This window comes from Aotus nancymaae, unplaced genomic scaffold (assembly GCF_030222135.1).
Source record: "Aotus nancymaae isolate 86718 unplaced genomic scaffold, 86718_ANA_hifiasm-v0.15.2.pri h1tg000008l, whole genome shotgun sequence".
Classification (NCBI taxonomy): domain Eukaryota; kingdom Metazoa; phylum Chordata; class Mammalia; order Primates; family Aotidae; genus Aotus; species Aotus nancymaae.
In genome coordinates, this window is record NW_026988419.1 from 54177626 (window position 1) to 54438653 (window position 261028).

Here is a 261028-nt window from a genome sequence, read left to right on the forward strand (position 1 = left end):
TTGATCTTTGTTGCTTTAAAGTTTATTTTATCAGAGATGAGAATTGCAACTCCTGCTTTTTTTTGCTCTCCATTTGCTTGGTAAATCTTCCTCCATCCCTTTATTTTGAGCCTTTGTGTATCCTTGTATGTGAGATGAGTTTCCTGGATACAGCACACTGATGGGTTTTGGCTTTTTATCCAATTTGCCAGTCTGTGTCTTTTGATTGGGGTATTTAGTCCATTTACGTTTAGGGTTAATATTGTTATGTGTGAATTTGATCCTGCCATTTTGATGCTAGCCGGCTGTTTTGCCCATTGGTTGATGCAGATTCTTCATTGTGTTGATGCTCTTTACCATTTTGTGTGTTTTTGGAGTGGCTGGTACTGGTTGTTCTTTTCTATGTGTAGTGCCTCTTTCAGGAGCTCTTGTAAAGCTGGTCTGGTGGTGATGAAATCTCTGAGTCCTTGCTTGTTCACAAAGGATTTTATTTTTCCTTCACTTATGAAGCTTAGTTTGGCTGGATATGAAATTCTGGGTTGAAAGTTCTTTTCCTTAAGGATGTTGAATATCGGCCCCCACTCTCTTCTGGCCTGTAGGGTTTCTGCTGAGAGATCTGCTGTGAGTCTGATGGGCTTCCCTTTGTGGGTAACCTGACCTTTCTCTCTGGCTGCCCTTAGTATTTTCTCCTTCATTTCAACCCTGGTGAATCTGACGATTATGTGCCTTAAGGTTGCTCTTCTAGAGGAATATCTTTGTGGTGTTCTCTGTATTTCCTGGACTTAAATATTGGCCTGCCTTGCTAGGTTGGGGAAGTTTTCCTGGATAATATCCTGAAGAGTATTTTCCATCTTGGATGCATTCTCTTCATCACATTCAGGTACCCCTATCAAACATAGATTAGGTCTTTTCACATAGTCCCATATTTCTTGTTGACTTTGTTCATTCCTTTTTACCCTGTTTTCTCTAATCTTGACTTCTCATTTTATTTCATTGAGTTGATCTTCGACCTCTGATTTCCTTTCTTCTGTTTGGTCAATTCGGCTGTTGAAACTTGTGCATGCTTCGCGAAGTTCTTGTGTTGGGTTTTTCAGCTCCATCAATTTGCTCATATTCCTCTCTAAGTTGTCCATTCTCGTTAGCATTTCATCAAGTCTTTTTTCAAGGTTCTTAGTTTCTTTGCATTGGGTTATAACATGTTCTTTTAGCTCACAGAAGTTTCTTATTATCCACTTTCTGAAAGCTGGTTCTGTCATTTCATCACACTCATTCTCCATCCAGTCTTGTTCCCTTGCTGATGGGGAGTTGTGATCCCTTGTAAGAGGAGAAGTGTTCTGGTTTCGGGTGTTTTCATCCTTTTTGCACTGGTTTCTTCCCATCTTTGTGGATTTATCCACCTGTTGACTTTGTAGTTGTTGTCTTTCTGATTTTAGTAATTTTAAGTCTGCAGCAGCAGAACTCATAAACCCCCTTTTCTTCCCCCCAGGTGTTCTGTCCCAGGGAGTTAGGGCTTTATGATTTTCTGCTGTGTGGTTGCTGTTTTCCCTGCTCACAAGGTGGCAGCCTAGTCACACTCAGCCTGCAGAGGCTTCACTGAGCTGCTGTGGGCTCCACCCAGCTTCCGTGTGAACTTCCCTGCAGTCCTTTTTATATGGGTGTAGTTAGAACTGCTTCTGCTATGTTGGCCTGCCCCTGTAGTGACGGAGTCTCTGTAATGGCGGGTTGCCTTGGTAGATTGCCCTGGGAACTGCAGGGTGCCTCTGTAATGGAGGACGCCCCTCCTCCACAGAGCTGGACTGTCCCGGGTTCAGTTGTGTTTGCAGTGGTGCTTTTTTTGCCCGGGAATCTCCTGGCTTGACTCCCTGTTTCAGGTCCCCTTGCTGGCTAAGAGGGGACACCATCTCATCTGCTCTGCCTCTGGAGCCACTGCGTCGGCTGAAGCCGTGGCTCTGAGATTCATGGCGCTGGCCTGGCTCCCCATTTCAGCTCTCCTTGCTGGCTTATAGGGGACTCAGTCTCTCTCACTTGGCCCCAGGGCGCAGGCCAAGCAGCTGTGCCGTTCAAACCAGCGGCGCTGGTGACCCGTGGGGCTCCTCCGCCTGTGAATCTCCTGGTCTGTGGGCAGTAAAAATCCGTCTGAAAATGCGGCATCCACTCACCCTCTGCGCTTTCTCTCGGAGCTGCAATCCCGATTTCCTCCTAACCGGCCATCTTGGATCCAAATCAGATATATTCTTAAGGTCTACTTGGTATCATATGTTATTTCTATATGACATCTTTGAATCTTTATAATAAAATTCCTCATTTAAATTTAGTATGAATTGGATTAATATAACTGATTTCATCTATATTATTCAATCTTTAACTCTTTTATGAGGATTCTGAATTCTAGTTATAAATATTGAGGAAGAAAAAAGATATTTGTTCATCTATTATGTATGATAGATGAACAGCATAAGTGACAATATATGAACAATGAAAAATTTAATACAAACATTACACAAGATATATTATTGAAAGTTATATATTAAAAATTAGATCTGATATAAAATTATAAACACATTAAATAAAAATATACAAAAACAATTCTGGCAAGGCTGCAGAGAAAAGAGAATGCTTATACACTGTTAGAGGAAATGCATATTAGTTCAGCCACTATGGAAAGCAGTTTGGAGATTTCTCAGAGAACTTAGAACTAGAATTCAAGTCAGCAATACAATTACTGTGTATATATCCAAAAGAAAAAAATCATTCCACCAAAAATACCCATACACTATTATGTTAATCATAGCACTATTTTTTTTTTTTTTTTTTTTGAGATGGAGTTTCGCTCTTGTTACCCAGGCTGGAGTGCAATGGCGCAATCTCGGCTCACCGCAACCTCCACCTCCTGGGTTCAAGCAATTCTGCCTCAGCCTCCAGAGTAGCTGGGACTAGAGGTGCATGCCACCATGTCCAGCTAATTTTTGTATTTTTAGTAGAGACAGGGTTTCACCTTGTTGACCAGGATGGTCTCGACCTCTTGACCTCGTGATCCACCCGCCTCGGCTTCCCAAAGTGCTGGGATTATAGGCGTGAGCCACTGTGCCCGGCCAATCATAGCACTATTTATAATATCAAAGAATCAACATAGGTGCCCATCCACAGTGGACTGGATAAGGAAATGTTGGCATACTATGCAGCTATAAAAAAGAACAAAATAATATTCTTTGTAGCAACACAAATGCAGCTGCATCTTCTCACTTATTAGTAGAAACTAAAATATTTACTACTCATGAAAATAAAGATGGCAACAATAGACATTGAGGACTACTAAGGGGTAAGGGAGGGAAAAGGGAATAGTTGCAAAACTACCTTTGGGGTTCTATGCTCAGTACCTGAGTAATGGGATCATTTGTACCCTAAATGTCAGCATTGTGCAACAAACCTGCCCTCATACCCCCGAATCTAAAATAAAGTTGAAATTATACAAAAAAAGTATTGTAACAAAATATTTATAGATAAACCTTGCAAGAGTAAAATTTAGGTTAATTAGTTTGTTATAACCTTGACATATAGCCACTCAAAGCTGCAACTGGAGGCTTCGATATGTAGTGCTTGGCTATGTATCCACCTGAAATTCAACAGATGCATTTTAAAGAAAGAAAAGAGAATTAATATTGGTGGGCAACCCTAATAAAATTTCTAAATTGTTGGGAAAATTTATTTTAGGGATACATATGTGTGGGAGACTGATGTTTTTTTCATTCTTCTTTGGTCTTAAGACTTAAGGCCCGTTGATACATATATATGCTCATTTTATATAAATATATATTTAGACAGAGAGAGAGAGGCTCACTTTGCTGCTCAGGCTGGAGTGCAATGGTGTGAACACAACAGTCCTGACTACCTGGGCTTAAGTGACCCTCCCACCTAAGCCTCTTGAATAACTAAGAACCCAGGTACATGCCACCATGCTAATCTTTTTTATTATTATTATTTGTAGAGATAGGTCTTGCTATGTTCCCCAGGCTGATTTTAACTCCTGGGTTTGAGTGATTCTGAGGCCTCGGCCACCCAAAGTGCTTGGATTACAGGAGTGAGCCACTGCATCCAGCCCATATTCTAATATTCCTTATTTGATTTTAGAGGTACCATTTTGATTGGGATATATTTTGTGACAGAGATATGTATTAACTCTGCTTATCCTTGATTGCAAGCCCCATTATGAAAAGTTCTCATTCTCACAGCCCAATCTTAATTGTAAGTCAACAACAGCAAAATGCATACACACACACACACACACACACACAAACCCAGTATGAACAGCTGAAGTATTCTATTCTGTATGAAATTTTTGCTTTGATTTTTCATTATCAATGACTAGAATTAACTATGGCTCAGTAATATTTGCATTAATTTGTTTTAATCTTTGAATCATAGCCTTATTGGTGAGACTATAAGCTGTACTCAAAACTGTAAAGTATAGGTTTTCAAACTTCAGTCTGCATCAAATCACCTGGATGACTTTCAAAACATAAACTTTAGAGACAACCTACAGAATGGGAGAAAATACTTGCAAACTGTTCATCTGACAAAGGTTTAATACCCAGCCTCTATAAGGAACTTAAATAAATTTATGAGAGAAAAACAACCCCAATAAAAGTGGGCAAAGTAAATGAACAGATACTTTTCAAAAGGAGGCATACATACAGCCAACAAACATATTTAGAAAACTCAACATGTGTATACCTATGTAACAAACCTACATGTTCTGCACATGTACCCCAGAACTTAAAGTATAATAATAAAAAAATTAAAAATAAATAAATAAAGCTTAACATTACTGATTATTAGAGGAATGCAAATCAAAACCACAATGAGATACCATCCCACACCAGTCACAATGGCTATGATTAAAAAGCCAAAAGGTAACAAATGCTGACAAGCTTGTGAAGAAAACGGAACATATACATTATTGATGGGGGAGTAAATTAATTCAAACATTGTGGACCACAATATGGCAATTTCTCAAAGAGCTAAAAACAGAACTACAATTTGACCCAGCAATCTCATTACTGGGTATATACCCAGAGGAATATAAATTATTCTACCATAAAGGCATATGCATGTGAATGTTCATTGATAAACTATTTGCAATAGCAAAGACATTGAAAAATTGCTCATCAATGACAGATTGGATAAAGAAACTGTGGTACATACATATCATGGAATATTATTCAGTCATAAAAAGAATAGTATCATGTCTTTTGTGGGAACATGAATGAAGCTGGAAACCATTAACCTTAGCAAACTAATGAAGGAACAGAAAACCAAATACAGCATGTTCTCATGTATAAGTGGAGCTAAATGATGAGGATTCATGAACACAAAGAATGAAACAGCAAACTCTGTGGTCTACTGAAGGGTGGAGGTTGGGAATAGGGAGAGAAACAGAAAAAATAACTATTGGTTACTAGGCTTAACACCTGGGAGATGAAATAATCTGTATAACAAACTCCCACGACATGAGTTTATCTGTATAAAAAAACCTGCACATGTACCCCTGAATGTAAAATAAAAGTTAAAAATTAAAAAAATATCATGGAAAATTTTTAACTCCAACCCCAGAGTTTCTCATTCAGTATGTCCAAGTTAAGACTCCATAATTTGCATTTCTGACAAGTTCCCAGGTGATACTGAGGCTCTAATCTCTAGATTGTGGACTACATTTCAAGAACCTTCTGTGTGCACAGCCAGGGTTTTGATTGTTGCAAGTTCTTTCTCTGAACAGAGCTGCAGTGTCTAAGATCTCTGTGACTGGAGTGATAACCACAGCCTTTTCTTCAAGAGCTGAGAAAAGAGATTTTCATTGATGCCACTACACTATTGAGCATATGTGGCATAGCTATCCTTTCATCATTCAAGCTTATGGTCTGAACTTTTGGTTAAATAATGATCATCATTACAGTGTTTAAATACTTTTTTCAAATATTATTTTAAACTACTCAAAATTATCCCACAAAAATACAGCTTCTTAAGTAGATAATTATAATGAGAAGGGTATTGCTAAATAGTAAAGCATCAAACAGAAATACTATAATATAGATATTATTTAGAATTCAAAAGTAAAATACCTGACATGGTACAATGACACAAAATATTTATTTTATTAAAATATAATAATATGGATAACAGTAACAACTTGACAGGCAGACTGTACATAAATATTGGGGTCAAATTTAGAATACTTGTAGGAAGCATTTGAGTGGTCAACATAACAAGTCCAAATAAAACATAAATTTTTTGTGATGACTTCTAGTAACCAAGAAAACAGCATGAAAAGCATGAAAGAAAAAGATATTTTAGATATTTGTTTTATTTTGCAGTGTTTTTGTTATACCCATTTTTAGTGGAAAAGGCATAGTTACAAATATCATTAAACCACATTTTGCAGCATTCATTTTCTCTGGCTGGTTCTGACAAAAGAGAGCTGATATGACAAAAGAAAGTGATTATGTTTTCAAATGATTAAAAGTTGTTTTATACGTCTTGTTTTTATTTTGAGGTATTTTGTGTTTCATTTTAAATATTATATGCAAATCTAAGACAGTGTTTAAGTTGGGAGTAGCAACCTCCATAATGGTAGGACAATAGTGTGTCAAACATTCATTACGTAAGAATCTGAAAAAAAATGAATGACTGTTTTAATTAATTTTTAAATTGATTTATTTATTTTTAGAGTAGATTTAGGATTACAAAATAAGGTGCAGAGTTTCCATAAACCCCCTTACACTCCTGTCATACAATTTTCCCTATTATCTTGCGTTAGTATGGTACATTTGTAACAATTAGTGAACCAATATATATACATCATTATTAATTGTAGTATACGACTTATATTAGGATTCATTGTGTGTTGTGCAGTTCTATGGGTTTTGATACATGCATAAAGTCATGTTTTCACCATTACAGTATCATGCAGGGTAATTTTACTGTCTTAATATTCACTGTGCTTCTTCTATTCATCCCTCTCTCCTTACCCCAGACCTCTGGCAAACACTATCTTTTTGTTGTCTCTATAGTTCTTTCACTTAACAATATGTATTTCAGCTTTTCATGCTTGATGGCTTATGCCTTTTTATTATGTAATATTCTGTTATACCAATGTATTCCATTGTGTTTATTTATCTATCGAAAAACATACCGGTTGCTTTCAGCTTTTGGCAATTATGAATAAAACCACTATAAACATTGGTGGGCATTTTTTTGTGTGTGGACATACTTTTCAACTATTTTGAGTAAATATCTAAGGAATCAATTGCTGGATTATAGAGCAAGACTATGCTTAGAATGTAAGAAACTGCCAAACTGTCTTCCAATGTGACTGTACCATTTTATGTTTCCACCATCAATGGACGAATTTCTACTGCTTCATATCCTTGTCATCATTTGTTATTGTTAGTTTTTCAGATATTAGACATTTGAATTGGTTTATAATGGTATCTCACCACGTTAATTTGCCGTTCCCTGATAACGTATTGTTTTGAGTATCTTTTCATATGTTTATTTACCAACTGCGTATCTTCTTTGAAGAAGTGTTAAGATACAATTATTTGGGCTTCTAGTTCAACATACAAAAGACCTCATAAAACTCAGTTTCAGATCTTAACGTTGTCATTTTCTTTTCACTTGGTCTCAGTGGAAACTCTCAAGGTCTGTCTGTTCTTGCACCTATTTCATAAAATTTTTCAGTATAAATAAATATCAAATAAAAACAGTTATAAAATCCAAACTAAAGAAAAGAGAATTCATCACTTTTAAAACTATTACATAATAATCATTTTTTTTACAATGAATTTCTGAAAATCTCCTGACAAACCTGAAATAAAGTATGTTAATAGATATAGTTTCCATAGCATAATCATCCCTCATGATCTAACAAGGGTATTTTTATTTATAATATACATATATGAATTACGTGCAGAGGTAAACATATTTATATAAGCTGTCCTATATATAACTACATAATTATATAGAAAAAATTAAATAATTTATCTCAGTCATATGGATAATTCAGTTATCTCTTGGTTGAAACTTATTTAATCAAATTATATTATTTTAACTGTTACACATATGTGCTACTACTGAATTATTTTTCTAACACAATTAAACTTAATTCAAGAAAATGATTGAGAGACAAGTTATGCATTTTTATTTTAATTATTGAGAAATGTATTTACTGTGAAACACTTTGTGTTTAACACACTAGGTAACCAGCTATGGATATTTTACCTTCCAAGTTTCTGCCAATAATTTATTCCTATATAATACTTGAAGATATTGAAGAGGATTTTTAAAAATATTTGTTTCATCAATAAACATGATAGACTATACCGAAATCATGGAAATTCCATGAAATACTTACCCTTTGTATTTTATTATAACAATTTTGGGGGGAAAATATCATCTGGATGCAGAGAGATTTGACAGGTGTTACAAAAGAACATTCTTCCCTGAATGAATATGATGCCACATAATGGAGTTGGGTAAAATCTTTCATATGCATTTATACCTATATATTTGCATAGTTGCTGTCCAGACATCTTGTAAACGGAGGCCTGGAAAACTGTCACTATTCTTCCACCCTGTATTAAAATTAAAATATAGGAAACATAGATAATTAATTATTATAAACTTTTTGAATAGTTGGATTGAAATAATAACAATACCTAAGTCTCCATGTAACTCACTAACTTAAAGTTTCAATCAGAAATTCAGATTTAAAATATATCAAAACACAGTGATACTAGCTCCAAGACCAAATTTGACAACTTGGAGGTCACAGGTGTACTTTAAGTAAATAGGATTATGAATATAAATGCAAGGATTTTTATAAATTTGGAGCTACATATTATTGATGTGCTTTACTCTTCACGTTTGTGACACTGAGAGGAATGACGGCCAACCCGAAGAAGATACATCCACACCAGCAGGCAGCTGCCAGAGATAAAGGTGGTGACCAGCAAGGGAATAGGCTAGGGAGAATAGGAGATTCTTTGAGACTGCTTCTTTCCTCAACTCTTAGCACGGTATTTTGTGTAAGCATCCAGCTCCTTCAGCTGTATCAGGCAATAGCAGGTGTATCAGTGGCTATTGAGATAAGCAATAGGCAATTGAGACAAAAGGGAAGTACTGTCCATTTATCAGTAGTTGTAGTTTAGTCTGAAAGGATGAATTGGAGATACTCATGCTACATTAAGCAGTAGTATTTGAACTAGAACTGTTGTTTATAAAAATATGTAAACATATCTTTGGATTCTTAGAAGTAGGTAGAACTGTGAAACCTGAAAAATATCGGACTGTTAGCTAACAAGCAGGAGGTGGCTTGTACCATTCAATTTTTGAAACTTTTTCTGAACTGAGGCAGCAATATACTGAAATGATAACCAGATTTTTAAAAAAGAGGTGTTTAATCTTTGAACATCTTCAAAGTTAGAAGAAAAATATTGCTAAAGGACTGAGAAAATAATCTAAATTATCTCTAGTACTGAATATTAAGATTCTTTGATCAAAATAAATTCAGCTGCTCAACATAAGTATGAAAATAATCACTTGTAATAATAAAATAGTGACATTCAGTTTGCCATTAAAAAGTACAGAAGTGTTGTTGCTAATGAGAAAGAATGCTATAGTAGTACATATCTAAGTTGGCAGAGCCATTCACTGAAAAGATTAAAAAACAGAAGTATTCTATATGAGGCCAACAAACATGAAAAAATGCTCATCATCACTGGTCATTAGAGAAATGCAAATCAAAACTATATTGAGATACCATCTCACACCAGTTAGAATGGTGATCATTAAAAAATCTGGAGATAACAGATGCTGGAGAGGGTGTGGAGAAATAGGAACACTTTTATACTGTTGGTGGGAGTGTAAATTAGTTCAACCATTGTGGAAGACAGTGTGGCAATTCCTCAAGGACCTAGAAATAGAAATTCCATTTGACCCAGCAATCCCATTACTGGGTATATATCCAAAGGATTATAAATCATTCTATTATAAGGACACATGCACACAAATGTTCATTGCAGCACAGTTTACAATAGCAAAGACCTGGAACCAACCTAAATGCCCATCGATGATAGACTGGACAGGGAAAATGTGGCACATATTCACCATGGAATACTATGCAGCCACAAAAAATGGTGAGTTTGTGTCCTTTGTAGGAGCCTGGATGAGCCTGGAAACCATCATTCTCAGCAAAGTGACACAAGAACAGAAAATCAAACACCACATGTCTTCACTCATAGGTGGGCGTTGAACAATGAGAACACATGGACAGAGGGAGAAGAGCATCACACACTGGGATCTGTCGGGGGGAAATGGGGAGGGACAGTGGGGGGTGGGTAGTTGGGGAGAGATAGCATGGGGAGAAATGCCAGATATAGGTGATGGGGAGGAAGGCAGCAAATCACACTGCCATGTGTGTACCTATGCAACAATCTTGCATGTTCTTCACATGTACCCCTAAACCTAAAATACAATAATAAAAAAAAAAAGAAGTATTCTAGATGTCAATTAAGAGATGTAAATTAAAATTTTAAACTAAAATAACAATATATCAGATAATACACATACACGTACATACACACACAAATAATAAAAGCAGGAGTAGGCAGAATAAAGAACAGAAGGAAGGTCCAAGCTACCACAGAGCAGGTAGCTGAAATCCAAACTGCATTTGCCATGCAAATGTAATAAATGCAAAAGCTGTGGAAAAAATTATGCATTGGTTCTAAGATCCATGTCAGTATTATGGCTTCTAGGTCTACAGAAGTGCTTTGAAGAGTCAGCCAATTTCCTACAATGTTCTATTCTAGAGTCACAAGTAGTAGATGAACATTAATACTCAAGATGATACAAAATTAATGCTTGTAAGCATGCTAGAAGTCCTTGAATATTCCCCTTCGACATTAAAGAATACACACACAATAAAGAAGAATAAAGAAGAAATTGATACAAAATGTTACAAAAAACTGAAACACAAGGTTGCACAGAAGTATATAAAATCGATTTTGAATCCTAGAGTTGGGTTAAAAAGTTGTAGTTATATTGCCTATGATACAGTCTAAATTAATAACTTAACTACGATTAAACTGGTGAAAAACAATTTTGAAATTTCCAGAATGAAAAAGGAAAGTATCTACAAGTATTCTTCAAATAATATGACTCCACAAAAAAGATGGAGCGGAATCCTCAAATGATTTTGCAGTGCTGCATAAACCCCTCAGAAGTTATTGTTTTCTTAAAGGAAAAATGTTTTTATGCAATATTTCCATACCAAGACAAAGCATTCATGCAAAATGGCAACAGAAAGCAATTTTATTTATGCAAGGGCAAAATAGGCCATTTATTAAGCTAGAAATACAAGACAGTTTAATATTAGAAATCAAACATATATTGCATCAAAAGGTCAAATGAGAATATACTTTTTGTATAATGCAAATTCATCCCTAGGAGATTGCTAATGGAAACATCATTCATATATAGTCTAATTGCTGTTATGGAATTCAGAACATATAATTTACCATATAGTTAAGAAATAATTTGCCTGCCATTATTAGGGATTTAAGTGTTCTAGTTAAGTGAATTTTCAATACCCTTAAAATTTTAAAAACTCATTAATTTTAAATATATTACATACCACACTGACTTAGTAAACAGAGTATTTTAATAAAATCTGGTATGCTAATAATGTAAAATTGTCTTTATGAATATCAATTACTATGCTCTATTACAATGACAACTTAGGGCTGTTTGTTCCGGACCTAACTGAGAGCTGCATTGTAAGATACAAACAGTCTGGTTGAAGCATGAAAAATGTATATTGATAATAAGTGGAACTATTCTTTTTTCTTATGCTTTTCTCTTGAGTCTACTGTCAATTCAAAATGAGTATGCTATATTACTTCTATTCTCTTCAAATCTGCTGACCTGTTATTTTAAAAGAACAAAACTAAAGCTTTCATAGGTGGACAGGAAACTTCATATGCGGCGGCGGCAGCGGCGGGCGGCCCGGGAGGCGGCGCCGCCCCCTGCCCGGTCTCCTCAGCGCAGCCGGTCGCTGACCCGCTGGTCCAGGGCAACGGCCGAGGCTACTGGGGCGGAGCGGAGGGCCGGGCGGCTGCGGAGGCTGGAGTGGGCGCGGAAGCGACCGCCATGGCGGTCCTCAAACTCCGCGACCAGGTAGGTGAGGGGCGGCAGGGCGGGATCGCGCCGTCCGGGGAGGAAGGGAAGCAGGGTGGACCGGCGGTGTGGGCCGCCTGGGCGACTCCTGGCGACGGCGGGAGGCCCGGCGGGCAGCGGCGGGCGGCGGGCGGTCCGGGAGGCGGAGGCCTTTAGAAGAATTGTCCCTTGGCCATTTTTCAGAATGCCTGAAGCAACAAATAATTTTGACAAGACAAAATGCATCAAATAAATTGTCTCCAGATACTTTTGAATGTTTTGTCAATTTAAATGCTGCAAAACCACTGGGCAGTCTTGATTTTATTCCCCTCGAATGAAGAATATAAATTTATCCTGTTAAAAATGAGCTACATCAAAAGATTCTTCTTACAAGTCTTGACATTCTAAAGTTCATTTCGAAAATTTTAAGATTAAATCTACATTGTTTGAGCCCTCATAATTTAATTTATTCAGTTCCTTTCTTCTGTGTAGGAATAAGCTGTAGTGTTATCCTGTTTGGAAGTTTTGTTTTCACTAATTGCAATTCATTAAAAGCTTCAAAAGCTGAAATTTTAGCATGCTATTCATTGAATATTTAGATTAACAATTTCTAACTGACTTTGTGCAAAGTAAACCAAAATGTAGGGGACCTGTTACGCAAAAGTTGCGACCCTTGTAAGATACTTAGGATGATATACAAAATAGTACTTCCAAGGGTCAAATATTTTAAATTCAATTGATGATAGATAGTAAAAAAGGTATATAACTATGCTGAAAACTTCAGTGTTTTTTTTTTTTTTTCGCCTTGACATGTGGGGATTATTACAATTCAATGGGTTTTAAAAATTGAATATCAATTTTGCTAGAAAAATTTTGTAATTTGATTACTTATACTGGAAATTATATAAATATTTGTTAAATGCAACAGCTACTTTCATTGGTAAGATTTCTCTGTTTGAACACGATTTTGAATCATGTTTGTACTATAGCAAAAATCTAGTATTTTTTTTTCTTATTTTATATTAGCATATTTTTGCTTTGGAGGTTTCTTAGTAAGAACATTGTTTTTGCCACAATACTATAGCCACTGACATTTGCATCTGCACCTCAAAGTTAAACTTTTGAACTGAGTTTATAGTAATGTTCACAAAATAGTGTCAGATATTTTACCTTCGACACAATTAACTTCTAAAAGTTTCACTTCGATTTCATATATTGGATGAAGAAAATTGAACCACTTTTGGAATTACTTCAGTTGATTTTCTATTTGAAGCATCTTATGTCAGTGGTATAAAATTGACATTATTTAACTATCTGCAAAGTTCCTGTGCTATTGGAGCCAACACACTAACAGCTATTGCTTCATGTTAATGTACACACACAAAACTTGGACTAAAAAATGAGTAAAAGTAACTTAGAAGTAGAGACATGTAAACTGAATGAAACTCATGCTTCACAGAATGCTATATGAATCTGCGCCTTCTGCTTTGGGAGGCTGAGGCAGGCAGATCATCTGAGGTCAGGAGTTTGAGACCAGCCTCAGCAACATGGTAAAACCCTGTCCCTACTAAAAATGTAAAAAATTAGCCAGGCATGGTGGTGCACACCTGCAGTCCTGGCTTCTCAGGAGGATGAGGGATGAGAAATGCTTGAGCCCAAGAAGTGGAGGTTGCAGCAAGCCAAGATCTCGCTACTGAACTCCATCCTGGGCAACAGAGTGAGAATCTGTATTTAAAAAAAAAAAAAAGCCTCTTCTGCACTCTTCTGCACTCTTCTGCTGCTGTACGTGTTAAATCACCATCTTTAGGCATGACGTTCTTAAAATGACAACTAACTTTTCAAATACATGATATGGCTTATTCGCAAGATTTAAATCTGGTTTTCAAGTTAGAGACTAAATATAAAAAACAGACAAGGCCACATCATATATGACAATAGAACTCTTACCCACAACCTCTACAGTAGGGGTGTCCAGTCTTTTGGCTCCCCTGGGCCACATTGGAAGACGAAGAGTTGTCTTGGGCCATACATAAAATGCACTAACACTAATAATAGCTGATGAGCTACAAATTAAAAATGCAAAAGAGATCTCATAATGTTTTCAGCAAAGTTTATGAATTTGTGTTGGGCTGCATTCAAAGCCATCCTGGGCCACATGTGGCCCACAGGCCGCAGTTTGGGCAAGCTTGCTCTACAGTAACCAGTCCAGGAAACTATATTACAACTCCTACAACAATCAGCCCAAACAGTCAGGACTGGTTCAATGGCTGCCAACTTCCCTGTTTTTTACTCCTCTTCCAAGTCAAGACCAACAAGGGAAAGTCACTTGGTCTCCCAAAGTGCTGGGATTACAGGTGTGAACCACCGTACTGCAGTGTCAAGAGGCTCAGGAGCTGATTAGTGAGACTCTCACTAGCCAAAGAGGAGACAGCCCACTACATCTCTTCCTGCTAACAACTTCCAAACCAAACATCTGACATTGCTTAAAATATAGAACTTGCCCATTCTCTTTCCTGCCTTTGAGTCTCTGCCAAATGCAGGTGATGGAGACTGACTATTGCTTAGTCAGCTCTGAGTCAGTAAACTCTGCTCTCATTTGGGTGCTCTTCCTCTACATCCCATCACTGATTTCATGAGGGATGAAATGACCAATAGTGGATGGTAAACACTGATGAACATTTGGTACAAGTTACATATCCTTTATCCAATTTTATTTTTTTGAGGTGGAATCTTGCTTTTGTCGCCCAGACTGGAGTGCAATGGCTCACTGCAACCTCTGCCTCACAGGTGCAAGTGATTCTCCTGCCTCAGCCTCTCGAGTAGCTATCAAATTTCTTAAGAAACAAATATTTAGTACTCTATCTTGTATTACATGTGTTGTTTTTTAAAAGCTGGCTTCTTACAACAAATAAAAAATTATTATTGGGCCATGCATGGTGGCTCACACCTGTAATCCCAGCACTGTGGGAGGCCGAGGCGGGTGGATCACCTGAAGTCAGGAGTTTGAGAACAGCCTGACCAACATGGGGAAACCCTGTCTCTACTAAAAATACAAAAATTAGCTGGGCATGGTGGAGTGTGCCTGTAATCCCAGCTATTTGAGAGGCTGAGGCAGGAGAATTGCATGAACCTGGGGAAGTAGAGGTTGCAGTGAGCTGAAATCATACCACTGCACTCCAGCCTGGGCAACAAGAGCAAAACTCTGTCTCAAAAAAAAAAAATTATCAACCAAGAAAATAAATGAACAGTTGTTAGACTTTCACCATGCAATAAATACTAGAATTACTGTAGCAAGAGTGAACGGACCATTATAAACTCTTCTGTAAGACGTTAAGCCTCTGTGTACTCTATAACTTTCCACAATGTCCATTGACCCTGCTTCATGTACCTTGCCTGCCAAGGCACAGACCACAGCACAACAGACACATCAAGTAGCTGAGCAGCAGCATCAATTGCTTCTCCCACAGAACTGGAAGGATATGGCTCTCCTGAGTCCCTCAGTCTGAGCATACTTTTCTTATCATCAAGTGCCCTGGCTGCTCTCCTTGAAATTTTAGGAGGTATTTAGTTATATTGACTCCTGCAAGGGTCTGTGAAAGAGAGTGAGGTACTGTTTTTTTGTTTTTTGTTTTTCAGATTTAATCATGAATTAAGTTAGAATCTTGTTCATTGTATATACCTATTCATTCATATACTACTAAGTATGTGAGTGAGACCACATCTCTAAACTAAAAGTAAAACATAGAGCTCTAATAAGCTCATGCTGGCAATTTTACGTATTTATTTATTTAATTAATTAATTTAGAGATGGGGGTCTCACTCTGTCCCCCAGGCTGGAGCACAGTGGCATGATCTTGGCTCCTTGCAGCCTCAGCCTCCCAGGTTCAAGAGATCCTCTTGCCTCACCTTTCCAAGTAGCTGAGACTACAGACACCACACCCAGCTTATTTTTGTATTTTTTGTAGAGACAAGGTTTTGCCCCGTTGCCTAGGATGGTCTCAAATCCTGGGCTCAAGCAATATGGTCTCCTTGGTCTCCCAAAGTGCTGGGATTACAGGTGTGAACTACCACAACACAGTGTCAAGAGGCTCAGGAGCTGATTAATGAGACTCCCACAGGCCAGAGAGGAGACAATTTAACCATCAGTAAAAATGGTTAAATGCAATGGGTTAAAATACTGCTTTTAAATTATTACTGCTATTTATCAGAGGATGAAATGGTTAATGAGGGGCAATTGGTATTTTAGGAAGTATTTCTACTAGTGAATGAAAAAAATCAATGGCAAAGTAAATATCACTATTTTGTCCTAATGAATGCATAGATCTAGGCAATGATCATCAATGGTTACTTAGATCACATGAAGAGAGGCAATCAGAGATGGAGTATTTCCTAATGAAATTATCGAGCTCCACCTAGGAAGTAGTCGTGCCAAATAAACTGCACCTGAATGTGGCCAAGCTTCTATAACCATTTAAAGGAAATACAGGGGACAAAAGAACTTGGCAGCGTAGGAATGCAGTCAACAAAATTCATTCTGAGAAACATAATTGGACAAATGACCTGATTTATTTAACAAACATTTGCAAGGGAAAACAAAAGTTAGTGACAGAAACTTTAGATAAACTAAAAGATGTAAAAAGATTTATGGCAACCACTTGCACTGTATGGTTATGTAAGGCATGATTCAGACAAACAAATATATAGGAGGTTGGGTGCAGTGGCTCACGCCTGTAATCCTAGCATTTTGGGAGACCGAGGTGGGTGGATCACCTGGGGTCAGGAGTTTGAGAGCACCCAGCCTGACCAACACGGTGAAACCCTATCTCTACTAAAAATACAAAAATTAGCCAGGCATGGTGGCACATGTCTGTAATTCCAGCAACTCGGGAGGCTGAGGCAGGATAAGCGCTTGAACCCGGGAGGCCGAGGTTGCAGTGGGCCAAGATTGAGCCACTGCACTCCAGCCTGGGCAATAGAGTGAGACTCCATCTCAAAAAAAAAGTCATAAAAGAATTAGGGGAATATAAACACTGACTGATATTAGATGATATATTAAGAGGTCATTTTAATTTTGTTCAGTCTTGGTAACGGTATTGTGATTGTTTTCTAAAGATATACACTAAAAAACTTAAAAGTTGAAATAATATATTTGACATTTGCTTTAAATGTATCTGAGATGAGTAGAAGATAATAATAGATTGGTTGTGAGATAGATAATTGTCAAAATTGGGTAATGAGAACATTAGAGTTTATTATAGCATTCCTTCTATTTTTGTATATGTTCGACATTTTCTATTATAACAACTTTTTTTTAAGCTCATTACTGTTGGTAGTGTTATAGAAGAGAAATCCACTACTGAATAATGACAGCCCAGATCTTTAGAAATGTTGGCTTCTGTTTCCTGGGGTAGGAGCAGTGCTGAGGAAGGGAGATGTTGACACCGATTGTTGTTTTTTCTTAGTATCTCAATTCTGTTACATTCAAGACATTACCTGGACCCAAATCATGAACCATCTTGGACAAGTTCTATGCCCAACCAGTTCTCCTGAGGCTGGAAGACCCATCTTCTCCAGCTCATTCTGCTTTTTGGTTGGGTTTCCTCTGGAATTTCCAAATGACAATGAAATGAAATAGAGTGTCTTTAAAGTGAGTGTAGCTATTTGATGTATGTCACTTCAGGGCCTGATTTGCTACATCTCCATCATGGGTTGAAGCACATGTCAAGAAGAACCTTCTTCTGCTTGATTCCTGAGTGACCATGATGAGGTATGTCCTCCTGCTGACCTGTGTTGGACATGCAGCGCAAGTAGGAAACAAACTTTTGTTGTGTTAAACCACTAGGATTTTAGAGTTGTTTGTTCAGCCTATGCTGATTGATACAGATGTGTTTCATTTGGCCTTCACTTTTAGAAATTAGAAATTTTTATGCACCATTTAAATGGCAAACATTTAAAAAATTAAAATGCAAACATTAGAAAATTGGTTGATTTCACTACAGATCTGGAATATTGATATATAGCAACTCAGGCTGCATTCTTCTCACTCATCCCAATCTTCATTGCTCTTAAATCTGGGCCATTTCACTCAATTTTGCTTACTAATTGCATTCCGTAATCATCTGAGTTTGCCACCCCCTAAATGAAGACTACTTAATAATGAGTATTGTTAGGTGGCATTGCCTATCATTTTTACATTGAAATAATGAAGGGGCTCTAATTCTCAGATGTGAAGAAAATTATGAATCAGAATTAAATCTGTAAGTTCCATTCTTTAAAGTGGCCTATATCTTGCTGAATCGGCTGATTAACATATCAGTAGTTAAGGACAGCTGCATAGTTATAGATTAAAGCTGACCTCTGAGAGTGTGATTGGGTAGTCAGAGTTGCATTAACTGGTTTGCATCCAGTAAACTCATTTTGTAAAATGAACACTTAGAGCACTCAATAACTCTCTGGTGGCTCAAAATAGTAGTTACATTTTAAAAGTGCCTAACTGGGGAAGTAGCTTACATGTATGGAGAATCCATTCACTGAGTTGTGCACAGGATATGTTTCTCCCCATCTCACCATCTTCCTGGGGAGTGGGCTTAGCATCCATCCCCTTCCACATAGCAAGCTCAGATAATAGGAGAGCAAGTAAAGAGATAGAGGCTCTATTAGCAATAAAAAACTTGTGGAATTTACACTATAAGAGGTTTTTAATAGGATGAGAGTTGGGTCTTATGGATTATTCACTCTGTAAACTCAACAGTCAGGGAATGGCACAGCAAGACAGCCCGTGCCAGATGGTGTCCCCATGACCTTGGACTTCCCAGCCCCTAGAACTGTAGAGAAATAAATTTCTGTTCTTTATAAATTACCCAGTCTGTAGTAATTTATACCATTGCTTTTGGTGTTTTAGTCATGAAGTCTTTGCCCATGCCTATGTCCGGAATGGTATTGCCTAGGCTTTCTTCTAGAGTTTTTATGGTGTTAGGCCTCGTGTTTAAATCTTTAATCCATCTAGAGTTAATTTTTGTATAAGGTGTAAGGAAGGGATCCAGTCTCAGCTTTCTGCATATGGGTAGCCAGTTTTCCCAACACTATTTATTGAATAGGCAATCCTTTCCCCATTGCTTGTTTTTGTCTGGTTTGTCAAAGATCAGATGGTTGTAGTTGTGTGGCGTTTGTTTCTGAGGCCTCTGTTCTGTTCCATTGGTCTGCTGTTTTCAGCTACTGGAAATTTGTTACATGGAGTACCAATAGGAAATGAATACACTGTAGACCTGGGTTTTGAGCACAACTGTAACTTATAAAAGTGGAGTCCAGGATATCTTTAAAATTACTAATATCATTCATGAGTTAGAAGTTTTGCAAATTTTCCCCATCAGCTAGGAAAACTATGGAAGAATTTTCCTTTATGGCTCCCCAAATCTATTGAGGAGGCAGAATTATGTGAGAGGGCACTTTGAAGATAGACAGGCCTAGGTTCAAATTTTGGCTCCTGTAGAATTTGTCAAATTTAAAGTTCAAATAATAATGTCCACATAGATTGGTCAAGATTTGTCCCAGTTGCTAACAAATTAAAAATAAAGCATCTAAATGAATCACTGAAAGTGTTCTACCATAATTCTAGCCTTAGTATTTTCAACACTTAGATTTCAAGTGTTTAGCATTTTCTTACTCTTACCAATTCAGCTAGATTGTCTGTGGAAAAACATCTTTTTCACTGAATAAAATAGACAGTTTAGAATGTTCTGCTCAAATATTATTATCCATGTTTGGTAAAATAGTGAGGAGTTTAGAAAATGACTTCGACGTCTCAGGACTGATACTATGAACCTTAACATTATTGACTGCAAAAGCCATCCTGGGAGAGCTCTCAGCCCCACAACCCTCCTGGTGTAATTGAGTAAGGATAAATGTCATGTAGGCACCTATTTAGGTGCCTGCCTATCCAGGTATCACTTAGAAGTAAATGTACAAACTCTGAAGACTAGTGGAAACCTATGTCAGGGACACAGTGATAATATTTAAAAGGATCATGGAAAACCAACCAGTGTTAGTTGAACAAAATCATTCACCCAGAATTGCAGAGATTAATGAAGAGACTTTTTTCATCACTTCCCTTTATTCTGTATGTAAGGAAGAATGCCTTTGGAATACTTTAGAGAATTAACCTGCAGAGATCTCATGAAATGACTGGATATTTCCATAGGGAGTATATTCATTACATAAATATGAAGGTATTTTATTTTCCATGGGAAAAAAGGTAGAATAGGAAATTATTTATTGGAAGATTTAAAATGAAATTAGCAGCTGGGTGCAATTAGCATTTTGGGAGGCCGAGGCAGGTGGATAACTTGAGATCAGGAATTGGAGACTAACCTGGCCAACATGGCAAAACCCACTCTCTACTAAAAAATACAAAAATTAGCTGGGCATGGTGGAACATGCCTGTACTCCCAGCTACTCAGGAGGCTGAGGCAGGAGAATTGCTTGAAACCAGGAGATGGAGGTAGCAGTGAGCTGAGATCGTGCCACCGCACTCCGGCATGGGCAACAGAATGAGACTCTGTCTCAGAAGAAAAAAAAAAAAAAGCAATTAGGGAAGATGAACAGCTTAAAAAATAGTAACCAAAAGGTATTATGCTAACATATAGAAAATTATGAGAGAATGAAGTAGAAAATTAAGTATTTTGGGGGAGAATCTTAAGGAAGAGAAGGATTGACTGTAAGGTGGTTTGATTTTCTTTGAAAGAAACATTTTCATTCTTGTATTTCTCTTCTAAAATTTTATAAATCTGAATTTGAAGGGTAAAGTACTAACTAAGCTGTTATATTTGGGAGGTCTACTCTTGGTAAACTTTAAAAATGATGGACAATTTCAGGAGTAATTGGGAAATGCTGAGCTTTCATTATTTATACCTTAGAGTAGTTGTTATATGGATGACCTCCTTAAGAGACTTGAGAGCTTCCTAGTAGAGATTTATTTTTATAGTTTTCACTCCCTCCCAACCCATCAAACCCATTGTTTTAAAGAGAGAACAGCCCTGTTAGCAGAGCCTGTGCTATAAAGCAGGCTAGCCTTCAAGCAGACAGCTGTCCATATTGCACAGCTGCCTGGCCAAGCAGCTGCCAGACAGGCCTCACAATTCTGAGTCAGGCCAACCCACATTCTTCGATGATCAGCCTTTGTCATCTGATGTCTTTCTCTCTGAGTCAATGAACTGTTGTCACATATTCTGTTGTGTTTATCCCATTGTATTTTCCAATTCTGTACTTAGCAAGCTAAAACTAAACGAAGAAACCACTACCTACAAACAGCAATAGTTTACTGTAACTGGGGCTATATGTGCTTTTATAAGAGATTAATTCTCTGGCATGATTTTATAATTGGGCAGGAAAACTGACTTACGGTAACTGTGATTGTATAATCACAAATTATGCAAATAAAAGTTTCATCTTTTATGTCTCTCTATTTTCAATTTGCTTCCCAGTTACTTAAGTACATATGGCCAAGAGCGTGGGGGCATTTCTTTGTCAGGTGTTGCATTTTCTCAATCTTTTTCTCTTGCCATCTCCCCCTTCCCTCTAAGCTGAGAACCTCTGGTGCATACACAGAAAAGGACACAAAATAGACTGACTTCTTGTGTGTTCTTGCCAGCCACATCAAAGTTTCTCCCCAATAGAGCCCTAGGAACTTATCCCTAGGCCATGATATTACAAGGTCCTCACATTTATAAATGCACCACAGTGGGGCCAGGCTGTTGAAAGGCCCCAAAGCATGTGAGTTTATCACATTCCAGCAGGAATGAAATAGTTTGACTACCAATATTTGTTTTAGAAAAACAGATTTTGGGATTCCAGTTAACCAAACAGTTGGCAATGTTTTTTTACCTTTTAAAATTATACTTTAAATTCTGGGGTACATGGGCAGAACGTGCAGGTTTGTTACATAGGTATACACATGCCATGGTGGTTTGCTTCATCCATACCACCGTCATCTACATTAGGTATTTCACCTAATGCTATCCCTCCCCAATTTCCCCACCCCCCTGCTCTCCCACCCCTAGCCCTCCACCCTACAACAGGCCCCGGTGTGAGATGTTCCCCTCCTGTGTCCATGTACTCTGTAAGTTGTTTTGACATTCTGAAAATATTTCTTCCTCTACTTCTTTTGAAGAAACTGGAGACTTGGAGATTAAGGCTGATAAATCATCTACTTATAATATGTGTACAGACTACAAACTAAACACATTGTTTTCTTGGAAATGTTTTCACCACTGACAGATAGAAAATACCCCCCATGAAATCTCTCTTCCCAAAGGGAGAACTATTGAATGAATGTGAACAAATCCCTAGAACTTTCCTAACAGACCAAGATGGAAGAAACTCTCATCTGAGTGATTGAGTTTCCTGCAGACTTCATCACCTACAGCTTTTTTCCCATAATCTAGAAACATGGAAAACCGAAGCCAACTCTAAGTATTTATTATTATTATTATTTGAGTTAAAGTCTTGCTCTATTTCCCAGGCTGGAGTGCAGTGGCACCATCTTGACTCTGCAACTTCTGCCTCCTGGGTTCAAGTGATTCTCCTGCCTCAGCCTTCCAAATAGCTGGGATTACAGGCATGCGCCACGATGCCCAGCTAATTTTTGCATTTTTAGTAGAGAGAGCATTTCGCCGTGTTGGCCAGGCTGGACTCAAAACTCCTGACCTCAGGTGATCTGCCTGCCCCGGCCTCCCTAAGTGCTGGGATCAGGAGTGAGCCACTGTGTCTGGCCTATTGCCACTTTTTAATTAAACTTGAAGGCAGGATCTTAAGTCTTTTAATATTCAGGAGAATTCAGTTCAAAATTCAGGAAAAGAATCTGTGTTTTAGTATTTGATTTGAAAACATAATTGACTTGAAAACACATGAAGAAGACCTGGAAATATAGATATAAGTACTCAATCTTTATATCCTATTTGAAGTCTCTTGCTTCAAACAGATAAAAATATTTAGCAAGTTTCACAATTTTTATAAAATTAGTAATGTAGAAAAGTCATCAGGACACACTGTACACACACAAAAAAAAACTTTACATAATTTATTTAAAATTTGTTGAGTTTCCCGTGCTCTTACAAATGTAACATTCTCATATACAACATTCATTGAAGAGGCACAATTCTTATTTAGAGGTGGCACAGATTAATTTTTCAGTGAATAGTTCCTCTTTCATTAGGAAATTTAACCACAAGCTGTGTTTCTGTAGAAAGTTGCTTGAAATTCTATTCCTAATAAAATTTAATTTTTCTATCTCAAAACGAACGTATGCAAACGAACAGTACATGACTACTGTCTTCATATCTTCTATTATAAGCAGAGTAATTTCACAGTGGAGTTCTTTTTTCAAGCAGAAATTTTAAAAATATATCATTGTTAGGGAAGAACTGACCTGGATTAAGAATGTTCTGCTAGACCTTATTAAGAAATTGTCAAGTAGGTGATCAGGAGTGTGCTTTGCCACAGAATTTCCCTGCAGGCTTCCCTACCAGCCAGAACCTCATCAGTCAATTGAAAAACTCCCCTTATAGACATAGACAAAGCCTAAGAGGAAATGGAAGGTTGGTGGTTGGGAGCGGGGATGGGGTGCTGATTCTTGCCTTTGAAGAGTAAACTTCTGGTTATCTGGGTGGTTAGAATGCCTCCAGGAATGTATTTTTACATTCTCCGGCTTAGGACAAATCTTGTCTTTTAGGTTTCAGAGTTCTGTCCTCTCCACTTTTTATCTCCATATTACAGTGCTGGCATTGGGACAGAAGTCAAGAAAGTGACAAAGTGGCAAAGCGAGTCACAGGTCACTGAGCTCTAATTAGTTTTGGGTTCTTTTTAAAATATATTTTTTACTTTTTTTTTGAGACAGGAACTTGCTCTGTCGTCCAGGCTGAGGGCAGTGTTGCAATCATAGCTCACTGTGGCATGGACTTCAGACTCAAGCCATCCTCCCACCTCAGCCTCCTGAGTAGCTGGGACTACAGGTGCGCACCACCATGCCCAGATCAGTTTCCCGTTCTTGAACTAGACTTTCCTACCAAGTGTCATATGAAAAAACAAAAAACAAAAAAGGCTGAGGCACAGGGATAAAGGAAGGAGTATTTAGCTGACACACTCTCATCTTAGTTCACTATCTACCTTAAAATGCTCTGGGGGCAGAGGGTGCTTGTTACAATGAGGATTCTTGGTCCACACCCTAGATCTGTGGACTCAGAATCTCTGGAGGGAAACTCAGGAATCAGCCTGTAAACAAACATCCAAGATGATTTCACACACCTGGGATACATCCATATGCCCCCAAGAAGCAAGATCCCTGTCCCAGTTAGAGAACCTACTTTTCACCCTGCCAGATTCCATTTCTCCTGTATTCATTCTTGCCTTGTTTCTTCATTAGCATTTCATGTTAATCATTCTGTATGTAATCTTGTCTGGAAAGTTTTCTACTTTTGAGCAAACTTTTAGGCTCTGCATATAAGGAATAAGGCCTTTAGGCTCAGGATATAAGGAATATTCTTTCAACTTGCACAGCTGCCAGTAGGTTCATTGGACACTTCCATTTCCTTTGCTTTTTCAAAACTAGGGTTAGTAACTTTGTTTCCAGATGGGAAGTGAGAACATTAGGAGAAATGGAAAAGCAGTATTCTTGAGCACTGGGAGTTTCAAATGTTTGTGATACAAAAGTGGGTTTCAGGTCGGGGGATGATAAATCAATCAGGATAGGCTATTTCCCTGATCATTATCATCAAAATAACATTTCAAGAGCAGTCATTCTGGATCCCCACGACTTTGTCAGAGTCTTTCATTACACACCAGAGAAAAACACTTCCCAGGTTTCCTCAGTGTCACCACCAAGTGGTGTTACACCACCAAATGTGTTAGCATTATTTTGGACCCCCAAAGCATGGAAATTAATCTATAAGTTACTTGGCCATTTTGATACGAAAAAGAGATTATTGTTTTCTAAGCATTTCAAATCTAAACTTTTTAATAATTTTTTTTCATTTTTTGGGGAAAATCTAAAATTTTTACTAGGCTGCCAGAACTAGGACTTAATGGGATTCTTTCTCTTACAACATGTTACTACTTGATGGTGGATACAGGGGTAATGGAATGGGAGGGTGCATATGCACATGGCCTTCTAGAAAAATCCCATATGCAATAAATATAAGAAAATATGCTGACTTTTAAAAGTAACAAAAGCAGATCAATGGTTACCTCAGGATGGAGGATGGAGAAGAATTACAAAAGGGCAGGGGAAACTTCTGGGGGTGATAGATATGTTCACTATTTTGTCAAGGGTGTATACATATGTCAGAATGTATCAAGTACAGGTCAAATATATAAAGTGTATTATACGTCAGTTATATCTTAATCAAGCTTTAAAAAGAACTTGAAGCTGGACGTGGTGGCTCATACCTGTAATCTCAGCACTTTGGAAGGTCGAGGCAGGTGGAACACGAGGTCAGGAGTTCGAGACCAGCCTGGCCAACATGGTGAAACCCCCATCTCTACCTAAAACACAAAAATTAGCTGGATGTGGTGGCACACGCCTGTAATCCCAGCTACTCAAGAGGCTGAGGCACGACAATCTCTTGAATCTGGGAGGAAGAGGCTGCAGTGGGCCGAGACTGGGCCATTGCACTGCATCCTGGGTGACAGACCAAGACTGTCTCCCAAAAAAAAATGTACAGCAATATCCATAAAATTAACAAAAAAAGAACTTTAAATGACAAAAAATCTAGCAACCATTTTATTAAAAAACTAAACAGATGAGAATAATTAAGGGGAAGTGCCTTAATAACCATTTTATTTAAAAACTAAACAGATGAGAATAATTAAGGGGAAGTGCCTTAATAACCATTTTATTTAAAAACTAAACAGATGAGAATAATTAAGGGTGTCTAAGATAAAAGAAGTAATAGTTTTAGCATATTCTCTTGTTAACAGTATTAAGAAGTTCAATTGCTTACCTTATGAATTAAAAGTTTTAGAAGAAACAGGTAGAACACAAATAAGATGATACTTTGCTTTATGAAAACTTTATTCCTCTTTCTACACTTGCCTTCATTTCTATTTGGGAGGAAGAAAAAAAATTTGCAGAAAATAAGAACATTTTTGTCTTATGTTTTTTTCCCCTACCAATTTGGAGGTACCAATAATATACTAATAAAATGTATTTATGTGGTAGTATAGTAATATGTACTCCATGAAAAATTAATAGTATTCAGTAGGAGGCTAACTGGTTTCCAATATTGAATGTCTCTGAAACTGTGCATAAATACTGTAAATTTTACAATGACACAGTGCAAAAGAACATACATGTGTACCTACGCCTTTCACTATGTTAGGAGTAAGGTTGGGGAAAATGAACCAAATCAGGTGTTGTTTTGGAAAACAAAAAGATGCACATGACAGGAAGTTCTTTTCCATTCGAGTTATCTGTAAGCTGCCTTAAACATGAGATCTCATTTGCTTAAGATTTTGGACATGTTGGTTTATCACAGCAATTTTTAAAGACCTCATTCTTCTTTAGATCTCATTTTGGAAGAATTAAAGCTAAATCTTTCTTGGACAGTTTGCCATCTTCTTTAAAAGCAAAGCCTGCAAAAAAGGTCTTCCAGTTCAATAACAAATTTATGCTCTTACAATTATGTATTAAACAAAGGTTTAGTTTAACAGAATGATTAATGCAATGTACAGTTTAAACGTATAATTTTATAAAAGAAATCTGATTAGGACTTAGAGGATCGAATCTTAGTTTGGATAGCAGTATTTCTAAATAACTGGGAAGCTTTTGGGGAAAAAAATCTCCACTTTAATCTTAGTTCCATTTATATATTACTTTCCATCTTTCCCCAAAAGAACATTTCTAGAGCACAAAATAGATTCATAATTGTTTAATTAGATACATTTTATATATCCTAAACATAATAGCTCCCATAGAAATAAATGAATATTTTGTACATAAACTTTATTTACTGTGCCACATTCATAATATACGGGGCCAAGTGCAAACATTTATTACATCCCCCAATGTGTGCAGAGCTCTGCTCCCACAAACACCTCATTATCTAGGATGACACAGAACAAGATCAGACAAGATGGATAATTAAAATCCAGAAGATAATAACAAAAAGGTACTTTATGATTATAAACTCTTCTCCAGCTACAGCTAGAACCAGTACTAAGCAAAACAATTTAATCAGGTTTTCCTCCCTAAATCCAGCCCCCACACCACTACTCCTTGGGACAGGATCTAATAATTGATTAGTGGGGTTGCTGAAAGGCCTAAGGTCAGAATAATCTAGAGGAAAAGATTTAGAAAATTGACAATATTGAAAATCCCTTGGTTTTTCTTGCCCAGATAATTGCATTTTTTCTTCACATATAGTTGATATGTACCATTAAAAGTTATCTTAAATGATATGTACCATTAAAAGTTATCTTTACAACTATCTCAAAATTATGGGGTAGGTATTTTAAAAATAATCCATGAGAAAGAATGACTTCATTTAAGAAAAACAATAAAGTAACAGCAAAACTGGAAAGTAAGTCTGCACTGTGGGTGGCAGCACGTGGAATCGATGAGCTTCTGGTTGGACTCTACCAGTGCTGGTGTGTGCCATTGGTCTGCTCAGTCTAGCCAAGTCCTCAGAATCATCGTCACTTATTACTACTCTCCTTAATGACCATCTCCAGTGAAATGAAGCAGCTTATGAATAAACCATGGGAGAAGTATACAGGCATACTACGTCCTCCTCTATCCTAGATCCTTTTAGGAAAAAACAAGAAAGTAGGCTGGAAATAAAAAGGTCTGTATAACATCCTAAGGAATAAATCAGGTTTTATTAAGAGAATGATCTAATATTCTACCCTTTTGCTATTTAGTCTTGAAAGCCCAACTACTACATAGATAAAAATTCTGATAGGGTCTCATAGTTTTATAACCACCACGTCAATAAAAAGTGTAAAAAAGAAAAGGGGATGATGCCATCACACCAATAAGTATTCCACAGGAAATATGATATTAGTGAATTGGGATATTATAGGAATAGTATCTAAAGCTTAACTGAACACTTGAATTGGAATAATCAGAATATCTGAATCCCAAAAGAGATTCTAAATCTGGATATTATCAAATGTGGTGATTTTAATTAATTTGACATTTTTCTCATTCTCATCTTGAAGTCCTCATCAGAGTGTCAGGCTAGCTCTGACCAACATTCACTCACCTGATTTGTACCATGACCTCACTGCCTGGTAAAGATCCTTTCTACTATTTTTTCTTTTTGTAATTATAATCCAAATTGCTAGGTACAGTCGTTGCTTCCCTGATGGGTCCTGGGTCCTCTTCCAGCTGCCTGACTGATTCCACATCTGATGGTCAGCTGATGTCTCCCTTTCCCACATCTCTGCTTGTAAAACCTTTACTTTGCAAGATGCTTTTCTTGTGTTTAGGCTATTTTGAGACTGTTCAGGGAAGTGCTAGTAAGTACAGACCAGAACCACTTTAAATAGTATTTAAAGCTTTACCAACCATAAGAGAACAGACTTCCATGCGGAAGTTAATAGGATTCTAATTAAAATTAAAGGCATGTATCTCCAGATGCAGATAAAAGAACGTCAAGATGAGTGAGCAGAAAAATAATCAATACCAAGGAAAAGATTTTACTACTGCAGGGCAAGCCACCTATGGATTTAAAATGGGAATGAAAGGAATAGAGAGGGTATTATTGATGCAGAATGCTTAGAACTGGTGATGGATTTGAGAATTTACCTGACCTATGGATTTAAAATGGGAATGAAAGGAATAGAGAGGGTATTATTGATGCAGAATGCTTAGAACTGGTGATGGATTTGAGAATTTACCTGAGAATGAAATTCCATTCTAAGCTAATGCAAACTGTACACATAACATATAAAAACTCAGATGCAAGGGAGTAGTTTTAGATAACTAAAAGATTGCTCCATCTAGTGGAAACTTCAGAGTTTTCCCTTACGCCCTCATCAGCAGTTTTTCATTTGATGGTGTATTAGCCATTATTAGGAATGCTTTGCTGAGGTGAAATGACACTAAAATCAACACTTCGTAATAAAATGTAAAGTGTCCATAACTGTATCAGAGTTTTAAATAACACTTAAGTTCTGATGGTAAGATCTAAGAATAAACATCTAACTAAGAATAAAATATATGTAATTTTGTAATTCCCTAGGAAAATCTCTGAGGAGATTTTTTTTAAAAAAACATACAGGCATTTATATAGTCATCTACGTGCAAAAACTTAGGAATACTGATGCAAGTTTCCTGCAAAAGCCTCTGTATATTAGTGGAGGAAACACAAATCCTGAAGTATGCAAAACACACTTCTGCTTCCTTGCTTTGGGATGGATAAATTCCTTAGCTTAAGTTTCATATCTCTGCCAATAGCAAGGTAAATAATATGTAGTCATGTACCATACAGAATCACTTGATGAAAATTTGAAATATGATTTTGCATAAATTCATTTAAACAATGCAAATAAGCTATTAGCATTCTTGCTTCTGTTCTCAGTGGAACTCAACGAGTGCCAGTGGGGTGGCCATGGGATTGAGATGTGGATTACATGGTGCTTCACTCAATAACAGTTACATTTATAGTACTACTAAGCCCACACAGGAATTCCATATGCTTTTTGCTATTTCCTTTTAAGGTTTTAACAATGATGACAAATGTCCAAATCAAAGACAGATTTTTCCAAATAATAGGGCACACTGTGAGGTTAGGTGGAAGAGGGATGGTTTATTATCTGGACGCAGGACAGGAAATTAACGAGCAACGTGAATACAGAGATTACTTAGCACACCTTTTCCTTCTTTCCCTTCAGACATAGGATAGAGTAACTGACTTATCAAAGTAAAGCATGTGTTGTTCACGTTTAAAAAATCCATTTAAGTTAGTCTCATAATTGTTCTGATTGAGAAAGTGAATCATGCCATGATTCAAAAAATCTGTTCTTCACATAAACCTATGGGCACACATTAAAAAAATGATTTATTGTACATCTTTGCATTTCTTAAGGCATGAACAATGGCATACCGATGGAACAGGTTCTGAGAAGCATCACATCTTTTCGACAAGGCCAGCACAATCACACCACATCAAACAGACACACTTGAAGTCTGCACTGACCGACTGCTGTGGCCCAGGAGTCCTGCGACAGGGGATGGTGCTTCCAGACAGCGGAACACCGCATGGTTTCTATGTTGTTGTTAACTCTCTCGATCAGCTTTAAGCACCAGTTACCATTTGTTTTTCTGTACAAACTCTTCAGACTTTGGATTTTATATTCTGCTTTCCAAGGAGGGTATGGATTTTTTTTTTTTTTTAAGGAATATGGTTGCAGCAAAACAGAAAGGATCCGAAAGTGGCTAGGGGCCTTGTCTAATGCACTTCTGAAAGTCCATTACAAAGATGAATAGAAAAGCAAATGGTAGGTTTTCAGTTGACCCAGAAACCACACGTAGCTATAAGAAACATAATTGTGCATAGTTATTTATTCATTCAGAATGTGATATGTTGGCTAGCTCTACATTCCCAGTCTACCAAAGAACAGGGCTGTCTACTTTGCTAAACCCAGGGTCCTTTCGAAGCTCCCAGTAGGTGTCGTTAGAAACCCAGGCTTCTCTTTGATTGGCATCAATAACTTTTCTGTGAAAATATAAACACCAACATTAGTCACAAATTGCATCAAGGTAACCCTATAATAGGACCCTCTCCTATAGATTAGACATGGACATATAAGCAGTGTTTTTGTGAGCCAGTTAGTATCTTATCTGCTAACTACTGATGATGTGACTATTTTTGACCAGAAATGAAGTCATTCTTCTTGTTAAATGTGTGAAATGGAAGTAGGCAGGGCCAGCGGGAAAAGGAACTGGAGCACAGGAACAAATTACCTACTGGCAAGGGTAGAAAGTAGCCCCAACTAAGCATACACAAATAATGTAACTATGAGCTTCAAACCCCGGGCCCACGAGAATAATTTCTCCTTCACTAAAGTATGCAATATTAGTAGCTCTAGGAGCCCATGCAGGGCCCATGTCCAAGGAGCACACTTTTGACATCTGAAGGGCAAGGCTGCATTTCTACCCCAGAGCAGTCATGAGATGACAAGTCTAAAGGAGATAAGGTTACCCTGAGCTTTTTGTCCTGGCTCTGGAGGGCAACAGATGGATTCGGAAACCTCAGATTAATCTGTGTGATGTATACATAATCCTGCAAATAATCCTGTAATAATCACCTACTATCATACCACAGAGAGACCAAATCTAAACACACACAAGCTTTGAGTGATAGAAATAAAATAAAATCCTAATAAAGCCAGGATGATCTTGTGGGCCGTGGGGTCTGGTTCAGTCTGTGGCTAAAGGAGTGGGAACCAGTTTCCACCATTCTAAAGAGTGCAGCTGAAGGACAAAGAGCCTTCTGGGTGGTATCCTCACTCTTTTCTGCTGCCCATGAAAAGAGAAGAGCTGTAGAAAAAAATTCTTTCCATAGTTACTAACTTCTCATAAGCGCAAAATCTGATTCAATATTTTCACTGCCAAAAGCAAAGTTGCCAAAATCCATTTACCCATTTGCTTTTCATGTACCTGGAGCTTCTCATTGCCTGTGGCAACCATTTGCAAAACATGAACTTGCTACGGGAGTTAACTGACTTACTTAAAAAATTTTGGTATATGTTCAAGATTATTTTCTTCCATATATCGTCTCCGAGATCTCTGGAGTTCCTCTACTCTTTGCTTCTCTGATGCTGCAGCTTCTAAATTTCCTTCTTCCAAAAATCTAAGCAGAAAGCAATTGATATTTGAATATATTATCATCCTTTCTGGGGGAAAAAACTCATTTGCACAAAATTGCTTTCTAATTGCTACGAACATAAAATACCACACAGTAACACTCTGGCGATGTCGCATCACCTTTGCCCCAGGCCATGCTACCTCTGTCCATCAATTTACATACTTTCTAGGTACATGAACTGAATTATTATAATCAGCAATATCAGTGAAAGGTGGGTGGTTTGACATTGAAGACTTTTCTGTGCTGTCTGGGGTTTTACAACTTGAGATTTTCAGGATGACTGCAGAGTCCAGGGTGAGAAGAGCATGAAGTCACAGCCATGTTCCCTTTCTATATTAACAGAAAGGTTTTGCTAAAAGGCCATAGAATGGAGGATGATAACTGGCTATTCTCCATCTATTCTGAGAACAGACTGAGAGGGAAGGAGCTTTCCTGTTTTACTGGAGAGGGTAAAACTGATGTGAAAAGAAAAGGTAATGGGGGAAATTATAAAACGCCACAGAATGGGAAATGACTAGTAAATGAAATTCAGAAAAGGAATACTGAAATAGAATTGAGAAGAAAAAAGCAGATGGAATAGTGATTCACAAATGCTTACATTTCAAAATGATAACAAAGAACAGGAATATAATGTATCCATTGTACAGGAAGTTTATTAATAAATGTGAATGTCAAATAGTGAGACAGCATGTTCTAGAGAGAGAGGGGAGAATATAAGAGAAAGAGTAGAACATTCAAAACTGAGAGCGTTTTGGCAGATGGCAGATAAAGCCATAAATATATGGGAAACAGAAAATTGATATTGAGTGGAATTTGTATGGCATATAGAATTTTTGGAAAAAATAAAATGAATTCCACAGGAATGGACATCATGAGTTCAGAACTATATAAGAATAAAAAACTGGCTGGGTGCCGTGGCTCACATCTGTAATCCCAGCCCTCTGGGAGGCCAAGGCGGGTGGATCACCTGAGGTCAGGAGTTCAAGGTCACCTGGGCAAACATGGTGAAACCCCGTCTCTACTAAAAATACAAAAAAAATTAGCTAGGTGTGGTGGCACATGCCTGTAATTCCAGCTACTCGGGAGGCAGAGGCAAGAGAACTGCTTGAACCAAGGAGGTGGAGGTTGCAGTAAGCCGAGATTGGGCCATTGCACTCCAGCCTGGGTGACAGTGAGACTCAGTCTCAAAAAAAAAAAAAAAAAAAAAAGAATAAAATACTAAGAATTAGAAGGTATTAAAGGTACTGTATTTTGAGTATATCTCATACTCTGTGAGATAGAAACCACATTGGGCAAATTGCAGACCTGCACTCAAAGCGTTTCTGGGTGCCCCTGTAACTTATCCTATTAGTCTTCAGTTTAAAAGATACTCCATGTTACAGAGTTATAGAAGTAAAAAGATCAAAAACACTGGGTGAAGAGTGATTCTATATTTAAGAAAGAATTCACGAATTTGCAGAACTTTGGTACATTTTAGGAGGAGAGAGAAACTTTCTGTTAAAAAACATCTCCGTTACCTTTCATGGGGAACTATGTGCTGATCTGTTATGGTCATTGTATGAATACTGCTTTACTTAGCATAGAAACTCAAATATTGCTGAATGAATAAGGGAATGAAGAAAGGATTGAATAAAAATACATGATGGTAGTAAAAATAAGTCGCAGTAACCTCTAAAGCCCCATGCCATAATAGTCTGCTTTTTTTTCTTTTTGATACAGAGTCTCTTTCTCTGTTGCCCCAGCTGATGTACAACGGTACAATCATGGCTCACTGTGGCCTCAATATCCTGGGCTCAAGAGATCCTCCCGTCTCAGCCTCCCTAGTAGCTGGGACTTCAGACATGTACCACCACACACAGCTAATTTTTAATTTTGTTTTTTTAAAGATACATGGTCTCACTATTTTGCCCAAGCTGGTCTTGAACTCCTGACCTCAAGTGATCCTCCCTCTTCAGCCACCTAAAGTGCTGGGATTACAGGCATGAGCCACTGTACCCAGCCAGAGTCTGGATATTAAATATGACTGCCATCCTCACCTTTGATCTGGCCGGAATCGGGCGTCTGTTGGTGGAAGGAGATCTTTTAGTACTGGATCTAACTCATTGAGCTCAATAGCAAACCTCGTGAAGCCATAGTAAAGCTCATAGTTGGTTGGCATGGAACCTGGAATGAGGCCAATGAACCACTGTGAGAGGCAAAAGGTTTATGAAGTTGGAAGAAGCTGACTTACCCCAGTGCTTAATACCCACACTAACACCAAATTTGTAGTCATAAACACAAGATTATAAATTTTTTCAAGTGAATTAACTTGGTGATATTTTGCCAGGTAGGAAACTTCATGTTGATGATCACAATTGACAGATTCATATATTTAATACAATCTTGTCTTTGAAACAAAACTGCACACAAAGTAGTCTTCATTAGCTAAACTACTCCATAATATTTCTCTTGAATATTCAATTGGTTAACTAAATACTATGGTGATTAACTACGAACATTAAGATTTTTACCAGAAACACTTGTTGTTTGCTTCCTTTTAGAAAAGAAAAATATGCAGATCTAAATTAATATTTATTGCCTTTTTTTTTTTTTTGAGTCGGAGTTTCACTCTTGTTGCCCAGGCTGGAGTGCAGTAGCGCTATCTTGGCTCACCACAACCTCTGCTTCCAGGGTTCAAGTGATTCTCCTGCCTCAGCTTCCCGAGTAGCTGGGATAACAGGCATGCACCACCATGCCCAGCTAATTTTTTGTATTTTTAGTAGAGACAGGGTTTCTCCATGTTGGTCAGGCTGGTCTTGAACTCCTGACCTCAGGTGATCTGCCCACCTTGGCCTCCCAAAGTGCTGGGATTACAGGTGTGAGTCAACTGCGCCTGGCCTTTTTTTTTTTTTTAAAGATAGAGTTTCGCTCTTGTTGCCCAGGCTGGAGTGAAATGGCGCCATCTCAGCTCACCACAACATTTGCCTCCCAAGTTCAAGCAATTCTCCTGCCTCAGTCCCCCAAGCAGCTGGGATTACAGGCATATGCCACCACACCCAGCTAATTTTTTGTATTTTTAGTAGAGACGGGGTTTCTCCACGTTGGTCAGGCTGGTCTTGAACTCCTGACCTCAGGTGATTTGCCAAATCCCAAATTGCTGGGACTATAGGTGTGACCAACTGTGTCTGGCCTATTGCCACTTTTAAACTAAACTTGAAGGCAGGATGTTTGTGTGTCTTGCTCATTGATATATCCCAAGCTCCTGGAACAAAGCCTGATGCTTAGCCAACACTCAATAAATAATTGCTGAATAAATAAACTGGCCACTCTAGTAGCAGGAAATTTAAATACTCGGAAACTAACAACTAATTTTAGTTAGAGATTAAATGACAAAATTCCAGTGACAATAAATGTCATGTGGATACTTGTTCCATTTATACTTGATATTCAATTATATGCTAATGTGTTATCAGAACTCTTTTGATGTCTTTTATTAAATGTCAACATATTGCCGCCTTTTGAGGCTTAAGTGAAAAGATCACTTATTCTGGTGAGTTACTGAATTTGTGGATCATAAATGTTTATAGTCTGTTTTATTAGAGCAGAGAATAAGTAACATGAGTAAGGATTTAAGTTTGTATACTTCAATTATCTAAAGTCTTTAATAAATATACCTAGCTTTTCAAATGTAGGCATTACACTTTGAGCAATTTTTCATCAAGCCCAATCTCTGGCTGCATGTCAGGGATTTGGCCTACATTTTTTATTATGAAATTCAAATATTGGGACTTATGTATAACTGATATGTTAAGTATAAATGCAACTCTAACTGCCTTAAGCATCTATGTTTTAAATCTCACTCTTAAAGGAAACAATATGAATTGCCTGGGATGACCTGATATTCCCTTCCCTTCTGTTGTCCATGGCGCCCTCCTGTTGGCAGAATACTCAGGCCACTCTCACCTGGTCTCCAAATGCACTTTGCAGAGGGGGCCACACCGCAGAAGAGTCCTTCATGCCACTTTCCAAACAGCCGGTGCACCACCTTCCCCTCCTGATCTATCACCACTCCCTGGACTTCATTCATGTTAGAATTCCAATAATTCACCTGGAAAAACCAAACCCCAATCATGACATTTGATTGCTTTAATAATACCATTCCCTATATTTTCCATATAGAAAAATTTTTAACCTTGAAGTCCCTTATTTGAACTATTTTCAGAAATATAGAAATCTCAAAATGTTTTATATGGAGGGCTGGCTTTCTAAAAGTTAGCCTAACTTTCAAGAAAGGGATGGTCTCTATGCCATGCATAACATGGTAGCATATCACAGAGAAGGCTCAGTTTCTATCCAAGAACCTAATATTAATTTATAGGCTAGCAATTTTTTTTCCTCTTGTTTTAACTTTCCCCCTGAGGGATTTTAATAGATTTCAATTTGCCATGCTGCAGAAATTGTTTGTGAAATAATTTTCATAGTATCTATAAATGGCTAAATTTTATCAGGAGGACCCTCATGTGGCTCTTCCAGTTATGCTCCTTCTCAAGGGATGAGAAATCTATGGAAGTTTGCCCACCTAGACCCCATGATCCCCCTTCCAGATCAGGCCTCAAGTACACAGGACACTAGAATTCCTTGTCCAAGTGGCTCCAAGCTTATTCCACAGCTGGCATAGGCCTTTTCCTTGGATCATGCACCTGAGGGCAGACTACCCACCAGCATGTGCACCTTTAGGTCTGAGGGATGGCCAAGGGTGGCTGTTTGTAGGGGTGTGAACAGAGCTTAGATGTGTGGGCTGTACATATGTACTGCCTACATATGTGTAGGCCCCTTGCAGTGACAACAGAGCCAGAGGTGAGAAGAAAGCAGGGATGGCCAAGGGCCAGGACTGGCTGTCCTACATTGCCAGGGTGACAGCACAGAGTTCTGAAGGGTCCAACCTGGCCTCACAGGTTTTATTATAAAAAGTATATTTGTCAAGGAAAAGAAATAGAGCATATTCTATTTGATAGCTTACAGGCTTGATTTATTTATTTTTATTAATTATACAGGCTCTGCAAGTGTTAGAGACAGGGCTGCACTGCAGTTTCTCATACCTACAAAGCCAAATGTACATATTTATGTCATCACCCAGTCAGGGCACATAGTGATCCTGGCTTTTCAGTTCTAGGTACCTTATGAATCTCTAAGAAAAAAATGTAGTAAAAAAACATATCAGGCTAAAATAACAATATTCAATTAAAATAAACACAACCTTCCAATATGGCTTAAAAGGATTTAACTGAGAAAAGAAAATACTAGAGTCTTAAGACTTCAATATATGTTACCTGTTTACCGTATTAGAATGGGATCATGAGTTGAACAGATAAGGTGGTTGGGTGGGGTTTCTGTACCATGTTAAATTCTGTGGCACATCCAAACAAACATGGTGGTGACACTGTATGTTACACTTCAGACCAGAGAGACTGAGGGAAAATGGTGCTCTTTGGATATTTCTATCCCAACATCTTTTCTTGTAAATGAGGCTAATATTTCTTGTTGAACTTATTTGAGTTACAACAGTGGCAGGGTTGGATAAGTGTGTAGTGACTGGTGGTGATCATCTACATGGCTACATCAAGTGTCTTCAGAAAATGACAACTACATTATAATGAGTTCCCTAAAATCAGATCACTTGAATACATAATCAAGCAGGAAGAGAAATAGAAATATAAACCAGAAGACTTTGGTATAGTCAAGAAGTGTTTTCTGGAATTTTACTTGGTGAATGACTGACTGGCTACTCTAAAAGAAAATTCTTTAAAAAGAAATGTGTTTTTTTTTCTGTTTTGAGATGGTGCCTTTTTTGACAATCAGAAACTTGTATGCCTTGACAAACTCCATCAATTGGTTCTGCTTTCTTATCTAAAACATCCTTAAGGACCAATGATACAGGACAGATTCACTTGCTGCTATTTAAGGTGATTGTTCTATTTCTTCTTTAAGAAGCATCTCATACTCATTTTCCTTTACTGTTGTATGATAGTATTTACCTTGACAAATGTGAGTTTGCAAATGCAAACACTGCTTTTGGTATTTCTGATGGTTACTTCTCCATAATGTTCTATCCATCTTCTCCCACTAAGGATGTTGTGTATGCAAGTAGTGACTTTATTCCACACATAGTAATCTCCATACCTAGTGAAGAATGTAACATTGATTAAAAACAATGAAGGTCACAAATACATATTACTGTTTCTGCTAATGAGAATACTCTTTGGCCAAAGCTTCCTTTTCCCTCATTTTCCTCTCATTTCTATCTTGAAATTCTCTCTGTGGTCATAAGTATTTATGACATGGTTAATTCACTTAGCAACATTTAAGCGCGTTCTGTGAGCCAGGTGCTAAAGCTGCAAAGTGGAATAGGGCCTGTTTCTTGCCTTTCTGGAGACAAAAGTATGGGAGGGGTAGATGGATATGCAAACAAATATTCAAAATAAAATATGCACATCCTAGGAACACAGAAGGAAGAGTTTTTAGTCCTTCAATCTGCCTGGAACGTGGGATAAGGATCAGTCAAGGAAGACACCTTAGAAGAGGCTGGGTTTGATGTAAGCATGGATGGCAGGTAGGAGGGCACTATGGGCTGGGAAAAGCATCTGCAAAGCCACAAAGGTCAGAATAGAACAAGGCATCTGGGGCCTGTGAATGCTGTGCTCTGGGTGAGTGCGGGTGGCAGGATGCAAGACAGGAAAGGTGTGATGAGGCAGAGCCGGGAAGGCCTGCAGTGACCTACCAAGGAGTCTGGATTCACCCTGCAGGCAGTGGGCCACCGCAGGATTCCAGGTAGGAGAGAGGCACTACAGAGTGTGCATTTAAGAAAGATTATTCTGGGAACACTGTTTCCTACTCCAGGTTTAAGACCTCAGATGTGAATAATTCCTCGGCAAAAGACTGAGGAGCATACTAAGATGGCACAAATCTAACACAAATTCTGGGGAGCAAGGTCACAGAATTTCTGCTAAGGAATGAAGTGATATAGCTTCAAATCACATTCAGATTTGTACATTACATACATTTTCAAATGAAATGTTATGTCAACATAAAAAAGATGCTTCTAAATTTTTGCAAAGTTTATGAATTGGTATGATGTAGGCACCATATATACCTAGGAAAATTGTCCTACTTATACATTTTCAAGTACTCAAAGTTTATTTTGTGGTCCTAGGAATACCTTCCTCTCCTCACCTTCTTCCACATCCAATTCATCTGCAAATTCTGTCTTTCAAACAGATAAAACCAAAACAAACCAAATCAAATGAAGAAACAACCAAGCCCTTGGCCTCAATAAAAATTCCAATTAATTTCAAAATATTTACAGGTAGTATCCTCTAGAACACAACCATAAAAGGATTTCATCACTCCTCTTTGATAAAATGACTTAGAAATTTAAAATACTCCCTGGATCTAAGATGAACTCAAAAGTGAAATTGAATTGTATAGCAAAGAAATGGTTAAATAGGAGAACCTTTTATATAAAATCAAACTAGCATGGTGACTGGGCCATGGGAGGTACCTAGTGGTGTTGACTGAAGAATGGAGGATGCGAAGAAATAAATAGGAAGCTTTGCTACATATGCTTAAGTTCTCATTTGTTTTTGTGAGAGTCTATTCTCAAAACTTTGGCAAAGATAACAGAAGCTTTGGGTATAGAGAAATGAACCCTTAGCATCTTCTAGAGTTTAAAATACCCATTTATGATTTAGAAAAGCAGACGGGAGGCCAAAAGGGAGGTGTGAGTCACCTACTTTGGAAGCATGACATTCAGTGTTCCAACAGGCAGGATTTCCATCGATTTCCCCCAGAACTTGTTTTTCCATCTGATATCTAAATGACATAGGCAGAAGACAAGAAATACATACCCCATCTCTAATCACTTCTTCTGTAAAAACTAACTTTTGTATTACACTTTACAAAGCACCTTTGGAATGAAAATTGATTCCATATTGTTGATTTAGTATGAAAAGTGCCTGAAAATGGCCCAAGGTGAAAATATTAACTGTGAACCAAAAAAATAAAAATAAAAAAACCCACTATCTATGTTTCTGTATCATACATGCTGTTAATTTGTTTTCAACTGATAAAGCTGGGAGAAGTCTGGAATTTGTGTGTGCGTGTGTGTGTGTGTGTGTGTGTGTATTCACATTCTACATATAAACATAGACTCTACTGTCCTTTAATGTCCAGACACCAATAAATGTTGTTATAAGATTTAACTAAGCGGTAAAAATAGTTAACAAATATATCAAGCATAAGATGTATACTAAAAATAACTGCAGTGTGGCAATACAATTAATTTATATATATACATTTTCCCCCATATCAAAGACATATAATTTGGGATTACAGTTTTTAAAAAGTCTCTAAATACAGATAAAATAAGATTTGTAAAATAAGATTTATGAGAGAGTAGGATGAACTTAATGAACGTATTCCTACACTGCTTGTTAAGATATAGGCCAGGGCCCAACATTTGACCTCACACAATGGCTTTATGTTTTACGTGTGGAAACTTAGATTTATTTGTGCATTTGTGATAACCACCTAGTCCCATTTTGTTGAACTAAGGGAACTTTGTGCCATATCTACAAAATCCCTGACTCTTGGTAATGACCAAGAAACGATCTGTCATATTTTTGCAATGATGTCGTACAGCTACAGTGTTCTATCATTTTAATGTATTTTCGGGTTAAGAAAATGCCCATGAGAAAAGTCATTCTGTGAGTAATGAAGCACCCTTCCAAACATGAAGGAACTATTTACACTTAATGGTCACATTTACATAGATATTCTTTTCTTTGTAAAGGAGTTTTGAAACTTTTGTGTGTATGTGTTAGGCAAGCTTGTTAACATTCTGACTTAACTAATAAGTAGAGACTTCAGTCCACACTCTTGAGCCCCAGTGAGTTAAAGACCAGGAATTACTGTAATGTTTGCATCTCTGTTTAGACTATGGCCACTGATGATGTGTCATAGAGCCTTCCTTCAGAATTAAAATGTCTTTGCCCACCCCTAAGAAGCAAGAAGGCAGCAGATGGAACCTCCATGTTACAGATGAAGACAATGAGGCACATGAGATAAGGTGGTGGCTCTGAGCCAGCAAGGTCTGCATGGAGCTCTGCTATTCCACATGGCATTGCTTCCAAGATAAGCAATCTCATCTCCTAGCTGAAACTGTTGCATGCTGAAACCAGGAAATTCGATTTCTCAAACTGAGCTCTGTACTAATTACCAACATTTGCTGAGTTCCAAAGGTAGAAATCTAAACTGAATACAGTGTCCCTTCGTAAGCCAGACGTTTTTTCATAGGCTCATACATTTTATTTTAAATTATAATTAAAATACAAACCTTGCCAGAACACAAAATTCTTTGATTCACAGTGACAGGCAGAAATGGGTGGGTGATGGCTAACCTGGTAATTAAAAACAAAAAAGAAGGTAATATCAGTGTTAAAACTTTCACATAAATTTTTACAATGTATATTAGTATATTAGTCACCCCTACTAAAAACAATTCATCTGTTTCTCTTAGTGAATTATTCTCAGAATGTGTAAATAAATCTTTAAGACTTCATGCCTTAAAAACACTGAGAACTTATAAAATTTAGTGGGGGAAATGATGCCCATAAGTGAAGTGAGTTTTCTTAACTGCGTGAAAAGAAAATAAATCTCAGGACCACCTGCCTCCCATTTTATTCCTAAAAAAAGATAGCTACAAAGATTTTTAAAAAGAGAGAGAGAAAAATGTTACCTCTCTACCTCACAATTTGCCCACAAGGAAATTCTTTGTGGGCCTCAAGATCTTTACCCTAAAACAGTTCTGTTGAATTTCACCCTGGCAATGTATATTGATAGCTTATCTTCACAGGTACGGACGGGCCAAAGGATTGACAGAACTCAAACTCATCCTTCTGCTCACCTGAGACAAATGCATATCTGATTATTTCCTCTGCCCTGCTGTCTATGTGAAAATGCAGATTCACTGAGTTAGACTGAAGCATAAGTGACTATTTCTCTACCACCCTCTCACATGTAAATTGTGTATTCAGTGAAAGGCTGATCAGAGACCCAAAAGAATGCAACTTTTTCTTACCTACCTATGACCTGGAAGTCCCTATTTCCAAGTTGTCCCACCTTTCTGGCAGAATCAATGTACATCTTGCATATATTGACTGATGTCATGTATCTCCCTAAAATGTATAAAACCAAGCTGTGTCCCAAACACCTTGGACACATGTCATCAGGACTTCCTGAGGCTGTGTCACAGGTGTGTCCTTAACCTCAGCAAAATAAACTTCCTAAATTTATGGAGACCTGTCTCAGATACTTTGGATTCATAACTGGTATCATAACCCATCCCAACAGATCATTATCAAAAGGCTGCTTTCATCACTAAACTTCCCTCCTGTCTATATAGAAACCTCACTGAGTCCAATGGCGCTTACCTGTTCTGAGAAAAATCGGAATCCCTTGTCTTCTCTAATGCATTCATAGGTCTCCCCAAGGACTGGGTTGAATGGCTTACTTCCTGCTCTGAAATACGTGGAGCAGTATCCTGAAACTGCAAATGCAGCAACAAGAACCTGTTAAAACATTGAAGAAAAGGAAATCATATAGGAGTGATGACTGCTAGGTGTGTTTGTTCCTTATCCCTCTAGATTTTACACACCCCATGTTGATGGGTGTGAATTTGATGGCAGTTGCATTTTCTATTGTCTGCACAGAATCTTTATCAACTCATGGGGAAAAAAATAAGTAAAATTAGGTTAAACTACTCGCACGGAAACAAGCAGTCCACTGAGGTCAAGCATTCTTCACACTTCCTTCCAATATCATGAGAATCACAGAGTCCAAAGATTCTGGAACTCAGTTTATTGGTTCTGCCATGGGCATGATCTTAGCTTCATGCACATGAAGACTGTAGCTGTGGGTGCTTTTCAGAGGGCAGGGCGTGTTTCCCACAGCCATATGGGGTAAAGGGCAAAGTATAAACAGAAGTTACTTTCTCACACCTAAGTTCCTGAACAGATGGGCTATCTTGGCATTCAGGAAAAGCTGATCAAGTGAGGCAAGGTGTGCCTCCAACCTCTAAGGAGTATGAGACCTTCACATCTTAACTTTAGAAACACTCTAGACCAATGATAAGGCACAAAAAGTGCATCTTCCTGTGATGGTATCTGGGAGGTCTTGGCCTTGCCTGACGTATGCAAACAGGTCAATTCCTCTTTTACTATGCAGTGAGAATGTTATGCAAATGCCAAATGTATCATCATAATGAATTCTGGCTAGCCCAGGTCAGGGTTGGCAAACCCCTGAGGGGCGCTGCTCTGTTAGTTATTTATTACCATACGCTCATATGGATCATCAGTTTCTGAAGCCTTGTCCAGGAGCTCGCTGTATTCCATTTCTTCGCAGAGGTGCTGCAGGGTGTTGAGTGGCTCATTTAGCTCCACAGGCATGGACACTTTAGACAGGTCTTTGCCAATGTTGTTCCTCAAGATATTCCACAGGTTAATGTTACTAGTGTCAGGACAAGGAGCTGGCAGGCATGTTCGACGCCCATTTCGGAAGGCCCCTCCTGTAAGCTCCCCATTCAGGACTGGAAGAGGGAGAGTCACAGTGAATGATACTTCGCTGTTCTGATTTCACAAAATCAAGAAGGGAAATAACTTTCAAACAATTCTGATTGTGATACATTTCATGAGCCTTCATTATATTCTTTCAAAAGTAAATGGAATCTTTCAGTATAAGGTTGCTAATAAATGCACAAAACAACAGTGTATAGTTTTATAAATAAGGCATTAATTAGCCTCAAATATTCAAGACAAGCAGGCTGAGTTTTAAAAATTAAATATATTTAATAAGAAGGATTCAAGCTGTTGGATTGAGAAAGGGGAAACACCTTTTCTCTTAACCATTTACCTAAGAGATTTTTCAACCATTTACCTCAAGATATTATATAAAATAGAATGTATTAAACAATCAGTTGCCAAAAGAACAATTAATGGAGGGTGGGGAAAAATGTCCATTTATTAAGTCATCAGTGTTGCAATTTGGCACATAGATAGAACAACCTGGAAGCTCAAATGATGCATACTTTGCCGAGAAATATTGTCTGCAACACTGGTGTTGTCTTCAGATATATTATCACTCACATCACTGATGTAAGACTCATCATCTGAAGCCTAAGGAAGGGAAGAACATAAAAGGATCAGAATTCTTGTTCAGTTTTGCAAGTTCAGATAATCAAGTGATTAAAAATAACAAAACACTGTTCCAATGAGAAGCAGAGGTCCTAGATGGAAAAGTATTTGGCATATGTGCAATGAACACTTGAAGGTCTTCATGAGCTAGGATATAGGATTGCTAGAAGGGAGCCTGGTCTTTAGTTCCTTGTCTTAGTAGAGGCAGGAGGGCAGGGGAGACCAGTAAAGAACCAGAAATATTTTAGTACAACACACTAAGAAAGTTTAAGGTTGATGCAAGAATAATTGCAGTTTTTGGCATTACTTTCTTTTGCACCAAACAAGAGAAGGCCCTACGACTCTACCTGAGAGGACTCAAGAGAGGCTGCCCAGGGGAATAACATTTAAACTGGGTGTTAGAGAATGACTAGGAGTTGCCCAGTTTTTAGAAGGGATAGAAGCACACAAAGACGGGAGATCTTGCAAAGGTAAGGATCATGAGAGCAACATTTATCCCAGGAATGCAAGGATGTTGAGAATGGCTGTGACAGAGGGTAGAGAAAAGAAGCAGAGGGCCCAACAGTGAAGGGCTTTTCATGCCAACATAAAGGGTTCATATGCAATCCTAAGAGTTAGTGAAACCAACAAATATACATGGGATGTTGGAGTCAGATTTGGTTTTCAGGAAGATACTTGGCAGCTTTCCCTAGGGAGGCTAGATACTAGGATGCCATGTAGATCTGGGTAAGAAATACAGCTTCAATTCAGATGGCCTTTGTGACGATGGGGAGAGATAAAAAGTGAAGCCACCCCTGCATGAGAAAAATGTGAAACCAGAATAAAACACAAATGAGCAGAAAAATGAAATTAAGGAACAATACACATAATAAAGAGACTTAGAAACAGAGCAGATCAGGAAAGAGGAGTAAGATAGAGCCATCAGCCGAATGGGAAAACTAATGTCTTTCCTGCAGGCAAGAAAGCTGCTGATACTCACTTCCTTCAAAATGCACATAATGCTACACACACACACACACACACACACATAATATGTTTTAGATGGAGTCTTGCTCTATCACCAGGCTGGAGTTGCAGTGGTGTGATCCTGGCTCACTGCTGCAACCTCTACCTCCCAGGTTCAAGCAATTCCCCTGCCTCAGCCTCCCAAGTAGCTGGGATTAAAGGTGCATGCCACCACGTCCGGCTAATTTTCTGTATTTTAGTAGAGATGGGGTTCCACTATGTTGGCCAGGCTGGTCTCCATCTCCTGACCTTGTGATCCGCCCGCCTTAGCCTCCCAAAGTGCTGGGGTTATAGGCATGAGCCACCATGCCAAGCTATTTTTTTCTGAATAGAAAACATTCTTATTGTAAAAAATTAGAAATTATGTAAGAGTCAACAGATAAGTATGAAAATTACCCATCAGCCCATCACATATAGGAAACCACGTAACATTTTAGTGAGTGTTACCCCCCAATTTCAAAATGCCTATACAAACATATTGACACACCTATCTTTATATATTGAAAAAGGAGATCAGTTTACATATTTTTTTATAGTGTTCTGAATACATTTTCATTATAGTAGCCACAGCTACTTTATTTGGAAAGGTAACGTATTTCATTATATGGTTTTAACAAGAAATTTAACCAGTATTTAGGTGGTTTCTAACATTTTATTATTATAGCCAATACTTGGATGAACATCCTTGTAAATGTATTTCTGTAAATCTGCCTGATGTTTACATTAAAATGTATTTCTAGATCAAATGGGTCACTCTGAGGCTTTAGTTTCATATTGCCAAACTGCTATCCTGAAAGACTGGATTAGTTTGTCCTCATCAGCAATATGTTGGAACGTCATCCATCTCTTCACATCCACTTAAACACTTTACATTATCCATTTTTTAGAATTACCTGGGATAAATAATAGATAACTTTTTTTCTTTTCCTTTCTTTCTTTTTCTTTTTCTTTTTCTTTTTTTTTTTGAGACAGACTCTTACTCTGTTGCCCAGGCTGAAGTACAATGGTACCATCATAGCTCACTGCAACCTGGGCTCATAACAAGGGATCCTCCCACCTCAGCCTTCCAAGTAGCTGGGACTACATGCATATATCCCATGCCTGGCCAATGAAAAAATTTTTTTTTTTTTTAGAGATGAAAGGTCTTGCTATGTTACCCAGGCTAGTCTTAAACTCCTAGCCTCAAGCAATTCTCCCACTGCAGCCTCTCAAAGTGCTGGGATTACAGGTATGATCCATTGTGCCTGGCCAAAAGTTTGCTTTAAAGTTTGAATTTCATCCTTTATGAACTCATTTTCCTATCTTTCAGACATTTTTTAGTTTTTCATATAGATTTTTCTTAACTTACATTTTTAAACTCTGTTTATGCCATTTTTTTTGCCATATAAAAATTTTAAATTGGTATGTAATAAAAACAATTGATCTTTGTCTTTAAAATTTCTGTATTTATTACTAATGTTTTAAAAATTAGGGTTGAGAAGAGTTCATATATTTAGGGAGAACAGTGATGGACAGAATGATTGCACGCATGGATGAATAAGGGTAATTTTGAGTAAGCCCATAAAGATGAAAAATTGAGAACAAAATTTTTTACTGATTCATATTTTCCCACTGCAACTGGTTCCCACGGTTCCTACGGACTGCAGCAGAGCTGAAGGTTAAACCATCAGGCTCATGAAAAGCCAACTTCTTATGCTTGAAAGAGGAAAAAAAAGGTAAATCAGACTCCTCCCTGTGATTTCAGTGTGAGACTTGGTTGGGGACACACATCCAAACTATATCACCTTGTGATGAGGTCCCCCCAGAAGGCTCCTCGTGTCTTCACACTCCTAGTGAGTTTACTACACATGTGGGAATCCTAGCAGCAGCCGCAGGCTAGGCTCAAGCTGTATATCCTGCAACTGTAGCTGCCAAAGGAAATCGGGCTTCTCTATTTGCTATCTACCCTGGCTGGAGCACTTCCCCAGAGATGCACAAGCTCAGCTCCTTCACTCTCTTCAGTCCCTTACTCAAAAGTCACTCCAGGGAAGCCTATGCTGGCTATCCTATCTACAATTTAGAGTTGCCATTTCCTCCTTTCCTCTTATATTTTGGCGATTTTTTTTTTTTTTTTTTTTGGTTTATTTTTGAAACAGAGTTGTTCTGTCACCCAGGCTGGAGTGCAGGGGTGCAATCTTGGCTCACTGCAACCTCTACCTACTGGGTTCAAGCAATTCTCCTGTCTCAGCCTCCTGAGTAGCTGGGATTACAAGTGTGCACCACATGCCCGACTGATTTTTGTATTTTTAGTAGAGACGAGGTTTCACGATGTTGGCCAGTCTGGTCTAGAACACCTGACCTCAAGTGAACTGCCCACCTTGGCCTCCCAAAGTGCTGGGATTACAGATGTAAGCCACCACACCTGGCCCCCTCTGACCTTTTGTATCCCTCTTTCTTTCTTATTTTTTTCCCTTCATGCTTATCATTATCTTAATATATATATATATTTTTTCTTATATTTCATTTGTTTGTTGTGTGTCTGCCCCACTAGAATATAAATTTCATGAAGGCAGAGATTTAACCACTGTGTCCTCTGCACTTAAACAGTTCTAGTGAGCCCAGAGCAGGTCTTCAATAAATATCTGCTAACTGAGCAAAAGAAGAAATGTTTATTATGATTATTCTGAGAAACATCTGGGCATTAGCTGTCTTACATTAACATTTTCCAGGACTGAGGGAAAAATCCTCTTTATATGTTACTTACCAATGTGCTTTACTGAATGAACCCTCTGCTCTTTTAGAAAATGTTTTTTTGCTTCCACAATACTCTACTTGCCTTTGCTTTTTTGTTTTTGCAATGCTACATGCCTGGTCACGTTTAGGAAAAAAAATATATTTTATGAACTCTTTTGAATCCCTAAGTTTGTAAAGTGAAATATTTGGTTCCAGGACTTCTTAACCAAGGGACAGAAGACAAACTGCTTTATTATAATAGTGTCTGCACAAACACTTTATTATAATAGTGTCTGTACCTTGTCTCTTTGTATAGGGTAGCGTGAATGAACCACAGCAAGACAGCCCAGCCTTAGTTACTGCACACATATGACATGTATACATCTTATTCAAGGTCCACTATTACTGTAGTGATATCAGATCATTTCTGTGATATATTACACTAGTGAAAGCAGATCATTTCTATGATATATTAGTTTGGGAGTGATTAGAAATTGAAGAGGAAGGCCAGGCATGGTGGCTCATGCCTGTAATCTCAACACTTTGGGAGGTGCAGGGGGAGGATGATTGCTTGAACCAGGAGTTTGAGGCCAGACCAGGAAATAGAAGGAGCCCCCATCTTTACAAAAAAATAAAATAATTAGCTGGGCATGGTGGTGCCTGCCTGTGGTTTCAGCTGCTTCAGGAGGTTGAGGTGGGAGGACTCCTTGAGCCCAGGAGGTAAAGGCTGCATTGAACAGTGATTGTACCATTGTACTCCAGCCTCAGTGACAGAAAGTAATTTTCACTTGCAATTCAGGGATGACCACTGTATAGGTTTCCTTCCAATGTGTCTAAAGACCCCAAAAAGAATAGTTGAAAGGTGTTGGTACTATGCCTTCATTTTAAGTCTTTGGTTGATTGAAACTAAGTGGAATTTAACAGGTTAAGTGGCTATGAATATCCTGAATTGATTACAGAGAAAAGCTCATTCTCTTATTCTTAGGCCTGTCATACGCTAACGGTACATTAAACATAAGGAGATATTTGTAGAAACTACTAGAGACATGCTAAGAAAACAATCTATAAAACCAATTTTTGAGACAGACTATGTATGTCATTTTCCAATTTGATCATAAATTTTAACCAATAAAACACATGACTGAAATATTGAATCTTATTTCAAATTATACTTTTATTTAATAAATGATAGTTTTCAAGGAAGCTAAGTTTCAATTAAAAAATATGTAAGAGAGGAGAGAGATCCAAGATGGCTGATCACTAGCAGCTCGGGCTGGTAGTTCCCAGTGAAAGCACAGAGAACGAGAGGACGCCACACTTTCAGATGAATATTTGTTGCTCACAGACTAGGAGATTCCCAGCAGAGGAGCCCCACGTGTCCCCAGGGCGACTCTTGTGGCCGGCGTGGCGGTTTTGCTGGTGCCTTAGCGCGCCAGTTTTTGGTGCAGAGTCCGGAGATTCCCGGGCAGAAAAGCACCATCAATCTTAACACCGCTATTTTGGCCGGCGCAGTGGATTGCTCAGATTTCAGCGCTGGGAATCAACAAGTTGGATGTCTGCTCAGAGACCTAGTTAGAAAGTCATTAATTACAAAGACAACAGACGGATAAATATATAATGAAGGGAAGAAATCAGCGTAAAAAGGCAGAGAATACTCAAAATCAGAATGCCTCTCCCTCTACAGGGGATCGCAATTCCTCATCAGTAATGGAACAAGGCTTAATAGATTACGAGTGTGTTCCAATAACAGAAGCAGGTTTCAAAACGTGGGTGATAAGAAACTTCTGTGAATTAAAAGAACTTGTTCTAACCCAATGCAAAGAAACTAAGAACCTTGAAAAAAGGTTTGACGAAATGTTAACGAGAATGGACAATTTAGAGAGGAATATAAGCAAATTGATGGAGCTGAAAAACACAACATGAGAACTTCGCGAAGCATGCACAAGTTTAAACAGTCGAATTGATCAAGTAGAAGAAAGGATATCAGAAGTCGAGAACCAGCTCAGTGAAATGAAACGAGAAGACAAGATTGGAGAAAAAAGGATGAGAAGGAATGAGCAAAGTCTCCAGGAAATATGGGACTATGTGAAAAGACCTAATTTACGTTTGATAGGTGTACCTGAATGTGATGAAGAGAATGAATCCAAGTTGGAAAATACTCTTCAGGATATCATTCAGGAAAACTTTCCCAACCTGGCAAGGCAGGGTAATATTCAACTCCAGGTAATACAGAGAACACCACAAAGATATTCTTCAAGAAGACCAACCCCAAGGCACATAATTGCCAGATTTATTAGGGTTGAAATGAAGGAGAAAATACTAAGGGCAGCCAGAGAGAAAGGTCAGGTTACCCACAAAGGGAAACCTATCAGACTTACAGCAGATCTCTCAGCAGAAACCCTACAAGCCAGAAAAGAGTGGGGACCAATATTTAACATCCTTAAAGAAAAGAACTTTCAACCCAGAATTTCCTATCCAGCCAAACTAAGCTTTACAAGTGAAGGAAAAATTAAATCTTTCACGAACAAACAAGTACTTAGAGACTTCACCACCACCAGGCCTGCTTTACAAGAGCTTCTGAAAGAAGCACTATACATATAAAGGAACTACGAATATCAGCCTTTCCAAAAATATATCAAAGAGAAAGAACATTAACACAACGAAAAATTTACACTAACTAATGGGCAAAACAGCCAGCTAGCATCAAATGCCAGTATTAAACTTATATATATTCTAATCGGATAAAAAGCCAAAACCCATTGGTATGCTGCATCCAGACCCATCTCACATGCAACGATACACAAAGACTCAAAACAAAGAGAAGGAGGAAGATGTATCAATGAATCAGAGAGTAAAAATAAACAAATAAATAAAAAGCAGGAGATGCAATTCTCGCCTCTGATAAAGTAGACTTGAAAGCAACAAAGAGCAAAAGAGGCAAAGAAGGACATTACATAATGGCAAAAGGATAAATGTAACAAGAAGAGCTAACGATTTTATAGATCAACAAGACAGAAAATTAACAAGGACATCCAGGACTTGAACTCAGACCCGGAACAAGTAAACTTAATAAACATTTATAGAACTCTCCACTTCAAATACATAAAACATACATTACCACCTCACACCTATTCCATACGTGACTACATAATTGGAAGTAAATCACTCCTCAGTAATCGCATAGCATTTCATAGGTTTAAATGAAATATTGGTTGGCTGCTCGTTTGTTATTTTCTTCCCTTATTCCTTCCTGTTTACATCAAGTATAATTATTGGTATAAAAGAGGTTTTCAATACCCATTACCAAACTGCATTCTAGCCTGGGCAAGAAAGCAATACACCCATTCTCTCTCTCTCTTTCTCTTCCTTTTTCTTCCTCTTCTTTATTCTTTTTCTTCCTTTCTTTCTTTCTTCCAAAAAAAAAATATGTAAGAGAAATAAATATATATATATATATATATATATATATATATATATATATATATATATATAATGAGAGGCAGCAAGATGACAGACTGGAAAAGTTACGAGACTGATAGGGTGATCTAGGTGGGAAGCAGATGGGAAGTAAATTGGAGCAGTGGCAGTGAAACTGCAGGAAAATGTACAGATCTGAGAGTATTTAGATGATGGAAGCTACAGAGCCTGAGTGAATCAAGGCAGGTGGTAGTAAAGAGAAAGAAGGAGTGAAGGAAAATCTTCAGGCATTTGGTATGAACAGCTGGGTAGAAGGGCACTTAGATAGGCAATATGAGAGGTATGAGCAGACTGGGGCTATCCCCTAAAAGGAGTGGTGGGGGGTATGTGTGGAAGGGGCTTGTTGATGAACTCTTTTGGGACGTGCTGAATTAGAGGTTCTGTGAGCACCAGGTGTCAGTGTCTAACAGGTAGCTGGCTATGTAGATCCTGAGCTAACTCTCTCCCAAACGGTTCTGTCCTTGAGCTTTAGACTTAAATATTCAAATGCCTGACAGGTAACTCCACTGTGAGGTCTGACAAACTCATGCTGCCTCACAGTGAATGTCTCATCTCCCTGCGCCCCCACCCTCCACCTTCTCATCCCGCTCTCTGCCACTACATTCACTCCCCTACCCCTCACCTGTCCAAGGGTGGTACCGCCATCTTGCTTGGACTCATGCAATAAACTGCTTCACATCTTCTTCATTTCTATATACCCAGTGTCCAGGGCAAGCAGTTCCTGGGCACCCAGCTCAGTGTGACCCAGGTACTTGGAAATAGATCTCAGAGAGATAAGCTAGGAAGTCATCAGATGATAGGTCAGAGCTCAGATAATGCACAGTCAAGTCTGACTGTAACCCGACTAAAGAAGGATGAAGGGGCCGAGCGTGGTGGCTCATGCCTGTAATCCCAGCACTTTGGGAGGCTGAGGTGGGCGGATCACCTGAGGTTGGGAGTTTGAGACCAGCCTGACCAACATGGAGAAACCCTGTCTCTACTAAAAATATAAAATTAGCCAGGCGTGGTGGTGCATGCCTGTAATCCCAGCTACTTGGGAGGCTGAGGCAGGAGAACCACTTGAACCTGGGAGGTGGAGGTTGCGGTGCTGAGATTGAGCCATTGCACTCTAGCCTGGGCAACAAGAGTGAAACTCCATCTCAAAAACAAAACAAAACAAAAAAACAACAACAAAAAGAAGGATGAAGGATGAGTTAGCAATGGGAGCTCAGCAAGGCAGAGTCAGAAAAGGAAATTCTGGTAGCATTATCCACAGCATGGTGGTCCCTGGGGGTGCAGATGGACAGACACAAACACCAAGTCCTTGTGGCAGAGTATCCCTATGATGAAGAACGAGTATGGAGCTCTAATATTCTGGCCCTCCTCACCTTAAGTTTACTCATTTCCCTTGCTCACCAGGTAATCTCTGACTAGAATTAGGCTTGCCATGCATATTTGCCTACAGGAAAAGAGGCACTAATCAGCAAGGATGATTATTCTGTACATCTGAGAGTATGCATCAGTTACCATCACAAATCATTAAATTAGCATTCCAGCCTGAGAATGGGAGTCTCTGTGAACTTATTAATGCATGCCTCAGGATCTGAGAGGCAGGTGTATGCCTTGGTATGCTGACAAATTCAGTATCTAAGAATTCTATTTTACTTTTCTCCCATGATAAAAACGGTATGTATTCATTATTGCTTTCTCTTTTCCACTTTGTCTTTGTTTCTAAAACCACTCATAATTTTAAACATCCAAAAACAACTACTACTAATTGTCAGGATGTTTCCTTCCAATCTGTTTTCTATGCATAAGGAAATAATGTTTAGCAATGATTCCATTGCTTTTTTGTAAAAATGCAATACAGATTTGTAATCCCAAATGACAAAATTCCTAGTCAGCTGTGTGGAAAACAGTTTTGGCTGCTTTCCTCATGCCAAAAAAAAAGTTGACTACATTGTAGTAAAATAACTGATTTCTGCAACCTGACCAAGGAAGAGGTTCCCTGTTTCCAAGACCTTGGCAAGAATCATAAGCAAAAAGAGCAATCTAATTCAGCTTTTATGAGAGTCAGTGGTTTACCTCCAGAAACCATAAACCCAACTAGCTACGTGGTACACATTATCCTTCTAAGCTCAAATTCATGTCCTTAGTAAAAATATCTAATATACATATGTCTGTGTATGCACATTAGGTGCTTTCCTAATTTTCCCATTCTTTCAATATTTATTAGCTAGTCTCCTTCCATAAAGAGCTCTGTCATACACAAGAACACAAAATCAAACACCACATGTTCTCACTCATAGGCGGGTGTTGAACAAGGAGAACACATGGACACAGGGAGGGGAGCACTATACACGGGGGTCTGTTGGGGGGAGGGGGGATAGCAGGGGGGTGGGGAGTTGGGGAGGGATAGCATGGGGAGAAATGCCAGATATGGGTGAGGGGGAGGGAGGCAGCAAATCACACTGCCATGAATGCACCTATGCAACAACTTTGCATGTTTTTCACATGTACCCCAAAACCTAAAATGCAATTAAAAAAATAAAATAAAATAAAATAAAAAAAAGAGCTCTGTCATAAACTCTTTGCTTACCCTGAAATATGAATCATCGAAGACACTCCGAATAAATGTTGATTCTTTCTCTTAATTCATTAAGCTTAAATTCTTGATGCTTAGAAATGTTAAGTGCTCAGTAATTGGGAACTGATATAGTTTGTGTGCCTTTGGCTTTGCTACAATTTAGGCATCTTACTATGATGTAAACAAACAAACATATTAAAATAACCAGCAAAAATTTCCACAGTTTTATTTTCTTTAACCCAAACTCAGTCACAAGCAGCTGAGGCTGACAAGTCAAGGAGGCATACATACCTCATTCTCTGATGAACTTGCAGAGAGAAGCACCTCTTGGGCATCAAAGAACTCAGAAACAGACTCTGACATAGAGAGGCGGCTCTCATTGGCTACTTGCTGTGATAGGGGGAGACTGACATGGATTTGCTCACCAGCCTGCAGAAGACAGAAGAATAAAATGTAATTGCTTTTCCCCCGTTAGAGTAGCTATTCCTTCGAATTAGCCATATTTCTACTCTTTAATACTGTGTGTTAAAAAGTGGCAACCACAAGTAATTTTCACTTGCAATTCAGTAATGACCACTGTATAAGTGTCCTTCCAATGTGTCTAAAGTCCCCAAAAGGAATAGCTGAAAGGTGTTGGTACTGTGCCTTGATTTTAAATCTTTGGTTGATTGATACTAAGAGGAATTTGACAGGTTAAGCTGCCATGAATATCCTGAATTGATTATAGAGAAAAGCTCATTCTCTTATTCTTAGGTCTGTCATATTCTAGCAGTATATTAAACATAAAGACATATTTGTAGAAACTACTAGAGACATGTTAAGAAAACAATCTATAAAACCAATTTTTGAGACAGACTATATATGTCATTTTCCAATTTGGTCATGACTTTTAATCAATAAAACACATGACTGAAATATTGAATCTTATTTCAAATTATACTTTTATTCAATAAGTGATAGTTTTCAAGGAAGCTATTTAAGTTTCAATCAAAAAATTATGTAAGAGACATATATATATACACACATACATATATATATATGTCTAATGACTCTCTTTCTCTCTATATATATTGCATATTTCAGGTTGAAAAGAAGATTCCAACTGAGATTATCAAATTACTTTTGAATGACAAATTTTCTGGGCAGTTGAGTGAATATAATAAGTGTGAGAACATGGGGCCCATGGAGGCATTACTGTTGAAAAGTGTAAGTTCTCATGCTACAAAATAATTTTATGAAGAGTCATAAACAGAATTATATACTTAAGTTTAGCTCAAAAACTGAATGTTCTCCTATTCTCTTAACATTTCTTCAGTCTGAAAAATAGAATAATAAAACCACCTAACACAGAGCGTTGTTGAGGGTATCAAACGAGATAACATATGCAAAGTTGTTAACACAATACCTAGCACATAGTAAGCATTCATTCACTTGACACATGTCAGCCATTAATTAGCAGCAGCAGCAGTAGCTGTAGCAGCACCATTAGTATTACCTTAACAAGGTCAGGTGACTTCTTGCCTCAGATAGGGCTTTCAAAACAAATCTTACACTTTTACTTGCAACTTCTCAGCTAAAAATGTTTTGTTTTTTTTTCCCCAACATTTCACTGGCCATTTGATGCTACTGAACATTTCTAATGACGAATGAGACAGACACCGAAAATTAAAAAGCTGGATAGATATATAAATCAAATATTCAGTGGGATCAGGTGAACATAGGAATAAATAAAAATAGACACTGATCACCAGGAATAAATGATGTCAAGCTCTTATACATCTTTTACTTCAAAGAACATTGAACTGTCAGCAACACAAATATTCATGGAAGGAACCTTATTAACAGTGAAAGAACTGGATATAAATAAATAAAAATATGCAGTAAATTTAGATGCAAAAAATAGGTACTCTGCATCTATTTACAATGAGTCTTACCTCATCAGGGCTAGGAATAATATTTACACTGACAACCTGATCACAAATAATAGACTCTGAATGTATTCTGTTCAACCGACTCCTTAGTTCAGCATTCTGGTTGAGTGCCTTAAAATAACAAAAACCAAACATGTAATTTAAAAATAATAAGCAAGCATGAAACAGAACAAGTATACAGGTACAAGTTAGACAGTAATGTCTGTGATGTTCTTAGCTTTAACTTTTGAAACCATCATGAGCCAGACCCTACCAGCAAGAAGGAAATACATGGCTCAAAATTAAGGTATTAATTTTTTGTAATATAAGATTGCTACTTTTCAGGTTAGTGGGCTGAAAGAGTTAATAGATTTCATTAAAGTGATTCATGAAATTTTCTTTCCCTCAGAGTGAGGCCCATAAACTTAAACCCAATCTACCACTACATATATATTACTTTTTGCAGCCTGTGATGAAAAATACTGTTTTCATTGAAAATTCGTTCGCATTTTTAGTTTCTGAGGCTTGGGAGTTGTTTCAAAGCTGGGTAGTTATCTTAAAAATTAGTTAGAAATGGAATGAACTTTCTGTGGTTTACAGAATTATATTTTAGTCTGTTTAAAGAAAATATCTGTATTTTCATTTTCCAGGAGCACATAATTAATACATATGACAGTGCTGCAGAACTAACTTAAGTGCAAACAAAAAGATGTCTTCACTGAACAGTGTAGACATTGACAACCATAATAAAGAACATAACACTGAAAGTACACCAACTCTAAGTTCTCTACATGACACTACCTCCAACATGCTTTGAGTTACCATCAGCAGAACACTACTTGCTACAACACAATTTAGTATGTGGAGCAACTGCATTTATTACAAGAAGAGAACAGTTTTACATATGCATGGCATCCCCACAAGGACCCTGTGGACAAAGGTATAGTGAATCCTCTGAGAACAAACATCCATCCCATTGATACATGGAAACATGTTCCATTTGTAGAGTACAGATGTAGCTAACTGGAATTATATCAAGCCTCAAGTTAAAGACCTGTGAGAAGACAAGGCCCAGTGAAAAAATCACCTTCTTTTCCTTCCCATTAAAATCAGCAATTAGAAGATGTAAAGATATAAATGTCAGTGCCTAGTAAAGAGGGCATCTACTGCAGGGAATGGCCATTCTGCTTCCTTCAGAGCCAATGACTACAGTAAACCAATATATATACAAATATAATCTCATAATTACGATGCTGTACCTATTAAAATACCCAGGGTAAATACAAAGTAGCTAAACTCTTTGCCTGCACTGAGGAGTGCTTACACCTTAAGCACGGAGCACAGAACAGCCTCTCCTCTCCTCTCTCCATCCTGGTCCCCATGTCTTCCCTTCCCTCAACCCAGCCTTTGCTTTTTGAGGACAGAACTATCACTTGCAGCTTTTGGCTTTTATTTGAAGCTGTTAGAACCAGTTTGTAAAATATGTCAAATCATATACTTGATCTGGAGGGCTGTCATATTGTTGGATTAAAGGTGAATACAGATGCTACAGTTATTACATTTGGAGATAGGAGGAAATATGTCTCTGACTATCTGAGAAAACAGAAATGTTTTAGGGAGAAAAAGGTGATAACATTCTTAGTAAATAAACCATGTGCCTCAAAGGAAGACACCTAGCATCTTTTTATCCTGAAAAAGTGCTCAGGATCGTTTTTCTTGGAGCAAAATCTCAAACGCTTAGAATTAGAAACAACAACAACACTGCAATACTCTTATCTTGTGAGTACTATAGGCCTTTGGTCCTGTATGTTAGGACCATGAAAGATGCTCATTTTATTCTTTGTTGTTTCTCTGCCTACAAGTAAATGCAAAGTTGCCTTAGTTACTGAAATATTTGGAACCAGTTACGTTTTGCTGTCATATTAAGTGGGAGGTTTATGGTAAGGTATTTGACAGTTTTAATTGCTGAATCAGTTTTTTTGGTTGTTGCTTGCTTTGAGACAGAGTCTTGCTCTGTCACTCAGGCTGGAGTACAGTGGTGTGATCTCAGCTCACTGTAAGCTTGGCCTCCTGGGTTCAAGTGATTCTCATGTCTCAGCCTCCTAAGTATCTGGGATCCTAAGTATCAGGTCTGCACCACCACACCTGGCTAATTTTTGTGTTTTTAGTAGAGATGAGGTTTCACCATGTTGTCCAGACTGGTCTTGAACTCCTGACCTCAAGTGATCCTCTGGCCTCAGCCTCCCAAAGTGCTGAGATTACAGGCAGGAGGCACCGTGCCTGGCCCAGAATCGCAATCTTGACCTGAGTGTTTTACACAAACCTCAAATAATGGTTCCTCCAAAGTAGCTACACATTCTGTTGCCACTGTAAAGTGTGTTAACAAAATAATGCCACAAAAACTCAAGGGCAAGTATAAGTAGTGGTTTCCTTCAAGGTGGGAATGCTAAAGGTAGTTTGCCATTTATAAGGAAAGCTTGCTCTGGATATTCTAAAAAAATAAATTCTTACTTAAGCTCTAATCTTATTCCATGTTCATTAAATGTGATCCTGCCTACAGGTATGTGTGATGGGCACAAAAGACACCATCTAGCCATTAATATCAATGAGAAATGAGGTAAAACGTTTTTAAAATTAAATTTAATGTATTCTTTGTTAGATGTGATATGAAAAATAACAATTCTGGCCTTGGAGTCAGAAGATCTGGTTCTCTTGATCTCAGGGCTAAGTGGTCTTGACCAAGTTACTTAACCTTTCTGGGTTTGTATGAAATAAACATATAAATTGATTGAAATGCTAAGTCAGAATCCTGAACAGTACTTCTTGGTTATCATTATGAAGATCAACTAGAATCCAGAATAGTGTAAAAATAATTATGGGTTTGGGGATTTTTCTGATGCTTAGATTACGGTTCATAGGAATTTCTATAGTTTATGGGGGAAATCATCAGTATTTGGCTCTCTGATAAGAGCATAATCAAGGTATTTTTACATTCTATGCAAAGTTTACTTTGGCATTCATTGGGATGGTCTGAAGAGAGTTTTATCACCTATGTCTTTACTTAATTCCCTTATTGTTGAAACCCTGTCCTCTCTTCCATTAATGGCAAAAAGAGTAGCATGGGAACAAAAGAAAGAAGTATTCATTAAAATATTTCTTATTAAGATGAAGGCTGGGCATGGTGGCTCATCCCTGTAATCTCAGCACTTTTGGAGACCAAGGCAGATGGATCACTTGAGGTCAGGAGTTTGAGACCAGCCTGGCTAACACGGTGAAACCCCATCTCTACTAAAAATACAAAAATTAGCCAGGTGAGGTGGCACACACCTCACCTTAGACTGGGTGAGACTCTGGCACACACCTATAGTCCCAGCTACTCAGGAGGTTGAGGTGGGAGAATCACTAACTCTGGAGGTGGAGATTGCAGTGAGTCAAAATTGTGCCAGCACGGGCAACACTGTGAGATTGTGTCTCAAAGAAAAAAAAAAAGTATTTCTTATTAAGATGAATAAAAATAGAAGTATTTTTATTAAATACTTTTATATTTAATTTTTCTATGTTTTTTCAAACTTCAAAACTATTGTTTTTTAAATGTTGGCTAATACTTAAAGCCAAAGATCTGCTTTAGTTTACCACTACTGGCAAGGAATTATACTTTCCTGCCAAAATAGTAACATCATGCCACAAGAAAACAGTTTGGTTCTATTTTAAGTACGAAATGATGCATTGTTAGTTCTTATTTTGATCACTTTTAGAATTGAGACAAAAGTAGAAAACTCATCTCTGCTGCTACGATTTCAAGCCAGATGTTAAGCATGTTGAGTTCAAAGCTAAAAGTTTAAAAGACATCATTTTATTAATACTATCTATGCAGTGGTAGAAAACAGTTGCTGTTACATAGCACAGGAAGCATGGAAGTAAAGACCGTTCCCACTCTGGCAACCCCAGTGGTGGAAAGCGTAAGCCGTCGACCGACCGAGCGTGCAACAGCCCCTGTCTGCGCATCCTCCTCCTTTTGCCTTGATCATACAGGCCGTTTTTGAAGTTTGCTACATTCAAGTGCCGTGAGCTTTCTGGCATAGTGCTCTCAGGTAGTGCTTAGGTCTACATTTATTACTTCCTGCCCTGAAAATTATTCTATCTAATAATATCATGTTTCTATAATAATCTCATGGAAACTTTGAAACAAGTATTGTCAGGGAAATGATGCTCTTAGTGACAACAGAAAAGGGCCTAGAAGATGGCAGAAATAATGTAGGGAATGTACCCAAGAGGAGTGAACAGTGGCATAAGCAAGGAAAAAGGAGGCAGAGGACCAGCCCCTAGAGCCAGCCAATGAGCAAGAAGAGCTATGGAGACTTGTCAGTAATAACACCGCTGTTAGTGGCATACAGGACCTAACAGGGAGGAAGCACCTTGAAGCCAGGGACTGGACACAGATTCTCCATTCAGCGGCTTTTATGCATATTTTCACCACTTGCTTTACTGAGCTTGAACTGCACTAAAAACTACAATGCATGCTCTTTTCCCCACACCTCAAGTCCCTTATGCACATTTCAAGTCTAATAGATCCAAGAAACACACAATTCCTTTCCAACGTATAAAAGAAGTTACTGTCTTAAGGATTTGAGCCAGAATCAATTACCTAAATTGCCACCTCCTTAGCTACTAACTACCATTCATCAACCCTCGCAGGTAATTCCTAGGTGAAGATTTATCTTAGACTGGGTGAGACTCTGGCAAAAACATTTTACTAAACAGAACTGTGGGTTCTGGGAGAAAAACATAGATGCCTAATGGCTGGAGAAGGATATGAAACATATGGCAAGATGAAATCATCATAAATTTAAACCCTTTAGATAAAAATAAAACTGGTTCAAAAGGAATGAGAAAATGAGCATGGAAACTGTCAAAGCTAGAGCTGTCAAAAACCAAATCCTGGGTCTCTCTTAAAAATCACTTGTTTTTTCAATTACAAAAATACACTTATGGTATATTTGGAAAATGCAAAATATAGACAAATTTATTAAAAATTCACCTTACTACCAGACTGTTGGTAGTTTGGCCCATTTGTTTCTAGGGTTTTATCCTCTGTATTTTTTCATATTGTTTAATGGGTGCACAGTTTACATATCGTATCTGCCCTTTATTCTTTGGACATAAGCAGCAATTTTATGTTTCAAACACACATAATTAGTTGCACTAGCAAGAATTTCCTACTATTGGATACTTACACTGTTACTGATATTTACTAGTATAAATAATACTACCATGAATATTTATGTGCATAATTGTTTTTTAAATTTCAGCATTAATAGACATGTCAGCCATGGACCTACAGGGTAAAAGGGTAAAAACATTTTAAGGCTTTCAATAAATACTGCTAAATTATGTTCAAGATGACAACAGTTTAAAGTTAAAAGAAGATACAAAGGATTCTATAAAGAATATCTTCATATACAATAAATTTGGCCCATGTCTTAGGGAACTATAGAATTCAGGAACAAAAAAATACACTTGCAACTTTTATCTCATCACAGAATAATTATCTGGGTGTGTGAAATGTTGTAGACAGGGAGGATGGCTGATATGACTGGGATTTTAAATTATGCTACTATATCATATATTAAGCCAATTTTTGCTTCAATTCTCATAATTACTACATTTTGTTGATTCTAAGATGCACATTTCCCCCCACATTCACCGCCTCTGAAGCACTGTGTCAGCTCAATTGACAGTAGTGTTTTTTTTTCCTTTCTCAGTAATGCACAAAATGATGATGCATCTAACAACTGATGGCATCTTGATTTAATAAAATATGGTGATTCTAGCTGGAATAGATGGGTCATATTCCGTTATTCACATTTATATAGGCCCAACTCTCACTGCATTTAACACAAGCTGTGCACAATTTCTGGGGCCAAGAATCAAACTAGTAACAGTGATAAAGTGTAATATATTGAAGATAGGCTCAAGATGACTTGGATTTTTATTATTATGGTAATCTGGGGTGCTGAGGTTGCCTTAGTCTTATTACAGACTATTTCATTTCGGTGTTCAGGGTACTGCATTAAACAAGACATAAGCTGGGCACAGTGATTCATGGCTGCAATCCCAGCACTTCGGGAGGCCAAGGTGGACGGATTACTTGAGGCCAGGAGTTTGAGACCAGACAAGGCAACATGGTGAAATCCCATCTCTACTAAAAATACAAAAAATTAGCAGGGTGTGGTGGTGCATGCCTGTAATGCCAGCTAGTTGGAAAGCTGCTGCAGGAGAATCACTTGAACATGGGAGGCGGAGGATGCAGTGAGCTGAGATCGCACCACTGCACTCCACACAGGACAATAGAGCGTGACTCTGCCTCCAAAGAACAACAACAACAAAAAGATATGAAATTATAGCTAATGTGAAATAAAGTCATTTATAAGGGATAGATGACACATAAAATGTCCTGTCCTACAAGCTTGAGTCCAACATGTAGGCTCCCTCTCAAGTGTGAAAGTTTATTTAAGTTTATGGGAGTTAAATAACAGAATTATATATGATTTTGTGTACATATAGATCAGGAAAGTAATATTACTTTCTTATTTATTTATTTATTTGAGACAGAGCCTTGCTCTGCTGCCCAGGCTGGAGTGCAGTGGCATGATCTCGGCTTACTGCAACCTTTGCCTCCTGGGTTTAAGCAATTCTCCCACCTCAAGTAGCTGGGATTATAAGGGCCCACCACCACACACAGCTAATTTTTTGTATTTTTAGTAGAGATGGGGTTTCACCATGTTGGCCAGCCTTGTCGAAGTAATATTACTTTAGAAGAGCAATTCATTAGACTGTCCAGCCTTGCAAATGTTGTTTGCTCAAGGCAGGTAACAATTTATGACGAGCATGTTGTAAAAATGCTAATTTCAAATATTTTATATGCTATGAACCTTTGAAAATGATGATAAAATTTGCTGAGTTTGATATATTTAAATACTTGTTGAAGTGCTGCACTTTAATCATTAGACATTTATCAAATAGGACTTATGTCAAATAAAACATTCGCTTTAAAAATGTTAGACTACTTAAAGAAGTTTTTTTGTTTGTTTGCTTTAGAGACAGGATCTTGCTCTGTTGCCCAGGATGGGCACCCAGTGGTGCTATCATGGCTTACTGTAATCTTGAACTCCTGGGTGCAAGCAATTCTCCTGCCTCTGCCTCCCAAAGAATTGGGATTATAGGTATAAGCCACTATGCTTGGCCTAAAGAAGTTATTTAAATTCTGTCTTTCTCCCTCCTTCCCTCTCTGGGGGACACCTGGCTTTTTTTCTGGACCCCAGAAAAATATCTGGGAGTTTAACTGATGACATTTGAATATAGACCAAACATGTCTTTAGACTACCTAAAATGACACGATAACGTGAAGTTATACTAATTCAAAAACCTACTCAGAACATGGAAAACAATAGTCTCAATGTACTCAAGCTAATGAGCCCTTGTTCAATCTTAAGTGCTGCATTAGAAAAGGGACAACGAGAACAGTTGCTTTCTGCCCTATTTCCTTATCTGCTGGCTCCTTTTTCTTAAGATATAAACATGCTGAGATGACAGCCAAATTCCAGGGCTGACGGTCAGTCCATACATTAGTTGCTGCTAAACTAGATTCTGTTAACCTTTTTCTTCTTGATACTATTGAAACTCCCCTTGGTCTCAATGGTCATCGCCTCTAAATCCTCTGGCTGCTTTCCCTGAGTCTCCATCAAAGACTTCTCTTTCTTGACCTGTCTTTTGTTTTATTTTATTTTATTTTTGAGACAGAGTCTTGCTCTGTTGCCTAGGCTGGAGTGCACTGGCGTGATCTCAGCTCACTGCAATCTCTGCCTCCTGGGTTCAAGCGATTCTCGGTGCCTCAGCCTTCTGAGTAGCTGGGACTACAGGCATGTGCCATCAAGCCCAACTAATTTTTGTATTTTGTAGAGATGGGGTTTCACTATGTTGCTCAGACTGGTCTCTAACTCCTGACCTCAGGTGATCACCAGTCTCAGCCTCCTAAAGTGCTGGAATTACAGACATGAGCCACCATGCCTGGCCACTTGGCCTGTCCTTCAAATGTTAATGTTCTCTATAGCAGCAGGAGTATCACTGACTCTTTTATTCTGACTGCAACGCAATTCCTCAACATCTATAACTTCCCTGATATGCAGGGGAATCCATCTTCCTCTCTAGCCTAGACCTGTTTTCTGAGCTCTAGATCTAAATATCTAATTGCCTATAAAATGCCCCACAGACACCTCAATCTCCACAGAAATCCATCATCATATACCAAAAGCAAACCAGCTCCTCTTATAGTCCCATCTTGGGGAAAATAATTATCACATACCCAGTTATCCAAGTAAAAACCCTGGATTCTCTTGACTCTCTGTTCTTGTCCCTCTCTAACATTCAGCTGATCTCCAAATCATGCTGATTCTCCCTCCTGGGTGTCTTTGAAATGTATTCCCTCCTCTACCAATGCTGGCATGGCACTTCCTCAGTTTAGGAATATTATCTCAAATGTACAAGCTATTCTCAAATTATCTCAAATACCATAAGAAGTGGTCCAACTAGTCTTGCCTCCCAATTCCACCTACCCTCCATACTGGACCAGAGTAATCTAATATGTCAGAATATTTCTAATTTCTGGCATTATTATTTATCAGCTAAAATTTTTAAGCCCTCCCATCACTGATAAGATAAATCCAAAATCCTTTGTGTAGTCCCTGATGAGTTGGTTCTTGCCTACTTAATCGGTCACTTTTTTTTTTGAGACGGAGTCTCGCTCTGTTACCCAGGCTGGAGTGCAGTAGCACGATCTTGGCTCACTGCAACCTCCTCCTCCGGGGTTCAAGTGATTCTCCTGCCTCAGCCTCCTGAGTAGCTGGGACTACAGGTGTGGGCTATCATGCCTGGCTAATATTTGTATTTTTAGCAGAGATAGGGTTTCACCATGTTGGCCAGGATGGTCTTGATCTCCTGACCTCATGATCTGCCTGCCTTGGCCTCCCAAAGTGTTGGGATTACAGGCGTGAGCCGTGGCGCCCGGCCAATCAGCTACTCTTAAGAGTAATTCTTCCTTGTTCATCCCATACTTCCTCCACTATGAACTACCTGCCATTCACCAGACACCTCTCCAATTGCCTAACCATGAATAACAATTTGTTAGAAAGGAGTGAACTGTCAGTAAACTTAAATACCTTAAGCAAAGGCTGCTGTGGTTTCCAAAAGAGGGTCCACACTCGGAGGTGATGGAAATAGATGGCCAGCAGGGGTGCAACACATATAGGAATGTGAACATCGCCAAAATGCTGGGATAACACACAACTGCAGGCACTGAATTATCTATTGGGTAGGGTGCAGTGGTCTATTTGAAACTTAGTAGTTCCAAATTATTTTCACATCTTTTACGGCTAAAATTGAGATCTTTGGTAAAAAAAAATAACAATCCAACAAAAATTTATTGAGGCTCTAACTTTAGATGCAAATATATATGTTTTGACAAGAGAGGGAAATATTTTAACTCCAAGGAAACACTGTTGATCAAATTTTGCTTTACTTTACTTTTATCATGTCAGCATCAGGCCCTTCCTTGTGAGCCACTGCTGTCTACTCAGGCCCACTTCAAGGCCTGATTCCTCCAAGAAGCCTGATCTGTGGCTCTGCTCTCAGCTCAGGGCTCTCCCATTCCTCTGAGCAACCAGAGCCCTGGAAATCTGCACCACCATGTACTGCTCTGAATGTACCACAGCATGCTCCATTTCCCTGTTTCCTGGGTAAACACTGGTCATCTCATGAATCAGATCATAAGCTTCCTGGGAACATGGCCAGGACTACTTTTACCTTGGTGTTCTGTAACTTGCATAATACCTAGCATATAGTCACCTGAATGGAATACAATGAAGAGGGGAATGAATAAATGAATAACTGTTGTAAAATTTCTCATTATTATTTCTAATCTCACCTGAAGTCTGACCCAAGATCTCTATTTACCATTCTGTTTCACCTACAAGCAAATACAAGCAAGCAAGCAGGCAAGCAAGAAACAAATGCATTTTCTTGTTTTTCTTAGCAAAGCTTGACTTCTATCTCTAAGCCTCCATCATTAAATACATCTGAAGGAACCATTGCAACATTTAGGGGGACAAGAATGTATTTTATGTGTTTACAAGATGACATTTGAAAGTTTACTTGACCATTATTTTGATCTTTCTGATTCACAATACTTTCAGCTTAATGATTTGGAAGACCAATTAACGTCAACTGAGTGTTCAACTGATCTATGACAGGAGAAGGGTCCAGGGAAAGCCATTAAAATGTTCTTATGAATCCAGCCCCCTGCAGACTGGCAGAACCATAGCGGCTTTTCACGCTCATGCTCCTGAGGCTGCTGGCTTTGTACTGGCAAGCAGTATATGCCCCTCAGCTGACAGTGTTTTATGGATAATGCAGAAAGTGTGGCCCAGATAACAACAGCCATGACGTGAAACTTAACACTGAAAATACGCCGACAGTTCAGGGACATAAAACATGGTGACATGGTGTAAGTTTACTTTTTAGGGACTGAGGGAAACCATTCAAGCAGGATCTGCTCCACGCAGAGAACCACTTACCCAGGATTTGCTTGCTCCTTCACTCTGATCCAAGGCACCAGGAAGTGAACAATATTTTATATAAACACCAAGTTCTCACAAATCACATAACAACATTGAATTCTTAAATGAGTTAAAGTCAGTGCATTTATAGACTAAAGAAAATACTTCTAAAAAACTACTCGTTTGAAAAAAGCATAAGAATAGCTCTAAAGGATTTTTATCAGAAATTTCAACTTTGATATAGATACACAAGGATTTGATTAGTATTAATAAGATCAACTCTATAATATATATTGAAATATAAAAGTCTAGTTCAGGGAATATAACTTAGAAAGAAAACCTCAAGAGTGCAAATCAGAAAAGGAAAAACAGGTGATAGTAACCAGTAATTTTTAACAGATTAAAATGTATTGTAAGTTGGAAAAAATATTAGGTGTGGAAGATCTAGTACATTTTTTTATATTTATCATTGGACTGAATATATCCTAGAACACATTTCAGATGTGTAGATTATATAAATGCATGTTTTTTTTTTTAAGCCAGGGGCTACCGTATAAATGACCTTAGAGAAGCATTAAGTGTTCAATTAGCCAAAATTACCATTATAATGCTTACAATCAAGTTTGGTTTATTTTCACTCTTACCTCGACATTTTGGGGAAGAAAAGTAATAAAATCTAATACTGACTGCACTGCAGTGTTTTGGGGAAATTTCTGCAAACTGTGCTATCCCCATGACTAGCCGCCTCCCTGCCAGCCCTCCATCTCTTGGTCTTTCGTCTTACAGGGTTGGGAGTGTGCCGCGTACATGCGAACCACACTCTTGTCTACCTGAGACAGTGACTGTCGGAGCCGTGCCATCTGCGTGCTGTGGCCTTTACTGTGATCCTGCTCAGAAACCATCTGCTTCAGCTTCTCCTTCTCTATAGCTATGCTATTAAACGCAGACTTCAAAAGAGAATGCACTGGGTAGGGAGAAAAGTGAGAAGCAACTGTCAGACATGTGCAGAAAGAATACACAACATTATAAACCTCTCCAGACTTTCACTCACAAATGGACATTTTCTTGAAAGGCTATGTAATGGTCTTATTAAAAATCAGCCTTCAATAGGAATCTTTATCCACACAAATATTACAATGGCAATTGATCAGGGTGAAAATTTTGGTTTTTATACCAGACAGGCCAACAAAAATCTGGAAGTAGCATGTAAAATATCAGTATCAATGCAAAGTATCAATATTTAGAAATTAATTTATAATCCCTAGAAGGAAAAGGGGACAAGTTTACTTACCATATTTGATTATCATAGTTGAGCAGTACTGTGTAGCATAAAGTCTTACGTAAATCATTTAGAACTATCCAAAACTATTTCCCAAAAGCATGCCCCCAAAAAAGCATTTTATGTGTTCTGCCAACATAAAACAGGCGGCTGATCTAGAAATTTTGACTAGTTCTCTTGGAGGTAGGAAATGATATGCCCTTAAGAACAGCACTTGCATTTCTTTCTCAGCCAGGAATATCTTGCTGTTAAAGTGCTTTGATTTAAAAGCAACAATAAAAACAACACCCCTCCCCATTTCCTACATACCTAACAAATTAGCATTATTAACATCTGAGGCAGTCTTCAATTGTGAACTACAAAAAGGTTGACTTTTCAATATCTATTTTTATAATAACAGAGTTTTTATAATATGCAAAGTCTTCTAAAATAGGTATTTCCTTATTTGAGAAAGGTATTTATGAAAGTGGAAATTTTTAGCATAAAATACAGTGACTGAATTACGGGGGAAGATGGCAGGATCACAAGGGATTCACGATCTACTGATTTATGTGCTACATTCTGTTGTCATCAATTTAAAGGTAGTAACTTGATAGCTGGATTATGTTAACCCTGCTGGTAGCTCTAAAAGTAAGCTCTTCATCCATTTTAAAATAATTCTCTCAAAAAAGTTCATGCAATAGCCATAGAAAAGTTCTTTTGTTTCTTTGCCTAGCATAGAGAATTTGTGTATCTGTTGAAAATATATGGTTTCAATAGGGGCTTAAAAATTTGCTTTATTGTGTATATATTTAAAGTATATAGTATGATGTTATAAGATACATATAAGTAGCAAAATGGTTAGCTTTAAAAAATTTATTGTGTATATATTTAAGGTACACAACATGATGTCATAAAATACATGTATGCAATAAAACGGTTACTATGGCGGAACAAATTAACATATCTATCATCCTATCCATTTTTCTCTCCCTGTGGTAACAACAGCTATCCTCACATTGTAGATTAGGTCTTTCCACTTGTCTGTCCTACATATTTACTACTTTGTATCCTTTGACCTAACTCTCCCCTCTACCACCACCCTGGTAACCACTGTTTTATTCTCTATCTCTATATATTTGACTTAAAAAATATATATTCCATATATAAGTGAGATCATGCAATTTTTTTTCTGGGTTTGGCTTTTTTTTTTTTTTTGAGACAGAGTCTCACTCGGTCACACAGGATGGAATGCAGTGACGCAAACCACTCATTGCAACTTCCGCCTCCTGGGTTCAAGCATTAGTGTGCCTCAGCTGGGATTACAGGCATGCACCACCAGCCTGGCTAATTTTTGTAATTTTAATAGAGATGGGTTTTGTCATGTTAGCCAGACTGCTCTCAAACTCTTGGTCTCAAGCAATCTGCTTTCCTTGGCCTCCCAAAGTGCTGGGATTACAGGCATGAGTCACCACGCCTGGCCAAGGCTTGCTTATTTCACTTAGCAAAATGTCCTTCAGGCCCATCCATGCTATGGCAATTGGCAGGATCGCTTCCTTTTCAAAGGCCGAATAATAATCCATTGTGTATGTGTATACCACAGTTTCTGTATCCATTTGTCCACTGACAGATACCTGGGTGGTTTCCACATCTTGGCCATTGTGAATAATGCTGCAATGAACATGTGAGTGCAGATATCTTTACAATACCACCGTATTGTAAATTTCATTTCCTGTGTGTATATGCCCAGAAGAGGGACTGCTAGGTCATATGGTAATTCTAGTTTTAATTCTTTTTAAGAATCTCCGTACCGTTTTCCAGTGTATACGGCTGCACCAATTTATATTCCCAACAACAGTGTATAAAGGTTTCCTTTTCTCCACACCCTTGCCAACACTTGTCCCGTCTCTTTAGTAGCTATCCTAACAGGTGTGAGGAGGTGGCACATCGTAGTTTTGATTTGCATTTCCCTAATGATTGGTGATGGTGATCACCTTTTCATGTACTTGTTGGTCATCTTTGGAGAAGTATCTACTCAGATCCTTTGCTCATTTAAAAATCAGGTTATATATATATTTTTAAAATTTATTTATTTAATTTTTTTTATGAGACAGGCTCTCACTCTGTTGTCTAGTGTGGTGTGCAGTGGCCTGATTATACCTCACTGTAACCTCTAACACCTGGGCTTAAGTGATCTGCCCACCTCAGCCTCTAGAGTAGCTAGGACTACAGGCACACATTACTATGCCTCGTTAATTTTTAAATTTTATTTTTTGTAGAGATGGAGTCTCACTATGTTTCTCATGCTGGTCTCAAATTCCTGGCCTCAAGTAAAGGTTACATGTTTTCTTCCTATTTTGTTGTATGAGTTCTTTATACATCCTGGATATTAACCGCTTATCTGATACATGGTTTGCAAATTTTTTTCCCATTCTGTAGGTTATTTTTTTATTTTGTTGATTGTTTTCTTTTCTGTGCAGAAGGTTTTTTTAAAAAAAAATTTGCACAAGCTCTTTAGTTTGATATTTTTCCATTTATTTATTTTTTATTTTTAGCCTGAATTTTTGGTGTTATATCTAAGAAATTCATCACTGAGAACAATGTCAAGGAACTTTTTCCTCTATGTCTTCTTGTAGGAGTTTTATAGTTTCAGGTCTTACATCTAGGTCTTTTATCTATTTTGAGCTCATTTTTATATGGTTTAAGATAAGGATCCAATTTCATTCTTTTCGATGTGGAAATCTAGTTTCCTCAGCACCTTTTATTGAACAAATTATCCTATTCTCAAACAAATTATCCTTTTCTCATTGTGTCTTTTTGGTGCCTTTGTTGAAAATTAGTTGATCATATATGTTTGGATTTATTTTGGGGCTCTCTTTTATGTTCCAGTGGTCAATGTATCTGTTTTTAAGCCAATACCATACTATTTTGATTACTATAGCTTTGTAAAATAATTTTAAATCAGGAAGCATAATACTTTCAACTTTGGTTTTTTTCCTCTCAGATTGCTCTGGTTATCACATTGTTTTATGGTTCTATGTAAATTTTATATTGTTTTCCCTGTATTTTGGAAGAGTGCCATTAAGACTTTGATAGGAATTATATTGAATCTATATATTTCTTTAGGTAGTATGAATTTTTTTTAAACTTTTATTTTAGGTTTGAGGCTATACGTGAAGGTTTGTTACATAGGTAAACATGTGTCACAGGGGTTCATTGTACAGATTATTTCATCACCCAGGTATTAAGCCCAGTACCCAATAATTACCTTCTCTGTTCCTCTCACTTCTCCCAACCTACACCCTCAAGTAGGCCCTGGTGTTTGTTGCTTTCTTCTTTGTGTTCATAAGTTTTTATCATTTAGCCCCTACTTGTAAGTGAGAACATGTGGTATTTGGTTTTCCATTCCTGCATTGGTTTACTGAGGATAAAAACCTCCAGCTCTATCCATGTTCCTGCAAAACACATGATCTTGTTCTTTTTTATGGCTGCAAGTATGAACATTTTAGCAACACAACTTTTTGATCAATGAGCATGGAATATCTTTCATTTATTTGTGCCCTCTTTAATTTTTTTCACCAATATTTCTTATAGTTCTCGGTGTACAGGTCTTTCAACTCCTTGGTTAAATTTATTCCTAAGTATTTTATTTTATCATAAAGAGGACTGATCTTGCTTTATTTTTCAGCTATGTTGTGATTTGTGTATAGGATAAGAGAGTTTTGCATATTTGTTATATATCCTGCAACTTTAATGAATTCATTCATTAGCTCTAACAGTTTCTTGGTGGTGTCTTTGGGATTTTCTACACATAGAATCATGTCATCTGCAAATAGAGATCATTTTACTTTTTCCTTTCTGGTTTGGTTAACTTTTATTTCTTTTTGTTGTCCAATTGCTCTTGATAGTACTTCCAGTACCATGTTGAACAGAAGTAGGAGGAAGGCCACCTTGTCTTGTACCAGACCTTAGAGGAAAACCTTTCCATTTCTCCCCATAAGTGATGTTAGCTGTGGGTTTTTCACAAATGGTCTTTATTATAATATGTTGAGAAACTTTCCTTCTATATCTAAACCATTAAGAGTTTTTTTTTTTAATCAAGAAATGGTATTGAATTTTGACAAATGGTTTTTCTGCAAATGATATGATTATGTGGTTTTTGTCTTTCAGTCGGTTGATGTGATGCATCATTCAACAGAAGCTTTAAAACTCTGTCAATACTTGAATTTCCTGGAAGCTTCAGGATTGCAACCAAATACACAGTTTTCCCGTGGCTGCCTTCTAAAGTAGCATCCCCCCTTAGCAGCTGTGCCATACTTACATACTCAACTCACACTCTACTTTTTGTACCTTTTGTGGTCACACTCTACCTTTAGTTCCCCTTTCCCCAAAGTAGAATTTACTGGCTATAAATCTATGCTGTTACATAAACAAATTAATAGTGCTCTAGCCTACTATCATACTTAACATCCAGCTAAGAAATGCAATGGACATACACCAGGAGTAAAATGGCAGGTAAGAGAGAGTTGGCCTTACAGAAGAATCTCAACTGAGAAATCGAAGGGGTTTAGCTTAATTGTTTTTAGAGTTGTGGAATTAATGAAATCTGATAGCGCATTTTTGCTGATGGTTTGAGATTGCAAATTTTGGCTGATTCCAGAGAGCTCCTCAGTGTGCCCCCTTCTTTTCCACCAGACTCTTGAGTCTCAGGGGGGCACCTGAGATGTTCCATTTAATGTATTTGTGTCTAAAAGCAACACAACATTTGTCTCTCTCTAGAATATTTTAAAAGACAATGCCTGAGAAGATACTATCATCTTAAGAAAGAACTTGAGTGGCTGAAAGTCCAATACTATGGCAGTAAAGGTAGCCTTGACTCCTTGACTCTTCTTGTTAAACACTGACAGGAGTGCTCAGTCCATCTAGTCTCCACTATCCCGCTTATTTACCATACCCTACTGTCTGTGGGTGATGATAACAATTTAATTCACACAAGAAGACTCATTGAAAATTTAACATAAAGAAGAGACTCAAATATGGGATCAATTTTCCCCCAAATCTGAGCTGGCATATGGTGCTTTGACCAACAGAATACCGTGGAAGTAGAACGCTGCACCAGTTCCAGAGCTGGCCTTGAAGACGACAAGCAGCTTCCACTGCCAGGCTCTTGGAGCCCTAAACTGCCATGGAGAGGAAGGGGGCACAGTTGTTGCAGCCTTCCAGCCATTCTGCCAACATGCTAGGCACAAGAGGGAAGCCACTTTGGGTCTTCCAGCCCAGCTCATTCTGTGGCCGAATCCTAGTGACTGGGCGTAATCAAGGACATGGCACAGAGGCTTCGCTGCTTAGCTGAGCCCTCCCTGAATTCCCGACCAACAAATTGTAAAGTCCAATAAATGAGTGTTATTTAATATAAAAAGAAATATTCAAACAGATTCTAAAGAGAACCAATAAATATATATTAAATGATAACTAAGGGACATTAAAAAAAATACTGAGTAGCAGTATCTTGCCAGATTGCGTACGATAACTTTTTTATCCCCCACCCCCACGACACTTTTCTCTTTAGTCAAAACTGTAAACCTGTGTCATATGATCTTCCAACAGGCAAGCATCATGTCCTGTTGCATTTTTGTATATAGAATTTCAACAACTGTATCAAACCATTTAATCTTTCTACCATTATCTCAAAGACAAAGATAAAAGAACAAAGGATAATCTTTCATCAAAGAAGAGAGTTTCTTTAAAGGACACATTATTTTTGTTGTTACCTTTCTGTGCGATTAGACAAAATTCTTCCTGCAGCTTTGTATAATCTGTTGAACTCTCCAGAGGGTCACTGAGGTGGCTAGGGGGAGTCTGAAATTCAATATCTGCACAAAGGTTGGGGTTGGAGGAATGCAAGCGAACTGGTGACATGGTAGCACTGAAAGGAACCTGAAAGGGGAAGATACAAATTATTAAGGAGCAACAGTGCCCTGTTCCACATTCCCCTACACAGAAAAGACCTCTCCCATTCTCCAAAATAATAGATTCCTCTCTGATGACATACATGGAGACACTCAGTACTCATTTATTTTGCAGGCGGTTGGAGTGGGAAGAGGGAGTCTAATTTCCCATTGTTGATTCAGAACTGCCACAGACTCATGGGTTTTTCACTGTTACAGAGAAGAGACGACTATATAGAATGATAGGAAGAAAAGACATAGTCCCAGGCAAGCTTAAACTCTGAACTCATTCTTGCATCTCGAAAATAACTGGGAGAAAAACAGCAGTCTGAACTGTGATGTAGCTGACCTTCTCTTATGGTCTGGACTATCTGAGCCTAGAGCAGGATCTTACTAAACCTGTAAAAATTCAAAGATGCATATACTGGAAGATTCACTTACTCTGTAGCCATTAAATAAAACACAAATCAGCCTTAATAGTAAATGCAGTAATGGCTTTAAGAGATTCACACTTACTTTAGAAATTGACTTATTAAAATTTATATTAGTAAATCAAATACATATTACATAAATCACTGTGGTTTACCTTTGTATGTAACTTATATGCAACTCTATTACATATACGTACATGGCTCATGAACTGGCCAATAGTGAGAAGCAGAAAGTAGAAAAAGTCATATTACTATAGATTTTTCCACATGGCTAGAGATACTTCCTCACCCAGGCTGGACATGGACTAGGCTCCTGATGGGTGGCGGCAAAGCACCTTTCCCTCCCCTTTAAGAAGGCTTTACCTGAACATTACGAATGTCAGCCAAACATTCCTGGAAAAGGAAAATACCAATTCCTCCTGCAAATCAGATCACCAACAACTTCCCCCTAATTCTTACTGCACAGATTGCATTCAATTGTCTTCAAGAACCAGACTTTTACACTCCACTACAGGTTGAAATTTTGTGTAACTGAAAGGATAATCCACACCCCCTAGCTAACAGGGAACGTGCTGTGGGAGGAAGGAACCATTATCCTCTGACGGATATGTATGTCAGGACCTCTTCTTTTTAATTTTTTTTTGCTTTGAACTTCCTAACATATTTGGTGAGAGAAAGAGGGAAGAAGAGGGCACCTTCTCTCGGAGGATTTAGAGGAGGTTTGGAAGAGACAGAAAGAACCAAAATATCTGGCCTGAGTGGCAGGTTGAGGGCAGTTGAGACAGAGCATCCTTCTGATGCAGCACTGTCCTGGCAGAGAGTTATTTCCCTTAAAAGATATCCAAGACTTACTGGGGAAGGAAGTGAGCATGAAGCTTTCCCCTCAAATTAGCCAAACTAAGCATGTTGATATTTGTTATTTAAAGCATTTGGTATCTGGAGTTATCGAAGAAACCCTACCACATCTTTTTTCGGGAACTTGGCTACACTGGGCTGGGAGATGTCAACAGCTTGTTTATCAATATTACCAGGCTCAAAAATTTTGCCTATTCTAGATTTGAGACCCAGAAGTGGCCAATAAGCCATTAAGAAAATGGAGTGCTGCGGTTCAATACCTTGCTGGAATCCTGTCCAGGTAACTTTATAATAATGAGGATTGAGGACTGTTTAGGATACCTATAAAGGAATGGTATTTATGTGGCAGAATGTCAGAAGATGGAGAAAGGAAATTCTTTTTTTTTTTTTTTTTCTCATGGAATCTCACTCTGTTGCCTAGGCTGGAGTGCAGTGGTGTGATCTCGGCTCACTGCAACCTCCACCTCCCGGATTCAAGTGATTCTCCTGTGTCAGCCGCCTGAGTAGCTGGAATTGCAGACCATGCGCCCCAATGCCTGGCTAATTTTTGTATTTTTAGTAGAGACGAGGTTTCACCATGTTGGCAAGGCTGGTCTCAAACTCCTGACCTTGTGATCTGCCCACCTCAGCCTCCCAAAATGCTGGGACTACAGGCATGAGCCACTGTGCCTGGCGAGAAAATAAATTCTTTTTTTTTTTTTTTTTTATACTTTAAGTTCTGGGGTACATGTGCAGGTTGTGCAGGATTGTTACATAGGTATACACATGCCATGGTGGTTTGCTGCATCCATCCCCCATCACCTATATTAGGTATTTCTCCTAGTATTATCCCTCCCCAATCCTCCCACCCCCTGCTATCCTAAATTCTTACCCTAATTGTGGTGATGCTAAATCTACAAAGAGCAGTCAGCCTACTGAGGGAAACAGAATCCATGGAGAAGTTGCTGGAGATTAGGATGTCATGGGAAGAGACTGTGAGTGGAAAAAATAGGTAGATTTGGGAGTTTTTGGAATTTAATGACACAGTTTTCTGATAGAACAGCATTAAGAAAAATAAGTGTGGGTGTTTGGTAATGATGTTGAAGATCATGGAAAAGGATATTATATGCATTCAGGTGCTCTCAACACTCCAAGGACTCACATGGTGTGGAAGAGGAGTCTCTTCCTTGAGCGGGTGAGGAGTGGGGTCGTGAGAGTGGGTGGGGAGCTTGTATACAACGCCATTATGCAGTGAAAACCCAGAGAGTCCAGGAAGGACCCAGACTTGTCCCTGAGATAAATTATTATCTCTCTACTAAATGCTGGAGTCAGATGCTGAGAAGAAAAACAGAAGTTATAAATTTATATTTTGAACATAATGGAAACTTAAATTGGCTATTAAAACAGTAAAAGTGGTTTTGTATATTACCCATAGGGAAAGAGACTTGAATGTCCCATTCAAATTGCAATCAGATGGTTCCCTAGGAAATTGAGAACTAATTTTCATATACTTCTGACTGAAAACGTTTATATATTGGTATCTTTTTTTTGTTAAAAAGAGGTATGTGGAATGGGTCATTTTAATTGAGGACTTCATGAAATGAAATTGAGAATACAAATTGAGATGCATTAATCTTACCCTAATTGAATATCTGTTCAGCCTAGGGACTTATTTACTCAGTTTTTTATTCATCAATTTGGATATTATGAGATTTAAAAATCTAAGTAGTAACTGGTTTCTCCGTTAGTGATGGTTGGAATGGGAGCTGCCTACAGCTCTCCATATTTATACCTGAGAACCCTCAACACTGAATTTGGCCTTTCTACCCTAAGCAGGAAAGAAATTGAAGGCTTTATTGAAGTCCTCTGACAGGAAGGAAGCCTGATCCTAGAATATTCTGGTAGTAAGAACTGAAGGTTGGGATGGGGACATTAGGAGATGCTCTTAACACCTGTCCATGAAGAAGTCAAAAACAAAATGAGTTGGACAATGGAGTTGCTGGCAGTGAAATTCAGCGGTGGTAGACGTGAAAGTATACATAGCCGGTCTAAGATAGATACTATGCTTATAGGACTCATTGAGCCAGTAGGAAACGTCTCCTGCTGTTGCTATTCTGCACTATGTGTACAGGGATTCTTTGGGGGTAGTGACTGCCTTGGGATCCCCAGTGTTCTTCCATGGGGAAGAGCCAGTATTTCTCTTTTTCCAGTCTCCCATTTGTTGGGTCTGGCTGCTGTTGTGAGTTGGCTATTCTGAGTGCCAGTGTTAAGAGTCATCAAGAATAAATTTCTGAAACATCTGCTAGATGTTGCTGCGTTTCGGTATGGAGACAAAGCTATAGATCCTGGAGAAGCCAGTCTCCCTAGTTATTCCTGAATACATTCTTAAATGTTGCCAGTACCTTTTTTTACTGCATGCCACTAAGTTTTTCTCATAACTTCTATAGTCACAGCTACCCTGGGAGGTGGGTATTAATGATTTCTTCTTTTAAAAGCTTTTTCTCTTCTACTCCCACTTTAAAAAATATAAACCCATTCTATCCAAATAGGTGCTAATCTCAGTTTCACTGTATGTATCTGCAGTTTAAAAAATGAACACAGAAGAGACAGAATCACTTCTCTGCATGCCATCTTAGATGTACATTGCTTAAGGAAACAGTGTTTTCATAAAATGATGGACTGTTCCTTTCCATACTGAGGTGTTGTTCTCTAATAACTATGTGGATTTCTTATTTTTATAAATGGAAAATTACCTTTAATAATATTTAACTGATTGTACATGAATCTATTGTCAGAATCTGTTACCACATCAGTGTCACGGGCTTTATTCATCTGCATTTGAATACATGCATAAGATACACATGGACCATGAAAGCTATTTCAATAATTTGTTTGTTCAAATGTTTACAAAACTGTGAGCTTAAGAGTCAGTTCCCCAATAAATTCCAAGTCACTGGTTCATTTCATAATCAAAAGCAATTTTGTTTCTCAGTCTAGCTAAACACCCAGATATAAGGCAAGAGCCAATTACTAATCATAAAGTAGAAAGCCACCAATCCTCACACCAGCATCCATTCTCCTGTAATGCAGCCAAAACTTTTTCATATATTTTCAGCAATTCTAGTCTTAAAATACATTCCATCCTTATTGACAGCAAGACTATTGTTAATTAAGGAAATATCTAATAGCCAAAAAACTAACATCTATGAGTGCTATGAACTCAGTAATATAGATTTTAAGAAGTTCATAGGATCTCATGATCAAACAAATATGATAACTGACTTTGATCCAGCAAGGAGTTCTTGTGTTTTGATACTCTATTTTATATTCTGTATAGACAAGTCTTTCACTATCCATTTGCCTTATCTACCTCAATATGTTCTCTACTCTCCTTAAATCCATTCTATTTTCTCTTAGAAAAAAACCAAACCTCTAGATATGGATTAAATACCATTAAACTGTCTTTTTCTGGTCACTTCCACACTATAGTTTCTAATTTTCACATCAATATTCTTTTCAGAAAACAATTTTCCCTTGCTAAGTTTGACTTGGGTAGCCATTTAGAGATGACAGCAAAATTCACCTTTTCTTACCCTCTCATTTCTTTATTCTCACATCCTTTTCAAATAGTCACACTGCTACAAAAAAAAAGCACAATTTATGTCTGTAGTAACATGACTTTTCTTAGGAAAAGAGAAATCAGTTAGCAAAAGTTCCAATATCAGTATGGTAAAAAAACAAAAACAAAAAAACCAGTATCATTTAAGGAAAGCTCACATCACGGGGCACTGTACTCAATTTTGCAAATTTGACTTAAATTATGTCTTCATGGATAGTAAAAGAACTAGATTACATAATAGTTCTCCATTGTAAAAAGGAATACCCGTGTTTGATTCCTGCCATGCAAAGACAGCCAGAGAACATGCGAAAGCTATGCTCCCATGAGTGGGCTACAGGTGACGCCATCACACACCAGTGGCGCCATCAGGACAGGGGGTCACCCTTGTACATAGGTGCTCATTCTTATTAAACTTCCACTTGAGATTGAAATCCACTCACTGTTGTAGCCACTGCTGCCGCTAGCCTCTGCCGGCGCCGAGTTGTGCTGAACTGGCCTTTCGCAGGTGGCCCTTCCTGACAGTGAATGGGAGAAGAGAAGGGGGGAGAAAATAAAGGAGGGGGGAGGAAAGGATGGAAGATGGGAGGATGAAAAATAATCAGACAAGGAGAGGGAGAGTTTTTAACTGAAGTTGACTTTTCTTAAATCAGCATCGAAAAGACGTCACAGGGGCATTCACACTATGAGAAATGTTCATCATTCTCATTGCAGATTATCCAAACACCTGAATTCTATTTGCTGACTATGACCCACACCCCCAAAGGAGATGGAATTATAAACCAGTGGACAGCCTGTGATTTTAAGGTCAAATAAATATATATACTGTTTTATTCATATGATATTATGTTATATGAAGTCAAAAGGTATTCATATAAATGGCAGCAAGGAAAAAGTAAGTTCAGGAAAAACTGATCAAATAATGTGAGAAGGCTAAAATGAACAGCCTGTAATGAGAGCCTCCTAATGGCCAGACAGAATTTTTTTTTTAAATTTCTTACTGGAAGAAAAAAGTAAGGGGAAGCATATGAGGGTTCTTCAGCTTTCTACTTAATCTCCTATTATACAGCTCACTATCTGGGACTCCACATCAGCAATAGTGTTGGGATTTTCAAGTAGAAGAATTTTCCAAGGAAGACGCCAGACCCCATAAGATCACACAAGAAAACTTAAGTTCCTCAGTGGGTGAGGACAATGCCTGTAAAAATCAACTGTGAAAACCTGAAAGCATAGTTTTCTTTTCTTTTCCTTTTTCTTTCTTTCTTTTTTTTTTTTGACATGGAGTCTCGCTCTGTTACCCAGGGTAGAGTGCAAGCTTGCATGATCTCAGCTCACTGCAACCTCTGCCTCCCGGGTTCAAATGATCCTACTGCCTCAGCCTCCTGAGTAGCTGGGATTACAGATGCCCGCCACCATGCCTGGCTAATTTTTGTATTTTTAGTAGAGACAGGGTTTCACCATGTTGCTCAGGTTGTCTTGATCTCTTGACCTCGTGATCCACCTGCCTTGGTTTCTCAAAGTGCTGGGATTACAGGCGTGAGCCACCATGCCCAGGATAGTTTTCATTTAGTAATCTGCACCTATGCATAAACCAGTAGAAGAATCCTACCACTTTCTTTCATTTCGTTTTCTTCCTCTTGGTGGTTGGGTTTAAGAGATCATGATATTTCCTTCTAATCATTCAACTTTGCCTTCATCTGACAGACCCTGATTCCTCAAGGTTGTGAGCAATAATTTTTTTTTTCTTTTTTGAGATAAGGTCTCACTCTGTTGCCCAGGCTGGAGTACTGTGAAACGATCACGCTCACTGCAGCCTTGAACTCCTGGCCTCAAGTGACCCTCCCTCCATATCTTCCCGAAGTGCTGGGATTACAGGCATGAGCCACCTTGCCTGGCCATGAGCAATAATTTTATTTCCAAATAATTAAGATATACTTTCTTAGAATCTCCTAACAGCCCAAATCGAAGAAACAGTAGGACTACTTTAGTCTTTTTGGGATGTCAGAAAAATATTTTAGATTTTTCCATCTCTAAATCTTTAAAAAATTTCCAAAATTACAATCTTATTTGTTTTCCATCTTTACAAATCTTCTGCATACATATACATATATGTTTGTCATAAACACACATACATACATAATCTGTTTTCCACAGAAAAATTTTCTAAACAAAATCCTTTCTACTTAAGGTAGTAAAAGGAGGAAGAACTAATTTTTGCCCTTCAGTGTAATTTGAGCATCTGTGAGATGCAGGACAGCTACACATGAGCAACATCAGATCATCTGTCTGCTACTATATACTTTCTACTATTCCTCATTCCCTTCAATGTCCAGGGATCTAGTATTTAATTCATATTATCAGCAACACAGGAGATCTAACAGCTCTTTCTTTTAAAATCATCTCCTTCTTGCCTTCCTCTTACTTCATTTAAAACACAGCCAAACTGTTACTGCATAATGGTACTGAGATTTCTATTCGAACCAGAAAATTTGAAGTTTAAGAGGCAAGAAGAAATCCTTTTTTTAAAAGGTAATCTCCACAGAACCTTCTAGGACAAATGTTGACTTCATGAGTTACACCATATGGACTTCTGAGGACAACTCCCCAATAGCTTCCAGTAGAAACATGGCCATACCGGTCTAGAACTTAACCTTCTCATTTAAATCAATATCACAATCTAACCGACACAAGAATAAACAATCAAACACCTAGTATAACATTTTTTCATTTTTACTTTCTTGTGGTCAATTTTTTAAAGTGATTTATTTTATAATTTTTTCAAAATGACAACTACTAAGGAATACTGAATACAAAGTTCAGTGACACAACAACAACAACAACTACAGCAGCAACAATCACCACAACCACCACCACCGGATGGTCTGGGCACCTTCACAATGGCTATTGTACTTAGTTACAAAGAAGAGAGGGGACAGAAAATGAACTCTCACCACTTGAGACCCTCTCACATTGGCTGCAACTTGGCTGCATCATCAGCGAGAGTGGTTTGAGTGGTGAGATGAGCAATGACTCAAAACAAATACCTGGCATCATTAGATAGAATTCTCATGATCAAAACATTGAAAACAGAAGGGGAAAAAGCTGGGTATGAGGTAGGAGAAAGTGGTGGGTATCTTTAATTTACTAGAGTAAAATTAAACGCTATGCCTCCCTCTAGGCAAAATACTGATGAGTAAAGATTTTCATGTTGTCATAGTCATCCTAGATGAACTTATGATTCCTCAGCCAAGTGTGAATTTTGAAGGATCTTGGAGGAACTTCCCAGTAATAGGAAATGAGTATCCTGAGGCTCCTGGAAGACCTGTTAATTTGGGAAAGCAGAAAGGGTCCAGGGATAGGACCACATTCTGTAGCGTTCTCCTTAAGATACCTTTTGTTTAGTCTAGGTGGAAGTGGAGTTTTTTTGGGAATGATTAACAGCTTACTGCCATCCCTAAGTCTATTTGTTTCTTCTTGGAATTGGAACTAAATCTCCCACTTCAAAAAGGCAAAGTTGTCTTTGAGTGTGTTTGAGGGAAGAGATGATTTCAATTTCCCTCAAAAAGAACTAAACTGGAATTACAAAGGCCATTTTATTACTCTTTAGCAAAATCACAAACAAGACAAAATGCCATAAATAAAAATTTAAAAACAAACGAACCACCCAAAGATGTGGCAGGAATATGAATGAATATTTTCTAGCTTTTTGGACATTTTCTTCTGATGACTCAAAAAAATCTTCATAACTTCTCTGCATATTTAAAACCACAGCCTGAGGCTAGGTGGTATAGCCCTAGTTGCACTCTGTGTCCTTGGGGAAAAAAACTGAGTGATCTGGGGGCTCTAGTGGTGCTAGATGCAGCAAGGTAGCTGGGACATTGCACTACAAATCACTGAGAACCTACCTGTCCAAGACAACAGCTGTAAACAAGAATGTGGTCAACAGTATACACTACAGACACAAGGTTAAAACAATATCTATTCACAAATATATGTGTTCTTGTGACGTAGGCCTTCTTCAATTATTTTATTTAGAGGAATTATTTTTTCTTCTTCTTTTGAGATGGAGTTTCGCTCTTGTCGCCCAAGCTGGAGTGCAGTGGCGCAATCTGGGCTCACTGCAACCTCTGCCTCCCAAGTTCAAGCGATTCTCCTGCCTCAGCCTTCTGAGTAGCTGGGATTACAGGGGACTGCCACCATGCCTGGCTAATTTTTGTACTTTTAGTAGAGACAGGGTTTCGCCATGTAGGCCAGGCTGGTCTTGAACTCCCGACCTCAGGTGATCTGCCCGCCTTGGCTTCCCAAAGTGCTAGGATTACAGGCGTGAGCCACCATGCCTGGCCAAATGATTCTTTTACTTACAAAAATAATTATTTTTCTTGGCTTTGATTCATAGACACCATGCTTAAAACAAACAAACCAACCTAGACGCTGACAAGTTCAAAACAAATAAAACTGTCAAAAGCAATTTTAAGTAACATTCTTGTAAAATCACTTGGCACATCTGTCCCTACAGTATTAATTTTATGAACAGAAGACAAAACACACAGAAACGTACTGAACAAAGGAACACAAAAAGTTGTGTTCATTGAATGTGGACATTCTAAATAAAAAAGCATGGGTATTAGTGCTTATGAAAATTTATTTTCAAATACATCAGATTAGGAAGCAAAGCAACAGTTTGTTATTTACACAATCAGAATCGTAATACAAAGAATGTTATTAATAACATCAAAATTAGAGAAGAATTGTTTTGTTAATTATTCAGAAGGGACTGAAGAATTTTGAAAAGTAGTTCTTTCTACCTTTGTATTAGAATATAAATTTATTTGTAGTATGATTTTAAAAGGTCAAATCATAAAGTCTAATCTTGACTGTGCAGGACAAGGGCCATTTATAATATGCAGCTAGGATGAGGAGAATGGAGATTCTAGTTTAAAGATCTGAAACTAATATGGTTTATGGCATAATTTATAATATTTTGAATTTACCATATTTTGAATCACTGCAACACAATAATATGAAAATATCTTACTTTAAAAACTACTCATTTCAAATGTGTATTTTATTTCAAATAAATTTCAAGTACATTTATTATAAGCTATTAAGAACTTAGTTCAGGTTTTAAAGTTATTGCTGAAAGCCAAATAATATCTATTTTTGTAGGATCATAGAATTTCAGAGTTGAAAGAGAATTCAGAGCTTATTAAATAAATTCTATCACTTTACCCAGGAGCAAATGGAAGCTCAGGAAATTTAATAGAAATGTACAAAATTATACTGCCAGAAAATCACAGTGATTAGAATAGAATCCGAGTTTGTTGATTTCTAATCTATTGAACCACCTACCCTTTTTCTTGACAGAAAAAATTTGGACAAAGCGGACACATAAAGAACTCTTTTAAAATCTAGTATTTTAAAATGAATGTTCATTATAACCCACTAGATTTTTAGTTTAGATTTTAAGGTAACTTTTTGTTAAAATATATTTTAATGGTTCAAAGGCTATAATTGAGAAGAAAAATGCCATTTTGAACCTATATTGTATAATTTTAACCTTTCTTTTAAATCTTTCTCACTTATCCCAGAGTAATAAAAATACAGAGATTTCCCACTATTTTAGGTAATGTAACAGTTTGAAAAGTGCTGGCTTCAAAGCAGTTCAGCTGTTCTTTCAATCTAACTCCCATAAACTGATATATAAAGATGAGTACTTTAAAAGTATATAAAAACATGAATGAAAGAAAAGTAAAATCTGTACCTGCAGTTGTATTTTTGTATCTTTGCTGACACTTTTTGTTCTCCATCGTCTTGTGACCCGCTTGTCTTTCTTTGAAATATCTACACAGTTAGCCTACATTACACAAATAGTTAAAAGCAACAAAGTATTATTAAGTTCACACAGATGATACAAGTATAGACAAGAGCACAGCAAGTTAGTAAAGGATCATTGTTAGAGCCTAGAAGCAAACCAGCCAGGAGAAAAAGGCATATCAGATGCACAGTGGGCATTAAAAGCAGAGATAAGAACTTAATTATAAAATATATTTTTCTGATACACAAAATGAATACAGGATTAGAAATCTCTAGCTTTTTTTTTCCATATAAAAAGACACTAATAATTCTGAGAATATCTAAAGCATATCTTCAAAGTTACCATTTCTAATGAAACACAAACACGGAAGAATAATTCAGATACTGAATGTATTTCTTCCAGTTAGTGTGTATTTAAATGTAAAGCATTTTAAAATAATGATCTTAACACACTGACACTGAGATTCAAAAACATTAAAAATAACTCCAGAATACAAATGAATGTCTGTACTGAAGTTATTTATCTTTAAATGTTACCTTATGTATTCATAGAATAACCCAATAAACATTATAAATTAATATCCTAAGTCCTTTTACCAGCAGCAGGAATACGTTTACCTGCATGTCAGTAAAGTTAGGTGCTGACTGAGTTCTCTGAAGTATTTCCAAATTTTGTAGGAGTTTGCTAAGTTCCACAAGGTTTGACTGGCAATGTGCAAGATCTAATAAGAAATCAGAAATAAAAATATGTTAGAATTGGGTAGGGGGCAATGGTGATGGTAACAAAAAAGTCAATGCAAATTATGGCAAGTGTGAGTAGGCAGATCCAGGTTTATATGATGAAGATAATGGCAGGTGAAACAAAACAGACCCTTCTCTGGTGTAGAACCGAAAACCATTGATTATATTTCAAAGCACACGCTTACAAATTAACAGCTATTAGTGTAGAAACCATGAAACTCTCAGTCACATTGTATGTGATCCCTTTTCTGCTCTGATAGCCTTTGCCACATGTGAAGCAAACTCAAGTGAACTTCAGCAGGCCTGTGGTTTCACTGTTAGGAGCCTGTCTACCTGCTCCTCTAAAATGCGTTAGGAGGTGGTACCTGGAATTTGGGTAGAGTTAAAATCAAGTTCAGAAAAATAGGATGGAATACAAAATCAGTTAAACATATTTTCTACAATTTAGCTCACTAGCAATGTTGGAATGAATGACTTTAAAGTTTCTTAGAGACATTGTTTTAACGAAATCAGATTTTCAAAGTGCATTCGCTGGTCCAGCAACATCATCATCACCTGGACATCAACTCATTCTGTCTGAATTAATATTTAGAATGTAGAAATGACTTTTAGTTTTCTTTTAAATTTTTTTGGTGCATGTAGAACAAGAGAATGTTTAAAGATGTATATAATAAAATATTACTCTTTAAAAAGCTGATCTTTAATATATGAAATTAAACACAATCAAGAATACTAGGCTGGGCCGGTGGCTCACGCCTGGAATCCCAGCACTTTGGGAGGCTGAGGCAAGTGGATCATTTGAAGTCAGGAGTGCAAGACCAGGCTGGCCAACATGGTGAAACCCTGCCTCTACAAAAATACAAAAATTAGCCAGGCATGATGTGGGTGCCTGTAATCCCAGCTACTTGGGAGGCTGAAGCAGAAGAATCACTTAAACCCAGGAGTGAGAGGTTGTAGTGAGCTGAGATAGCTCCACTGCACTCCAGTCTAGGCAACAGAGCGAGACACCATCTCAAAATAAATAAATAAATAAATAAATAAATAAATGGATATTGAGTCATTTTTCTTATTTTTATGGTCAACTGCTAAAAAATTCATTTTGAGCTATCTAGGAAGTATTACATTCATACTCCTTAATAATTGTGATTCTTCTAAATAAATGGTGCTAGATAAGCATAGAAATCTAGAATTGGGGCTGAAAACTATCAAAATTATATTCATGCTTTTTCTAATAGAATGAAAAAGGAACTTTGTAAATAATTCAATTTAAGGTCAAGGAGTCAAAACTAAGTGTAAGGAGACATCAATTTAGATTTTTCAGTTGCAGTTTCCTTACCTGTCAAACGGTGATAATAATATTTAGCTCTCCTACCTACTTACTGAGATGGTAGATGAGAAGGTTCTATGAAAGCCAGAAATGGTCTCTAAGGAATACCGATTGTGCTGTGTCTCATCACCCTGCTAGAGACTTCACCTGGACCATGCTACATACTTACAATAAGAAAGAGAGGAAATCTTTGGCAAGGTTTCACTTGGCCTAAGTGTCTATATAGGATGACAAAGATTTTCCAAAGACAATAAAAATATTCTTCAAAAAAAAATCTGTAGAATTTCATTAAATTAAGATTAAAATCTCATTTTAGAATCTGAGAAAAGGAAAAATTATGACAAGAGAGGACAGCCTAGATTTTAAAATAAGAGTGAAAAATTTAAAACTTAAATATCTGACAGTTTACTTATTTTTCCATCACGCCCTGTCTTGCTCCAAAAGGAAACATACCATCTTCCTGTGAAAGAGTTAAATAAATTAGGGTATACACAAAGTTATCCATTAGTGCCTGCTGACTGGGAGGACACTGTGTACCCAGTACAGTTCTAAGCATAAGAAATACAGTAATCAATTAAGACTCATAGAATTTACATTCTGTCAAAAAAAAAAAAAAGAACCCAATAAACAATCTGTATGTTGTCAAAACACTATGCACCCATCTTTCATGATGGCATATACTGGCATATAAAAATGGCCTGTATGATACTAATTTAATATTTTATCTCCATGGAAAAAAATGCTTTCTAAGAACCAAGCAATTCCCTTATATACTTGAGAAGATTTGGACTGAGATAATGTGAGTATCTATGAATAGCCAGCTACTTTAAGTATTAGTATTTAAACTAAACTACACTACAGGTTCAACAAGCTGTTACATCTTTTGAAAGGCAATCAATAAAATATTCAACCAATGAAATAATCAAGAAATATTACTTTTGAAATGCAACCAATTTCAATGTTAGGGGCTCTATTGTCAAATGATTAGTATAGACAAAAAAAGTACATATGAGTTTCAGAAAAGAGATACTGTGTTTTGAGGTCATCAATGCAGACTTAAAAGAGAAAGCACCACTTCCTCCACCGCCACCACCATCATTACCATCACCATCACCATCTCATCATGACCACCTCTATCACCAGCCTACTACCTCTACCACCACCACTGCCACCAGCCCACCAGCATCATTACCAGTATCATCATCATCATGACCACCACAACCACTATCATCATCAAAATAGACTTCAGTTGAAGTTACAAGCATGCCTGGCATCTCCAAAGCACAGAAAAGAGTTAGTAAAATCAGGTTAGCCTGGCTAAGCTCTCCAACTCTGCTGCATACTTGCTGTGTAACATGGACAAGTTACTTGACCTCTCTGAGCTGTGGTTTCCCTATCTGTGAAATTACAGGGTACATAATGCCCATTTGGTACATTGTGAAGATTTACACAAAACCATACATGTAAGGTCTTGGCTTGGCTCACAATGAGCAGTCAATAAACTGTAGTTACTACTATTGAAGCAGAAAGGGTAAGACTGAATCTTGATTACCTCTACGACCAAGGTTGGCCAGAGGGAATTCCAATGAGGGAGAGGAGAAAAAGGAAAACTTCATGGGACTCAAGGAAGGAGGCTGATAAAAGGTTGTGCAGGGCAGGTTAGAGAATGAGGCCTGAGAACAGAGCAGAAATCAGTTGGCTTTCTGCTATCAAGAATGCTTTTTCATAAAATAAAAAGGAAAAAAGTCCAATTATGAGAGAGAAGCTGGAGTCGGTGGGCAGAGAGCAACTAGTGAAGCAAGAAGGTCTGTAGTTATCCCCAAGCGAGGAGCTGATTATTGCACTAAATCCTGACAGAAAACAGAAAGGCAGGAGGTACAGTAGTCAGGATGGGGAGGAGGAGGATCAGCCCCAACCCCAGAGAGAGGGTACAAGGGATGGGCCACAGAGGCATTTTGAAACAGACAGGAAGACAAGCACAACTCCCCAGCAGCCTGAGGCTTCTTGGTATAAAAGCCAATGTCTAAACCTTTGGATCAAAGAAGTGGATATCGTACTATTACATGGACTTGATCTTTTCTGTAATGTAAGCGGCCAGCTGAAATGCCACAATGTGTGTAAGAAGTTGGAGGAAGTGTGTAAGAAGTGAGCTTCGAGGCTGCAGAAGTTAGAGAGGCTACACTGTCTACAATCACTGCTGAGGGGAAGAGTTTAAGAAAGTGAGGCTTGGCTTTTTTGTCCAACCTGAAGTTAATATACTCAAAGTCTGAGTGTTTTTAAAATACATCCAAGTAAAACTGTTTTAATGGAATGTCAGTTGGACATATCTAATGATTATAAAATCCCTCTTTTTTTTTTTGAGATGGAGTCTTGCTCTGCCACCCAGGCTGGAGTGCAGTGGTGTGACCTTGGCTCACTGTACCCTCTGCCTGCCAGGTCCCAGTGATTCTCCTGCCTCAGCCTCCTGGGTAGCTGGGATTACAAGGGCACACCACCATGCCCAGCTACTTTTTGTATTTTTAGTAGAGACAAATTTTCACCATGTTGGCCAAGCTGATTTCAAACTCCTGGTCTCAAGCGATCTGCCTACCTTGGCCTCCCACAGTGCTGGGATTACAGGCATGAGCCACCACACCCAGCCAAATCCCTCTTAAATTATACTTTCACATAAAGATAAAGTCTGGGATGTGAGTGTCTCAGAAGGCTGACAAAAAATGACAAAAATGCTGCATATTTTGAGTTCACATGCTGGTAGAGTAAAAAAAGAAATTCTTTTGGTTGGAGGACTAACATAGATTACCAAATTTTAATTTTTTTAAGTGAGAACACAAAAAGGTGATCTAATATCTACTTTTATTATATTTTTATATGGAAAAATAATTTTAAGAAATTAGGCCCAATATCACCTTAGGATCATCTAAAAAAATAAACGAATTGAGCCTTATTAAACATTCTCTGCATTGCCCTTGTTTTTTCTGTTTTGAAGGTCAAAGGAAAACTGTCTCATAGAATGGAAATGGTCTGTAGATAAAGTCTGAACCATTGTGCTCTGGCTAATTACAAAAAAGGTGAGGTAAGAAGAGATGAAGAGGCTCAGAGATGGCAATATGAGGGAATCAGGTATTGGTTCAGAATATTGAATCACTGATCCATAGTGGAGCACACTAATAGGTAACTACGGATACAAGATGCAGCATTTTAGAACTTTGCCATTTATTGCTGAGATGTCAGGAAACATACACCTGCTCTGTGGGAAGATAGAGCAGTAGAGAAGGCAGCTGCGGAAGTGACCTAGTGAGGAGGGCAGAGCAGAGATTCTGGGGCTGTGGGCAGAGTGGGCTCTCCTTGGGGGTCACTCCTCTGTGTGGCTGCCCCAGGGTCCAGGGGCTAAAGAAGCCAGAAGGAACTGGTGAAGAGACAAGGAGAGAAGGCTGAAGTGGGTGGAAGTTAGGGGAAAGGCAAGAACCACATTCAACTGCTGTGAGGGTGCAGGAACACTGGCAGGTAAGGAGCCCGATTCATGGCACAGAGAAGGAGCTGGCACATAGAAATAAAAACAAGGGGAAAATGTTAAAAGCTTAAAATTTTAGGCCTATTTGTAACGCCAGTGTGACACTCAGCATTTTGTTCACACCACCCTTTGACAACTAAACTGGAAAACAAAGGTTAAGTACCTCTATTCTGGATCTGGGCAGGCAGCACACTCTTAGATCTTTGTGTGGCTCCTATTTCTATAGAAGTGGTTGGATGTACTATTTCTCAAGGTTCAAGATTTTTTTCAGATATTTTTGATGACTGTATTGTAGCAAATACTACAGGGCTAGCACTATAGTATTATAATCATGAGACTAACATGGAAATAAGACTATTTTTGACAAAAGATGCCATTAAATTTCAGACTGTAGAGCCACATTTATAATAACTCAGGCTAATTACTGTTAATTTTGGGGGTTGACTTTTTTTTGATGACAGTGAGGGTGGATTATTGGATTGTCATTAGAGGAAGGTCTAGATTTCCTGCTCTTAATAAAATTACATTGAATTCATTTTCAGAGGTGATGAAAATTTCCTTTTTGAGAAGTTAGTGTTAAGGCCTTGGAATCTGAACACATTGTTTGTAGGGCTATCCATTCCTCTCCTGAGATTTTAACTTACTACTGGAAATCCTTAACCAATAATAATAGCTTTTTTTCTCTTTATTTTCAAAATGATTTCCTCTGCTTTGATTAGACACTCTGTGCTCTTTTTTTTTGAAAACATAGTTTATCTAAATGCAGCTTTTTCTGAACTTTAAAGATAGAATCCCATTTTTAATGAACTGAAGTAGCAAAATCATCTTTTTCATATTTTAGGAAATAGCTATTGCCAAAGTGAAGGTGTAGATAATACCTAGTCTTGTTATATAATGGAGATGTGGTTTGCAGAATTTTCTTTATAATATTGAAGTTTTAAGGGATGTCAGTGTTTACGCCATTTTTCCACTTCCAAAATGATTCCATTCCATTCTAGAAATTTGAAGTATGTAACTTGAAATCCTTAATAAAATTTGGATTTAATTAAAAAAAAAAAAAAAGGAGGAGAAAAAGAGCAAGGAAAGGCCAAGACAATCAAGGCAATCAGGGTAAAAGCTGTAGCACTCACAATTCACCTCTTTAGGTTTTGTTTCTTGTTTGGTTTTGGCTTACTCTCAGGCCTCACTAGGTAAGAACTAACCTTCTGCACACCTATCCATCTCTTCCGAGTCCTGTAACCAGGCTGCCACTTTACTCTGGCCGGTCGTGCAGGTTGCTGGGAGGCTATTGCTGCATGGTAAAGGGGACTGCCATGGAAAGCTGTTTGGTTGCATCTACGGTAAACAAAAACAGATGCATTCTATGGTTATGAAACAGTACATTTTAATGATTAAAAAAACAAGTATCCTCAAAGCTGTATTAACAAAGATAGGAAGAAAATGCACACTCAAAACATTGTAGAAGCCTCTTAGCTAAATGTGGTTTGTGCTTAGTGAGGGCGACATTCCTAAACAACAATCTCTCATTAAGTTGCCATCTCCGTCATTCAATGAAAGGGACAACATTTAAGTGCTTTGTATCTCATAGTCACAAGGACCTTCCAACTCAAATTCCCAATAATTTTTAATTGCTCAGTAAGTTGTATGTGCAGTGTCCTTATGGCAGTACTCTTAACTCATGATTTAAGGTCTTTCCTTTGCAAAAGGTTCCTGTACCCTATGACTCAAGGTATCCTCAACCACATGTGATTCCTAAAGGCACTATCCACCAGTAAGCAACTTTGCAATGCGTTGAATTCATACTGAAAATTATTTATAAAAAAGGCAGTCTTCATTCCTTGTTTGAAGACTGCCTTTTTTATAAATAATTTTCAGTATGAATTCAAGGCATTGCAAGGTTGCTTACTGGTGGAATGCCACATATAGGTGAAGCGGAGGAAGGCAGCGAATCACACTGCCACGTATGCACCTATGCAACAATCTTGCATGTTTTTCACATGTACCCCAAAACCTAAAATGCAATAGAAAAAAAATAAAATTAAAAAAAAGGCAGTCTTAGCAAGTTATTATCTACAGCTTTCCATTAAAGTTATTATCTACAGACTTTTCATTAAAAAGATTTTATGTGAAATAAGTGAAAGTTTTATTAAGTATATAGATACTAAGGTGACTGGGAAACAGTGGAAAAAAAAGAAACTTATTTCTTAAAAAATTATTTCAAAACTTCATAGTTGACTTTAATATTCAATTACAACTGAATTGCGTCTCTTCTAAATCATTACAAAGTGAATGATGCACATTCTTAGCAAACCCAGGCTTATTTATTACCCACAGAGGGCCACAAACCAATTAACATTCAGAAGTCTCATAATTTGATACTTAAAAGGCAGGCAAAGTGATAAAAAGCTCTTTTCACCCTTTACTGCATTTTGATAAATGTAATGGAAATCTTTCACTGAGTAGCTCTTAGAGGTATGTCATTAACCAGAGCAATAGATCTGTTTTGAAAACTAGAGCTGAAGAGCTTTCGTATTCCAAGGCAAACACTGGGGAGGATTTGATTTTAGTCTTCTATTCTCAGATACCACCCAAGCTATTTAATTAATAACATGAAATGAAAATAACATATTTTCATCAATACTCTGCGCCAATGATGTAGGCAGAAGCTGGATGAACCAAAGAATTAAAAATTTATATTTTTAAAAGATCTATTTGGAATACATTTCTCATTTAATGTGGACTAACTCTAGGAATCAGTCTACGCTCTGGTGAACACAGGAGGCCAGAGAAACTTGATACTATCTTGGGCATCTGTAAGTTCCCATCTTCCTGATACCCTGACCAGCTGGTTCATTCCCTTTTTTATTTCAGAACTGGTTGGTATTACGGTTAATCCAACACCCTATTCCTAGAAGAAAGATAATTAAATAGTCCTTGGCAAGGCTGCAACCAGAATGGAATAATGTAAGGCTTAAGGCCGGGTGTGGTGGCTCACACCTGTAATCCCAGCACTTTGGGAGGCTGAGGTGGGCAGATCACTTGAGGCCGGGAGTTTGAGACCGGCATGGCCAACATGGCAAAACCCCGTGTCTACTAAAAATCAGCTGGGTGTGGTGGTGGGCACCTGTAATCCCAGCTTACTCAGAAGGCTGACGGAGGAGAATCGATTGAACTCAGGAGGAGGAGGTTGCAGTGAGCCAAAATCATACCACTGCACTCCAGCCAGGGTGACAGAGTGAGACTTTGTCTCAAAAAAAAAAAAGGAAAAGAGAAAAAATAATGTAAGGTTTGGGAAAATTTTAACATAATTAATAGGATCTAATAAAAATTGTCATTAAAATAACAAAAACTGAATACAGTAATGTTTCATTTAATCTGATTTGGTTAGTATTGCAGTTATTCTATGAGGTTTTTCAAAGGTTTACAAAGGAAACTTGTATATATGTAAGGTATACATTCCTGTGTAAGCAAACAAAGAAAAGCAGAATCTTCACTGGAACATTCTTGAACACAACGTACTGTGGCAGCCAGCTTCCTCACCCTCTCTGCCCTCAATTTCAGGTGCCAAGTGTGAAACTGGAGCACCCCTGGGCAGTGCGATGGGTTAGGTTTCAGGAAACTTAATTATTGAATCCAAGGCAGAAACAGCTGTTTCTATCTGTTGACTTAACCTTGATTTTTTTAAAAAAAACATCTCTAGCTTTTCATCAACATAGAAGTGAACTCTTATTTCAGTCCAAAGAACAAGGTCAGCCTCCCTTAGTCTGGCACCTGGTAAAATGGAAAGGGCACTGATTTTGGAAACACATGTGGGCTCAGATCCTGGCTCAGCTGTTTAATGGCTATGTCACTTCTGGACAAATTTTTTTACTGTTTTTGAACTTTGGTTATTTGTAACACAGTGCCTGATCACTTAACTAGGCTATTACTTATATTACTGTCACATTCTTGAGCTCACTTGTACTAACTTCATGGGGAAATTTATAGCCTCTCAATGTGTCATGTATATATTATAGGTCAAGATACAAAAGCAAGTTTCATTTCCAAGATTTTGAGGTCTTCTTATTACCAGCCAGGAGGGCACCTGATTTCTGAATGTTGATTAAATAGATGTTTACTTTACTTCCTAACAGTCCTACAAAGCCACATGAAGTCAGAAGGTAATCTGTTCATAAAAGGGAAAAATAACTGCTAATTCTCTTGGTGATCCACATTTCTGCCTAATTTATACTTGCGATTAACTTTCATGCTAAATATCACTGTTGTCTTCTGAGTGTTAGTTTACAAAGCAAACCTCCTCCTTCTGGTTTTCCCAAATGAGATTCAGTTATATATCTGCATAATTTTCTTTTTTTCTTTTCTTTTTTTTTTTTTTTTGAGATGCAGTCTTGCTCTATTGCCCAGGCTGGATAGCAGTGGTATGATCTTGGCTTACTACAACCTCCAACTCCTGGGTTCAAGCAATTTTTGTGCCTCAGACTCCCGAGTAGCTGGGACTACAGGTGCATGCCATCACACCCAACTAATTTTTGTGTTTTTAGTAGAGACAGGGTTTTCACCATGTTGCCCAGGCTGGTCTTGAACTCCCGACCCTCATTTATCTGCCCACCTTGGCCTCACAAAGGGCTGGGATTACAGGCATGAGCCACCATGCCTGGCCAAAATTTGCATAATTTTCTAAGCGATTTTCAGGCTGATTTTTATAGAACAAAGTCATACCCTTCCATCCACTACAGAAACATTAGCAGCTGGTGAGGATTCAGCTGTGGAAGTTGAAGGAAATATGTGAAAACTAGCATCTCTTGGTGATCTCACAATTTCATTCTGGCGATACAACCGATGATGTCGCAGTTTCGAGACCCATGCATCAAACCAGTCCTGGGATTTCACCTAAAACAATGAACAAGAGAAGGTAACTGTAAAATCACTCTCCTGCCTACCACTGGTGTAGGCAAATGATTTCCCCTGATAATGGCAGAGAAACTGTTGAAAAGTCATTTTACCTTCAAATGATAGATGTGCTCTTCCGTGTCAAGGTCTATTCTTCGGGCTTTCTTTTTAATTGACATGACTGAGAGTCCAACATCTATGCTCCCATGGACCTTTCCTTTTTGAATCTGAAATCAAAAGACTAGTAAATAGGCTGAAAGGATATATGCTTTGATGTTTCTGTACTGGATTTAAGTAAACTCAAGGCAATCTTTAACTTATCTATGGGAAGTGGAATACTACATATACCTCCTTAACAAACAGAAAATAGTTAAGGTTCTATGGAATAGGTTCTAGGACAGTTGATGCTGCAGTGACTTCACACCAATTTTTATAAATCAGACCATTCATCTTCTTCCTGTTTTGGCATAGAATGTAATGCTAATTCTTCATAATTCTAAATTGCACAGCTTATATTCTCCTAGAAGGACATCTTCAGTGGTTCCTAAAATAACTGTGGTCAGTCTTTGACCTATAACCCAGAACATCCCTGAGTAATCAGCTGGCAGACAGCTGCTGGGGCAGAACAGGGCAGCTGGGACCAAAAAGCAGGGAGCAGCCGGCTCTTCCTTCTCGCTGCTTCTCTGATCAAGGACATAGCTGATTCAATGGCAGGGATGGGGATAAAATTGAAACCTGAGCCTTCTGTTACTTCCCCTACACAATGATGAAGGAAGGAATTTTCCAGTGTTACATGCAAGCTACTCCTTTGTGTACTTAAAACAAAACAATTTGGAATAATTTTTGTGAATTGGGATCTCCAAGATGAAAAGGTGTATGAAGTAGAAATAAAATGTGTGAGATAGTTTTTAAAAGGACATTGATAAGAACAAAGTAGCACACATAAAGCAGAGTTTATTGGGAGATGCAGAGAAAAGCCTATTTGCGTTTTCTCTCCAAGTGACAGAAGGTGATTTTACTCATGTCTCACTTTTAGGTTTAAGCTTCTGTTTTTAATAACATGCATCAAAATAGTTAAATCTTCATGCACTAGGTTGACACACTTTAGAACATGGAGGTTTGGAAGCTTGTGAAATCTTACAGGCCCAGACATGCACAAAGCTGGTAACTATGGCACAAGGCTTGTACAATTACAGTGTTTATTTACTTCAAGCAGAATTTGAAATCAATCTTTGAAACATGTCCTGTGTGCTACTTACATCGAGTGGTGCCTTCGAATACTTTAACATCCCATTATCCAGGACGAAAAAACGCTGCAAGAACCAAACACCCTCAGTTATGTCTATATTTTAAACTATATAAAACATTCACAAATGTGGGTCTAATGTTGCTTTGCATTTAGTAATCAATATGTTTGACCATTTTAATGTATCTGGATTCAGTGCATTTGGCCACAGTCAGTCACATTAAATGGTAAGGAGATAAGAGGTCTAGTTTCATACTGTTAACCTATGGAGATTCCTTTATATATAATCCAGTGGGGGTGGAGTCTTATCACCATGATTTTTTTTAACAGGGAGGGCATCTGAGGACCTGAAGCTACAATTGTCTGAATCAACCACATTGGGATGTTTTTGAAAGTGAGAAATGAGAATAACCTGGGTTAGGTCACAGTGACTCTGAGAAGGGGGCTATACAGGTCTACAGAGAATTTTTCACCATGAATGTAAACTCCTGAATTTTCCCTGGATACCACAGATAATTCCTGAAAATGTTTATGTCCATTACAGAAGCCAGTGGACTGAATCTATGAATAATGAATTATCTGGAAAGTTTAAGTGGGCTTAGCAATATACTTACATCTCTACTTAGCAAATGCTTGCATTCTACTATTAATAAAAGAAGTTGAAAATTATTTCTGAATTACATTAAGGGTTAAAAAAAAGAGAGAGGTTTTTGGCAATTTTTGTCTCCTCCAAGATAATCCTAGTCCAGTCTGAATAGATTTGGCCGCTTTTGCTCCACAACACTCAGGAACTCTCAGCTGTTGATTTTTCTTCCATGGGAAATTCACAAGAGAACAAACAGCTCTCAGGGCCCTGTCAAATAATGGGTCCTGGGCCCTCAAGTTCTACAAATGAAAGGAGTCTTTCTGTTTGTGGAAAATTACTCTGCTGGAAAGTTACGTGATTTGGGACCTCTTAGTTGCTGATATGGAGGCAGTCAGGTCTTGGGACTGCCTTCTGTGAGTACAGTGGCCTTCTGTGAGTTCTGCACGGAGAACCCCTATGAGTTCTGGATAGAACTCACAAAAGGCCACTGAAACCCGTTTGTTACAGGTTCTGCGAGACAACAAGTAAGCACAGGAAAAGAGTCTCTACAGTTGAAAAACACTTGATTAAAATCACTTGCCCTTAACTTGGTCAATCCAATGGGCTGACATCTGAATAAACACATGGTGGTTGTAGAGATCAGGAGAAAAGACAGCAATGCCAAGCAGTCCCTCCTATTATTTATGGAGCAGGATGTTCATAATTTTTTATTTTATTTTATTTATTTATTTATTTTTAAAGATGGGGTTTCACCATGTTGGCCAGGATGGGCTTGATCTGACCTCGTGATCTGCCCACCTTGGCTTCCCAAAGTGCTGGGATTACAGGCGTAAGCCACAGCTCCCAGCCTGTAACAGAATGTTCAAAGGCATGGTCTAGAGAGTTGCTGCCAAACCACAGCCAGTTTTGCTGAAACATGAACTGAAAGTGCTAAATTAAAGTTAGCAATTCACAGAAAATTGGTTTCTTTGACCTGTTTTTCCTGTATTTCCATTTCTATCTATCAAAGAATTTCAGCAGAGATCACCTATAGCATATCATAAGGAAAGAGATTAGCAAGGCCATCAATTTGGGGAAACACTAAAAGGTAAGGTCAGAATGAAAGGCAGCGGTGATCTTACGAAGGAGGATGGCCAGTTGGCGAACATCTCAGGAAGAACATCAGTGAGGATAGGTCTTTGGCACTGTGATAATATTATGGGTTCAGGAAAGATGGTTTCTGACAAGGAAGAGGGCACTTTCAGAGACAGGGGACCGGGACAACATTTCCCATGTGTTCATTTTTAAGTCTTTCCCTTAAAACACATAAAATGTTTCCTCAAGGAAGTTAAAATCCATAACCTCCCTGTGTTGACCCAGTCGGGGGCCACCACTGGCCATTTGGGCTGATACACTTATCTACCCTGAGATGAATTCCACCTGCAGATGTGGCAAGTAGACAGACTTATTCTTCTACTGATTTCAAAGAGGATACTGGGTGGCCCAATAAAGAGTTTAAACTGAAAATGTACGGCAACTTCCTCCTCCTTAGTCTGACAGAATTCTTGCTACTCAGGTAATGGCAAAATGCAGTAAAAAATATTTTCTCCAAAATTAAAACTAGGAGATAGGACAAAAATGTTGAGAGGAGGGAGAGAAATAAACTGTAGACTTTAAACAGCAATAAAACTTCCAGGATCAGTGATTTTCCAGCTTTAGTTTGTACCGGTAACAATAAGTCTAGGAATTTATCCCCAAGAACTAAATAGAAGTTCATGTGCAAGGATGTTCATCACATCCCAACAGTAAAAAGTAAAGTGTGTCCAGTTTACAATAGCAAAGACCTGGAACCAACCCAAATGCTGATCAATGATAGACTGGACAGGGAAAATGTGGCACATATACACCATGGAATATTATGCAGCCATCAAAAACGATGAGTTCGCGTCCTTTGTAGGGACATGGATGAAACTAGAAACCATCATTCTCAGCAAACTGACACAAGAACACAAAATCAAACACCGCATGTTCTCACTCATAGGCGGGTGTTGAACAATGAGAACACATGGACACAGGGAGGGGAGCACTACACACTGGGGTCTGTTGGGGGGAAATAGGGGAGGGACAGCGGGGGGTGGGAAGTTGGGGAGAGATAGCATGGGGAGAAATGCCAGATATAGGTGAAGGGGAGGAAGGCAGCAAATCACACCGCCACGTATGTACCTATGCAACAATCTTGCATGTTCTTCACATGCACCCCAAAACCTAAAATGCAATAAAAAAAAAAAGTAAAGTGTGTCTTCCATGTGCAGCAATAGGGAATTAGCTCAATAACAGTGGGATATATAATACAGATCCATCCAAAGTGATACATGCATGAATTTAAAATACCTCATATTTCAAAGAGTATTTAATGAAAACATATCTATACTAACTTAAGTGGAAAAAAGCAAATCAGACAACAATATATACAAACTGGATTTTAAATATCATATAAGTACATTTTTTCCTCCATATGTATATTACAGATCTCAGTATCTGTTAAGTAGAATAGACTGCAACCCATATGGTTAAAATGAGGCCTTAAATGTTTTATGGCAGGGTGTGGTGGCTGTAATCCCAGCACTTTGGGAGGCTGAGGTGAACGGATCACTTGAGCCAGGATTCAAGCCCAGCCTGGCCAACATGGTGAAACCCTGTCTCTACCAAAAATATGAAAATTAGCCAGGCATGGTGGTGTGCACCTGTAGTCCCAGCTACTTGGGAGGCTGGGGTAGGAGAATTGCTTGAACCTGTGAGGCGGAGGCTACAGTGGGCTGAGATCATGCCACTCACTGCACTCTAGCCTGGGCAACACAATGAGACTCTGTCTCAAAAAAAAAAAAAAAATCTAGTTTTACACATACAGCCATATTCTTAGTTTCTCACCTCATGATAGCAAATAAAATCTTTATTTATGAAGATGATCTAAACCTGAATATGATAAAAATGTTACCTTGTGCCAGCCTTTTAAAGGCCATTTTCTTTTCTTCAGCATAAAGCCCTCATGTTTGTCTGGTTTCTGGACATTGGTTTGGCCTATTTTCAGCCCTTCTATAATTTCCCAGCTGTCAGCTTCCTGAGAGAAAAGAAGAAAAACAAATCACATGTTTCTCAGTGTTTGATGACACACTTAAAGCAGATTCTTAAGTAGAAGTTGCTTTTGAAGCAATACTAGGCCCACCAGAAAGAAGTATGAACAACATTCTGGAGCAAATGCTAACATCAAACACAGCTATGCACTTTTAACTGAAGTTAAAAAGAGTTTCCCAGGTAGACCTAGGGGTAAGCAGGGGTCCATCAGAGACTCAGCGGAGCCACCTTGTCTGTTGAGGGTAGGATGGAAATTCGATTGCCTGTACTCAGAATGTTTAAAATGCATTTTTCCAGACAGTGAATCCCTGGGCACAGAGGCACTTTAAAGTTTCAAAATAAGACTATTTTGATGACAAATGTTCAATTAGTGTGCGGACCTGGCTTTCTGTGTAGAAATGGAAAGGCTGCTGTTGTTTCAAGTGGCTCGGAACCTGCTATTACCATGGAATAAGAGTGCTGTGGTCACAACTGCTCTCAGGGAGGCTTGCATGCATTCCAAAGTGCGCATAAGAACATCTGCTTGCCAAAGACACACCAAAGAAATCCGTGTTTTCAAAGATACACATGCCCCTGGGAGCTTAAGGGTTGCATTTCTTAATAGTGGACTGCAATTCAACAAGTGATCACTATTTATGAATAATGTTTAGAATAAAAGGAGAAACTAGTAGGCTCTTATAAAAAGTCTAATGCCTGTGGCTTTTGACTCACACAGAAAGGTAGATAACCACTCTATTCCACAAAATGATCTCCATCTATGTGTAAATATATTCACTAGAGTGCTCTCTCTGTTCTTAGAGATATATCCACTGTGTTTAGTGGCACTTCTATTTTCAGTAGCCCCATACACGGATAGTATCTCTAGATGGATAATATTTTTATTTCTGGCTAGATTTATTTGGAGGCTGGTGTTCATCTTTGATTTACTTTGTGTGTCTGTGTGGATGATGAAGAATATTCTGCATAACTTGTGAAAATGGAAACATTTAATAAGTGCAGATCTTTGCAAGTTTTCTTCTAAAACTCAGATTGTAGTAAGAGCTACTAACTACTAATTTCTTTTTAAATTTTTTTATTTCAATGGGTTTTTGGGGAACAGGTGGTGTTTGGTTACATGAATCAGTTCTTTAGTGGTGATTTCTCAGATTTTGGTGCACCCATCACCCAAGCAGTGTACACTGTACCCAATGTGTAGCCTTTTATCCCTCACCACCCCCCACCCTTTCCCCAGAGTCCCCAGAGTCCAATGTATCATTCTTATGTATGGCTACCAATTTCTAACACAGTGTTTTTTTCTTCTTTGGGAGTTTAACTCCAGAAGGGGAAAAAACCGAAATAAGATAGAAAGGCAAAAAGTTAAAATGCATTTCTTAAACATAGATGTGACAGCTTTGAGCAAATAATGTTATTCAGTCTGATGCAATATTACTAAGTCCAGTAAAAGAAATAGAAAAGACGGTGGCTCACGCCTATAATCCCAGCACTTTGGGAGGCCGAGGCGGGTGGATCACGAGGTCAAGAGATCGAGACCATCCTGGTCAACATGGTGAAACCCCGTCTCTACTAAAAATACAAAAATTAGCTGGGCATGGTGGTGCGCGCCTGTAGTCCCAGCTACTCGGGAGGCTGAGGCAGGAGAATTGGTTGAACCCAGGAGGCGGAGGTTGCAGTGAGCCGAGATCGCGCCATTGCACTCCAGCCTGGGTAACAAGAGCGAAACTCCGACTCAAAAAAAAAAAAAAAGAAATAGAAAAGAATTCTACTGTAGTTCTCACAATGAAATAGGCTTTCAAACTGACAGAAGCAAAAGATAAAACCAGACCAAACAATGTTCCCCCATTTCAATTGTAAATGCTGTGGATAATGTTACAAATAAAGTGTGTAAGAAATGAAACAACTCATCTTAGTACAAAATAGAACCTTCTATGTTCTATTTTCCATTATGTTAAAATTTCTCCCTCTATGCTTAGTAGACTAGGACTATCTTAAGAAAACTAAAATTATTTTCTGAAAATTGAAGCATTTGTTTTTGTAATTTCAACTGATATTTTTTTCTACTTAAAAGTCTCCAATTTTCCTGAGTTTACTTATAACAGAAACAGAGCTAAAAAGCCATAATGTGATTGATCATGTCAGTACTTGATTTAAGTCAGATATACACATATTTTTGGTATTATAAGTTTTAAAATATTTTTAACCTAATAACAATAAATAAGAATAGACAGTAATGTCATAATTGCCTGACATTTTTCATTTGGAAAAAATAGAGGCTGGGCGTGGTGGCTCACGCCTATAATCTAAACACTTTGGGAGGCCAAGGCAGGTAGATCACAAAGTCAGGACATCAAGACCAGCCTGACCAAGATGGTAAAACCCCGTCTCTACTAAAAATACAAAAATAAGATGGTGTAGTGGCATGTGCCTGTAATACCAGCCACTCAGGAGGTTGAGGCAGAGAATTGCAGGAGAGGGGCATGTGCCTGTAATCCCAGCTACTCAGGAGGCTGAGGCGGAGGTTGCAGTGAGCCAAGATTGGGCCACTGCACTCCAGTCTGGGCAACAGAGCAAGACTCCATCTAAAAAAAAAAAAAAAAAAACAGGGACATTTCCTTTCTGAAGGGTAAACTACATGTGTGCAGATGCATGCAGGTGAGTGTCTATGTGTGTGGGTGTGTGAGGAGGTGGGGTGGGAGAACATAAAAATGCTTTAGAAGGTGAATGCATCAAACATAGGACTGGAACAAATCCTGATCAGGACAATGTGCACTTAAAAAAAAAATTCTTCCACTACTAATCAGTGCCCAGAAAGCCCATCTCTCAAAGGGGCTGAGAAACGGTGAGATGCAATGGTATCTGGAATAGATATGGCCCTCTGATTTCATGAGGCCCCAAGAGATGTGGTGTCTACTGACACAAAAACACAACAAGTGTTTATTAGTCTTACAGCAAGATCTAAATGGGCAACAACATGGAGAAGTAACGAGAAGTAGATGCTCTTGGTACCCTTCCCAGATCCCTTTATATTAAGCCAGTGGACCCAAGCCCCAGCTGCTGTGAGCTGGGCTAACAGCCACCTCCACCTCCTTCTAGGAAGAATTGCTATTTGACGGAGCTAGGGCCTTCATGCCTGGAAAATTATGCCATAATTATCAGTAAAATGAGAACAATATTAGTATGCACTTAGATGAGTTGAGGGCCGATTAAGAGAGATAATACATGTTCTAATCCAGTGCCTGGCATAAAATAGGTGCTTAACAAATTTTAGCTGCCTTTTTCCACTGTCCTAATATTTATTTGTTCTCTATTTCCTTTAGCTAACTATAAGAGAGAATTGCTATTTCAAAGAGATTACTATTTATATTGTATTAACCAGGTAGACAGTCTCTATTTGCTATTCAAATGGAAGTCAGACCACTTTTTACCTAAGATATGTTTTATAGTTTAATAACTCCCTGCTTTCCTTGGCTTAGCAGTCTATTCATGTCTGATAGAATAAACTTTATAGCTTGTAATATCTTTACAGTATAAAGAGGTTCAAGTGTGTGAATTCCATAACAGTAGGGTAGTAAAGTGTTCTTTTCTTAAAGGATTATATTTAATATAGAAAAGCAAAGTGGAATGATCGGTTTTACATATTTAGAAGTTAACTGTCTTCGGAAATAAAGTGCTATTTTTATACTGGAATTCAAAGTCTGCATGCATTCTATTTTCAGAATTTCTCCATAAAGGAGAAAGCCCATTGAAAATCGCAGGGAGGGATGGGCAGGAGTAGGATGGTATCTCCTCAACTCTCCCCTATGATTTTTGCATTTTAGACATACGTGAATTTAATGTTTCCCCAGTCTGAGAAGAGCAGGCTGAAAGGGAGGGAATACTGGCTCCCATGACACAGAAAAGGTCTTAATAAATAATCTGCAGTGTTCTCTCCCGAGCTCACTGCTAGGAAGGCCAGATGTGAGAAGGAGACTAGAAGTCAGAATATATAACAGCCCGAACATGTAGGTACTATTTTACCTTGCAGCTCGTGAAGAGCTGACAAGCATTGGTAGTGAAGTTGGACAAGTCGAAGTTGGAATCCCTGCTCTGCTACAATCCTTGACATCTTATTTATTTATTTACTTTTTCCATGGGCAAGTTATTAACTCTCAGTTTCCATACTTGTCAAATGTGATAAATACCTACATTGTGTGGAGCTGTTTATGAGAACTATATTAAATGGGATAATATATTTAAATACTTCTCATAGTGCCTGATGATGCAGTACACGGCAATAATGGTAGCTGTTGCTATTTTTATTGCCGGATGTAGTGATTTTTTTTTTCTTTTCCATTAGCTGGGCATAGAAAATTTGCTTCTCTCCAATGGGGAAGGCAATGCTCCTTTTTCCTTCTTCCCTTAAAGAGAATTTTAGACCTTTGTATGTAACCCAGCAAATCCCAGCAAAGTATACATTCTCTGTTCTCTCTTACAAAGGGCAGAGAAACTTTACACATTGGAGGCAGAAAAAGTGCAAAGAGTTGCCTACAACTGGCATCAAAGCTATTTTAGGGGAGTCAGGTGTAAAAGTGATTCACAGTTCAATTGGCCCCAGAGCAGACATCATGCCAGCAGAGAAACCACTGAATTCCATCACTGACCTTGGAGAGGGGAACTGGCTCCGGTTCTAGTAATTGCCGACTTACAGAGGGCTCAGTGCTAGAGGAAGCAGTCCTCTCCAGTATGTGAATATTCTGGAAATAAGTGGAAACACAGCCCAGGGTTAGACAACTCCTTACGTGACTATGCATGGGGGTAAAATCATACACAACACAGTAAAAACAGTAAGCTTAATGGCAAGTTCCTGAAAAGATCAAAGATAGCAGTAACATCAGAAAAATATGTTGGCACAGGATTTTCCCCTCTTCTTATAGATTTGCTGCTGAACTGCTGCTGCAATGCTGGTTTCAGTCTTGAGAGTCAGAGGAATATCTCTTGAAAAATTTTATGACACACACCGAAAAATCTTACAACTTTATAACAATGGCACACCCAATCCTTAGACTAATTAGCCTTACATAGAAATATTTGCTCATCTCTCCAACTGGGAATAGCAACAGACAAAGAGAAAGGTCAACCTTAAAAAATCCAGAGGCGAGCAGGTGCAGTGGCTCACACCTGTAATTCCAGCACTTTGGGAGGCCAGGCAGGTGGATCATCTGAGGTCAGGAGTTTGAGATCAGCCTGGCCAACATGGTGAAACCCTGTCTTTATTAAAAATACAAAAATTAGCCAGGCGTGGTGGTGGAAGCTTGTAAACCCAGATACTTGGGTGGCTGAGGCAGGAGAATTGCTTGAACCTGGAAGGTGGAGGTTGCAATGAACCAAGATTGCACCATTGTACTCCAGCCTGGGTGACAAGAACACAACTCTGTCTCAAAAATAAATAAAAATCCAGAGCCTTCACACCCTTCAGTCTCTAGAGTTTCTTAAACGCACAAAGAAGAAAACAATTCATCGAATACCATAAATGGTAGATGTCTTTTACAAAGACTACATAAAGAGCATTTATATATCAGTAAGATAAAGCTCCAACAGAAAAACGGATGAAGTACAAGAACAGGTAACACATGTAAGACATTTGAAAAGATGTTCAAACTCGGAAGTATTCAAAAAAGAATTAAAAAAATTTTTTCACCCAAGATTCAAGAATAGAGTGGGGTTAGAAGAAAGAAAACATAGATTAGATATGATCTTTCTAAAGAAGAGTTTTGCAATTATATTAAAGCCTTTGGGGAAAAAAGTGCATGTCTTAACCTATATTACATAAATCTACTCATTAAGAACCCCTAACTATCTTGGCACATTATGAATGCATAAAAGGAAGAAACAAACCTTGTTTCATGCACTCTTCAAATACATGTGAGCAAAATTTCCCTACTGTAAAATCTACGAAGTTTTTTTTAAAGGTTTTTCTTTTTTTAATGCATGAGGTGATTTTTTCTAAAAAAGAACCACGGCTAATAAAGATATACAAGTGTCACTGTATTACAGAGATATAAAATGCTTTCTCCACCAGGGAATAGATTACCTTATACTTTGAGGTAATTTTCTGTAGGAAAAAAAGTTTCCAAGGTAATTTTTTAAATAACCATTTAGAAATTACTCACTTTAGTAGCAAATTTCTCCCTCGCCATTTAATAGAATATCAGCAAAAAACTTGAATCAAATAAACTTCTGATCAAACAAATATAAAGATCAGAAACTGCCAGTGAAATATGTTGTTTATTCATTTGTTTGTTAGTTCAATTAATCAACACATCATTATTAGGCACCTACACTATGCCAGGCACAGAAGTCAGGGCCACAGAGAACAAAACAGACAAGAGAACTGCTCTTATGATACGTATATTCTAGAAACAGTTCTTATCATACAAAAGACCAAATAATGTTTAAGACTTTTTTGTAAGCCCACCTATTAATCTTGTCTTGTGTGGCCACTGCTTTTGCTTACTTTAATTTTCCAGTCAGGTATCTCTAATCTGAGTTTCTCTTTAAGGACTCTCCCTGATCCCCATCCTTTCAGGTGGCTGGGCAATAAAACACAGACACATCACTAAGTGCTTCCCCTGCCTCTCAAAACGCATGGTAAGAAAAACATGAAAAGAAACTTGACCTTAGCAACTATGTAGGCAGGAAATAAAGTACTTAATCTAGGGAAAGGAAATTAAATCCCCTAACTTCCAAATCAAGCCATAGACACAGAAATCAATGTGGTGTATTTAAAGTGATAAGAATGAATTTGGTCTCTACAGATACAAGGGGATAGTTAAGATGTTGCCAGAGTTTTGTGGGTCAGAAGGGTTAGCAACCACACAAACCAGGGCCCACATCTGTAAAATACCTACCACAGTACCTGGCACAAAGAACACAATATTAGTCTCTTCTCCATTTGATGTTACAAAACAGGTTATATTATGGAAGAAAAATAAGAAGATCAATCATTTCAAATATAGTACAGTATTTCTAAACCCCAAATTCTGTTGATTTGTCAAGGCCCAGAGAATCATAAAAAACATTTACTGAGACATAGCACTAAATGAATATTTTTATTATCACCAATGTATATATTTGTTACTGAAAAAGTTAAAGGACAATTTAGAAAACTACCAGCGGATACCCATTCTTGTAACTAGCTTCAAAAAATAAGCTACTCCATGTAACCTCCAGTATGATGGTGAAGAAGCCAACAGCTCTTATAGAAACACACCAGTCTTATATTTGCATATTATTACCTATCATTGTTTATTCAAGAATAAAAATTAATCCACTACCTTGAATTGTCTTCAAACTCATGGTTTTAAAAACTAAAAGCATAACTCTAAAGTTGTGTAATTACATGCCAAGCTATTCGTTATTTTAAATGAAATATCTAAATACTTGAAAGAAGACAGTTAAAACTGACCATACCCAGGCCTGGCCTCTAGCTACGTTGAGTGCTCCTTGAAGGTGGGGACAAGCTCGTCTTCATCCTCGAATTCCATCTTCTGTACCCGTAATCCACCCCATACTAGCATAGCAATCTGTACACCGAATCCAGTCAAAAATTTCTGAAATTTTTTAGCACTAATTTGCAGAGAACATTCCTTCAGCAATCAATTACCTTCCTGCTTTATCTTGGAATTATAAAAATCATGCTCCAATAGGACAGAACTTTTGAAAACAGTTAAAAAAAAAAAACCTAATTTTTAAAACTGAAAAATCTAGTGGATTAATGACAGAACTCTTATTAGATTTAAAGCTATGACTAGTCATTAGGGAGCACATCAAATTCATGACATCTTCAGTTACAAAAATTAGTTCTTTTCATAAGGTTTCCTTTAAGATCATAATTTGTGGTATAATTTTTGTATTTTCTTCACAAGATAGCTGTTTTCATATTCTTTCAGAGTGAACTGGAAACACATGCCACTGCCTTCAAGGTATTATACACATTATGTAAACAAGTTAAATAAAGGGTTATGTAAACCAATTAATTATTCTTTTAACATCAAGTTTCCTCTCAAATGCTAAAATTACAACTTAATTTCCAGGTCCGTTTTTTAAGGAATTTAGAACATACAGAGAAGGTGGAAGTACTTACCCGCCCTCTGTTCCCCCTGATCAGAGATAACTGATGCATTTTTAGCTTAAAACGAGGAACCTGGAACACATATTTCCCTGTAGCTCTTTAATATGGTATAAATAAGCTCCTTGGGTTAGTGTTCATTGATCTCAATACCTCCTGGGCAGCAAGTGGAAATCTGCCAACACGACTGTAGTCTGGTTTACTTGGTATCAAAGGTGTAGGTAAACAGACAGACAATGAGACCCTTAATAATAGCTGAATGGTTCAGTGCAACTCACGCAGAGAGAAACATGACTCTCAAAATGAGAGTCCAGGAGATCTGTTCAATATGGGTTTTGTCATACTTAAATTTCATTTCAAAGATATAAAGACATTGTTGGAAATATTTTAGGCTGTGGCTACAAATTTCTGTATAGGCTCACTTTTTCTACAAATTTAGGATAGTAGTTAAGAGAACTGGACAATTGCTCTCTGAATGTTAACTCCATTGAAATTGTTAATCTAACTAACTTAGCTAAGCTATTTTTATGTTCACAGATTTATCCAAAATATTTTCAAAGAAAAATATCCAAAATAATTCGGAAATTTCAGAAGTATGTTCAAGCTTTTGGCTATTTGATGTCTCTCTTCTAGGTATAGCTGCTACTTTGAACGTAGCAACACTGTTTCAGTGGTACTAGTAACCTTTGTAGGATAGTGTTGATGATGATGATGGCAGTTAGTATTTACTGCTTTCTACATTCCTGTCTCCATGCTTTACATGAATTATTGCATTCCATCTTCACAAGCCTTTGAATAATGACTAGTAAATGATCTTCTGTCTGACTGAACAGAGAAAGGCACAGAGAGATTAAGAGAGGCACACAGTCACTAAGTGTTGGAGTTGGAAGGTGACAAGATTTTACTCTTGAGTCAAGCATTTAAATATGGCCTTCTGCATTAACATTAAAGCTAATGTCAACTAACAAAAATAACAGAAATTTCAAATCGTTAAAACATCACAAAGCATCCTCTACCACAACCTTCTATGGATATAGAGAAGTAGAAATGAGTGAAATAAAAAAGAAAAAATTGCCACACATGGTGGCTCATGCCTGTAATCCCAGCATTTTGGGAGGCCGAGGTGAGTGGATCACGAGGTCAAGAGATCGAGACCATCCTGGCCAACATGGTGAAACTCCATCTCTATTAAGAATACAAAAATTAGCCGGGCACGGTGGAGCATGCCTGTAATCCCAGCTACTTGGGAGGCTAAGGCAGCAGAATTGCTTGAACCTGGGAGGCAGAGGTTGTAGTGAGCCAAGATTGCGCCACTGCATTCCAGCCTGGCAACAGAGTGAGACTCCCTCAAAATAAATAAATAAATAAATAAAAAAGAAAGAAAGAAAGAAAAAATTATAGCACTTTAAGTATGGTATAATCTTAGGGATAATTTCTTTGTTACAGCACAATCAGGTTAATTTCCAATTTCAAAATTTTATTTATTTATTTCAAAAACACACTCAAACCAGACAATTTCTAATTTTCAAGAAGTGAGACCAAGTCAGCTAGCTTTTACTTTGGGAGTACAGTGTACGGTGCAGACAAAAGAACATAAGTTTTGCAGCCCTACAGACCAGAATAGCAACCCTCATCTGCTACTTACTACGTGACTTAGACAAATCATTAACCTCTATCAACCTCAGTATCCACTATCTGTAAAATGAGGATAATAATATCTACCTTACAAGACACTGCAAGTCACAGAGTTGGCATCCGGTCTACGCACCGTGCTGCCCAAAGACTGACACATAGTAGGCACCCAATAAACAGCAGCTACCATCTCAGCTACAAACATTACAGGAATAAATGTCTAGGACTGTTACACATTCCCATTGCCACAGAAAGATGACTTTCAAACACCTTGCACCTGACACCTGGGAGCCCTTTTGGAACTGAGGAACCTGTACCTTCCATGACCATCATGTCACCCAGCAAACCCAGTAACTATGGTCAGCATCACCTCGTGATCAGGACATCAGAATTTGGTGAGAGAGCTGTCAATGTGAGTTGAGAAGATAGCCTAGATATTCTCTAATGGGAAAGCAACAGCAGTGATGGCAGCATAGAATGCTTCCTTCTGAATGCCTGCAGCAGAAGATGCATGTGGATTTTCCTTCAAAAAAGCTTTTTTTCTTTGCAATAGCATAAAATATTAAAATCACCAAAGCCAAAAGGCCATGGCTGAAGAAGTAGCAGTTCTACTACTTGCTCCATTATCGTGCCCTCACTGAAAGATGCTGAAGTGCATTAACAGTAGGGCTCTATGTAAGCACCCTTAAAATGAATGAAAGTAGAACATTTCAGAAACAGTGGCTGAAGAAAGTTCACACAGCACACCTGGGAAATTCTGGAGGGAGAAAAACAAAGTCATCACAGTTCCATCCCTTTCTGCATAGAATCATGACTCGACCACTATAGCCTCATCATTGAACTGGGTCTGTTTTGAGACACCCTGTATTGTAAGAAATACCATGTGAACCCATCAAGTGGTCCACTGATAGCAAAGAGTATTTCAGTGATATTGACTATGAAGAGGTAAAAGGTATGGGAATAAATAGCTTTTTAATTCCCACAGTTGCCTTTAAATAGAAATAGAACCAGAACTTACTGGTGAACTTCCTTCTTATTCTGTACTCATAACACTCAACAGCATAACCAAATCAGAGGACACCACAGCAACCAGAGTAAAAACACAATCGGATCATGCTTCATTACAGCCGTTATAAACAAATGGCAAATCACATGAACAAATACCAGGGCATATCAAGAGCTAACACTCTGGAACATGTAGAGTTAATTTAAAGGCAGGATAACTGTGACCTGAAAAGAATATTAAAGTTAATCTGTAATTTTCTAAAAGGCTTTTAAAATTACTCAGGATAAGGATTTTGAGTATGATAATCACTCACATGATTTTGCTCACAATACAAGCAAAAAAAAGAAGTCCATAAATATATTTTTAATATTTATATATGTTCATTTGAGGCAGAAAGTTGGACTGTTTTGATCACCCTTGTAAACTAAGAGCATGTCATTCATATATATATATCATATTTGTTCTATCATTCAGCAAATATTTATGAGAACATGTATTGATAGCAGATCTTATATTTATATATATAAATTCTTTCATTCAGCAAATATTCATCATATACAATATGTTCTCATAAATATTTGCTGAATGAAAGAATAACTATTCACTGTATATATACAGTGTCTAAATTCCTGCTCAGACATAATAACGTTAAATTACCAAGAGATCAAATGTAAGCAGGAAAGAAGACAAAAGGTGACCCAGCTCGTGCTTCAGCACCTCAAAGTGGTTTGAAAAACCTGTGCCAAGTTTCCCATGTGGCAAAATATCCTTCATATTCATTTAATTTATAATTTTATACTTATCAACATAGGGTTTGCAATTTCATTATATTTTAATATAATACATAACAATATTTAATGTTTGCTGATATTTTTACTATATTTACTACATTCCAAATGCTGTTTTAAAGATATGGACACACAAATTCATAAAATATGACCTTTAGAAAAACACATTCATTGCATAAATCTTTTGGGGAAAACAGAAAAATAGAAATTAAAATCACTCATAACCAGCAATAGATTTTTTCAATATTTTGGTATATTTTCTTTCAGCTGTTTTTCAATGCACATATATATATATATCCAATTCTTAAAAACAAAAATTGTATATTTTTTCAATTTAATAGTCTGTTTTTTTTGTTGTTGTTTTTTGGTTTCAATTAGCAACACAGTTCTCCCTTGGTATCCTTGGGGGATTGACTCCAGGACCTTCTGCAGATACCAAAATCCACAGAGGCTCAAGTTCCTTATACATAATGGTGTAGTATTTGCATATAACCTATCACATCTTTCCATATACTTTAAATCATCTCCATATTACTTATAATACCTAATACTATGTAAATGTGATATAAATAGTTGTTATACTGTATTTTTTTTATTTGCATTATTTTGACTGTGGTATTGTTGCAAGGAGGATATTTTCGATCCATGGCTGGTTACATAAACGATGTTATGTATGTAGCCCTTTATACGGCTCAACAATGGCTGGTTTAATCCACAGATCTGGAACCTGTGGCTACAGAGGTTTTAAAAGTAAAATATTTCCACACCATTAAATATTCAAAAGCATTTTTAGCAGCTGTGCAATATTTCACTGTATGGCTATGAGAGAGGTTATTTAAATACCTCCTTGCCGAACATTAGACTGTTTCTAATTTTTTTACTACTATAAAAATACTTTGATAAACATTTTTTTAACTGAAATCTTTAACAGGTATCTTTGATTGTTTCCTTAGAACACATGTTTTTAGAAGTTGATTTACTGGGTCCTGTGGTATGAGTTTTTATTAAAAAGACTTTAAATACATATCGCTAAATTTCACCCCAAAAAGGTAATATCAATAAACAGTCTTAGCAGTACTGCAGGAGAGTGTCTATTTCCTTGAAACATCACCAGTGCTGGTTATGAACATTTTTTTAAAAATCAGCCCTTAATTGGCTCATGCCTGTAATCCCAGCACTTTCGGAGGCTGAGGTAGGTGGATCACGTGAAGTCAGGAGTTTGAGACTAGCCTGGCCAATATAGTGAAACCCTGTCTCTACTAAAAGTACAAACATTAGCCAAGTGTGGTGGCGGGCGCCTGTAATCCCAGCTACTCAAGAGGCTGAGGCATGAGAATTACTTGAACCCAGGAGGTAGAGGTTGCAGTGAGCTGAGATTGTGCCTCTGCAGTCCAGCCTGGGCGACAAAGTAAGACCCTGTCTCAAAAATAAAATGAAATAGGCTGGGCATGGTGGCTCACACCTGTAATCCCAGCACTTTGGGAGGCCAGGGCAGGCAATCACCTGAGATCAGGAGTTCGAGACCAGCCTGGCCCACATGGTAAAACCTCATCTCTACTAAAAATACAAAATTAGCCAGGTGTGGTAGTGCACCTGTAATCCCAGCTACTCGGAAGGCTGAGGTAAGAGAATCACTTGAACCTGGGAGGTGGAGGTTGCGGTGAGTCGAGATTGTGCCCCTGCACTCCAGCCTGGGCAAAAAGAGCAAAACTTCATCTCAAAAACAACAAAACAAAAAAAGTACAAAAATTAGCAGGGCATGGTGGCACTCATCTGTAGTCCCAGCTACTTGGGAGGCTGAGTCAGGAGAATCGCTTGAGCCTGGGAGGTGGAGGTTGCAGTGAGCTGAGATTGCACCACTATGCTCCAGCCTGGGTGACAGAGTAAGACACCATTTCAATAAAAAATAATAATAATAAATAAAATAAAACCTTACCTCCCACCCCCACCAATATGTTTAACACCTGTCCAGAAGAATGCTCCCAGCTCTCTGCTTTTCTCTGCTACCATGCCCTTCACGTGATTCCACTTATTCCATCACATGTCCTCTCTCAGGAGCATGAGGAAGGGACTGTGCTCTTTAGCTCCTCTCTGCTGCCTTTGGGCCATCCTTCATCTACTCTCAAATCCACTCTTGTGGGACTTGGAACTCCAAACCATATCATCTTCTCTCCTTGTTGTCATCTCCTGACTTCATGATTATTACTTTGCAGCTATCAAGACCTCTGGAGCTGAGTTCCCAGTCTTCTCTCCATCCTGACTTCTCATTCATTCATTTATTCATTCTAGTACATCCTGAGCATACCAAATGTGAGGTGCTGTACAAGGTGCTAGGGATACATTACTGAGGGAAATAAAACCATGTTTTCATGGGGCTTGCATTTCAGTGTTAGGGAACAGAGGAAGGGGATACAGACATAAACAAGAAACAATATAAAACCTAATAGATAACGTGCCAGGTGGTGGTTAATGCTTTAAAGAAAAATCAAACCAGCTAAGTGGACAAAGAGAGATGAGTACACGCAGGGAAGGGCAGAGAAGGCTGCCCAAAGAGGTTACATTTGGAGACTGAGCCAAGTGTGTGACAAACCTGGGGATGGCTGGACGAAAAGCAGGTGAGGGTGAGGGGACCAAAAGTGCAAAGGCCCTGAGGCAGGTTATGTTCTTGGCACATCTGAGGAATTGCTGGAGAGAATCACGTAAAGGGAACACGGTAGGAGATGTGCTCAGAGAGTCAGGTAGAACCAGATTATGAATGGCCTTGTAGACAATGGTCAGCAATTCAATACTATTGAATATTGGGAAGTCCCATTGGGTTGGGAAGTCCCATTGGGATGGGAAGTCACTGGAGAGGTTGGTGCAGAAGAGTGGCTCAATCTGACTTAGTTTGTGAAGGAATCACTCCAACTGCTCTGTAAAGAATGACCTGCATGTTGGGCAAGGACAGAAGCAGGGAGACCCGCTGGAAAACTATGACGACAGTCCAGGTGAGAAATGATGGTGGCTCCGACCAGGGTGGAGGGGGAGGAGGTGACAAGCAGTGGTCAGATTCCAGGTACATCCTGAAGGTAGAACCAACAAGATGATTCTTGGATTTCTTACCAAACGAAACAATGGAGTTGTCATTTGCTGAGACATTGTAAGCTGGGCAGGAGTAGATTTGAGAGAGAAATTAAGAGTTCAGTTTTGGACATGTTAAAATTATGGTGCCTTCTTAAAATCCAAGTGGAGATCACCCTTGGTAAGTTAAATATTACTGTGACTGACCTGCTGACATCCAGGATCAGGGCATACAAATTCAAATGCTTTCAAGGGCAAGGCAGTCAATATAAATAAGTATTGAGGGCAGCTGAAGACTGTAGCTGATCAAAGAGTAAATATCCCAACTACACTGGAAGACACTACTAAGCCCAGTCTAGTGTTGTCACCAGAAATCTGGGATCAATGTCCCTAGACCTTCTAATTTTTTCTTAGATGGAAGAATCTGAATTTTTAACAATCAAATCTTACAGGGAAAAAAGTTCCATAGTCTACTAAATTCAAGAATTACTCAGTTAAATAAAAAGTTCTTACTTTGGGACTTATTGGTGTCCTTAATTTTGTAATGCACATTGCAAAAGAGATTTGGTTTAGCATTTCTCTTACTTATTTGACAGAAGAACTTTCTTTTAATGCAACGTCTCAAGGGGCAAGCATTCCTCGGCACACACTTTGGGGAATGCTGGTTTATGGGTAAGTCTTAGATGTTACATCAACAACCCTTATGCTCCCTCGTTGGAAGTTTTAGGGCATATGGTAATATATTTATTGCAGCTTATGAGTTATAGTTGATCACACACACACACAGAGCCAATTTTGTTAGCTGTTCTAACAGCTCATATCAGATTTAGTGAAATGCAAATGGAACAATTATTAAAGTCTTCTAACTTGTTAAATAACTAAGAGGAGTTTTGACGCTATCATTGGTGAAGAAACACTTAGTGAGATCACAGCGGCACTGAGTCACTTTATTTCCTAGCTCCTATGCCTTCTTTACCAATTATGCTATCTAAGGTAGTGACGGGAAGGGCAGCTAACTACCATTATGCACAGATGTTCCTTGTTTTACTTATCCACGAGGAGCGAAGAAGAGAAGGACAAATAAATCAGGAATGGAAAATTTGTAACAAAAATGCAAGACTAATCTTGTTGCAGGTCTTTAAAGTATATCCCCCAGAATATATTACAACATTTGAGGTGCAAGTCTGGTCTCTGAAGACTTAGAGTATGTAGTCTGTTTAAGAGTGCTCACAATACAGTTGAGGAGATCAGTACATAAAAAGATAAGCAATATGGAATTGTCAAATATTGTCAAAAATGTCTATAAAAGTTCAGAGAAAGCAGAGGATAAAGTGGGTTTGTGTGGCCAGCGGCAGTGTCCTATGAGCTGGTCTTTGATGCATAGGGAGGCATCGGGTCCAGAGGAGGGTGGTGGGAATTCCATGCAGGAAAGACAAGTAGAGATAAAGACAGGGCAGTTTAGGGACTATGATCAGATCACATAAGGCTGTTAAGATTGGGAGGTAAATGGAACACAAGCCTGGACCAGATCATGCTAGACGTGGGGTTCCAAGTAAGAAACTGTGGCCTTAACTGTGTAGGTAGCAAAGAGTCTGATGGATTTTGAGCATGAATCTGCCCTACTCAGGCAATTTGAAATGGTGAGGCCATAAGGGAGATGGTGAGGCAAGTGCCCTCTGCAGGACCCTAGGTAGAGGTGATGAGCACTGGAGGAGGGAGCTGACAGTGGGAATAGAAGGAAATTATAATATTATGAAGGAAAAAATGATCGATAGGACTTTTAAACCTATTGAATGTGGGAGAGGCAAAGGAAAAAGGCAGGCATTGACCCTGGGTCTCTAAGAGAATGGTTATCCTGATAGCAAACTGGTTTATATATATTTAAGACACAGTGGTACCACTCAAGTGGTAGTGCATTTAAGTAGAAATGCTCAATTTCTACTTAATTCATTAGTGACTTAGGACTAGAAATTGAGAAGGAAAGGGAAATAATGTGCATTAAGATACTGCTGTATTCTCAGCTATGTACTAGATCCTAATTTAGGAGAGAAATGGGGCTGGAGTTTGCAATTTGGCACCATCTGCATAGATGTCAGTCAAATCAGGAGAATGGAAAGGATTCAATGAAGACAAATTTATCACTTTCTCTATGTCCCTTCACTATGAAAACAGTTATCACACAAAAATAGATGCATATAAAAAACACTACATCACATCACATCACATGATCAGTCGAAATGTCTGAGTTCCATAAGCTAATTTTGAGGTGTAGACAGTGATTGAGATTAGGAAGGAAAACAGAACTGTAATTGATCTCTCCTATTCTTCTCTCCCCTGAGGGAGGTAGACAGACACAAAACAGGAGTCAGGAGGGAACCAGAGGAGAAAGTTTTTGGGAGAGTTTCTACCTGCTGAGATAAATAGGAATAAAAGTAAACTCTCTCCTTAAAGAATAACAACCCTTTGAAAAGTGTCTCTTACTTTTCTAGAACTCATTGTCAATGTACAGACACACTCCTTTCATTCCCATCATAAAACTTTCCATTCACAAGCCAGTGAGGAGTCACACATTCCACCTTCATCCTTCCTTTCATTCCCATCATAAAACTTTCCATTCACAAACCAGTGAGGAGTCACACATTCCACCTTCATCCTTCCTTTCATTCCCATCATAAAACTTTCCATTCACAAGCCAGTGAGGAGTCACACATTCCACCTTCATCCTTCCTTTCATTCCCATCATAAAACTTTCCATTCACAAGCCAGTGAGGAGTCACACATTCCACCTTCATCCTTCCTTTCATTCCCATCATAAAACTTTCCATTTACAAGCCAGCGAGGAGTCACACATTCCACCTTCATGCTCCGGCACACCAGGGTCTCAGTGTTTCCCTGTTGCTTTCATGTCCGTCCTGGAACTCAGGTGCAACAGGCAGAGTAACAACACAGATGTTTCTACCGCAGTCATCCGTCTTTTCCATTTGCCACAATTCTCCAGGGTGAGCTGGGTCTACCCCTTCCTTCTTCCCAGCAGTCAGGAAGGTCATGCTGCTTAAAACGTCTCTCTGTTTAAATGCCCAGAGAAGGGAAAAATGGAGGAGCCATAACAAGAGAGAACAGTGGGGCAGACAAAGGTAGACTAAATTTGCAAACTTAGAAAGCATCTCAAAATACATTAGTTACTTAATATAAAAGTGTTTCCATTCCTGGTACTCTTGCTTTCTTTGATTCTATAAATGTAATACAGTAAATATTATAACTGTGTATATCACAGATTTAGTTAATGGCATGACTACTTCTAATGACCAGAATATAGGTGTTATCTTTGAACTCAATAACACAATATATCAGTGTCAAAAGTTCCTCAAGATCCTGGGAGTAGAAACACCTTCCTTAGGACCATGAAAGATGTACACGTTAGCACTCCTGGGTTCTTACAGATTCCCATGGAATTTCTTGCTAAAAAGGGAGAGTGCTGGGAGGCTTTGAGGCTGAGGGTTTCCTAAAAAGCATCCCCAGCAGTATATTTGCACTATCTAAAATAAATTCATATATGGAAGTGGCTGTCTCAAGACCCATGTCTATATAATGGCCGGTCGAGTAACTGATGCTCACACTCCTAGAAACTAGGCAATATGCTTTGAACACACAAAACGGGGGTGAGGGGTGGAGGAGGTGAAGGAGAACCTACACAAATGCTCACTAATTGAAAGTTGCCAAAATGAAAAGCTTTAATAAAAAGGTAATAACACCCACTTATTGTAAATTTCCAGTTCACAACTAAGATACTATCACAAGACAAATTATGATGGAAAATAGTTAGCTCAGACCTGTCCTGACTGAAATAACCACCTATTTGGACAATGAAGAACATTCCTACGATGAATGCTCACATAACCCTGCCACCAGAATCTCCACTTAAATGGTAATGGCCTAACTCTGTAAACAAAAATAACTTGCAAAATTGGCTCAAACAGGACCATGGGTGTTTTCTACCATTATTAAGGAATAACCGTTTACTTTCTCTGTTGCCTGTAAACATTAGGTTCTCACTGCTCTTAATTCCTGACATTACAGTTTTATCTGTAACCTAATTCCTGAATCTAGCTGTTACCAGATTCCACAAATACCAAACACAGGTTAGTGCTTGGCAGCCCAGTGAGAGTCTTACAGAAAGAAGTCCTTCACGGAGTTCATAGCTCCCTTTCCACCTCCATGAATGAAGAGTGTTCAAGTTCTTGATGCTGGCACCCCTCCAGGTGCAGGGAGGAAAAGACGGCAGGGCTTCCCATAGCCACCCTACCAGCCTTCAGTGCCTGCATTCCAAAACAGTCCTAAATCACAGAGAAGCAAGAGTGGGAGCTTCATGAGATCATCAGATGTATCTATAGAAAATAATGAGTTTTCACTTGGAATAAAAGACTTTACAACAAAATTTTAGAATTAATTAGCAACCCCATCCTACTTCAATGGTGTTGCATTTGCATAAAATAACCAAAGGCACTTAATGCTCTTCTCTTACCTGCCTACTGTCCCTTTGGGAGGATGTTGAAGAGGAGGCACTTCTATGAGTTGGAGTGGATGTTTTGTGAGCAGGGGAGATGCCCTTCTCATCTGAACTCATTGCTGCAGTTAAAGCCTAGTTTTATGCACTTAAGATCATCCCAATCTTCTCTCAAATCCACAAAGAAGTAGATGATTTTTCAGCTTCATTCCATTTCATGAATCAGGTTTGACTAGAAAAGAGCAGTCAAATATTAAGGGTGTCCAAACCACCTAAAAGCAAAACAAACAAGCCTCATATAAGTCATTAAAAGTCAAATTAAAATAATTATATTTAGGAAAAAATATTAATTTGTGTTAGTGAGAGGAAGAACTCTGAGAAATTAGGAATATTTCTTCCGCTAGATTTTAAGGTGGAAGATGAAAGTGTTAATAGGCTAAAAAAAAAAAGGACTGTCAACAAGGAAAATGGGAAGAAATCATGTGCTAAGTCATATTCTGTCCTTTTGCATTTTCTTTGTTTTAAAGCAGATTATAATGCTGTATTTGAGACCCTAATGCCAAAGATTCTCCTCCAGAAATGTAATCTATCCTACCCAATGGACTAGAATGAGTTCGGTCCATGTTTGCCTTCAGTTTAGTTTAGCTATGCCATGTATGGGACGGTTAAATCCAACACAAAGTAGTCAGTTATAAAACAGTTAATGCATTATGTTAACATATTATGTACATCCTGTGATCCACTATCATTTGTGAAGGATCAAGGAATACATATATCCAGTTATTTGTACCTCAAAACTACAGCATGCCTACATGTGAGTCTCAACAACCAACATGCTCACAAACATCTACAGATTGACAGGGTATCTTAGAGCAGGGGTAACTGGAGTTCCTTCACTTATACACAGTCAACAGCCACTTCAATTTTTTTACTTGGATTCACATAAGGAAGGTTTGCATTGTTAATGTTAATATTAAAAGCTTGTGTCAGAGAGAAACTCTCAAATTGGCCTTGTCTCCAACACAGCTATGCTAAAAAATGTTACAAGGTAAGCACTATGGTGTAACACTAAAAGCTTAAAAAATAATGTTTCCCAAAAGATAGACAATTAAAGTGAACTTTATCCTCTTATAAGAAGAAGGCCACATTCTAGCCCCCATCTTAATGCTAAGGAAGTACAGAAACCAGAACACTTGTATAGGTTTGTTAGAATGGGCTGGGAAGGAAAGCTGTTGGCAGGAAACAGAAATCAATCTTTAGTCCACAAAAAAGTGAGACCTGAACTTCAGTCCAGAGGGTGAGACAGTGAATCAAGTAAACAAAAAAAGATGGAGATACATGGGCATTATGAAGACAGCGAGTGAGGTGAACTAATGGATCTGGGCGTCAGAGATCCATTAGTCCAAAGGATGAGGAGTTAACTAGATACCTGGGTGTGTGGCATGACATGATCAACAGATGAGTGGTAGCCAATATGACTAGAGTCAGAGAGATGGTGATATGGTGGTCAAAGAACACAGAGGCCAGTCCCTGCAGGACCTTGTAGGCCATGACAGTTGCTATGGTCTGACGTATGTGCCAAAATTTCATGTGTTAGAAACCTAACCCCAAGGCAACAGTATTGGGAAATGAGGCCTAATGGGAGGTATTTAGGTCATGAGGGTGGAGCCTTCATGACCAGGTTAGTGTCGCTATATAAATAGCTTGTGATATGGCTTGGTTGTGTTCTTACCCAAATCTCATCCTGAATTGTGGCTCCCATAATCCCCATATGTCATGGGAAGAACCAGATGGGAAGGAATTTAAATCATGGGAGTGGTTACCCTCATGCTGTTCTCATGAGAGATCAGATCTGATGGTTTTATAAGGGGCTTTCCCCACTCTTGCTCAGCATTTTTTCTTGCTGCTGCCATGTGGAGAAGGACCTGTTTGCTTCCCCTTCTGCCATGATTTTAAGTTTCCTCCCCAGCCATGCAGAACTGTGAGTCAATTAAACCTCTTTCCTTTATAAATTAGCCGGTCTCGGGTATGTCTTTATTAGTAGCATGAGAATGGACTAATACAGCTTGTAGGAGTGGGTTCTCGCTCTTCTGCTCTCCTACCATGTGAGGACATGGGGTTCCTCCTCTCCAGTGGATGCAACGTTCCTCCTCTCCAGTGGATGCTCTTGGGAGCAGAGAGGCGACAGGGCCCTACCCTGCTGGTGCCTTGATTTCCTAGCCTTTGGGACCATGAGAAATAAATTTAGGTTCTTTATAACTTATCCAGTCTTGGGTATTCTGTCATAGAAGCACAAGTGGACTAAGACATTGGCATTTTGATTTTTATCATAAGCATGAGAAGACATCAAGACGTAAGCAGATTTGTGTTACTAAAGGGTGACTCTCCATGGGGAGACTCCAAGTGGAGAAGTAAACAAGATGGGGGGCCCAATCAGGACTCAGGAGAGGATGGTAGAGTGGTGGCAGAAATTCCAACACTGAGTCCTGTGGCGTGTGACTGGACATGGCAGGGGAGGCAGGGCTGAGGATAACTCTCATGCCTCTGGCATTCCAAGCAAGAAATGGCCAAAGGAAACCTATGATCCATAGGAACGTCATGACTGTGGTTTGAGACATTGCTGAGGCATTCAAATGGACAAACTCTTGGAAACGTAGGTCTGAAGTTCAGGGAAATCTAGGCTGGAGATGTAAATGTTTAATAGACTATGGTAATGATACAAATATATTAATCAGATCCTTTACAGATCATGTAAATTTCACATGTGCCAGTAAATGAAATTTTATATGGGTCTATAGTTATATTTTTAAAAATCTGTAACATAATATTAACGGATTATGTCACCCTGAATGTGTTATTCAGGATTTTAATGGTCACCTGTTTATAGAGAATACCTAAAAGAACAATCCCAATAATTATAGGGGGAATTTTTATAAACTGGGAAAACTGGACATTCTAATGAATAGAACTTGTAATCCAGTCTTAAGATTTCAACTCACTGTCACCACAGGAAAAATAAAAGTTCCTTACCCTCCAAACTGGGAGACTTTCTCTTGAAACAAAACTAGCCTTTGAACAAATAGAAATGGAAAGCACTGCATATCTCTTATGTGAGCTAGAGATGAGTTTCACTAGTATTGGCAAAGGTAGTAATAAACCTCCACTTGATAGGCGGCCATCTAATCTTTTTATTTTATGAAGGCAATCTAATAAGTGAGTAAAGTTTCTGATGCCAAGCTGTGGTGCCAGCAAACAGAATGTAGAGACACTGCTTGGATCCTTGATTTGAAGTATTTAGCTTTCTGGTCCAAGATGTTTTACAAGTAGATACTGACTCTTGAGCCAAAAGGGAAGTACTTTTGTGATGCATTCAAGTGCTCCCAAGGGAAGAGGTTGAAACAACCTAACTCATTAAACTGTTATACATTTGGAAGTACACTCAATCCAAGGTATAGTTCCTCTGCTGGATTTTTTTTTAACTGTACTTTTTTTGTTAACACCAACGCTAACACTTTGATTTTTGTTTTAATTTAATATGACATTTTCAGGGTAACTTGTTTACGATAAAAGGGCAACATTTCAGTTGAACTACAGTTACAAAATATGTTGAATAATGGCAAAATGAAGAAAAAGTAAGAGAACTTAATTCATCCCAAGAATTGTTTTTGAGGTTATTGTTGTTTCTATGAATTTTTGTTAGTTTTTTAATAGAAAGGGTTTCAAGTACCTAATATCAAGTTGAATGAGATGACCTTCAAAAATTATTCTAACCAATCTTCAATCAAGTGTTTGACCACCTGCTGTTTTTCAAATGCATTATAAAAGTAAATCTAAACTCTGAGCGAAGGTCACACCCACTTATTATTTATTCTTAGAGTGTAGGAATTGCTATAACATAAAAAAATTCATCTCCATAAAAGAACATTTTCAGAAATTGCCTAAACAATATTCTAAACCAAAGAAAGGCCATAAATTTTAAAGTCAATACCAACATAATTACTATACTCAATGAGAAAAGTGTTGTGGCTGAAAATAACAGCAAAATGAGAGAGCTGAACATCTAATTTTTCTGTCTCATTCTTCCTTTGTAACAGTGGGAACACTACAAGTATTGCTAAGTGCTGTAACATTTGCATTTTCACTGAGTGACATAAAACTCAGATTTATGACCCAGGGACCTAATTAAAGCAAAAGCTGGTAGGGAAGACTTCTAGAATTTGCTGTTCAAAGGCATCATAAATTGTACATGTCCAGAAAAACACTTGAGATTGGGGACCACTTACCCTGGGCTAGTTGTAATGTGTCACAACAAAGCCCCAAATCTCTTTATCACAGTCCTGAAGGCTGAGAAATCAAGCACTGGCAGGTTAGGGCCCCGTCTCTCTGCTTCCAAGAAAGGTTTATTTTTAGATCAATTGCACGTCCCTTAGGTCAGCTGCAGACCTACTCTGAGTCCTCTTCATTCCAGGCTTGACACACAGTCCCCAGGAGAGGTAGAGCAGAGCCACTGGAGAACCATAAGATGGCTCTTAGAGCTTTTGCTCATAGGTGATACAGGTTAGCTCACTCACGTTTTATTGGCCAAAACAAGTCATATGGCCCAGGTAAGGTCAATGATGGATGAAACTACAGTTCTCCCAGTAAGCGAGGCAGCAGATATTTGGGTACAATAATAATTTACTATATAAACTATAGAAAAAGATTTAAAGTACAGTTGAAAATATTTAAATTGACTCCAGTTACATCACTGAGAAATAACCCTTGTTAACATTTTTGGTTCTACTTTAATCAAAGTAGGAGAATAACATTCACACTATCTGCAGTATGGTTTTTCGATCAACAGTATATCACTAATGGCTTTTTTGATAAACAAAGAAACTTCAACAATATCTTTTTTCTCTTTTTTCTTTTTTTCTTTTTTTTTGAGACAGAGTCTCACTCTGTTGCCCAGGCTGGAGTGCAGTGGTGTGATCTTGGCTCACTGGAACCTCTGCTTCCTGGGTTCAAGTGATTCTTCTGTCTCAGCCTCCTGAGTAGCTGGGATTACAGGCACGCACCACCACACCCAGCTAATTTTTGTATTTTTAGTAGAGATGGGGTTTCACCATGTTGGTCAGGCTGGCCTTGAACTCCTGACCTTCTGATCCACCCACCTTGGCCTCCCGAAGTGCTGGTATTACAGGCATGAACCACTGCGCCCAGTTCAATAATACCATTCTTAATCATCACAATAAGGCCGCCACACAGATATACCACAATACATTTAACCATTCTTCTTTTAGGACATTTAGGTTGTACTCAGTATATTTTGGAACAAGAAGATTTATCACAGAAGAGTTTGTAACAGTTATACATTTACTTTCGATCATTATAAAAATGACCCTTTTCATCCCTTTCAATACTTGTTTTGCTTTATCTGATATTATCTGTTCCCTTTTTGCTAGCAAGTGATTAATGAAACTTTGTCCATCCTTCCCACTTGAACTTCCTTATATTTTATGTGTCCCTCTAGTAATGATCAGGTTGGGTTGTTCAAAAAGTCTAATTTTAGTGAAGTATTTCAAATTTCTACTTAATGTTATAACTAATAATTGATCTTACCCCTGCCATATCATTTTGTACTTTTTATTCTTTTTGTTCTTCTTTGATTCCTTTAATGCTTGATGGCTTTTGCTTGATAATCTAGCTTTTGCAGCGTACTGACTTGTACATGGTTTTAACAGACTTTTATATTTGATAATAATTTGAAAGATAATTCTCCTTTTAAAGTTCTATTTCCATTTCCCTTTAAGTTTCTCTAAATTACGCTGGAACCTACAGTCTGTAAGTGACAGTTAAGAGTAAAATGGGGCCGGGTATGATGGCTCATGCCTGTAATCCAGCATTTGAGAGGATAAGGAAGTAGGATCACTTGAGGACAGGAGTTCAAGACCAGCCTGGCCAACATGGCAAAACCCTGTCTCTACTAAAAATACAAAAATTAGCTGGGCAGGGTGACACATGCTTGTAATCCCAGCTACTCGGGAGGCTGAGGCACAAGAATCACTTGAACCTGGGAGGCAGAGGTTGCAGTGACCTGAGATCATACCATTGCACTCCAGCTGGGCGACAGAGCGAGACCCTGTCCCCGCTGCCCCCGCCACAAACAGACAAACAAACAAGCAGACCTTCATCTCACCTCTCTTGACCTCTGTATGGCAGGTGCATCTGACAGCAATAACTTAAGCATACCCTGAGAGTGACCCTACGGTCTAAGAAGAATGTGTGTGCAAAGTCCCAGGCAAAGGAATAAAGGAGTGACCCATGTGGAGTGTCACTCCTTGTCTATGAGGAACATCTGTACTCCCTGCCCGTCCCTTGGAACACAGGTCATACAGGGCATCGAGGTTTTGGTTTAAATGGAAGTTGCTAGATGGAGGTTGCTAAGTGAAAATGCCATGTAAACTGCATGAATTTATAAATGGCAGCAGTTCTCCTGTCCAGCCCACCATCATTAGACTGTCCCTGTATGTAACTTCCTTCAAAAAACCCTTCATCTCGTTCACTGTCTCTGGGTCTCTTCTTTGACCTCCAGAATGTGGTGTCTTCCCTACTGGAGTAAACTAGGAACTGGCACAACACCATACCCAACAACAAAAAGAAATCACCAAATTTTTCTTTTCCCAGTCTTCTCTATTTTGGTGATTTGATCTGAGTTTTGGAGAATTATACTTGGGTTTCTAGAGCAAGAGAGAGGAGCTGCTACCCCTTTTTCTGGTTGGGACCTACAAGGATCTCAAAGTTTGAAGACAAATTGTAAGAAAAGCCAAGCTTTTAAGACTATAAGAAAAGGCACCTCCTCTTCTGCGAGTGAAGATAAGGTTTGTCATCATCAAAACTTGGCTAGATTTTCCTCAATTTGAGATATATAGCTTTCATAAAATTGGAGTCTAGTCCTCCATAGTTTGACATTATATTATTCTATTTGAAGCTAGTGTTGTTTGAGTTACTGGGAGTTTGCCTTTTTAAACATTTGCATGACTATTGACAGAGAATTTGGAGGAACCTCATTAGAAAATCCTAGATGCAAGTTTCCTGATTTCAACTGAACAAGGCTCTACTTTCTCTGCACTCTTCTTAGGCTCCTTACTAAGTAAATGAATAAGACAAACCCTCCTCCTTCTGTGGGCAGCCTTCAAACTGATGGGTGGGAAAAGGAAAAAGAAAGAATGAAGAGGAATTATATTTTTTTACTTTGTTTAGCTATAAATCTGAATTTTGTATTTGAAATAAGTTTTACAGTTAATTAAATATTGTAAAACATTTATTAATCTCGTATTGGCACAATTTAATGTAATCATTACCAAAATCATAACAGGATTTTTAATGAATTGGCAATATTATTCTAAAGTTCATCTGGGCTACTCTGGTTATACAGCTTACAGGTTAACTTTGCTTCACAAGGAGGGAAAGATAGAAAAGGAAGGGAGGGCAGGAGGGAGGGACAGAGGGAGGGAGGAAGGAAGAGAAAGGAAAGTTCATCTGGAAGTGCAAAAGTGTGAGAATAACAAAAAATATTTTTAAAAAATGATAAAAGATATCTTACCCTATCACATACTAAAGCTATTTAACATCGAACTTAGTTAACAGCAGTAGTACAGGGCCAGGAAAAGCAGATGGAACAGACAAGAATTCTAGAAACTAGTCTATGCAATGACAAAAAGGGTCTTAAAAACATCAGTAAGAATACTATTCAGTGCAAAAAAGAAACGAGCTATCAAGGCCACAAAAAGACACGGAAGAGGCTTAAATGCATATTAAGTGATCATTTCACCAGTACTAATTTTCCAAGACTTGTCAGTCACTTTTTGATCCATCATTTGGTTTCTGGCCTTTGCCAACATGTTTTGAAAGAAAGAACAGATAACGTCATAGTTCATATTTTAACAGAAAACTAATACTGGGAAATATGTTCTGATGACTGCTAACAGATATCAATTGTCAGCACAGTACAAAGACTTTTTGGCAACAATAGGAAATAACAAAATATTTTGCCCTACTTTGTGACCTTAAATGATGATTCATAAATCACCGGGTATGTACAAATTCTTACTACAGCACTATATGATTTCAACAGTACGTGTCCTGTTCTCTGGAGGAATTTGCAGTCAGAACAACCATTTCTGCACTGAGTTGAGGCATTCTGAGGAGTTGGCTAAAGCAAACAGAATGACTTGGGTTAAAAATGTCCTTGAACTATCTTGTGCATTGCTGGTGGGAATAGAAAATGATGTAGGTGCAGTGGAGAACAGTATGGAGGTTCCTCAACAAAGTAAAAATAGGCCAGGTGCAGTGGCTCACACCTGTAATCCCAGCACTTTTGGAGGCAGAAGTAGGTAGATCATCTGAGGTCAGGAGTTCGAGACCAGCCTGGCCAACAAGGTGAAATCCTGTCTCTAATAAAAATATAAAAAATTAGCTGGATGTGGTGGTGTTTGCCTGTAATTCTAGCTTCTCAGGAGGCTGAGGCAGGAGAATTGCTTGAACCCAGGAGGTGGAGGTTGCAGTAAGCTGAGCTTGTGCCACTGTACTCCAGCCTGGGTAACAAAAGCAAAACCTGTCTCAAACAAACACACGAAGAATTAAAAATAGATTACCTTATGATTCAGCCATTCCACTTTTAGGTATATGCCCTAAAAGAACTAAAAGCATAGGTTTAGATACTGTACAACTATGTCCATAGCAGCATGTAGCCAAAATGTGGAAGCAACCCAAGTGTTCATCAATAAATGAATGTATTTAAAAAAAGGGTTATATCCACACAATGGAATATTATTCAGCCTTAAAAAGGAAGGAAATTCTGACACGTGTAATGCCATAGATGGACTCTGAAGACATCATTTTAAAGTGAAATATGCCAGGCACAAAAGAACAAAAAACAATACTATATGATTTCACTTACATGAGGTGTGCAGAGTAGTCAAATGTATAAAGACAGAAGGTAGAATGGTGGTTATCAGGTCTGTGAGGAGGAGGAAATGGGGAGAGTACATGTTTAGCGGTCACATAGTTTTACTTCGCAAGAAGAAAAGGTTCTGGAGATGCATGGTAGTGATGGATACCAAAAAATGTGAATGCACTTTATGGCACAGAAGTGGATACTTCAAAGTGGTTAAAACGATAAATTTTATGCTATATATATTTTACTACAATAAAAAGTTCCTGAATCACCAGTTATAATGACTTCTACAATAAGCAAATATTAATTTTATACTATTTTGTGGTCAAGTTTCATCTTCTTTATAAAATCTTTCCTAACCTAATAGAATTGTCACTCCAATCTATTACTTCTATATACAAACATACATATATTTTTGAACATATACTGCACTGTATTTATTTGACTTGATTCTGTAAGATCTATGAGGCTGGGGACTATGGCACTTTTCTCATTATAGTCCAATGTCATGTGCCACAAAAGCCATTCAGATTGTTTACTGAGCTTATCGTTTTAGTTAAGATTTAAATCTTCCATTATATCAATTAAGTAACATTGACTGTGCTAGCAGACTATAGATATCTACCCTCAAATTAGTTCTTTTTCTTTTCTAATTTTTTTTTTGAGATGGGGGTCTCATTATGCTGCCCGGGCTTGTCTTGAAACTCCTGGGCTCAAGCAATCCTCCCACAGCCTCCCAAAGTGCTAGGATTACAGGTGTGAGCCACTGTACCCAGTCTAGTTCTTTTACTATATTTGCCTAAAGATAACCTAAAATAATCCATATGATTTGAGGACTGGAGTTTCCTATCTGTTCAATAGTGAGCTGGAGAGAAAGACGGTACAGGGTTCAACATTCCCAAGATAAAATCTCTTAGTTGTCCTAAGAAAAGGCCTGTTGGACTGCTAATGGTGCTATAGGGGCCTGAGAGACATTAGGAACAGGAAATAGATGCAGTGGCGTTAATTATTTCAAAACACCATCGATGGGTTAGCCTGACCACACAGAATTATGGCACCTGGCACCTAATTTACTAGATACCATCTACTAATTACAATATCTCATGGTCAGGAATCTTTTTTTTTTTTTTTTTTTGAAACGGAGTTTCGCTCTTGTTACCCAGGCTGGAGTGCAATGGCGCGATCTAGGCTCACCTCAACCTCCGCCTCCTGGGTTCAGGCAATTCTCCTGCCTCAGCCTCCTGAGTAGCTGGGATTACAGGCACGCGCCACCATGCCCAGCTAATTTTTTTGTATTTTTAGTAGAGACGGGGTTTCACCATGTTGACCAGGATGGTCTCGATCTCTTGACCTCGTGATCCACCCGCCTCGGCCTCCCAAAGTGCTGGGATTACAGGCGTGAGCCACCGCGCCCGGCCCATGGTCAGGAATCTTAAGCAGAATTTTGAAAAACTGTCATCTTCCAGAATAGCAGAATTTATGCAGGCCATTACCTGCATCAGGATGTCAAAAAGTCTACTTGTGTTGGGCATTCAAGCATGAGTGTTGGTTTCAATTATTGCTCATTCACTGTTACATGAGGGAAGGAACAGCTAACATGACCGAGAATCCCCTGCCAGGTCCCAGGTTCTGCAGGCTTGCAAATTCGTTTAATTGGAGGGTGGCAACCTTGGCACATATCTAGTGGTGAGCTGAAGCTGGCATGCACCAGCTCAGGAGCTATGTGCTTCAAAGCAGTTCAGGGCTTCAAAGACATTCCCCTGGGATGCTGAAATCGATCATGGTGGGGGTATCTATGCCATGCAAATGCTTCAAATCTGGGCTTTTTTTTTTATTTTTTAAGAGGATTATTAAACATTTGCCAATACACCACTGTCTATGGTGGTTTTCATCATAGTCGTTTTCATTTTTATTTTTACACTAAATAATCCCATGGACTGCCTGAGTTTCAAGCCAATCCTAACTCTGCCATTTTCTAGCTATGAAACCTCAGGCAGTTTACTGAAGTCTCTCTGTGCTTCAGTTTCCTCATCTATAAACAGGGATAGTAATAATGCTACTTCACAAACCCCAAGCTTGGGAAACGTCAGTGCTAATCATCTACTACATAGGTTCTCAAGGGTGGCAATGGGATCCACATATCACTTGGGAACTTCCTGGAAATGCAAATTCTTGAGCTCATCTATACTTGTGAAAAAACCTCTGAGGGTGGTGCCCAGCAATCTGTGCTTTAATAAGCCTGTTAGCAGGCAGCAGGTATGCCGAGTTGCCAATTGGGCCCTATTCTTCACTGGCCTAACACCAACAAAACTAGGGAATAGTAATACAGTATCAGACACAGAATCACCACCAAGTCACAGACCTAAAGCTCAAAAATAAAGGAATTGCTAAGATTTTTCCTTTGAAATTAAAAAAGTTTTGAAACAAGAATTTTAGGGATAAAGCATTTAGCGTGTAACCTTTACGTATTCCTAAATGATTTTTATACCGCAAATTAGTTTTAACAACTTTAGATAGCTTACAAAAAATGACTTTCTTATAAACACAGTACCTCCATTAATTTTTATTATAATTAATTTTTCAATAATTTTAGTTTTATAATTGTTTATTATAATTTTTTATTATATAAACACAGTACCTTCCAATAAAGAAAATAAATCAAAAAGTTCTATCATTAGCCCACAGTCTGTTGTCTACTAATCCTTGCAATTGCAAAGTATCTTAGATTCCAGATTCAGTAACCCAGAGAGAGAACCCAGCCACTGTCTTTGACTAGATGGAGAATGGAGGGTAGGTAGTGCTTTGCAAAGGTTTTATGCAAAGGGCCAGACAGAAAATATTTCAGGAATTGTAAACCATACAATATCTGCTGTGGCTACTCAAACTGCCATTGTGGTGGAAAAGCAGCCTTAGACAATATGCAAATGAATAAGCATGGTTATGTTCCAATAAAACTTTATTTATAATAATAACAGGCTGCAAATTTGGCTTGTGGGCTATAGTGCTGAACCTTGGATTAACCCCTAGACTATGAAACATCAGGATGCATTCTTAGAACCAGATGTTGGCGAGTACTTTCAAAGACTGTAGATTACTAAACAGCTTCCTATGGCAGGCAGGTCTGTTAATCTGCACTATAGTTGGTAAACCATTTAAGCAGGACATTCTGAATTTAATTGCTTCTTGTCAACTCCAGATTTTCCTATCTCCCCTAACATGCAAAAGAAGATCTTTATGCTTGCAAATGTAGAAATTTAAAAATATTAGTAAGATAAAAGTCAGAGGAACTTGTTTTCATCAAAGTAAGGTTTTATTTATAATGTTAATTTTATTAAAAACTCCATGAGGAAAAGAATTGCTAAGTTCCACCTTAAGAACAAAACCCTAAGTAGTCCCAGAATATTTTAGGAAAATGCATAAACTAAAAAGAAAAATAGACCTTGAGAACTGGTAACAGAGTAGATGTTAAGTGTTCTCACCATGAAAGAAAAAAAGAAAAAGCTGCTGGGTGCAGTGGCTTATGCCTGTAATCCCAGCACTTTGGGAGGCCAAGGCAGGCAGATCGCCTTAGATCAGGTTCAAGACCAGCCTGGCCAACATGGTGAAAACCTTCCTCTACAAAAATGCATGATAGCAGGTGCCTGTAATCCCAGCTACTCGGGAGGCTGAGGCAAGAGAATCACTTGAACCCAGGAGGCAGAGGTTGCAGTGAGCCAAGATCACACCATTGCACTCCAGCCTGGGTGACAGAGTGACTCCGTCTCAAAAATAAACAAACAAAAACAAAACCAAAAGCCAAGGGTGAGGTAATGCACATGTTAATTAGCCCAATTCAGCCATGCCCTCATGTCTATATGTTTCAAAACATGTCGTACATGACCAAAATACGTAATTCTAACTTGTAAATTAGAGAAAAAAATCTAGAAATGTTAAAAAAAAAAAAAAAAAAGTTCTGGTGGCCAAAACTAATTGATTTGACTAGAGAAACAAAATTTGATAACACAGATGGTCCCTGACTTACAATGGTTTGACTTAGAATTTTCCAGCTTTATAATAGGTTAATCCTATCATAAATTGAGGAACAGCTATACAAAAATCTCTTCTGCTAAAGCTAATGTTATTCCTTAATCATCATCCTACATTCCAGAAGATATCAGTTTTAAACATTGAAAGCAACAGCCTGTTCTTAGCATTAAAATTTAGCTCATGAAAATCTTAAAACATGTGAGTAGCTTAATTTTACCTTTCGAAAAAACATTTTCCAATCAATATTGGATACTTTTAAGAAATCTGGTATCATGTATTATTTGGGAATGATGATTGTCTCACTCTGTTTCTGCCTTTGAAACCAAATCTGGAGAAATATTTCTATTCAAAACATTTTTTAGATTCTAAAAACATCTAGCTATTTAGGTTTTACCTCCTTTTTCAATTAGGTTCAGAACTGGTATAACCCATGATTATATGGAACAATGCAGTTCATTTATTCTAAGTATAAGACACCTAGTAGGAAAATAGAATAAAATAATTGAAAGAGAAACTGAATCAGAAAATCCAGGACATGCAGTCAATGTACACAGGGTGACTGCTGATAATTCTTTGTTTTTCTGAATACTTCATTATTATTTGATATTTGAATAAAGTACTCAAAAGGATTTTTTTAAAGACTAAGAACTAAGAACTCACTGTCAAGTCTAAGATACTAAAGACTTTCATTTTTTTCTAAAAGTTTTATAATTTTACTTTTTATATTTAAATCTGTGATCTATTTTGAGTTAATTTTATATAAAGTATAGAGTTTAGAGGTTCACTGTTTTGTATACAGATATCCAATTGCTTGTGCACTATTTGTTGAAAAGGCTATCCTTCTTTTTTTTTTTTTTGAGATGGAATTTCAGTCTTGTTGCCCAGGCTGGAGTGCAATGGTGCAATCTCGGCTCACTGCAACCTCCGCCTCCCAGGTTCAAGCAATTCTCCTGCCTCAGCCTCCCAAGTAGCTGGGATTACAGGCACCCACCACCACGTCCAGCTAATTTTTTGTATTTTTAGTAGAGATAGGGTTTCTCCATGTTGGTCAGGCTGGTCTCAAACTCTCAACCTCAGGTGATCCATCCTCCTCGGCCTCTCAAAGGGCTGGGATTACAGGCATGAGCCACCTGTGCCCGGCCAAACTATCCTTCTTTGATTAAATTTCTCTTGTGCCTTTGTCAAAAATTAGTTGGCAAAGACTGGGAAGGGTAGTGGGGGTGGGGGAAAGTGAGGATAATTAATGGGTACAAAAAAATAGTTAGAAGGAATGAATAGGGCCTAGTATTTAATTGCATAACAGGGTAACTATAGTCAACAATAATTTAATTGTACATTTCAAAATAACTAAGAGTATAATTGGATTGTTTATAACACAAAGGATAAATGATTAAGGGGATAAATACCCCACCTTCCATGATGTGATTATTATACATCGTATGCCTGTATCAAAACATCTCATGTATCATATAAATGTATATACCTACTATGTACCCACAAAAATTAAACATAAAAGATTTTTTTAAAAAATTAGTTGGGCACAAAAAAAAGGAAGAAGGTAAACTAACTCTACTTGTAGGTTGTATTAGACTGCTGAAGTTTAAGAAATTAAAATGAAGCATTTTAGCTTATTTTGTTTTATTTTTCCCTGCCCTCCACCTAAAATGAAGTATTTTTAAAAGGCAGAATTTGTCTAGTTCAAAATGAGCAACAGGACAAAAGTCCAGAATGGAAGAGAATTCAGGTAACAGGTTCTCCCACCCACCACTCTCCCTGAAGCCCCTTTCTGTGTAAGTGTGGCTTCTTCATCTTTGTAAATCTAAGCAACACTGTACTTGATTCAGTATACATTTTGGCATTTCTTCACCACTATCTTTCTTTTAAATGTTTTATTTTGGAATAATTTTAGATTTGCAGGAAAGATACAAAAATACCATGGGGAGTTCTCATATACCCTTTACCCAAGACTTCTTCCAGTTTTCACCAGTTTTTCAGAAGCTGACAAAACAAGACATTTTCATCTGAAACTTTAACTACTTACAGTGCCAGTTGAAAAAAAATAGACATTTGGAAACAAATTTAAATGCCAAAACTGTACTTATTGTTTAAATAAACTCTACAGTATCTTCAAATTTAGTATTCTAAACATGAAAAAGTCAGCAAATCACCCTGCAGTTCTCAGATCAAATGTTACCCTGGAAGAGGCACACACCTTGTCACTTTCTAGCACAACGCTCTTTTCATTTCCTTTACAGCTCTTATCTCACTCAATATTTATATTATCTGTGTACTGGCTTATTGTCTATCTCCAGATAATCTCACCTGTCTTGTTTCCTGCTCTCATTGTTATAACCCCAGGGCCTGTAACAGTTCCTGGAGGGTACCAAATGGATACTCAATAGACTTTGCTGGATGAATGAATGAATGGCTGGATGGATGGATCAATGAATGGCTCTCTGAATGACCAAACACTTGAGATGCAGCAGGGATGATAAAAGACACATGATAAAAGACACATCCATTTAGACGACTCTTAGTTCTAAAATGTTAACCCTTTAAATAACTAGCACCAGCCATACACAGTTGCAGTTTGGGGGAGGCTGTGTGTTTTTCCTTCATTTTTGTAGTTATTTCTTACAGGAGCAAAGTTTAGAATTGTTGCTTGAAAAGACAAACCTTTCAAAGGAGATTTGTGTGGTTGATTCACTGCAAAAGTAATTTCTGGCATTAATCATTTGCTTTGCAAAGTGATTAAAGTAAAATTTTAAATGACCATCAAAGTTACACTTGTTAAGACATTAATCATTCTTCTGTATGTAAAAACATACTGGAAAAATAATTCACAAATGTTGGATTTTCAATTTTATGGTCATTGGGGAACAATATATTTTGAGAAGACAGGTTAAAAGTTTACTGGAAGGTCTTGTACCAATCATTGAGTGTTGGGCCAAAAAAAGTTTACTGTAGGGTAGAGGGTAGAAGGTGGGAGGAAGAGGGAGAGGATCAGGAAAATAACTAAAGGGTGCTAGGCTTAATCTGCGTGATGAAATAATCTGTAAAACAAACCCCCATACATGAGTTTACCTATATAAAAAACCTGTACATGTACCCCTGAACTTAAAATAAAAGTCAAAAATGAAAGTTTAAAAGACAAAAGAGGGAGTGGTCTAGATCTCCATCTTCCCTTCCATTGCCTACCTCTGAGATTCAGCTTCAAGGAATTAGCTGGTTGTAGGAAAAAGATAGCAAGGATGGATGGATGGATGGATGGATGAATAGATGGCAGGCAGGAAGGAAAAGAGAGAAGGAGAGAAGAAAAGAAGAAAGGGAGGGAGAGACGGAGGAAAGAAGAAAGGAAGGAAGGAAAGAAGAGAGGAAGGAAGGAAGGAAGGGAGGGAGGGAGGGAAGGAGGGAGGGAGGGACTACCTGTTCCTATATTTTCTACTAACACTAATATTCTCCTAGTGTCAAATATAACAAAATGTTTACAGAAAACAAAGCACTTGATCACTTGACAAACAAAGAAAAGAAAACCATTCCAAAATAAGCATCATAAATATCAATTTATCAAATAAAAGGAAGCAATTAAAAAAAAGAAGCAGCAAGCAGGGCGCGGTGGCTCACACCTGTAATCCCAGCACTTTGGGAGGCCAAGGCGGGTGGATCACGAGGTCAAGAGATCGAGACCATCCTCGCCATGATGAAACCCCATCTCTACTAAAAATAAAAAAATTAGCCGGGTGTGGTGGCACATGCCTGTAGTCCCAGCTACTCGGGAGGCTGAGGTGGAAGAATCACTTGAACCCAGGAGGCAGAGGTTGCAGCCAGCCGAGATTGCGCCACTGCACTCCAGTCTGGCGACAAAGCAAGACTCCGTCTAAAAAAAAAAAAGCAGCAGCAATAAAATGAAAACACTGGAACACCTTCAGTCTCTCTGCTTTATTTAGAGTGTTTATCTTTCCTGCACAATGATGAAGAGTGGACACTAATAAAGGCATTCAATACAGCACACACTGATCTACCATCCAAAGAGTACAATAATCCCACTGTCACTCCTGGAACACCTGTGTATGATGCAGTGAGTTGTAAATAACTCCGATTATCTGGTGAACTGAAGATTTAATAGACTAAATATCACTGCCAAGAAACATATCAACATTAATACTAAAAATGAAGTTGGGGAGAAAAATTCATATTCTGTCTTCATACAGAAATTTTGAATGACCAAAAATAATAGTGATATTAAAAGGTAAATGACAACAACAACAATAACAAAAATACTTGTAGTTAACTCTTTATTTTGTAAGGTTTTCTCTATATAGAAATATAACAATAATTAGTAGTTGTCATGCTGAAATTATTAATTTGAAACTATTTTATGTGCTCAAAGGATAAAGTAAATACATTTATAATGCTGTTTTGAACCAACAGTTTCAATATAAAAGAAAAAAATACAAATATAAAATTTAAAAAATTAAGACTCCATAAAGTTAACTCAGGAAAGTCAGCATGAACTCAGAATTTTTTTTTTCTTTTTGGAGATATGTATTTCCTACCTTGTTTCTTGAAAAGGCATGGAAACACTGACAACTCATGGGAATGAGCACCCCTAGTGTCCAGAATACAGTTTCTAAATTCTGTTTCCTATGAAAAAGAACCAGGCTGCTTGAATGGCTGATTTGTAGACTGGGGTATGAAATGGACAAGAAGAGTTTGGGGTAACTTGTTATATCAAAAATTCAGTCAAAGAAATTAATAGCACAGGGATGCTTTGGGGATGTTCTGCATCTTGGTCTGGGTGCTGATTATATAGGTGTGTCCAGTATGTACAAATTCACTGTGATTCACATATGATAGTTTCTCTTTTCTATACATATACAAAGGAACCAGGTTGAAAGAGCTCCCAATGAATAAACAAGGTTTTGTTTGAGCATCAAAATGAAAAACAAAACAAAATAAAAACACTACAATTAAGTGTGTAAAACGTAGCAAATATTTTTTTAAAATCCATGAATTTACAATGATTCTTAAAAAAAAGTAGTTTCTCCTTAAAAAGTATAAATATAAATATAAATATAATATCACCTTTTGAAGAAACTATAGCACCAACTCTGATATTGTCAACTACTAGGGAAATATTAAGCACTCACCCTGCCCTTCCTGTATGAACTACATTTCAGGGCCACCAAATACTAGTTGATGATGGAAGTTCTTTGTAAAAGAATGATAGCTAACAAATGTAGAAGGAATGATAGGATGGAGGAGGGGGGTCACCATTTTTATAACCCCTAATCAAATAATGTATTCAGGTAATTATTGTTGGTTAACAAAATTGTGAAGTTAAAAAAAACAGATGGGGGAACTTCACAATAGGGGGATCAGGATGTTCCTCCCTGAAACATGGTCCAATGATAGCATCACTAAAAGTGCGGTAACCAAACCATATGTGCTTCCCGAGGTGGTACTCCATAAAGTATACAGCAAAAGGAAGCAGAATTCTTGTCAAAATTGTTAAATCTGAATCCAATCAAGCCTCTTGAGCTAACTTCCAAGTTCTAGTAAATTTGAGTAATAGAGAAAAAAGTTAAGTAACAACAATTAGCCAAACCCAGTATGTAGAATGTTCTATTGCCAAAGTAGCCTTATTTCCAAAAGTGAATGCCTTGAGAAAAGAAAGGGAATATTCTAGATAAGAGTTTTATGAGACTCAATAGCCAAATGAAATGTATGCTCTTCTTCAGATCTGGTTCAAATAAACCAACTATAAAAAGAGAATTTTGAGATAATCAGGGAAATCTGAATATCCAATGAGTAGTAGATGATACCAAAGAAGTAGTGTTCATATTGCGAGGTGTGACATGGTAATATGGTTCTGTAGGAAAATGTGCATATTAAGATATGCCTACTGGAGAATGCAGGGGTGGGTATGATGTGATGTCTACTTCTAATAATTTCTGAATAAATGGAGAAGGAGATAGATGAATCTGAGTGTGTGCATATGGTTGTTCATTATGCTATTCTCATACAAAAGTATAAGTTTGAGTTTTTTCTAAATGAAAGGTTTTTTTAAAATTTAGAAAACAAAAATCAGCCAGACATGGTGACTCACGCCTGTAATCCCTTTGGGAGGCTGAGGTGGATGGATCACAAGGTCAGGAGTTTGAGACCAGCCTGGCCAATATGATGAAACCTGTATCTCTACTAAAAATACACAAATTAGCCAGGCATTGTGGTGGGCATCTGTAATCCCAGCTACTCAGGAGGCTGAAGCAGGAGGATCACATGAACTTTAGAGGTGGAGGTTGCAGTGAGCCAAGATTGAGCAATTACATTCCAGCCTGGGCAACAAGAGTGAAACGCTGTCTCAAAAAATTGAAAAATAAACAGAACAAAACAATGTCCCTTTTTCCTACTATTTACATATTAAAACCTTGATACAAACAGTATACTCCTTTTTTTCCTCCCACTTAGTTACTTATACAGTTATACTTTTACTGGATATGTATTCAAGGTACAATTTATTTTTCAGAACTGGTCTAAATCTTTCAGGTGTTTGGGCAACTCATTTTTCTAAAATCTCACCAACCAGATTGAGAAGGACAATGCACAGGTGAGAGCCGGCCTGGAGCACAGCCCTTCTCTCCAGACCAAGAACCTTCCCTCGTTCCTCCTTTGTTCCCATTCTTTTCAACAGGTGAGAAAGAAGTTTTGGGGTCTCACTCCTTTTCCCTGGAGAGAGGAGGTGGCTACTGGCCTGCCACCTCCCTTGGGTCCTTCAGCTCTTCAGATTAAGTGATCCTTGAGCAGAAGAAACCCCCTGCAACCTGAGGGAAAACCCACGACAGGAAGAAAGAGGGCAGGTGAAATGGCGTCTGCACTGCTAATTCATGCTTGCTATTCTCTCCATTCTGCTCCTCCAAGAGGACATCTCATGACCCACAAATGATAAAAGGGAGCCAATGGCAGCTTCCTCATCATGTCAGGGTTGAACACTCTTTCTCCTCTTACAGTTTTTGCCTAATCATGTTATATTTGCTCACTGGTTAGTTTTACTTTTTTTTAAAACCACATTTCAACCCATTTTATATGTCAATAACGGCTCCTAAGCCCTCCCTACATTTTTTCCCCATTTTTTCAGTCTTGGTTGTCACATCCTCAGGAAGTTAAGGGAAATGGAATGTGAAGCTGATAATAGGAACTCCAAGAAAAGGAGATAAGGGGGTTTTCTGAAAGCATTTCTGAGTATACATGCACACACACTCTTTAATTCCTGTGACCAAAGAGCAATAAAAACAAACAAATTTCTTTCTTTTTTGGGGAGGTTTGGGGGGAGATGGGCTCTGTGAACCTAGCAAACAAAATTTATGTAGAAAATGAGATATTAATCACCTGAATTTCCCCGTCAAAAAATAGTTTAGTTTCCTTCTCCTGGAGTCAAGTCACAACTCAGCAAATGTGTGGAAACAAATTTCCAGATACTTTATTTCCATGAACTTAAACTTAACAGCAAAGGGACTCATGCATATTTCACCCCTGCATGTGGTCAAGTATTAGGCAATACTAATCTAAGAATATCCATGAGATGAAGCAAAGTAATGCAGGCAGAAAGACACTAAGATACCCAAAATAAAAATCCCATCCATTGGCCTTCTTTCTTGTTTGCCTCAACATTTAAAAACAGGCACCAATCAAGAAGAGATTTACAATGTGTCTGATGTATCTAGAGGGGTAAAAATGGATACCCTGTGGCCTAAGTAACAGGCATTACCAGTTGGACTCAAAATGCATTGTGGGAAAATATCTGTAACTCTTATATTTTAGTAAAAAATAATTTGTTTAAAAAGAAGAAGAAGAACCATTGTTTTGGGAGTATGTCAGTTCCCCCACATTTGACTTTGCTAATGCAGGCACAGAAACCCTATGCCCATAAGGACCTTTGATTTGAAATGCTTCCATGGGTAAAGTATTTTCTTAACCATATAAACATTTGGTTCAGTATCAAATTGACAGAAACATTACTGAATGAATTTCACTTAGCAACAATATACAGCAATCCAAGACAGGGAAAGACAAGTTTGTCATTAACTATGACTCTCTGTGACGGAGGTATGTCTAATTCTGATGGCAAGATTTCTCACTGCTAAAAGTTCTGCACACATTACTGCTCATTGAGCCACCTTGGTGTCCAGAATGAGTGAGGGAATAGAAAATGGACTCTAAATCCCTAGAGGGGTCATTCAAAAAGAAGCTTACTCGGTGAATCAGTTTACCTCCCTGGAACCAAAACAATCAGATCAGACAACTGAACTCTTAGGTCATGAAATATCAGACTCTGAGATGACACCCTCAACATCTGGAAAAAATGATGCAGAGCACATCACTATGAAAATTAGATCTCCTAACTAAGCCCATAGCCTGAAACATCTTATCTTGGAAAAGTCTTCTTACTTCATAGGTAAGCCTGGCTGGCAAGTGTCAACTTCTCAAAGCTCATATAGTTTATATAAAATAATAAATGCTAAAATAATGGCAGAGGATAAATACTAAATTATTATATTACTTTTATGTAATATAGTACATAAAAGTGACTTCATATACAGAGAGCAGAAGAAATTGATGCTTAAAGCAGGACTCTTGAACTCAAAAGCCTACATGTCGCAGGCAGGTGCCATAATCTGAAAGATTGGTTCGGTTAAATATTTTGGGAATGCAGAATACTAGCAAAGTGCAGTCATTGCTAGTAACAAGACCAGATTTTTAATCTTCCAAGAGAAGCCAGATATTTAATCTATCTGATTTTTATGTGAAGTTTCCAGATTTTCAAATGTTTCAAATTAATTTTTTTATAAAAAGAAAATTTTTACAGGTTAAAAAAGTTTAGTAAATAAGATTTGGCCTGTGGGCTACTTTGCAAGCTCTAATCTAAAACACACTTTTAAACAATACAATAATAAAGAGAAAGCTTCTCATATAACAATGATTACGCTAAATTACTGAGCCTTGGTTCCTGCTCTACCAAGAGGTACCAGTCTATGCTAGGAAAGGGCGGGAGTGGCATCAGGATACAAAAGACGCTTTCCCCAAATTATATATGTCTGAATTACCATCACCACTACCACCACCTCCCCTGTACCCATGGAAAATAAGGTTTGACTAAGGATGTGCAGCTTGCCAAAAGCTCCCGAAGATGATTAATGCCACAAACTTCCACCCTGGTGATGGCTGACTTTGAAGAAGTAGAAAGCTCTGGATACCTCTGAGGGGTGCAGCTAAGTTGTGAAGACCACAAACTCACTAGGCCTAAGATATCAAATAGTATATATCAAGTGGCTCTAAAATAATAACTGCAAATATCAAAGATGATAAGGAGACTACAGAAAGTATTACTAGTGCCATATTAGCCATTTCAGCCTCATAGGCAAAGAGAAAAGCTGACAGTCTCACTGCCTACTATGGATTATAAAAACTGGATGCATTTTAAGAATGTGTACATGTAGTCACATGTGGATTTGTGGATATGTATATAAAAAAAGCAAGAATAACATTTTGGCTATTTTAAGGTTTAGGTCTGCATGTTCATTGCCCAAGAAGGGAAGAGAAAAGCAGTAGCACATGACCACATGATGCCAGACTACATATAAGAAACAGAAAATGGTTACCAAATATTTTCACATTTTTCTACTTCCTATCCTTAAAAAAAAAACTCAGAACTTTTTATTATGAGGATTATGACATATTATTTTAAGATCTGACATACAAATAAGAGAAACAAAGAAACATCTTCCTGTGACTTTGTGATGTCTCACTGATCTTTTGCTATTATTAAGCACTGCCTAATCTAACCCTGCTTTTAGTTTTAAGCTTGTGTTCTTCTAACTCACCTTGCACCTTGGAGTCAAAGTCTTCCAAGTCAGCTTTATGGTCAAAGCTGTTTCACAGTGGTTTATCCTCAGATGCCTGCAGCTTTTCTCCTTGGGACACGATATGTCTTTGACCTTGCTGGGGCTATCTTGGTAAATTACAGGAGCAGCTCCTTAATATCCTTCTGTTGCTGTTTTCCCAGCAAGTGGCAGAATCTGAAAAAGAGATTACAGGCATATAGTGCATCTTTACAGAACTTCGGTGAGCCTCTTAGGGGGACTGCCTATGGCCAATCAGAAAATTCCTTCCAATTTATCTTTTTAAGAGGAAGTTCACATGGTTACGTGCCTCAGCTTTTTATCTCCTTTGTTCACTTTTATGTAACTTCAAAGACGTAACCACTGACCTTCTCAGTAATCAGTAACATTCATAATTTACGTCTTACCCAGAGCTTGGGTATGAAAACTCTCAAGTGATACAGCAAATATTTCCTAAAAGGGGACAAAATATATTTTCCAGAACCACATTCAGCCCTCCAATTAAATATGTGACACCCAGGCATATTTAATTGTGCAATGGTGCGATCTTGGCTCACTGCAACCTCCGCCTCCCAGGTTCAAGTGATTCTCCTGCCTGAGCCTCCCAAGTAGCTGGGATTACAGGCACGTGCCATCATGGACAGCTAGTTTTTGTATTTTTAGTAGAGATGGGGTTTCACCATGTTGGCCAAGCTGATCTCAAACTCCTGACCTTGGGTGATCCACCCGCCTTGGCCTCCCAAAGTGCTGGGATTACAGGTGTGAGCCACCATGGGTTTTTAAAAACAGTAAGTATGAAGTGATTTCATCATACATGCACATAGATGTACAATCCCTAGTGCCCTGATAAAGACCCATTAACAGTCTCTAATTTACTGTTGAAGAGGAGAATTGTAGCCAAATTCCTAGGACAATCCTCTAGCAAGAAGAATGGACTCTATACATACTATCAAAGAATACAGTTTTCGACTTGACATAATTTCTCAAAAAGCAAAGAAGGAGTATGCTATGGTTTGGATATAGTTTGTTTGGCCCCACCAAGTCTCATGTTGAAATGTGATCCCCAATGGTGAAGGTGAGGCTTGGTGGGAGGTGTCTGGGTCACAGGAGCAGATCGCACACGGATAGCTCAGTGCCACTCTGGGGGATGAGTTCTCACTCTTATATCCCGCAAGAACTGGTTGTTGAAAAAGAACCTGGAACCTCCCTTTCTCTCTCTCTCTCTCTCTCTCTCGCTTCCTCTGTCATCGTGTGATCTCTGCATAACAGCTCCCCTTCACCTTCTGCCACGAGTGGAAGCAGCCTGAGGTCCTCACCAGAAGCAGATGCTTGCACCATGCTTCTCGTACAGCCTGTAGAACCATAAGCCAAATAAACCTCTTTTCTTTATAAATTACTCAACCTCAGGTATTCCTTTATGACAACACAAATGGACTACAACACAGTATTTTTACAAGATAATAAACAAATTCACCATAAGATAAAAGAAAAATCTGACAAGTAATCCAAAGTAGAAGTTACTCTCTGATCCTGAAACATGACAGACGTTTTTTCCTTTCAGTCATAAACCTCTCTAGCAAGCTCGTTTATTCACAAGATAGCTTTAAAAATCACTCCCTAGGTTTGATTTCTTTTTTCAAGCCTATTCTTCCACTCTGTTTTAGTTTTCCTTTTTTTTTTCTTATCGAGAAGGGGGAAAATGGACACACAAGCACATGTACACACACACATATTGTAAGACTATGACTTAATGAAACTACAAAAGATTTATGTTCAGTCAGCATCTGGTGCCATGATTGCTCCCTTAAGTACCATCATTCTGCAAAAGTTTTTGTTCTAACTCCCCTTCCACTTCTTTAAAGAAAAAAAAATTCTACCGTGTTGTAAGACAATTCTGTGTACCTTGTAAGTCCTGAATAAAATTTAATTGTTGATTATGATGATGACATTGAATACTAAGGTTAAGGTCCATCAGGATTCTTTTTGTATGCTCAGCATTGCATCTTTTTATTTTCCATGAACACTATCAATCTGTGCTCTTTAATCTCATTTAATTATAGGCAGACAGAACATGAATAGTCAGCCAGAGAAACTCCCCTAGCAGGCAGGGCGCAGCAGCTCACACTTGTAATCCCAGCACTTTGGGAGGCCAAGGTGGGCAGATCACCTGAGGTCAGGAGTTGGAGACCAGTCTGGCCAACATAGTGAAACCCTGTCTCTACTAAAAATACAAAAATTAGCTGGGCATGGTGGTAAGCGCCTGTAATCTCAGCTACTCGGTAGACTGAGGCAGGAGAATCATTTGAACCCAGGAGGCGGAAGTTGCAGTTAGCTGAGATCATGCCATTGCAGTCCAGCCTGGACAACAAGAGCGAAACCCCGTCTTAAAAAAAAAAAACAAAAAAACAAAAACAGAAACTCCCTTAGCCACCTTTTCCTTGCTTCTTCCTATGATGAACTCTGCCAAGCTTTGGAAATGGAGGAGACATTAATAAACTAAGAGAAAAAAGAAAAGGCATGCTAAAGAGTCCTCTGTGCTACGCTGTAGCTCGTTTTGCTCACTCACCCCCATTCCTCTATTCTAGTCTGATTCTCCATAAGTTGTTACCATTCTAAAATGGCAAGTGGGAAGGTAAAGCAGGATAGAAGACCATGGGGGTAAGATTAAGACTTCCTTTTCTTCCCCTGTTTCCTCCACTAAGCAGCAGCAGAGGGGAGAGATAAGACAGGTTGAATCTCACTAACCATACCTAAGGAATTCTTCCACCCTCTCCCATCACATCACATATGCTGTGTGTGTTTGTCCTTGGCTTCTGCCTAGGTAAATCAAACCTTAGCCCAACGAGCATCCATTTACTTCTTTCACCGTAGCCTTTGCCAATATATTCTTCAAAATCCAGCTCAAAACTAATACTCCCAACTCCTTCACTGCTTTTCCCAGTTAGGAAGAAGAAGCTGCTGAGTACTTTTGGTCAGTTCTATTTGTGTGAGGCTGTCCTGGCCTTACAGATTCATGCGCAGACTGTGTCTCCCCTACCATACTGTGTGTACTCTGGGAAGCAGGGACTGAACCTTAATTTCATGTGCACAATTTTTTTCCTTTTAAAGTTCCGGGATACATGTGCAGGATGTGCATGTTTGTTACATAGGTAAATGTGTAGCATGGTGGTTTGCTGCACCTATCAACCAGTCACCTAGGTATTAAGCCCCACATGCATTAGCTATTTTTCCTGATGCTCTCCCTCCCACCAACCCCCGACAACAAACCCCAGTGTGTGTTGTCCCCCTCCCTGTGTCCATGTGCTCTCATTGTTCAGCTCCCACTTATAAGTGAGAAACATGCAGTGTTTGGTTTTCTGTTCTGTGTTAGTTTGCTGAGGATAATGGCTTCCAGCTCCATCCATGTGTCAAATACAGACACACAGACCAATGGGACAGCATAAAGAACTCCAAAATAAGACTGCACATCAACAACCATGGGATCTTTGACAAACCTGACAAAAACAAGCAATGGGGAAAGGATTCCCTATTTAATAAGTGATGCTGGGTGAACTGGCTAGCTGTATGCAGAAAATTGAAACTGGACCCCTTCCTTAGACCTTATACAAAAATTAACTCAAGGCAGATTAAAGACTTAAAACCTAAAACTATAAAAACCCTAGAAGAAAATCTAGGCAATACCATCTAGGACGTAGGCACGGGGAAAGATTTCATGACAAAAACATCCAAAGTGGCTGGGTACATGACTCACACCTGTAATCCCAGCACTTTGCGGGGGGCGAGGCAGGTGGATCACCTGAAGTAAGGAGTTAGAGATCAGACTGGCCAACATGGCAAAACTCTGTCTCTAATAAAAAATACAAAAATTAGTGGGGCTTGGTGGCACATGCCCATAATTCCGGCAACCAGGGAGTCTGAGGCAGAATTGCTTGAACCCGGGAGGTGGAAGTTGCAGTGAGCCTAGATCATGCATTGCACTCCAGCCTGGGCAAGAGTGAGACTCCATTGCAAAATAAATAAATAAATAAAAGTCAAAAACAATTGCAACAAAAGCAAAAATTGACAAATGAGATCTAATTAAACTAAAGAGTTTCTGCACAGAAAAAGAAACTATCATCAGAGCAAACAGACAACCTACAAATGGGAGAAAATTTTTGCAATCTATCCGTCTCTGGCAAAGGTCTAATAACCAGAGTCTACAAGGAACTTAAATAAACTTACAAGAAAAAAACAGCCCTATTAAAAACTGGGCAAAGGACATGAACAGACACTTCTCAAAAAAAGACATTTATGCAGCTCTGCACACAATTTTTAACTCTCACATTTACTGTGTGTTAGAGTTTAAAATGGAAATGTACAAGGTTTTGACCTACATGTATTTTGTAAGAAACCAATCTATTATTGTCTATTTTGCTATTAAGTGCACAAAAGTGTATGTTTTCACACATTGCCTATGAAATGTCAAAAAAGAAAAAAACCAGAGGTTTTGGCTTGTTCTGCAATTATAATTAATGTTCCTGTGAATATTCTGTACAACCTTCAAAGACAACCAAGATGAAGTGTAGTACCCAGCATAACCTCCAGGGTAACTGACTACTCTTGAGTTAAAAATTACCACCACATTATCAACACATGGTCCAGTTATAACCCAACATCTCTGATAGTTACTCAAGCCAAAAAAATGAGAAACATTTGTCTTCTTTCAGCTTCAAAAGCTTGATTAGGACATACAGGTATATATAGTCACATTCATATTCCAAATTTCCAGGTGACATATATTAAGTTAATTAGAAAGCCAAAGTTCACTAAGTGGCAATTCAACCTCATTTCAATTAAGAAATCACACTGGGTTGGCCGGGCACGGTGGCTCACACCTGTAATCCCAGCACTTTGGGACGCCAAGGCGAGTGGATCACGAGGCCAAGAGATCAAGACCATCCTGGCCAACATGGTGAAACCCCATTGCTACTAAAAATACAAAAAAAAAGTTAGCTAGGCGTGGTGGCGCATGCTTGTAGTCCCAACTACACAGGAAGTTGAAGCAGGAGAATCGTTTGAACCTAGGAGGCGGAGGTTGCAGTAAGCCGAGATTGCACCACTGCACTCCAGCCTGGCAACAGAGCGAGACTCCGTCTTAAAAAAAGAAAGAAATTATACTGGATATTGTTTTACCTTGCACATAAACTGCGTGCAGGGTAGAAGTCCAAAGGTGATAAGCATATAAATTTCAAGTCTGATTACTGCTTGTGACAAAATACATTGACGATTAATTCTTAAAGCCATAGTTCACAAATACCCTAGTTAAGAAATATACTCGGAAAAAGGAAGATTCTGTTTCTTTTAAAAAGTATAACCAAAATTAATGTGTGTATGTGTGTGTATGTGTGCGTGCGTGCATGCACAGGCGTGTGTTTTCTTTTCATACAGCATATCTGGTTTTAACAGAAACACATTCACAATAGGAATCATGTTCTATTTAAACATACCCTCTGTAGATCGAAAAGGATCCTAACATTCTCTTCCTAAGTCATTAATAAATAAAAGTTGTAAAGGTTAAAAAGGTTGATTTAAATAAAGTTTCCCACACTAACCAGTACTAACCAGTGGGTGTCTGTGGAAAATCTCATTCAGGAGAATTTAGTGATTTGGTAATGAATGGTTCCTTCTGAATGGCTCATTCAGGAAGTAAATGATCCATTATCTTTGCAACAGAATTTTTGCTTTAAGCTATGTGACTAATCCTCCCACAGCCTGGATTTTGCCCACATGTTCTTGTCTAGTGCATTCCCTGCACATTCCTCTCCTTATCCAAGTCCATCAGAGACCACGATGTATTCTACCAAATATTAGACGGTCCTATGCAGCTACTAAGTAAATGCATATAACGCAAAATGGAGACAAGATAAAGCAAGCCCCAGCACTGTGTACAATAATAAAGATTCTTTAAAATACTAAAGACAACCAGAAGGGTTATCTGTGTAATCTAGATAGCAAAGTCTATTTCATACCAAAAACAAAACACGAGATACTTTTGATCATTTTCTCACTTAAGTGGGCCATGGTTTTATTTCAATGCTCATACCATTTCTACAAAGAAGGATTGGTCTTAATTTAGGGTTCAACATCCTAAATTGCTTTTCTAGAAAACTTTAGCCCAATACACAGTACAACTCGTTTTTTACTGTCTTGCCCACTTTGTCTGTTGCCACGACTAACTGCATTAGTTAGTGAAAAGATAATTGTTTTGCTTTTTTCAACGGGCAGCAATGCTTAGACAAAAAATTGATTTTTCTTTTCCTACCTATGAAAGTTTCAAGTTTACTGAGGGTGTCTAAGTTTCTGGAGAATACGGTTTAAGTGCCACAACTCAATAGGTTTTATGGAAACAGGCTGTGCTGGGGTAACTTCCTGAAAATGAAACATAAACTTCAGTCATTCTTACCTAGTAACTACTGTGACTTTCTTGTTAATGAGTAAAGAGCAAAAGACATTTAACTTCAGAAACGTATCTTATCTCTTCAATCCGAGCACCAGAAAGGAAAAAAAAAAAAGGTATCTTATCTCATTAATGCTACTACATATCAAAGAAGTTAAAATTCACAAGCTGAAATAACATATCAGTTTTCATATCCACCACTAAGTATCGATTGATTAATCCACTACAGTAAGTTAATTGTGTAGTTATTATATATAAACATTAAAACCAGACACTAAAGAGGATCTAGAAATGTAATAATCAACAAAAACCGGCTCCTGCCCTTAAGAAATTTAGAGTTTGAGCCCTAGATAACAGGAAAATGTATGTGAATAATCTTTTTAAGTTACAAAAGCAGAGTATGTGCTATGAATATTCATGGCATGAAAATAATAATTCTGGCTTGGTGATTGTGGGCTGGGGGAGAATCAGATGAGAAGAAGTTCCTCAAAAGAGGAGACATTTGAAAGATGAGTAGATCAGGCAGAAAATGGACAGGAGGGATGAATAAAGGACATTTCAAACAGTGAGAAAAGTGTATGAAAATCAAGAGATGGGAAAGTGTAGTTCCAATGCTCAGAGCTTAGAGGACAAAGGAGGAGAGTAGGGGAGGGGAAGCTGGAGAAAAGGTTTGAAACAGTGTGGAAGGTCTTAAATGCTGGTGAGAGACTGAATTTCACTGTGTGGGCTGTAAAGAACAGGAGCAAAGTTCAGAACAGGAGAGCCACATGATTGCACTTCAGGGAGGGAGATCCAGCCGTGGAACAAACGGGAGGAAAAAGGCAAGCAAGAACCTCAGAAGATCAGTAGGGAGGATCTTAGCAAAATAATCAGTGAGAAATAAAACATTCATTATTTTCAGAAACATGATCAAAGTATAACAAGATATTTTATTTATAAATGCTAATAAGCTATATACACTAATAAACAAATTTGCTCAACACAAACATAATTTTCTCAATCTGTCACAGTTCTATCATTTAGCCAATTTTTTCAGATTGTTTTTGTTTGCATATAACTTAGATCTAATTGACATTATATATCTGAGGGTAGGGAAAGTGTTTTCTTTCTTCGAAATTCAAAAGCCAAGCACAGGAAGGATCTGGCATTTATTAACCATTCAAAGATTTTTTTTCCCCAAAATGAAACAGTACTGTTAGTGCTGACAAAAATTCAGATGACTGATCATACAGCTAAGAATTCTGAGTAGAGGCTATTTAAAGGAATCTGAAATTTTATTACTCCCTTGACAACATCTGTGTGAAATCCAAAGAATAAATATCACAGAAATGGCTCAACAGTTCTATTACTCAATTGAATAAAATTTTATTTTAAAAAATTAAAAAAAAAATTTATTAAAAAAAACTTCATTAATTCCAAAGCATTATAAACATGCTTAGGACACATCCTAACCTTCTGAAAGGAGTATGCTCTAAAGAAAGTGTTAGCAAACTTTTTCTGTAAAGGTCTAGATCAGTAAATATTTTAGATTTTATGCAGTCTACCCCTTGATGAAACTACTCAACTCTGCTGCTGTGGCAGGAAAGGAGCCATAGACAATATGTAAATGAATGAGCATGGCTGTGTTCCAGCAAAATGTTACTTATAAAGAAGTGGTGGGTACCTACTGTAGTTTGCTGACCCCTGCCTAGCAGAGAATTCAGCTGTGGTGGCTTGATATGGTTTCACTGTTCTTGCTCCTCAATGCATGTAACTCTGATGAAGTGATTTAAAAAATTATTGTGAGAAAATGGACTCCAAAAATAAAAATATCTCCACTTCTAGTGAAGTAATAGAAGAGAAAACAAAATGAAGAGGTTCTGAGGAAGCAATGGATTCACGGAGACAAAGAGAAGTTCAGGGGAACTTATAAAGAGAATGTAAAGGTCAGGCACAATGGCTTATGCCTGTAATCCCAGCACTTTGGGAAGTCGAGGCAGGTGGATCACTTGAGGTCAGGAGTTCGAGACCAGCCTGGCCAACATGGGGAAACCCCGTCTCTACTAAAAATACAAAAATTAGCTGGGCGTGGTGATGCGCACCTGTAATCCCAGCTCCTTGGGAGGCTGAGGCAGGAGAATCACCTGAACCCGGGAGGCAGAAGTTGCAGTGAGCCAAGATCGCATGACTGCACTCCAGCCTGGGCAACAGAGCGAGCTTCCATCTCAAAAAAAAAAAAAAAAAAAAAAAAAAGAATGTAAAATTTGATGATCTCTCAGATTACTGCTAAAACAGCACAACATTTATTCTAAGTAGAAATATTTAAAAATGTGACTCATGAAACCATTTCAGGGGATGCTCCAACCAATGCTTTTTAATTGAGAGAAAACTTCGGGGAAAGCTTAAACTATCACATAAAAATATTTAAGATCATATTTCCCTCATGAATTATGATGATCATACTATATTTACTTGATATAGCAGGGGAGAAGTAGAAAATGCTACTATTAAAGCTTACTAATCTATATTTAAATCTTTAAAAGTTAAAAACTATCTTAACTCAATTACATTTGCTTAACGATGCTATTGCTAATTTACCATTGTGACTTACTAGTTATGTGACCTTGTGAAAATTACTTTACTTCTCTGTGCCTCAGGTTGCTCATCTGGAAAAAGTAGTTCTTTCAACGAATTGCTTGAGGATTAAGCAAATTAATGTACGTAAAGTTTTCAGAACAGTCCGGCATAGGGAAGTGTTCAAATGCGCTGCTCCCCTGAGTCTCTTCTCCCCAAGTCAGCTTTACTGGTTCCTCCTTCCCCCCACTCCCGCCCTTTTTTCTCCCTTTGGCTTCTCCTGGGTGACCTTGTCTTGCTCTGAGGGCTTAAAGCTACCATTTGCTGGAGACTGCTCAGTCTCCTCAATGCTGACCCCTTTTCCAGATTGCATTTCCAATTTCCTACTGTCCATTCCACTGAAATATATCAAGGGCACCTGAAAGTCATTGTGTTCAAAAATCAAACTCATTATTATTATTATTATTAGGACGGAGTCTCACTCACTCTCTCTCAGGCTGGAGTATAGTGGCACAATCTTGGCTCACTGCAACCTCTGGCTTCTGGGTTCAAGTGATTTTCCTGTTTCAGCCTCGTGAGTAGCTGGGATTATAGGCGTCACCACCATGCCCAGCTAATTTTTGTAGTTTTAGTAGAGATGGGGTTTCACCATGTTGGCCAGGCTAATCTCGAACTCCTGACCTCAAGTGAGCCACCCGCCTCAGCCCCTCAAAGTGCTGGGATTATAGACATGAGCTACCACGCCCAGCCCCATTATCTTTCTACCGTTGTCACTTTCCTTTCCTTGTGTTTCCTTAGTTAGTGACATCACTATGTATCCTTAAATCATGCTAGAAAATACTTTTCCATTACCATTTCATTTCTCTGCTCCCAATCATCATCTCCTCCAGGCCATCTTTCATTGTCACCGGAGTTATCTTTCTTAAAACACAGATTTGATCACGTTATCCTCTTGCTCAATTACTCTCTATTGCTTGGGGAAAAGATCTATGAACCTAAGAGCACACTTCAGAGACTCAGGAAAGTGTCTGAAATTAAATATACAAATTTGTGTATCCTTGATTTGAAAAAAAAATCATGGAATCTGTCCTAGAAGACAATTTTTAAACTGCTCAGCAGGGTAAAATCTGCAATTTACGTTGATCCTAGTCACACTCCTATATCTGAAACATACTATTATGTGGACAACAAAAGGGATGTAAATATATTTCTGGTGTCTGGATATTGAAATATTGGCTTGAAATTTCTTACATTCAAAGTTTCCACATTATAGAGAATACATAGTCATAAATATGTAGATACACATTGTGTTTACTTAACTAAATCTAGGGACACCCTTACTGGTGTCTTTGTATTTGAATGAGATCAATGATAAAGACCTGAGGCCTATGTTCAAATCCTGAGGTAATGTTCACATTACCAGTAATGTGACCTTGGGTAAGTTACATAGCTTCTGTTGTATGATCTGCGAAGATGGAAGGGGTAACAGTACCTGCCTTTTGGGATTATTTTGAGGATTAAATTAGTTTATTATGTACAGTTTATTTATTAGTTTACTTATGTATAGCACTTAAGACTACATAAGTGCTTGCTATTATTGTAATTATTTATTGAAAGCCAAGACTCAAGTTTGCAAGAGATAATCACAGAGCAAAAAAAATTGACCTAGCCCACATAAACCTCAAACTTTAATCAACTGAGTTAATTAGCCAGAGAATACTAACAAAGATGGCCCTTTTGACTAATGTTTTTATCAATTGAAAAGTGTTTCAAGCCTATCTGATAAAATTCTTTTACTAGCTTGCAATAACTAAAAATATCAGCTCAGAATATTTCCAAAGCAAACTATAGGTACACTAAAATAATTACTTTGAATAGAAAACAGCCAGAGCTGCTCTTCCCTGGGCAGCAAATCAATGGGCATCTCACTGCTTACCATGTGTCCGATGTGAAGGAGAAACGCTAAGTAGGAAATTGAGAAGAAAGAAAAAGGAGCTCAATGACTCAGCTTTCAAACAAGCTGCTGTCTTGTTTGCCAGAGATATGGGGTATTAGGCATTAGCAACACACACCTGGCCAAGAAAAAAACTGTGTAATGTAGATCCCAACATCATCAAATCTAAGGACAAATCAAAATAAGTGCATGCTGTATGCCTTAGCTGACTTTCTCCGAGTAAGATGGTTATGCGACATATTTGGGACTGCCTCTTCTATTGAAAGTTTTCAGCCAAAAAATGCTATTTTCACCCATACTATATATATAGCAGTTGTATAAACAGTATTATTTGTTCCCCAACAAACTCCCAAAAGGATCACTTTACTGTTTATTAATGGCATAGTAATCAGATCTTAGGTTAAAATTCCTTTTATTTACTTATTTATCTTTTTTCTTGAGACAAGGTCTCACTTTGTCGCCCAGGCTGGAGTGCAGTGGCACGATCTCACTGCAACCTCGACCTCCCAGGCTCAAGCAATCCTCCCACCTCAGCCTCCCGAGTAGCTGGGAATACAGGCATGCACCACCATGCCTGGCTATTTTTTTTGTCGAGATGGGGTTTCGCCATGTTGTCCAGGCTGGTCTCGAACTGTGAATGTGAAGCTCTCATGATTCACCCGTCTTGGTTTCCCAAAGTGCAGGAACTACGGGCATGTGCCACAGCACCCAGCCATGTTAAAATACTTAAGTTAATATTGAAACTAGGGAAAGAGAGAATAAAGCCAAAATTCCTTCGCTTTACTATTAAAGATCCTCCATGATCTTACCTCAACTAACTTTCCACCTTACTCTTCCAGGATATACTTCTTAAAATCTTCAAGCAAATGAAACGTCTTGCAATTCCCACAATCATATTCACTCTTTGCCCACTCTATGCATTTCCTCTACCTAGAACAGTCTTCCAATTACATCTCCAAAGTCCAAATCCTATCCTTTTCAGGCCCTGTCTGGACGACATGAAGCCATTCTCTGTGGCTCAGTGGAAGTAATTATCCAGGCTCTTAAACTTTCACAACTTTCACTCAGCATCTCTGGGACTTTCCTCAGTCCATCTTGATCAAAGTTATTGACACGTGTCTTTTCTTTTCAAGACTGGATGTTCTCTAAGGGCAATGTATTCAACTGCTCCATCTTTGTAGGCCTGCCTGCACCATGCGCACATATGCCCATGGCAGGTGCTCATGGCTTTCGCTACAGTATTCATTATGTACATTATTTAAAGTAGAAACATGTTGGCCACATGCAAACTGAGATCAAAATAATGTTTAATCCAAATGGACAAGTACATGCATTCAGATAAGTTTTGCTGAAGAAAGACTTCAGTTTAAAAGATATGCAATGAGACTTGTTTTCTTGTGAAGCAAGCTGAGAGAAGAGAATTGTAATACTACTCTCAGGGCATTTACCAACTAGTGATCTGCCAAGAGCTACTAACAGTGGTGCATTAAAAGCTGACTTCCCATTCCTGTAACTGATAATATACTTTAATATACTTCCAAGTTAGATAAGTCATAAGATAGCTGACCCTGTCTTTCACCTGCTGCAAACTTATAATACTGTTTGCCTCTGGGGCTTTGGATCAAGAACTCTCAAGACCTGCGTATACAGTGATCATTTCATCATCATCTCTAATATGCCTTTAACGCTAAATACCCAAGGATCAAAATGCAAAAATTAGACAATCTGATACATAACAGAGCCCAGAAGTGCCAAGACAGGGTAAGATTAACAAAAGTATATCCAAACATTGGCAGTCTGATACTACTTGGGCAGAAGTTGACAAGTCTTAACATGGCACTTGGCACTGTCTGAAATGCTTTTTGGATCTCAAAGTAGAGGCTGACTTCACTCTTATGTGAAGCTCCAGGGCTGTGCTGATCGGCAAGTTCTTGCCAGACCACTGGACAGCTGCCCACTGTCTGCAGTCCTGTGTTTATAGTTGACATTTCTCTGCCTACTCAGTTCAAAAACTGTTACATAAATGAGTTTCAATATTCACTCTTGGGCAAAAGTAATTTTCCTAAACCTCAAATCCTGAAAGAACAGACAATCTAAGTCCTAAACCAGATGAACGAACAGACTAATGGGAAATGTTCTGTTGGGTCCTCTATCTGTTAGGGCTTTCATATTGATGACATCTGAACATCAGTCTAGAATATTATGTTTCTAGTATCTATTGGATTACTGGAATGGCAACTGAATCCTTGGGCAGGGAGCAGGAAATTCTAAGCGTTTTAACTGAGTCAGTCTTTAAGATAACTATTATATGTATTCTTTAAAGTAGAAACATGTTGGCCACATGCAAACTCAGGTCAAAATTATGTTTAAAATTATTAATAAATTAGGTAAACACTGTTAGTGGCACTACCAGAAATTACACAATGTTTTTGAAATGATAAAATAGACCCTCAACAAGTCTAAGGTTTGTATACTCTGTACCATTTTTCCTATACAGCTTCACTGAATAACCTCAGCTGAATTTCTCTTCGTTTTGTTTTTATGTATCCCTATTGTTAAGCAGCTGAATTTCTCTTGAGTCAGTTCTTCAGCCTCCCAGTCTGCTTTGACAGAATTATTTCAAACTGCCCCATTTCTTAGGCCTCTTGCTGTATCTCTCTTCATCTGGCATTTCCATTTGGTTTCCACAGTGACTTGTTTGCTCATTACAGCACAACAAAATTTAACAACTAAATCAGGCATATTAGCATTCTTATGACTAAAGCTTCCTGTATTTAAATAGATAGTATTGGCAGTAAAATTGAAACAAATTTTAAAATGCCGAGACAGTGAACAATGCCATCTATTACAATTCAAAGCTGTTCTTCTGGAAATGTAATTTGATGTCATAGGCTGATTAAAAAAAAAAAAAAAACTGGATAGGGCAAACAAGGTAGACTATGTTATCACATAACCTCAATTTCCTTGAAATTGAGAGTTTCTTTTGGGTACAAGTGGACGTCTGTGGACCGTGTAAAGACAGCATAGGCTTTTGGAGTTAAACTGACTCAAATCCCAGTGTTGATGTTTTCTAACTTTGAAATCCTGGGCAGGTTACTCAGCCTATCTAACCCTCAGTTTCCTCATCTGTAAAATGGGGATTTGGCCCGATAAAACCTAGTTCAAGTTGCTTTTGAGATTATAGGTAAGGTGTTCAGGGCCTAGTACTGTAAACTTTCTAATCAGATCAACCAATATTAGGTTAACATTTTTCTTTTTCAAAACCAAAACCAATGGATTATTCTAACACTTCTATGTACATCACACTTTCTTCACACTAAAAAATTGTCATCTCTGGGAGAAATTAGATCCCCAAATGATTAAAATGTTCATATCAAACATCCAACTTTTGTGAGGCTCAGAGAAATAAAGACCATGAATTTAGAAGTTCAAAGCACCACAAAGAATAGGCAGCTGTCATGCGGTGAGTGGCTAAGAGCCCAGTGTCTGGAACCATGTAGGTTCACATTCCTACTCTGCCGCTTTCTAGCTGTGTGACGTTGGGAAAGGTATGCCTCCTCTCCATTCCTTGGTTTCCCTATCTGTGAAATGGGGCTACTGAGAAAGTGTTCACTTCACAGAGTTGTAATGAAAATTAAACAACACTGACTGGTACATAGGAAGTACTCAATGTTACCTTTTATTATTCTTAAAGCAGCTTTGCCCAAAAGTCACATTGCACATGTTTCCAGATTCAAATTATTCATAGTCATGCTTTATGATTCTCCCTGTTCATCCCTCTCCCCACAAAAAGAAAATAAGAGGTCATCTCTGATAAGGGAGCCAAATTAAAGAATTTAAATCGTGCCGGATTGCTGTTCTCTGTGGTACAGACCTGACCTGAGCCTAACCCCAACCCTGCTGCAGGGGCCCTATCACAGGCTCCCTCTTTACTAAGGGGCAGTTTACAAGCCTGACCCACTCAGGGAACAAAGAGAGGCTGTGGCCACTAACCCATACCTGGACCAGCCAGTGTTGTTGCCCGCCCTGCCTGTCATTCTTGGTTTTATTCCGCAGCAGTAGTAAAGCAAGAGTTACCAGCACAGAGCAGACTCTCAATTAAGTTGGGATGAATGACATGAATCTGACAAGTGATAAAGCTGGGAGCTTTGATCTCCATAAAGGCCAGAATTCAGTAACTGGCTGCCACTATGCTTTTCCCATATTTGCCTTCCTAAGTGATGGCCCTACCTCAGGATCCACTTGAATACTGATAGAATGCCTATATTGTGCCTGGCCCTGAGCATGTGGCAGTGAGAAATCAGATACTGTTTCTGCTCTCTGGAGCTTACTCTGTAATATAACGAGGCACTGGAAGGGAGAGGCAGGGTTTGGAGTCTAGAAATATGAGTAATGCTAACACTGGGAAAAATTCATTCCCTCCCTCCCTTGGGTTGCAATGACCAGAGTCTTTATACATTTTAAATGAACTCTACTGATACCTACAAAACAGTTAAGAATCCATATTTAAATTCTGTTACATTACTGGTGGGAACATAAATTGGTATGACCACTCAAGAAAAATGTTTGACAACATCTTCTAAAGGTACAAATACTCTATGACCCACCAATTCCACTTTATATGCCCAAGAGAAGAGAGTGTTGATACCCATTAAAAGAAAAATTGTTCATGCTAGCTTTACAAACATTCATAGTAGCCCCAAACTTAAACTAACCCAAATATCCATTAACAGAATATTGTGGGAGCTTCCAGGTTGGCAAACACAATGAGGTCCTGGAAGAGTGGCACACCCAAGGTGGACATGGATGCTCTACATGCCCTCCCTGCCTGTCCCCTCATGCCTTTCCCTATACCTCTCTTCCGTCTGGCTGTTCCTTAATTCTATCTTTTATAATAAACTGGTAAATGGTATTAAAGAAGAGTTTAATGAGCAGAGAACTATACCATGGCCCACCGATACTGACACACAAGAGAACAGGTCTATGCAAAGTGATACGAACCAATCCAAAAAGCATACCCTCAGCACCAACACAAAGTTGCAGATTGAAGCTCAGTGACGATCATGCAGGAAGCACTGGAGGCCATCTTAGGACATCGGGGCAAAAAGTCTCAAGATGGATGCAACATGTTCAGGATGGAGGGAAAAAATGGGCAGGGGTGTCACTTGCTGCCATCTCTGAGCTCCCTGCCAACCCAGATGCAGGCCTGCCTCAATTCTCTGGTTATAGGGAAGAATAAATGTCTCTATTTTCTGAAAAAAAAAAAAGACAGAATATTGTGGAATAGTCATATGATGAATAATACACAGAAATGAAAAAGAATGAATGACTGATTCATGCAATAGCATGCAACAACATGGATGTATTGCAACATAAAAGAGGACTACTGCATAATTCCATTTATATGAAGTTCAAAGACAGGCTACAGTAATGTGTGCTGACAGCAGTCAGAATGGTACTCAAGGGAAGTATGGACTGAAGAAGTCATGCAAGAACTGTCCAATATGCTAAAAATGTTCTATATCTTCATCTAGAGGTGGTTCTGTGTATCCATATAGATATAAGAAGTAATCGTACTTACATTTAAGATGTGTATATTTTACTATATTTATACCTTTTAGAAAATTTAAATAAGGGCCAGGTACAGTGGTTCATGCCTATAATCTCAGCACTTTGGGAGGCTGAGGCAGACATATCACCTAAGGTCAGGAGCTCGAGACCAGCCTGGCCAACATGGTGACATCTACCCCTACTAAAAATACAAAAAGAAGCCAGCCTTGGTGGTATGCACCTGTAATCCCAGCTACTCTAGAGGCTGAGGCAGGAGAACCTGAGAGGCGGAGGTTGCAGTGAGCTGAGATCGTGCCATTGCACTCCAGCCTTGGTGACAAGAGCAAAACTCTGTCTCAAAAAAAAAATAAAAAAAGATAAAAGAAAACTTAAATAAGCTAAAAGCACCATATTTACTTTAAAACCTTTAGTGTTCTCCAGCCTTGAATCAGTCATTCATTCACCCACTCATTCATTCATCCCAATATTTACTCAACATCTACCATTTTGTTACCATAGTGCAAGCCCACCATGCATGGTGTGCATCATTAGGAAGTATGGATATTAGCAGAGAAAATCACTTCACTGACAGCATCATTCATTTAGCAATAAATCACAAACCAATTTCTGACACCTCATCTGTTCCTTTTTATTATTATTATTTTTTTTGCTATTACTTGACATTTTATATGTTGCTTATATTTACAGCTGCTCTCAATTTAAAATGTAAATTCCTTGGTTGTTCCAAACTTTTGTATGCTGTTAAACGCCTAGAGCAGTGTCTTACCCACAGCAGGTATGTGACAGTTTCACATTTAACATGTTACATCACAGTACTTTTCTTGGCTTCAAGTTTTCTGGCCAATGTTCTTTTCCCTGGATTTTCACTTTTCTCTGCTCCTGATGTAACCTGAAAATCACTTACTAGAATGATATGTGGCTTATACTTACATATATCCTACAAATAGAGTGTTAGATATAGCTTTTGTTATTTTCAGTTTTCTTTTAAGAAGACTTTGATCCTATAATAGAGCTTAAGAGTAAGCAAGAGTTGAAGTGGGGAAAGTAAAGAGATAATAGATAGACTCATGTGATTGAAGAAAATGATAAACCTTGTCTTTTTTTTTCTTTTGAGATGGAGTTATACTCTGTTGCCCAGGCTGGAGTGCAGTGGCATGATCTTGGCTCACTGCAACCTCCACCCTCCAGGTTCAAGCAATTCTCCTGCCTCAGTCTTCTGAGTAGCTGGGACTAGAGGCATATGCCACCATGCCTGGCCAATTTTTATATTTTTAGTAGAGACGGGGTTTCACCATGTTGGCCAGGCTGGTCTCGAACTCCTGACATCAGGTGATCCACCTGCCTCGGCCTCCCAAAGTGCTGGGATAACAGGCATGAGCCACTGCGTCTGGCCTAAACCTTGTTTTGACAGTTTGCAATGCATTGGCAAAAACAAAAAGAGCCATGTCTCTCTGGCTCCCCTCCCTACCCTGTTCAAGGCCCTACCTGACACCATCTGTATCAACATGCCCAGAAAACACCCTTGTGTATGACACAGAGAATGCCAGTCTTATCTATCTCCTAGCATTTTTTTAAGTGCAACTTTTCTAAGGGTCACTAATGAGGAAAAGATTTGAAAGTACCAGGAAAAAGCTTGGACCCCAAAATCAAATGCAGTTAACAATAGTGATATCGCTCTCACAAATGGGGGCAAGATGAAAGAATTATGAATTGCTGTAGTTTCTTACTTTTCTTTTCTGTGGTCTTGTTACACATAGTGATTCTTGAAGTCACCTGTTATCACTGGAGTGCAGAGACTGTGAGGGGCGGTGCTCTGAGGTCTCAGCCTCGCTCCATGTGCTAAGGCTTTGTGTTCATGTTCCTGCTGACCTGTGGCATCTGAGCAACTGAGTACCATCTGCTCCCTCACAAGAGCCATGCCCACCTTACAGACGGAGCAAGCTGATCGACCACAAGCCCCGTGGCTTCACGGTAGAGCGTGCTGACATAACAGAATTGGCTTCTGTTTGGTTTTCGCTGTTCAAAGGGAGAATCCCAAATGCTACAGGATTTCACTTTCTGTCCTCTTCTGAGACACCAGCTCACTGTAAATTATAAGGTTTCATCCTGGGTGCAATCACCGTTAAGTCATACTCCAAGTTGTAATAGGTCAATAAACAGCTGAACAGTTGGTGTTATCCTACAAAATTCAGAAACACACATATATGGGGCTCCAATAGTTCACTGGGCTTACTGCAGTCTTCTTGGTATTGAGACCAGCATCCCCAACAGGCCCTGTGAATCTCAGTGTGATCTTCCCCTGCTTCCTTCCTGGCCTCATCCTACACCATGTTATTCTTCCTCTTAATTCCTAAAGCACATTCTGATTCCTTGGCCCGAAAAATACTTCTTTCCCTTTCCTTACCATCTAGTTAATCCCGCTTCAGCCTAACTGTCAGTTCCCCGGGGAAGCATTCTCTGATCCTGCAGGCTGGGCCGGATCTCTCTGCTTTGCAGTCTCATAGCACCTGCATTTTTGTTTTAGCGTTTATCACAGTTTGCAATTAGAGCTTTCTGTGATATTTTTCAGGCATATGTTTTAACCCACTAGTCTGTAAGCTTCTCAAAGCTACATGATGCTCAATAAACATCTGTAGAACAAAGCGGGGGAGGAATGAGAAAAGGAAGAAAGGAAAGAAAAAAGATAGAGAAGGAAAGGGGAGTGAGAGAGAAAGAAAATAAAAAATCGGAGTTTATGCATGTAGTGCCTGCTCCAGCCTTGTCAGATGTAGGCCAATGAGAGGGCCTTAATCTAACCCAGATTAGACTCCCCACCTAAAGGCTGCCATGCTTCCAAGAGCTGGAATAAATCTTCTCATTTAAAGCCACCACAAAAAAAGAACCAGTAACCTCTAATATGCTGAGGGACAACTATTCAATCCTGGAACTGGAACTTGGAAAACAGCATGAATGAAGTATCTAGCTGGCAAGCTTGCCCACATCTGTAATCCTAACACTTTGAGAGGCTAAGGCAGAAGGATCACTTGAGCTCAGGAGTTTGAGACCAGCCTGGGCAATAGGGAGATCCTGTCTCTACAAAAAATAAAAATAAATTAGCCAGGCCTGGTGGCACACACCTGTGGTTCCAGCTACTGAGGAAGTTGAGGTGGGAGGATCACTTGAGCCCAGAAGGTTGAGGCTGCAGTTAGCCATGATTGCACCACTGTACTCCAGCCTAGGTGACAGAGCAAGAAGCTATCTCAAAAAAAAAAGAAGTATCTTGTGTGGACCAGGGGCAATGACTTACACCTATAATCTTAACACTTTGGGAGGCCAAGGCAGGAGGACTGCTTGAGGCCAGGAGTTAAAGATCAGCCTGGGCAACATAGCAAGATTTCATCTCTACAAAAAGTAAAGAAAAAAAAAAATCAGCCAGTACTAACTACTCAGGAGACTGAGGCAGAAGGATTGCTTGAGCCCAGGAGTTAGAGGCTGCAGAGGGCTATGATCATACCACTGTACTCTAGCCTGGGAAAAAGAGTGAGCCTCTGTCTCTTAAAAAAAAGAAAAAAAAAAGGATCCTGTGCAAACGTTTTGGGTGGTGTTCAGTCATTTTATAGAAACATACATGAATTTCTAATAAGACAACAATTAGTACCTTAAAAATGTAAAATATTTAAAAAGTCACTGTGCCCCACTGACAATACTCTTGAGTTTTCACATTCCCTTTGAGGTCTATACAAATTATTCCCAATGTAAGGGCCAGGGACCCATTGGAGAATATACAGTTGTAAGGGGCCTGGAAATACACACACAGAGGAAGTATTGCCTGCAGACTGAATACATTAAAACCCAATTATTACCATGTTGAAGACCAGGAAATTTTGTATGTTGAAAAAGGTCCTCATACTCCAAATAGTTCAAAGCTATGCAATTTAGAAATTAGTTATAATTGGTCCTGTTTCCCAGCATGAATGGAAGAGGTCCTCTTGTGAAATGGGCCCTTATCACTCTGTCTGAGTCAAAATTGTTTTCAACCTCATTAGGGAACTCACGAGACATGCAAGGTGCTGCAGTACCTAACCTACTGCTTGGAGGAATATGGTCAATATTCAGGAATTAGCGTTTCTGAATTGCTATAAGGTCTTTAAAGGAAATGATGCCATAAAAACCCACAGTGTTAGTGTGATAATGATCAGTTTGGACATTTATATGAGAGAATGATGCTTCAAATCAAGTAATTTCAAGGGACTTAATTTACTTTTTTTTCATGTTTTATGGGTTTTACTTTTTCCTAGTTAGATAATTTTCAGAACTGAGTGATATAACTGAAAGATCTTACTGGACAAAGCAATTGACATTCACCAAGGAAGGTGGGGTAGTGTCCCATAACACGGCCCCATTGTGGGTGACAAGGAAGGGAGGCCCCACCACCAGACAGCTCCCTGAGCTTCATGTTAACATGCCACAGTCCCCTCTGTTGTACATGTGGGCTATGGATGGCCAAAAGCACTAGCCAAACAGCAGAAAAAAGAAGCTTCAGGGATCCTAAGGCAGTTTTTAAATTTATTATCATCATTTTAGAAAATACTGAGAATTCTCTGTTTCACCTGTGTACACACACACATGTGTACACAGTTGAGTGTGGCATGAGCTATGAGAGATAACGTTTTGTAGGCAGGAACCTGCCATGTCCCCAAGCACGTGTTCACCGTCACAGAGAGAAGGGAGTGATTACCAATCGTCCCAATACAGCAGAAAACCACACTTACCGGGAGTTAGATGTCTGGGTTTCTAGTCATGGTTCTGCTGCTTTGAGGTATGTCACTTTGTACAAGTAACTTACCATCTCTTGGTAAGAGGCTTGAACTCTTCATTTATAAACCAAGGATGCTAGGCTGCTAGAGGATTGCAAAGCTCCTTCCAGCTCTGATAGTCTAATTTTTTTTTTTTTTTTTGGGGACAGAGTTTCGCTCTTGTCATCTAGGCTGGAATGCAATGGTGCGATCTGGGCTAACTGCAATCTCTGCCTCCTGGGTTCAAGCGATGCTCCTGGCTCAGCCTCCCGAGTAGCTGGGATTACAGGCATGTGCCACCACACCCAGCTAATTTTGTATTTTTAGTAGAGACACGGTTTCACCATGTTGGTCAGGCTAGTCTCAAACTCCTGACCTTAGGTGATTCGCCCACCTCGGCCTCCCAAAGTGCTAGGATTACAGGCATGAGCCACCACAACTGGACTTGACAGTCTATTCTATATGTGCTTTTGCCCAGGATCATGCTAACAACTTGTTTTTGTAGAAAACGGTTATGGAACTAATTCTTATTTCAGAACAGAAAAGATCCAGCATTAAAAAAATTTTTTTAATCTAATTTTTTCACCCATTTACATTACAAATTTGGAACTATAGCATTGAAAGACTGAGTCTAGAACTTCTAACATGACAAGAATTAATGAAGTACCAGGAGAAGAGTATGTTGAGTATTATCTGGAATTTGGATGTACTTTTTCCAACTTTAAATTTCAACTCTATTTGATTCCTCATCTCCATCCCGTATTTACCCAAATTAGTAATTCTTAGAAACAGTTTAAATAAGGTGAAGGAGATCTGTATATATTGATATCTCCTAATTTTTTCATTAAACACTGGCCACTAGGATGATGAACATCGTTGCCTATGTCCTAACATTGCACCTTCAAACAGTCATTTAGAAACACAAGCATTCAGATTTCTCTCTTCCACCATTAATCCACTGGATCCCACAGCCCCAAAGAGGGAGACTATTAAGCTACTTCCTGTTGAAACATCAAAAGGAACTCTGCTCTTGCCACGCTGCATTTCAGTGATGTCTATTTCAAAATATTAGTATCTCTTCTTAAAAAATGAATATTAAGATTAAATAAACCCAATGACACTTCTGGTATCATTTATTTTGATCATAAAATCCTTACCGTGGAGACAGATTTTGAATAATAAGAATGAAGTGGAGCTTGACTAACATTTTGTTACTACTAGAATGCCAGTAAATTTGCATTTTTGCCCATCAAAACCAATTCTCTTTTGCAATATTTATTATGGAAAATTTACTACTCAAACAAGTATTTAACATGTGAAACTGTTAAATATTTAACATACTTACTTCACTATTAAAGATACTTAATTTGAAAACTGACATACTTCTGAGACTGGCATTTTAAACCTGTATGGGCAAAGTTTTTCTAGCAAAGTAAAAAAAATGTACCTCTACACTAAATTCTAAATTTTCCTGTAAAATAATTCATGTCTGCATCTCAAATGATAACATACATACTTACAATGTTTTGCCTTAGACATTCACTTTGTGCATGAACACATATATCCCTACCCTGCTTAATATAAAATACTAGCCAAAAATGCCCTACGCATTGCCTATCATTAAATAATAATAACAGCAACATTAAAGTTTAGGATCAGTAGGAGAAATCTGACAAAAATGGTGATATAGCTCTTGCTTGACTATAAAGGAAAACCAGAAGCACTGTGGGCATGAGGGGCTTGTACCCCGCTAACCTTGTCTTGTATTCATACACTGAATATCTCATTTCTAGAGATAAAATCCCTTTTCCAAGAAAATGTTCAAAGTGAGAAAACGGTTGAAGGTCAACCAAAGTTGAAATTTGTTCAATACAAAATTATCCATTTGAACCTCTATAATCTGTTTTCTGATCTCTTGACTTCACATAAGACACTTTGCGTCAAGGCCTCCAGCCATTTCCGTACTGAGGAAGCCAGTGACTAATAATATTTGAGTTTCACCTTTCTCAGTCCCTTCTTCACTCAGATACATTCAAATGTAGCTTTTGTGAAAGGGAAAAGAAATAAGCAGAAATATTTGAAGATCCCTTTGTAGTTCTTTTCTACAATTATAAAATTATATCCTTAGCTCCTTCTGTATTACCTATAGTCCTTGATCAGTTACCCCATACTTTTCTAACTAATCATCATTTTTTAGTTAGTTCTCTTGTTTTTCTTCCTCAACTGCTTTATTCAATTATAACATTCTTGAGGAATAAACTGAGTAATTCTTAGGTGTACAGGGTGATGTCTTACAAATGTATACAACTACATGACTCCACCCAGATCAAGGTATATAGAAAATTAACCTCCCAATCAAGAATTCCTCAAAGAATCACTATTTTGATTTCTAACACCAAAGATTCATTTTTTCCAGTTTTAAACTTTATATAGATAAGCGTGGGGGGGGGGTTGTTTGTTGTGTTTCTGTTTTTGTTTTTGAGATGGAGTCTCACACTATCACCCAGGCTGGAGTATAGTGGCATGATCTCTGCTCACTGCAACCTTCGCCTCTCAGGTTCAAGTGATTCTCTTGCCTCAGCCTCCCGAGTAGATGGGATTACAGGCACCCACTACCACGCTCGGATAATTTTTGCATTTTTAGTAGAGATGGGGTTTTGCCATGTTGGCCAGGCTGGTCTCAAACTCCTGAACTCAGGTGATCCACCCACCTCGGCCTCCCAAGGTGCCGGGACTAGAGATGCAAACCACCGTATCCAGCCTAAGCATCAGTTTTTAATCTGAAACATCCTAATATCTATCTACAGTGGGATGAAGAAGTATATTGGTTTCATTGAGAACCCGGATTTTTGGCATGACAGAAAAGAAGTAAAGATATATATTAGTAAGTTTAAGTTTTTTAAAAATCCCTTGTTATTTCCAATCTGAATTAGAAATACTAGCATGACCTCAAGAAGCAATTTACTTAAAGGTAAAATTTCCTAACATTATCCTCTGAAAAGGCCTAGAAATAGTGACTAACCAAGTCATTATTTCACCACTCCTTGTGCCCATATTGTATCTGGAAATACCATTTCCATCAGAAGGAAATGCCATTTCCATTCTAGAGCTCCTTAAAGAGATGGTCAATCCCCCAATCCCAGCTCTTGTCTAGTAGGACCATGTTATAAATTAATAGAAAGACAGACAGACAGAGAAGATATACACATACACACATACACACACACACACACACACACACAGAGAGAGAGAGAGAGAGAGAGAGAGAGAGAGAGAGAGAGACAGAAACAGAGGTAGAGACAGAGACAGAGAAAGAGTGAGCTTGGAAGCCAATTGGAAGGGCTCTCCTAGCCAAAAATGAGATAATTAGATAATCAAAAAGAATAATGACTACAAATGAATTGAAACCTACCAAATATGTTTAAGTTTATATGGTTATGATGATCTTCTAAAAAAAGAATTCATTGGTCACCTTTGGAGGTCAGCTAACCAACCCATCTTGAAACTGGTGAATAAAAGAAAAGAATAAAGAATTTATCCTGCTTTTCTATGACACATCATTAGCAGCAGGTAATTGGGGCCTTAATGTGGAACAGTTATTTTTTACGGAATCATTCCAATTAATGAAGAATAATATTAGAATTAGAAGATTACCATTTTGCATCTCCTAATGAATGAATGGAACCTCAGCAATTATCATCCATCGCTGCTGATTACCAAAGCCAGTCACATCCTCTCCAAGTTCTACACAGGGAAATAGATACCCCAGTATAGACTCAAACTTAATTCAAATGGCAAAGGGAGTAAAGCCAAAGTTAATTTTACCATTTGGACTCTCTTTATTCCAGTAAGTTAAAGTAAAGAAATTATGAGTAACTTAGCAATGTCAGCCTGTACACTTTCTTTGGAAATGAAACTGCTGCCTGTCAAAGAAGCCAGAAGCAGTTATAAATTAGTTCATCCCTGGGTTCACTGCTCTACTTAGAAGTATTTTCTACATAAACTCTTATATGTTTCTTCCCTAAAAGCTAAAAAGTAAGCGTAATTCTGACTTTTTTTGGTGGGGTGGTGGTTCTGTGCTCTCTTCCTTCAATCTAAAATAGAGATAATTGAGTTAAAGAATTCAAAGAAAATTCCCTGAAGAAGAAAAACACATTTGGATCCAATTTGACTGTTGGGTCCTCACTGATTTCTTTTAAGTGAAATGAAATGTAAGCTCTGGGTACAGTAATTTAACCACTATTTTGATCATTTCTCTTCTACTTAATTAGCAAAACTGAACCATTAAGTAATCTCATTAAAAATGAAGAGACAGGTAAATGGTTTTGTGGATTTTACAATTATCAGCACTCGACCTTAAAAAGTCAGCACAATCTCAAATGGAATTTGATCAAAAGAGCTCCAAAGATTTGCTTTCTGTCACTCATTTGTCAGAAAATAAAATAACAAAAACATATATGCAGGAACACTTGGGAAAAATAGGGGGCAGGAGGGGTGGGGAACCATCTGTTATATTAGCAAATGACTCAGCTAGCTACAGGCAAACTACTTCACAGTGTGGCATCTCCTCCATTGAAAACCTTCAGAACAAAATCAGCTCTGTCACTGGAGAGGATGATGGATCCCTGATCAAGAAAACTGTTCGTCTCTCTACGTGAGCTCAAGCAATAATGAGAGGAAGCCAGAGCTTGGATTTTCTCAGAGTATCATTCAGAGAATTATTTTTCTGTAACTGAGTTTGGGCTATAGCTCTAGACTCAACAAATAGTATTAAATTCTGGATAAAAAAAACTAGAACTTTACAGACATGAACCTGAATAAAAGAAGCCAGATATAAAAGAACACATACTGAGAGATTTGATTTATAAGAAGTTCAAGAACAAGCAAAAGTAGTCTCCAGTAGGAGGGAAAAAAAAAATCAGAACAGCCCTGGTCTGGGGAGTTGAAAGGAAAAGGGCATGAAGGAATTTTTTGGAGAGACAGAACTATTATGATAGGGATATGAGTTACATAGGTATATCCATTTGTCAAGACTGTATAGCTAAGATAAGTGCTTTAAGCATAGGTAAACTTTAAAAAAAAATTGTTTTAAATCACCATCATTACCATCATGTGCGGCTAAGAGTTGGTGGTTGTATACATGATATAAGAATGGCAGGATAGCAATAATTGTCGTGGCTGAGTGATGGGTACATGGGTGTATAGTATTGCTTGCTCTATACATGTTTGACATTTTCCATGATAAAAAGTATTTTTAAAAAACTAAAGCTTGGCTAGGCGCAGTGAACACACCTGTAATCTCAGCCCTTTGGGAGGTCAAGGCGGGCAGATCACTTGAGTTCAGGAGTTTAAGACCGGTCAACATGGCAAAACCCCATCTCTACTAAACACAGAAAAATTAGCCAGGCATGGTGGCACACACCTGTAATCCTAGCTACTTGGGAAGCTGAAGCAGGAGAATCCCTTGAACCAGGGAGATGGAGGCTACAGTGAGCCAAGATTGCGCCACTGTACTCCAGCCTGGGTGATTGCATCTCAAAAAAACAAAAACAAAAACAAAACTAGAGCTTTAAGCCAGTGCAGGGGTTCACACCTATAATTCTAGCATTTTGGGAGGCTGCAGTAGGAGGATCACTTGAACCCAGGAGCTTGAGACCAGCCTGGGCAACACAGGTAGACCCTGTCTCTACAAATAATTTTTAAAAAATCAACTGGGCATAGTGGTACACACCTGTGATCCCAGTTACTCGGGAGGCTGAGGCAGGAGGATCACTTGAGCATAGAGGTCAAGGCTGCAGTGATTGTGCCACCGCACTCTAGTTTGGGCAAGAGAGGAAAATCTGGTCTAGAAAAAAAAAGGAATTAAAAAAAAATACCACTAGAACTTTAGTTACCTCTCCACCATCGAATAGCTATTGATTCCCTGGGAAAGTCACAACCTTTCTGAACCTCAGTTTATTCATCTGCAAACTAGAGATAATGACCCCTGCATATCTCCTTCAAAATAACCTTAGGCTGTTGCTAAGTAACAAATAAGGCAATTGATATAAAAATAATTTCTACACTGTGAAGTAATATGTAAATATAGCAGATTCGTAGTAATGAGGATTTGTAATTACTCATAGGCCACATTCCTTGTTAAAGAAATCATTAATATATTTCCTTACAACAGAAAAAGTTTATTCACTTTTTAATATTTCCTGCCCCCCCAAAAAAATAGTAATAGAAGTAATATGACAGAAGTATGTATAATACAAATGTTATTTACATTTGGTTACAAAGTATACTATATGATTCATTTTGCATAACTTCCTAAAAATGCAAAAAGTTAAGCCTTTAGAAACTTTGTATCCTTGAACATACATAAACTTGATGGTCAAGAGAAGATGCCGAAAAGTATATTCTAGAAGGAAGTTTGTTTAATATTTTAAATGATCTGGATAATTCACATGTTTATAATTGAGAATCAACCATTATAAAACTCACTGAAGTTTGACCATCCAAAATAATGTTCATTGGTTTATATAAAATTACATTGGGGTAATAGACATTAAATTCTTAATGGGAATTGATTGCACTTAGAAATTGGAAAGCTAGATATTTGGCCTTCCAATGCTAAGGCACATATATATTCGACTCAAGGAAGTCCAGTTAAAAGTAGATATGTGGACCATTTTTAAATTTTTTTTTTTAACTTGTCTGTTAGGCTTAGTCAGGTGACACTATCCATAAAAAACAAGTCATATCAAGAGAGAAAGAGAGAGAGTGAGAGAGAGAGAGTGAGAGAGAGAGAGAGCTGCAGGTGTAATTCTGCTGTAACGTTCTGGTGTAATCCCCAAGAGTCAGAGGAAAAGACAAATAGGTTGGCCTGGTGTGCTGTAGCTGGCTCAGGTTTCAAAGTGAGTAGGAATGCCAGAACGCTGTTTTAAATAAGCACATTATGGTTCAAATACATACTTATAAGAAAATCACTTAGAGAAATTATTTTGCATTAATTTTATCTTCAAAAAATAGGTGTGTGTAAGTGCCTACTTGCAGTGCTCCAGAAATTCTTAAGATCTGGCTTTAGGGAACACATGCCATTCACTTCAGCTCTGCCATGAAATGACCCAGTGAACTCCTCAGGCTGCCTCAGACGCCACATCCACTCTTTTCCACATGACTTCCCTGAGAAGCACTGGCTAAACCTACCAACTGCTGGGTTTCAGGAGCTGCCTGAGGAAGACCATCTGAGCTGCTATTTATGAAATTACTAAACAAAAACATGCTTGAAACTGCCTACTTCCTCTTCCTTTGTTATGGTAGAGGATATTACACAATGCCATAGCAAAGGGGCTGGTCCCCTCGAGATAAATCGAGTCTCTAAGCTAAAATCCCCACTCCAGCCATATCACCCTGTTAGCAAAATCTTCACAATCTAATTCCACAAAATACCAAAGCTATGTCCTAAGTTATATTCCTCCTTACAGTCTAACGTATCCTATCCATGGAAAGGGTCTTTTTTCTAAGGGACTGTGCAGCTTTCTCTAAACACCAACTTGTTTTTTCTAATTCATCACAGAACTGCACAGCTTTTCTACCATCAAAGAAAGCTTCGGTATCAGCCCAGGAAACCACATGCCTGCTCATCCATGTGATCCACCAAGTCAAGAGAGGAGATACCCAAAAGGAGCTGAGCTTCTCACCTGTTTGCCCCTGACTTCCATTTGCCCCTGGGCCCCAGCACAGAAATCAGTCATCAAGGTCAAACCACAGATCCTGTGAATACTAAAGCTTGAATGGATTCCAAGGATTCTGGACCAAATGTTTTCTTCCAAGGTCGTTTATAAACTCCAAAGTTCTAACATTCAGAAAGAAACAGCGTAAACTGTGAAAACAGAAACTGAATGAGAAAAGTGAGTTGGAAAGGAAGCTCTCCAGGATTTGGAATTGAATCATTCTGTCATTCTTCTCCCACAAATCAGTGTATTTTACCAATTTTGTTCCCAACATTCCTCTAAATCCAGACCCTGATATCCCACACCAATACAAAGGAAGTCAAGGTGAGAGATTAGGAACTGGTCTGTAAGAATTAAAGACCAGCTCTGCAGTACCCAACTGCTGAATCAATGGAGCAAAACCCTTAGGGAGTCTCAGCCAGTGGAGGACAACAGCATTGATACCAGAGAAGTACCTGATATAGTTTGGCTGGTCCCCACCCAAATCTCATCTTGAATTGTAACTCCCATAATCCCCATGTGTCATGGGAGGGACCCAGTCAAAGGTAAGTGAATCACTGGGGAGGGTTTTTCCTATGCTATTCTGAATAAGGCACACAAGAACTGACAGTTTTATAAAAGGGCAGTTCCACTGCACATGCTTTGTTTGTTTGCTTGTTTTGAGTCTTGCCTTATCACCTGGCCAGGCTGGAGTGCAGCAGCACGATCTCAGCTCACTGCAACCTCTGCCTTCCAGGTTCAAGTGATTCTCCTGCCTTAGCCTTCCGAGAGGCTGGGACTACAGACATGCACTACCACACCTGGCTAATTTTTGTATTTTTAGTACAGATGGGGTTTTGCCACATTGGCCTGGCTGGTCTTGAACTCCTGACCTCAGGTGATCTGCCCTCCCCTCAGCCTCCCAAAGTTCTAGGATTACAGGCATGAGCCACCACTTCTAGACTGCACATGCTTTCTTGCCTGCTGCCATGTAAGAGGTGACTTTGCTCCTCATTCACCTTCTGCCACGATTGCGAGGCCTCCCCAGCCATGTGAAACTGTGAGTCCATTAAACCTCTTTCCTTTATAAACTGCCAGTCTTGGGTATGTGTTTATTAGCAGCATGAGAACAGATTAATACACTACCTCCTTGAGAATTTCTGTTTCAGAAAGCACCAGTGAATGAGCAGAATAAAACAACAGGCCCCAGAGCTTTTTACAATCACTTCAGGGCACTGTTTAAAAATACTACTTCCTACTCTCTGGCGTTTTAAGTAAGTTCTCCAGGTGGGTGCTAGGATTTGGAAACTAGTGCATTCTACCAGCCATCACTAGCCTGTCTTTCTCAATTTTATCTTGTGTGCCCCCAGAAGGAGTGCCAAATAAAATACAGGACACCTGGTTAAATTTGAATGTCAAATAAATAAGGAGCCATTTTTAAGTATATGTTTCAAATATTGTAATACTAAATAATTCCTTATCTGATATTCAAATTTAATTCTGGTATCTGTCTTAGTCTGCTTTCTGTTGCTTCTAACAGAATACCTGAAATTGGGTAATTTAAAAGAAAAAAGAATTTATTTATTTTATTTTATTTTATTTTTGAGACAGAGTCTTGCACTGTTGCCCATGCTGGAGTGCAATGGCATGATCTTGGCTCACTGCAACTTCCGCCTCCCAGGTTCAAGTGATTCTCCTGCCTCAGCCTCCCAAGTAGCTGGATTACAGGTGCCCGCCACCACACCTGGCTAATTTTTTGTATTTTTAGTAGAGACAGGGTTTCATTATGTTGGCCAGGCTGGTCTTGAACTCCTGACCTCATGATCCACCTGTCTTCGCCTCCCAAAGTGCTAGGATTACAGGCATAAGCTGCCGTGCTGGGCCAAAGGAATTTATTTCTTACATTTACAGACTGAGAAGTCCAAGTCAAGAGGATGCATCTGGTGAGGACCTTCTTGCTGGTGGGGACTCTGCAGAGTCCTCAGGTGGCACAGAGCATCACGTGGCAAGGGAGCTGTGTGTGCTACCTCAGGTCTCTCTTCTTCATACAGCCACCAGTCGTATCCCCATGATAACCCATTAATCCATTAACCCACTCAGGAGGGCAGAGCCCTCATGACTCAATCACCTCTTAAAGGCCCCACCTCTCCATACTGCCACACTGGGGATTAAGTTTCAACATGAGTTTTAGAGGGGCCAAACATTCAATTCCTAGCAGTGTCCAGTATTTTATTTGCAAAATTGGGGAACTCAAAACTCCCAACTCCACTACAATGATGGGTAAAATCAACATGCACATAAAGAGCATACTAACTGTTATGTTCACTTTTGACTTGCTGGCCCTGAGTTTATTCATTGAGAATATATTGCCTGCGGATAATACAGCAAAATATGAGAGTAAGCATAATGATATTACCAGGATAAGATCCATTTCCCCAACTGTAAAATGGAACTAGTTGGACTAGATGTGAAATTCCATTAAATCACTGAATTATTAACAAGCCATTACCCATATCAAATTTAATAATCAATATGTAAAATTCTCATGTCTACTGAAAGGAGTTTCCTCACAGATCAACTCCACTTATCATCTCTGATTCTCCTTCAAAAGCAATTCCTGAAGCCTATTTTCTCATAACAGTAATGACTTCTGCTCATACACAGTGGTTTGAATATTCTCCTTCTATAGAGTCTGTGTAGTCCACTCTGTGGGGAATGTCCATGAGCTGCTGAGAAACCAGTAGTCCCTCATACCAACAACACCAGCGGCCATGACTACATGTAGTGATCCCTAAGGTATTGCTCGCCAAAAGATCATACTATTTTAGTGGAAGATCCAAGATAATTCTAAAATAGGGTTGTGTCATGAAGTTATTTCATCAAGTCAGGAAGGAAAAATCAGCAGACATATAACTCATGCTGACCAAGGACAGTCTAGAAGTATTAGCATTAATTATAAGGATTTACATCTCTCTGCCTATCTAAATTTGGTTTTATCTAAGTGGCCTCAAGTAAACTAATCTTGTTATCTGTGACATACATCAGCATCTAATACAATCATATGTGTTTAACACTGAGGTCCTCTGCAAAATCTGAGTTTAGGCCCTTACCATATGACAAAGTCTCCTATTTTTTTTGTTTTAACCCAATTCATCTACCCTGCTTTAAATGTTTTGGTTTGGGCAATTATGCTAATTATGGCAGCAAAATATGGCCTGTGGGCCAAATCCAGCCCTCTGCTTATTTTATAATAAAAGTTTTATTGGAATACAGCATGCCCATTTATTTATATTTTGTCTACAGCTGCTTTTGCACTATGACGGCAAAACCGAGTAGTTGGCAACAGAAGCTATGGCCCATCAACCCTCAAATATTTATAACCTGGCCCTTTACAGAGAAAATTTGTCAATCCCTACTGTTACTACAAAGAATAGTAACAGTACTAACATTAACATGAGTAAATTAATGTTAGTTAAAATACCAATAGTAACACTATTTTTAAGAAGGAGAAATGAAACTATAACATTCAAGGTTTTACACCTTTTCAGCAACAATTTAAGAAAAAGACTGGTTTCCAACCCCTACACTAGCAATCTTAGCCTATGCCATCTCCAATTGCTCAGAGAGCATTTTTGGTGTAGTGGCTCATACGTCCAACTGTAGTTTTAAAAGAACATCACTCTTCAGCCTCAGGAGTCCTTAAGAATCCAAAGAATAAACATACAAGCATGGAAATATGAGAAAGCATATTTCTTTCTGCTGAGAATCCAGCGTTTCAAAAGGGAAAATTAGACAATGACAAGCACATGCGCAGGATGGCTGCTGCCACCATCATTTGTAGTCTGATGAAAATGCAGTAGAGCGGCAAGAAGAAAATTGTCTCCATTTGGCGCCAGGGCCTATGAGGTAACTGTCACTGTTATAGGAATTTAGAATTTAAATCAACATAGTTCTTCTGTGGCTTCACTGCTTTAGGCAGGAAGAGTGCGTGATCAGAAAGAACAACTGCCGTCAAAACTGAAACTTCTGTGAGCCTTAAAAGATCCCCAACACAGGTGCCTTGGAGGAAAGATTAGATTGCCAGAATGACATATTATAGTTTCTGAGAGGTTCTTGGTGAATACTGTCTCCTCTACAGTAATCAAGCATGAAGGGCCCCTTGTCATTTTCTGCTCCCACAGAAAGCCCTTGCAAGCAGAAATGGCACACTCACAGTTAATGAAATTTTATGCCACAGAAAATTAAACACTGATATTCTTCTAGTTGAGAGGAGCAGAAAGGAAAAAAAAAACCATAGTAACTGTTGCTAAGTCTGACTTTATAATACTGACAGAGTAGATAGCTTACCAAATGAAAACTTTAAGAACTGGGTCTAGTGCAAGGCTTCAGCCCTGATTAGGGATCACAATGGGCTCTCTGACCAGAACAAGAGCAGGAATCTGGCTCTTCCTACCCTCCTTTGATTCTTACTCCTCCAGTATGGATCACCTTCTGTTCCCTGGGGCGCCACTCCTTGTTAGGCTAAAGGTGGCTTCCGTGCCTGAAGGCCTTAGGCTCCTGCTGGACAAATGCAGAGAATCAAACACACACTCACTCTCCTGGACAGGAAAAAGAGACATGCAGCTCATCTCACATCCAGGTGCAACCAGAAAAACATGCTTACACTTTCTTTTCTTTATTCCAGTATCTGATGAATGTCTACCATGGGCTTAAAGTTGAAGTTCAAGGGTGCAAGATAAGACACAGCACCAGCCTTCAGAGGGCGCTAACACGCTAACGGTGGGGACGTATGAGATCAGTAATGCCACCAATGAGTCTAACTAAGATTACAAGTTGGGTTCAGCACCATGAAGGTACAGAGCAGGAGTCTGTGAGAATAAAAGGGAAGTCCTCATTTACAGTGCACGATCTGAGACGGCTTCTGCTCTGTGGAAGTGACGTTTAAAATGAGACCAGGAGGAGGAGCAGAAGTTGTTCAGGTGGAGAATGAAGCCAAGGAGTGTTTCAGGCAGGAGGAACAGCCCATGTGGGAGACCTGAGGAAGGGAAGTGGGGCCTTGTCAAGCAAGGGAGGTAAGACAAGGCTGGGAAGGCAAGCAGCTGCCTTTGTCAGAGTGCTGATTTTTATTTTCTTCTACGTACAATGGGAAGTCACTGGCAGGCTTAGGACATGCGAGTGGAAGATTAGAGCTGCATTTTAAATAGACGATCATGTGAGGACCAGGCCTGAGGAGCAAGAGCAGAAACTCAGGGCAGGAATTCTAGGGCAGGAGATGCTGGCCTGGTCTGGGATAGAGAACAGTGACATTGTCCAAGATATATTTGAAAGATAGAATCGGCAAAAGATATTGGCAAATGAGAGAGAAGGACATACCAAAAATGTCTCCTAATTTTCTGGAGCACGTAGGTAAATAGTGTACCATTTACTAAGATGAGAAATACTTAGGAAGATGCTATAAGATGAAGCATCAAGAATTCAGTCTTGGAAACCAAACAGCAGCAGCATAGCTGTTAAGAGGACAGTCAGATTTACTAACTTCTGTGTTAGTATCCGTGCCTCTGTTTCCATCATCTGTGAAGTGGTAATTACGATAGAACCTATATGGTTGCTGTGATAAAATAAAGCAGCACATGTGAAACCCTGGGCATGTTTCCTGGCATGCAGTAATCTCAGTAAAATATTAGCAGGTGGTGTTCGTATTATTGTGTACTTGAAGTTTGAAATGGCTATTGGTGACCTTAGTAAAGATATCTAGTAGGCAATTAGATAACTTGTCTCAGAACTCTCTCCTACTGGAAGAGCAAAGGATGAAAAATGTTCAGAATTTGAGTATGCTAGTATGAGATTCCAAAAAAAAACCCTTCTAGTTAGGGATTTTATAATAGCAACTGGAGATTTACTTATAAATTGGCTGGAAAGTCAGTCTCGGGTGCCAACAGCATATCGATAACACCGAAGTTGTAGAAAGTAGAAGGACTGATGCACAAGTAAGCCTTAAAGGAGAAAAACTGAGTGCATCAAGAAATGAACCTACATGTATAGAGAGTTCCTTAAACACAGACAGCAAGATGAAAAGCCAAGCAAAGCAAATAGACAGAAAAAGGTTTCTGTACATTTTATTCTATTTTTCCCTCTAAACAGAAGAAAATGGCAATCAATCCTTAAGAGTCAGTAACTTCCTTACATATCAGAGATATATACAAAGTCACACTTGTAAGAATATTCACTGTACTACTATCATAGTGAATAACATAGTGAAAATCAACAATAGAAGATGAGTTAGGTAAAGCATGGTACATCACGTAAAGAAATAAACACCATGCCATACATAAATGATCTATTGGAAAACGTTCACATTTTCTTGGTATGTCAAAAAAGTAGGTCACAAAGTAGCATGTACAACATAATACTTTGCTTAAAAAATACAATGGAGGCTGGACACAGTGGTTCACACCTCTAATCTCAGCACTTTGGGAGGATGAGGGTGGGCAGATTGCTTGAGGGCAGGAATTCAAGACCAGCCTGGCCAACATAGTAAAATCCAGTCTCTACTAAGAAATACAAAAATTAGCCAAGTGTGGTCATGCACACCTATAATCTCAGCTACTCAGGAGGCTGAGGCAGGAGAATCATTTGAACCAGGGAGGCAGAGGTTGCAGTGAGCCAAGATGGCACCACTGCACTCCAGCCTGGGGAACAAAGCAAGACCCTGTCTCAATAATAAATAAATACACAAAATGAAAAATAAAAAATACAACAGGTAATAGAAAAACATGAACGGGACAAACAATACCAGAAAATTAATAATAGTTAATTCTGGACAATGAGATTTCAGATGATTTTTTTTTCTTTCTTTGTATGTTTTTGTTTTTCAAAATGGCAGCATTGAGTCATGTTACTTGTATAAATAGAAATGGAACAAACCATACAATTCTCATCTCTTCTTCTAAAATACCTCACACTGATAGTTCTCATATCCCCAAACCAAAGCCCAGGAGTAACACTGAGATGGAAGACTCAATAGAATCATCTCCATCCGCAGCCTCCCAGCCAAAGGAACCAGACACTGCGGCATACATGAAGAACAGTATTCCCTAGCCCTTCCTTGATAAAACAGATCCATGTTCTCCACCAGTGGCGGTCCTTTCCTAACCCCAAAACAACTAACATTAGGGTTACAAATCAGATTACATGTATGTTTTTCATTGATTTCAACCATACGCATCAAGAAAACAAAATCACAGAAAAACCTGTTATTTCACTGTGAAAAGATAAAACCATATAAACTTTTAAGTTTGTAAATATTCATATACCATCATATCCACAACCAAATCTGAAACTTTATTTTTTTAAAGAAAATACTAAACATTTTTAGAGCACCTTCATTTTCTTACACTACTTTAAAAATTTATCAGGGAAATTTACATTGCCCCTCCACTATGCCATAAGTAAACTTCATAAGACAGGACTTAACTTTCTCACAGATATACACAAAAGAACACAGTCTCCTTATATTCTGGTACTTAGTATCTGTGCCATCTTGGCCAAGTCATTCAGCCTTTCTGAATCTTGGTTTTGTATCTACAAGTAAGGAGAATATAACTTTCCTTGTAGGAGCTTTCAGGTTTGGACAACAGCAGCCACATGGATCCAGAACTCTATGCATCCTTCCCAGAAGACCACATAAGCAAGAAGAGGGCAAGAATCTTCAAAAGACCCAAGCAGTTCAGCATTCTTAGGGACAGAGAATATCACAAACTTTGAATTACCTGTAAATAGAGAAATAAACATGAATTTCCAACACAGCCCTGCTGCTGCTACAAACCTGTGGGGTATAAGGAGCAGGGGAACTGTGAAAAGGGAAACAGGGGCATGGAGAGGATTTGATAAAGCACAGACAAAATACCCCCCAAAGAAAGTGCTGTACTAAGTGCTCACATACCAAACACAGGCCCAAGACTTTGCAGTTCTCAGCACCAGCTACAAGTAGGGAAAGGCCCAAACATGTGAGAGTCTGGAGACTGTGGAGAGGTGCTACTTCTGGCAGTGGCAGTGAAGGAAGAGGGAGAAATTGAAAATATTGCACAGTGAAAGAGAAGCAAGATGCCAGACTCTCACCATCCACCAGCACTGTCCTGGGCCACCAGACATGAGAGCTCCTGAATCAACAAGGGTGCCCATGACATGCCTAGGAATCGAAAAACGTCAGAACAAAACCAAACAGCTTCTGAAAACTCTCCCCACTGAGAAACCATGAAGCAGAAGGAAATTACAACACAGCACTCCAAACTGAATTAAATATCCTCACACAAGCATTTTGGAGAATTAAGAGAAAAACATCTAGAATCAGAAATACAAAAATTGAGAACAGAAATGGACAACAACACAAAAGGAAGAAATGCAATGAGAGTTGATTGAATACAACAAAGAAAACAAAACAGACAAAACCATCTCTTCTTCAGAGCTGAGCAGTAAGTTATAAGGTGCCCAAGACAAAATAGATTTGAGTTGAAATTTAATAAGGAACACAGAAGAAAAGGAGAAAAACAACAAAAGCAGAAAACGGTAAAAAGCTTAAGGCATTTGGGAAATGGTGAGAAGTTGAGTACACAGTAACATGGGGCGGGAGGGGGCTCAGGTTACAGGGAGATGAAATTCCAAGGGCAGCTGGAACCAGATTCATTCATTCAACAACAATTTGGAGTCTACTACATGCAAGGCACAGCTGCTAGTGATTATGAAGGAGTGGCTCTGTCCCTGTAACAAAGGCAAGTGCATAGTCAGGGGCCTTTAATCAAGACAGTGATAGAATCAAACTAAATTGAGAGGAAGGTAACTCTAGAAGCAGAATGGAAGACTTTCTGGAGTGAGGTGAGACCAAAAGGAAGGCTCATTATGAGGCCACAATAAATAATTCTGAGATAAATGCATCAAGGTTTCCTGATGACGTTATATGAAGAAGACACCAAGGGTTTTATTTTGGGAAACTGGGGAATGATTCCATTAATAGACGGAAAGGATTTCAGCTTTATTTTAGGCATGATACAATATGATATAGCCAGACTGTAAGCTCAGGAGAAAGGGGGAACTGAAGATTTGGGGAGTAGTCAGTCACCTACTTGATGGTCCAGGTAGCTATTGCCCATGGAGAGATGGCTCCTAGGTAACTCAGTTCTCATGCCAGGCCATAAAGCAACTCTGGAACTTCAATGCTGAAAGGAGCAGAGTGGAGGAAGAGCACTGGAAGGCACAGAGGCAGGAGTGCAGCCGCAAGAGAAGGTGCCCAGAGCCACAGGGGGGGATGGTCAGGAAATGGTGGCTGGTTCATAGAAGCATAGACTGCATGGAGACCATGTAGAGTGAGGAGTGGAAAATGGGAACTCAGACAGCCCTGGTGATCTTACTGATGCACAGTTTCAGGTTGAGGAGTGAACGGCCTTCATAAAGGAGAAACAGCTAATACTCTCACAGTGAAAGGAAGAACAGAGACAAAAAATGGTGACATGAAAGCAAAGTGGGATCAAGGAAAAATCTGGGAGTGAAGAGACAGTGAGAGCTAGTGGTAAGGTCAAGACTGAAGAAACACTGAAAAGAGGAGATAACTGATGGAGCAATCCAGGAAGGGGCCAGGAACCAGATGGAGGCTACCAGGCCGGCTTCCAGGGTCTTTTCCAAAACTATGAGAGCAGGGAGTGCAGGGCCTTTGTGTGGAATACTCTTAGGCCACCATCCCAGGGCACATAAACATCAGCCTTTCCCTTCTCTAATATTCCTATATGATGTACTATGGAATCTAGAGCTGGGACTCAGAGCCCAAGACATGGCTCTGCATGCCAGTTCTCCCATTTCCCAGCTACACACCCTTGAACATGTCATAAGTCATCTCAAGTTCAGTTTCCCCAGCAGTGAATGAGCTATAACAATACCAGCCCCTCTCCTCCTCCACCTGCTCCAAAGGCTTATTGTGAAGATCAGATGACACGGTATAGGTGGATGTACCCTTTAGTCCACACAGCATAAATTATTGGATTGGTATCTAATTATCCCACATACACTTCTTTCCCACCACAGGTAGCATTTGTTCAATTTGTGGTGCATCCCACACTGGGTCTAGCATAGTATTTTGTACTCAGATTGTTTAACACACACTGACTTGGAATAAACACCAGCCTCCTCTTAATGAAGTGTGTGCAGCTGAATTCTTTCTATGTCCCCATATCACGGCACAGTGAAAACATCATACTTAAACCTGGGGTAGGTTTCCAGCATGCATTTTTATTAAGGCTCCTAGCAAATAACAGAATTCAACTATACACACTTTGTCACAGCATTTTCAAATGAGCAGAAGTGCAATTATGAAAAGGTTGCCAATCACCACCCTAAGTCAATGATTTTTTTAAAAAATTAAGAACAGTAAGAAATCACGTTCCAAGCACTTTTGGCCACTGGGTCTAGAGAAGGCATGTAGTGAAAATTAACCAGCACATTTAGGCTAAGCAAGGAGGCAGGCATTCCTCAAACAGCTCTGATGTGACGGAAACCCACTATAAATGAAAGACACGTTTGAGTTCTGTCAAATCATTGAGTAAGAAGTTGCTGTAGTATAATCTATCGTGTCACTTTACATTTGCATCCCTGTTACCCTTGAAACGGAACATACGCTGGAAAAGTATATTTTAATATGGTTGCTACAGCCTCACTTACCATTCAATCAAAATCTTTTTATTACGGAGATAATACAGCATCTGTAACTTAGCACATTGCTGGGAGAAAATAACACGTGGAGAAAATATTTTTCCCACTACTAAAGCAGGAAATTATTTTTGCTGTTCTGTACAGTACAGTAGGGCTCACTCATACATTTTAAACAACCTAGCTAAGTTCATTTTTCCATTTGAAGGAAGTCTCAGTAGTGATTTAAAATTAAATTGTTAACCAAGTGTCAGAAACCATGAAATAAGCATAAGCAGTAGTCCTTCCGTGCACAGCAAATGCCAGGATATTCAGAATCACATAAAACCATAAAAGCATATCTAGCAAATGCCTTCCAGTTGAGAAGGCTACCTACTATCTTTAACAACCAAGGGGAAAAATTAAGAATATGATATTATTCTCTTTTTATAAAAAGACATTCATTTATTCATTCTTGCAGATAAACACAGAATCCCTAATATGTGCCAGACACGGTACTAGGAACTGGGGATCAGGTGTTAAACCAAAAGAACTTGTCCTTGTCATGGACTTACAGGAGAGATGGATTAAATTATTAAATAAATAGCTAAGCATATGATTACAAATATTAAACATGAGAAGAAAAAGCGCATGGCATTAGGAGAAAAAATACAAGAAGAGGACCTAATGTATAATAGTTCTAAGGGAGGAGAAGGCTTCTCAGAGGAAGTTACAATGAAGCGAAGTCTGAAGGGCAAACAGAGGGAGCAGTATGTGCAAAGGCTCTGAGGCAAGAGGCGCTGGGTGTCTCAGGAACTCAAAAAGACCAGCGGAGTTTGAGAAGAGTGTGTAAGGCAGAGGAGGGCATGAAATGAGGTGGTGGTAGGTGTAAGCAGGAGACAGATAATTTGGAGCCAATAAAGGATTTGGGTTTTTTTCTTCTTCTTCCTTAAGTGCAATGGGAAATGGTGAAAGACTTTAACCAGAGCAGGAAAAGGATCAGATTTGTGTTTTTAAAACAATGAATGGAGGAGAATGAGAAAGAGGGAAGCTACAGCAATGAAGTTGGGAGAAGGGGATGAGTTTGGACTATATTTTGGAGATGAATGGATAGGGCTAAGCCATATTGGGTGGGCGTGGGGGAAGTGCAGGGATGGAGACAGGCACCAAAGGTGATCCTGGAGTTTCTGACTGGAGCAACTGATTGAATGGAGTGGCTTCTACAACAGGAACAGCAAGAGGCACAGGCTTAGTTGGCAAGTACAGGATCAAAAGATTGGTTCTGAACAAAAAACTAAAAAGTTAAAGATGCCTTTGAGACTTTCGTATGGAAATGTCAAGTACATGGTAGGATTAAGTGAAACAGAATGAAGCACATGTGCCATTTCACTCTTGAGACCTATTTTAGTAGCTTAAAACTGTCCTACCTTCTTTGAAGGTGTCATTCCCAGCTTCCTACTAACCTCTGGATATCCTCCACTCCCATGCCAAGGAGCAGGCCCAAAGGATGGGGATACAGGGCCTCTCTAAGAACTGTGAACAGGGCTCATCCTCAACTACAGCAATTTACATACTGAGAATATACAGAAGTCTATCAACCAACTATACAGAGTTATCGATTTTATACATTTTTATATATGTTGTTTATATTTTATATTTATTTAAAAAGTGTTAATAAAATATATGAATTGTGTAATTTTAGTATATTAAATATATGTTATAAATAAACCACATAAGAAAAAAATGTGGGTGAAATTTCTAAGGCTTTATGTGTATATATATATTCCTTCATAGCTCTCTTGTAGAAACAATTTTAAATTCACAGCTTTTTTAATTTTTTGGACAGGCTTTAGATGATTAAGTGAGGTCATCTACCATTTCTTTGATAAAAGCTTAAAACATTGATATCGTATTCACATTTTGGCCAACTGGTAGTATTTTGAAAAGCACTACCAGAAGGTATAAAATCACTGCATCAACCATTGACTCAGCTACAGGTTGTAAGGGACTCCTAATTCAAATCTAATTCCAGGGTTGATTTTTGTGTGTTTTTTTTTTTTTTTTTAAATGAAGGTATCACAATTCAAAATCTTTTGTTCAATGCAAAACTTCCACCAACTTAAGTAAAAGCAAAAACTGCAGAAGCAGACTCACCGTGCTTGACTCTTGGCAGGGTGACATTTAACACCAGCAAGACTGCCAAATAAAAAGATGATGTCATCCACATCTGCTGATGCACGGGGAAAGGAGGAAAGAGGAGGAGGAAACAGTGAAGCCAAGGGAGATGTGGGAATTGGGATTACATTTTTTTCTAGAAAGTAGGCTACTGAACTAGACAACTACATAGAAAGGTTCCTGGGAACCAGTAAAGAAAGGAAAGGCAGGTACTTTGAGATGATGTCAAATGAGTCAAATAATATTGGTTAAGGGGGTAAATAAAAGGCAGAGTTCAGGTGTGAGTAATTAAGAACACCAAGTGTTTCCTTTTCTTTTTTCTGAGAACATATTTTCCACATCAAACCCACTTAAAAATAGTTCTCAACCACACTTTCACAACATATATAGTCATGTACATGTTAATGACAAGGATACGTTTTGAGACATGTGTCTTTAGGTGATTTCATCATTGTGTGAACATCATAGAGTGCACATACACAAACCTAGATGGTGTAGCCTACTACACACCAAGCTGTGTGGTATAGCCTACTGCTCCCAGGCTACAAATCTGCATAACATGTTATTGTACAGAATACTGTAGGCAATTGTAACTCACAGCATTTGTGTATCTCAACACATCTAAACACATGAAAATAGCAAAACATAAAAATACTGTATGATAATCTTACGGCACCACTGTCATATATGCCACCTATCATTGACTGAAATATCATTATGTGGCCCATAAAATCATCTTAAAGTCACTGTTGTCCAAGGCAATTATTTTAACTTTGCACAACTTTAAGATGTCCTTTAAAAAGCCTCAGGCTGGGCATGGTGGTTCATGCCTGTAATCCCAGCACTTTGGAGGCCAAGGTGAGTGAATCACTTGAGGTCAGGAGTTCGAGACCAGCCTGGCCAACAAGGAGAAACCCCATCTCTGCTAAAAATAAAAGTCAGCCAGGCGTGGTGGTGTGCGCCTGTAATCCTAGCTACTTGGGAGGCTGAGGCAGGAGAATCGCTTGAACCAGGGAGGTGGAGGTTGCAATGAGCCAAGATCATGCCACTGAACTCCAGCCTGCACTCCAGACAGAGTGAGACCATGTCAAAAAAACAAAGTCTCAAAAGAAAACTTTTAAAATAGCCAATACAAGTACATGGAGACAAAATTTCCAGATTTAAAAAAAAAAAAAAATCTGTGCTCTATGAGCTTAAACTGCCTTAACTATAAATTTCTGCCATGAATATAAATACACACAGAGTGGCATCAGTACACTTAAGATATCAAATTTAAATGAACTAAATATTTCACCATAAGCCATGCCCATTTTCAGACAACTAAATCCCTAAAGAAACACACACAAAAAAGACTGTAGTCCATTGTTATCCCATTATTTTTTCAATAATAATTTCCCACTATATATAAGGGACTACGTGGCACATAATGGACAAGATGGATTACTGAACCAAAACTGGGATATTATCTGAGAACTACGAATAGGCCCCTGGGGACAATTAGTAATGATAGTGGTGTAGAAATAATAATGGCAATTATTAATTATTAACATTCACTTTTATTAAGTGATTATGTGAATAGTTCTCAGCTAAACACTTCTTTTTTTTTTTTTTTTTTTTTCAGAAGGAGTCTTGCTCTGTCACCTAGGCTGCAGTGCAGTGGCGCAACCTCAGTTCACTGTAACCTCCGCCTCCCGGTCTCAAGCAATTCTCCTGCCTCAGCCTCCCAAGTAGCTGGGATCACAGGCTCCCATCACCACACCCGGCTAATTCTAAACACTTGTATTAATTAATTCATAAGATGCCCAGGATGCAGTGTAGTGGCATGATCTCAGCTCACTGCAACTTCCATCTCCTGGGTTCAAGTGGTCCTCCCACCTCAGCCTTCCTAGTAGCTGGAACCATGCCCTCGCACCACTGCAACTGGCTAATTTTTGTATTTTTAGTAGAAATGGGGTCTTGCCAAGTGGGCCAAGCTGGTCTCAAAATCTTGACTTTAAGTGATCCACCCACCTCAGCCTCCCAAAGTGCTGAGATTACAGGTGTGAGCCACCACACCTGGCCTTATCTTTAATTGTGGCAAAATACACATAAAATTTAGGGTATTAAGTACATTTATACTGCTGTACAACCATCACCATCATCCATCTTTAGAACTTTTTCATTTTCCCAAACTAAAACTATGTACCCATTAAATTAACTCCCCATTCTCACCTCCCCTCAATTTCTGGCAATCACCATTATACTTGAGTATTATGACTTCAAAAGTATAGCCAATAATATACTTCTATTTTAATCTGCATGTCTGTAGGGTAACTTTTTCAACTAAGACATTGAAATGAAAAATCAAAATAAACTGTACTTAAATTTGTGCATAACAAAGTATTAAATTTTGATTTTTTTAAAAACATCTTTGTAAAATTTCTATTTCATATAACATAACGCTACTGCACATGTATCATATTTATTAATAAACATGTTTTGGGTATAACATGCTCAAAAACCTCTTTACATGGAGACAAAATTTCCAGATTTAAAAAAATGTGGTATAAAACCAAAAAATGTTTGGGGAATTGGATATACAAACGGCTGTGATACCATTAATGGGAATCAATGAAAGAAGAAAAGGTAAGAACTCTGATCTTGAAAACATTAAAATATATGTTTTTATGTGTCATGTAGATGATCAAAAGGCAAAAGAACATGTAAGACGGCCAGGCGCGGTGGCTCAAGCCTGTAATCCCAGCACTTTGGGAGGCCGAGGCGGGTGGATCACGAGGTCAAGAGATCGAGACCATCCTGGTCAACATGGTGAAACCCCGTCTCTACTAATACAAAAAAATTAGCTGGGCATGGTGGCGCGTGCCTGTAATCCCAGCTACTCAGGAGGCTGAGGCAGGAGAATTGCCTGAACCCAGGAGGCGGAGGTTGCGGTGAGCCGAGATCGCGCCATTGCACTCCACTCCAGCCTGGGTAACGAGAGCGAAACTCCGTCTCAAAAAAAAAAGAACATGTAAGACTAGAGTCCACCCAAGAGACAAATCTATATTTGGAAATCATCCACATGGAAGTGACCGTAACAGGCAGGAGAGGGAATAAGAAATGGGAAAAAGCACACAGCAGAGGTCCACACGGGGGAGTGCCTATTTAGAAAGTATGTAGAGTAGAACCCCTTACTGTGGGGGGATATGTTCCAAGACCCCCAGTGGGTACCTGAAAACATGGATTACTATCAATAGGAACATTGTTCATTGTCTTCCAACCACAACCTGAATGCCTTTTCCATCTTAACTAAGCATCTATCACGTACTATGTCCATAACTTTTGCGGTTTGGGTATGACAGCAAAACCAGCAGGAATTTTTTTTTCCTTTTTCCCAATTTTACAGATAGGAGATTCATTCTTTTTTTTTTTTTTTTTTTTTCTTTGAGACGGAGTTTCGCTCTTGATACCCAGGCTGGAGCGCAATGGCGCGATCTCGGCTCACCGCAACCTCCGCCTCCTGGGTTCAGGCAATTCTCCTGCCTCAGCCTCCTGAGTAGCTGGGATTACAGGCACGCGCCACCATGCCCAGCTAATTTTTTGTATTAGTAGAGACGGGGTTTCACCATGTTGACCAGGATGGTCTCGATCTCCTGACCTCGTGATCCACCCGCCTCGGCCTCCCAAAGTGAGGAGATTCATTCTTACCACAGCTCTCAGCAACCCCAGTTTAGGCTTTATTCGTTTTCCTTATTAAGTCAAGAACTTTCATCTTTTCACTTAAAAGTACTTTATGGCTTCTCTTTGGCATATCTGAATTGGTATCACTAGTCTTAACACTTTGGGGCCATTATTAAGTAAAGTAAGAGTGAACACAAGCACTGCGATACCATGACTATCTGATCACTGAGACAGCTACTGAGTGATCAATGCGTTGATAGTGTAGATGCTGGAAAAAGGGATGATTCACATCCCGGGTGGGAGAGAGCAAGGTGGCATGAGATTTCATTATGCTACTCAGAACGGAGAGCAATATAAGATGTATGATTTGTTTATTTCTGGAATTTTCCTTATAATATGTTCAGACCTTGATTGACCATGGGTAACTGAAATGGCAGATAAGGAGAGACCACTGAAGGAGGCAGTCAGGGAGATAGCAGCTGACCCAAAAGAATACACGAGATGGGTTCCACAACATGCTGATAGTGAAAAAAATTGCAGTCGATCAAGGAATTGAGAAAAGGTCATTCCCTGGATTTGGCTGCCAGGTCACTACAGACCTCTCAGAGCATTTTCCAGTAATGAGAATTGTCAGAAACCTAACTCAGGATTGACTGGATGGTGATTCAGTGGAAAAAAGAAGTGAGTGATCCACAGGGAAGCTTGTAGTGATGGGAATGAAAGGCGGGTAGTGATGGTTGGAATGGCTCAATTGCAAGAATCATTTCTAAACCAGTGGTCCTCACAGAGGGGTGACTTTGTGCCTCCAGGGACATTTGGCAATGTCTGGAGACATTTCTGGTTGTTATAACTCCAGGGTATTACTGGCATCTGGTGGGTAGGGGCCACGGCTGCCACTGAACATCCTGCAGTAGACAGGACTGTACCCTACAACAAAGAATCGGCCAACCCAAAATGTCAATCATGCTGAGGTTGAGAGAGATATGAGCATTTTTGTATGGTGAGAAGCTACTAAGTTTAGGTTACAATAAAGGAAGAATATAAGTGATAAATCAGCATCTCACAAGAGTGGGAAGGTATATAATTAAGGAAAGAAACAGATGGGTGAGCAATATAGGAGACCTTTTCGATTTGTTTTAAACAGGAGGAATGAAAGCATAGGCAGTAAGAATGCAGAGAACTGGAGATTAAAAAAAAAAACTGAGAAAATGCATATCTGATAGCCTTGATCTTATTAGAAAAGTGAGCAGCAAGAAATCTGCAGAGATGGGGGATAGAAGTAGGGTCTTGGAGAGAAAAACACTTGGAACAGCACCCATGGAGGTAGGATCAACTGGATGGACATGAAAGGATTATTAAGTAATCCTTACTTAAGTACTGTATACTGTGAGGGCCCAGCGGCAGGGGGAATTAAAAAAATCAATTCAGTCCTGAATATCTTCTGCAAAATTTATTTATCCCCAGAGTAAAAGGTAAAAGAATGACATTAGGGTTTTCTCAAGATCAGTATTGGCCACATGGCTCAGACAGTATAAGAGATAAGAAAAACTAGACAGTCCAGTTGAATCAGCCTACTTGAGGTCCAAGTTAAGGCCATAAAACCCAAACCAGAAGAACTGAGAAGACAGGAAGGAAGCTGGGAGCTGAATTCAGGGCAATGCCAGGTTGAGTAAAAGGAAGAATGAGGGCTGGGCGCGGTGGCTCACACCTGTAATCCCAGCACTTCGGGAGGCCAAGGCGGGCAGATCACAAGGTCAGGAGATCGAGACCATCCTGGCTAACATAGTGAAACCCTATCTCTACTAAAAATACAAAAAATTAGCTGGGCGTGGTGGTGCGCTGTATGTAGTTCCAGCTACTCGGGAGGCTGAGGGAGGAGAATCGCTTGAACCCAAGAGGTGGAGGTTGCAGTGAGCCGAGATTGTGCCACTGTACTCCAGCCTGGGTGACAGAGCAAGACTCCATCTCAGAAAAAAAAAAAAAAAAAGAATGAAAAGGATAGAGTGATAGGGAGCTATGGTCAAAGATGGTAATTCTGGAGTCGCAAATCCTGGAGAATCAACTGTTTTGAATTATGATGAAGATTAAGACAACGTCACACTTGTAAATGACTATAGACTAATTCTGACAACCAAGGTGGACAGGGAAGACTCAAGCATCCTGGAGTGCATCATACTTAATACATTCCTACCAGCATCAGTCTTTGGAGACCACCTACTTGAGAATATGTCTCTGTTTACATAAGCCAATCACACTGTCACTGGATCCCCTGTATCTCCCACAGCCAGTGCTGGTGGTATGGCCATCTTAAGTTAGTGGAGACTGGCTGGGTAACCAAGCTTCCCTGTCACCAGGGAGAGCAGGCCCACACAGAAACCAACCTTGTCTGATGTCAGACTCTCCTAAAAGGGCTGCAAATGCAGAAAGATGATGTCATAATGGAGTAGCATATTATAATTACAGGATGGACACTGAGCCAAAGCTATCACTGTTCTTTGACCACTCTACTGTGGTAATAAGCGAAATCCAAACTTTACAACCAAGGCAAAATTAGCTTTCTTTTCTTGGCTACTGAACTCTAACTAATTGAACTAAGACAAAAACATCATTAAGCACTACTCACTAAACTTATATATTTTTTTCAATATTAAGCTATAAGAAATATAGAGCATTTCATCATCATTTTAGCTTCTACCTTTAGCATAGCATGTTCTATCATCTTAAAGAGACAGTTTTTGGTTTTTTTTTTTTTTTTTTTTTTGAGTTTCGCTTTTGTTGCTGAGGCTGGAGTGCAATGGTACGATCTTGGCTCACTGCAACCTCCACCTCCTGGGTTCAAGTGATTCTCCTGCCTCAGCCTCACAAGTAACTGGGATTACAAGCATGCACCACCACGCTCAGCTAATTTTTTACTTTTAGTAGCGACAGGGTTTCTCCATGTTTGTCAGGCTGGTCTTGAACTCCTGACCTCAGGTGATCTGCCCACCTCGGCCTCCCAAAGTGCTAGGATTACAGGCATAAGCCACTGCACCCGGTCGGACAGTATAACTTTTAAGAGACTGTAGCAACTACAAACAAGGATTAAACAGAACCAATGACTGGGGAGAACATACAAAATGAGAATCCAACTTGTAAAAAAATAGTCTAACTTGTTAAAACAAGAGATATAAAAGTGAGGCATTTAAAAATTGAACCCATATAACAAGCCTGCACATGAACCTCCTGAATCTAAAGTAAAAATAAAACAAAAATGGACATTTTCATAAATCTTCTGATTACATTCCAATATCCATAAAATATCCAGCTATGAAAATGTCATTTTTCATTAAAGACACCCAAGAAATAGATCTTTATGCTAATGAAAAATACTTAAAATTTTTAAAAAGAGAAACCAAACCATCTAAAAATTAGATTGTTAAGCCATAGGCATATTGATACTTATCAAGCACTGTGTATCTTTTTCTAAATATAAACTGTATAAAATTATCTGTTCCAATGAAAGGAAGAAGAGATACAAATAAGACCATAAAAAAACGTTAACCCCGAGATTATATATATAACTCAAACCCTCCTCCCAAAGTATTCTATAATTAAAGTAATTCATGCATCAAGACCAATGTCTTACCTCTTTGATAATTTATAAACATTAATTGGGAAGGTTCTTATTCTATGTATTCTATTACATTGTGTTCAAAGGGGTCCAGAAAAGTAATACCTAATGAATAACTCATTTATTAAACACATTATGTGTATAATAGAAGAGTATCCGGCAAGGTAACTATTCTGGAGCTCGTCACAGAGGTTAAGATGATCAATTCAGAAATTATCCAAACATATTTGATAAAATGGTTAAGAATGAGTGGGGTGACTCATAGACAACGCAGAACAAGAAGAAAAAGGACCCAAGGCCAATCTCTCTGAATCAGTGGTTCTCAGGTTTTAGGGAGCTTCTTAAATGACTACCAGACCCCATTCCATGAGTCTGATTCAGAGTTTGGTGTGGGGCCCAAGCAAATGGGTTTTGTAATATGTACTACAAACGATTCCAAAAGCAGGTACTGTCTGGAACAGCCTTCGAGAAATACTACCCTAGATCATAAAAGGAAAAATTGGTAAATTGACCTTACTGAAATTAAAAACCTTTGCTCTACAAAAGATCCCATGAAGAGGATGAAAAAACCAGTTATAGACAGGGAGAAAATATTTACAGATTTGAGTAAGCTCTGTGGATTGTACTAACATCTGTGTCAGGGTATTGATATTGTACTTTGATATAGTTTTACAAGATGTTACCTTTGGGGAAAACAGTGAAATGTACACAGTACCTCCCTGTGGATTTTTGGGCAACTTCCTGTGACTCTATAATTATCTGAAAACAAAAGGTATTTTTAAAAAATGACTGTCTGTCTCTCTCTCCATCACACTGGTAACAAGTTAGTAGGTTATACTACAGCCTGAAATACATTTTATTCTAAAGGGCTTAAGTCCAGCAAAGGTTGGCAACTCACAACCTGTGAAATATTTAACAATGACAACCTGAATTGAACAGATATTCTCTCCAACTCCATATTCATTCAGGTTCAACTGCAAAAGTTGATGTTGTTGTCATTATTACTATTTCACTTTCTAAAGTATTATTATAGCAGGTACATTAGAAATTGAGTAAATGATATGACTTTAGACATGCATAGTAATTAGCATCAAGAACTGTTATGAAAATATTTCCATTTTTTCCTATTAACGTAATACTGGATGAACATTCAGTCTTTAAGACTATATGATTAATATTATTAAATATCTGAATAAAGTAAATTATTCAACTCTTGAGGAAAAGAAAAAAATTGTCACTAGAGAACTATTCTTCAATATGTAAAGTGTGAGGCAAGAATATTTTCAGTGTCTCTAGAATTGTGTCTACTGTGAATAATATTACTAATGATAATTACTAGTGCTTATAAAAGAATTACCATGTGCCAGACACTGTGCTAAGCTCATCATCCTAAGTGGATCAGCTTAACATGCACAACAATGCATGAGGTGGGTACTGTTACTAAAGACTCAAAAACATAGGGAGATTAAATAGCTTGTCCATGGCCAGATCCCTTCTGATGCCAAAGTTCAGGCTCCAGGTACTGAACATCTGACTAAACCCTCTCTCCCTGCCCACAAGCCATCACCACCTTAACATTCCCAGAGGCCGAGGGATCCCCAGGATGATGCTCTGAGTCACGTGAGTAAAATCATGCACGCTGACGTCTGATGACGTTTTTTAATCTGACACTAAACATTTCAATGATAACTAAAGTAATAATATCCCCAGTAATTCTGGATGAATTAGCACTGAAAGCAGAACTGCCAGAAGTGAAGGGGTCCTACTCTCAGGTCATCGAGAAACCTAAACAAATACAGAGGATGAAGCCATGATAAAATAAGTTCAAGTAAAACCTGTGAAAATGGCAGCAGTTTTCAGAGAGCAAGGCTGTTTCACAGGAATTAGATGTTCAGCATTGGAAGTTGGTTGTCAGCCGATTTCTAACTTCACTTTTACTGGGTATTTCATTTCTGAAGCAAATTCAAGGATTCTTTTTTTTTTTTTTTTTTTTTTTTTTTTGAGACGGAGTTTCGCTCGTTACCCAGGCTGGAGTGCAATGGCGCGATCTCGGCTCACCGCAACCTCCGCCTCCTGGGTTCAGGCAATTCTCCTGCCTCAGCCTCCTGAGTAGCTGGGATTACAGGCACGCGCCACCATGCCCAGCTAATTTTTTTGTATTAGTAGAGACGGGGTTTCACAATGTTGACCAGGATGGTCTCGATCTCTTGACCTCGTGATCCACCCACCTCGGCCTCCCAAAGTGCTGGGATTACAGCCTTGAGCCACCGCACCTGGCCATTCAAGGATTCTTTTTTAAAGGGGAAGAAGCAGATTCACAACGTATCCAAGACTGAAAAAGCTCTTCTTCCCATTTCTGCCCTCAGAATATCGAACAGGTTTCTTCAATCAGCTGTTTTGAAAGTACCTGAAGAAGGGTGGGTGCAGTGGCTCACACCTGTAATCCCAGCACTTTGGGAGGCCAAGGCAGGCAGATCACCTGACGTCAGGAGTTTGAGAGCAGCCTGACCAACATGGAGAAACCCTGTCTCTACTAAAAATACAAAATTAGCTGAACATGGTGGTACGCACCTGTAATCCCAGCTACTCAGAAGCTGAGGCAGGAGAATCACTTGAACCCAGGAGGCGGAGGTTGCATTGAGCTGTGATCATGCCATTGCACTCCAGCCTGGACAACTATAGACATTGGTCTTGATGCATGAATTACTTTAATTATAGAATACTTTGGGGGGAGGGTTTGAGTTATATATATAATCTCGGGGTTAATGATTTTTTTATGGTCTTATTTGTATCTCTTCTTCCTTTCATTGGAACAGATAATTTTATACAATTTTTTTTCCCATCTCAGAAAAAAAAGAGAAAAGAAAGTACTTGAAGAATTTTAACAAGTAGAAAATAAGAATGTTAAGTTCCCAATATTATGAAAATAATTACCATCCAGGCAGTACACCATGGGCTATATTCAGGTCACCAGGAATTAGCTTTGTGTAATTATTTGATCTCCAATGTTGGTTGCAATTACAAATTATCTGAGAGTTTTTTTTTTTTTTAAAGTCAGGTGTCCTGAGTCATTCTGAAGCGTTTCTCAGAGACAGAAGTTACGAGTACTTACAGGAGGACATCTGAGGCCCAGGAACAGGCCCCACCTCCACTACGCAGAATGGAAAGATAGTGCAGAGGGGTGTTTCTGGGGTACTGCTTTTGAAAGACCAATGGGGAGCTGTTACCAGAATAAAGTACTGGGCTGGGTAGAAACCTCAATGTCCTAGTAATAAGAAAAAAACCAGCACATGATTTCAAGACAGTAAAAACAATAAGCAAAATGTCGTATGCTATTTAAATGCTGAGAGTAATGAGCTAGGTAACAGTTTCCTCCTGTATAAAAGAATAATAATAGCAGCTAATAATTATTTTGTGAAGTGTGACAGTGCCCTACTCATGTTTTGATTTAGCCATCACCACCCCCTTGTGGTACAGGTTCTATTATTCCATTTTACATATGAAGAAACTGAGGCTCAGACAGGTTCAATAGCTTGTCCAAGATCATACTGTTGATTGAACCACAGCTAGGATTCAAATATAAGCACTTTTGAGTCCAGAGCCTTCCCCTCTCTTTAACCATGTGTGCTATGTCTCTGGAAGTAGTAATTTCCAAACTTGTTTACTTCCTTGAAGTTAAAGTACTCATTAGAAACATAATTTGAGAGTTGGAGAGTGAGGGTCAAAAAAGAAAAAAGAAAGCAATAAATTATTGATATATTAAATTTAAAGTTAAAATACATCTTTATGTAATATCATGTTACAAAAATATATCTTTTTTATCTTAGACCAGATTCTAAAATAAGCAGTCAAATATAGCAAACATTTAAGAAAAATGTATAGAAAAAGCTTTAAAGAGAGTAAAGTTATAATATTATTTTGGCTAAGTGAGAAAAGATACTATTGTTTTGCCCAGTTTATGAATCTGAGCAGTAAAACACCTGTGTCTAGTTTCTATGGCACAGGGCCACAGTTTAAGAACCCCTAAGATGACATCAAAAACATGAAAATATCAACAAGAATTAACCATGTTTGTTTAAGTTTATAAATTTGCTTATTAGATTTGCAGAGATTAAAAAGGATGCTGGAACAGGAGTCCAAGACCAGCCAAATGCTAACTCTACAAAAAGTTTTCTTTTTTTAATTAGCAGGACACAGTGATGCACTCCTATAGTCCCAGCTACCTAGGAGGATAAGGCAGGAGAATCACTTGAGGCCAGGAGTTCAAGGCTGCAGTGAGGCGTAATCATGCCACTTAACTCCAGCATGGGTGGCAGAGCAAGACTCTGTCTCAAAAAAAAAAAAAAAAAGAAATGGGACCATCCTAGAGGTGATCAGGATGTGGGGAAAGGGCTACTCATATTGATATAGAAGTTAAGAAGAAATTACTTAGGCAGATAGTGAGAGTACAGGAGTCTTTGGTAAAGTCTTCCTCTTAATGAAAAGCAGCCCCAAATCATTTTCTTTTCTAATAAAGAGCAGCCTGTAGAATGGGCATGGTGGCTCACACCTGTAATCTTAGCACTTTGGGAGGCTGAGGTTGAGTGGATCATGAGGCCAGGAGTTTCAAGACCAGCCTGGCCAACATAGTGAAACCCTGTCTCTACTAAAAATAAAAAAATTAGCTGGGTGTGGTGGCACACATCTGTAGTCCCAGCTACTCGGGAGGCTGAGGCAGAAGGATCGCTTGAATCCAGGAGGCAGAGGTTGCAGTGAGCTGAGATGGTGCAATTGCACTCCAGCTGCATGACAGAGCAAGACTTTGTCTCAAAAAGAAAGAAAGAAAGAAAAAAGAGCAGCCTGTAAAATCGAGCTGCACACATAGACAAGCAAGCTGGAAGCTTGCACGGGTGAATGCCAGCAGCTGTGCCCATAGGCATATACTACCTGGGACTAGGCATGTTCAAAATGGCAGTTCCATCTTCTCTTTTTGTCAGCCACATGTGCCAGTAAGGAGCAGACAAGATGCCCTGGCCAAGTGGAAAGCCGATTTGCGTAATAAGATTAGGGTGTGGTGACCAGCCTTCCCTATGCACTATGTAAACATCACACCTGGTCAATCCAACCTGTGGGCCCTATGTGTATCAGACACGGCCTCCTCAAGCCTGCCTATAAAACCTGCTGCATTCCGCAACAGGCCAGTCTTTTTCCTCTTTTTCGAACATCCCTCTCTCTCAAGAGAGAGAGCTGCTCTCCTTTCTCCTTTCTTCTGCCTAGTAGACTTTTCACTCCTTAACCCACTCCGTGTGTGTGTGTGTGTGTGTGTGCGCACGCGCGTGTGTCCCTATTGTTATTCTTCTTGGTGTAAGACGATGAACCCTGGGTATTTACCCCAGACAACGATGCCACTTCCATATGCTGTTGCAGGTAGAAATGTATCTATACGTTCACTAGAGTGCTACTATATAGTGCTAAATTAGAAAGTGAAAGCTATTGAAATATCCCATGACAGAAATTTGTTAACCATCAGATATATATTTATTGATATAAAAGGTACTTGTGCTATAAGGTGCAGGCAAAAGGCAGACTGCAAAACCACACAAAAGCATAATCCCATTATTTTTTTATATTTATAATCTAGATAGGTAGACACACCAAAATGTTAATGGTTATTACCTTCATAGAGTGGGGTTACGACAATCAAACTTGTCCTTTGAACAGTTACATCGAGGGCTAAATTCTGCCTTCCTCACAACGCACCACACTGCATTAAAGGAAGTTGGTCAGAGGCTGATCTTGGTGACTCAAGTTCTCTCTGGCACCTCTCAAGCTTAGACATATTTCATAGCACCTTTGAGACTTCCTCAGGTATTATATGCATCCATATTTCATGGATTCCACTTTTCCGAGGAACCCAGTATGCCAGTAACCATCAGAGACTATGAAATAATAAAATCAAGGTTAAGCTCTAGGTTGCAAAATAAATCAAACTGTGCCCATCTATTGCAGTGAAACTGCAAACTGCCTTCAGTATCCAGTCTCCACTTTTTCCTCTCAGAAACAAAACAACTTCCTCCACCACCTCACCTCCACAAGTTTTCACTTGGCACCTGATCAGCCAGCTAATCTACAATTTCCGGCCTCAGACACAAGGTATGGCCATTTACCTCTATTCAATAGGAGCTGAGCAAAAGGATGTGGGCAACGTTGTGTCACAGCCTTTAAAAAGGGAAAACTGCTTATCAGATCTGTCCCCTCTCCCCAGCACCCAACCTTCCTAAGGGTAGAATGCAGAAGTGCTCCTAGCCAGCCAGCTTCTACCCTGCAGATGAGGACAACACTATGAGTAATGGTCAAGCAAAAAGGTAGCGAGATAGAGCACTGGTCCATTTCTAGATAGACCAAGTGGTTCCCAAACTTTAATGTACATCAGAATCACCTGGAGGACTTGTTTAAACCAGATGACTGGGCCACACTCAGAGTGTCTGAGTTGCCATTTGCATTTCTTTTTTTTTTTTTTTTTTTTTTTTGATACAAGGTCTCATTCTGTAGCCTAGGCTGGAGTGTAGTGGCATTATAATGAGACTTATTGCAGCCTGGAACTCCTGGACACAAACAATCCTCCCACTGTAGCTTCCCGCATAGCTGGGTATACAGGTGCACACCACCACACCTAGCTAATTTTTGTGTGTTCTGAAGAGATGGGTTTTTGCCATGTTGCCGAGGCCAGTCACCAACTCCTGAGCTCAAAGGATCCATTCACCTTGGCCTTCCAAAGTGCTGGGATTACAGGAGTGAACCACCTCGCCTGGCCCACAGTTTGCATTTCTAACAAGTTCCCAGGTGATGCTAATGCTGCTGGTCTGGGGATAGGTTTAGGGAACGCAAAGCATGCCTTTTTAACTAATGATCTAGACCTGCTCTTCCATTACAGTGGTCACTAGCCAAATGTGGTTACTGATCACATCAAAGGCACGTAGGGAGACTAGAGAACTGAATTTTTAATGTTATTTCATTTTAATTAATTTAAACACCATGCACGGTCTAGAGATCAGAGACAAGGCTCTAATCTACCCTGTGTGTCCTCCAGAATTCAAGTGTCGGAAATTTGATCCCTGGTGTGACAGTGTTGGGAGGTGGGGCCTGTAAGAGGTGATTAGGTCATTAAGAGGGACTAATGTCACCTTCTCAAGGGACTGGGTTAGTTAACACTAGAGTGGGTTATTATAAGACAGGGCCACTCCTTGAGTTTTGCCCTTTACACACATGCTCCCATGTCCTTCCACTTTTCTGCCATGCTGTGAAGCAGCTTGAGGCCCTCATACAATGTAGCTGCCCCTTCTCGGACTTCCTAGCCTTCAGACCTGTAAACTAAATAAACCTCTTTTCTGTATAAATTACCCAGTCTCAGGTATTCTGTTATAGCAACAGAAAATGGACTAAACACATCAATACTTAGTTCAGTTAATGGAAAACTAAGTATATTTAGATGTCCTTATAAATAAATATACTTAGTTTTCCATTAACTGAACTAAGTTCTACTTTTTCAACTCTAAATTTTATGAAATCTAAATACAGATCAAGTGTTTCTGATGAAAATTTGGCATCCAAGTTCAGCTGTGCTGTAAGTATAAAATACACATCAGACTTTGGAGACAATACAAAAAAAAGAAGGTAGACTATTTCACTAATAATTTTTATATCATTATATGTTAACATAATATTTGGGTTATATTGGGTTAAATAAACTATTAAAACTAATTTCACTTGTTTCTTTGTCCTTTTTAACTTGGCTATTAGGAAATTTAATATTATGACGTGGCTTAAATTTTTATTGGATGATGACTATTAAATGAATGACAGAAAGTAGAAGAGATACCTTCTGTTTTGTTTGTGCAATTTTGTTTGGAATATCTTTGTAAACGCTGCTTAGACTATATCCTGATTATCTGTTGTGAAAAATGTATAATTTCCAACTGGTGTAAATGTTCTATGCTACTCTTTCTTTTCCACTTGTCCTAGTCTTTTTTTTTTCTTATTGTATTCTACTTCAATTGCACATAATTGAATTAAACATAATCTTTGATATGAGACACATTCACATGTGGGTCATGCAGGCTGCCCTCATTCACACATGCTTCATTTTTAATGCTGTAATAGCAATAGAGAAAACACAAAAATTAAACTTTGATAATAGCTTATCTATCCAAATGGTCCTCCCATCTCATCTTCCTGCCTCCCCTTTCTGAGGTAACGACCGTCTTGAACCCCATACTCAGCATTCTACTGCTTTCCTTTTTAATCTACTATCATCTTGTTTATATCTATTCCTAAAAACTATGGTTATACTTTTAGTTGCTCTTAAACTTATAGAAAAGGGAACTATATGTAATATTTTTAGAATTTCTCCATTTAATATTGCATTGCTAAAATTCATCTATGTTGCTGTTATCTCATTATACTTCATTTGGATTTTGATACATATTCAATCGGAGGACTATACCACAGTTTATCCATCCACTCTTCCATCCATAGACATTTGAGTTTTCCCAAGTTTTTGATATGTACAGGGCAAATACATTTCTCTATATATTTCTTGATGCACATGTGCCAGGTTTTATTTTCTTTGTAAACCTGAAAGAGTAAAATGCTGCATTGCAGGAAATGTGACTGATCAATTCTGTAATATAACGCCAGAACTATTTTCTGTATCCTAAGTTGACTGGCATCTTCTGAGGCTTTTTTGTATATAGTACAAAGTAGGAATCCGTTAAAGATAACCATTTCTTCTCAGTTCCATATACTGAATAGTCCCTCCTTTTCCTATAAATCTGACATACACTGAAGTTCTAAACATGTGTGAGCATGTCTCCAGCTCCTATAAAAAGGATTATTTCACATATAACTTATTTTCCAAATGCTTATGCTTCCAAAGGGCAAGGGGATCCTTACGGAACAGAGATATGTGCATACTGTGAAGGTTCTTATTCATGTGCCCCTCCCCACCCCAGACCTAGTATCCAGCCTTCTCTGGGCACTAGGAAGCTGACCTGCACCACCCAGCATCCCTTGCCTGCTGCGCCACCAGCATGGAAGGTGACTGCACCACCCAGCATCCCTTGCCTGCTGGTTTCCAGAGAGCTTTGGCTTCCAGAAGGCACCAGCAAGTGAGACCCAGAGAAAATGAAGTATCTATGCCCACCGCTTCTCCTTGCCTACCCCTACCCTGGCTGTCACTGTATCCGCACTTTCTGCTCCATGACTAGGGCTTTCAGTGGGCCCTGGGAACACAACTTCCTCCCTTGCTGCTTCTGGCCCAGAAAAGGTATTAGTTGCCTCTGTTACTAGTTCTGGGCTGCTTTGCCTTCCTTTGGGGGTTCCTTGGACTCTGCCCTCACCACTTTAAATCATTCCTTCATTAAACATTCCTCAGGTAAATCTTTAGGATATGCCATCAGATATGGCTTGGCTCTGTGTCCACACCCAAATCTCATCTTGTAGCTCCCATAATTCCCATGTGTTGCGGGAGGGACCTGGTAGGAGATGAATAAATGGTGAAAGTGGGTCTTTCCTGTGCTGTTCTCATGCCAGTGAATGGGTCTCATGAGATCTGATGATTTTAAAAAGAGGAGTTTCTCTGCACAAGCTCTCTGTTCGCCTGCTGTGTGAGATGTCACTTACTCCTCCTTGCCTTCTGCCATGATTGTGAGGCCTCCCCAGCCATGTGGAACTGTAAGTCCAATAAACTTCTTTCTTTTATAAATTTCCCAGTCTCAAGTATGTCTTTATCAGCAGCGTGAAAACCGATTAATGCACCATCCTTTACCTCCCAGGGCTCTGACTGAAACCACAGTTTTCTGAAACTACAAAATCCCATCACTAGAGAACATCTGAACAAATACAAGGGGCTGAAATCCAGACACCATCTTCACTATCCAATATTTATGGATAGTATATTTTACAGAGTACTGGGTATGCCAGCTCCAATTACTGTAAAATTTTATACTCAGTCTGAAATCTGCTAAAAGAGGGGGTTTTCGGTGTGTCTTCTGCGGCCTGATGTGAAGGTCACACTAGCCAAGGTCACACTAGTATTTCAGCAATGAATCGCAGGCTTTTTTCTTTTCTTTTTTTTGTTTAATGTTATGGGCATCGGACCAAGGGTTCTGTGGTCAACTCACTGCTCTCCACAGAGACTTTCATCCCAGGGCTATACAATGCCTTTCTGCCTCTTAACATCTGCATTCATTCAGCTTATTAGAGCAGCTGAAACACTGCCACCTGTCAAAATAGCCATCCTGGCACATCTGTAGATTGTGTAGATGTGTTTTGCTAAACACACATACACATGCGGAGAGAGATAGAGAAAGATAGAGACACAGAAAGAGAACTATTTATTTTTCAGACGGGGTCTTGCTCTGTTGCTCAGGCTGGAGTGCAGTGGTGTAATCTCAGCTCACAGCAACCTCTGCTTCCCAGGCTTGAGCAATCCTCCCAACTCAACCTCGTGAGTGGCTAGGACTACAAGTGCATGCTACCACATTCAGCTAATTTTTAAATTTCTTGTAGAGATGGGGTCTCATTATATTGTCCAGGCTGGTCTTGAACTCCTGGACTCAAGCAATCCTCCCACTTCAGCTGGCCAAATTGCTGGGATTACAGGGGTGAGCCACCATGTCTGACCAGAATTGACTTTAACTATACTAGTTTCTAATCTATGACAGTTCTGATTCATGAAAGAAGCAAATAAAAATGTGTCCTATAATTCTGAATGGTGTCATTCTGCTTCTGGACACAGAATTTACTCAGGCTACAACAGAGAGTACAGGAAGAAGACAATGTTGTTTCCTTAAAAAAGAGTCAATCAAACACATTCACATGCAAGGCTATTTCAGTGAAAAAAAATTTTTTTTTTTTCCATAGGCCATACAGGGGAATTGAGGCCCCAAGTTTTGGGTTGAGAAAAAACATTTTTATTGCATTTTCAGAAGTCTCCAAAGTTCTTTTACCCTCCATAGATATTCATTTATTGGCCATGGATTTTTTTCTATACATAACTTTTCAGTCTGCATTCTTGGTGTACTTCTGCTCACTCTGCAATAGATGGTTTTCTTATTGACAAATCATTTGCTCATATTTATTGTCTACCATTTGCTTCAATGTAGACTTCTCTTCCCTTCCTACCTCTCTTCTATCTCTTCTCTTTTGATCTTCCTTTGCTGTATTGTCTCCCTTCCCTGGGTTCATTGTGAGATCATGGCATAACCTCACTTTCTCCTAATATTAACCAAGTGTCCTAAAATCACTGCTTCTCCAAGGACAGAGTTCCTCCATTCAGATGTGACGTTCCCATTGGGAATTGGGCTATCCTTAAGGCATCTGATTAGAAGCCAGGAAGGCTGCCCAGGCAACCAATTCAAATAGTCCTAAGATGACTGGCAAGTGTGTTTTCCTCGGCCTGGTGTGAAGGTCACACTAGCCAACCCTGTGACAGTTAAAGGCAAAGTCTCTATGCAGTCAGCCAAAGACTCAGAAAAACATCCATCAAGATGAGCTCAATAACATTTGCATAATCATAAAATTGTCAGATTCCCAAGGCCATAAGGACCCACTCAAAGCTGTTTCCAAAAGCCAAAGATACCAGATTTGAGAATGAGTAACAATAGGTGAGTGTGCTAAATCATTAAAAAGAACACTTTGAAAACCAACCAAATGGAATCCAATCATTTAGCCAGTATAAATACTAAATACTCAGTTTTCTCAAAGGATTTAAAAACAGTTCTACCCTGAGGCAAGGAACAAAGTGAAGGGCTTGGAAAATGTCACTCCACGTCCTTTTACTTTTTACAATTTTCTTAATTGTAAAAGTATTTAATAGCAAGAGCCAATATTGAAAAATATACCCATATCCACTTCACTAACATTACATTTGACTAAATCTCAATCAAGATTTGAATCCAGGGGGAAAAATACCTACAACAAGGCAGACAAGAAATCCATGTCTCTAATACATTGTGCTGTCACAAAACAATAAGCCAAAACAGGAATATCTCTAAAGAAAAATAGGAAAAACACAAAGGAGTCAATTTAACCACAAAATTCAAATGGCCAACACAATACTGAAAAATGCTCAGTCTGAAAAATAGAGATGCAATTTAAGACAATGTGAAATCACTGTTCATATAACAGGTTGATAGAGAATCAGAGTAAACTTTTAGAGTGAACTAGTAACAAGTCCTACAAGGCTTCAACATCTTTAAGAAGTTATTGTAAGCACAAAGTTAAGCAAGTGCATACTCCTGTGTACAGAGATGTTCATCACAGTGTTGCTTATTGCAACAACAAAAAAAATAGGACACAACCTACGTGTCCACCAGATCTCTGCAGCCATTATAAACAATGATAAATATAGAACTACCAACTTGGAAGCACTGGGGACGGGAGAGGTTTATAAAGCAACATGTGTAGCGTGACTATTTTTGTGAAAAGTAAATAAAATAAATGATTTACAGAAATATAAATATTAGAAGAAAATCTGAGTATTTAACACCAAATATTATCTATTTCTGGATAGTGAGGTTATTTATAGGTAATTTTTATTTCTTGGAGGAGGGTCTATCTTATTTTTCTCTGCCCTGTACAAATATTACTTCCTATAACAACATTTGCTTTTCAAATGTTAAAAGAAATTGTAATTAATTTTCATGTGTACCAAGATTCTCTTTTATTTTATCAGCAAACCTTTGCTTTGGGCCGAGATTATAAAATTTCTCTGTAATATCTGAGTGTCTGCAAATTGGAATATAGAAGGCTTATGGACATCTATGGATTTTACGTAGATGGATGAATCAAGGATTAAAATGACATCACCAGCATCAATTCCCGTAAACCAGGCTGGTGGCCGGGAAGGCTGCAGCCTAAGGGTTGCTCCATGACAACCACAGAATCAGAACTTCCTGGGGCTACAGAACATGCTGCAAACTATCACTGCTTACAGTCTCCATAAAGGTGACTCTGTTAGATGACTGCCTTCATTCCTCTCCATTCCCAGTGCATAACATAGAAAAAGAGAGAGAAAACTTGGTAGCATGGCAGAGGACATGGGATGCAAAAGTGTGCATACTTTCAAATACAGCACTCCTTGGTGATTTACTCCAGTGGAGAGAATATAAATGCTATGCCTGTGACAGGTCACTTCACAGTACAGATCTGAACTCAGGGAAGTGAAGTCATTAATTTATACCTGTCTTCCAGGTAAAAGTATCTAAAACATGCTACTTCATGTACTGATTGTGAAACCAGCCCTCCTCCCTCCTCCCCAAAACATGGCTGGTTGACTGAGTCAATTATCCTGTGAGTATCACTCACTGACCAAAGCCACATGTTTGCAAAGTCAGTCCTCATTTCTGTAAGAATAGACTGTATTTGGCTGATAGACAGTGCTTACTGATGATCAGCTAAATCATTGTGGGAATATTTAGAAGTTTATTACCTGAAAAAGGCCAGTGAATCTGGCTGGGCACGGTGGCTCATGCCTGTAATCCCAGCACTTCGGGAGGCCAGGGCGGGTGGATCACCTGAAGTCAGGAGTTCGAGACAAGCCTAGCCGACATGGTGAAACCCCATCTCTACTAAAAATTAGCTAAACGTGGTAGTGCATGCCTGTAATCCCAGCTACTCAGGAGGCTGAGGCAGGAGAATCGCTTGAACCCGGAAGGCGGAGGTTGCAGTGAGCCAAGATCACACCATTGCACTCCAGCTTGGGTGATAGAGCAACACTCTGTCTCAAAAAAAAAAAAAAAAAAAAAGCCAGTGAAAAATGTAGAACACCAACAAAGATTTCTGATCAAATAATCATCTTAGAACTTAACATACATTTCCAATAAACCATGCTCGTTGCTTCATCTACCCTTTCAGAGTCTTCAGTTTCACTGAATAATGACCCAGTCATGCATTAAAGAGCTGTATAATATCTTTACAATGCATTCTTTCAAGGAGTACTACCTGCTTATTAGTTTCCTAGTGATATTTCTATCCTACACTAAATACTCGACAATAACCTGTGTCACCCAAATTTAAACAACTTCTCTCAAATTCTTTATTTTTCTTCAGTTTATATTTCTTTCTCTTTTTTTCTTATTCTTTCTGTCTCTCTCTCTGGCCATGTCTAAACTGCACACAGTCAAGATTTCCACAGACTGTTTTTGGTGGTTGGAATTCACATTTGATATGAACAGTCTAGTTGAAATAGCCAAGCCCCAGAATGGAGGGGGAAACAAAGAGCTTCTTTACCTCAGAGAGCCCTTGAACTGCTCCAATGGGCTGAAGAGTCAATTATCTCTGAGCTAAGCCCATCATAATGCTGGCACTCTGGGTAGATCTTGGCTTAATGGACACAGCCCAGTTCTCCCAGGAGGGCAATTTTTTTCAGATGCTGTCACTGCTCAGCCACATTCCACCAACATCCTGTTACTGCATATTTCCATGCAGCATCTCAGCAACATCCTAAAAACCCAAAATCAATGAGAAAAGCCCCCTTTAGGAGATCAATCTAATGTCAGCAACAGAAGCAGAACCATAAATGATGGAGTATGGCTGCACAGACAACTCAGCTGATGATGCTGTTGCAACATCACATTTTACTTTCAACAGAAAAATACATTTCAGGCCAGGTGCAGTGGCTCATGCCTGTAATCCCAGCACTTTGGGAGGCCAAGGTAGGTGGATTATCTAAGGTCGGGAGTTCAAGACCAGCCTGATCCAACATGGAGAAACCTTGCCTCGACTAAAAATACAAAATTAGCCAGGTGTGGTGGCACATGCCTGTAATCCCAGCTGCTTGAGAGGCTGAGGCAGGAGAATCGCTTGAACCTGGGAGGCGGAGGTTGCAGTGAGCCAAGGTCATGTCATTGCACTCCAGCCTGGGCAACAAGAGAGAAACTCTGTCTCAAAAAAAGAAGAAAGGAAAAGAAAAGAAAAGAAGGAAGGAAGGAAGGAAGGAAGGAAGGGAGGAAAGAAAGACACATTTCAGCTTCTGAATTTTTTTCTATGAAATTGAATAAGGATGTGTACTATGAGATGCATTTTATAAACAAATATTTAAATTCCAATAAAAACAGTGTTCGTTTTTTGGCTGAGCACAGTGGCTTACTCCTGAAATCCCAGCACTTTGGGAGGCTGAGGCAGGTGGGTTGCTTGAGCCCAGGAGTTCAAGATCAGCTCTGGCAACATGGTGAGACCCTGTGTCTACAAAAAATACAAAAAAAAAAAAAAAAAAAAAGAATGAGCTGGGCATGGTGGTGCACATTTGTAGTTCCAGTTACTGGGGAGACTGAGGTGGAAGGATCACTTGAACCCGGAAGGTAGAGCCGAGATCACCCCACTGCACTCCAGCTTAGGTGACAGAATAAGACCCTGTCTCAAAAACAACAACAACAAAAAGATTGTTCATTTTTTAACTAAAAAAAGGTGGGGTGGGGGTGTGGAGGGTATACTTCCAATAAATCCAACATAGTTGATGGGGAAAATGGAACTTGGCGTCAAAAGCCAAGTTCTAGCATTTGTTATGTGTATGCCTTAGATTCTATCAGCATATAGTAGTTACTACATTTGAACTACATGAGAACAGACATCTACATTGTCATCTTTTAGACCTACAGCATAACATCATTCTCTGTGGATATCTCCAGCCCCTTTCCTAAGCACTCAAAACTTCAGAATTAATCATATGTTTCTGAAATCTTCAGACCACCACTTAGGAGGACATCCTGAACCTGTTGCCTGGAAATAGCATTGCTCAGAAGGCAGTGGGGATGATGGTGAACATGGTTACTTTAACCTCTCCAGCCTGCTAGGATTTATTGTCCATAGTTCAGCACACTGAAGATGACATGCCACAGTGTCACTAATTGCTCCTGACATGTGAGGTTTACCACTGGAACCTCTGAATATAAAATGGGTCTTGGATTTAATAGCACGTAATTAGTTGCTGTTACACTCCGAAAGTAGAATCCTGCTGGAAAGGGGTCCGATGGGATGGCTTTCAGCAGCAACATGCACTGATTGATTGTAAATAATTACTTGCCAAGAATCAGACATTCAGAGGCTGATACATATTTCAGCTTCCCTCCCCCACACCCTAGCCTAATAAGTGCTGCAAAACTCACTTTCTCTGGCTCCTCATTGATTCTCATGTAAATGACACCCTTAGCCCCTAGGGTACTATCTCTAGAACCCAATTGTTATGGAACTAATACCTTAGGCTAGATAGGGTTGAAGCACCACAGGTTTTGAAATCACCTTGGGATATGGAAAGTTGTCTTTGCCACCTACCATTTTTATTTTCGGTAAGCTGTTCTACTTCTGTGCTTCCACTTCCTATTTTCTAAAATGGGGATAAAAATACCTACTCCAAAATGTTGTTGTGTGGATTAAATCTGACTATAGATGATGCAGCCAACACAATTCTTGGCCCACAGTAAGCATTCATTAAATGGTATCTTTAATAAAACTCCATTTTTTTTTAACAAATAGTCTATTGCTAAGAGTCTATTTCATACTGGCCTTGCTCTTGAATAAAGGCAAATTGGATAAATAGCATTATATTTAGAATCCTTCAGGCTACAACAAAAAGGGAATCAAGTCAAAGCAGGTAAGTAGGGAAACAAAACTGTCAAAGAGAAAAGAGTCAGAGGTGGAGAGAATAAAAAAACATAAGCAAAGAATTACGTACAAGAGGGAAAAATTCAGGTCTAACAAAAAGGGTGGGGGAGGGGATAGGCTGGGTACGGTGGCTCACATCTGTAATCCCGGCATTTTGGGAGGCCGAGGTGGGCAGATGGGCAGATGGTCAGATCATTTGAGGTCAAAAACCCAATCTCTACTAAAAATAAAAAATAAAAAAATTCGGGATGTGGTGGCACACACCTGTATTCCCAGCTACTCGAGAGGCTGAGGCAGGAGAATCACTTGAACCCGGGAGGCAGAGGTTGCAGGGGGCAGAGATCATGCCACTGCCCTTCAGCCTGGGTGACAGAGTGAGACTCCATCCAAAAATAAAGAATGATAAAAAAGGAGAAGGGATAAAAGAGAGGGGAGAGAAAAAAGTCAGTAAAAGAGGAAGAAGTTGAAACAGAATCATGGAAAAGGTGGTGAGGACATGTTTGAGAAACAAACAAGGGGAAAGCCATTTCCATTACCAAGCCAGAATACCTCTATTAATAGAAAGAAGAGCATTTTGTCAAGGATAGCTTACATTCCTATAGCATTCTCTCTTTTTAAATAATAGTAATAATGCTTACAGATTTATCTCTGTTTGCCCTAAGAAGGACTCACCCCAATAAGAGAGGCCATGCAGAAACTGTTATCCTGAATTTACATCTGAGGACAGAGTCAAGAGGCTGACTTGTCTATAGATGGATCATGTAGGCATTTCCTACTTGTAAAATAAAATCTTTAACACCTTCCAACCTCCTTTTTAAAAGCACAGTCTTGTTGGCCTTTTATAGAAGAAATAAATTCTATCCTATTCTGGTCAAAGAAAAAGAAAATAAAAACTCTTTTGGATTTCAGGAAAAGTACTTGAAACCTTAAAAATTTATTTTAAAGCAATTTCAAGCTTATTGATAAACTGACAGAATAGTACAAAGAATGTCCATATCTACTTTACTCAAAAACCCTATTGAAACTCTGCCAACCAACGATACAGAAGTTAGGAAGAAATTACTTGGGCAGATAGTGAGGATATGGAAGCCCTCCATAATGTTTTCCTTTTAATAAAAAGCAGCCCCAAATTATTTCCCTTTCTAACAAAGAGCAGCTTATAAAATCAAGCTGCAGACACAGATGCCAGCAGTTGTGCCAATCATGTTCAAGATGGCAGCTCCATCTTCCCTTCTCTTTGTCAGTCACATGTACAGTAAGAAGCAAACAAGATGGCAGAGATCAGCTGGAAATCCTATTTGCATAATAAACACTATGTAAACATCATACCTGATCGAACCAATCTGTGACTCTTATGTAAATCAGACACCGCCTCCTCAAACCTGACTATAAAACCAGGCACATTCACCACCAGCTGATCCTTTCTGCTAGGAGACCCCTTTCTCTATAGAGAGAGCTATTTCTCTTTCCCTCCTCTTCTACCTATTAAACCTCCACTCCTGAACTGTGTCTGTGACCTAAATTTTCCTGGTGTGCGACGACGAATCCCCAATTATACACCCCAGACAACGTAGCTGCTTAACCATCCCAATGATTTCTTTTGTAGCAAAAGGATTCAGTCCAGGATCATTCATGGTATTTGTTACATCTCTCAGTTTCCTGCAATCCAAAACAGTTCCATGGTTCTTCCTTGAGTCTCATCACCCTTAAAAATGGTCTATTTTAAAATAAGTTGCATGAACAGTACAAAGAACTCACACTCTTCATTCCCTTTCACCTAGACATGGGACTATTTAGTCTTCAGCACTTTCTGAATCATTTGAGAAGAAATTGTGGATATGATGCCCCTTCACTCCTGTATATTCCAGTAGGTGTTTCCCAGAACAAGGGCACTCTCTTACATAATAATCATCTGGCTAGCTCAATCAGTGACTGAATGCTGACAGAATATTACTGCCCAATTCACTATTGCGATTCAACTTGTCCCAACAATGGCTCTTTCCCCTTCCAGGCCCAGGATCCAATTTGGGATCGTGCATTACATTTAGTCATCCAATCTCCTTCAGTGTGGAGTGGTTCCTTGGTCTTTCCTTGCCTCTTATTCATGACAGGTTTTGTTTTTGTTTTTGTTTTTTGAGACGGAGTTTCACTCTTGTTGCCCAGGCTGGAGTGCAATGGTGCGATCTCAGCTCACTGCAACCTCTGCCTCCTGGATTCAAGCAATTCTCCTGCCTCAACTTCCCGAGTAGCTGGAATTACAGGCATGTGCCACCACCACACCCAGCTAATTTTGTATTTTTAGTCAAGACGGCTTTCTCCATGTTGGTCAGGCTGGTCTCCAACTCCCGACCTCAGGTAATTCACCCATCTCAGCCTCCCAAAGTGCTAGGATTATAAGTGTGAGCCATCACACCCGGCATTCTTGACAGTTCATTTTATTCTCTCAGATGACTCAGGTCACCCTCAATCTGAGTCCATCTGATGCCTCCTCATGACCAAACTCAGGTCAAGTATTCCTGGCAGGAAGACCCCAAAAAACCATAAAGTCATCATTTTCCTCTTTGTAATTGATAGGTACATTGTAAAGAAACACCATGAGACTAGCCAATATCCTGTTTCTCAAGCCTCTGTTCTTAGCATCCACCAAACTTAGTATCCATTAATAATTTCTGCCTTAATCAACCAACACTACGTTTGCCAAATGGTGATTTTTCCAGTTCATACGTTCCTCCAACATTCATTGGTCAGCATTCTCAACCAATAAAAGAAGAGCTTCCTCTCATCTCCATTTATTTATTTATCAATACAGACTCATTGAATCCTATTTCATTTAATGACTTACAATCTGTTACTCTCATTTATTTTGACACTCTAGTTTTCCCAGATATGGTCAGTGAGAGTCTTTCATACTTGCCATTTTAAAAAGTAAATTGGCCTGTAATCCCAGCACTTTGGGAGGCCGAGGTGGGTGGATCACGAGGTCAAGAGATCGAGACCATCCTGGTCAACATGGTGAAACCCCATCTCTACTAAAAAATACAAAAAATTAGCCGGGCATGGTGGCGCATGCCTGTAATCCCAGCTACTCAGGAGGCTGAGGCAGGAGAATTGTCTGAACCCAGGAGGCAGAGGTTGCGGTGAGCCGAGATCGCGCCATTGCACTCCAGCCTGGGTAACAAGAGCAAAACTCCGTCTCAAAAAAAAAAAAAAAAAAGTAAATTGAGTGAATATGATTTCATTTTCCAAGAGGTATATTTAGGGCCAAAAACCTCTGCTTTCTCAATTCGCTTTGGGAGTTATAAGACAATACAGAAATATCATTCATGAATGTAATTCTTTTTTTTCCCCTTTCCAATATCTACTAACCAACATTTAATTATAAACAGATATCCTCTTAGAATCAACTGGATCAAGTAACATTTAAAGTGGCATATCTATACCACCCTTTATAAAGAGATCAAAGACCTAAAAAATAACCTTCAGTACCAAGGTCCTATGGATTGCTTTTGTACTTGCCTAGCCAGCCCCCTCAAATGAGTAAGTTAAGACCTTCCTCAAACTTCTCCCTTGGTTCAAGACCCTCCTTAGGTGATTGCACTCAGGCTAGAAATAACACCGGCCTCCAAACCGATAAATGAAATTGTGTGTGTGTGTCACATACCAGACCCAGTGTATTTGCAAAATATGTAGCAACTCTTACCTTTTGTCTCCTTTACCTGCCCCAGAACCTAAATGTTCATTTTTCCTCCAGTACCACACACCTCCATTACTGGTCACCTCAAAGTCATCCCCTCAGTTGATAAAACTCTGCTAGTGCTAGAACCCAGCCTATTTTTTTCAACACTGTTGCCAAAGTTTCAGCTCCAACTCCTGCCATTAACACTCTTTCCTTCCCTCACTTCACCAGATTCCTTTCCCTAAATCACAGGAACACGACACTCCCTGAGAGAGGGCTTCTCTCTCTGCAGAATAAAGCTGGGTCCCCAAGCTCTGGCATCAAACTATGTCTCTCTTGCAGTCTATATTCCAACCTTAAAGAACTCTGGGCCTGCAATTATGTTTTATTTATTTGTCTACCACAATACAATGCAAAGCCTTGAAATTTAGGGTGGTATTCAGCCTCATCTCCATTGCCCTGCTCTGAGCTCAGTAAATGTTTGCTGTGCTAACAAATAAAAAGGCACTTGTGGTAGAAAACACAGTTGTTCACTTATTAGAAACACTAGACATAAAAGGGCCATTTTCCCGGAGTTGTATTACTGACTCACATTTGAAGTAGTCACACATTTGTTTTGGATAGCAGAGGAATACATCAGCAGAATAGGTAAAAATTTATTTTATATAGCCATTACTTCCATAGCTCATAGCTAATAAGAAACCCACTGAATAAAACATTTCATTATCATTCCCAATCCCAGAAGTGGCAAGGTTTTGTTTTTTTTTTAGGTTAATTTTGCTTTTAAACCAGTACTTTTGCATCAAAGACTTACTGGATGGTCAATTTTATGTGGCTACAGTCTAGTTATTAAACCAAACACTAACTCAGGCATTGCTGTAAAGGTTTTTGTTCATTTAGAGACAGAGTCTTGTTCTGTTGCCCAGGCTGGATACAGTGGTATGATCATAGCTCACAGCAGCCTTAATCTCCTGGGCTCAAGCAATTCTCCTGCCTCAGCCTCTTGAGTAGCTGGAACTACAGGCACGTGCCACCACACCTAGCTGATTAAAAAAAAAAATTTTTTTTTCTAAGAGACAGGATCTCACTGTGTTGCCTAGGCTGGTCTCAAACTCTTGAGCTCAAGTGATCCTCCTGCCTCAGCTCCCCAAGTAGCTGGGATTACTGGCATGAGCCACTGTGCCTGGTTCCATGTGAAGGTATTTTATAGATGTGATTAAAGTCCATAATCAGTTGACTTTAAGTGAAGGAGATTATGGGTGAACTGATTGAATCAGTTGAAGCCTTAAGGGCAGAGGTGAGTTCTTCTGAAGAAGAAATTCCACCTGTGAACAGCAGCCCCATGTTGTGCCAGAGAATTCCAGCCTGTTCATTTAGACAGCCTGTTCATTTAGACAGCCTGTCCTATGGATTGATTTTGTACTTGCCTAGCCAGCCGCCACAAATGAGTAAGCCAATTTGTGCAATAAATCTTTTATCTTCTATTGGCTGCATTTCTCTGGTAGAACTCTTGACCAATACAATCTACTTCCAAAATAAAAGGGGAACAAGGATGTAACAGCTGAACAGTTAACAAGATCTAAATAAGGCCTTCACAGGATTGCCTCATTTTAGAGTGGGAAGTAGTCAAACTCCTAGAACATCAGATAACCTATATTCAAACATAAGTTCAAATACACATAACATATGCCACGGCTTCTGTCCAGCTGCATTCATTACACATTCAGTTGGCAAATATTTGTTATGAAAGGGGCTGGGGAGAAAGTGGGGTGCCAGACAGGCATGGTCCCTGCTCTCAGGGAGTTTATAGGAGAGTGGGACAATCAGTCTTCAAACCAGTAATTATACAAATACTTGATTAATTATAATTATAATGAGTGCTAGGAAATACAATATGCTGTTGGCATATTTAGTAGGGGGAGTAACCAACTGGGGAGGGCTTTTGGAAATGTCACCGAGGAATGACACTGAAGCTAAGATGAGAAGGGCAAGCAGGCAGTAGCCAGGCAGAGGACAGGAGGAAGAGCAGTCCAGGCATAGCAGACACTTGTGAAAAGGCCTTATGCAGAAAACTATCCACATGAATTCAAGCACCTAAAAGATGACCAGTCAGTCTGGGCTGTTGTAAATTACAAATGGGGAACATATAAGATTAAACAGCCACACAAATAAAAGACAATGATGTTTAACTGACAGCAATTGCACATGTTTAATCACATAACGACATGATCAGACTTGTGCTTTAATACTTTTCTAGCGCCGGGTGTGGTTGCTCACATCTGTAATCCCAGCACTTAGGGAGGGCAAGGCCGGTGGATCACAAGATTAGGAGTTCAAGACCAGCCTGGCCAACATGGTGAAACCCTGTCTCTACTAAAAGTACAAAAATTAGCCAGGCATGGTGGCAGGCACCTGTAATCCCAGCTACTCAGGAGGCTGAGGCAGAGAATTGCTTGAACCCAAGAGGCAGAGGTTGCAGTGAGCTGAGATCACACCACTGCACTCCAGCCTGGGTGACAGAGCAAGACTCCAACTAAAAAAAAAAAAAAAAAATTACAGCAAGTGTATAGTTTGGAAGGAGGCAAACTGGATTGGGGCAGACCAGTTAGAAGGCTTTTGCTATAGTCTAGGAGGGAGATGACAGGGGCATGAAAAAGGGCAGGGTGATGAGAATGGAGAAACGTGGTTAGTGGTAGAATCAACAAGACACGGAGTTCAGTGTCAGTCCATCTCCCAGATCTCCCAAGTGGAAGAGCCGGGGCAGGGTGGGAGAGGGCAGATTTGGGAGGGACAATCACAGTCCACGGTTCTGTTTTGGGTACGCACAAGTTTGCAATTCCTGTAAGATAACCATATGAAAATGTGCCTCTGGAGTTCAGAAGGGACCTGGCCCAGATAAATAAATTTGGAATTTGCTAGCAGAGACTCAGAACTTGATGCGGTCAAGCAGGGAGGGAGTATGGAGTGAGAAGACCTAGGATAAATCCCTGGAAGCACTGACATTTTAGGTGGGTGGAAGAAGATCTTTCAAAAGTGTCTAAAGACGAGCAATCAAGAGGGTCTGTGTTCACACAGGACACACTCGTTTACACAAAAATATTTTCCATGAGCTGCTTTAGTTTTAGCCTCTGCATTTAAAAAGTTTCATACTTTCACTGAAAAGAAAATAACCAAGTGTAAGAGGAAAACCCAGTTTGAATGAACACAAGTAATTTCCAGCTAAGGGGGTTTTCATACAATAAATACCACCTCACTGATTACTGTTTGCAATAGCTATTTGGTCTTTGGGACCAACTGTACTTTCTGAAGTCACTTCTTCTTAACACTAATAGCTTGGCTCTTTATATATAATTAGAGCCAATTCAGGCAATTAATTGTGAGGCTCACCTCAGAACACACTGCTTTAATCTTTCAAAAATCACTATGTGTCACATTATTCTAAGAATGTCTCACTTAAAAGAAAACACTGAAGCAATAGGAAGTACTAATTTAAAAAAAAAACAAACTCTAAGAAGAGTGCCCTGGCCCCCAAAAGAATCACACAAATTAGTGCAGGCTCAGTGACCAAAAGAACTCGGGCTCCAGGAAAGGACACATTTAAATTACAATTGCACTTTTTCAGATTAGGAACACTTCTTGCTTTAATCTTCTCCATTAGCATGAGACAGGATCTGTCAGAAAAACCTCTACAGTGGGCTGAGGTTCAGAAGGCAATTTGTAAGGCAGCCTTATTACAGTTTATAAAAACAGGCCCAGCAGAGGCCTCACAGACTCAGCAGGCACAACAGCACGAGGCACAAGTGGGAGCTTAATGAATATTTGATGATGACATTTGTCCTCCCTTGCATGATATTGCAAGGCAGCCCCCGACTTCCCAATGGAACCTATGCAAAAAGTTGCTTTTTCAAATCTATGACCTGGAAATCAAAACATATATTATTCCTTTAAAATGTGTTATAATTGGTGGAGTCCAGGCCATGTGGGAAGCCATAACAGAGATAGAGTTCCTAACCACCACTTATAACAATGTTTTAATGAAGAAAACACAGTGGATTACAACTGAAGATACCACTCCTCCGAGGAGAAGGGAAAGGGCTCATGTGGCTTCCAGCTGGGAATCTGGGCAGAGTGTAATGGTAGGGCAGCATGAGGGGCTGGGGCCAGTGGCTGACACCTGAGAGATCCAAAAGCAAAGATGAAGATGTAATGGGTGCTTCAGAGTGGGATCAGGTAGAGACTCAAGCCCTGGCAGGGCTGCAGAGATAGAGGAGGGTAGGGCATCCCTATCAAAACGGCTGAGGTCAGGAAATAAGCAGCAAGTGCCGGAAGCAATCTTGCTCTAGCAGGAGCCCTAAGGAGACAGAGCATGGTGGTGCATGCCTATAATTCCAGCTACTTGGGAGGCTAAGGCAGGAGAATTGCCTGAACCCAGGAGGCAGAGATAGTGTTAAGCTGAGATCATGCCATTGCACTCCAGCCTGGGCAACAAGAGTGAAATTCCCTCTCAAAAAAAAAGAAAGAAAGAAAGTCTTTGCTGGATTTTTTCTAACTGTCAAATTTACTTATAGGTCAGGTGTAGTGGCTCCTGCCTGTAATCCCAGCACTTTGGGAGGCCCAGGCGGGACAACCACTTCAGGTCAGGAGTTCGAGATCAGCATGACCAACATGGTGAAACCCCATCTCTACTAAAAATACAAAAAAAAAAGTTAGCTGGGCATGGTGGCAAGCACCTGTAACCCCAGCTACTCAGGAAGCTGAGGCAGAAGAATTGCTTGAACCTGGGAGATAGAGGTTGCAGTGAGCCAAAATGGAATCACTACACTCCAACCTGGGTGACAGAGTAAGACCCTGTTTCAAAAAAAGAAATTTTTTTTATTTAGTCTATATTTTTAATAAGGTCTTATTTTTCAGAGTACATATGGCTATAACGTGGAAAGAGAGAAAAGCGGGGAAAAAAGGCACCATGTCTTGGAAAGCTTTTTAAGTTATTTAGTAGTTTTTTGTTTTTCTTAATGGTAGCCAGGCCTGCAGACTTCAGGCAAAAGCTTGTGAGATCTCTGTAAAATCTACCCAGTTCAACAGGAAAACCTCAGGATACTACTATTTGTAATGAGGACAGGCTTCCTCACAGGACTGGCTCTGTCCATGAAGCTCTCATGTCAATAACCTCAGAAGGGTGACAGAAGATACTGCATCCATCAAACAAGAAAGGGATGCTTAAAACAAAAAGAAAAAGAATGAGAAACAAAGAAGAAATTTCAAACATGCAAAACTCAATAGAAAAGCTGGAAAACTGCCTCTTTGAAAACCTAGGGGGGAAAAAAGAGGAAAAGCTGGAAAATAAGGTTGAGGAAATCTCCCAGAATGTAGGGCAAGAAGATTAAAAGCAAAGAAATATAACAGTAAACAGAAAATCAGAGAACCCATGAATCCAGGAAGTCTAATACCCAAATGATCAGAATTCCAGAAAAAGAGAATAAAGAAAAGTGAGGGGAAGAAAGTCTCGATAAAACTAATGAAGACGCTTCAAATCTTAAAGACCTTAATTTTCCAGACTGAAACAGCCCACCAAAGATGGACAAAAGATTGAATGTTAAACAGAGAGAATACTACCAACTACCAGACAGAAGAACAAACTTAGGTTTTGTTTTGTTTTGTTTTGTTTTGAGACGGAGTCTTGCTCTGTCGCCAGGCTGGAGTGCGGTGGCGCGATCTTGGCTCACTGCAACCTCTGCCTCCCTGGTTCAAGCAATGCTCCTGCCTCAGCCTCCCCAGCAGCTGAGACTAAAGGCGCATGCCACCATGCCCAACTAATTTCTGCATTTTTAGCAGAGACGAGGTTTCACCATGTTAGCCAGGATGGTCTTGATCTCTTGACCTCGTGATCCGCCCGCCTTGGCCTCCCAAAGTGCTGGGATTACAGGCGTGAGCCACCATGCCTGGGCGGCTTTGGTTTTCTTAACAGTAACTTCAGAAGCTAGTGGGCAGTCGACTAACACCTTGAATATTCTAAAAGAAAATTATTCCCAACCTTGAATTGTAGGCCCAAGCTATCAATCAAGAATGAGAATAGTGTAAAAATATTTGTAGACATTTAAGATCTCAAAAACTTTACCCTTTCAGGAAGCTAATGGAGGATGTGCTACATTAAAAAGGAAGAGAGAAAGGAAGGAAGGAAGGAAGGAAGGGAGGGAGGGAGGGAGGGGAAAGATGGGGAGGGGAGGGGGAGGGGAGGGAAAGAGGAGGGGAGGGGGAGGGGGCAGGGGAGGGGGGGAGGGGAAGGGAGGGGGGAGGGGAAGGGAGGGAGGGGGAGGGGAGGGGAGGGGAAAATAAGGGGAGGGGAGGGGGAGGGGAAGGGGAGGGGAAAATAAGGGGAGGGGAGGGGGAGGGGAAGGGGAGGGGAGAGGGGAAGGGGAGGGGAAGGGGAGGAGAGAGAAAAGGGGAGGGGAAAGAGGAGAGGGGAGGGGAAGAGAAGGAAGGGGGAGGGGAGGGGAGAGGGGAGGGGAGGGGAGAGGGGAGGGGAAGGAGAGGAGAGAGGAAAAGGGGAGGGGAAAGGGGGGGGAGGGGAAGAGAGGGAAGGGGAGGGGGAGGGGAGAGGGGAGGGGGAGGGGGGAAGGGAGAGGGGAGTGGGGAGGGGAGGGAGGGGCGAAGGAGAGTGGGGAGGGGAGGAAAGGGGAGGCGAGGGGACGGGAGGAACCGAGGAACAGACAAAGAAAGATGAAAACAAGAAGACAGAGAAAGCAGGAAATCCAGTACAGGAGAGGTATGTGTTTACAATAAAAAAGGTTTAAGATCAAAATGGTCAAATAAATATTTGCAAAGGATCTTGCTGGGTGCAGTGGCTCATGCCTGTAATCCAAGCACTTTGGGAGGCCAAGGCCGACGAATAATGAAGTCAGGAGATCGAGACCATCCTGGCTAACACGGTGAAACCCTGTCTCTACTAAACATACAAAAAATTAGCTGGGCATGGTGGTGCGTGCCTGTAATCCCAGCTACTCAGGAGGCTGAGGCAGGAGAATTGCCTGAACCCAGGAGGTGCAGGTTGCAGTGAGCCGAGATCACGCCACTGCACAGTAACCTGGGCAACAGAGCGAGACTCTGTCTCAAAAAAAAAAAAGAAAAGAAAAGAAGCTTTGTGCAGTGGCAGTATCGTAGCCAATGAGGTTTATCCGAGGCGCGATTATTGCTAATTGAAAACTTTTCCCAATACGCCGCCATGACGACTTGAAATACAGTCAGCATTGGCAAGTTTTGACAGTCTCTACGGAGACTGAATAAAAAAAAAAAAAGAAGAGAAGAGAAAAGAAAAGATCTTGAGGCAGTATATCAAATGTACAGGAGATTTTTCTAAAGCTAGGTAATAACTGGTTTAAAAGAGTTTAATTTAAGAAGTAATAACTTCGAGCTAATTTTAAGAGTATATTTTTTTCTTTCTCAACTATTTAATGATAAGCAAGTATTAACCCAATTAATATTTTATTGGATAGCACTTTGTTTCTTTTTTCTTTTCTTTTCTTTTTTTTTTTTTGAGACACTTTGTCGCCCGGGCTGGAGTTCACTGGCATGATCTTGGCTCATTGCAACCTCCGCCTGCCAGGTTCAAGTGATTCTCATGCCTCAGCCTCCCGAGTAGCTGGGACTACAGGCATGTGCAACCATGCCTGGCTAATTTATTGTATTTTTAGTAGAGACAGGGTTTCACCATGTTGGCCAGGCTGATCTCGAACTCCTGACCTCAGTTGATCCGCCCACCTCAGCCTCCCAAAGTGCTGGGATTACAGGTGTGAGCCACCCCGCCCAGCCCAGCACTTTATTTCTAATAAAACTTTGCTACTTGTCACACTGGCACACAAGTTCTCTAAATTCAGTGCCTATAATTTGGTTAATATTTGTTTATCATCAAATAGTTGAGAGAAAAAAATACTCTTAAAATTAGCTTGAAGTTATTGCCTCTCAAATTAAACTTTCTCTAATCAGTTACTACCTAGCTTTAGAAAAATCTCCTGTACATTTGATATCTTCCCTCAAGATTCTTTCAAAATACTCTCTCCACCTCCATCTCCCAGCCTGCCCCCCAGGCACACACAGCAGCTCGAATTCCAGCTCAGCACACAAGAGGTTCTCACAGGTGACTTTCCCTGCATACTTATGGCATGCAGATTTTCCCAAATTTACTTCTGCAGGCATCTCCTGATGCAGATGTACTCACAGCTGGAAAAACCAACTGTGGTTGGCTGAAAAATACGCACCAGCCCTACCCTTAAAAAATATGTTCACAGGCCAAGTGAGGTGGCTCAAGCCTATAATCCCAGCATTTTGGGAGGTGAAGGAAGGCAGATCGCCTGAGGTCAGGAGTTCGAGACCAGCCTGGCCAACATGGTCAAACCCCATCTCTACTAAAAATACAAAAAATTAGCCGGGTGTGGTGGTGGGTACCTGTAATCCCAGCTACTCGGGAGACCGAGGCAGGAGAATCACTTGAACCCAGGAGGTGGAGGTTGCGTCAAGCCGATACTGTACCATTACACTCCAGCCTGGGCAAAAAGAGCAAGACTCCATCTCAAAAGACAACGAAAAAAAAATGTTCACTTCCTAATTCCTTGAGCTTGTAGATATTACCTTATATGGCTAAGAGAGAATATTATCATATATGACTCCCAAGCATATGATTAAGTGAAGGACACTGAGAAGCGAAGGCGCTTATCCTGAGTAATCCAGGTGGGCCCTAAATACAATTATATCTATCCTTGTAAGAGAGAGCCAGAGAGAGTTCTCACATAGACAAAAAAAGGAGAAGACACACACAGAGGAGAAGGGGATGTAAAATAAGACAGAGATTTTGAGTTATGTGGCCATGAGCCAAGAAACACCAAGGACCAGAACAAGAGAGAATAAATTTGTGTTGTTTTAAGCCACTAAATTTGTGGTAATTTATTACAGTAGCCATGGAAAACTAGTATACCACTCTGTCACAGCAGCACTCACAGATGCACACACACAAGGCCACCTTTATAGGCAAGGACCCTCTGGTTATCACTTGCTCTTTAAAAACAAAACAAAACAAACAAACAAACAGCACTTTGGGAGGCTGAGGTGGGAGAATCACTTGAATCCAGGACTTTGAGAACAGCCTGGGCAACACAGCAAGACCTAACCTCTCTAATAAAAACAAAACAAACACACAAACATATAAAAACAATAACAGAAAACCCTCCTGCAAGAAGGAGTTGGTAAAGAGTTTACTAAAGGCTTTGGTAAGTAAATTAAACCCTATGGTAAGTGATTCAACATAAATCAAATTTTCTATCCCTTTCTTCATCTTGCAAACCAAAGGCTGGATAAAGATATATCACTAAGTGTACAGGTTATGTGACGGTGGCCTCATCGTTTTGTGATGACTTTCTGTCCCACTGTCCACTGTATGGAGAGGAAGATGATCAAGTAAAGACACTGATTTTCCTGTGCAGCCTGTGAACTCAGTCTCATTGCTATGTCGTGCCTCATAATCCCTAACCACACAACTTTAAGTGCTATCCGAGTTCTCAGTTTCTTTTGCATTGACACAATATACGCTAGCTTTTCACCACACACGAACCCAAGACAGGTCTTTTTGTTTCATTCTATGTGTTGGAAAATACTTTAATTCTTCACATAAGTCAAAAATTAGATACTAACTTTCTCAAAACAGCCAATAAGAGAAATCCTAATCACGTGGCTGTGTAATACAGTATAAGAAAAAGAATTGTGGGCTGGGTGCATTGGCTCACGCCTGTAATCCCAGTACTCTGAGAGGCTGAGGCAGGCAGATCATCTGAGGTCAGGAGTTCGAGACCAACCTGACCTACATGGAGAAACCCTGTCTCTACTAAAAATACAAAATTAGCTGGGCATGGTAGCACATGTCTGTAATCCCAGGTACTCGGGAGGCTAAGGCAGGAGAATTGCTTGAACCTGGGAAGTGGAGGTTGCAGAGAGCTGAGATTGTACCATTGCACTCCAGCCTAGGCAACAAGAGCAAAACTCTGTCTCAAAAAAAAAAAAAAAGAATAGACTTGAGTAGTTGAAAGGTTATGTACTAATTCAACTGCAACTAGATTTTAACAGTTTGAAATATCATTTTCAAAAAAAAGGCAAAATTAATACTTTTTTGCCCAGCCTTTGATATTTCCATAGCCAAGAACCAAATGCTTCTAAAGTGTGACAAATGATCATTTTAATTAAACTGATCAAACACTTAGCTGTGCTGCTTAGTGATATAATGCCCTTAAGAGGATTAGACAAACAATTCTGGAAATATACAAATCTATCATATTTATTAACGAATTCGTGTTTCAATAAGTGACTACATGTAAATTCTCATTTGTCCAAGTCACTGACCTAAAAATGATTGGGGTATATATACTGGAAATATTCCCTACCGTGCTGCTTGATTTTTTGCTCTCTGCAGTGTTTTTGCTGAAAAGATCCTTCACTATAGTCCAATTTGTCTATTTTTTTCCTTTATCATGAACACTCTTTATGTCCTATTTAGGAAATCTTCGCTTATTTTTTCTTTTTCTAGAAGCTTTGTTGTTTTACCTTTCTCAGACCTACATTCTACCTGGAACTATTATTAGAGATCCAGAACTTATTAGAAGATTAGGTAGAATTCTAAGACTTCTTTCTCCCCCATCACTTCTCAGTATCATCATCTGGGGCTAACTACAAGCTCCCTTGTTTCTTTAAGGCCATTACAGCCACTGTCCACACCATAGAGAACTGAAGACTGCTGAAGCTTCTTTTTTCTTCCCTTCCACCAGCCTTCATCTCTGGCTTCCTCCCTTCCCTGCCTACTTAATCATGAGCTGTCACTTCAACCTCTCTTTTTAGCACTCTCGATTTCCCCCAACTCACTCAGTCAAACGCAAATCCCAACCCTGGCAAGAAAAAGGCATTATGGGCCAGTTGGCTTTGGAGCTATGGGAAACTGGGTTTGAAATCTGATTATACAATTTACAAACTGCAGGAGCTTGGCAGTCAGTTGATGTTTCTATTTTCTCATCTGTGAAACTGAGAAAGGCTGGGGCTTAGGGTGGAGGAAGGTGGGGTAGAGTATGGAGGTAAAGGTTAACAATACCAATGCCTTGTAGGCCTACTGTAAGGATGAGAAATAATGTATGTTAAGACCCTGGTGCAGAGTAGGCACTGAATAAGTATATAAACAGTAGCAAAAAAGAATCAATCAATGAATCAATAAAATTGCTAGCCAACTCACTCAACTGCACTGCTAGAGAAACTCTCCCTCACAGCTGGGCTTCCAGTGCTAAGCTCTTTCCCCTTACCGCACTGGCTATTTTAACTTTTACCACAACCCCTCAAGACCTCCACTTCACTCCTCTGCCTGCCTCCTCACTTCCAACAAATATCTGGGGGACTTCTGTTTCTGGTCAAGATGAAGGATTGAATTTATCTTCTTGTTGGAGAAAACCAAGAAGTGGACGAAACATACAAAGAAATAGTTTTCAAGATATTATCAGGCAACAAAAGACAGTGATCCCCAAGAGACAGGAAAGGATTGAGGTGAGTCCTAAGAAAGACTTTACTAGGTTATCACCTTGAGTGAGTTTCCAGCAGTGGCACAGGGAGGGGAAACCCAGGCCCAGGGCAGCAGACTTGAGCTGACAGTTCAGAAACACCAAGGCAACTGTAGTCCAAAGGAAAAGAGAGATCTTCACAGAGATTTTCAGAGACCTACAGAGAGTTCCCTCAAGGATTCAGTGAGGCTGGGCAGGGTGGCTCACGCCTGTAATCCCAACACTTTGGGAGGCCTAGGCAAGCAGATCACTTGAATTCAGGTGTTCGAGACCAGCCTGGCCAACATGGTATAACCCCCTCTCTAATAAAATACAAAAATTAGCCTGGTGTGGTGGTGTGCACCCATAGTTCCAACTATTCAGGAGGCGATGCATAAGAAACACTTGAACCTGGCAGGTAGAGGTTGCAGCAAGCAGAGATCATGCAACCGTACTTCAGCCTGGGTAACAGAGTAAGACTCTGTTAAAAAAAAAAAAAAAAAAAAAAGGAAGAAGAAGAAGAAAGAAAAAAGAAAGTTGAGTCATGCTTATAGTTGTAAGGAAACCAAAGAGGCTCAGGCACGGTGGCTCACACCTGTAATCCCGGCACTTTGGGAGGCCAAGGTGGGTGGGTCACGAGGTCAGGAGTTTGAGATCATCTTGGCCAACATGGTGTAATTCCATCCCTACTAAAAACACAAAAATTAGCCAGGCATGGTGGCATGTACCTATAATCCCAGCTACTCGGGAGGCTGAGGCAGGAGAATCACTTGAACCAGGGAGTCAGAGGTTGCAGTGAGCCAAGATCACGCCACTGAACTCCAGCCTGGCGAGAGAGTGAGACTGTCTCAACAAACAAAACAAAACAAAGAGGCTGGAGAAAAAACCACTATAATGTGCTACAGATGACAGAACAGTGCCCACACTCACGGAATCAAGAAGTGTCTGCTCCCACCTGCCAAATTCGAAAGCCTCATGATTCAATGGACATTGGGTACAGTACACAGAAGGGTCTTGCCCAGTTCGTGGAAAGAATTAGCCTTAAATTGAGCATGAGCTGGTCCCACTAAACAAATCTTAAGGCAAGACCTTAAAGAGTCAGACTATTTCCAAGTAAATTAATTGCATCACAAAACAAAGCTCAAGAATATTTACAGGAATACAAAAGTATACAGCACCAAACAATCTTAAAGCAAGACCTTAAAGAGTCAAACTACGCCCAAGTATATTAATTGCATCACTGAATAAAGCTCAAGAACATTTATAGGAATACAAAAATATCCAACACCCAAAAAGGTAAAATTCTCAATATTTAGCATCCAATCAAAAATTACCAGGCACATAAAGAAGCAGGGAAATATGACTCATGATAAGGAGATCCTGACCCAGAGCTGACAAAAAGATTACAATTAGCAGGCAAGGATATTAAAAACAGTTATAATTATATTCCGTATGTTCAAAAAGTTAAGTAGAGATATGGAAGATGTTTTAAAAGACCCAAATAACACTTCTAGAGCTGAAAACTACAAACTCTGAATTTAAAAATATATATTTGAATGAGACTAATACTGTAGACATTAGCAAAGAAGAGATTACTAAATGTGAGCCAGGCACAGTGGGGTGAGCCTATAATCCTGGCTACTCAGGAAGCTGAAGTAGAAGGATAGCTTGAACCCAGGAGTTCAAATCTAGCCTGGGCAACATAGTCTCACCTCAGAGGTGAGACTCTACCTCAATTTAAAAAGGATAAAAGTTAAAAGAAACTAAGTGTAAAGACATAGCAATGGAAACTATCCAAAGTGAAACAGAAAAAAGAGAACTTTAAAAAATGAACAGAGTCGCAGTGAGCTGGGAGACAACTTCAAGCAGCCTAATATACAGTACATGGAGTTCCTGCAAAAGACAGAATAGTGAAGAAGGAAAAGAAAAACATATGTGAAGAAATAATAGCAGAAACTTGACCAACTTTCTTGAAAACGAAAACCCCACAAATTCAAGACACTGAATCTCAATGGCACAAGAGACATGGAGAAAACCACATCAAAGTGCATAATGATCAAATTACTCAACACCAATGATAAAAATAAATCTTTTTTTTTTTTTTTGAGACAGAGTTAGTGAAGAAGGAACAGAAAAACATATGTGAAGAAATAATAGCAGAAACTTGTCCAACTTTCTTGAAAACGAAAACCCCACAAATTCAAGACACTGAATGAATCTCAAAGGCATAAGAGACATGAAGAAAACCACATCAAAGTACATCATGATCAAATTACTCAACACCAATGATAAAAATAAATCTTTTTTTTTTTTTTTTTTTTGAGACAGAGTTTTGCTCTGTCACTCAGGCTGGAGTGCAGTGGCACAACCTCAGCTTACTGCAACCTCTGCCTCCTGGGTTTAAGTGATTCTCCTGCCTCAGTCTCCCAAGTAGCTGGGATTACAGGCATGTGCCACAACACCCAGCTAATTTTTGTATTTTTAGTAGAGACAGGGTTTCACCATGTTGGCCAGGCTGGTCTTGTACTCCTGAACTTAAGTGATCTGCCACTTCAACCTCCCAAAATGCTGGGATTACAGGCATGAGCCACCAAGCCCAGCAGATAAAAAGAAATCTTAAAGCAGCCAGAGAAAAAAAGATACAATATGTACAAAAACAAGGATAATAGATTTCTCATTGAAAACAATGCAAACAAGAGGCTATATCTTTAAAGCACTGAAAATAAAAATACAGTCTTCCTAGAATTTTATACCCAGTGAAAATATCTTCAAAATTGAAGGCAAAATAAAGACATTTTCAGACACACAAAAGTGAAAATGTTATCACCATTGGAAACAAGAAATGTTAAAGGAAGTCTTTTGAAGCAGAAAGAAAATGATTCCAGATGGAAATATGGATCTGCAAAAAGGAAAGAAAATTAATTCTAAGTTCTCTAAGGGAAAAAGAAAGAAAGAAAAAGAAAGAAAGAAAGAAAGGAAGGCACCATAAATGGTAAATACATGGTAAATATATAAGATTTTGTAAATTACTATTTACATATTTTTAAAAGATAATTTTTCAAACAAAAGTAGTGACAGTATAATGTGGGTTTATTAAATAAATATGACAACAATAGCACAAAGGTCAGAAGGAGAGAAAAGAAACTATAATATTACAAGGTTCCAATGCTATAAGCACTCACTGTAGTGTCACATTGGAATGGCTGATTAAAAATTGACGTAAGTCTACCTGGATTCTGCCATTCCCGAAAGGATCTATGAGCCTACTATGTGACTTGATCTTAAAGCTGACATCATATCTGATAAAGCACTATAACTGCAGTTAACAAGCACATGTAAGAATGGTCATGGGGCTGGGTGCGGTGGCTAACGCCTGTAATCCCAGCACTTTGGGAGGCAGAGGTGAGTGATCACAAGGTCAAGAGATTGAGATCATCCTGGCCAACACAGTGAAACCTCGTCTCTACTAAAAATACAAAAATTAGCTGGGCGTGGTGGTACACACCTATAGTCCCAGCTACTTGGGAAGCTGAGGCAGGAGACTCGCTTGAACTCAGTAGGTAGAGGTTGCAGTGAGCCAAGATCACACCACTGCACTCCAGCCTGGCGACAGAGTGAAATCTCGTCTAAAAAAAAAAAAGAAGAATGGTCACGGGAACTCTAATTGTCAGACACACTTCTCAGGTTGAAAACAAATAGCACAGGTCCCTGTCAATATTTTTCCTACATCTCTACATAGATGTACTCACAAATTAACTCTAATGGGGAACATGTACCAGGTCAAGATGATTTAGTCTCCAGGCATGTGATGGTCAGTACAAGTCTGGCACTGACTTGGACACCTCACTCAACTCTCAGAGCCTTAGTTTCCACATCTACAAAATTGCTTCTAAGATACTTGCTGTGATTTGGGTAATGCTGGAAAGGCTAATGTGCTACTTAAGTCTTACATATTGAGCCACTAAGAAAACATGTCTCTTGCCGGATGCAGTAGCACACAACTATAACCCCAGGCACTCAGGGAACTGAGGCCACCAGTTGCAGGCTGTAATGTACCATGATCATGCCTGTGAATAGCCACTGTACTCTAGCCTGGGCAACATAGTGAGAACCTCATCTCAAAAATAAATAAATACAAAAATATGTCTCTCGATACAAAATATTCTTGAATCCCAAAAGTATCATTATTTTTGAAAATAACCATTTTGTCATCCTCAAGTTGTCATTTTAAGTTGATCCTATGAAAATCTGTCTACCAACTGCTAACTCCCAACACTGCCCACCAATATTTTCTTTAGACAGAGTAACCATAACTCTTAACTACCTTCAAATCAGAAAGGTGAATTTAATCTTAATTCTAAATGAAATATTACTATACATTTGTAGAGCCTACAATTTTAGAAATATTTATCTGGAATTCCTAAAGCATTTCTGGAAGTCCTAAAGAAAATCTATCTGTTTTAGAAAGAAAATTTCAAGGAATTATAGAAAATAGCATTAAATTATCAAGACACCCTTCTGTACAACACTCTACCACCATCCGTAAAAAGAGATTACTAATTTCTCATAATAGTAATCATCTATGCCAGCAGAGGAAGAAAGAAGAAAGTTACATCATAATTTCTGGGTAGTTTTTAGAAGTGTCTGAAGAGCCAGGCACAGAAGCTGACACCTGTAATCCCAGAGTACTGGGAGACCAAGAAGGTAGAATTACTTGAGGTCAGGAGTTCGAGATCAGTCTGGCCAACACGGTGAAACCCCATCTTTACTAAAAATACAAAAATTAGCCAGGCGTGGTGGCACACACACCTGTAGTCCCAGCTACCAGAGAGGCTGAGGTAGGAGAATTGTTTGAACTGGGAGGCAGAGGTTGCAGTGAGCCAAGATTGTGCTCACTACTGCCTGGGTGACAAAGCGAGACTCTGTCTCAAAAAAAAAAACTGTCTGAAGAAACAGAAACTTGCTTGCATTTAACTCGTAAGTTATTGATTTACACATAAATGTCAAACGGCCCATTTTAAAAGCAAAAAAAACCAACAACAACAACAACAAAAAAACAACTAAAAAGCCCCAGCACCTCCAACATAAAGAAATGTGTTTTAATCTTTGTATAGTTTATTGCTGGCTTTGAAAAATGTAATCCCTAAACCTTATTATTTCACACAATTTGGTCAGCTCTGAAAGAATAATTAGGCATTCTTCTCAAATAATTTTTTAAAAATACTTCTTACATAGAAAAATAATTGTCAGCTACCCAGTAATGGGCATTTTGAGACTAGAAGTGCAGCACTGCTTTATCCAAAGATGTGTTTTCCTTCCAAGTTTAAAGGGAAAAAGCTTCAAGTTTTTTTCCCCAGTGCTCCGAAAGATTAGAATGTAAACACAAACCAAACAGAACTATAATTAGCATTTCAAATGGCAAATAATGTACAGTGTCATTTTATATGAATCAATTAACAAAAGTTGTATATTTAACAACACTTACTGAATGCCCACTATGTACAAGGCTGTGTGATGTGGGAGTTAAAAAGATAAATAGATAGAGCTTTCTAGTTCTATGAAAAGCCCCTTAATAGCATTAGTTTTGGGGATTTAACAAATGGAAAAAAAAAAAACAACTCATAATGGTTATCAGTCCTGCTGAGACTCCCTGTGACATTTGAGCAGTCACTCACAGGCAGCTAAAGGTTGAAGGCTCAATATCTCAGAGAGCCAGGCAACCATAGGATTTAGCCCCAAACCTAAACAATAAAATCAGTCGGACTTCTAGAAAGACCCAGAACAACACTTAGCAGTAAATACCTAAGCATTTCCCCAGAAGCATATGAACAGAAATATTAAGTGTGTAGAAAGAGTAATGGTAGGGGTTTAACGGGGAACAGAAGAAAGAAGGGAAAATAATGTGAATTTTTATTTGTTTAAAGCAGAATTTCACAGTATAATCAAAATTTAAAACGCTGCCTTTGGATACTGACATATGAAAGCTCTCATTTGATTTAAGAAAATCGAGTTTTATGCTTATGTTTCTTTTAATCACCCATAAGGATTAATAATTTTGGTCATATTTTACTTTCTGCCAGATAGTATTTATGCACTGAACATGGCAAAGCCTGAGTGAAAAATCCAGAACATCCAATGGTATATGATGCATCTGATTTCCTCTCAGAATATAACAAATGTATAAACTGTCATATCTAATAGTCACTAAACACCAACAATATATCTAAAGCCAACTGAGTTAGACAAAGTTGAATTTGAAAGAAATGTTCTATTTGAATGCTTATCTATTGCTTGAAAAACTAAGATCCGTTTAAATTCTCCTTGGTCATTTTAGCTATCGTGCCTTTGAGGGTACTACTTCTGTAACAACTCCCTAATATTGCTGGCAACATGTGGTGAGTTTTTACTTTGCGCCAGAAATTCACAGAATATTTGACACAACTGGAGAGTTAAGCCCTATAGTACATCCATATTACAGATAAGGAAACCACTTTGGGCATATTACTTAACTTCTTTGCCTGGGTTTTCTCATCTTTATTTATTTGTTTATTTGTTCGTTTGTTTTTGAGATGGAGTCTTGCTGTCGCCTAACCTGGAGTGCAATGGTGCAATCTCGGCTCACTGCAACCTCCAATTCCCAGATTCAAGTGATTTTCCAGCCTCAGCCTCCTGAGTAGCTGGGACTACAGGCGTGCACCATCACACCCAGCTAATTTTTGTATCTTTAGTAGAGACTGGGTTTCACCATGTTAACCAGGCTGGTCTTGAACGCCCAACCTCAAGTGATCCACCCACCTAGGCCTCCCAAAGCAATGGGATTACAGGTGTGACCCACTGCGCCTAGCCTCAAAGTAATTTTTAAAAGGTAAATAAGTTAAATAAGAAAGAAGCAATGACTAACATGAATTGACACTTGTAACATCTCCAAAAACCTGAAAAATCTAACCAATTACTTAGAATCCATTAATTCATTCCAAAATTATTTATTTAACACCCACCATGTGCTAGGTCCAGAGAATACAGTAGTAGCTAAGTTAGACATCATAAATGAGGAGCATGTGCTCACTTATTTGTGGAGGCTAAAAATTAAAACAATTGAACTCATGGAGATAGAAAGTAAGAAGGATCATTATCAGAGGCTGGGAAGGATAGTGGGGAAGTGCAGGGGAAGTGGTTAGCTAATGGGTACAAAAAAATAGTTAGAAGCAGTGAATAAGTGGGCTGGGAGTGGTGGCTCAGGCTTGTAATCCTAAAAGTTTGGGAGGCCAAGGCAGGAGGATTCCTTGAGCCCAGGAGTTTGAGACCAGACTGGGCAACATAGGGAGACTCTGTCCCTTTAAAAAAAAAAAAAAAAAAAGGAAAAAAGAAACAATGAATAAGATCTAGTATTTGGGCCAGACACTATGGCTCACGCCTGTAATCTCAGCACTTTGGGAGGCCAGGGCGGGTGGATCACCTGAGGTCAGGAGTTCAAGACCAGCCGGACCAACATGGTGAAACCCCATCTCTACTAAAAAATACAAAAATTAGCTGAGCATGGTGGCAGTTGCCTGTAATCTCAGTTACTCAGGAGACTGAGGCAGGAGAATAGCTTGAACCTGGGAGGTAGAGGTTGCAGTGAGCCGATATCGTGCCATTGCACTTCAGCCTGGGCAACAGAGCAAGACTCCATCTCCAAAAAAATCTAGTATTTGATAGCACATCAGGTGACTATAGTCAATAATAATTTAATTGTACATTTTGAAATAACTCAAAGAGTATAATTGGATTGTTTATAACACAAAGGATAAATGCTGGAGATGATGGATACCCCATTTACCCTGATGTGACTATTACACATTGTGTGCCTGTTTCAAAATATCTCACATATCCCATAAACATATACACCTATTATGTATACAAAATAAAATTTGTTTTAAACTCTACATATAAAGCAGATATCATATTGCATGTTTTCAAACATGAGCTTCGATATCTATTACCACAGAGATGTTTAAACCTCACTAACAGTTCCCACAGCAACTCCACTATTTCTTTTCTTTTTTAAAAAACAAAAAAATTGGTTCTCATTCATAGGTGGGTGTTGAACAACGAGAACACGTGGACTCAGGGAGAGGAGCATCACACACTGGGGGCAGTTGGTGGGGGTAGGGGAGAGACAGCAGGGGGTTGGGAGGGAGGGGAGGGTGGGGAGGGATAACATGGGGAGAAATGTCAGATATAGTATACACCTGAAGTAAAATAAATAATTTTTTTGAAAAATACAAAAAAAAAAATTTGATACTACACACCAAGATTATTCATATTTGTTTTCATTACAGTCACCTTTGACTCTCCTCCTCTTGTTTTCTAGGACAGTAGATTTAGTTTTTAAACTACTCCTTTTAGTTTTTTCCAAACTTGAGAGCTCTCATGTCAATCAGCAGCCCCTGCTAATGAGGGGCCTTGGATCTCTCCCCATAGCCCCAACCTATCAGTTCCCTAAATTTACTGTGTAAATGCTTTTCACTGTTGGAAAATTTCCCATGGCTCCCTCAACTTCTGCTCATATCATTTTCTAATCCATGATAGCCTTCCTCTTCTCAGCATGACCACTTCCTGCTCAACCTTTTTGCAAATCCCTTCCATGAACTCTGGGCAATTCATGCCTATACTCAGGGATGCTTCTTCATCTTTCAACCGATATCTTGTAGGTTGGTATCTTTGGGTACAGAAGCTTGTTGTCTTGTGACAACTCTATTGTCCTTATTTTCTTTTTCCTTAGAACCTTAAAATATTATCACTGGTCCATGCATGATCCTCTTTTTTTTTTTTTTTTCAATTGAAACAAACAGTTCTGAGACCGTTCTTCCTCCATCACTCTCTTTTTTTTTTTAATACAATATCTGCCCCCACCCATTCAAAGTTTCAATTACCCATGGTCAATCAGGTTCTGAGAATAGGTGAATAAAGTACAATAAGATAATTTGAAAGAAAGAGAAACACATTCACATAACTTTTTATTACAGTATAGTGTTAATACTTGTTCTGTTTATTATAAATGTTAATCTCTTACTGTACCTAATTTAAAAATTAAATTTTATCAAGGTATGTACACATGGAAAAGAAGGATATACATAGGGTTTGGTACCATAGGAGGTTTCAGGCATCTACTGGGGGATTTGGAACATATTCCCCTTGGATAAGGGGGGAATTACTGTACAATGATCACCTATGAACTCACCATGGAACCCAAGGACTAGGTCATTACTAATAACTAACATCCATGTATGTGTTCCTCCCCACATGCCATCCCCTTAGGATAACTGCCATCCTAAGTTTTATATTAATCATTCTCTTGCTTTCTAAAAAAAATGTGTATTTCAACAGACACATACTCAAAACAGCAAGTGCATGTTTGTATTTAGTGTTTGTATTTAATTGTTTCCCTGGCTTATATAAATTAGTACAACCATTTTGGAATACAATTTGGCAATACCTAATAAGTTGAATATTCACATACCCTACAAACCAGCAATTTTATTCCTTGGTATTAACCCAAGAGAAACACTTGCACATGTGCCCAGAAAACATGAATAATCAGAGCAACACTGCAATATTTCAAAAAATGAGAAAAACAAAACAAAAACAAACAAACAAAAATAATGGTCACTGAGAGAAGCAGCATACTGCGTTATAAGACACATAATGGAATACTGTACTACAGTGAAAGTCAGTGAGCTACAACTACATACAGTATGAATGAATCTAGAGATATCATATTGAGTGAGGAAAAAAAAGTTCCAGGAGTCAATGGATAGTATGACTTTAAAGTTTAAATAAAAAAAAAAAACTTTTTAAAAAGTATCATAATTATGACCTAACCTTTTCAGCAAAACAAGAAAATTCTTCTTTTGAGAATGTATGTCTTATCTTTCAAAGCTACATTATCTTCTCCCTAGTCCAACAGTTTTATGAGTAAAGTTACAAGAAATTTTATATCCTTATGCAGTTTACCTAATTTGATATCTGTGGTGGTACTAAGACCTCCAACCACAAAGATTTCATCTTGGAAGGGCTTTATTTTTCTTCTTGAAGTAAAGTTAACTTAAGGTTAGAGCAGTCTAGGAATAAGAAAACTTACATATGTGATCCTATAAAAGTACAGCAGAACTACCTCATATTAAAGCCAAGATTCATCTGACAAGTCATAGTAATCTGAAACTGAGGTAACCCCAGAGATAATCCATCCACTGAATGTATAATGGAGTTATCAACATTACATCTGAAAATATGAGCAAAACCAGGATTTTTCAGCTTTTTAAAAACCTGAAATTTTAATTTCAAAATATTTCATTTTTACCTTAAGAAAATTATTTTTTTAGGGAAAAATACATTAAATCCAACCGCAAAAGAATAATAAGAAAAAATCCACCAATCAGGGCCTTTCCCAATGAGGGTTATGCATAGTCTCTGTAGCTGATTATAGCTGAATTACACTGCAGCTTCCCTTCGACCTTGGGAACCCTGCTCACTCTCAGAGTTACTGCGAGGTCTTCTGTTTCATTTATTATTAGTCTTTGTATCTGCAATGCTGTAACATGCGATAGAAATATCAACATTGTGAGCTCGCAGTACCCAAAACTATAGAAATGTTTCCAAAAAACACAAAGCTGGGGGGAGGGGGGCGGGGGAAGGATGGAAGAAGGAAAAGAAACAAAAACAAAACAAGAGGAAAACAAATTTAATGGTATTCAGATGGAAAATTTCTTATTTTTACTTTGTGAAGACTTCATTTCCTAATCAGCGTAGTGATATATAACCATTAGCATGCAATTTTAAAATTTAAGATGTCCAAGAAAAATTATTATTTATGAAAAAATATTACAACTGAATATAATATACAATTGGCTAAACTTAGTCCAGTAATTTATAAATGAAAGTTCCCATAGAAAACAAACCTTACAGGACTTTGTGTCCAGAAGAGAGAAATAATCAGGCAACCCAGTGGGTTCACTTAGTTTCGTGTCATTTGCTTTATGTCCATTATGTAATGCTTCCCCCAGCTTTAGGTCTCTATGTTTAAGCAACCATTCAGGTATATCATAGAATCGTCACAAAATCAGTATCTGGTTATAACTTTCAAAAACAGCTTAAAAGGTGCCTTGCAGATGTGTCATATGCAGCAGAAGCTTTGGGGAAAAAATCTGCTGGTGTCATTACTTCTCCAGGCTTCCTCCCCAGGTCTCCCATTCCCTCCTCCCCCAGCATCCCCGGCGACACGATCTGCGGGCAGCTCGATGCAGGGAAAGCACGTCTTGACTGCAATGCAAACCCTGTCCGGGTCTGAACCAGGGAAGGCAGACTCGGCCCTGGCCGGGAGTGTCGACGAAGGCTGCAGGGAGGGCTGCAGGGGCGCCAGCAGCGGGTGGGCAGGGGTGCCCCGCGAGGGCAGTCCGCAGTGCACGCGCACAATAAAACCCAATGCACAACTTCCCCAGCCGTTCCTCTCCGCTTCCCGGATTCCCTGAAAGGTGCGGCGTAGGCGTTAGCTCGCGCGGGCGCGGGCGCGGGCGCGGGCGCTCTCACCCGCGCCGGTTCGGTTTTCCGCTGACAATTACATCAGTCCTTCTCCCGGCCCCTGCTTCAATCCCTAGGCAGCCTGCAGGGCGCAGGGGCGCCGGCCCGCGCGAGAGACTGCGGGCGCGAGTGCCAGGCAGCCGGAATTCCCGGCAACGATGGGGAGGGAGGGCGGCAAACGGGGACCGTGACACAGACGCCCCCTCCCATCCCGGCCGCGGGAATGGGCTGTCACCGCCGCCTCCCACTTCCCTGTAGCCCAGCTATCCCGCTGGGGGCGACTCCAGCGGGACAGCGATGCCCTGCTGGCCCGAAGCTGCAGGTGCCCACCCGCGCGGGGTCCTCGGCCCGCCGGAGGCGCACAATGCCCCGGGCCGCGATGCGGGCACCGTGGCTCCCGCCCCAGGCATCCCCTTTGCAGCTAGGACACCTACCTGGAGCGCGAGCGGCAGCGCCGCGGGTTCTGCGGCGGCTGCGCGCCTGCGGCGGGAGGCGGGAGGCGGAAGCCGGGAGGCAGCCCCGGCAGGCGGACGGGCGCGCGGGCTGGCGGAGGAGAAGGAGGCACGGTCGCCGCCTGCGCCGAGCTGCGATCTCCAGCACCGACAGCGGCGGCGGCGACCGTGCTGCGCCTCCAGTGGTCCGCGGCGCCGCAGCCCCTCCTCTCCCACGGGCGGGGCGCGCTAGCGGGGCGGTGCTCCGGGCTCCCCGCCCCCGGCTCCCGCCCGTCCGCCTGGCTGGAGTGGAGCCGCCAGCGGCCGGGGCTCCCGATGCGCACCCACCCTACAAGGCGTCCCTCCCTGCTCCGCGGGACTGGCCGCGGACACGGCGCACTGCGCCCTGGTCACGCAGGGTCCCACAGCCGGGGCTCTCCCCTGGCCCGGCCTCCGTGGGAACCTCTGGTGTCCCGAGATCACCCGCCGTGGAAACCCCAGGCTGCCATCCGCGGGCCTGCGCGCTGTAGCGAAGCCCTCGCCCGCGCAGTACCGCGGAGGTGGGCAGGCAGCGCTCGGCAGGGGTGTCCCCGAACAGCTCCAGCGCTCAGTCCCAGAAGCGCCGCGGCCGGGAGCACTGCGGGAGACCGGATTCCGAAAGGAACGGCTGCCTGACGGCCTCCACTCGGAGCTGCCAAGCCCCTGTCCCTGGGCGCCCTTCTAAGGCCGTCATTTCATACACACACGCGACTGTGCGTGCCTGCTCTCGTCCCTGACTCACTTGGGAGCAAAAACTTCCCGGGCCCAGAGAAATACTTCGATTCTGTGAAAGGAAGAGCCGGTTCCATCAAGCCCCTGGCAAAGCCCAGCAAAGTCAATCAATCCCACCTCACTACAACCCTTACACACCCTCAAACCCTTCCACACTCCAAGCCACTCCCGGCCTGCGTCCCGAGAGCGGATTAATCTAAAGGCAGTTTTACTGGGAGAGACGGGGTAGTTTAAATATCTGTACAGACGTTCTGTAACGAGTGACTGAAGACATCAATATTTCAAGACATTTGTGTCATCATCTGGGGGTGGGAGGTGGTAGGGAGTCCAGAGGACATCGACCGAACCTAACAGGAGCTATTACAGAACATGCTGGGGTGCCTTAAAAAACTGAAGATATTGCTTACTAATGAGGCAACTGTGATGGCATTTCATTCTTCACTGTGCTGACAAAATAATTTGCTATGAAACATAGTTGATTATGCACTCCTTTCCACATGCAGTTTCTTTGGAATCTCCAATCTCACCTTTGGATTAGCCTTTTCCACCTAGACTAGCAATGTTCTCATGTCCTCTGGTCACAAACTAATAGATGCGGGACCCTGTGACAATGGCAGCTACTCCTTCATTCCTTGGCTGTGAAGACAGGATTCTCAAGGGAGCAGCTGGGATGCTGACCTCTGCTTGATCGCAGCCACCTTTCTACTCCTCCTTCTATCTGAGTTCCATTAACAGAAATTCTACTGAAATGGCTTTCTCCCTGAAAAGAAAAAAGCTAAACCCGTATATTTAAAAAGAAACAAAAGTGTGAACCAAAATGAGACACTACACATAGCACACAGAAGCTTTACCTAAAGAAGTTCTCTAGGTCAGGTGCGGTGGTTCACGCCTGTAATCTCAGCATTTTGGGAGGCCAAGGCAGGTGGATCACTTGAGGTTAGGAGTTCGAGACCAACCTGACCAAGACGGTGAAACAGCATCTCTACTAAAAATACAAAAATTAGCCGGGTGTGGTGACAGGCACCTGAAATCCCAGCTTCCCAGGAGGCTGAGGCACGAGAATCACTTGAAACTGGGAGGTGGAGGTTGCAGTGAGCCAAGATTGTGCCACTGCACTGCAGCCTGGGCTACAGTGAGACTATGTCTTAAAAAAAAAAGAAGAAGGAGAAGGAGAAGAAGGAAGAAAAAGAAGAAGAAGAGGAAGAAGAAGAAGGAGAAGAAATAATAATAATCTAATTTTTTCTCTGAACCCCTAATAGCAGAGAGCCATAAACTATGGAGGAAGAGAGGGAACTACCACAACCAAAATCTCACGTTTTAGTGTAAGAATGCTCACACACTTTTCACTCTATTCCATAGTATCTATGTGTGTTTTAATACTTTTAAAAAATGGTTTTAAACATCAGGGGAAAAAAGTCTCCCCCCGTCTCATTGAGTAATGGTCAAATAAGAGATAATGGTACTATACACATCCATCTGGGGAAATGGGTGAATTAAACACAGTGGGCTGCACGGAGCTACAGATCAAGGCAGTTTCTCCACCCTATTTGTGCCTTATTGTATTTTGAAAACTCAGACTGGCATAGATATAAATATGAATAACAGTCTTTTCACTGCTTTTTGAGCTACGGCAGGATTATTGCTCAGAAAAGTGCCAGAAAGTGATGTTTTCATTAAGCAAGTACTCTTGCTGAGAGTTAAAGTCAAAAATCATATGTTGACTAAAAGGATCTCTGCTCCCCTAATCCATCCCTTTTGTCTCAGAAAATACTTGTTCATGGACTTTTCCAGTGAAGAAAGATAATGATGTTCTTAAAAGGCTATCGATGCTACAATTCCCCATAATTCCATCACATACAAATGAACTGAGCCTCATATGAATCATAGTTTCCACCATCAGTTCATCCAAGTCCCATCTCATTTTCATTGTATTTTCTTAGATGAGTACTCTTTTAGCTGGGGTTTCTAAAGAAGGCTGAAGTGCTAATGCTTCCTTGAAAGATGCAAAGCCAGGGCAACAACTGAGGAATACAAGAAATTAGACAGGGAAGAATGGGAAGCAAATACATGGTGATATGTTACCAATCTGGCCTGTGCTTCATGAACCTGAAAAGACACAGCCAGTTGCTTAGCCATGCAAAGTGTCTGTGGGCAGGTTCTATAGAAAACTGTGCCCAAGATCTTTCTTATTCAAAGAAAAGATTGAAGAAGAAATTCACCTACAAGCTACCTGCCATTTCCTCCAGCTTCCAGGATGAGTCATCATCTGACCCCTTTGACAGCTACTAGAGAAACAAATCTCATGCTCTGCAGCCAAGGTATGGTCATTGTACTGGATTGTTCTATAGGCAACATGATTATGCTAGAAACTATGTTTCCCCAAATCCCCTTTCGTATATGCTTCCAGATGGACAAAATTGAAGTTGCCTGAGACTTAGGAGGCAACACTGAAGCAGCAGTTTCATTTGTCTCTCACCGTCTCTAACCAATGATGACCTTCGTTACATTCTGACAGTCATCACTGATTAGAGGTGGCGAGAAACAAATGCCATTTCTAACCAATAAGAAGAGATGTAGGAGAGTTCCTGTTTTATTCTTCCCTGCTCTTCATTCTCCTCAAACAAGTAATTGTGGCCACAGGCCAGCTAACAGACTCTTTGCAGAAACTCACAGAGACAGCAGTCACAAAGACCCATCAACCTTCTGTAGATGTCTACACTAGTCATGATGTGCCTAGCCTAATATCCAGATTTCCCTGCAAGCTTGGACTCCTCTGCCCAAATCGGAATTGGTCTCTGATCCCTCAACTCCCCTTTTCAGACTTTTAAACTTTTACTTCTCCCACAAATGTGATATAATGTCTTTTCTTTTTCTTTTTTTTTTTTTTGAGACAGTCTCCCTCTATCGCCCAGGCTGGAGTACAGTGGTATGATCTCAGCTCATTGCAACCTCCACCTCCTGGGTTCAAGCAATTCTCCTGCCTCAGCTTCCCAAGTAGCTGGGATTACAGGTGCCCAACACCATGCCCAACTAATTTTTTATATTTTTAGTAGAGATGAGGTTTTACCAGGCTGGGCTTGAACTCCAGACCTCAGGTGATTTGCCCATCTCAGCCTCCCAGAGTATCAGGATTACAGGTGTAAGCCACTGTGCCCAGCCCTAATTTCTAAAATAAATTCCTTATTCAACATACTCACAATAATCCTGGCTCCCTGTTGGAATCCTGTCTGCCAGAAGCTTAGGCTGGATCTGCTTCAGGAGGCCTGGACAGGAGCAGTCACCTGGGGACTATTGAGGCAGGGCAAATAGCTAAGAAACCTGGAAAAACCTAAGGCCAAGAGACTCTAAGAACAAGCTCTACCATGCTTTATTCAAGTAACAAAAAATATTCATAGTTTTGCCTTGTATTTGTTAACTGAGAGTTCAGCTTTGAAAATGTTGTTATTATTGCTAAATTAACCTATTTTGATCACTCTCATATCATCAAAATGAATGATGGCTTATTTTTTGCTTTTGTTGAGACATTGTTTTGACTTTTTTAACTTTTAGTGTGGAAAATAACAGATCAAACCTCAGTTGGAAAGTTCTGACCAGTACCTTTCACCAGCTATGGAAGCATCCTGAGTTTCCCATTTTGTTATAAATTTGAACATAAAGATGAGAGTATTCCTTTGCAATGTACTTTTGTAAGATAGATTTTCTTTCTTTTTTTTTTTTTTTTTACAAATTTACTATTCTTACAATGCCAAACGAGCACAGTGAGAAAATCAAAAGGGAAACCCTTTGAAATAATGATTTCTGGCAAGAAGAATACAATGTTCCCTAGTGCTTTGAGGGGTAAGGGGCCTTGATCTACTCTTACCTGCAGTCTGTTCATTGGTCAAATTTGGTGTCACATTTGAATATGTGCATACATTTATTTCCGTGATTGATAGAATGCTCCCTGAAAATAACATATTCTGTTGAAACTTTTCTTACCAAGATTATTGCCATCAAGAACTTCTGGGTAAGCATCCAGCAAGTTTAGAAGTCCAACCTTCAGGTCCTCAACTCCATTTAGTCCTATACCCTTTATTCCCACACTCTCATCATCTGCCCAGATGACTTGCTGATCCAGCCCAGAGAATATTGTTGTATCTACTTCTGAGTGAACCTTTCATTCAGTGTGCTTATCAAAGTGCCAAAAATGATAGAGAATTGAGATTTCACTGAGCTTATCTGGACAGGTTAAGATGTTATGGGGAAAGGGTTGTGTATCTGTTTCATTTATTTAATTCAATAATACTTTTTGAGTGCCTGCTAAGTATTAGGCATTATTAAGATGCTTGAGATATTATAAGTAAGCAAAACAAAGACCATGCCCTCATGGAACTTCTAGCTGGGGAATATAGACAATAAACAATAGGCCTAAAAGATGAGTAAATTACACAGTATATCAGAAACTCATAAGTGATATGGAAAATGTAAAAAATTGAGCATGTTAAGAGGGCTGGAGGAGGGTTGCCAGGGTGCAATATTAAATAAAGGCCAATGTTGGCCTCAGTGAGAAGATGGAGACATTTAAGCAAAGTATTAAAGGAGATGAGAGAGTTAGTCAAGCAGGTATCAGGGAATGGCAGGAAGGGCTGTTCCCATTCCAGACAAGGAGACCATCAAGTGGAGTGAGCATGCCTAGTATTCCAGAGGGGCAAGGAGGCTGAAGCATGTGGAACACATGGATGAAGAGAGTGAAGTAATTGAGGCCAGCTCGTGAAGGCCATGTAGGCCATTGTTTGGGCTTGGACTTTTACTCCAAGTGAGATGGGGATTAATCATAGGATTCCATGCAGAGGAATGAAATGGTTTGACTCATGTTTATGAGAGTAACTTTGGCTGCTGTGTTGAGAATAGTCTCAAGGTGGGCAAGGCTGAAAGGAGAGAGGAGGCTGTGGCTGTCATCCTGGTGAGTGATAAAGGTGGCTCAGCACCAGGTGATGGAGTGGAGGTGGCAAGAACTGACAGAATTTAACGTGCATTTTAAATGTAGAGCCAATTGGATTTTCTGATGGATTGAATTTCTGATGGATTGGATCTTACTGATAAGTGTTTGCATGAGTTATGATTAAAACTTATTTTTGGTGGGCACGGTGGTTCACGCCTATAATCCCAGCACTTTGGGAACCTGAGGCAGACGGATCACCTGAAGTCAGTAGTTCAAGACCAGCCCCTATCTCTACAAAAATACAAAAATTAGCTGGGCTTAATAGCAGGTGCTTATAATCCTAGTCACTCAGGAGGCTGACGCGGGAGAATCGCTTGAACCCAGGAGGCGGAGGTGGTAGTGAACTGAGGTCTCATTGCTGCACTCCAGTCTAGGTGACAGAGCGAGACTCCATCTCAAAAAAAAAAAAAAAAAAGACTTATTTTCATTGTACTAGTCACTCGTTGGTGAGGTTATGGGGAGAAAATGCAGGGCCCTCCTACCTCCAGCTATCAGGAATGCTGACCACTGGCAAAGATCCTAATACGTGAGAGTGACCATTACACTTGCTGCCCCCCAACACAGCAGTGCTCAGTTCACTAGACTTTTATAAAACACAAACTCCAACAAGGATTAGTCCACATGGAAAAGTGGAATGTTTCAGTATACACACAACAAACCCCATAGCAAGTTTTTCTCCAAAATGGTTGCATAAAATTAGCAAAGTAGAACCCACTGCTTCATATCCCAGGGTCCAATTTTAGAAAAGTAGACTTTTTTGTAAGTAAACTCAGACCCAGAACATATCTATTCAGCCCACAGGCCCTTTCAGGGGACTACATGCTTAAGATTTCCTTGTTATTACATTAGTCCCTCCTCTACCACATTAGTGTCCTTTGCCTACAGAGAAGCTCAACCTTCTTGATCGACACAGATGCTAACAGCATGAAAAGTTCTCCAAAAGGCAGAGATTCTAAAGCTAGTACAAATCTTTTCCAGTTGTTTCACTTTGAACACATTTCTGAACCTCTAAGTTCCAGGTTGTTCCTTTATAAAAGAGTTGGGAAAAAAACTTCCAAAATCTAGTAAGATTGTTGTAGAGTGGTTACCATAATGTGTAAAGTACCTCATATATGGAAGGTTCTGGACAAAAGTTAATTGGGTTATTTCTGCCTTCCAAAAGTCCATATGAGTCTTTAACCGATTTTGAGTTGATTTTTGTATTTGGTGTGAGATAAGGGTCTAATGGCATTCTTCTGAATGTGGATATTCAGTTGTCCCAACGCTATTTATTAAAGAGAATGTCCTTTCCCCACTATGTGTTCTTACCCTTGTCAAAAATCAATTGACCATCAAAGTGTGGGTTTATTTATGGGTTCTCTGTTCTGTTCCATTCATTAGTCTACGTGTCTGTTTTTATGCCAGTATCATGCTGTTTTGATTACTACAACTTTTAATTATATTTTGAAGTCAGGCAGTGTGATGCCTCCAGCTTCGTTCTTTTTGCTTAGTGTTCATTTGGCTATTCAGAGTCTTTTGTGGTTTCATACAAATTTGAGGAATTTTCTATTTCTGTGAAAAATGTCATTGGGATTTTGACAGGAATTGCATTGAATCTGTAGATTGCTTTGGGTAGCATGGACATTTTAACAATGTTAATTCTTCCAATCCATGAACACGGGATATCTCTCCACTTATATGTGTCTTCTTCAATGTTTTTCATTGTGTTTTATATGTTTCAGTCCACAGGTATTTTACCTCTTGGTTACATTTATTCCCAAGTATTTTATGTTTTTGCTATTGTAAATTGGATTTTTAAAAATTCCTTTTTGAGATCGTTCATGTTTAGTGTATAGAAACACTACCGAATATGTTCTATCCCCCTGCCTTGACAACCGTATCTTTGTAATGACCTGGAAGGAATTTAGAATTTGTAAACTTGTAGTTTTAACCAGACAACTTGGCAGTGCAGGAGGATATAGACCTGGATCCAGCCTGTGCCTCTTCCCTCCCCACTTCCACCTCTGACCCATCCCAAGAGGGGAGGATTTTGATGCTCACACATAGGGACAATCCAGTTCCCACATCCAAGCTCTGTCTACACTTTCCTCAAACAGCTGCCCCTTAGCCTCAGCATCCCAGGTATCCCAGAGTGCAGTGCAGAAGAGGGACAAAGGCTCTGGGTGGGCAGGCCTCCTGTACATCTCTTGCCTAAAGGGAGGTTCATGGCTGGAGGAGAGCCAGAAAGGACCTTTAAAACATGGGTCCCATAGCAATAGTCCCCTCACCTGACACAGAACAATTTGCTCTCCACTTAGATTTAACTGGCTTAGCTTCAACATTTCCTGAGAAGAAAAATTGGTTAAACCAGTTGCTTTATACATATAAAACTTGTCAGTCCTTCTACTTTATTATTAAATTCCATCATTACAGAAATTTAAAAATATTCAAACCACTCTTTATATCTGAACTTCCAAAAAAAACTGTTGTTTTTAATTTTACCTGAAGATATTAATAAACAATGATAGTGAAATTCTTCTTCTTTTTTTTTTAAACAGAATCTTGCTCTGTCCCAGGCTGGATTAAAGTGGCGTGATCTCAGCTCACTACAACCTCTGCCTCTTGGGTTCAAGTGATTCTTCTGCTTCAGCTTCCTGAGTAGCTGGGATTACAGACACATACCACCACACCTGGCTAATTTTTTGTATTTTTAGTAGAGACAGAGTTTTGCCATGTTGGTCAGGCTGGTCTCCAATTCCTGACTCGAAGTGATCCACCAGGAACTTCAAGTGGATCTTCAACTTCAACCTTCCCAAAGTGTTGGGTTTACTGGCATAAGCCACCATGCCCGGCCAAATTGTTCTACAGAGGATACAGAGAAGAAATTGCTTAAAGTAATTCATAATTTATGGATTCTGTTTCTGTCCAAATTTAATTTGCAATTTAAGCAGATAGAGACCAATTTCTCTTTAAGAAGGTGTGCCTTTGACATCTGAAAACTAAATGTATATGAATGAGTAAAACAATATAGCAAGCCCTCTAAACTTTTATTAAAGAAGAGGTCCAGAAATAACTGTCAAAACGGGGAAAGATCTTGGCTCTGTTTCACTGAGACTCTTCCTCCTTGGGTTTTGTCGTTTCAATTCCCTTGACACATCCACACCTGACTCCTAGGAATTCTGGCCCAAACACAAAGCTCCTTATTTTGATTCCATCGAGCAGAGTTGACATGTGGTGACATTTCCAAAATATCTTCATTAAACAGTAAAAGCAAAGTAAATGGAAATAACTAAAGAAAATTTTATATAATTTAAATATGGCCAGTTTCATTTCCAGAGTAAGGCTTCTATTTCTGAGTCAATGAGCTGTATTTCAACACCCACAGGTTATTATTTTCCAGGTAGCTCACATGGTTTTCTTGCCCTAAGGATTTTCTGCCTCTCTCGTGGCTGGGGGTCTCTGGCCATCATCTCATCTTTCCAGCTCCTCAGAAATAATTTAATTATCCACTTTATCCAGTCCTGTGGATGAGAATCCAATTCCCAGATGCATATTGATAGATTCCTTTGGAAGCTCTCACACAGGTCATGTTTTTAATTAGAAGGAACCAGTCTCAGGAATAGTCTCTTGCAAAGCTAATTGTGAAGATTTTGTTAATTTATAAACAATAGGTAAACTTAAGTGATCAACTCTCTCCACAGCCAAATAACTCAGAAGAGACCTTTCTCCTTTCTCCAAACATAGGGAAATGAACTAATCTGTTAGCAATTTCCCATGAGGATGTATTGACCACAGAACAATATGCATGCAAATGCATAGTATTAGTTCAGCCCAAACGAGAGTTAGTTTAAAACAGTTTTTAGGGAAATTCCCTTAATTACTGCAGTCAGGGAGGACAATTAATATTATTATGAATAAACTATAATAACCCTCTTTTTTTTGCCTGGTCAGGATCTCATTTTAAAGTAGAACAGGGGGCCAGGCGCAGTGGCTAATGGCTGTTATCCCAGCACTTTGAGATGCCAAGGCAGGAGGATTGCTTGAGCTCAGGATTTTGAGGAGATCAGCCTGGGCAACACCATGAAACCTCATCTCTACTCAAAATACAAAACATTGGCTGGATGTGGTGGTGTGCACCTGTGGTCCCAGGAACACAGAAGGCTGAGTTGGGAGGACTGCTTGAGCATGGGAGGCGGAGGTTGCAGTGAGGTGAGATCATATCACTGCACTCCAGCTTGGATGATGGAGTGAGATTCTGCCTCAAGAAAAATAATAATAATAATAATAATAATAATAAATAAATAAATAAAGTGGAATACAGTTTAGAAGTGTGCTGAGCAATATAGTATTCACTAGTCACATGTGGCTATTTAAATTTTCATCAGTATTAGTTAAAATTCAGTGAAATTTAAAATTGTGTTCCACAGTTGAACTAGCCACATTTCAGTGCCCAATAGTCACATGTGGCTTGTGGCTACCCTATTGACAGTGCAGAATAGAACATTTCCATCACCATAGCAAGTTTTATGGGACAACTCTGATCCAGAAGGTATTCTTTTTTTTTTTTTTTTTTTGAGACGGAGTTTTGCTCTTGTTGCCTTGTTGCCTAGGTTGGAGGGCAATGGCACGATCTCTGCTCACTGCAACCTCCACCTCCCAGGTTCAAGCAATTCTCCTGCCTCAACCTCTCAAGTAGCGGGGATTATAGGCACCCACCACCAAGCCTGGCTAATTTTTTGTATTTTTAGAAGCAATTCTCTTGCCTCAGCCTCCCAAGTAGCTGGGATTACAGGAACGTGCCACCACATCTAGTTAATTTTTGTATTTTTAGTAGAGACAAGGTTTCATCATGTTGGCCAGGATGGTCTCAGGCTCCTGACCTCGTGATCCACCCACCTCGGCCTCCCAAAGTGCTGGGATTACAGGTGTGAGCCACTACGCCCAGCCTTTAAAATATATATGATATGTATATATTCCATTATATATGTTGGAATGCATATATATAATGGAATGTTATATATAATACATTATGTATATAATATTCCATTATCTATATTTGTGTGTGTATATATGTATTCCTATATAATATTCCATTATATTTACAATATATATCATATATATATATATATATTATATAATGGAATACTATTCAGTCTTTAAAAAGAAAGAAATCCAGCTGGGCATGGTGGTACCTGCCTGTAATCTCAGCTATTTGAGAGGCCGAGGTAGGAGGATTGCTTGAGCCCAAGAGTTTGAGGCTGCAGTACACTATGATTATGCCTGCAAAGAGCCACACAAAGCAGTCTCATGACTATGGAAGCAACATTTGTAAAAAAAAGAAAAGAAATGGAAAAGACGAAACCGAAAAACTTCAGTATTATTCAGTAGCCTAGTAAAATTATAATATACAAACCCAAGTAAGATTTATTTTTTAAATGCAAGGATAATTTAAAAATAGAGTGATTCATTGCTATAATGAATATAAGGAGAAAAAAAATCGTAACATGGTTTCTTTATATGCCAAAAAGCATTTGATAACATTCAACAGTTACTATTGGTTTAAGAAAATTAACCTCCTAACAAAATAATAGGAATAAAAGGAAACTTCCTTGACATGGTAAGAGATAGTTACCTAAACCTGAAAGCTAGCATTATGCCGAATGGGTAAATATTAGAAGCATTCTCATCAAAGTCAGGAACAAGTCAAGGATATTCTAGAAGTTTAACACATGATAATTTAAGATTATCCTAGAGGTATTAGCTAAATTCAGTTAGAGACAAAAAAAGAGTTAAGATGGGGTATAATGATCATAATTTGAAGATGATATGATTTTATTCTTGGAAAATCCAGAAAAGTGACTATTACAAACAATAAGATAATACAATAAAGTTGTTAGCTACAACATGGTTACATAACAGTGAACGTATACATTGCTCTGTTTAACCAATCAGAGTGTTCCAAAGGGATGGGGTCACACTGATCAGTGTGGGCCAGTTGGGCTGACACCGCAGTTAGCATTGAGGTAAATCACATTTAAACAGCTTGGAATGGACTGCTCCCCACTCTTCTATGCCTGACCCCCGCCCCCACCACATTTAAGGACTGTTCACAAGGAAAAGGAGAAATGGATACTGGATGGGCAATAACACATGTCCACTCCACCAAAGAAGAATTAGACATTTTGGATAAGATTAGGAGCTACTGTTAAATCTCCTCTCATAAAATGGGACTATAAGAAATAGTATAAAAAAAAATTACCTTCCTGAAAAAAAAAAAAAAAAGAAATAGTATAGTGGTTACTAAACAAAGATTTTTAAAGACAGTCTAGCAAGAATAGTAAAAGTGCTAGAATTTTTATTTCCTCCAGTAATATTTAAAGTGAAGTAATCGTGTCTCAAATCCTGATAAATAGTAACATGCTGCGTTACCCGTTCCAACTTACTGAGTTTCCTCCTCTGTTGTTTATTTTCTCTTTTGGCACATAAAATTGTCCAGATGAGCCATCTAGGAAGGGTACATTAATTCAACTGGGCATATGTGAGCATTAAAGGCTTGTGACACACATTATTACATAAAGAATGCTGAATGTGTGAGGCCAATGCTGTAATGAACATGTGAAGCCAATAACTTTTTAATAGATACATCATTTGGTAATTGTAGATTATTGGATCCCAAATACCTTGCTCATTAACAGGTGCTCATATATTTCAATTACTCATTCTCTTTGGATGGTTTAAAACAATACTTTTTTAAAAAGCCTAGTTAAGTGGTCTTCTGATCTTTTATTCAAGATGATTTTTATAATAGCAATAATTATGTTGCATTGACAATGTTTTCATGACTTACAAATACAGAAGTTTCACAATGGCTTTTAAAAGTATACTTTGGCTAAGCATTTTTAAAAACAATTTACTTTGGGTGTCAGAAAGATAATTGGGAATTTCTTTCTCAGAATAAATTGTTCTTCACTAGATTAAAATTCACTATTTGTTTACATTAGGTAGAAAATCTAAACTTTTATGATCCACCACAAACTCGACTGAATTACAATAATATGGCAGTGGAGAGATGATAGGTATCATTTGTGTGTGGGAAGCATTTGGCAACATGTTTTGATGGATTTCATCCTGATACTTTTCTCCTACAGGTATTACTGGGTTTAGGATGATAATTTTTTAAAGTTCTAAGTTCTATTAAACATTTTTAAATATAAAAGAGCTAAAAAATCATTTATGGTAATAACTCAGGAAAATGAAACAAATATAAAGCTTGTGAAAGCAGATAATGTAACTGTTGTTTGAATTTTAATGCTTCAACCTTTAAATTACAAATATGTAATTTCATAGAAAACATGCGTTTGTAATATGCATTTATATTATAGTTAATACACATGCTAGTTTGATACATCGAAATGATTATAATGATATTTAATATGCAGAATATAAAAATTATTGCATGCTATGACACATACTAATATAAGTCAGACTCAAAAATTTTAACATAATACTATTTTTCTCTCACCCTTTTAAAAGACACAAAATAAGGAACAGACAATGAAAAGCACATTTGGCTGAAACTAAAATAAAATACAAAACTTTCAAACAATCAGTTTTTTTTTTTTTTAATAGTTGATGCAAGCACTTTATGGTAGATAAAAAAGGGTAGAGTAAGAAAAATAGCTCTTTTTCTTCCCTGCTGCCAGGGGTCCAGCTCTTCTCACTGGAGGATACACTACTACCAGCTTTTGTTTTTTCCAGAGCTATTAAATACAAAGAAGCTAATGAATGGGTAGAAATTGTATAAACAGTATCACTGTACACATGTTTGATACTGGGGTTTTTTAATTGAAGAACACCTCTGGGAAAATATTCCATATTAATGCCCATAGAAATATGTCTAGTAGGTACATAGTAGTGTTATAATAATAATAATATAATGGAATATAGAATTCAATTTATTTTAGTATTAACATTAGTGTTAAGAGGTTATAAATGAACCAAAATTCTTCATATATCATTAAGAATCTGATACAGGCATTTAAATTTTTCAGTTATACTTTGCTATGGTCTGAATGTTTCGGTCCTCCCAAAATTCATACTGTATGTTGAAATCCTAACATCCAAGGTGATTGATGGCATGAGGGGATGGAACCTTTGAGAGATTATTAGGTCATGTGGGTGGACTGCCCACCTCCAAAACTTATGGGAGGTTATTGGTTCATGGGGGTTGTTGCTCATTAATGATTTAGCACCATTTTCTCAGTACTGTTCTTGTGATAGTAAGTGAGCTACAGTGAGATCTGGTTGTTTAAAAGTGTGTAGCATCTCCCCCTTCTCTCTCTCTTCCTCTTGCTCTGGCCATGTAAATTGTGGCTCCCACTTTGCCTTATAGAATGATTGCAAGTTCCCTGAGAACTCCCCAGAAGCTGATGCCACTATGCTTCCTGTACAGCCTGCAGAACTGTGAGCCAATTAAACTTCTTTTCTTTATAAATTACCCAGTTTCAAATATTTCTATATAGCAGTGCAAGAACAGAGAAAGAACTAATACAGTGCCCTTATAAAAATGGCCTGAGAGAATCTCCTTGCTCCTTCAACCACTTGAGAATGCAGTGAGAAGGCAGCATCTATGAGCCAGAAGATGAGCCCTCCAAATCTGCCTTGAACTTGGACCTCCCAGCCTCTAGAAGTGTGAAAGATAAATTTCTGTTGGTATAAGCTAACAAGTTGACGGTATTTTGTTATAATAGCCGGAATAATTAAAACATACTTTATGGGATAGTCTACATACTTCGGGAATATTTACAAATTTGGAAATTCAGTAAAGTTCTCAGGATGTAAACCCTGTTTTAACATCAAAAATGAAAGATCAGAATCAAAGGAGATAGGTTTAATAGGCATTTGGAAAATCCGTTCAATAGAAAATGATTAGATAGAAACAACCTAAATGTCCATTGAAAGATGAGTGGGCCAGGCAAGGCAGTTCAAGCCTGTAGTCCCAGCAGTTCGGGAGGCGGAAGCAGGTGGACTACTTGAGCTCAGGAGTTCGAGACTAGCCTAAGCAAAATGGCAAGACTCTGTTACTACAAAAAAAAAAAAAAAAGAAAAAAATTATCTGGGTATGATGATGTGTGCCTGTAGTCCCAACTACTCAAGAGGCTGAAGTGGGAGGATCTCTTGAGCCCAGGAAGCGGAGGTTGCAGGGAACCATGGTTGGGCCACTGCACTCCAGCCTGGGTGACAGAGCAAGACCCTGTGAAAGAAAAGAAAAGAAAAGAAAGAATAAAGAAAATAAAATATGGTACATAACATACAATAGAAGCCTATTTAGCCTTAAAAAAGAAGGAAATCCTGTCATTTATGATAACATAGATGGCCTGGAAGATATTACACTAAATGAAATATGCCAGTCACAAAAAGGCAAATGCTGCATGATTTCTTTTGTGAGGCACCTAAAATAGTTGACTTGTAGAAGCAGAGAAGAGAATAGTGGTTGCCAGGGGCTGAGGGAGGGAGAAATGTGGAGTGTCTGTTCAATGAGTATAAAATTTCAGTTATGCAAGATGAATTATCATGCACTTAAAATTTTGTTAAGAGAACAGATTTTGTGTGAAGTGTTCTTACCATAATACAAGTAAAATAAAACAACATAACATAAAATAATTAGGTTTACAGGTGAAGAAGGGAGAGGAGTTGGGAATGATGAACTCCATGGTCTTACTATTCTAGCTTTGGAGATTCGTGGGAATTTATCTCTGAAGGAATCATTTTGAAGAAAGATCAAGTTCTGGACAGATTTCAGATTCCTCCTATTGTTCTGCCACTAGTTACTTACACTGTTGTCTTCAGTGGAGACTCAGCACATAGAAGATCCTGGAAGAAAAATTATGGTGCCCCCTGGCCCTCTAGAATTCCCCTTTCCCCTCAGCCCTTGCCACTGGGGTTTGGGAATTCTGGAGCTCTTCTCAATTCGTGACATATGACTCACAACAAAAGTGAAACCCATAAGAAATTTAGAGTCTGCTTCCTTCTCTCCTTCCTTCCCTCTTCCCCTACTTCACTTTCTTCCCTTCTCCCTCATTCCCTTCCTTTCTTTTTGGCACTGTTCTTTCTACCTTTCATTCAACACCTTTACCGAGGACCTTCATAATCCAGGTAATGTATTAGGTCCTGATCATGCAGAGATGAATAAGATGCAATTCCTCAGTTCCTTGAGGAATTGATAACTTCCAAAAGAAAAATGCAAATCAGTCATTTCTCAACATCCTTTATTTGTGTATTACTTGCTTTGTGGTAGCTGCTGAAATATTTTATTCTGGTAAACAAAATTTGTTTTTAAAATATAGAAGTATAAATGAGCAACATAATGAACATATTTTCAACAACAAAAAATGTTCACAGCTCACCCTATTATAAATAGCTCTTTTGTTACATAGTATTTTAGGCATTTCCATCAAGTTTCACCAGGGGTCTGATCTGTGATTAACACAGTATCTTAAGTAAATCATATAACAGTTATGAAATTTATAATTTCAATGACCATTATATTGAATTTATAATTAAAAATATCTACCACTATGTCTCATAGTTTAATAAATGGTTCATCTAAAATCTCATGCTAATTATGCCCATTTTGCTTAACATTTAGAAGAGGTACAATTGGTTTTTTTTTTTTTTTTTTTTTGAAAGAGGGTCTCACTCTGTTACACAGGCTGGAGAGCAGTGGTACAATCGATTATGGCTCACTGCAGCCTCAAACTCCTAGGTGCAAGCAATTCTTTTGCCTCAGCCTCCCAAGTTGCTGTGACTACAGGCACCTGCCGTTATGCCAGTTACTTTTTAAATTAATTTGTAGAGATAAGGCCTTGCTATATTCTCAGGCTAATCTTGAGCTCCTAGCCTCAAGCAGTCCTCTGCCTTGGACTCCCAAAGTGCTGGGATTATAGTGTGAGTCACCACACCTAACCAAGGAGGTACACGTCTTAATAAATCTGCAATCAAAATGATCCAGAACAGAATGGGGACATTGAGAAAGTCTAAGCTTATTAAATTTATTCTTCTGTTCTATTATGGACACTCTGGAAGACACTGAGGAGGTTCTTTCCTGTGCTTCTTTTTCCACAAGTCCATTTAGATGAATCATTATCATCATTTTGTGACATTGGAAATCTAGGGTTTCAGAATAAAGGATTAAATAGCTTTATATATTCGAAAATAAATAACTTTAAAGAAATTTTTTCTTTTTTCTTTTTTTGAGATGGAGTCTTGCTTTGTTACCCAGGCTGGAGTGCAGTGGCGTGATCTCAGCTCACTGCAACCTCTGTTTCCCAGGTTCAAGTGATTGTCCTGCCTCAGCCTCCTGAGTAGCTGGGATTACAGGCCTGTGCCACCACACCCAGCTAATTTTTGTATTTTTAGTAGCGACAGGGTTTAGCCATGTTGGGCAGGCTGGTCTTTAACTCCTGACCTCAAGTGATCTGCCAGACTTGGCCTCCGAAAGTGCTGGGATTACAGGCATGAGCCACTGTGCCCAGCCAAAATTTACTATTTCTGATCCATAGAAAAGTGTTAACTCAAATTATTTTTAAAATTATGTTAATAGTGAACAAGATAATAAACATTTCCTTGTCATAAAATTAAATTTTGTTTTTTAAGGAAGTAAAATATATTAAGGTATTACATTTAAATATAACTTTTATATGGCAATAGCAATGGATGAATCTCCACTTCATTTCACTATAAGCTACATTATTTGGTTTCTCACTGTGAGGGCTTTAAATCATGATGCTTAAAAACACAGTCTTATTTTCCTAGTTGCGAAAAGCTCTGTTAATCAGAAAATGCACTCTCTGTTCACAGAAACAGATGGTACATAATATTTGACCTTCTCAGAGAAAATAGAATTAAAAATACTTGAATAGAAGAGTACAAACATATGAATTTTGAAATGCTGCAGGTGAATACACAATTTCTAGTTAAAATCTCTCTTAAAATAGAATATATCGCTCATCAAATAGTAGGCCTTGCTGGAGGTAAAGGAAATCATTCATTGGCGTACTCTGCTTCTCTTTCACATCTCTTGCGGAAAAGAAGAGGAAACCCAGACAGTGAGAAAATGAAGAAAGCAAACTCTAACCATCAAGTTTTCAAATGTGTAATAGACATACATCGGGTTGACTACCCAGCTCACAATGCTTCTCCAAATGGCTATATTTTTCCTACTTATCCCACTCCACATTTGGGAAAATGTTCATCCTCCCCTTGCTCAGAATTGGAGGTTCCATCTTGTTAACTGATATAACTCCCAGCTCTTATGACTCAAGAAGGACTAATCACTTGGCCACTGTGATTGGTCCAAGGGGTGCATGTATGAGTTAGTTTATGCCAATCAGTCCCTTCCCAGAGATTTTCCAAACTGGGGCTAAAAGGAAGCACTTCCTTTCTGTTTGGTTGCTAAGCTATGAGGCTAAGTTTGGATCTGTCACAGGCCATGTTTCCAGTCTTACACAGATGGCAGACCCAAAATCATAAAGCTAAAAATCAGAGGGAAGCAGATCCAAGCATGGAGAGAGAAAGAGAGGGAGAAGACATTTAAATTATCACTTCACATCCATCAGGATGGATGGCTATTATATTTAAAAAAAAGTGTTGATGAGGATATAGAGAAATTGAAACACTTGCATACTGTTGGTGGAAATGCAAAATGGTACAGCTACTGTGGAAACCAGTATGGTGATTCCTCAAAAAATTAAAAATAGAACTACCATATGATCCACCAATTCTACTTCTGGGTAGATATCCAAAAGAACTGCAAGTAAAATCTTGAAAAAATAGTTGTACACTCATGTTATTTCACAAACAACCCAAGTGTCCATCAATGAATGGATAAAGAAAGTGTAGTATACACATACAACGAAATATTATTCAGCATTAAAGACAAAGGAATTATGACACTTGCTAAAATAGGAATTTTAGCAAGTGTCATAATTCCTTTGTCTTTAATGCTGAATAATATTTGAGGACATTATGCTACATGAAATAAGCCAAATACAAAGACAGACACTGTATGATTCCACTTATATCACTTACATATGAAGTATCCAGAGTAGTCAGGTTCATTGAAACAGAAAGTAGAAGGGTAGTGGCTAAGGGCTGGAGGGAGGGGGTAATGGGGAATTTTTGTTTAATGGACATAGAGTTTCAGTTTTGTAAGACAGAAGTTGTGGAGATTGGTTGCAAAACCATGTGAATATCATTAACACTACTGAACTGTACACTTAAAAATGGTTAAGATGGTGAATTTTATGTAAGTGTGTTTTACAATTAAAATGTTTAAATTACATTAAATACATTCTTATAATCATTAGAAGAAAATATAGGTAAAATATATCAAATGCAAGTGTGACAGCAAAGGTAAAATCGTAACAGAGAATGTCTGTGTGTACAAAGAATGTGATAATGCTGATTATCTGTTGGCCTTTGTGTTATGGTTACTTTTTAAAATCTTTGATTTGTTATTTTTTCTGTAATAAACATTATTGAGTTACATAATGAGGAAATGAAATAAATAATTTTTAATTGGGAAAAATGAAATATTGTGGGTTTTTAAAAATTCTTTCATTCACCTAAGACCGAATAATTATAAAACTCAGTGTTGGTAAAGATATGAAAACAGCTACTCTTATACACTGCTATGGGAATATCATCTGATACAACCTTTCTGAAAGGCAATTTAGTCACCTGTACAGGCCAAAATTGATCGGTGGTTTCTGTCTCTTTATCTGAATGAATTGCTTTTTGTTTGTTTGTTTGTTTTTTGTTTTTTTTTGAGATGGAGTCTCACTCTGTCACTCAGGCTGGAGGGCAGTGCTCCATCTCAGTTCATCAGCAACACACATGAAGCTACTTACTATGGTGGAGCCATTTGCTATCACTTTAACATCTTGTCAAAAAACAAGGGCATATGTGGAAAAACTGAAAAATGACTGATAAAGGGCCAACTTAAAAAATAGAAAGGAGATACCTGAATGACTACTGGGTAAATAAAAAAATAAAGACAGAAATAAAGATCTTCTTTGAAACCAATGAGAACAAAGACAGAACATACCAGAATCTCTGGGACACATTTAAAGCAGTGTGTAGAGGAAATTTATAGCACTAAATGCCCACAAGAGAAAGCAGGAAAGATATAAAATCGATACCCTAATATCACGATTTAAAAAACTAGAGAAGCAAGAGCAAACAAATTCAAAAGCTAGCAGAAGACAAGAAATAGCTAAGATCAGAGCAGAACTGAAGGAGATAGAGACACAGAAAACCCTTAAAAAAATCAGTGAATCCAGGAGCTGGTTTTTTGAAAAGATCAACAAATAGACAGCTAGCCAGACTAATAAAGAAGAAAAGAGAGGGCCAGGAGTGGTGGCTCATGCCTGTAATCCCAGCACTTTGGGAGGCCGAGGCAGGTGGATCATATGAGGTCTGGAGTTCTAGACCAGCCTGACCAACATGTAGAAACCCCGTCTCTACTAAAAACACAAAAAATTAGCCAGGCATGGTGGCACATGCCTGTAATCCCAGCTACTTGGGAGGCTAAGGCAGTAGAATCACTTGAACCTGGGAGGCGGAGGTGGTGGTGAGCTGAGATCAACAAGAGTGAAACTCCATCTCAAAAAAAAAAGTCTGGGTGAGGTGGCTTATGCCTGTAATCCTAGCACTTTGGGAGGCCAAGGTGAGTGGATCACAAGGTCAGGAGATAGAGACCATTCTAGCTACATGGAGAAATCCCGTCTCTACTAAAAATACAAAATCAGCTGGGCGTGCCTGTAATCCCAGCTACTCAGGAGGCTGAGGCAGGAGAATAGCTTGAACTTGGGAGGCGGAGGTTGCAATGAGCCGGGATCATGCCATTGCGCTCCAGCCTGGGCAAAAAGAGAAACACTCAATCTCAAAAAAAAAAAAAAAAAAGAAGAAGAAAAGACAAAAGAATCAAATAAACACAATAAAAAATGATAAAGGCAGTATCACTACCTATCCCACAGAAATACAAACTACCATTAGAGAATACTATAAACACCTCTACACAAATAAACTAGAAAATCTAGAAGAAATGGATAAATTCCTGGACACGTACACCCCCCCAAGACTGAACAAGGAAGAGGTCGAATCCCTGAATAGACCAATTAGTTCTGAAATTAAGGCAATAATTAACAACCTAACCAACCAAAAGAGTCCAGGACCTGATGGTTTCACAGCTGAATTCTACCAATTTCCTTCTGAAATGATTCCAAACAATAGAAGAAGAGGGAATCCTCCCTAACTCATTTTCTGAGGCCAGCATCATCCTGGTACCAAAACCTGGCAGAGACACAATAAAACAAGAAAATTTCAGGCCAATATCCCTGATGAACATCAATGCGAAAATCCTCAATAAAATACTGGCAAACTGAATCCAGCAGCACATCAAAAAGCTTATCCACCAATATCAAGTTGGCTTTATCCCTGGGATGCAAGGTTGGTTCAACATATGCAAATCAATAAATGTAATCCATCACATAAACAGAACCAATGACAAAAACCACATGATTATCTCAATAGATGCAGAAAAGGCCTTCAACAAAATTCAGCATCCCTTCATGCTAAACAGTCTCAATAAACTAGGTATTGATGGAACGTATCTCGAAATAATAAGAGCTATTTATGACAAACCCACAGCCAATATCATACTGAATGGGCAAAAGCTGGAAGCATTCCCTTTGAAAACCAGTGTAAGACAAGGATGCCTTCTCACACACTCCTATTCAATATAGTATCGGAAGTTCTGGCCAGGGCAATCAGGCAAGGGAAAGAAATAAAGGTATTCAATTAGGAAAAGAGGAAGTAAAATTGTCTCTGTCTACAGATAACATGGTTGTATATTTAGCAAATCCCATTGTCTTAGCCCAAAATATCCTTAAGCTGATAAGCAACTTCAGCAAAATCTCAGGATACAAAATCAATGTGCAGAAATCACAAGCATTCCTATACACTCATAATAGACCAATAGAAAGCCAAGTCATGAGTGAACTCCCATTCACAATTGTTACAAAAAGAATAAAATATCTAGGAATACAACTTACAAGGGATGTGAAGGACCTCTTCAAGGAGAACTATAAACCACTGCTCAAGAAAATAAGAGAGGACACAAACAGATGGAAAAACATTCCATGCTCATGGATAGGAAGAATCAATATCCTGAAAATGGACATACTGCCCAAAGGAATTTATAGATATGATGCCATCTCCATCAAGTTACTACCGACTTTCTTCACAGAATTGGAAAAAACAAAATTTCATATGGAACCAGAAACAGCTTGCATAGCCAAGACAATCCTAAACAAAAAGAACAAAGTTGGAGGCATGACACTACCTGACTTCAAATTATACTACAAGGCTACAGTAACAAAAACAGCATGGTGCCATACCAAAACAGATATATAGACCAATGTAACAGAACAGAGGCCTCAGAAATAACACCACACATCTACCACCGTATGATCTTTGACAAACCTGACAAAAACAAGCAACGGAGAAAGGATTTTCTATTCAATACATGGTGTTGGGAAAACTGGCTAGCCATATGCAGAAAGCTAAAACTGGATCTCTTCCTTATATCTTACATAAAAATAACTCAAGATGGATTAATTATATTCCTTTTTCCATTTTTTTTCTACTGAGAAAAATATTATTTGAATGTTGCAGCTTAATGCTTCAGGATCTTGTCCAAACAGAAACATTGAGCTTGTTGGTTTGTGTTTCCCTAATTATCTCCTTTCTATTTTTTTCTTTGAAAATATAAAAATATTTTATCCCATTTCATCATCCCCTGGGAGACAAATACTTAATGGTATCTGATCTTTATATATATATATATACTTTAAGTTCTGGGGTACATGTGCAGAATATGCATGTTTGTTATTCAGGTGTACATGTGCCATGGTGGTTTGCTGCACCCATCAACCCATCATCTACATTTGGTATTTCTCCGAATGCTATCCCTCCCCTAGCTCCCCACCCCCTGACAGGTCCCAGTGTGTGATGTTCCCTTCCCTGTGTCCATGTGTTCTCATTGTTCAACTCCCACTTAGGAGTGATAATGTGGTGTTTGGTTTTCTGTTCTCATGTTAGTTTGCTGAAAATGATTTAAATATTTAAACATTTAAATATAATTAAATGTAAGACCTAAAGCCATAATAAACCTTAGAAGAAAACCTAGGCAGTACCATTCAGGACATAGGTATGGGCAAAGACCTCATGAGTAAAACACCAAAAGCAATGGTAACAAAAGCCAAAATGGACAAATAGGATCTAATTAAACTTAAGAGCTTCTGCACAGCAAAGGAAGCTATCATTGAAGTTAACAGGCAACCTACAGAATGGGAGAAAATTTTTGGAATCTCTCCATCTGACAAAAGGCTAATATCCAGACTATACAAAGAATTTAAACAAATTTACAAGAAAAAGCAAACAGCCCCATCAAAAAGTGGGCTAGGGATATTAACAAACACTTCTCAAAAGAAGACATTTATGCAGTCAACAAACATATTTAAAAAAAGCTCATCATCACTGGTCATTAGAGAAATGCAAATCAAAACCACATTGAGATACTCTCTCATACCAGTTAGAATGGTGATCATTAAAAAGTCAGGAAACAACAGATGCTGGAGAGGATGTGGATTAACAGGAACACTTTTATACTGTGAATAGGAGTGTAAATTAGTTCAACCATTGTGGAAGACAGTGTGGCGATTCCTCAAGGATCTAGAACTAGAAATACCAGCACTTTGGGAGGCCGAGGTGAGCGGATCACCCAAAGTGCATCATTTGACCCAGCAATCCCATTATTGGGTATATACCCAAAGGATTATAAATCATTCTACTATAAAGACACATGCACACTTATGTTTATTGGGGCACTGTTCATAATAGCAACGACTTGGAACCAACACAAATGCCCATCAATGATAGACTGGATAAAGAAAATATGGCACATATACACCATGGAATACTATGCAGCCATAAAAAAGATGACTTCATGTCCTTTGTAGATACATGGATGAAGCTGGAAACCATCATTTTCAGCAAACTAACATGAGAACAGAAAACCAAACACCACGTTATCACTCCTAAGTGGGAGCTGAACAATGAGAACACATGGACACAGGGAAGGGAACATCACACACTGGGACCTGTCAGGGGGTGGGGAGCTAGGGGAGGGATAGCATTCGGAGAAATACCAAATGTAGATGATGGGTTGATGGGCGCAGCAAACCACCATGGCACATGTACACCTGAGTAACAAACCTGCATATTCTGCACGTGTACGTCTCCCAGGGGATGATGAAATGGGATAAAATATTTTTATATTTTCAAAGAAAAAAATAGAAAGGAGATAATTAGGAAAACAGAAATCAACAAGCTCAATGTTTCTGTTTAGACAAGATCCTGAAGCATTAAGCTGCAACATTTAAATAATATTTTTCTCAGTAGAAAAAAATGGAAAAAGGAATATAATACTGTAATACTGACAGAATATCAAATTTATATTACTTGAAAAAGTTAAAAAAAATTAGTAAGATCTAGGACTACCTAATTAGACAGAATCTTAAATCTGACATCCCTAAAGATACAGTTTTCTTAATCTAAACATTGATTTCTAGTGCCTATGGTCTGATAAAAATAGATGTTAACAAACAAAATAGAGCTAATTTGTGTCATAAGAATTAAACCGCAGTCTGTTTCTGCAAAAAATGATTTAATCTGCTAATGCCTGGGGTAAAGGATTTATAGCAATTTTTCAAATAGGAATGGTTCCAAATACTAGCTTTTTCCAGATATTTTCCCCAAGGACTTATTGTAAGAGAACTGCAATTGATGTTTAAATGGAGAAGATGACTGCCTACATGGATGATTCAGGAGAGTACCAAAACCATCTATCTTACTAATGCCAACAGATTCATTATCTTCCTTCCGCCATTCTCTGGGTATTTTCTGAATGGAATAAGCCTTAAAAAAAACAGTTTAATTTCCACTGCAAACTCTTTAAGGAGAATGACACATTAAATCCTGTTTTAAACTAAATGTTTATTTCTCCTGAAAAATTCATATGTTGAAATTTAACCCCCAAAGTGATAGTATTTGGAGGTGGGGTCTTTGAGAAGAATTGGTCATGAGGGTGGAGTGGGATTAGTGTCTTTATAAGGAGAAGAGTTTGTTCTCTCTTTTTCTGTCTCCCTATCCCCTTCTTTTCCTCTCGGGCACATGAGGATACATGGAGAAGATGGCCAACTGCAAACCAGGAAGTGAGTCCTGTCTACACACTAGATCTGCCAGCACCTTTATCTTAGACTTCCCAGCCTCCAGAACCGTGAGAAATAAACATCTATTGTTTAAGCTGCGCAGTCTATTGTAGTCTCTTATAGTAGCTGGAATTGACTAAGTGAAGTCAGCTCCACTGAGGATAAGTTACTCTTTTGATAAGGAAGGAGCCATCCAATGTCGATGCATGGAACACAGGGATCACTAGGACGCAGGGGTGGAAAGAGGGATAAAATAGCAAAGAAAATGATGGTGGAGCAGACAAACTTGTTCTACACCTTAACTTGACTTCCCAAGACAGACTCTGGCTTCCAGTTAGGCTTTTTCTGTTCCCGTTCTCAGTGTCTGTATCTTCCCACTTTATGCTGGTTGATCAAGAGATGGAAAGTGGAGCAGGCAAGAAGTTCATAAAATTTTAATGTTGTAAATTATAGCATTGTTTAACAGTCAAAAAGTTGAAAAATAATGGTCCTTCTTAACTCCAGCGAGAAATCAGTGAGTGAGATGGCACAGGCCAGCTTTCAGAGAGGCAGACTGTGAGTCAGAGACGAGCAGGTAGGAAGTTCATTAGGTATGCTCCAAGGATCATCACCTAGGACAGGAAAGCAAGGAAAGGGAAGGGACTGGCAGACGGAGAAGTGGAGACTTGATGGATTCTCAATGAAACCCTCAGCCCTCTGGATTATTCTGAAGAAGGGATGACCCATCAAGGATGCCTTGAATTGGGGCAAGAAGGCTAGGCCTTTATACCTCCACATTGACTAGTGATTGGATGCAGACCATCCTCAGAAAGGGTCTGTCACCTTAGGCAAGGAATCTCTCTTCAACTGAGAAAATCCCTGAAAAGAACTGACAACTAAGGGTTGTCTTGTCCACAGCATTCCTTGCTTCTAGAGGAATAAAACCTTCAGTCCTGAAGGGAGAATCTGAGCAGTGTATCACAGTGACCATCACAGAGAAAACTCGTACCTACCACAAAGCTTACTGTCTGCAATGACTCAACAAACATTTGTTTAATAAATGAAAATCCTGTTCTCTCTTGCAAATTGTCCCTCCTTCCCAACAGAAAAATAAATACAATATTATTAAAGTTTTTATAGATGAACGATTGTCTTCGATAACTAGTTTTTCTCCTGTGAAAGACTGGCAAGATAT

General features: G+C 39.0%; 1 protein-coding gene, 2 long non-coding RNA genes and 1 other non-coding gene across 15 annotated transcripts; 3 read left to right on the top strand and 1 right to left on the bottom strand.

Moving 5' to 3' along the window:
- Positions 1-12168: 12168 nt before the first annotated feature.
- On the top strand, positions 12169-32025 carry LOC135273660 (uncharacterized). Its single transcript, XR_010341452.1, has 3 exons — positions 12169-12210; positions 17870-17956; positions 30270-32025. It is a non-coding gene; the product is annotated as an uncharacterized LOC135273660 (long non-coding RNA).
- OSBPL6 (oxysterol binding protein like 6) lies at positions 30717-170952 on the bottom strand. 12 transcript variants are annotated; one of them, XM_064373304.1, is made up of 28 exons: positions 170800-170952; positions 157787-158020; positions 141808-142002; positions 118981-119194; positions 104506-104598; positions 99732-99854; positions 96185-96238; positions 95039-95152; positions 94755-94925; positions 91238-91370; positions 85075-85178; positions 84404-84496; positions 79086-79160; positions 73585-73750; positions 67386-67519; positions 66574-66597; positions 55970-56077; positions 54327-54464; positions 44170-44257; positions 43418-43671; positions 42518-42655; positions 41422-41485; positions 39821-39899; positions 38066-38210; positions 35994-36138; positions 34088-34214; positions 31914-32036; positions 30717-30899 (listed from the first exon to the last, which is right to left on the bottom strand). In XM_064373304.1, exons 4-28 carry the CDS (start codon positions 119080-119082, stop codon positions 30791-30793), a joined length of 2904 nt encoding a protein of 967 aa, XP_064229374.1. In that variant the 5' UTR covers positions 119083-119194; positions 141808-142002; positions 157787-158020; positions 170800-170952; the 3' UTR covers positions 30717-30790. The 12 variants fall into 12 exon arrangements, with proteins under 12 accessions (XP_064229374.1, XP_064229373.1, XP_064229378.1 ...); XM_064373303.1 differs by having other exon boundaries at positions 157770-158020; XM_064373308.1 differs by lacking the exon at positions 84404-84496 and having other exon boundaries at positions 157770-158020; positions 170800-170950.
- LOC135273661 (uncharacterized) lies at positions 46927-73236 on the top strand. Its single transcript, XR_010341453.1, has 2 exons — positions 46927-46995; positions 71984-73236. It is a non-coding gene; the product is annotated as an uncharacterized LOC135273661 (long non-coding RNA).
- A 47424-nt stretch (positions 170953-218376) lies between the features above and the next one.
- Positions 218377-218517, top strand: LOC135273782 (U4 spliceosomal RNA). Its single transcript, XR_010341585.1, has one exon. It is a non-coding gene; the product is annotated as a U4 spliceosomal RNA (small nuclear RNA).
- Positions 218518-261028: the final 42511 nt, after the last annotated feature.

Excerpts from the sequence above, each read along its gene's own strand:
- OSBPL6 (XM_064373304.1), bottom strand. The coding sequence starts at position 119,082 with ATGAGTTCAGATGAGAAGGGCATCTCCCCTGCTCACAAAACATCCACT. Across the intron at positions 84,497-85,074 it reads CTAACTTTACTGACATGCAG|GCTAACTGTGTAGATATTTC; the intron begins GTAAACGTATTC and ends TGTGTAATGTAG. Across the intron at positions 42,656-43,417 it reads ATGATCCATATGAGCGTATG|GTTCTTGTTGCTGCATTTGC; the intron begins GTAATAAATAAC and ends ATGTTTTAACAG.